Below are 220,258 nucleotides of genomic sequence, written 5' to 3'. Positions count from 1 at the left end.
AAGCTCTGCCCTGGGGAGGTTGGAGGACACACTCTTGGCATCACTGCCTCATGGCATGTAGGTGCCAGCATTGTCCCCCAAAGACCTTTCCTGGGCTGATCAGACTGTTCCCAGCACACAGAAAGGACTGTTACTTCCATGGCCATTCTGGAGGTTCTGGGAGCTGCAGGCTCTGGACGCTTCCAGCAGCAAGGAGATGTGTTTGCAGCAAGGCATCCGTGGCCACAGCCCTCTCCAACCCTGGGGAATCATATGGCAGGTCTCTGTGCCCCGGGCGTGGAGGTGGCAAGACCTTCTGGCCCAGCGGCAGAGCCAGGCTCAGGTTAACGATTGCCCAGGTTCGCGTGAGAAGGCGGCTGGCTCACTTCCCCCAGCTCCTCTGTGTCAAACAGGCAGTGAGGGAGAGGAGTGGTGGGGCAGAGGGGAGGAGGTGAGCCAGAGAGATAGGAGAGGTGAAAGGGACAGCATAGGGCAAGGCTGGGGCAGTTCATCCCTTTGAAAACACAGCGTGCGACCTGGCAGGAGATGTGGGAGCAAGTGGGGCTGCTGCTTAAGCTGGGGCAAAATTCAGGATTTTGGGAAGTGCAGCTGGAATAAGCTGGGAATATTGATCAGCCATAAGGAATGAGGCAGAGCTTTGGGGCTCAGCCCTAAGTTTCATTCAGTCTTTGAAAACTACAGTGGGAATTTGATCCAAGTAAAAGCTGAGCTAATATTTAATAAAGGCTTTCAACATCTGGTCTAATCGGGCTCATTAATAGCAAGGATGCTGTTCATTAACGCTTGGCAAGACCAGTTACAAAACCCTGGCTGCTAATATTCATTCGGATAATTGCTAGGCACCTTGCAGACCTACCAGCCCCGACTTTGCCAGGCAATGCCTCCCAGTGAGGAAGATGCTTGGGAGCACTTTTGGGGAGGCAGGCTGGGATTTCACAGGAGCAGGATAATGTGGGGCTTGTCTCGTGGGCTGGATCTGGCCATTATCTCTCATCCCTGTGGATCTACCTGGCTCCACTGCATGGGGGTGGGCAGATTTATGCCCCTCAAGCAGTATTTTGGACCTCAGTGGCCTTTCACTGATGGAGAGCATGCACCAGCCCCTCCTGATCCATCATGTCCCAAAGCGCTGGAGAAGCTGGAGAGGGTCCTGGAGCTGCATCAGGAACACAAGAGGGGTTCCCCAGGACTTACCTATCGATCTTCTATCCCCCCATCCCCTTCTCTGCCTCCCTCAGCCTCCTCCATGCTCACCACCAAGCCCTGCAAGGGCTGGGTGCCTCCTGATGAGAACAGCGTTAAGAGCTGCTGCCTTGCGTGCCAGGCAGCCTCAAGCCCCAAACACATCCTCACCCAGTGCTGGGCTCCCACCCCAGCCACCGCCTCTCACTGAGCCCTTGGCTCCCTGAAGCTGGCTAGGGGAGCAGCCAGAGGGCCGCTGCCGGTCCCCTGCCCTTGGCAGGGCTCACACAAGATGCACCTGGCTTCCCTCCATGGGTCACTGCGCTGGGGAGGATCCCGGCTGCATGCCTGTGGGTCTGTTAGTGTATATGGTCATGCCAGCATGTGCATGCAAGGATATTACGTGAGCAAGAGGACTATGGTGCCTGCAGGCATCTATCTGTACATGTGGCAGAACATGCATGTATGTGAACATGTGCAAATACGTACATGCAAGAGCACAAATGTGCTGTGCATTTGTAGGCAAGTTATTTATGCAGATATAAGAAACCTACAGCATGTTTGTGTGCACTGGACACACAGTTTGTGTGTTAAAACGTGCATGTGTGCACTGCAGGAGAGCACAGGCACGCATGAGCTCTGCATGTGCAACCTGTGTGTGTCATCTGTATGTGCAGCAACATGCCTGTAGGGGTGTACCTATGGATGGAGTGAATGCACACACACCAGCCTTACACATGACAGGAGGGACATGGGTTCGCCAGGAGCTGTGGGCATGGGTGCCTGTCCGTGTTTTACGAGGTGCCACGGTGTGTGCAAGCATGCGTGGAAACATCTCCGCCCCTCTCCTGCCACCTGCGGGGAGGGGTGCGCGTATGTGTGGGTCTAGATCGACGAGTCCTGCATGGTCCGTGTGTCCCGAGCAGACCCTCTCCCAAGCTTTCTGGTGGGGAAAGGCAACGCGGGGGCATTGCACAGCATGTGCCCTGGGGATGGACAGCCCTGCCTGGGACAGTCGGAGCAGTCAGGGGCACCGTTCGGTGTCCCCTGGACCCCAAGGGGGAAATTGGTGGTGGCCTGAGACACCCTCCCCGCCTTTGCACCGTGGAAAACTACTGTCTTCCCCCTTCCCCGTGGTGGAAGAGGGCTAGGACGCCTGGATCCTCTCAGGGGGACATGCGTAGCAGGGGGGGCTGCTGTCCCCTTGCAGGTGATGGCAGCATCTGGTGGCAGAGGGGACCAAGCCGACAGTGTACCCAGTGCTGGGGAGCCCCCCCGCCCCCAGCCAACCGCGGCAGGCTGATCCTGAGCTGCTCCGGCGCCACTTTGACCCCGGGCCAGGCTCCTGGACGCGGGGCCACCGCCCTGGTCCTTTAAAAGGCATTTCCCCCCGCCCCCCCATAGCGTGACTGCGAGTGACCAGGGCGGCCCTCCCGGTTCTGTCCAGAGCCCCTTCGCACGCGATGTCCCCAGTGTCACCTCTGGGACCCCCCGCTGGGGCGGGACCCGCGGGACCTCCCCGGCCCCTCCCCCGGCCCTTCTCCCATCCCGCGGTTGCCAGGCTGGGGCCAGGGATGAGGATGGAGGAGGTGGGTGAGATTTGGGGTGCAGGTTGGTCCCCCTTGGCCTCCCTGAAGGGCAGGCCCTGCCTGTCACCTCATGGGGGCTGGGGGGACAGGACCTGCAAACTCTGCCCGAGACCCTCCTTGGTCCCCCAAGCATCGCCCCCCGACGTGAACCCCCATCTCCGGCTTCACCCCCTGCCCCATCCCCGTGCCACCTCGCCCCCCCCCCCCGTTCCCCCTCCCGGCCACTGTGTCCCCAGGAGACAGGAGGTGACAGAGGGCATGGCCGCTTCTCACGCGAACCTGGACAATCTTTAACCGGTCCGGAGCAGCGAGGGCTGCCCCGCCACCCCCTTCCCCGCGGGGACCAGATCCGGGCTGTGGGCCAGCAGAGTGGCCCCGCAGCTGCGGGGAGGGGACGGGGACACACACGCACCGATCGGTGACACCACCCCCAACCCTCCCGCCTCTCCTCCCTCTGCTTTACCGGAGGGTACCGGCGGGCAAGCCCCCGCGGAGGGGGCGGATCGCTAAAGCACCGCAGTGGGGAGGGGGGAGTCTATGCTCATCACTGCGTGTTCGCGGAGCCCCGTGGGGGGGTGGGTAAATCCCCTCTCCTGCCCAGCACCGCGCACACCGGGGCTATTTTCCCACGCTCCGCGGGTCCAGGCACCTGGAATATCCCGGGGCTGCGGGGGCTGGATGGGGCCGGGTGCCTGCAGCGAGGGCTGCGGAGGCAGGGGAAGAAGCGGAATCGAGGCGCTGCCCGGGGTGGAGGGGTGGGAATCCGGGACAGGGGCGGAACCGGGGTACGAGACCGGCGCCTTTAAGATCCTGCCGGTAGCGTGACTGGAGGGACCGGGGCGGCGCGGGTTGCCCAAACATCCCGCCCGCTTCGCACGCGATGCCTCCTCGTGGGGCTGTAACCCACGGGGGACACCGGCACCCCCCGCCCGACCCGTCGGGACCCCCCTCCCCTTTTCGTTCTCTCTCTTCGCCGGCCGCCTTGCAGCCTCCCCACGCGTGGGTCACGCAGGGGAGCGGGACTCCCGCACCCCACGCGTGGGTGGGAGCGGGGGGCTGCGTGGCCCCTCTCCTGCCACCTGCGGGGAGGGGTGCGCGTGTGTGTGGGTCTAGATTAGTTATCTCGGAGTTTGGACGCACGTCAGCTTTGATTAGGCTTCGGTCATGTGACGGCAGGTTGCCGGGCCAATCACAACGAGCGGCGATGCATATAAAGCAGGAGCGAAGGGTAAGCGGGGTATCTGCTGGGAGGATTGGGCCCCCAGCCGCTCTGCTCTGGAGGTGAGTACCGTCGGGGCTGCTCACTGCAAGGCACGGCTCTCTTCCCAGAGGGAGGCACGGGCACTTCCAGCTTCCCCCAGGGCACCACCAAGAAATGAATAGTTGGGGGGTACCCTGCTGGAGGATGTCCCACCTCTCCAGCTCCCCAAATCTCCTACAGCATCCTTCCTAGAGCTGTTGGATAGTGATTTTTTGGGGGGGTCTGGGGATAACCCTTATCCCACGGTTCCTCTTGCCCTGGGGTGGCCGCAATCCACAGCTGTGGGCTGGGAGGGGGTCCCAGCCAGGCTGTACTCACTGGGGTGAAGGTGTCCTATGGCAGGGTGCAGCACCCTACCAAATCCAAGGAGGGGTGGGATTTCAGACCCAGCCTCTTCCTACCCCTGGCATGGGATTTTCTGAGGGATTTCTGACAGAGCTGGGAGCAAGGTGCCTACAGCTTGCTGGCTCTACCCGACAGCCATGGTTAGCTTTCCTGGCCATAGATCTTCAGGGATATTCATGGCAATGCTCTATTTAGTTTGCTGGTGAGCAGTGGCTCAGCATGAGACACCAGATAACTTGACTCAGGAGGATTCAGCTCTCCTATGGTCAAGCACTCTGGAAAAGGCACTGCAGCAGGGAAGAAAGGTCCTATAGTTAAGAGAGCACACTTCGTACACTGGCATACAGAGAAAAAGCCATGGGACCTGTCCTTTCACTTGTGGCTAGCAAAAAGAAACTGCTTTCACTTAAAAGCAGTTTCCTAATGTGTAGAAAACCAATGTAATTCTGGATCAGAAGTTAAGCCTAGCTTTCCCAGTTCTGGTCCTGTGCGGTTGCTAGTAAAAGCATCTCAAACAACAGGTGCTCCAGGGACCTTCCCTCCTTCATAATGTCTCTTTGGTTTATTACTGAGGTTTCTGCATGCCAGCAGCAATGAAGGCTTCAATGTCTCTGGTGGAAAGCCAAGGTATTGTTTCAGCCACCGAGGTCCTCCTCGCAGCTGCTGTCTTCTGCCTGGTCTTCCTGCTCATCCAGTCCCTGCAGCAGCACGTGCCCGAGGGGCTGAAGAGCCCCCCAGGACCCAGAGGCTACCCCATCCTCGGCAACGTGCTGGAGCTGAGGAAGGACACGCATCTGGCCCTGACCAGGCTGAGCCAGAAGTATGGGGATGTGATGGAGGTCAGGATTGGCACCCGGCCCGTCCTGGTGCTGAGTGGGTTGGACACCATCAGGCAAGCATTGGTGAAGCAAGGAGAAGACTTCATGGGGCGCCCTGACCTCCACAGCTTCCAATACATTTCGGATGGTCAGAGCCTGGCCTTCAGCCCTGACTCAGGGGAGGTGTGGAAAGCCCGCAGGAAGCTGGCCCAGAACGCCCTGAAGACCTTCTCTGTTGCCCCCAGCCCCACCTCCTCTTCTACCTGCCTCCTGGAGGAGCATGTCTCCAAGGAGGCTGACTACCTGGTCATCAAGTTCCTGCAGCTGATGGATGAGGGGAAAAGCTTTGACCTTAACCGATACCTAGTGGTCTCTGTGGCCAATGTCATCTGTGCCATGTGCTTTGGCAAGCGCTATGACCACAACGACCAAGAGCTGCTCAGCTTGGTGAACCTCAACAATGAATTTGGGGAAGTGGCTGCTTCTGGCAATCCTGCTGACTTCATCCCTCTGCTCCGGTATCTTCCCAGCCGCACCATGCAGCTCTTTAAGGACATCAACAGGCGTTTCAGCTTTTTTGTGCAAAAAATTGTCCAGGAGCATTACATCAGCTTTGATAAGGTAAGAGCTTGGATTTTCTTGGATGTGGGTGGAGATGCCTACAATTGGCTGTCTGTCTGGCAATGGGGGGGAAGAGGATATTCCCTTATCCTACCACCTCTGCTCAGGAAAGCTCCTTGGAGCTTTCAAAGCTGCAGTTAATCCCTGCAGGAGCCAGCAATGGCTGAGGGAGGAGATGTTTCCCATGCCTTGGGTGTCCTTGATGTCCTTGACCCACTGGCTCTTCCCCAGGAGCACATCAGGGACATCACAGACTCCCTGATCGAGCACTGCCAGGAGAAGAGTGTAGGGGAAGATGCCCATGTCCCAGTCTCCAATGAGAAGATCATCAGCATTGTCAATGACCTCTTTGGGGCAGGTGAGAACAATTCTGAGGGTAAAGCCTCTCTGCTGGGAGGGGGAACCAGGGCTGTCAGGGTGAGACCTTGGCCAGTCTTGGGTGTTTGGAGCTGATGCTGGGCTCGTGGGCATTCTCCTGAGCAGTGACCAGAGCAGATGCCTTTTCAGTGTCAGCTGATGGGGAACTGCTACATGGCAAACATCTAGAGTGATGGGGCCTGTAAATACCTGTTCATCTGTCATCTCTTGGTAATTAAATGCCTTTTTCATATCCATACAGGCTTTGACACTGTGGCAACTGCCTTGTCCTGGAGCCTCATGTATGCTGCCTTGTACCCTGACATCCAGAAGAGGATCCAGGAAGAACTAGGTGAGTCCATGAACCTGCTTCCTCCAGGGCCAGAACTTCTCTGGAGAGAGCTGACCCCAACCTACTCCCTCCTCTTGACTTCCCACAGACCAGACCATAGGCCAGGAGAGGAGACCGAGGCTGTCGGACCGGGGCACGCTGCCCTACACAGAAGCGTTTATCCTGGAGATGTTCAGGCACTCCTCCTTCCTTCCCTTCACCATCCCACACAGGTATGGGCTGAAGTAGCTGACATGTTGTTTGGGGTTTTTTTGGAGTGGTTTTCTGGGAGGTGCTGTTCAGGCAGATAATTGCCTGGGAATTGTTCCCTGCTATGGGGAAATATTGCAGTGTAGAGCCTGAATTACTTGTGTTTAAGCTCCCTATGGCTTTCAGGCTTGCTGGTAGTGCAGCTGCTGTGTTGTGTTGGTGCCTGTGGCTGCACCTGCTGCCTTTGGGGCCGGCAGCTGCTTGGCTTCTTGCCCTCCTAAGGTAAAATCCTTCACTTTGAGGGCAGTTTCACTCCAGAATCTTTACTAGTGGAGGGATGATGGGTGATGGCTAACACCCCTGGGATTATATTTCCCCCTGCCTTGGGAGAAATCACCTCAACTCATCCAGCTTCCTGAAACTGGAATCTTTCTGCTTGAGGAAAAGTGTTAACTAAGATTATTTTGTCTTCCAAATAAAAATTGGGGATTTCCTAGCCAGTCTTAAGAGTACAGATAGGGCATTGAAAATGAAACACCCCTAGGACTTGCCAAGCTTTATTTTGCCGTGACGCTGCAGGTCTCCTCTCAATTTCTCTTCCATTCCACCCGCATTTCTTTCAGTACAACAAAAGCGACGGTCTTGAATGGCTATTACATCCCCAAGGATACCTGTGTGTTTATCAACCAGTGGCAAGTGAATCATGATGAGTGAGTATACCAAATCCCCCCTACTTATCCAGGCTGCAAGGGGTTTGCTTGGTACTAAGATCCCTCTGATCCTTTAGCGCAATATGCCAAAAGCCAAATGGGTTGTGAAGGCAGGAAAAGGCAGATTGGATCAAAAATTATGTGGGTTTGATACTGAGCCCAGAATTCACTCTCCTGGGCATGGACCTGCTCTGGGTTGATCTGGTCTCTGATTCAGCTACTCCCCAACACCAGGGCTTACCCAATTTATGTGCAGTAACGTGGTGATGTCCTCAGCGCACTGGACTTTCCACATACATGTGAGGGTTGGCAGCTTGGGCTGTTGAATAATCAGGCATCAGTAGATCCTCCTGCCAAGCAGCCCTTGTGATCTGGGTTGGTGGCTCCGGATGTGCTCAATGGGAACCACCTGGTTCCCTCTTTCAGGGAGAGTAATGTCCTGATGTGACTATCATTAAACTCAATAGGCTTGTGTCATTGCCCTTTCATTCACCAAAGCTGATTATCAGCATCTGGAAACCAAAGCCCCATCTTACCCCTCCACTGATCTCCAGTAGCGACCCTCCTCGGGGGAGTAAGCTGAGTGAAGATTGCCGCAGAAGGTGGTTCCCAGATCATGTATTTTGGATCAGAAGCTCAAGACCTTTGCATCCAAATAGCTCAATGGCCCAGAAATATTATAATACCCCTTCTGCTCCTGCATATGCTGATGAGCATTGCAATGGGAATGTTGCCTTCTTAGGGCCTGAGAGGATTCCTCATATCCAGGCAGAAATCCTCAGCTAAGGCACTGGAATATCCCAGGTGACACTTCACAACAGCCAGCCTGGGAAGTTTTTGCTGGGAGGATTCAAGGTGTGAAAACCCTCAGGTCTCTGTTCTGCCTTTTTAAGAGGCGCTGACTGATTTCTGTGCACAGATTCTTGTTCTCCTTTCAGCTGACACTGCAGGTCCTCTAGATATTACATGTTGAATTAAATCCATCTCCACTATCTGCAAACATAATCGAGTATGGAATAGAGGTTTCAATAGACAAGGGTCTGACACACAGTTGGCATTTTAGATCAGGGATAGTGGTTGCCAAAGTTTTTGGGTGGTGAAATGGGAAAGTATCACAATGCTTTTCTCTTGGAGTTTTTTGACTGCTGTCCTCATCATGGTGGGTGAAAACAGCTTCCTCAGGTGTGTCTCCTTTCTGCTTCAGGAAACTTTGGAAAGACCCTTCAACCTTCAACCCCGAGCGGTTTCTCAATGCCACAGGGACTGAAATAAGTAGGACAGAGAGTGATAAAGTGATGGCTTTTGGTTTGGGGAAGAGGCGATGCATTGGGGAGTCCATTGGCCGGTGGGAGGTCTTCCTTTTCTTGGCTACCATGCTGCAGCAGCTGGAGTTTAGCCTTCGCCCTGGGGAGGAGGTAGACATCACTCCTCAGTATGGACTGACAATGAAATACAAGCAATGTGAGTGCTTTGAGATTAAGAGGCGTTTCCCCATGAAGAGCTCTCCGTAAGCTGTGGGAGGAAGCATCACTTTGCAGAAGAAAGCCAGCCCTTGGAGTCAGATGCTCAGCCTGCTTTTGCTAATGCTCTGTAGAAACCAACACAACCCCTCGCTGTGTTGCTTCACTGGAGGCTTGTTCATCTCCATGTAAATGTGAGCGGGGAGGGATAAAGCCAGCTTTGTTGGGCTCCTCACAGTCCCTACGGCAGCTCTATTGCCATTGCCTGCAGAAAAGCTCACCAGAGGTCCAGCCTGCCTATTCCTGTTGGGAAGATCCAAGGGGACCACAGCCCTGTGGTGGGGAGGAGGATGTTTTGGGCTGGGAGAAGCGGTGTGGGATGTCAGTAGGGGTATCTTTGTCCTGCCCAGTACTTCAAGCAGAGCCAGAGCTGCTGGGAGCAACTCCCTTCATCCACCAAATAGGAATAAACCTGCAGGTTCCTCTCTGAGGAACCTGGCCAGCCTTTTCCCAGCAGGTGAAAATCTTTCAAGCTCATTTTGCAGAGCCTTCAGCTCCTTGTGCTGATGGGAAGGGACCCCCCCCCTGCTGATCCAGCTGCTGGCTGAATGGCTCTTGAGGTGCTGCAGAGGCCAGACCCTACCCATCTCGAGTGGACCTGTGCTGGAGGCACCCTCACACAGCTAAATTCCCTGAATGTTAATTCATTAAATGAATCCCTGAGTGTTTCTACCAACCCCTGGTGACAGCCTACCAGGGGGTGGGGAAACAACAAACCAACATGTATAAAGTAGTGCTGTTCACAAATTGAGATATTAGCTAAACTCCTAACAAGAAGCCTGGTAAATATCAAAGGACTGAGAATAAGGGACAAGAAGTAGTAAGAGGCACAACAGAACACCTCTGGCTTTCAGACTATATTTGCTGCCTTTTTTTTACTGGTATTTTTTTAGCAAGCAATAGATTTCTATATTCAGACTACTAAGAGGAGCAAGGGTTTGAGGACTGCAGGAGATGCACTGTAAGGCAGTGCATCTGTTGCAGTCCGCTTTAGCCAGCGTGAAGGTGAATTCTGATAGCAAATGGAGCAGCGATTCCTGTTTGCATTCCACACAGGTACATCCATATGCTGGGATATAAACTGCACTGTATTTGTAACCTAATAAATACTTATATTAAAGTTTCCTAAGGTTCTTGTTTGTTTTATTCCACTGCTGGGTCATCCCACATCTCTTTTTAATCCTTAAAAACTTGACCTGGGTATGTTGGATCTGGATTTTTCCCATGGAGACATGAGCTGGTTGTTCCTTTACTGTTGAGGCTGTGACACCAATAGCATTAGGGAAAATCTTTAGTGCTCATGTGTACTGGCTCTGGTCCTCTGCCTGTGTGCATATAGAGAAACTAAAGCTTCAGCTGGGACTTGCAGACAGGTAAGGCTGAGCTCTGGTTTTGTTCAGGATTTCACTAAAAATCAGAACTAGCCCTTCTATCCCTGGAGAAAAAAAAAAAAAAAAAGAATCACTTTCACAGCCCTCTGGGAGGTGGTCCATGGAGGGATGCTTCGGGGCACTACCTGCTCCATGCTTCCCCCTCTTGGAGCATGATTATGTCTGAGGCTTTGCATAACTTACCTTAAAAAAAAGGCAATAAACATTAAATTGCTGTGCAAATAATAAAGGATAATATGGAAAAGTGGGATCTGTGTATACCTGAAGTGACATCCCTGCAGGGACCCACACTCAGGGGTTTCCAGCTTGGCAGGGTAGGAAACAGTTCTTGCCCCACAGGCACATTTTCATGAGGCACAAATGTTTAGTCAAGCCCTCAAACAGGGGTGTAATATCAGGAATCCTGGCAAAATTCAGTCTTTGTTGAAAAGTAGCGTGGTCCTCCCCAAATCCCTGCCCTGGGATGCTCTGTGGCATGAGCTACCCTCGCCCCACACAGGGATAAAATCAAAGTGCATGCAGAAAGGTTAATATTTTACTCCATCCATCACCAAGATGTAAGGGGCAGATGAATAATTCAGCGGTTTTCTTAATGGTCCTGTTATACCATGGAGTTATTTTTAATTTTGTGGCCGTGCTGTGGAAAGGCTTCTCTCAAGAAGAGGATCCTTCCTCCTGCTGTGACCTCGCTCGCCTTTGTGTTAATGTTACTGACTGTTATTGTAATGATTTTGTTTTTAATTAGCATCCCCAGCACAGCCTGCTGTTTAGCTCGGGAAGGTCAGCCGGTGCACAGATCCAGCACCCCACCCGCTCCTTCCTCCGAGTAATAAGCAAAACAGCCTCTGGCTTTGGAGGAGGGGAAAGCTGATTTTAATGGAGCAGAGGAGAAAGTGGGAGATGAATGCATCTGTGCCTCTGCTGAGTCGGAGGGAGATGATGGAGGGGTGACAGAGGTGATGGAGGTGTGAGGAAGGTGATGAAGGTGTGATGGAGGTCACAGAGGGGATGCTGGGTGTTGCAGAGGTGGTGGAGGGGCAACGGAGGTAATGGAGATGATATGGAGGTGGCAAGGGTGGGATGGAGGTTATAGATTGTGATGGAGGATGTGCGATGGTGGTGATGGAGAGGTGACAGGCAGTGGAGGTGTGATGGAGGTGGTGGAGACATGACGTACACCACGGAGGCGAGGGAGGACGTGAGGCAGAGGTGACTGGGGAGATGGAGGTGTGACTGAGGCCGCCAGAGCCGCAGGAGAGCTGGCAGCTGCAGTGGTGGACGCGCAGCCGCCCACTACCGTAACCGGCCCCGACCGCGCCTGCGCGCGGCGGTGCTCGGCGCTGCACACGGGAGTGGCGGTTCCCGCCCCTCCCACCCCAGCCGGAGTACCGCCTTACTGCGCATGCGCCCAATCTCAACTCCTCCGCGGCTCTCTATGGTTGCCTGCTGGTGGCTGGAGTGCCGCTCCCAGGCGGGGCGCGGGGCAGGAAGTGACGGAAGCACCGAGCGTCGCGGAGGCGGTGGGGAACGATCGGCGGGAGCAGGTGAGGTGGCGGCGCTTTCCCCCCCTACCCCCCGCTTCTGACCCCTCCCTGTCCCCGTCTCCTCCCCCTCGTCCCGGGAGGGCCGGCGGTAGTGGGCCGCGGCGAGCCGGGGCCGTCGGCAGGGAGCTGGGCCTCGCCCGGCCTTCCCGTGAGGCAAGGCCGCGAAGCACCAGGCTCTCCCTGGCGTGCCTGGGGCCGTCGTGGGGAGGCCGGGCTGGGGGAGCGCCTGGGGAGGGGAAGGGGGGGCAGGGCCGGGTGCCTCTTTCCGCTGGGCTCCCGGCCTCGGCGGACTGCCTGCGGCGGGGCCCACGCGGGGTGGGGGGCCTGTGTTTGCCTGGGGGGCGGGGGTGTGTGTATTTGGGGTGGGGCTGTGTTTGCCGGGGCGGGGGGGGCGTGTTTTGCTCTGGGATCAGGCTGGAGGCAGCCCACCCCAACACATCCCGGGGAGACGAGCCCCGCTGGGAGCATATATCCCATTCCAGCTTGTCTCTCGCATACAGTGCGGGTAGGCTCGGTGGCTGCCTTCCTCCTAAACCACCTCCTTGCTAACTCATCTATCGGACAGGGAGGCTGTGTGTAGTGACGCCTTTCTTCTAAAGCAGCAGTGCCCGGCGTGCAAAGCTATCAACTCGGCACCTGCTGAGTTATTGCTTACAAACTATGTTTATTAAGTGCCGCATGAGTGTTTGCATAAAGTCCGTGACTTGAGTTTCTTTTAAAACTTGCAGGAACATCAGTAATATGCACTTGTAATAAGAGATGGGGGGAGCATAAAATAACTGACTTGTATGGAAAGAACCTCAGAAAATAAGGCAGAATCTTGGATGGGAGGTTTGACTTTCCAGGTGTATGTAAACAAGTGTGCTCATATTTGTCACATGTGACGTAGTAAATCACTCACTGCATTTGTAGTTCATTCCCTCTTCTAAACGATCTGCACAGATAGTAGTAGAATGAGATCCTTTGAGATGAAGAGTTTCCCTTGTTTTGGTGTACATTTGCATGCCAACATAGGTTTTTATGGTTTTTGAAAAGGATCCTTGTGAGGTGGTGATGTGTGTCAGGTGGTGTACTGAACTCTCTTCCTTGTCTTCAAAGAGATACAAAAAGCAGGAAAGGGAATGAAGTTTTAGTTTTACTGCAGATACTTGGGGATGTGTTATCTGTGTTTTGAAAGTGCTGTTTATCAGCCATCATCTTGGAATCCAGACATTGTTATAATGGATTAATATAATTACACAGAAACAGGAAAGAAAGGGAGCTGTTCCTGAAAAATGTATGGCTTAGTGACCACATTTAACATTTTCTTCTGTTTGAAGCACCCCCTGTTTTCAGTCCCCTGAAAGCTACATGAAGTGAGCTAGTTCTGGTAGCATACATGCATCCTAGTTATTTCCAGGGTTTTTTTTCTGTGCATCTTTTTCCTAGAAGCTCAGGACAGGAGGGGCTTGAAGAGAATTAAAATTACTGTCACAGAAACATAGTTTATATATTGATGTTAGTCTTCCTTGGTTATCTCCTGTGTTTTCTTTGCGTTCCTTACAGTAAATATCTAGCGTTCTCCCTCTTACTGTTGATTGCAGCATGAAAGGCAAATACATATGGCAGTCATTCTCATTTATGAGCTTGTCAGCTCTTTTGCACTACCGTGATGCTAGTGAGCCTGTCATTTTCCTGTGTTCTTCATCTGGAGGAAGAAATCTCAGATCAAAAGATGCGCTTAGCTGCTTCAAAGTGTGTTGATACAACTTCAGTCAAGCATCAAAACTGAGGGAATTACGTGGGACTGAACATCTAACTAAACAAAGTGCATTTTTCTCCAGGTATTCCGGTAGAACTCAATGCTGGAAAGGAGCACAACTTTCTTTTTTCATTTATCTAATTGTGGCAGTAATACTAATACCCCTGGTTCTGGAGATCATGAAGACTTTTGTCCTGGATCAGCGTTGATTTTTTTCCCTTGCCTCTGTATCTGTCTGTTCCTTTAAAGGTGTTGGGTTTAATTTGTATATGCAGGGCTCAATCTTCTCACTGCCAAATGTTCACAAAAGCTGTTCTACCCTAGTGTTCATATGCCAAAATTTTAAAAAGGGAAGCAAAGATTAATTTCTTGTTTGAAATTACAGGGAGAACATCTGCATACAGAACTAAATACTAATATTGCTGTTGGAAGCTGTTAGTCTTGACTTCGGTTACAGAACGATTTCTTTCATGATGCGAATGGTGATCTGCCTTACAAACAGTTGTATAGGCAAAGCCCTGTCCAGGGATTCACACGCTTGCTGCAATCCTCGGATGTTATTTCCACCCCACAAAGAAAAGAGAAGCTGACAAAGCCAGAGCCTGGGTGGGAGCCAGGATTCTGGGCTGGGGGATGCTGTTGATGCTGATTCGAGTTGTCAGTTTCTGCATATTGTTACAGCTGGGCCTGTGTCTCTTTACAGCAATTGTGTGCCAGAAATATGGCTACGGACTGGCTCGGGAGCATTGTGTCAATTAATTGTGGAGAAAGTTTGGGAGTCTACCAAGGACGAGTGTCTGCTGTGGATCAGGTCAGCCAGACCATTTCCCTGACACGGCCCTTCCATAATGGGGTCAAGTGCCTCGTGCCAGAAGTCACCTTCAGGTTAGTGTCTGTCTTTTTACCTCCTGCGTTTTTTCAGGTGAGGTCTGTGGTGGTTTGGATGTTTTGTTTTGGTTTTCCCCAGAAATGGGCTCTTTGCCTTAAATCTCCCTACTGGTACTGAGCATCTTTGCATGAGGAGTGCCTCTTGTGTTTCTGTTAGTTTGTGGGCAGATTACTTTCTGGCTTTGCAATCCTAGCGTTAGAAGTGGGGTAGCTCACACTTCGAGGTTATTTGTGGGTGAGGCTGTGCGTGTGTGTATGTGTATTTATATTTATTGTGTGTATACATTCTGTCATTTGGTTTTCAGGTAGTTGAGGGGGCTGGTGTACTCTCTCAAAGCTTGGCCCTCAGCATGTGTACTAGATGTAATTAAAGTGTGACAGAACAGAAAGCAGAGTGGTAGATCAATTAAAATTATTGCCTCAATACAATTAAACTAAGTGTAGTTATTAAATCCAACTTCATCCCCTCTGTCTCTTGCTGTGTTCTTTCCTCAGCATAGACAGGAGAGAGTTTTGAAACAAAAAGCTGAATTGATGCAGCAGTACTGTAGCTCTCAGGAGTTCTTTCACACCAGCTCCTGGTAACACTGCTTAAAAAGAATGAGTCACTCATGACTGGGCATTTTCCTGTTATCTGGCATATTACAACAGTTAAGACTTTGAATACTGATTTTTAAATAAGATTGAGTCCCTGAAGTCAATACTCATCTTTTAATTTTGTTTTCTTGGATTTTGACCGGGGTGGGGGGGAATGATGACCATATTCTTCCAGGAAATGTGTGGAAGTCTGTAGCAAGCTCTTTCTACTTTTATATCCCAATTGAACAAATACTCATGAAGTTCAAAATAGAAGACCCTCACTTCTGATTGATTTCTTGTAATCAGTGCAAATGGAGGTCTTTGTAACCACTTCTTTGTTTCATTTTGGCTTATGCCCAGTGTGGTATTAGTTTTCTTTATCCTTTTTCTGAGGAAACAGGAAGTACTATCCTTGTTTGAGCGTGAATTGCACTAATCTAAGGGTAGCTTTCTGTAGAAATGGATTAAAAGTAATAGTAGCCTCAAGGCTGAGATTAATTATATTACCTAGAAACTCTTAAATTGATGCAGATTTCTGCAAAGGTCTGTGCCAGTTGCTTCCATTTTCTGCTTGACTGATTAGTGTTTCAGCTAGGAACAGAACCTTTCAAGCACAATCCAGGTGCAGTATAAAAATCCTTGAGTTGTTATTTTGAAGATTCATACCGTTTCAGTTCAATATTTTGATGTCTATGGAAATATCGTCTGTGTTTGTGTATCTAACTTTTTTTCTTGTTTCTATTGATAGTGGGGTCAGAAAAAGCCCACTGTACAAAGCTGCATGTTTTTTGTTAGGGGTTGTTTTTTGTAAAGGTACCTTGGATACTAAATTCCTCAGTGTCTGGTTTTCTTTTCCTGTTTTTAGGGCAGGTGACATTACTGAGCTGAAAATTCTGGAGATCCCAGGGCCAGGGGACAGCAGACAATGTGGGGACCTGCAGCAGTCAGAAATGGGTATCCCTGGTGTTGGATGCCAAGTGGGTCCCAGTCAGAATGGCACTGGGAAAGTGTTAAAGAAGCCCATCTCCAGCAGTGCCCCGCAGAATATCCCAAGAAGAACAGACATGAAGAATCAGGATGTTACCATCTCTCCACAGCAGCAGTGCTCCAAGAGCTACATGGATCGACATGTGGAAACATTAACTCAATCCAAAGGCTTCCGTCGTAGACACAATTCTTGTGAGTAAATATGTTATCCTGCAGCTTTCCTTTTGCCCACCTGAGTTACCACTGCAACATCTTCCCTTCTTCAGCAAGAATATTCCAAATGGTGCTGGAAACTTTTGTTTGTTTGCTTTTATAAATTGTATTGCCACCTGAAGGTCTGGAGAAGAGGAATATAAATGGTGAGGAGAAAAACTTTGCAAGCTGTGCCTCAAAGTGTTATAAGTATCGATCTTCTAAATGTCTGGCACTTATCTTTAAAACTTTTATGGTTAGATGATGATGCAGTCTCATCCATAATTTGGTATGGATGTTCATACAGTTTCATTAAATCTTGCAGGACTGGGCTTATAAAAATATATGTGTACACTTGCATAAAACACCCTTAGACAGAGATATGAAATGGGTTTACTGGGTAAGAATAGTCAGGTCAAGTGAGTTCTTTGACCTGGTCTGACACTTCTGTATTAGTGGTTTTTGTTTGGTTTTTTTGGGGTTTGCTGCCCTGGCTTCTGCAGGGTATTCCACGTGGGGGCCCAGGGCGGTGTTTGAGCATGTTGTTTGTTCAGCGCACTCCTGTAGCCAACCTAGTTAATGGCTTCGGAAGGTTGTAGCAGAGTTCACGATGTAATTGTTTTGCCCATGAAGGCTGGTGTTACTTAGGTGCCTCATGGCTGGCCACATACTCACTGTTTCAGAAGTCAGTCTGTCCAGAGTAACCTTCAGAACCCTGTGGGTAAGAAGGGACTATGTGGATGGTTTTATTTATTAGGTTCAGGACCATTTTTGATGGGATGTTGGTTGTGTTGTTGAATTCACCACATTCTTCCAGTGCCAAACCTGATTTGAAGTTGTCTTTTTTCCTCTCTTGAAGCTCCTTAAAGGAAATCAGTCTTTCTGAACTTTAAAATGCTGCAGACTCTTCTGTGTGTCTCCTATGAACACGGCAGTATAAAGAGGAATGGTCACAAAAGCTCTTCTATTGCTCATTCAGGACACAAGTGGGGTGTTATGTACTTCCAAAATGGATTGGAATGTGAACTGCAAATTCATGTTCCTGTTGCTGAGGAATACCAACCTTTATTTTCAGGGTTTGTTACTTCATTTAGTTTTAGGACACATAAGACAATGTTTAAGAAGAATAATGCTCTCCACATTCTCCCCTGACCCACCATCCTGATCTCTTACCCCTTTCCTCTGTCACATCTGGCATGAGCGTCAAGGTTGGTGTGTGAATAGTGAGGTGGACGCTACAGGAATTTGGGATATAACAGGGAAAAGATGTGTATGAACAAAGAGGGCGGGGAGGAGCAGCAACGATGCTGAAGGAAGCAGCTGCCTCTTCTTACAGCCTCCAGCTATGTGGGCTGGTATTAGAGGCGCGGATGATATTTGGGAGCTCTTGGGAAGATGATGGACCTGGAGAGACTGGGGCTGTAAATGGCTGCAAAAACAGGTGATGTGGTGGGAGATGAGCTGGACTATGAATAGACAGAGATTATTTTATCAGTTGCACTACAATTGTGCCACACATTTCTGTTGTAGGCATCTTTTTGCCCATCCCTGTTTGTTTCCCAAAGAACAGCCCTGTTTGAGTATGCAAAGAGCAACGTACTAGTGTTTTACTGCAGCATTTCTGAGAAGTGTGGTTCACGCCTACTTACGTAAAAAGCAAATAGTTCTTTAGCAAATAGTTCTTTAACAATTTATTTGTTAAAGTGAATACTCAAATTTAATTAGTGGAGATCTTCTGTGTCCCACCCTTTGCATTATTCCACTTCACCAGCGTCAAGTGTTAGAAAATGCAGACCTGAATAATGCCAGTGACAATGATTTCCTCATTCCTGCTTTCTTTCCTATTTGAAAATTGCCCAATTGCTAGCCTCCATTTTTCCTCTGAAAGGAACTGGAAGCGAGTTGCGATGTTATTATGCTTTTCTATTTAAAGCCTGTGTAACCATAACCTATTACAACATCACCCTACAAGTAATTATAAAAGTTATTTGCTGTGTTGTTGAAAATACCAATTAACGGGCTCTGAGAATGATGTAAAGATAGAATCAGTGCATCTCAAAGTCAAGCATCCATTATTTTTATTTCTGTTCATAAAAATCTTCAGCCAGCTCTCACGCTGTGCCAAAATTGGGTGTGTTATTTTTTTCCTCAAAGCCCGCTAGGCTGTGCTCCTTTCCAGATCTTCGTTGTGCAGTTGTTGAACCATCAGTATCTATCCAGTGTATTTCCATTACTTCATTTTTTTCCCTTGCTTTTGTGTTTAGAAAAGAAACTACACCAAAGGGGGCAAGGCCAGTTAAACAGGGAGATCAGAGACTGTATTTATGTGGAGAAGTTTCTGGACCTCTGGAAGTCGTCTAACTCCACCAACAGATGTATTATTTTCTGAAGGGGTTGTAACTCTTTTCATATTAATGTCTTTCTTTAAATGGTTGCCAAACAGGCATGATAGGAGGAGGAAGGCCAGAACAGTGCAGAGGGAGAGGCGTGAACTCCTTGGTGACCTAACCGTCCACAAGCCTGTCTGGTTTTGAGAGTTTTACTTCTACTCAGGCCTAAACACTGCATAGTGCTTGCTGTAGGAAGACAGCTATGGTTCCTCTAAGGTTAATTTTTGTTGGTTTTGATTCCTTAACTGTTCCTAAACTCCAGTTAGTTGTTTGTTACTTTGGTTGGTTTTAAGAAAACTTCCAAGCTTTGATGTCAGCTACCTAAATGTCTAAAGTAACTCCTGCTTTGCTTTATTCTGGCTGGCTGGAGCGTGTAGGACGATTACCTCACGTAATGCTGTTTTGCCAGTGTCTGGTAGGTCTGGGGTGAGCAACAAGTACCTCAGACCACTTCAACTCACAGATAGCTTGCATCAGTCTTACATAAGCATAACAGCAGGTCAGATTTTCTTTTACAGATTTTGTTCTAAACAAGTTGAGCAAGGTGCTAGATGTAGATTATTGTTAGCTTGGAATCATTTTAGGATAAATGATTTAGAAAAGTGAACTCTTGCACTCTAAAATGTGCATGTTTGGTGAGTAGGACAAATGATGTGTGAGTCTCAGGAGGGGGTGGAAGAGGCCCTGGCTCTATGGGGATGGTGGGTATGGGTGTCTGGAGAAGAACAGGCTGAGATGTCACCTAGAAGTTAAGTCATATAAGGTTTAGTACAGCTGAAAGTTGACCTTTTGATGCCCTTGGGCGTGCTAAGTCAGGGACAAAGTTCCCCCTTTGGAGTACTTGTGTGACAGGAATCAATAAATGACAAATATCACCACAGGTTTCACAACAATGGCTTCTGTGCCGTGCTGGCACCAGGCTTCTTCATGTCAGGGTTGGCGGCAAAAGCTCCCACAGGGATCTCGCAGGAAGGCAGCCAGCTTGATAAAGACTATATGTTTGCTTGTGTGCTGTACATGAAAGTTTTTTTTTTTCCTAAGAAACAAAAAAAAGCCTGGGAAGTATTGTTTATCTTTTGAGGGAGGTGCTTTTCTGTGCCAACTTGATGTGGAGCCATGTGCTGTTCTCCTTAATAAGCTTTACGCATACATGCACAGGGGAGAGGTGCTGGAAGTTGTGATCCGAAAGGAGACGGAATAGAAGGTCTGGATTTCTGTCACTGCTTGGCAGAGGACTGGATCAGGCTGTGGAAGCAAGTGCAGCTGTGAATGGCAGCTTTCAGGCAATGGCTTGGTCTGGTGTGTCACACTAGTGCCCTGCAAGGCAGTAGACGCTTCTCCTGTTAGCCTCATCTCAGATTCTTCTGCCTGGGTTTTCCCTTCCCTCCCCCTGCCCTCTTTCTAGGTGTTCCTCCTCATTTCCCTGAACAGCATTAGGTGGTGATGCTTAGAATCATAGAATTGTTAAGGTAGGAAAAGACCCTTAAGATCACTGAGTCCAACTGCTAACCTGTTACTGCCAAGTCCACCACTAAACCTTATGCTCAAGCACCACATCTACCCTTCTTTTAAATACCTCCAGGGACGGAGACTCCACCACTTCCCTGGGCAGCCTGTTCCAATGTTTGACAATGCTTTTGGTGAAGAAGTTTTTTCTAATGTCCAACCTAAACTTCCCCTGGTGCAGCTTGAGGGCATTTCCTCTCAGCCTATTGCTTGTTACTAGGGAGAAGAGACCGACCCCCGCCTCGCTACAACCTCCTTTCAGGTAGTTGTAGAGAACAATAAGGTCTCCCCTCAGCCTCCTCTTCTCCAGACTAAACAACCCCAGCTCCCTCAGCCGCTCCTCATAAGACTTGTTCTCTAGACCCTTCACCAACTTTGTTGCCCTTCTTTGGACACGCTCCAGGACCTCAGTGTCCTTCTTGTAGTGAGGGGCCCAAAACTGAAGACAGTACTCAAGGTGCGGCCTCACCAGTGTCGAGTACAGGGACATGATCACTTCCCTACTCCTGCTGGCCACACTATTCCTGATACAAGCCAGGATGGTGTTGGCCTTCTTGGCCGCCTGAGCACACAGCTGGCTCATGTTCAGCCGGCTGTCAACCAACACTCCCAGGTCCTTTTCCTCCAGGCAGCTCTCCAGCCACTCCTCCCCAAGCCTGTAGCGTTGCATGGGGTTGTTGTGATCGAAGTGCAGGACCCGGCACTTAGCCTTGTTGAATCTCATACCGTTGGCTCCAGCCCAACGATCCAGCCTGTCCAGGTCCCCCTGTAGGGCCTTCCTGCCCTCCAGCAGGTCGACACTTCTACCCAGCTTGGTGTCATCTGCAAACTTGCTGAGGGTGCACTCGATCCCCTCATGCAGATCATCAATGAACAGGACCGGCCCCAACACTGAGCCCTGGGGAACACCACTTGTGACTGGCCACCAACTGGATTTGACTCCATTCACCACCAGTCTCTGGGCTCGGCTGTCCAGCCAGTTTTTAACCCAGCGCAGAGTGTACTTGTCCAAGCCATCAGCAGCCAGCTTCTCCAGGAGAACACTGTGGGGAGACAGTGTCAAAGGCCTTACTAAACTCCAGGTAGACAATGTCCACAGCCTTCCCTCATCCACTAAGTGGGTCACCTTATCATAGAAGGAGACCAGGTTAGTGAGGCAGGACCTCCCTTTCATAAACCCATGCTGGCTGAGCCTGATCCCCTGGTTGTCCCGCATGTGCTGCATAATGGCATTCAAGATGATCTGCTCCATGACCTTTCCTGGCACCGAGGTCAGGCTGACAGGCCTGTAGCTCCCCAGATTCTCCTTCCAATCCTTCTTGTAGAGGGGCATCACATTCGCTAGCTTCCAATCATCTGGGACCTCCCTGGTTGACCAGGACTGCTGATAAATGATGGAGAGTGCCTTGGCGAGCTCCTCTGCTAGTTCCCTTGGTATCCTTGGGTGGATCCCATGTGGCGTCATGGACTTGTGAACATCCAGGTGAAGGAGCAGGTTGGTGACTGCTACCTCTTCAACAACTGGGACTTCATTTTGCATACTATCTCCATCTCCTAGCACAGGGGCCTGAAAACCCTGAGAATGACCGGTCTGACTGTTAAAGACTGAGGCAAAGAAAGCATTAAGTACCTCAGCCTTCTCCTCATCTTTTGTGGCAAGGTTACCTTCTGCATCCAAAAAAGGAAGAGGAACACCATGTAACTTTGCTTGGAGTTTGTAGAAGGCCTCTGCCACGTTGCATGCAACTTGTCATGGGGTTGTAATGCAGTCTGTGGAAAGACAGCCAGTTGTCTGGGTCAGCAGTATTTCAGAGCTGGCATCCATTGGTATGGATTAGAGAGCTGCCCACCACAATGCTGGCATGTCTCGTTTTGATGAGATACGTTCCTGGCTCCCATTCTTTGTGGTTGCAGGGGAGCCTGGGGAGCTCTCCAGCTATTGTTCTCACAGCTTTTCTAGTGCAGCTTTTTATTCCATCAGCATTTATACACTGTGCGCATCAGCTGTTTCTGTCCCCTGGATCTGCTGCATGGTGGTGCATCTGTCCCCACGTTCTGCTTTTCAGGTCAGCTGAGGGTAGCATGGAGTTGTTTGCAGAAGAATCTGGGAATGAGTGTGAAAACCTTTGTAGGGTAACAGGAACGAACTGAGTTGCCCTAACACTTGACATCAACAGAAGAATTGGGCTTGTTTTGCCATTGTGTTCATTGTAAGCTCCAGCTTATTAATCTGAATTTTTTAGAGTCCCTTGACTGTTGCTTCGACCTGGAATTTGTGAATGTTTGGAGAACTTGGCCTGTTGTGTTGGCCTGGGTTGTAATTTCTTGTGTGGCTGATAGCAGCTACCTTGGATGAAATTCCCGTGTCAGTAGAGGCAGTTGCCGGCTCCATACCACGTTGTGTACTACTTTGGAGTCGTTTATATGGCAAATTTGGAAGTCGTGCGTTAGTAAAAACCTTTCCCTTTCTCTCAGAACTATGCATGTAGATGACTGTCATAGCATGTATACTGGAATACACCTTGCTGGAAAGACTTAGCCTTTCTCTGTTCTATATTGTGTTTTGTCACCAGCAGTTCTTGATTTCTGCTCTCTGTCCATCAGTGGCTTCTTTGCATAAGGTCTATTACAGTAGTCTGTTCTTACCTGTTTGTTTCTAAGAACTCCTTGACATCTCCAGCAGCTTGAAAATCACTGTTCTGAAAATGAACTACCTGCTGTAGTTAGTGGTAACTTCAAATTATTATAAATAGAGACTCTAGAAATAGAGAGTATTGTTCAGGTGTGGTGACGCTGACCACACATCTCTATATGGTCAGTTTTGGTTGCTCCAGTATGTGCAGAATTAATATTTCATGCTGACTGTTGTACTGATGCTGCTGCTTTGAAAAGGCAAGTGGCTTTGTGCTGTGGTCAGTGTGGATTTTCATCGTGCAGTGAGGTTAGAGTAAACCCAGTAGGCAGGATAGCTGTGTTGCTGTGAGAGACTTTAGCTATTAGCTGTCTAACCCTGTAGATGCCCCTTAAGATATTTTATTTAACATAGCGATGCTGTAGCTATAATAATACAATGGTGTTGGAGAAGAAAGGGAAAGACCAACACCTTTCATTAGGCCAGGTGATAAAGCTGGGGAAAGTTGATTCTTTTAGTCTTTTCAGTGCTTTCTAGGGATGCTTGGGCAAAACTGTTTTTAAACTGATATACCTAGAGCACTTAAGCTCATGTTTAAAACAAAATAACAACCAGAACAACAAATTACTCATGTTAGGAAAATGGTTGTTGTGGGGGGGTTTACTCAGTGGTTGCACAAAGCCATGGAGATTTGGGGTCTTACCTCCTGCTTTTCAAGGTGGGAAAGACTGGACTCTGACTTGTGCACTTTTTTGCTGTTGCTGGACTTATGAAATATGGCATAATTGGAGACTGGAACTGCAGCAGTTTTGGAAGGAAGTGATTTAGGGTGTTCAGGTCTGATTTTTTTAGCTCAAGCACTTAAGACACCAGAGAAGGAGCTGCTGAGCATTTTGGAGAGCTTTCTTGCTGTGGGGGCTGGGAAAGCTTTCACTTAAACAGTTCTGTAGGAAAAAAAAGTGATACGCTGTCTGATATGGGATAAAAATAAACGGGGGAAAATGCTTGCTGAGTCAGTGCATTCCTAATTGAGAATAAAACCAAGGGCATATCCTTAAAGTCATCTTTCAGCATGGCATAAGCTAGACACTGTTAGATTAACTCAATATCATGCTGTAAAACAAATTTGCCAGAGCTTACAAAGTCTTTGATAAGCTCTGAGAACTCCAAGCCAGTCTGCCTGTATCTTCCAGGAAAGTGCTTTCTGCTCCAGTCTGTTCTTGTAGTGTTTTCTTTAAAGGCTTCAGGTAATCATAACGGTGTTCTGGAGTTAACGGTTGCAATTTAAGTTGTGTAATTGAGCTACTGAGTAACTTTGCTGTAGGGAGATGAGTTCTGTTTGCTAACTTGGTAGAAATTGGCATGTTGGTCTTGAATGTGCCAGTTCTTGTCCTGATCCTGAAACAAATGAACGTTCCTGTAGAAACAGCTGTCAGGAGGAGGGTCCTTTGCTTTCTAGGGGAGCTGCTGTTCCTGTCAATGGACTGGAGGATTTCCCACTTTGGCATGTGGGAAATCGGAGCTCAGGTTTGCTAAGCGAGCTCGCAGCTGCTCCACCAGTCTGACCTGAGGTTACAGATAAGCCTTTCCAGGCAGGGAGAAGGAGGAATTTGCCAAGACCAAGCTAGACTTGTCTGCACTTACAAAGGTGATGAGTAACTTTACGGGAGGCCACGAAGGTTGTGCCCATTAGAAATCTTTTTGGGATGTTTTTGAAGTATCCTTAGATGACTTGAAATTCTTCCTGTCTTCTCTCACTGATTGTCAGTAATGTGTAAAAACAAAAAAAAAGCTGCTTTTTCATTTATGGAGGAGGTCTATATAGAGAACACATTATCATGGTAATTTGTTTCTGTGTAATCAAATGGATTCTGTCAATAAACGCATTTGTATAAATTACTTGCAAAGGTGATTATCGTAAACTATGAGAAATATTTTAGCAGAGCAAGCAGTTTTGGTGCACTAACTCTTACTCCATCTGTTGGCCACTGTAGGTGAAGCCTGTAATTGCTGGAATTGGCCTGAAATATTTTCTAGCAATTGGAAATTTAACAATGGGTGTAACAAACAGATTAATGTTGTCCAGATCTGAGTTTGTATGGGTGACCTGAATAACAGTGTAAGAAATAAGATAGGGGGATATGTTGACCTACTAATTGCATATGGTTTTGTATCAGTCCTTGATCTCTGGCCATAAGCTGGGAATGAGGGGAATTTCATCACTCTCACTCCAGAGAAATCAGGCTTTCACAACTACTTATGATTGACAAGAAGCGTATTTAAACATGTAAGACAATGAATAAGTAGAATAATGCAATAGGAGTAAGGAAAAGGACTTCATATCGGTACAGAAATGTGTACCTATTGACAGCATGTGCGAGGAAAAAGAAATGCTTTATGTTTAGGGTTTTAAGTTCACCCTTAAAGATTATTAATAGGTGGCCAGCCTATTAGTGAGAGAAAATGCCTACATTAGTCTCTGAAATTTAGGGAAATTCCAAAGAAGGATTTGGGCCATATGCCTGCGTGAGCTCAGTGTAAGGGGAAAACTGTCCTACATCACGGCTAGCTTATTACCTTACCACTAATGTGACACTATCTTGAATTAACAAAATGTGGAGAAACGCTTATTTTGCTACTGTGGTCAAGCTTGTTTTTCTAACTTTGCCAGTGGAAAGTCCATGAAAGTCTCTCTCCTGATGCTCTTGTTTTATTTTCTATTAGCTTATCTTAGCAAATGCCAAAGATGAGGCCTACAGCTTCTTTGGGAAGCAAGTATCCCTTGAGCCAGTGGACTGCAAGCATACACTCCCTACATCTTAGAAAATTTGCTGAGAAAGTATATGAGCAAACATGGCTTTTTCCATTTATGACATACTTTCAACTTGCTTTTGTTTTCATTCAGGGTCATCCAGTAGCCGTCATCCAAACCAAGTGACTCCAAAGAAGAGCGGCCTGAAGAATGGGCAGATGAAGAGCAAAGACGATGAGTGCTTTGGGGATGACATTGATGAAATCCTAGACACAGATTTTGATTTTGAAGGGAACCTGGCCCTTTTTGACAAGGCAGCCGTGTTTGAAGAGATTGAAACTTATGAGAGGAGGAGTGGCACTCGTTCCCGGGGGACCCCAAATGAGAAACCAGCTCGCTATCGGCATGACGAGAACATCTTGGAATCGGAGCCCATAGTCTACAGAAGGATTGTTGTACCCCAGAACGCTAACAAAGAATTCTGCACGGGTATGCCACATCCCTTGCTGATAAGGATGCAAACTCTGCCACTTTTCCGGGCCTCTTGTGGTGGATTGTTTTCCCCATGGGGTGTCTTTCAGCCTAGTGTGGTACAAGCAAGGGCAGTCGTTTAGATAAGGTTGGATCTGTGCCTTATATCTACATACAACCTTTATTTGCAGTATTTCCAAGATAAAAAATATTCAGATAGGGCACAGAGGTAAGTGTTTTTGTAGCAGGGAACAAAACTCGTCATTGGATAACAGGAGTGGAAACTGAATAGGAGCCATTTGAATCCTTGCTGTGATTTCAGTAGCGTGATGAACCTGCATGGACTTGATTGCTAGCTCTTGAGAGGGAGGGATGGTTTCAGGATTCCGGTACATGGTAGGATGTCATAATTTGTGCTCTGTTGGTAAAAGGCAGGAGATTTCATGTGTTTCTGATATACCTTTGGTGGTAGTTACATATTTTCGCATGGTTTTGCAGAACCTTAAATGTGTCGGTGTAAAAAGCAACAGTTCTGGCTCTTCCCATCCACAATTCCAAATGTTCATTGTACACAAGGCTCTTTATGTGGGGTTGTCCCCCGCTTACTGTCCACTGCTGCTGTGTGAAAGATCAAGCCCCAGAAAGCTGGACAAACACATTCACATGTCTGTAAAGAATGTCTTCCTCTCCTTTGCTTTACCTTAGTCTAAATTATAAAAGGAAAGGAAAAATTTTAGGCAGATGTTTGAGCTGAAGTATTTGTCAGGTGTATCACGAGGGCACACTAGCTCAGCGTGCTGGTGCCAGCTGCTGTGCAGATGTTCTCCAGCAAGTCTGATTTCTGGTCCTTGCTGCTGCTAAGCAGCCTCTTGGTTGGAGATGAAGGTAACGGGGTGGATCAGTCTGCTGCCTGGACGCAGGGAGGCAGTGCTCTTGAAATCAAAATGCAGGGAATGATTATTCAACTCCTAATCTGCGTCCCTGGGGAAGGGTAAAATTGGTTTCATTTCATGTTCAGTAGACTTGTGGGTTTTTTGTTGTTGGTCGGTGTGTTTTGGGTTTTTTTTTGTTTTGGTTGGGTTTTATTTGCCAAGCACCAGGGAATGGTGCTTTCACCAGGAGCCAGTTCTGTGTGCTGTGTAGCATATGTACTTAATGCTACACTTAGGTGCAAATTCCCTGTAACTGTAGCCTACTTGTGGTTTGATTTGTGTGCTTTCTAGCACTTGCAAAATGTAGAAACTTCAGCATTCCAGGAACACTTCTTTTCCACATCAGAACAAACTCAAACTTCAGATCTTTTTGTAGAGAGGTGCTAAATAGCTAATATCCTGGTGGTCTGGCTGCCAAGCAGAAGTGTGATCAGGTCCTTGATCTGTCATTTTCTGCCCAGAAACTCCATCTGGGGTGTGAAACACTTCACAGAAAGAAGCTGTTTCGTTTGCAACGATTTGCTGCTTTTCAATTAAAAAAAAAAAGACTTTTTTTAATGGTTCTGCTATATTATAGTTCTCCATTTGTCATCCATCTTCCTATTGTTCTGCTCTGCTCTTGAATGAGATGGAAACATACTGGGTCATATCAGAACTTGTCCAGCTCAGTATTTTGTTTCCAGGGAGACTTAAGGAAAAGTGAAAGAACAGAGTAAAAATGCAGTCTTTCCCCTGAGTGCTTTGTCTTTCAAAATTTTAAGATTTCCTGAAGCAGAAGTGATAGTTCAGTATTAATAGCTTTTGATGAGGTGGGATTTTTTCTTCTGTTTAATTTAACCTATTGCTTTTTAAATCTACGTGAGCTTTCAATATCTCTTACAGCGTCCTTTGGGAAGAAGCTCCGCCAACTGCCTGTGTGCAGCGTGGATAAGCCCTTCATTTCTGTGTGTGATTTACTATTTGTTTTTGTTAAAATTTGCTACTTGTCAATTCATCTTCCAGCTGGCTTGTTTGAGAGGAGACAGGGCTTCTATGTATGTCTAGTCTGAAACAAAAGCTAACCTACTATTAGCTGCCAATTTGAGAAGTATGCTAATATGGTATTCTAGCAGTACAGTTCTGGGGAGGAAAACTCTGATGTGCAATAAGCAGCAATCATCAATAAGTAAATTCAGGGGATGAAAATGAAATGACGGTTTGCTGAACTCCATCATCCTTTACTCTGGAACCTCTTGGTTCCCTGCTTGCAGTGTGCTGAAGGGAGCAGCCCAGTAAAAGGGCAGCTCTTTCCTTGTTTTGTTCTTGGGAAGCCTGCGCAGGGAGGGTGGCAAACGACTCCCCTCTGGAGTTGCAGGGTCTTGCTAGCCTCATTAGCTACTGTTGGGTGATTAGTCTCCCATATGGAATTCTGGATTTGTTTGAAAGAAAAGCTGTCATGTCACACAATGGGCAGGGTATTGACAGCTACAGTTCCCTGTCGCCTGTGCTGAGCAGGGCACATTCAGAGGCTTGTGAATGATGATAAAAGTGGCCCAGTGCTGTGTCTCTCTAGATGTTTTTCCCACAGAGAGAGACTGCCTTTGTTTCTGCTGAGGAAGTTTACTTTTGCTTAGGAAATGCTAATGGCCATCTAGCAAAAGCTCTTGTAAACAGTTGTAACTTGCCTACTGTTTCTGGCATTGTCTGGTGCCTCTTGTAGCAAGTCAACCCTCCAAGGCACAGAAAGATATTCAGTGTGCTTGGAGTAATGATGGACTGTCACTAGAAAAAATGCTAATTTCTTTTGTTTAGCAACTGGAAGGAGGGTGCTAAGCTGTAGGCAGTCTGCCTCTCTTAGCGGCTCAAAGAGCAGCAGCTGCTGAAATTAAATGAGAGTGCCAGTAGCCCCAAAAGCCATGGTTTTGGGTATATCTGTGGCAGGAATTATCTTTCTGCTTCTGAATTCTCCCTACAGGGCTGTCTCTGGACTCCTACGGGAAGCTTTACTTGCAAAAAGCCTTCCTAGTTATGAAGTACTGCTTTGTCCTATAATTTTTTCCCCTAGGCTAATCTTGAAGATGATAGTCTTAAGAGTTCTGGCTGATAGAATAATTATTCTGTCTGCTGTAATAGCACAAACAAAGGGATGCTGTTGATTGACAGTGAGCTAATATCCAGCTCTTGTTACTGTGGGAGAGGAAGAAGCCAGTGAATCCTTGCAGGCTCTTTTATGCCCTGTTTCCATGGAGCTAGGAAATAACCAGGATTGTGCAGCGGTGAAACTGGTGAACTGCTGATGCCAGTTCTCAAAAAGACCCATCTGCAGGCCATCCAGTCTGTGTTTTTATTACTGACTAAAATTAAGTCAATCTGTGTAGGATGTAAGCAAAGCTTGATAAATACGTCAGTCCACCAGGATGCGCCTCTGAGAGCTAATTTTATGGAGCCAGACTGTCATGTAGGTATAGTAGCATGTGTTTTAGAAGTAAGCAGGGAATGAAGATGAGGATCTGTTCCAAATAAAAATAAAAACCTGAATAGGTTTTTAATATTAATAGAATCTACTAGTTCTTTGATTATGACTGAGCTGAGTCCATCCCTGGGGTTCCGCGTATGAATCTCTCCCAAATATGTAATTAGTCTTCACTCTCTTGGGCTGGCTGCTGTTGATATGTCTCTCTAGTCAGTTACATGATGCTTGAAAGGGAAAGTACAGCTGTTTAACAGAAATCTGCCTCCCTGGAAAGGCTGATCCTTTTTACGAGGTGTGAGCTGTCTTTTTCTACTTCCAGAGCTGTCCAGCTAGAGAACTGAGATGTGTGTTGGCGTAGGTCTGTCTCTGTTCCTTCTGTTGGCTATCAGCATCTTTTTGTTCCTTCTGCTGGCTGTCAGCATTGAAACAGTCTGTATTTGAACAGCATGGTGGTTTGGGATCAGCTCTTTGAGCAGTAGCTGCAAAGCTGATGTTCTGCAGGTATGCTGGAGCTCAGAGGTGTTTGCAGTAGGATGGAGTATCTCAGTTCATAATCACTGACTTTACATTATATAATCTCAAGCATACCAGACTCTCCAAATAGTTCTTATTTTGCAGTTCATTTGTCCTTCCCTCTTAACTTTGTTTCTGGTGAGAAAGTGTCTTTATGAGCACACTGAGATGAGTAGAGAGGAGACCTGTATGCCACATAGGTATGGTGTGTATTTCTTTCCCTGATGTACTAGTAAGGCTTTGTCCAAAGAAAGTTCTCTTCATGTTAATACTCTTAGTGTAGAAAATATGCTGTTCCTGTCCCAGTGTCTCCTCTGGAAAATAAGTGGGATTTTTCAAACTCAGCTGCTATAGAAATTTGAGGTATCCGCTTGTCAAGTGAAAGCAGGACTATGCTCAGAAAAATGGACTAAGTGTCAATACTTATTTCTCTGTTCTTCCCCTAACCAGACTTCAAACCTGTCCTTCAAGAAACTTTTTTTTTCCCCACAGTAAGGAGATAGTGAAAGAAAGTGCGTGCTTAGGAGTAAAGCAATGCAGCAGGCAGAGCTTCTGTGCCAGGGTCGGACTACAAAACTAAGGCTGAGGTGGTTGTGCGAGGATGATGCAGATGGTATGGCTTTTTTTTGTGTGCGCTGTGTCCTTGACTGACTTTTCTACTCTCTAGCTTTTAGCTCTTCAGTCTATGGATGACTGCCATACAGCGACCGTGTATATTGGATGTGTGAACTGTTTCTGGGGTCTTTGAGTTGAGTGCAAATTAAGTTCACCCTATCCAACTGCAGGAGAAAACAACGTGGTCATGGGGCAAAGTCTTTGTCCCTCAGAGAGTTTTTTGCTCATCCAGAGTGAATTGGGCACTGGGAGAGGCTAACACTGGGATGTCAGCCAGAACTCCCACAGAATTTGTCTTAATTAAAAATAATGATGATTAAAACAAAAAATCTAGCCCTTGAGGTTGTGGAGAAAATCATTCGTGTTTGTGGGGCAAATAACTCTGTTTTGCTGAGCCTGCAGGCAGGTGCCTTCAGCTTCACAACCAGCAAAAGGCAGCAAGTAACATCCCATCTGCCTAAACCAGGCAAGAGTTATACCCGCTTCACATAACTGCATCTTAGACCATGAGCTGTGCAGCTCTGGAACCCGGAGTTACTTATTGCTGAAGAGTTGATAGCTTTAGGTACAGCTTTCAGGAGAGCCTAAGTCTAGTTCCATCTCACCCATTCCTGCAGCTTACCTGTACTTATTTTAGCAGCTAGAGAGCTGCTAAAATAGTCAAGAGGAAAGACTGAGGTTCACACACTGAGCTACTCTCAGCAACCCTCTTTTTTTTTTCCTGCAACTGAAAGCATGGGAGGTGTTTGGACTTAGGACAGCAATGTTCCTCTGGGCTCGTGTGGGGGGAAAAAAAACTATTATTTTGTCAACCTTTGGAGATTTAGCTCAGTCCTTCTGCTGGCATAGGGTGTCTTAATGCAACCAGTATGCATGTAACATTGCAGTGAAGCTTGGCAAGATAACTTGTTCGCAGTCATAGTGCCTGGGACTGAGTGGGCCTCATAAATCGAATGCTTCATGTTTAGTCAGGCTTCAACAGTACTCTGCGTGTCACAAAACTGTTCAGTCTATAGCACCTTTTTTTTTTCCAGGCAGCGGTAAAATACATTTATTTAATATTAAAAGGCCTGAGCTAATTTATTACCTTCATTACTAAACAATAAAGATGCTCTGTCCAACCCAAACATAATTAAAGTTGGCAGGAGTTCAGTTTTGTTGCAGTAGTGTTATTGTTTGTGGGTTTACACGTCACCTCCTTGACTGCTTTCTGCCAGAGTTTATTTAACTCCCTCGGCCTGGTTTTGATAAGCCAGTCTGACTGGTTGGACCTTGCGTGAGTGCGAAGAAGGGAAGTTCTCTTGGCATTTAAGCCTACTCTTGAGAGGGAGCAATTAGGACAAACTGTAGCGCTGGCATGCTAAACGCAAGTTCATCTTGCTGCTTCCTGGTAACCCCCTTTGCATTAACCCACCAGGCACTGAGTTGCATCTAGCAGATGGTGAATGCAGGTTTGCTAAAGCTCGGGGTCTGGGGGAAGTGAGTGAGGGGACGATGTAAATGGTTACAGAGGAGACATCAGAAACAGTCATGCCAAATTGGGTAGATACAGAGTATAGGTTGGTTGTTTCACCCCTCTAGTTTGGAGAGTTTGTGCAAAATTTAAGTAGGGAATTTGCAGTCTCACAGTTCAGAAGGAGCAAAACTACAGTTTGGGAGCTGACTGTTTCAGGCTAGTGGAGGACGTGTCCCATCAAACTGTTTGGAGAGATCCTGACCACAGGTCACTCATTCCAAGTCTTCCCTCAAGCTCAAAAAACAAATAGCAAAAATATGAATGGGAAGGAGGCAGAGCCGAGCCTTGCGTGACTCTGGAGGTGAAGAGGGTGTGTGAACAAAGGGCAGGTGCGTGACTAGTGTGACAGATTATTAGTGGTTTATGACTCCAAATGTTCAGCGGTTGCTATCAGGAGTCTGAAATGACTTTGATAATGTGCACCCTGGCATGTATGCTGCATGTAATGAAAGACTATTAGCAGAGGTAGCTTAGTCAGCAGTTAGCATGCAAGGTCAAGTGTCTGAACAGGTTTGGTCCCTCTGTGTCTCCAGAGCACTAGCCAGTGAGTTCAGAAATGAAGGTTAGAAGGATTCAGCAGGATCTACTCCACAACATTTTACTGTTACCTTGCAGGAGTTCCTCCGATTTGACTCTGAAAACCTCAAGATATACAAAACCTGCCATTTCTGCCATAGCTTGACTTTGTGGTTTGCGACTGGGGCACCCTGGGGGAAAATGGCAGTACAAGTAATTCCTCACTATTAAAATGCACACCGCTTTTCTCATTTGAATATGGCACTTGCTTGTTACGACTGGTTCTTGTTCGGTTTTTTGCCTGCGGAAGAACCCGAGCCCACAAAGTAACTGTTAGATTTCCTCTCTGAGCGGATGTGTATGCTGTGGCTGTTCCCCTTTAGGCTTGTATCGCTGCAGAGCATTTTCACTGGGCCATGTCATGTTCCCACGACTCTTTCCCATCAGCTCAGGCTGTCTGAGCCCTGCTGTGCTCCTCAGTGCTGGGCTGTGATGAGCGCCCGGCGTGGAGTCACGCCACATTCAGTGGCAGAGTGGCTGATGGGAATGCGAGGGTGAGGCAGGGCTACCAGCTGTTGAACACTGCAGAAGCAGAGCATGCTGAGGGAAGGACTGAGTTCACACTTTGGCCTGATGTTTGGCATGGTGCCTGAGCTGTAGCAGGTGTCAGTCTGAGCCCTGGACCTTTCTGACCCATCATGCCTGACTCCGGTGCACCTCGTCTGCCTGTCCCCAAGTAGGAACTTCACAGAGCCCTTGCTCAGCTGGACTCTGCTGGGATTGCTTGTTTAGCTTTGAGCAGTGCTTGTGAATGATGTGAACAGAAGGAGCCGATAGGTTTTCTTGCTGGCAGCTGTGCTCCAGCTATGTGGCTGCTCTGTACAGGGAGGGAATTAAGCTGTGCCGCTCCTTAGCTGCGAAACAGTTACGGACATCCAGGCCTTGCAGGAGGGTGTTTCAAGGGAATAACAGCATGTGTTCCTGATTCTGTATAGGTGCTCAAACACTTCTCTCTCCATGTATCATAAGTAATTTTCAGTTTCCTTGTCCTCCACTGTTTAACATGCCACCAAAAAATCGCTGTGGCCCCCCTCAGAGCGAGCTGCCTTTTGGTGGCAAGGAATCCTCTGCATTTATTTCCAGGAGAGTTTACAGATGTCACTGAAGGGTTTATTTCTGTTAATTCAGTGCCAGCTTGGCCACCTTGGAGAAGGAAAGTGTAAAGAGTTGGCTAGAACAGTTGTTCAGGTTTCCATTTCTCTTACCTGCTGATGCCAGGCAAGTTTGCTGTAGAAGGGAGCAGGAAGGATTGTATTGCTTCCTACCACAGGCGCTGTTCTCAGTGCTTAACAAAACCTTTCTTAAATGTTTTCCCTTGATCCGCATGCTGGAGCATGTCCTGGCTTGCAGGCCAGGCTGTCAAAAACATCCAAGAAGTATTTTTCTGCAGACTTCCTTCTTTCAACTGCATCGTTCCCCTGCTGCCTCAGTATATTGTGATTCAGCTTTTGTGTCCGAAGCCAGCCCTTCTGGCATGACGCAGCTCAGGTGGTGGGGACACCTACCTAGTAAATGTGGGAAGTCTTGTTTTGCTGTGATCTGTGGGTTGTTACAGGCTGGAAGGTTGGGGCTGGTCACTGCTGATGTCAGGAAGCATAATGTATCCAAGCTTTTTTGGTGGGAAATCTGTTTCACAGCTTCTCTTCTGACTTTCACAGTAATTAGGAACACTTATGTGTTTGGGCATGGGTGTGGGGTAAAGCACTGGTGGCCTGGAGACCATGAAGAAAGAACTTAATATTCGGTCTGTAAGTCACAAAGGCCTTCTCAGTCCACATGTTTCTAAAATTGCCAGCTGCCTGCTGAATTTTCCTGGAAACGTGTATTATTTTAAGCCCAGCAGTTGCGTTTAGCTGTTAGTGCTTCAATCAGACAGAGTAAGCTAACTCTGATGCACTAGTTTGGATTCATTTGATGGTCTTGGAAGGAACCTGGGTTATTGGGTTAAGCAGACTCTTGGTAATAGCTAATAAGACTTTTCACTGTCATCATGTCTAGGTGCTGTCCTATAAAACCTTACCAGACTGCAGCATTGTGAAAAAGTTTCTGATTATACCTGTTTCTATTGTTTTCCCCCTCCTCTCTTTGAAACCTAGACTCCGGGCTGGTGGTTCCAAGCGTGTCTTATGAGCTTCACAAAAAGCTGCTCTCGGTTGCTGAGAAGCATGGGCTGACTCTGGAGCGGAGGCTGGAGATGACGGGAGTGTGCGCGAGTCAGATGGCCCTGAGCCTCCTTGGGGGACCCAACAGGTAAAGCTGTTCCCTTTCATGCTGCCGTGGGTTTGCCCCCTCTAAGAAGAGCTCACTTATCTTGTTCCACTAAGTGGGGTTGAGCTAAAAGGGGCTGAGAGGTTACTTTTGAGGTAACATGGATGCCTGCTGCTGCTTGCGCTAGTCCTTCGGTGGTCCTGCAGCTGGAGGCAGCTGTCACTTCTCTGCCTTCCTTCCCTCTAAAGGAAGAAGCTCACCTGATGCCATGCAGACCTGCGTTGTAGCTCATGTATCAGCCTGTTCCCAAATAATAATGAAAACAAGTGTGAGGCTCAGGTTCCTGAAGCAGGAGGAAGCCTTACAGTAGGTTTCTGTGTTCATGCTCTTTTTTCCTTCCTGCCCCCCCGCCCCAGCCTCTCTAGAAAAGGGCTGGCTGAACATAAATGACTTGCTAAGGGCTTTTTTCTGGCTCCTGTGTCCCAGAAGCAGAAGTGTCTCTTCAGTCAAAGACAAAATAGGCAGAGCTGAGATTTTTTTTTTCTTTACTTACTGGGAATTTTTTTAGGGAATTGAGCTTTGCACAGGTATAACCCAAGTCAGATTAAACCATTGCAGAATTTCTGGCGAGCTAGTCTTTCACAAATAAGTAAACCTTTCTTTTGTTGTTTTTACATGTTACAGTTTAATGATATCAATAAAAGCAAAAGTTGGCTCATGAAAACGAAAGTTCTGCTCAGCTTTTCACAATGCTAAATTAGCTTTCAGGCATCTACACCTAAACTGAGAATATCCTGGTCTTTTGGAGGGCCCAATTCAATAGCAGGTTTGGAGTGCACTTACTGCTTTTTGTGTGCATACTTGTGCTGCCTCTTTTGAAAAGCTCCACTCTGTGCCTGCACTTACAGACAATCGCACATGTATTTTTCTGTTGTTGATAGATGCTCCAAATTATTTGCTCTTGAAATGGAAGGTAAGCCTTAAGTCTCCCTCTGTTTATTTGGTAGTACTTCACCAGGACCTGATTATTTGATTGAGAGCAGTAAGTGATTACATACCAGGCAGTGCTGACCCTGTCAGCTGAAAATCGTGCTGTAAGCCACCCTTGATGGCTTGCAGGCCTTTTAAATAAATGAACTTTATTTTGCAGTTGATGAGGCTTGGGAGGTAGAATTTTTTTTTTTAACTGTGGCTCTGCTGATGGAGTAAATTACTCCATATTTTTAAGAATGTATAGTTAGCATTCTTCTAAAATCAGAGGGGCAGAGGGGAAAAAAAAAACCTCCTAAAAGTGAAACAGTACTGGATTCAGGCTTGCTACATGAACAGTGAAAATGCCCCCTGCTTTGAAAATACAAATTGACTGCATGATGAACCAGGATAGACTGGGACCTTGTGGTCTCTGCTGTGGGTGCAAGGAAGTCTTGAAGGGAACCTGCAAGCAGAGCAGCTCTCTAGTGTCAGCACTACAAAAGGATGTGGGTTCCTTCTTGGAGGCAACGGAAGATTTGCAAAACACCTGTAAATTTGCATTTTACTGTGGCTTTTTTTTTCCCTCTTACAGGAAGAAGGTAAGACATTCTTGGGTTTATTAATTCCGCTTTTGTCTGCATTTTAGGTTGAACCCAAAGAACGTGCATCAGCGGCCCACAGTAGCCCTGCTGTGTGGCCCCCACGTGAAAGGGGCCCAGGGGATCAGCTGCGGACGGCACCTCTCCAACCACGACGTCCACGTCATCCTTTTCCTACCCAACTTTGTCAAGATGCTGGAATCCATCACCAACGAGCTGAACCTTTTCAGCAAGACACAAGGCCAGCAGGTATCCAGCGTCAAAGGTGAGTGAGGAGTGGATTTGCTCTCCGCCACCCTTGTGCCTGGCAGAGACCTGTCCTGCTCAGCTCCCCAGTGCCTGCCTGGTCCGGTGGCACCATCTAGTGGCACCGCCACAGGCAGGTGACCAGTCAGAGGCTGGCGGGACAGCAGAGACTCAAGAGGTTCCAACAGTGGAGTGGTTGTGCTGGTACAGATGTTTCCTGTATGAACAAATATGGAAGAGCTGCTGTATGGATTTGAGTCAGACCAGCCATTCCCTTAGGATAAGAGCCTGCCTTGTTCAGCGTATCAGAACTGCAAGTAAATGAGCATCTAACTGCTGTTTCAAACCAAGCAGACAGCTTTGCTGAACTCCCAGCAGCTGTCAGAATTCAGATCTCTTAGTATGCCATAGAATAAAGGGATGCTCAGTCTTCTTTGAGAGCTGGCTTCTGTTTGTCATTTCACCAGCGGTATTTTCAAACCTGTTTCCTTTAAACTCCTTGGGGGATACAAAAGCGGTAATTAGGGCTCTGTGTAGCATTTTGTATAGTGGCAGGGTGGGGGGATGCACTGTACTGGCTGAGCTGTTTGCCTGTTACAAAAGCTTATAAAAGATACTGCACCAAGGACTTCATGGTCCATCAGATAAGGGGAATGCAGAAGATGTAGTATGGAGCAGGTGAGTGCAGTGAGACTGACGGAGTTCAGTGGGGCAGGCAGCAGTATGGCACACAAGCTGCATTTCCATAGCAGAGGTGGTCGGTGTGCTCCAGAAAAATAGGCCGGTTTTGTCAGCTTGGAAATGTAAAATGATCCTTTTCTAATGGAGAGAGCACTACTGCTTCTCTGGGCTGCCTGGACTGGCGAGTCAGCTCAGGGCGGCATCTGGGGCTGCTCAAGTGCTGACTGCTTGATGAGATTTTGTACCTGAGAGTCTGTGAATGTTCTTCAAAGTGCTAAAGAGCTTTTAAATATCGGTGCCAGTATCTTCTGCAGAAGGACGGCAATAATAACCGCTAAGACCATACTGTATGCAGGGAGTCTGTGGGTGCTGGAGGCAAAAAATGAAAAATCTGCTGGTAGCGCAAGAAGGGAAGGCAGTGAGTCTTAGTTCGAGGTTTCAGGTTGGTCCTCAGTGCTCAACAGTGTGTTTGTTTGTTTCAGATCTCCCAGATACCCCTGTTGACCTAGTGATCAACTGCCTGGATTGTCATGAAAATGCCTTTTTAAGAGATCAGCCTTGGTACAAAGCGGTTGTGGACTGGGCCAACCAGAACCGGGCACCCGTCCTCAGCATAGACCCTCCGATAAATGAAATGGAGCAGGGCATTGATGCCAAGTGGTCGCTGGCCTTGGGTCTGCCCCTGCCCCTGGGCGAGAGGGCCGGGCGCGTGTACCTCTGTGACATTGGAATTCCCCAGAAGGTCTTTCAAGAAGTGGGAATAAACTACCACTCACCCTTCGGCTGCAAATTTGTCATCCCCCTGCACTCTACTTAGAGCCCATCCAGCCACACGGCTCTGCAGGGAGAGAAGAGAGGAGGAGGAGGCGGCCTGTCAGATAAGCTGTCCAGTGGATCCTGACTAGTAAACTCATGACGCCTTAAGGATGTGAAGTTCTGGAGAGATTTCCTTCCAAAAGAAATGCTGTGTATTTAAAAAAAAAAAAAGAATAATCAGAAAATGAAACAAAAAGAGAAGGAAGCGAATATTCCTGCAAAGCTATTTTCATTCTCTTGTGCCATTGTACGGAGGAACACGCAGGAAAATGGTGTCTGTCCCTGGTGAAGGCGACCGTTGCTGCCAGGCCCAGCTGGGAGGCTGTTTAATGAGGGGGTGTACATGGAGGTGGTACAAGTGACAGGTGTTTTGGAGATTTGAGAAGTGTTTCTCAGCCCTTCTGGGCAGACAGACCCAGCAAGGGTGCCCTGGTGGGAACAGCACCCCTTGATTTTGTAGAAATACCTTCTGTTGCAGTTGTACCACGAGGGAGGATTTGGTTTCATTCTGTTGTTCTTTTTGACTCCCCTCTCCCCTGTTTTGTATTCCTGAAGGCAGTTGTAGCTCACTCTCTCTCCTGGACCCTCCAGCCCCTCAAGGAGAGTGTTCCCTCTTCGGAAAGCTTACGTCAAGAGCTAGAAGCTCTCAGGTTGCACATGCTCTGTGAACACCAATGTCCTCAGCTAGGCCTTACTTGCGTATATACTCTCTTGGCTTTTTGGTTTTTTGCTTAGTGAAGCCCAGGTCTCTGGGAGCAGGGTATGTTTTGGAGAATGACTTTTCCAGGATAGTTGGCTTGCTTTTTCTTTCTTTCTTACTTCTTTCTGGCACAGTAAGTGGCTGAAAGAGGGAAAGGATAGTGAAACAGGGCAGTGTCACTCTGATTTTGTTACGCAGTGTATGGTGCAGTTGACATTTGGGTGAGTTCCCCCAGTGCTTCCAGTATCTCTCCTACACTCAGCGTGGTTTGGGAAGTAGGTCATGGATCCACTCGTTCCCTGGGGGCTTGAAGCCTTTGTATAAGGTGGGCTTGCATGTGTGCATCTATGTGCTGGGAACCAGAATGAGGAAGGACTCGGGTCCTCAGCTTACATGGTGCCTGCAGGATATGGTATGGGGAGAGCTGCTGCCCTCCTGGAGGGGTACAGAAGATTCTTGTCTAAATTACTCTAGGGGATCTTTCCCAGGCTGCTCTGCTAACTGGTCTTGTGCCACACTCACTTCCCATGCGCTGCCAGGAAGCCTTAGGTTATCTTTTTCTGTGCTTGTTTTGTTGACCTCACAGAGCCTTAGTGCAGTGCCTAGAGCAGAGGCAAGCTGAGGAACCATCAGTTAGCTGGCTTTGGGAGTCCATCATGCTGGCTTTTTGTGTGCTTTCTGAAGGCTTTGCACCTGGAGGCTGACCCAGGGAAGGGCTGAACCTGGAGTGATGCAGGAGGTGCTGTAAGGTGAGCTGTTCCTTCAGAGGAACTGGGTGGATGCAAGGCAGGGGCCCTTTTCTTGGCAAAGAGGGGTTCAGCTCCCTGCTTGCTCCTGATGCTGTGAGTGTGGGCAGTGCTTGAAGGTCTTCTGGCACCTTATCTGTCCCCAGAGCTCCTGCAGGTACCTAAACCTTGCCCAGACACTCTTCTGGCAGCTGGGAAAGCTTCAGAGCTTCAGACAGTGCCTTTTCTCCAGGGGAGGCGGATCTCTTCTGAGGCTGAAGCACTGGTGTAGCTGCTCTGTTGCTGTGCTCTACTAAGCAGGTAGCAAACCTACTGACCCACCTGTGCTCCGAGGGGTGAGGATTAACAGATCAGACACTTGTCTTTCACCTGCTTAGAACAAAGGCCAAGTGTATCAAAGGAGGAGGGAAGAAACTTCCTCAGTTGAAAAGAAGCAATTGAGTAATTAATACTGCCTGGAAGTGCAGAGTGAGGAGGGAGAACACAGCCCCTAAAGACAGGAGGCTGGTGAGGGGGCTTGCCTCTGCCGCTGCCCCAGGTCTCTTCCTCTGCCAAACTGCCTGCACCTTGCCAAATCTACCTCAGCAGGATGAAGGGCTTGGCCCCTCTTGGTGTCTGGACCCCTGGCTTTCCCCCGAGCTTCTTGCCCCACTGAGGGCTGGATGACTGAACCATGTCTGCTGGCATATGCCGGGTGGCTTTAGTGCTCGCACGGGGAGGCTCAGTGACTTGTCAGTGCTGTGACAGGGTGTAGCACTGCCCTTGAGCTGTTCCTCTCCTGTAGGAAGCCAAAGCACCTATTCCTCAGGTGAACCATGTTTCAGCTAGAACCACAGTGGCATTTAACAGGCTGTGGTTCTGATGGCTGCACTGGGAAGGGGTAGCAATGTGGTTAGTTATTTAAAACACAAATGTGAGGCTTCCCTCTGTGTTTCTTGGTTCTTTGGGTGTTTCTGCTTCATCTAATCTTTAGCCAGGCAGAGGAGCAGCAGCTGGGCTAAAAAGGTGGATGACTGTCCCTTGGTTGTTGCTGTGGTACAGTGTTAGCTTTAGTCTCCTTATTTTTCACTTTCTTTGCTCAATCACCTGATAAGAGAACTTGCTGTTTCAATTTCTGCTTTCTTTGAACCAGGCGGCAGGCTTTTCTCACCTCTTCTGCATTTGGCTATTAAACTGTAGATTGTACACACCGAGCAGTATCAGTCTAGAAAGATTCAAGGCTTCATCGCTGGGTCCTTTTCTGCCTCAACTATGCTGTGCCACTGGCTGAAGTTACGTGCCCAGAAGGGCACTGAACCAGGTGAAAATGTTTTTGCAGGGATGGCAGCTGGGATCAGCTCTGTACTTGCTGCTGCGCAGCTCCAGGAAGCACTAACGCCCTGTGTTGCCAGCAATAGCGTTCCCCATGTTTAAGCAAAAAAAAAAAAAAAAACCACCAACACGAACAGTATTGCACAACAGGAGGGTACAAAGCCCCATATAAAGAAAAGGATTCCTGGTCCCTACCTGTGCACTGTTTAGGGCACAGCAGGCAGCTTTGGGCTGTGTTTTAGCACAGTTAAACTTTACAGTGTGCTCACTTTCTGGAGGTGAGAACAGAGTCAGGTATTTGGCTGTACTTTCCCTCAGGTGCAAAAGGCTTACTTGAGGAAGTACTGGCCTTGCCCAAATGAAATGCATCTTATGTGCAGGTGTGAGCTCTTCTGGAGCACTCAAGAGACCCAGAAAACAGGTCTGGGTCCCTTCTTTTCCCCCTTCCCCCATGTTGCCAGAGTGAATTCAAAGAATGGAACACTTTGTCAGTGTTTGAGATAATTTCTACCCTAACCACCATCATGGGAACTGCTGGCAAGTGCTGCTCTCTTCACTAACATGTGAAGATGACTACACTATGTCACTGCTTGATATTCCATTTGTGACCTGATGTTTGTAATGACTAATTCCTGCCGCTACTGGGGGATGCCCTGAAATAAAGTGCAACTATTCATGTATGCTATTTGTGTGCAGCTATTTATTTGTCTGCTACCATTCTCAAGCCTGACACCACAGCTGGAGCAAGCCTTCCTCCTGCTCTGCGCTCTTCAGAGGAGCAAGGGCCAAGAGCAGGGAGAGTTCAGTCCACTCACCCTCACTTTCTGCACTCTAGTGAAGCCAAGATTCCTGCTGTTTCATTTCCAGTTAATTTTTCAACATCTCCATCTTCCTTTGCAGAAAAAGCAAAGCTGGGAGCAAGAGAACCCTAGGCCTGCCTACAAGGGAAGTATCAAACAATAAGAAACACTTTATTTTAACTTTACAACATATAAATAGACAAATCTGTGCTTTCCAATGTAGCTTTTCCTCCCCTCCCCAGGGTCCTTGTCACAGTGCCCCAGCCCCTCTGAGAGAAGAGCAAGTGGAGCTGAACTGCAGGGGCTAGGCCAATCCCATATGTACAAATGCAGCAGGCTTTGCACCCTCCCCAGCTGTCATCTGCTCAGGTCCCGGCTGGTGCCGCGACCACACAGCATCCTTTCCTCTGCAGAGAGGCCAGCAAAGAACGGATGCAGGAGGGCTTCCGAGAACGTGATCCTCTGGGAAGGGTCGAATTCTAACATCCTCCTCATCAAGTCAAAGAGCTGTGCGTGCTCCAGCGAGTCGTGCAGCATGTACGTCTGGAGCAGAAAGGCAGGGGGGAGAGCGGGGAGGGTTTTAGCACTACAGTAGGATCCCTAGGCCCTGGTTGTGTGATGTACAGTGAGGTGATGGCTGTCTCCCAGCCTGAAGTACAGCATCCCTCCCCTTCCCTAGTGCCTGTCCTGCTTCAGCCAGACCAATAAACTTCTGTTACTGCAGCTGAGAGTTTAGGGCTCCATAAAAGCCATCCCTTAGCCCCACACCTCTGATCTGGGGAACACAGCCAGTCTCCTCCACCAGCCATGGAGCAGCACCTACCCGCAAGGGCTTGCAGTTCTCTTGGACATATCGCCCATCGGATGTGTTCTCATCCCATACCAGGTTCCCATTGTGGAAATATTTTTGCTTCCTGCAAAGGAAAGGTTCAGTAAGGCATGAGTCATACTTCCAGCACCTCTCCCATGGTTATACCCATATAGGTGAGACCCAATGTGATGACAGAGAACTGGTATCCTGAGTAATTACCCACAAATGTTTGGCTGGACTGTTTGCTTTCAGGAAGAGGTTCTTACCGGGTTTTGTGGATCATGTGGGATGGAATGGGCCCAAGGATTTTTTCCATCATAACAAGATGCTCACGATTCTCATGGGTCTGCAAAGGAGAAGAGCAAAGGTGCATTAATTCAGAACTTGGAGATCTGATGATAAAAGGTCTATCCCCTATACAAGTGCAGGGTAAGAAGAGACAAGCCTCTGTCAGGGATGATGCAGTGCCCTTCCATCTCTACTTGCTCTCTTCATTTTTCTATTCTTCACAGGCACAGTGGAGAAACCAGAAGTGATCTGAACCTTGTCCTTCCAGCAAGGCACAAGTCCTCAAACCATGACTTTTCCTGGGCTTATTTTCAAACTCGGGTCAGTGCCTGATCTGCATTTCCCTTCCCTTTGCATTAAGGATTCTTAACGTACAATTCCTCTTGCAAGAACCATACCTGGAAGAGTGTGAAGCCACGGTAATACTCAAACAGAATGCAGCCGGTACTCCAGACATCACATGGCTGTGCCCAGCCCAGCTCTGCAAAGAGAATCAAGTTAACTTTGCCCTCTCAGCAAGTCCCACCAGATATCTACTAGTTCCTTGTTGAAACTGCAGAGATACACAAAGCCAGACCCAGAAGTTATCTGTGCACTTTCCAGTGCTGCACACTGGTAAGAGGACTGTCACATCCCCCACAAGACCCATCTGTTTCAGCTTATACTGACTCTGCATTCTCCTGGAGCCAATTTGAGCACTTCCTGAGTCCCACAGGCTTTTCTCAGCTCCTCCCACTCCATGTCAAGTGCTTGCACTAACCATTACTACCTTCCATACAATCAGGACCTTGGTGTTGCAGCAATGCATGGAACAGGTTGTCCCCAAGAACTGGAGTGCTCTCAAGCCAGTTTTCCTCTAGACAGCATCACCCTACAGCACCCTGGGAGAAGCATTCTCCTCCACCCCTCCAAGACTCCCCAAACCCCAGCAGTATCTCACCCAGAATCACTTCTGGTGGACGGTAGTGCCGGGTAGCCACGATAGTGGTGTGGTGCTCATGATCGAAGGTGGCACTTCCAAAATCTGCCACACGGATGCTTGTGTTCCGAATGGATTTTTCTTCACAGCTCTGCAAGCGAACAAGAAATCCTCAGCACTTCTAATAGCTGGTTCAGGATTAAGCTAGGCTTTGAAAGGAGCCCTCTGACCCAAGAACCGCCATGTCTGTGCTAATCAGAAGTATTGTAACTGTGAAGCTCTGAGCTCTTTACATCTCAAATTAGTGTTAAGCTGCTAACATGCCACTTTATGGACTAGAGCCACTGAAGCAGCCTTAAGACTTTTGGAAGACATAGGAGAAAGAAGAGGCCCAGCTTCCGGTTTGTTCTCACTAAAGAGACTTTCAAGGCCCTGTGGGGCATGCATGGAACAGGGAAGATGCAATTTTTGCACGGAGGGAAAGGCAGGCTATTCCTGATTGATTCACATCTCCTTTGGATATAACCCACCTTTTTCTCGTTGTACAGAGTGTCAAAATCAGAGTTGACAAACAAGATGTTTTCTGGCTTGAGGTCAGTGTGAGTCAGCTGGTTGTCGTGTAAGACTGCACGGATGGACAGAGGAAAAAAACATATATAAGAACCACTCACCGAAGCACCCATACAACTCTGCCCATCAAATTGCCAAGCTGACTCCTCCTCAGCTCCCTTCCAACCCATTCTGGTGACACATCATGGCCTAGCTGAGGACGAGGTATTTCTGACATGGAGAAGGCACCTTTTGCACAGAAGAGCTTACAAGTCTCTCTTCCATTCCTTGCAGGAGGAAAAGGAAGCAAGTCTAAATGCTACTGCTCTATCCTCCACAGAAATCAGCATATCTTATCTTTGTATAAGCTTCAGAAAAGGAGGCAAACAAATAGCTAGAATACCTAGATACTATTTTGGGTTAAAAAAATAATAAAAAAGAGCAGGCGCTGAAGAACAAACAGCTGCTGGCAAGCCCACAGGCTGGTCCTGGGTGACTTACATCTCAAGGCATGGCAGAGCTGGTAGGCCATGTGCCGGATCTGAGGGAGAGGGTATGGCTGGAAGTTGTTCTCCTTCAGGAACTCAAAAGTGTTCTTGCCCAGAAGCTCAAAGGCAATGCACATGTGGCCATGGAAGTTGAACCAGTCTGACATCAGGACACATAAGCTGTGCAGAGAAAAAGAAGCGAGGATTAAGGATCATTCAGGGACTTGACAGAACAGTCAATCTCCCAGTTGCTGGCTACTTCAGAAGTGGTTGGTGAGCAAAAGCTCGGAGCCAGCTGACTCAGGAGTGCAGTAATCCCTCTACATACACCAGAGAGACACCCCCTCCCCACTTGGCTCAACCACCTTTAGACAGATGTCCAATTCAAGTGGGACAAGGCAGCAGGTGCCTGTCAGAGGAGGAGCTCACTATGACCTGGCATGGCAGTTGTTAAGACGTTAAGTAACCAAGTGTTCAGTAGAACTAGAGACAGACTCTCTTCTTCTGAAATGCAGAGGAACAAGACAGGTTTTCCCCCACACAGGAGGCAAGCAGCAGGTATTCCAGTCCTCAGCCCTGTATTTTTTTGGATGTCACCCAAGCAGACCGCTTGTCTGTAAGGAAGTGGTACTGAATACCCGGCAGCCTCATAGGAACTTACAATTTGTTCTCCTTGTCCTTCTCTTTGATTTTTTTCAGGACATTAATTTCCAGCCTGGCTGCTTCTCGGTACTTTCCAACATTTTTTATGATTTTCAGCGCCACCTGAGATTTGCCTCTGTAAGGGAAGAGACAAAAGGACAGAGTCAGAGAAAAAAGCCTACATACCCACATCCTCAGCCCACAAAGAGAGGGCACATCCCAGTTACTCTGATCATGTTTTCATTTGTTAAGATGCTTAGTCATTGTTGGGTCCCAACAAAGCTCTCAAGATCTGCCAAAGACTTATGCCGCTTGACCAGTAAAGTACCTACATGGAAATTTGAAGCAAAAGGCTGTTGCTGGGTAACACTCCAAAGAGAGTTGCAGGCAGCTCTGCAAGCATGCCATTTCCTGACACAGCAGTCCATAAGGTCACTATGCCTCCAGCAGTCACCTCCCCTCTCCAACTGTGCCAGAGGAGGCAGATCCCAGGGCTTCCTATACTAAGCTGACACCACAGCTCCAAGCCAGACAAAAGGTCAGGAAGATACAGGGGTCAAGTGTAATCACTGGAGAGGTTAAAAAAAAAATATGCCCTGGCAGATTAAGAGGTCACTTTCCCCAGCTGCCTGGCCCAGCCCTCAGACAGCATTCGCTGCTTCTGCAGCAGGGCAGTAGAACAGCCTGCGCCGAAGCCCTCAAGTTCCCTTGCAGAAGTCCCCTGCTTCCCTTAACGCATCAGTCTGCAAACTCAGGGGACCGAGGTATGAACCAGGCATCTTTCAACTTGCTATAAGAAATAATTTCTACCATAGTGACAAGTGGACAGTGACAACAACAGTTTGGTCCAGCGGAGTCCAGACCCACGCAGAACTGGCAGTGTTAATCCTGCCATGCTTGTAAGCGCCTGAGCTTGATGCACCAGGGACAGACAAGTTATCTGGAAGGGAAAGACGCCCACCTGGCATGGTCCACACACTCCACCACTTTGCCAAAAGTACCCTCGCCAAGGCTGCCGACAATTTCATCTAGGAGAGAAAACAGGAGCAGATGTGAACTTTCAGAGCCTTCGTGAGAGCTGAGGTCCTGCAATTTCACAGCAATGAAGTGTCTCTCACTGCTACACTCTTTAAAACTCGAGAGTCTATTGTCTGCCTCAGGCAATTTACTGGTCAGTCCATTTATAAGCATAAAAACACTAGAGACCCCTCCAGTACAATACGAGAGATCTCGTCTAACATGGGGATAGAAAGTAGAGAGGTAAAGTTTTACGAAAGGTGGCTGTACATCGCTCTTGAAGCCAATCGCCGATCCTGCACACCAGGTGGCCTTCCTTGTCATCTTCCACGCTCCTGCTGCGCTTACTGCTCTGTTGGCTTCTCTGTACACACCGCCCCCCGAAACGGCATACGACCAAGCGCGCACAGCGGGCAGTTCCGAGTGGCAGGATTGTGTTGTCATTCAAAGGTGGAGATGATGGTGCGTCGGTGGTTGGATTTTCCAGATCCCAGCATTTCATAAGGCACACAGCATATATAACGATAGGGATATTGCAAGGGACACGTCAAGACACAAACTAACTTCAAAACAGAAAAGAAATCAACAGCTACAGGTATGTAAAGAAAACTCTCTCATTAGCTACGGCCTCTGGTGCTGCCGCCTCTTAGGCAGGAAAATGCCCCCCTCTTCTCTGAAGGGAAGCAGCAGCTGGGAAGCTCCAGTGTTAAGGTGGCTTGACTTGGCACCACCATTCCCCACAGAGGAGCAGCTTCCTCTGCAGCACCGGGAGCATGCTGCCAGAGGGACAAGAAGAAGGAGGGAGGGCTTTGCCAGAAGAACGTCATTTTCTCCGCTGGCAAACGTGATGAAGGGTATACAAGCTGTCAGTTTGGACAAGCTGTCCAGTAGAAGCCAGAGTAGCAGTTCTCCCTCTGCAGCCTGCTCTTTTGTACCTCGGTTAATAGATCGCCAGCTACCCAGAGCCGTGACCTGCCCCAGCTACGAACCAGCCCTTCCCTTCTGACTACTCCAGCTACCACACCGACCCTAAATCTATCCACCCGACTGGCTGCAAACAGACCTGGTGTTGCACATCGGCCTTAGGGTACAACTTTAAGCTTGGGAGAACTTTAGGAACAGGACAGTTAAATGAATCCCCAGGGAGCATTCCGCTACACTTCAGGCATCCAACTAAAGATACAAGGTCACGTTCACCCCTGCTACTGCTAGCTTCTACTGGAAAACCAGCCGAACATTCCCGAAAGGACCCGGGGTCCACAAAGCAAGCTGCCCTAATTCCCCATCTTTTTCTATTCAGTCTTAAAAATAGTTACAATCTCTAGAGCGAAGAAATTATTACAAAGATCTACATTTCCATGCCCAAGCTTCTATCAGGCTTCTCTTCTGTTGCCCCTCACCCCCCAGCTAGTCCAAAATAGCAAGCTACGATCAAACCCCAGAAGGTCAGCTGAAACGGAGGAGGTGGTAGAGGACAGTTAAGACAGCTGTGAGACTTCAAAGGATTTAGATCACGCCAGCCCAAACCTGCACACCGTTATCACCGCACGCACACACACATGTAAACCGCACTGGAGCGTTTTCGTCATAACCCTGGCTCTTTCTAAAACTAAAATTAAAAAGTCAGCTGGAAAGAAATAAAAGGAGGAAAGCAACAGACCATCAGAAGTTCCCAGCCATGCAGGTATCCGCTGTAAGTGCAGGGATCAGGACTTGGTCATTTAATTGTAATAACATTTACAACAAGAAACTTGTGAAAGATGGAAACGTTCCTTACAGAAGAGAAGCAGTGAAGCAGAGGCGTTTGGTCTGACAGCTCACAACACTTCCAGGGCATTCCTGGTCCTGGGACCAGCCTCCCCACCCACTTCCAAATACTCCCTGTTAATCCTTGAAAGGAATACTACATTTCAGGGTGGAAAATGGGGAAGTTTTCAAAGTAGCTGAAATCCAAGGACACTTGTGTGAAAATAGGCAAAGAGGACATGTGCATACCCTCACAAGGCAGAAGCCTTTCTCTCAGTACAGTGGGACAGGGGTTAATAACCACAGAGCTGAAAACTTGTGAGAACGCGGCTGATCGATCCCATCTGCTGTGGGATCCTGGCACAAAGTCAAATTGACGTGCCTTCATGGGAGTGCTCCATACCACTGCTGCATACCAAAACCCCCCAGAGCAGCTGCAGTATGCAGAAGTGAAGCCCTGGCCCTGTATAAACCTGAACAATGACCAATCCCCAGCAGAGCCAGGCTGGCCCGCAGCCAAAGCTCGGCCTTGTTAGCCTATCACATGTGTGCCATTTGAAGCTTTCCCTGATCCCCTCCCTAGCCATAAAGAATACAGCTTAGTTTCCTCACATATTAAGGCAATGGGGGCCAGACCAGTAAAAACCAATAGCTACAAACACTTCCTGCTTAACAAGACACAGATTCTGACTATATGTTCCACGTAATGAAAGCAAACACAAAAATAGAATTCGAGGTACTCACCCAGAGTGTTCAGAACTGAAAAGAGGTAAGAACAGTTAAAACCCTGAACAATCCTGAACTCGTTCTGGATGCTACTCACCGAGGAGGCACTGCTACAAGACCTGGTCCTGCGTTTCCGGCAGCGATGCTGATGCTTCTTTGGACGGTGCTGCTCTCTGCCTCTGGATCGCCGCCAGTTTCGCGAGCGGGTCGAGTAATAGTCCTCTCCAAAAGATGGGCTTCGGTCTTCAAATCTGTAGGCGTCACTGTCCCGTCTGTATCTCCTGTGATAAGGCATCCTGTCATGGCTGTAGCACAAACAAGAATGCATTTATAAGCCTTGTAAAGCACAAGAAGCTTCAAACCACCCTTCCATTGGGGCTCAAACACTGACTGTTTCTCAGGCAAGTTTCTCAGATAAGAAAAAGGAGAAAGTTTGCAAGAGGAAATGGCATGGCACTCCCACATTTCAAGGAGCTGGGGTGTGGGTGGGAAAACGACCCACTTGGAGCTCGATATGAGCTGCCTACCTCACCTGAGCCACCTCCACCACCACACACAAGTGTTTTTCTAACATCATTTCTCCTCCCCCAGGAAGGACTCTCATTAGTTCTTGAACAAACGAGAACTGAAGGCAGCAGCGGTGCCCTAGTCACCACCCCAGCGGGGACTGGAGGCCCCTAAACGCCAAGCCTTCGGCATACACATGCACACCAGCTCAACAGATCATTAGCAAGAGCCAGAAGGAAAATTTGGTCTCTGCAGTATAGTTGAGCTCCCGCGCCTCTAGTGATAACTTAAGGCTGCGAGTATGGAGGAGAAACTTTCGGCCAAGCTTATCTCTGCCTTGGGAAGGACCAGAAGATATCAGACTAAGCTCCCCTGCGTGAGCATTTACAAGCTGGCATTATACATGCAGTTTTAGGTGCTATGTGTGCGCATTAACCATGAGAGCGGCTCTCCCTGCCCCGCGCTCAGTTAGCGAGTATCTCCGAGCGCCTCAAGCTACACCTGCGATTCTGCGGGTCCTGCCTTTTCCTCTGCAGGTCCCCTGAGCTTCGTTGGCAGCACTGTTATGGTACCTCTTTTAAACCAGATCGCAAAAATGGTATCACATAGCGGTGGCCTGCTTGTACCCCCAAAAATACAACTGTCTTCACCCCAGCTGTTACAGCTGTTCTAATAAAAGAGCTTCCACTACAAGCCTTGCTTCACACGTCATTGAGCGAGAAGCCACGTTTCACGTAGATGTTACAACTCGGAAATAAGAACAGCATGCTGGCTTTCCAATGATGAAAAGCGGTATTTTGGGCAGGTTGATGCTGTTGTGTGTACCTCACTGACAGCAAGAGCAACGGCTTCTCCAGCCAAGACCTCGCTGCAGCTGCTTCACTCCAGAAACAGGAACTTTTGTTGTTCACACCTCTCTGCTTGGGCAACAATTAGCTCTCTTGCTGGCAGCTTAGCGGGACACAGGTACATGTGTGGTGGTTCATCTCATCTTGGATCAAGGCTAAAATTTCAAGCTGCCTGCCAAGACTGCGGCAGCTCTAGGTTACTGCTGAACTATCCAAAATACAAAAAAACTCCCCAATGGCTCTGTTCCAATACTCAACTCCAAACACACCTTTATGAAACTTCAGTGCATACTTTTAAACTACAGAGGATTCATAAATAACAGCCTAAAATACTGAGGAGACCAGCAAGACTGCAAGAGGCTCACAGTCTAAGACTAAAGGGGGGACGAAGGTTTTCACCTAGAAAAAGCCTGTTTTCATCCAAATCTGTCCTGTATAACCCATCAGATGAAAGAATGGAAAAGCCCATTGTGCATGTCAGCTATATTTCACAATCCGCTTCCTTCGAGTAAACAAAAGCCAGGCTCAGAAAAGAAATTATCTGGAGAATATTTCAGGAATTTAAGGATGAACTCAGCTCCCTTCTAGCTGCACCTGCCCTGTCCAACCAGTGGAACCACTCCAGCTCCGGTACCACTGAGCAGCACCAGCAGCGAGGACCACCAGCCTATTTCAATTGCAAACCAGAATGTGTCAGCACACGGCTCCCCAGCAGCGCTCCCGCCTCTGTTCCAGAACCCTCACCGCAGCTCCTGTCATCAGAGGCCTTATCCACCCCGCTTCCAGTACCTAATTGTCCCTGTGGAAATGCTGAACAAAGAGAGGATCAAAGGTAAAATCCAGAGCTGAAGCAGGAAAGAACAGTTAGTGATGCTCAGATCCTTTCTGACAGCATAGGTGGGGGAAAAGCACTGTTACTTTAAATCTGATTTGCAATATTTTGAGAAGGAAACGGTCGTTGGGAGAGAAAGATTTTAATGCTGCCACAGCATTAGAACTGGGAAACATGATTCCAGAGCAGGCTGTTCTCCCTCGTTAATATTAAGGATATCGCTTTGGGAAGAACTTTGGCTAGATACAGAGGCAGAAATGTGGAAGGGAAGGCACACACAATTAAGCCCTTTACTTCCAGCCCTGGGATTTACAGGTTTAAAGCTGACCTGCAGTCGGGAAGTGAAAGCTGCCACCGCTCAGCGCTAGCTCTGAAACACAACCGGAATTGAGAATGAACGTCTATTAGATAACCATCCCAGCTTGCTCCCTGCTGCCAAAGTGGCTGCTGGCAGGCGTGCCTCCCTCTGCCCAAACCTGCCTGTACCTTCTGGATCGCGATCTCCTGGAGACATCCCTCCGGGCTGGGTATCGCAGTCGCCCCTCGTAGTCTCTGCTACGAGACCTCTTCCTCTTCCACCTGTGGCCCAGGTAGCTCTCCTGCTCCGGGGACCGGTATCTCTTACAGTGATGCATCTGAGGACATGAGAGGGTTCCGACTCTTAAAACGCTCGCCTCTTGCCGCTGCGCCGCTCCCCGAAGGACCTCCCACCCCGCCAGACTCGCCAGCCCGAGCGGTGCGGGTACAGACCACCCCAGAGGGCGCCGGGAAGCGCGGCCCCGGTGCAAACGTGAAGCCGAGACTTCCGCCAGCCCCAGCAGCGTTCAAGGTTTTGGGCCGGCGGTCTCTCCTCGGGAGGCGGCGGGTTTCTAACAACGTTGCCGGTCACCTCCCCGCCGCCCCCCCACCATAGCCCCGGTACTAACCGGTCCCACCGCCCCTGGCCCGCCATAACCGTTTGACAGGGGGTGCCCGAGCCCCGCGGAGCGCAGGGCAGAGGCGCCGCCACCCCCAGGCTGCCCGCACCGGGGCACGACCCCCTCTAGGAACACCAGTACGGCAGCGGGGCGCTGCGGCTGGGCTGGGCCGGGCCGGGCCGGGCTGGGCCAGGGCCAGAGCCAGGCCCAGGCCCCAGGCTCAGGCCCAGGCCCATCCCGTTCCCCCACCGCCGGCCGCCCCCGCCGAGCGCCCCCAGCCCCGCCCCGGGCCGGTCCCCCTGGCTCACCGCCCCTCCGCCTCCCTCCGCCCCGCGATCGGCGGCGGCTGCGGCCCGGCCCGGCCCCACCGGCCCAGCGCCGCCGCCGCTTCCGCTTCCGGCGCTACCCGCCCCTCCCCGCTCGGCCAGAGCGGCTCCGCCCCGGGGGCCGCTCCCACCGCCTCTCGCTGCTCCTGAGGTCGCAGTTAATCACTGCCCCGCCGGGATGAACTGGCCGGGACGGGGGAGGCGGGGAGATGGAGTCTTCCTCGGCACGGCCTTCCACACCGCGCTCTGCCGCACCGGGGCCTTCCTCGCCATGGCCGTCCTCACCCTCAACATGGTCTTTTCCCTGTGGACGGCCTCGCCGTGCCCTTCCTCACCATCGGGTCTTCCTCACTACAGCTGTCCTCACCAAGACCTTCTTCACCATGGCCATCCTTACCATCGGGCCTTCCTCGTCACAGCTGTCCTCACCATGACCATCCTCACCCCAGCCTTCTTTGCCACAGGCTTCCTTGCCACCACAATCCTCACAATGATGATCCTCGCAATGACAGTCCTCACCGTGACCTTCCTCACCATGGTCTGCATCACTCTGGCCCTGTGCGCCTTCTCTCCCCACAGGCTCTGCAGACACTCTCCTTCCACCAAACAGGGCTGAGAGCTGCTGTTGTCCCCACAGGGACCTGCCCATGGAGCTGGAGATGGGTCATAGCCAGAGGGTGAGGAGCTGATGGCAGTACCCGGTTGATCTGAGTGGAGAGAGGGCCTCAGTCCCATTTATTTGCTAATTGTAATTAGCACTATGCGGGGGGGGGGGGGTGGGGGGGTTACATGAGTAGGGCTTTGCTCCCACCAGTCCCATGAATAGGTGACCATCTCCCCTCACCCAGACCACCGCTCTGAAGGACAGCTCTTGCTCCTAAAGCTGGACCACAACAGCTGGCCTGTGGCAGAGCTGAGCAAAGAGCACTGGGATAGGACAGGGCTTCAGTTACTTCACACGTGCAATCATGCTCAACCCCTTTATTTATTTATTGACCACTCATTTGGGCCAGCAATTAGTTAAAACTGCTGATGAACACCTTTAGCACTGGAGCAGGGAGGGTTGGAGCAATATCACCAAGGCCTTGTGGTTCTCCTCACTGAGGAGCAGAGCAGGAAGTGTCCCACCCCGTGGAGATTTGGAAGGGACTGGTAAAGGTTTTGGCTGCTGTGGGACTGGGTGGAAAGGGTGGGCTGGTGCTAGTGGGTTAGAAGAGGCAGTAGATACCACCACTATGGCCATCAATGAGTGGGCATGCAGCTGGTCTCACAGTTCAATGGTCTTCCCACCCATCTCCTACCATGGCCAAGGTTTCAGGTGCTCAGGGCTTGCTCTGGGTGCATGCACTGAGTGCATGTCTGGCAGATGTAGCAGGGGAAGGCTCCTGCTTTGCTCTTCGCCTCTCCTCAAGGCTGAAGTCACCTCAGGTGGGCTCCTTCCCCTCTGGAGCTGTTCAGAATGGGGTTTTGCTGACCACCACCCATCTCCAGCCCTGGAGATGTAGCCCACGATGACATTCAGGCTGAGACCTCACTTCTCCAAGGCTCAGAGGTCCCCCTTTGCTTGCTCCTGTAGGCAGCTGAGTCCCGGGAAGACCTGCCTGTGGGCTGTGGACAAGATAAGGGTCTGAGGGCATCAGGCTGGATCTGGTGCAACCGCACTGACTCCATCCGACCCCAGCTGCGCATCTCCCTCCAGTGCAGCAGCCCGGCCCCGGGGGCGCAGGGACACACCTGCATTCGGCCCAGGGGGTAGCTGCGGGTGTAGATGCGAGCCTGTGGCAGGAGAGGGGCAGAAACAGTGTGGAACATGGTTAGAATCATAGAATCATTAAGGTTGGAAAAGACCTCTAGGATCATCAAGTCTAACCGTCAAACCAATACAACCATGCCACCTAAACCACGCCCTGAAGTGGCACATCTACATATGTTTTGAACACATCCAGGGATGGTGACTCCACCACCTCTCTGGGCAGCCTGGTCCAATGCCTGACCACTCTTTCAGTAAAGAAATTTTTCCTAATATCCAATCTAAACCTCCCCTGATGCAGATTGAAGCCATTTCCTCTCAGCCTATTGCTAGTAGCTTGGGAGAAGAGATCAACCCCACCTTGCTACAACCTCCTTTCAGGTAGTTGTAGAGAGCAATAAGGTCTCCCCTCAGCCTCCTCTTCTCCAGACTAAACAACCCCAGTTCCCTCAACTGCTCCTCATAAGACTTGTTCTCTAGACCCTTCACCAGCTTCGCTGCCCTTCTCTGGACACGCTGCAGCAACTCAATGTCCTTCTTGTAGTGAAGGGCCCAAAACTGAACACAGAATTCGAGGTGGTCTCACCAGTGCCGAATACAGGGGCACGAACACTTCCCTGCTCCTGCTGGCCACACTATTCCTGATACAAGCCAGGATGGTGTTGGCCTTGGCTACCTGGGCACACTGCTGGTTGATGGTCTTCAAGCAGAACTAGAAACATCTGTTGCCCCAAGAAGACCAATGCCACCCCAGCAACCTCCTGTGGGCAGCAAGAAATAGCTTCTCTGGGGTTGCCTGTACGCCTCCCACAAGTGGGGTCTGAGGCTGCTGGTTGCAGCAGAGGCTCCTGAGCATGGATGTTCCAAGCCACCTTTTTGGCCATGGTCACCTCTGCCCTGCTCACCTGCATAACAGTGAACTCCAAGGACAGCTTTTGCTGCTGGATGTTCCCAGCAGGGAGGTTGAAGAGGAAGGGCATGTTCCAGATGGGGCTGTAGCCAGTGATGGACTTGGTCAACGATGTGGCCGTTGTAGTAAAGGTGGATGATGATGTAGTGGCCTGGAAATGGAGACAGAGCCTTGGTGGGAGGGACCTGCTCTGGACACACACCAGGGAGGGAGACAGGAGGTTCATGAACCAGGTTCCTGCACAGTGTGGGCAGCCAAATTGGGGTGCCCAGGGGTCTACAAGACCTCCATGGGGCTCTGTGGAGCTGTGGGAAGAGGACGGTGATGTGCTGTCCATCTTGGTTGCACGTACCCCTCCCTGGCTCAAGGACCTCCGAAGTCCTCAGTTCCCATCCCTGCCCTTATCCCAGGCTTTGCATGGGCTGGGGGAGCCAGAGATGACAACAGCCAGTAGGACAGAAAGCCACTTGCTTTTTTTTTTACCATAAATATATTTTAAGCATTTTGGGGACACATCGGAGATATCTAGATCCTAGCTGTGCTACCTGCACTCATTTTGCTTAGAAAAGAGAAGTTCAAGAGGAAATAAGACTCTGTCAAGCAAAAGGAGGGGAAACCATTCCCTGTGTCCACCTGGGCATCTCCTTGCCCCCTGTCCATGCATGGTGCCCCATCTGGTTTGCCCAGCATGCGCAAGAGCCGGCCCAGGTGCTCTGCCTTGCATACCAACACCTTGATGTGGGTGGCCAGAGCTTGATACCGGAGGAGAAGGAAGAGTTGGCCAAGGGATTTGGGAGGGGAGGAAAGGACGCTGCAGCTTGTGTCATGGGTGCTGAGGCACTGCAATGAGATGAGAGAGCAGGAGATGCCGTGAAACCACCTCCAACCTCATCCAGCCCCTCCAACTCGGGGATGCTTGTATCCCACCTATGCAACAGGTGGCTCAAGAACGGGCAAAAACAAGTCAAGAAAGTGAATTTGATGCTTACCATGACTGTATGGATGGTGTCAGATCTGCATTTAACCCTTTCACCCCTAGCACCCCCATCTTCAGCAAAGTCCCCAAGCAGAGATGCTGCCATTCGCTACAGTTGATGGATATCAATTGTGGGCAGCTCATGAACCTGCAGTAGAAGGGAGGGCACCACGGGGATGACAGGCTGCTGCCTCAGCACCTTCAGTCCCTCCCACTGCCTCCCACTTGAAGGAGGCTCTGGCTATCACTGTGGCAGGCCCTGAGACCAAGCAGACCTAAGCCAAAACATGAGGACAACTTTTCCCGCTGGGGACCACTGCCTTCCTGACCTTTGGTACTTCCTGAGCACCTTTGGTACTCAACAGCTCCCAGCTCTAGCTAGAAGATGCCATGGGGTCCCAGGTGGCCTGAGCCCAGGGAAAGAGGACCTCTCCCACGAAGGAGTCCTTGAGGCTGTGAAACCTGGTGTAGACAGCGCAGTGCAGGGTGAAGCTCCTCAGCTCCTGGAGGCTGTACCAGCCAAACCAGCATGGCTCCTGGAGGGCAGGGCAGAGGCTGCTGCTCTGCAATTCCACGTGCCAGGACGCCAGGAGCCACAGCAGCAGGTATGCCTTGATGTAGGAGCCCTGGCCGCCCCACAGGCCCTTGGGCAGGTGGGAGATGCCGAGGACCATCACAGTGAGCGTGGCCTTGCTGGTGAGTAGAACAAGTCACACTGGAGCAGGGGATGCTCCTTGGGGCTGGTGCTGGAGGGCAGCAGGGTGGGGGGGTCCCAGGATGGAGTGGACCAGTGGGGTCTCCTCTTTGCAGAGGAGGTTGACTCTGGAGATGGTGCAGCAGTGCTGCGATGTTCCTGCTGGGTTTGGGGGGAAGCGGAGGCTGGGCAAGGAGGTTCTGCTGTGGAACAAACCCCTGCGGCATGCAGGCGATGCTGGGGGACCCTCCTCCACCCAGGCACCCAGCACCTCTCCTGCCACCTCCCTGTAGTGCTGCTGGATGGGCATCGGCACCATGCCAGTGGGCAGAGTGAGTCCAGCTCCACCATCGCCTGCTCCCAGCCGAGGCGAGGACCTGGGCGCCGGTGGTGCTGCTAGCACACGGTGCAGCCCAGGAGGATGCTGAGGCAGAGCAGGGCCAGCCCCGTGCCAAGGAAGACCTGCAAATGTACTGGAGAGAGAGATGGGCACTGTTAACACAGTGGATCTTGTCAGGTCTGCACCGCCGCAGCTGTCCAAGGGTGATGGAGCAGTGGAGAAGAGCAAGACCTGGGTGCCCACCTCCCCGGCCATACCTTATGACCCACCTCCCATCTTTGCAAGCTGGGGTTGAACTGGAGCATCCCAAAGCCAAAAGGTGGGAGAGGAGCCAGCGGGGCCAGGACCATGCTCAGCATCTGTGGGCATGGGTAGCCTGACATCAGTCCGGCTCTGTTGAGGCTAAAACAAACCTGTCCTCACTCCAGGAATGATAAAGGCTACGGAAAAAGTGGCAGGGCTGCCGGGCTGATGAAGGTTGGCCATGACTGACAATTAGCCGCTTGCTTGGCAGGGGCATGAATGCATGGAGAGGGACCGGTGCTGCTGGAGGGGAGTGGGGCCACCTGCAAGGGGGGGATTTGGGAATCTGAGCTGGATTTAAAGTGGCAGGAGGCCCCAAGGTGTTATATACCCAAGCCTGGCCCCAAAAGAGGGGGAACCTCTTCCCTGAGCTGTGCCCAGAGGACCGGCATCCTGCAGGCAATGAGCTGGGCTTTATCCCTCCTGGTAGGGCTGCTCACGAGTTTTTGGGTTCCCTAGCAGCTGAGCAGGGTGGAATCTCTGCACATTGGTCTTTTAAGGACCAGGGAACCGAACTCCTGGACATCAGGGCTGAAGTTTCTTAGTAAACTTGTGTTTCAGAGATGGGCAACAAGCACTGATGCAAATGTCACTGTGCCAGTGCAAAGCATCTCTGTGCTGGAGCTGGCTTCGCCTCCAGGCCTGCAGGGAGGGATTATGGAGAACAGGGTCCAAACAAAGGTCTGCTGGAGCCTGAGCCAGGTTCGATAAAGGGATCTTGACGTCTGAAAGAGAAAAGCAAGCAGTGTCTCACACCGTGGGGCTGGGCTTTCCTACCCAGATGCTTTAATCCATTCTGGGCTCTCATTAGCCCTTTGTTATTTGTTGGGGAAGCCAGGTTGCGGCTGGGATGGGCGGTGAATGGTGGCATTTAGGGGAGGGATGGAGGGGAGGGGGTTGGAATGAGAAGTTGCCTGGAGGATTATATTCCAGCCCAAACAATGGCTGTCAATGCCTGCAGCCATCCAGCCCTAGGAAAGCCAGTTGGGAGGGCTGGAGCCCGGCAGTACAGATGCACGCTGGTCTATAGGGCTAGGGAAGAAGGGGGGAAGGTGTGTTGGAGCCCTTCGGGTGCCTGCTTTTGGGTGCTGGGGCAGCTGGGACAGAGGATGCTGCACAGGGACCTGCTGCAGCAAGCAGGTAATGGGGCTGGAGGCTGGGAGGGCTGCAGGGATGTCCCAGACTTCAGCTGTGAGGTTGGGTGGCCACCACAGAGGCCCCCCTCACCTAAGACCAGGTCTCTGAGCACCCCTAGAGCCAGGGAGGAGACAAACCTCCAGCCCAGCACAGAGGCTGGCACCTTCCCACCTCCAGTTTTAAGGCTGTTGGTGGATAAAACCCACAGCAGTGCATACCAAGGGTGTTTGCTCCCCACCATTGCCAGAACCCACCTTAACTACTTCAGGCATCCGGCTTTTTGAGGTGAGCAGTGAGGGGAGGTGAGTCCTTGAGCTGTCTCAGCTGAGCTCATGTGGGGAAAAGTTGGAGCTGAGAAAAGCTGAACCCACTGGTGGGCAGGAGAGGAGGAAATGTGGGGGGAAAAGGCTTTACCTTCACCTGCCCGCTGGGTGGATAGGCTGGGACTGGAGCCCAGATGAGGCGAGCAGCTCCACCAGCCCACTCTCCTCTGATAACCAGGATCCTTGAGGTGGTGGGGGGGCCATAAAACACAGGCATGGCTCTTCTTGCAGCGTGGAGTGAAATCAGCAGAGAAACCAACAGGCAGTTGAATTTTGCAGCCCTGGTGATGGGCACTAGGCACATCCCTTGCCTGTGGCAGGGTTATCCAGAAGCCAGGACCTGTGGTGTGAGCTCAGGGACTTGCCTGGCCTGCAAAAATCAGTGCAAAAAGTAGGTTCTCTGCATCTCCATTTTCATGTCACCTTTAGGGCCACAATGGAAAGAGGGTGGCTCCCCTACACCCATCTAGCAGGCAGAGGCTCATCCATCCTCCACAGAGAGGCAGCAGGGATGCTCAAAGCACACGCAACTTGCTGGTTTACAGTATCCCAGCCATGGGGAACAGTGAGGAAGCCCAGGGGGATCCAAGCCAAGGTGTGCTGCAGCCCTGGCACAGCCATCACCCTTGGATGGGTGTTTCACAGCTCATGTGGGTGCCCAATGCTGACAGAAGGGCCTGCAGGCAGCATGGGCAAAGTGTAGGCAGGATGGGAGAAGCTTTCCCACTCCATGACACGGGGGTGTGGTGAGTTTGGTGGGAAGGTGGGGAAAGGCACGCACTGGCCCCATCCCAGCATGCTCAGACAGGCCGCCAACCAAAACAAATGCAGACACTGGGGCCTCAGAAACACTGGTATGAAAAGGGCTAGAAACCAGTTCCTCTCCCACTGCTGAACTGGTTCAATAACTTGAAAACTGTCAGGGGCTATGTAAATAGCAAAACCATGGGATGCATTAAATGTCCTTTTTTGTGCAGAGGCAGCAGTGACACAGGAGGGACTTGGGAGAGTGACTCCTGCCTGAGGCTGGCCCTCGAGGAGCCAGGACTGGGTAAGGGACACAGGGCAGGTACAGCTCCAGCTATGAGCTCTTCAGCAGCACCTGGGAAAGGAGATCCAGTGCAACTCAGCTGTTTAATGCCTGTGCTCCCACAGAGGTGCATGGAAGGAGAATCCTGGAAGCAGATCATCTCACCCCCCAGGTACCCAGCTCATTTCTACCCACAGCTCCAAAACTGCATCACACCAGCTTTACAGCCCAGTTCTCCTCACAAAGCTAAGAACTGGGAGCATAAAGACCTGCAAGGACACAGACCTCATCTAGGCTGACCCAGCCTCTGGGAAGTTTGTTTGGCTGAAGAAGGGGCCCAGAAGTCTTTAACTCTCACTTGAGCAAAACAGCACGGCCACAAATCAGGCTTGTGTGGTCACTGTGTGAAGAGGTAGAAGTTTATTGGAATATAAACATTCAGATAACATGTAAGATAGAAAAAACCCAACAACAACATATACAGACACTTGTTGGAAGGAGACGTTGAGGTATTTATCCACCGCCTAGGCTATCACATTTTTTTATTTCTTTTTATTTATTTTTTTTAAATAGGTAAGAAAACTAGTAGCAAGGCTGCTGCAGCTGTTTGGTGAAAACATCTTCTGATCTGAATCTGTTTGGAGCACACACACACACAGAGGCGCGTACTCAGCGGCCAAAAGGACTTGGTGTGACACGGTCACATTCACTTTGGGAGCCGAGCAGGCACACAGCCTCCCCCTTGCCTCTTCCCCCTGTCCCAGCTCACAATCTTTGTGCCTTCCCAGCATAAACTGGGATCTGCTGGAAGAGGACAAGCAGGTTTTTTGTTTTTCCCCAGCTGGGCAAACTCTGCTGGCAAATCTCCCCCTGAAACAGTAGCATCAAGGCTTTTTTTTTTGGCTGCTCACTGCAAAACTTTTGCTGGTCTGGAGTTGAAAGAATTAGCCACACTGCAAAGCGGAGCACTTCACACGAGGAACAGTCCTACCCGCAGTATCAAAACCCCTGAGTACTATACAATCGAACACGGTCGAGTGAAATGAAGCAGAGCCGGGAGAGAGTGGGGGATCCACCACCCTTGCTCAGCCCTTCCCTGGCTCCTCCACCCCGTCTCTGCTGCTGGTTTCCATAACCCTGATCCCAAAGCCTGGCAGCTCAGTAGGAGATCTGGAGCTCAGCGAAACATGCATTAAGCCAACTGCCAGTATCAAAGCCAGGTTTTGGGAAAGGGTTACTCTTCACAGTCCAAATGGCTGGTCCTTGTCATCATGTACTGAGAAAGGACCAGTTTATTGTTGCAGCTTATTTTTACTGAGGTATCTGTTACACATCCCAACTTGATTCTTTCCCTGAATTGGATACAAAACAATCTGTTAGTCCCTGTCTATTTCCAGTCTAGTTGTGTAAAGCTTATAAACATTAATACTCTAGTAGTGTCAAAGCTGTTTAGCAGTTCAGTGATTCGAGTGCCATTCTGTGCAAGAAAACACAATGTTAGCATGTGATACATTAGCAAAACCACCCATTACTAACCTCTGCTCCCCAGGACCAGAGAAGAAAGCATAAGGAAAAGCAAAGTCCCCCAGTCCCACTTGCAGGAAACAGCCCCGAAATCCACCCCCGATTAAAGAAAAAACCAAACACCAACCAAGAGAAAACAAAAAAGGGAAAAATCCCCAATCTGAATAAGCCCGAGTCTGGAAAATCCTCTCTGAGCCTGCAAGGATGAAATGCCGTGGAGGCCTATGGGATCTGCCAAGCAAACACCCTGCAGCCAAAGAGCAGCTCAGCTTCCCTGTGCCTGGCGGGTGGTCGTCACTCCGGCTAAAAGCAGCCAGAGAGGGAACATGTCAGAGCAGCATCTATCTCAGGACACATGCACTCTCAGCCACTTTCTCTCTTCCTCTGAGTCCTCACAATGTCAGGCAGCAGGATAACTCAAGCCATAGTGTATAAACTAACACATAGAGAGCATAGAGCCTCTTGCAACTAGGAGGTGCCACCTGTGGTTGATCCAAGCATTAGCACAAGACCTCAGAGCTCTCAAGAACAGAGCAGCAGCCCAGCCAAGTAGTGCTGCGGGATGAAAAAGGAGAACCTGACATTTGACAGTTTAAAGGAAGGATTATCCATCTCATTTTCTATGGACATTTTAAAGCCCAATCCCCAGGCTGTTAATGGGGCTTCTCCTGTGGCAGTATCTGGCCTGGTGTTTTTAAAAGCCATGCTCTTTTCAGTAGTATAAAATAAAGAGCTTCTGGGAGCACAGGGTCCATGCCATGGCTAAACCAGAGGGATTACAGAAGGGCATCGCTCCTGGACCTGTAGCATCTCACAGATTAGTAAGACAGGCTTAAGTTGCTCACCGTGCATCACAGAAATAACTGGGCAGGGAAGGGACAGACTTCAGGGCTGAGCTCGGGCTTAGTGGTGCAGGCAGGCACAGGCTGTAACAGCAACAGCACCTCAAGCCTCCCGTCCTGCACAGAGCTAAATGCTCCCAACAGCTCAGCTCACCTGCAGCAGATAAAAGGTGACCTTCTCTTCTCATACTGGCATGACACATGGCAACTCACCACCACTCTCCAGGAAACTGATTTTTAGCAAGCTGAACCTCTGGAATTATAACACACATTATGATCTTAGTGAAACGCATCTTCTAGCTCAGGTGGTTGTTGCACAGGCACCTACATATGGGTGGAAAGACTAGAATAACTTATTTTGGCACCTCTCACAAAGGCTACCCAACACGGCTTAGTGTTGTAGCACAGTCAGAATTAGCTGTGTCTGGGATCATGCAAAGCCCCAGCACAGCTGAGGTGGTGGCTGGGTACAGCACAAGACCAAAGCTGTGGTTTCAGGTGCCAGAAACTACTTTCCTGCGAGAGGCCTGGCCAATCTGTAGTGTAAGCAGTGCTGTCATCTCCTGGCTGTGCTAAGCAGCTTTGCTAAAGTTAAGCACAAATCCTGGAGCTTGGAGAAATAATTGGGACTTCGGAGACACCCTTGTGTCCAACATGAAGGGCAGATCTTCTAAGTCGGTCACTCTTGCCCTCTTTTCCTACCTCTACCTGTCCTCATGCGTCATGTCCATGTCCTGGGATAGCGCTGTTCAGCTTTTCTCCTGCTGGCCTAAAGGATGGGGAAGTCACGGCTCCTTCGCTCAGCTTTTTTTTTTTTTTCTTCTGTCTTTGGTGGTACAATTAAAAATAAAAAACCAACCCCCACAATGTCAGCAAAACCACATATAAAAAACAAGCAATAAGATATGCCAGTACTTCCTGAAGAGGTTAAAAAAACCAATCCAAAACAAACAAAACCAACAAGTACATATCTGAGGTATTTCATCTGCTCAAAACAACCTGACTTGGGCCTTGAAGATTGGAAGGACGTCACCAGGGCAGGATGGATAGCGCTTGGATCCGATCTCCAGGCTGGGGAAAGCACATGTGGGAAAGGCCAGCAAGAGGAAAGAGGACAGAATGAGGCCACCTGAGCAGGAGCTGAGTTCATGGAATCACTAAGCTTGGTTGGCTCCAGAGACAGGAGAGCCACGGCCAGCCTTTGTTTGCTTTCAAGTGGAGGTTTGAGGGGAAAGGGCAAGGAAGGGCCTGATTTCCTTTTTTTTTTTTGCCTCCACCTAGGAGACCAAAAGGTCTTATTCAACCAAGAGCTGCTTTCTTTTTGCTCACTCACAATTTGAAGGGGACTGGGCATCTGTAGGCTTGCTCTGAGACCAGTGAAGATACATGTGTCATGTTAACTGCAATACCTACACACGCCCCACAGCCCCGCTGAATTACATTTCAAATATCACCTTCTATTTTCTCAGCACACAGGCAGGGAGAGCTCCCAGGGGCACTGAAAGACTCCATATGAGAAGGAAGTAGCTCCAGGAAGCCGAGATCAACCTAAATAACAGCCCTGTTGTGTCAAGGGGGCAGAGGATCAAGACACCAAGCCAAAATAAGTTCAGGCTGTCAGGGTAAATGGCAGTGGGACAAGTTCTTCCAGGGGAGAGACAGACAAGGTCAAGGGCATTTAAAGCTTGGCTGAAAGTCTGAAAAATGCAACACTAGGGAAAAGACCAGCACCAGCCAGGAGAATGAAGCAGCTGATCGAAAGGTTTTTAATGCATCTATGGGTCAAATGTAGCAGTGAGAAAGTCCTTCCCCTCTTGCCAAGACCTCAGAGAGGGGGAAGGAAGCTTACAAGCCAAGAGCACGTGTTCTAAGGGAGGACATACAAACACTGGACCATGACGGAACCTGAAGAGAAGTGAGGAAGCTTGCCTGCTCTGCAGCTGCATGGCCTTCTCTAGCACAAGCCACAGGAGGGCAGGGGCGAGGCACCCCACCAGCTTTCAGGATTGTCAATACACAGTTTTTTTGGTGGGAAGAGTCCTTGTGGCTATTGGTTCGAGAAGAACCAAGTTTCCCTGCCCCAGCTCCAGCTCTTTCCACCTGCCTTGGTGACGTCTCAGCCATCTCTCAACCCGCAGCTCCTAGACACCATCCCTGATTGAAAAACGCCAGGCATGCCCCCCTCCTCCATGTCCCACTCCCCAACAGGAACACAGCAAACCCTGGGAGGAGGAGGAAGAAAAAAAGTAAAAGGGAGGAAGAAAGGGGAGAACAAAGAAAAAGGCTGGACAAGTGAGATGATGAAGAAGAACTCGCTGGCATGGAAAGGTTTCAGCATCAGCATCATCATCTTGCCATTGGCCAACCACAAAAGCAGGTTCCTTGAGATGAGGTAATCTGTGCGACTCCTTCCTGGCTCATTCCCTGCTGAGAGCAGAGAGGAAGAGCTGCTGGAGGCCAGTGTGAGAGACAGCAGGCTGGGCTGTCCATCAGAGAGACCAGCTGGTGGAGGGCTCTGCACTGGGGGTTCCCCGGGATGAGGTAGGGCTGGGAGAGCAGTGGGAGCTGCTGCTGCTGCTGCAGGAACTTTGGGTGCTGGAGCCCGCAATGAGGTGGACGACTGGCTTCTGGGCAAAGAGCACTCCTGAAAGGCAGAGAGGGGTACAGAGAAGGGTTACTGCGACTACAGGGTGGCATAGCTGAGAAGGATAGGGTACAGAGCAAAGATCAGTCTATCCAACCCCAGAGATCTCATCCCAGCAGGAAGAGGCTCAGTGTAAGACAAGCAAGCTTGGAGACAGATCAGAGGGTCAGCAGTGACCAGGATATAGGAAGGGATCCCCCAGGACTTGTTCTGGCAGCCTCTGTCATGGGGATGTTGTGCTTACAGACGACAAAGATCCCAAATGGCTTTAACGCCTTTGGAGGAGAGAAGCACCTTTCATTGCACTGCAGTGCCAGGCCTCCCGCTTAGGCTTTGTCCAAGGATGCATGTGGGTGACCTGCAGAAGTGAAACAGCTTGAGCAGAGTACAGGGGACAACAATTCCTGCTTTCCAGAGATGCGTGAGGGAAGACTAAGTAAAGCCACTTCTCAGGAGAAGAGGGATAATACTCCTTCCTGCTAACCCTTCCATAGAAGTTCCTTCCCTTAGATCTAAAAATATACTAGCAACCACCACTACCAAAAGGTAAGTGCATTAATCTTGACTGCCTAGGATAAAAAAAAAAAAAAAAGAAAAAAGAAATAATCTCCTACTGAACTCTCTAAGCCAGACAGGTTGTGTGCGTTGTGCTTTCACAAAGACCAGCCCCTAGGAGCATGCCACCCTCTCCATGTCCTACTCTGCACCACCAGCCTGGCTCTCTACCCATCCCCAGGAGAGGTTCTTTCTCACCAGCATAAATTGTGCCATTAATCTCCACCGACATGTTAATACTCCCAATGCCGTTAGGTGACAAATTCAGTGCTGCCGCTGCCGCCGAGTCCGGTTTATCTTCTTTCAAGAAAGAAGAGATGCAGAGTTAGAGAGTAAACTATCCCGTTTCCCACACTATCCAGGGATGATCAAAGGTGTCCACAGACCTCCTTTTGTCTCTTCTTTGGTGAGGAAATCCCTATACAACGTGTGCTTCTTGTCCTATTATAAAGTAAGTCTACAAAGGTGTTTAAATGCTTCAGTGTAAACTGAGTATGGGCTGGGATCCCACTGGCATTTGCACATCTCTGCCTGACTTGCACGCTGGAGGGCCAAATTAACATCCCCTCCAAGGAAAAAGCTGCCAGCACACACAGAGTCCTCTCCCCCTCCCCTGAGAGGTGTCAGCTTCTGGAGGAGCTGGTGTGATTCCTTGTGCAGGGCTCAGACTGCAGCAGCTCCAGCGGCCGCTGGAGGGAGGGGACTACCCCCAGCACCAAGGACTCAAACCCAGGAACACTGCACTTGGCTGCCCCTACAGCGCATGTGAAATCTGTGGGGTTTTTGCTATTGTTGTGGGTTCCCCACCCACTGCTGCCCCCTGTGTCCTCAGCCTGACAGCTCCCTTCTAAGCCACAATGGGCAGCTCAAAGCACCAATGCAGAGCAGGTGTTTTATTTGCACTGACAACCAAACTCTCCCGGACACTTCTGAACCTCCAACTTCAGCGACCCATAACTGTGAGCCTGGCTTGTAGGATTGCTTCTCTGCACTCATGAATGAGTGTTTACAGTTTGTACAGCCGTATCATGGTTACCGGTCCACCCAATGTTGGTTTTGGGGCATTAGGCTATTAAAACAGGGAGATTATGCGGACAGTCTGCTCAGGCTCTGACATTGCATGTATAAATGCATGTTTTTAGCTCCTTTCAAGTCTGCCGGGACAGCCAGCCCACTGTCCCTGTAAAGAATGCTAAGGGCATCGTTAACATTTAACCTAAATGTTGCTATCAAGCTATGATAAGACCATGCGGTGCTTTTCAAAAGCACCTGTCAAAGCACTTCACAAAGCACAATATTATTTTTGTTTTGCAGTTGTGAAAACTAGGGCACAAAAGACAGAACAGACTTGTCTACAGTCACCTAACAAAGGTGGAAATAGTGTCACTGAGTCCTTAGGGCTCAGCCCTCAGCCTGTTACTATTTGTAGAAATTAAAATTTGTAGCATTTTGATTTAGGAAGTTCAGGGTAGAATGAAAAAAGTGAGATGAGAGGGGATAAACGTTCCTTCATAAAATTTGCATTCCCTTTTACTCACTGTTTCAGGTTTTTTTGTTTTTATGTAAATGTGAAAACGAGGTGGGTGCATAGCTGTCAAGAACTGTGACATGAAGACCCAATCCCATTTAATTCCCCAGCAAGCTGCTTCAGAGGGGAAACCTGCTTTGACTCTTTGCCATATGTATTTCTGGCAAAGCGTCTCAATAAAGCATTTACCAGCATTGCTAGCAAAGGCCTCAAGGACAGCTCTTCCCTTTCTTCTAAGCCGTGCCAAACTTGCCTGGCCTTGTGCCTACATCCAAATGTACAATTAATAGGGGGTCTGAGACCTTTAATTTTAATGGATCAAAAGGTTTGAAGGAAGCAGCTGTTGGGACTGAAATTTTCTGAGGCTCTGCTGTCCAGTGAAGTGCAGCCCCCAGGATAGGTAAGGGAGCCATGGCACTTAATCAGCTTTTGAAGCCACTATGTAACAGTATAGATCCTGACAACGTGACCATTACAGGGCGACATTTAAAAAGCATTTCAGGAGTGCATTTCCCAGGCCATGAATGCTGCTTATACATGACCTTCCAACCCAGCCTTGCCAGGAGTTCTTTGCCTGGAGGCTGTGTGTAGGATTGCAGCAGATGTTGGCAGAAGTCACCTGACTTGCTAAACGCGCTGGGATGTGTAGGGCTCCTGCAGATACGCTGGTCTTTGTGGCCTCCTCGTCACACCTGACAAAGGAACCCTAAAAGTCAGGCAAGTCTCTCCCCCATCTCCTGCAGTCTGCTACCTGTACGGGAAAAGCTGTTACCTCCATGATCAGTTAAAAGGGTTCCTGACCAGGAAAGGACAGAAAATTATTCCCTGCAGCACAATGCTGGCATGAGGCTTGGATGAGGGCAGGGCAGGGGAGGGCTGAGCATCTGGCACATGAGGGGCTTCCCCTACAGAAGTCAGCTTACTGACTGCAGAATCACAGGACTGCCTTTGGCTAGGCTAAACCATGCTCTTGGATCTGAAGCATACACCAGGTATTAAACATGAGGGGGTCAGATATGTGGCTCAAAGCAATTTCAGCCAACCCACGTGCTTCACACAGAGGAAGGAGCATACTTACAGCCTGCAACAGAGCACTGCCGCAAGTGTCAACTCAAACTAGTAACTGCCCACAGTTCAAGTTCTGTAGAGACCTAACAGCTTGAGTCCTGAAGCAATATCACTGTGATCAACATAGGTCATAAGCTCAGAGTAAGGGTCTTGTTGCATGGGTCAAGTGGGTTTTATCAGCTTAGAGAGCTTTCTGAACACAGCAAGGGTGTCTCTGAATCCAGGCTGGATTCCGATGATGCTGGATTATGCATCAACAGGAATAGAATAAAAACAGCAGCAGTAAGTAAAAACTAATAAAACATTACTACAGTTTAGCTTTGCAGTTATTGTGCTCCATTTTAACAGCTTCTTGACAGCAACCTCTGCCTGGTACCCAGACAGATAATCAAGCCTGTGTGTGAAGAGGTGTTTGACATCCTAGACTGGGAGGAGTTCCTTCCCCTCTACAGTCTGCAAAGACCTTTTGTGTGTCTAGAGGTGCTGCTTACCCTTGCCATTGATTTTGATCTTCATGGGGATCTGCCGTGCCATGCTGAACAGGTTGCGCTGAAGAGCCTGCTGGACAAGCCGCTGCTCCTCCTCTGTCATCCGCGAGACCTTCTTCTCTGGAGGCTCTCCTGACTCCAGTCTCTCCCTCAGCTGCTCTAGGGTGGCTGTTCTTGCTGCCACAGTTGCCTGCTGGCTAGCCAAGGTCACTGGCACAGCAATACGATTTGGCATAGACACAGTCAAGGGCACACCGTCACCTAGAAAAGGAGACGGTCACTTAGTCCCTCCCACAGGCCCTTCCTAAAGCGAACACACAGAGGTTTAAACCTCAGACAGAATATTCTGCAAACCCAGAGCCACCCAAGTCCCACTGCTCTCAAGTCCAGATTAGCCTGAGTGGACAAAATGGAAAGTAAGTATGTTTCAGTACCTGCACCTCTTAACCCAGCCACCCTCTTTGCTGTGAGTAAAAGTAGCTGACCTTTCCTGACAGCTGCTGCTGGAGACACCCGAGGATTGCTGGTCCCACTGCCTGGTGCGACACCGATGATGGGGAAGCGGATCTTTGGGGGAGACAGGAGGGAAGGAGGCCCCGTGGTGGTGGGCGAGTAGCTGAACAATGAGGAGCTGTAGCTGGGCCGCCTGCCTTCCCGCCTGTTGCCATCGATTGCAGCCTGAAGCTCAGCAGGAGAACTGAGGGATTTCTTCTCGCATTCGTAGGCATATAGGTACTTCATATACCTGGGAGATAGGTGAGCACAGGGAAACTCAATTAGGTTTGTCAATAGAACATGAAGTTATAGGCTACAGCAACAAACTTCACGTTCAGGAAGACTTTCAGACTGAGGTCCTCTGCAGATCTGGAGTCTTTGCCCGAGAACCACAGCCACTGCTGCGCTTGGTTTGATAAGCATTGAGCAGTTTGGGTGTGAGGCACAGCTCTCAAAGAAACTTTGAGTTTACTCAATGTTTATAGAACTCCTTTACAACTGAGATACCATCTAAAATTATAAGAATTAAGACCTTGGACCATAACACTTAATGTAAGGAAGGAAGCTTGAGGAATTACCCTTGTCCAAGTCATTTGTATTGGGCAGCACCAAACCTTACATGCATGCTTGCAGGAGATAACCTGCTTGCACCAAAGGCTGTAGAAATGACAAGGAGCTTCCTTCTCTGGGACTCAGCGGCTCTAATAACTTCCAAGAAAACAGTCTGCGTAAGAGCAGGGTGTGGATTCCCAGAGCCCAGCCTTCCATACTCGAGTCACTAAAGCACAGCGTTGCCCGATTCATCAATTTTACAGTAGGTTTACTTTCACTGTTCTTTTTTCTCTGCTTACTGTACCTTTTTTTTCCCTTTTTGCTTGCCTCATCAATGTGAGGTACCTCAAGTCAGAAAAGCAATCCTCACAGTAAGTAGGTGCTAAATGCAAGTTTCCACAATCAAGTTCATACTTGATGCCTACAAATCAGGAGGCCTCCCTCCCTCCTCTCTGTGCCAAGTACTCTTCAGAGACAGAGCAAGACCCTTCTTGCCCTGAGGAGTTTAAGCTCTGAAGAGGCAAGACAGGCACAGGATGGAGGGATGCGCAGAGCACAGCGAACAAGCAAGGCGATGGCATATTAGTGATGGGATTGTAGGGATGGAAGGGGAATGAGTTCAGGAAGAATCACTGCTAAGAACAAGGAGAAGAGAAGGAATAGATAGGAAAACGCCGTGGATGAAAGGAATAAATAAAGCAATTTATCAGCTCCTCCCTGGCCACAGAGTAGAATTTAGTCTTTCAACTTTTCCACCCCAGTCCCTGCTTTTCATCCCCCCACTCCCCACCTTGTGTCAACATCCATGCTGTCTGGCCTTCTGGACTTACTGGGTTCGAAGTGTGAATGCGGCACTGGTGATGGAGGTGGGCAGATTAAGGCCTTTGGTGATCTCTCGCCAGATCTTCTTGTTGATGATTTCCACTAGCCCTCCTTTCTCAGTCACCAGCTTATAGAGCATGTAGAGATCCAGGATCTGCTTTGCCATGATGGGAATCCGATTGATGGGAGTTCCTGCAGGGAAACAGCAGGGAAGGAAACATGGAGTCAGAGAGAAAATGAGTCCAAGAAAACCAGCAGGTTGGGGCTATTGATCTTCTTTCTAATAGGAAATACAGGCAACTCTATTTGCAGCCTGACTTGAGGCCTCTCAATGGGTGAGTAAATGAGCCAGAGAAGTGTAGCTACATGGCACGTCCTTTTCATGAAAAATCCTTTCCTGTAGGCAAAAGCAATTATCAGACAAATAATAACCTGCAGCTAAGAGCAACTTCTGTAATAGAAAGAGGGGAAATAGGAACTATTCAGTCCAAGGGTGAGGGAGCAGCACAGAGGAATCATTTTTTGAGCTCCCAGGCCAGTCTCAGGAAAAAAAAAAACTGCATTGCTTGTTCTCAGGAAGGGCCTCAGCAGCCAAGCAACTCAAGCCACTTACACGTTGGGATTTGGCTTCCTCACTCCCCAAGATTTTCTCCCCTGTATTGCTTGGGAACAGCAATAGAAAAGGGTACATGACACTTGAGAGCATCTCCCTCCCCCACATATGTTTACTTCTGTCCTCCCTCACAAGCACATGCATAACATTTTGCTACAGATTGTTCTCACAATGCATTTTCACCCTCCCACTCCTTTCCCCTGAACATGCTCCCCAATGACAGACTGATGAGGCCACATGTGTACTGTGATAGCAACAGCAACCCAGCTGCTGGAGCAGTAACTTGTTGCGAGAAAGCTAAAAAGTAGTGTTGATGGTGGAGGTGAACAAATAAGCAGCATAATGGAGCATCAGTATGCCTGACTGCAGATACCGCAAAGCCAGGCATCCTTGTGGCTCCTGGGAGAAGCACCAGGCATCCAAGCACTTTTTGCAGCCCCAAATAAGGTCCTGCTCTATCCTTGTGAGGATAAACAGGGCAGACAGGGAAACAACTCTATCCTTCCTGTTCAGTCTTGTCAGCTTGTGGGTTAACAGAGGTAAGAAAATCTGATTTTTTTAACCTGATAGTGCCCTTTTAGCAGCACCTTAAAGTGATACAGGGTTGGAAAAGGTCAAACTAATGAGATTTAGGCAAGGAGAGGAAGAGAGGGGAAAATGCTGATGTAGCAAACCTTTTATTTTGCATAGGAAATATTGTCCTAGATCAAAGAGCCGTCCATCTGAGATCAGTATCCTGTCTGCCACAATGGTCAGCACCAGCCTTTACAGGAAAGCCTGCAAAGCACTGTAATGGACAATTATGGAATACCCAACCCACAGGGGAGACTTCTGCCGCTGCTCATCAACCCAGCGATTCGGTTAATGCCCCGAAGCAGAGCAGTTTATGGCCCTTATAAATGGGTTTTATTCTGTTTTGTGAGAAGGAGTTCAGCTCAGCTCTGCAGATGTCCTCATTATAAATGTGTCATTTTTTCCCCCTCTTTCCTGTTTGAAGCCTGTTATGCATTAGTTCATGGTACCAATTCCCACAGGTTAATGAGATGTTGGATAGAAAGAGTAAACTTTTTCAGCTCTAAAATGGCTGCCTTCAATTTCACCAAGTTAGTTAGCCTTAAAATGTAAGAAAACAAAGAGCAACCCAATCAGGCTTGGCCTGCATTCTCTGTCATTTTATATCTATCATATCCTCTTTTCCTTGCCTTATCTAAACAATCCCTTCCCTGTCCACAACAGAAAAGTCCACAAAGCAGTAATTTCACCAACTGCATCAGATCCTCTTCCTGCATTTTCAGAGACAACAGCTCCCTCAGGGAGCAGAGATAGAGACACTTCCAAAGCGTTTAAATGCACTGTGGCTCCATCCATCCCAGCTGGCCACCCCAAGCCAGGAGATGGTCCCCTCCCAAAAGGCCAGCCTGTGTAAATGCAATCCTTGGTTTGCTTTGCTTTTTCCTTAGCCACCATTTTGTCACAGTGTGTTATTGCAAAGATTAAGAGCATGCTAACAGCATCATTTCAGACACACAGAGGGCTGGGAGTGATCATGTTACCAGCCTCAAGTTATCATTCATTAGCTGAGCCACAGTAACCAGAGTCACACCCAGCCTGCTCCAAATGAAAAGCAGGGAAATTGCCCTCTCCGAGGGCTCCAGGAAAAGCCAGGGCTGGTTTTTTTCCACCCCAAAATGCCCCTTCATTAACAGTCCAGCACTTCTGCCCCAGCAGCAAGGAAAGACTGTGTCCTAAGTGGCATCACGCTGCCAGCAAACCTTCTCTGCTGGGACAGGATCAAGACCCTCTTCATTGCTCCTCTGGCAACTCCATGCTGCTCAAAGCCACTCACTTTTCCCCAATCCAATTTAGGGAATGGCATTAACTTGTCCAGAAGGGACTTTCATACAGCTCTCCTCAGACAGTGACCAGATGGGGAGTGAAAGGGAAGAGTCATGGGTAAGGCTCCTCAAGCAAACAAGCCACTAATACAGAATAAGTATAAGGAAATATTTACTTTTTAATATATTGCCTTTATCCCAAACAGTGTTACTCTTCTCTAGATTCTCCCATCTCAGCATTTGAAAAGGTATGCAAGGATGTTTATCCAAATGCTCCTGTGGAAGGGACAAACATTACCTACATCAGTAAGAAATAAATAAAAGCTTGAATATGTTTCCAGAGAGCTGGCTCATAGCTGGAGTAGAAACAGCAATCAGATCTGACCTCCCCACCTCATGTTACTACCCCTTTGACACCCTCCCTTCCTGAAGTTTGCTTTTAAACCAGACGCGCAGACCAAAGTGCCCTGAAATTTAATTAGTAGCCTTATATACTAACCTAAAACCTACAGCTATTTTCTCCCCCCATAAAGTTTCTTCATGCAGGCTGAGAAATTTTACAGCAGGGACAGAACTACTTTCATCCTTCTACCACTTAATGCAATAATTTTCCTCCCAAGCTTTCTCAGTACCAAAGTAGTATCTCCCAGAGCTGGCAGAGAGTGATTGGGGTTTTGGACCTGGTAAATTAACTGTACTCTTCACCAAGGGAGCTAGGGCTCTTCATGTTTCATAGGATCTGACTGCAAAAGAGCCGAGAAACATGGAAAAGCTGCTCTCTCAGCCCTCTCCTCCCCCAGCACTCTCCGAGGAAAGGCAAGGCGATAAAGTCTTTATTGGAAACCCCCAGCACTCGAACAGGAAAGGCTGAAAAACGAGTATCATGGGACGACTGGATGCTGAAGCCAAGCGGATCCTTTCACAGGCGGCTGCAAGGCTTGTCAGGGGCCATGATGGATTACTGTCATCTGGCAGCATCAGGATTAATGATCCGGAGGTCAGAGGGGAGAATTCCAGAGGGAAAGGTCAGCAGCCAGGGGCACAGCATAAGACTTGTTGCCTTTTGATGGCAAACTCATTTTACTGTACTTTCAAGCCTCCCTATTCTGCCAGCTCTCAGAAACGCTGTACATACTGTGCTTGCAAAGAGACAGAAGCCTTGCCCGACTATGAGAAGGTGGCAAGGAAAATGACTTGCTCTTCTCCTAGGTTTCTTGGTAAATTACTTTTTTCCCCCCTTTTAATATAACCCCAGCTACACAAGTACAGGGCATTCCTGCAAGGAATCAGCCAAAAGGAGGGGACAAGGAGTCTGTTTCCACTGGAAAAGGGATTATCATAGTTGATGAGCATAGGAGACCTCAGGAAGGCAAACTCTAGGGCAGCCAAACTCCTGCTACCAAAGACCCAAGGGTGGGAGTGCAGCATAAAGCTAAGAGGCTGTAAGACTCCAGACAACCTACCTCCCCCCTTTGCTAACTAGAAGAGCTATGAAGATGACAAAAAGCTCAAGAATGACACTGGAAGGAGAAGGAAGAATCATCCCATAGCCATGGACTGCTGGTTTTCTGAAGGGAAAGACAGCTGTAACTAAGATTAACTGCAATTCAGATTCCAGAAATTAAGAGTTTCCCTGGAGGAAGCCTCACTGTAACTATAAACACCTCTGTCCTTCGAGGAAAATCAAGCAGTCCCCTCTGCCAAGCTGTTTCACCCTGTTCAAAAGCCTTTTCTGTTTCAGGCAGACATAACAGAAGCCTAAAGGGCTTATAACAATAGGCTTGAATGTCTCCCTATGCTGGAGAGGCAGAAGGAGCAACTGTTTGATTTTCTTCCTTCAAGAGCTCTTTAAGAAGGGGCTGAGGAAGCTGTAAACCCCAGATAATCTTTGAATGACTGTTTTTACATCTACTGGCAATGAACCAGTATGGGGCGGGGGGTGGGGGGCTGGCTGAGCCATCAGCATATGCAGGCTCCGCTCCCGTGCCAGCCACTCACCCAGAGCTGGGGCTCAGCCCTCCTGCTTTTGAAAGGCACATAAGCTATGGACTGTCATCTTCTTCACCCACTCAAGCATGCTGCCCAATGTGGGCTTTTTCCTGCTCTTCATCCTATCTTAGACTTCAGATTAGCACTTAATCAGTCTACATCTTCAGAACTAACAAAGAAACCTGCCCCTAAGACTTCTTAACCAAATAATGGAAAATAAGTCCTCTCATTTTGCAGGGATTTGCTTGGCTTTGCAAGTCCTGGACAACAGGGGATCCCCCCGCCAAGAGCCACTCTCTCTCCACATGCCCAGCCATGCCCACTGTAGGGAGTTCCCCACCATCAAGCAGTCTAAGCCATGACTTGTCCTGCATACAAGAGACAAAGAGCAGTTAATTATACCCAGCCTGGAGCACTACTTCAGTCACCTCCCATTTTTCCCCTATCCAATTTACTTTCAGAAGCATCCATTTTTTAACAAGGAACAAGAGAGGTGAGAATCCCAAACATTTATTCTGCAGAGCAACATTCAAAGTGCAATAAAGCACACTCTGGAGTGAAATCTAGGCATAGAGGGGGGCATTTTTAAGCCACAACCTGTACAGGTAAAGAAAGAGCTGCTCTTTCCACCTTCCATTCTGTGTTCAGAAGAGAAACAGTATGAGACAGCCAAAAGGACAAGGTTTTTCCCAGGAGACTGGGGAAGTCCACAGTGATTTAAAATAATTTTGAACAAAGTTTTGAAGAGATTTTCGTGTTTCTCTGAAGGGAGATCTCCCCACTCTCCCAGGCTGAAGAGAGGTAAAAATCAGTTCAACAGCAAATCAGCAGTGTATGACAGGAACAAATCAACTTGAACCCTGCATCGTCTCAGTTCCCAGCTTGCCTGAATTCCTCTCCCAGGACAAATCCTGGCTGGCTTCACACAAAGCTGCCCCAGCTCTTGGCTTGTAAGTTGTATCTGTTGATTTGGTTTGAGTCTGCCCCAAGCACTCAAAATAAAAAGAAAGGTATACAAAAGAGAAGGAACCTCTCCCCTCTTCCTCCCTGCCCATACCAAGGCTGATCTAATCTCTTCTTACGCATGGCATTTCCACAGCGGGCATTCTCACCTCCCAATGGGAATGTCACCACCTGATCTGCAAGTCTGCAGACCATTAGACACTCCTATCAAAGCAAGAGCCAGGATAGAGGGCAATTAATCATGCTCTATTTGACAGGAGGCCCACTTCTTATCTGCACCCCTCAAAACACCATCAGTTTCTGCTTCCCTCCTCAATAAGTGAGGCTGACAGCAGCCCCTTATCAGATTTCAGCTGCTGAACTGGAGGCAGCCTAACTGGCATCCAGCATCCCAATTACATTAGCCAAGGCTCCCACCACATTAACCTTCCACTCAGGGTGCTCCTCCATCCCCAAAACAGAGCTCCCATGGAGATTTGCTCTCTCATACCTAGCTCACCTACAGTCCAGCCGTTCAGGTGCTACTGACACAGCTGGGTCCAATGTATTTGCTACTACAAATTTCTTCACCAGATGTTGAACCACCATGCAACTGGTGGTGTGTTTCCATATATACAACCGTCAAATGGACAAACTTCTCTAGCAAAGAGATGTACAAATACAGAAGGCAGAAACAGGGGCATCTGGGAAAAATAAAGGTTGTTCAGGCAGGCCACGCAAAGTCAAGAACTGGAGCATTTTCATACCAAACAGTTCCACCTTCTTCCATCCACCTGGATATCTAGAGGGTCATCTCTTCAGTGTTGAGCCACCTCTGCTGCTTGAGTGCTGCAGTTCATTCATCATTTGAAAAACATGCTGTTAAAATTTAGGGAGGGGAGGAAGGCCAAGAACACCCATAGCAAAGCAGAAGTACCACTAAAAAGAATAGCTTGAGAAGACCAGGATTTGAGACAAACACCCAGTCTTTGAGATGCCGGGGAAACATGTGACAATTTAACATCTCAATCTTCAGAGGAAGTGAGGAAAACACCCCTTTGACTCCATCACTCAATTCTGCATACCCACAAGGGAGCACCTGGGATTCAGAGATCCTCAGCTGGCGATCACTAAAGCAGACTGCTCTCAGATGAGTAAGCTTGAGAAAGGTTCATGCAAAGCAACAATAGCCAATGACTTCAAATTAATTTCTTTTGTACCCTGTCCAATGCCAACTCAGTTCATAACAAAACATTTAAGCTGCTCAAACATTCTTCACACTGGCTAAATTTAAAACAAATCTCCTGTAAGCCAGAACCAACTAAACTCCTAATACTATTTTCCCATTAATTGCAACTGCAGCTTCCAATATGATTTTTCTTTAGAGCTAAAGCAATATTCACCCTAAACCACCATTTTTCAGTTGCTTAAAACCAAGGGATGTTAATTATTTGAACTGTACTGGGTATTTTCCCTGAAAAGATTTAAAAAAAATATATTTTCCCAAAGGGAAACTTGCAGGCTTTTTCCATTTTACAGAAAAAAATTCTCATGTCTGTCTGCAATGAATGTTTTGATGTATGAAAAACTGAAGGGGGAGAAAGTGTGGTTTTTACGGGAAGGACCTGCTGAGCAGTGACAGAGCAGTGAAACAGGCTGCCCAGAGAGGTTGTGGAGTCTCCTTCCCTGGAGACATTCAAAACCTGCCTCAGCAGTCCTGTGCCCCTTGCTCTAGGTGTACCTGCTCAAGCAGGGGGGTTGGACAAGATGATGTCCAGAGGTCCCTGCCAACCCCCACCATTCTGTGATTCTGTGATAACTACTTCTTAAGTTATTACAATTTGCAAATTTTGCAAATTGGCCCAGGTAAACCCCCCTCAAAATATCAACTTATCTGGTGGAGACTTTTAGTCACCTGGCACCTAAGGTTGATGAGCAAGGCCTTCCTGCAGGACTTTTCTGGATGCTACAAAGAAGCCTACCCCAAGTACAGGACTATCCCTCCCCAGAGGAGCTGGATTCAAGTTGTTCGGAGATCCCAAGCACTTTGCTTTGTACCTGTTTTTATCCTAGCATCACCTGAAAGCCTTTAAGTACACAGAGAAGTACATTCTCAGTTCCCTTTTCTGAAAGGCTCAGCCACTTAAGGAATACAGAGGAATGTAAACCAGAATGCCAGTTCCCCCTACAATGTAAGGAAAAAATCATTCTTTCTATTCTTTCTAACAATATAAAAAGCAAAAACCTAAAATATTTCAGTGATCCCCACCTCTTACCATTTGGACAAGACACAAGACACCATTTTTCTTGAGTCCAAGTCACAACAGTTGACCAAAGAGACTTCTGTACTGCCTTGAGTGAGAATTTTCCACTCCAGAACATCGTCTGCTATGTAGGGAAGCATTTTCTGTGGCTCAGCATTAAGCAGGTAGCATGAGCAAAGGATGCTGAGAATTTATGTCTATGGATGTCTCAGAGAACTTACATTGCTTAATTCAGATTCAAAAATATCTCCAGAGGATTAAAAGAAGAAATCTGCAAAATTGAATCAGTAGAAGAATGAAGCATAACCCCCGGACAAACATTTCATAAACACCACTTGGCCTAGAGATAAATAAAGCCATCAGTAAATGCTTTTGTCAATACCCTGGATTTGCTGTATTTCCACATCTAAAACATGCAGACAGAGCATACAACAGCAGGAAAACATTAAAACCACACGGTCAGACTTACAAAGCCCCTTCTATGTATATACACATAAAAAACCAGAATGGTCAAGCCATCTGGGAAAACCAAGGTCATGTAGAAACCTTGAACAAAATTAGTAGAGCTGTACAATTGGAGACGTTTTATGAGGTCTTCACAAAGGCAGTACTTAAAATGAACAAAACAGCTTCCCCTGAAAGGGAGCCTTTCCTAATACACCATAGCACACAGTTAGATCTCCTCCCCATCAAACCTTTTCAAGAGGAATTGCCTTGCACGAACACTGCTGATCCTTCCAGGGGATGAAACAGGCCCATTACTCCACCTCCCTCCTGACCAGCATGACTGGAATACAATCAGCTCACTTATTGGTGGCTGCCTGAATGTCTGTAAGAGTCATGCCACTAACAGTCCTTCACTATCTGGGGACAAAAAGCAGTATAGCTATGCTACCTAGTACATGCTCAAGGGCTAGCAGTTACATTTTTTCTGCTACTCATCATACCTATGCCCTCTTCCACACAGAAAAGATGGAGACAAAATTTAGCTTCAGGGTATGTTCACTGGGTGAGAAGGACCTGAAAAGAAGTGGAAGATGTCATAATCTTTAAAACTGAATCTGATCTGAGTAAATGAACTTGCCCATTTGGCAATATACATTTCTGTAATAAAATTATTTTCAGTAATGCAAAGGATGGGTGAACACATGATTACCTTGAGTTATTGTAATGGGTGCAGCCTGGGCACTTCACAAACTGCTCCTGCCTGCAGTGCCCTCAGTGACAGGCAGAACACATCCAGCCTGCACGCCTCCAATGCAGCCCACTCCACAGCGCACTAACAGAAAAGCCTCAGCCTGTGCCCTTAATAAATGCCCTGAACCATAAACTTGCCTACAGAGTGGCTCCTCATGCAGCAGGAATTGAAAAATACAGCTTCTGAGAAACCAGACCTCAAGACATCAAGGCTGAGCTTGTCACAAGACACCAGATCAGCAATGGCAATGAAGGGAAGCCACTGCTGAAGCTACTTATCCCTGCTCCATCCGAGGAGAGACAACCTTTGGTTTGAGACTGCAGAAGAGCTGAGAAAGGGAAAGGTGGAAGTGGTAATACAGCAACCTAGCATCATCCCCACCAAGCTGCATCAGATGGGTCTTGTTGTAGGCCTGGTTTGAAGCTAGTGCTGCCCACTAATTGCACTCATCAGCTGGTCTCCCCTCCTCTCCCCATCTGCCCCTTCAATCACAGACATGGTGAGACCCATTCACCTAAACACATACAAGGAATAAAACACCCAACAAAGGAAGAGTTACAGCTTTCCTCTCATCTCCCTCTTCCATCATTATTGCCACTGAAGGGCCATTTTATCACTTGCAGCTGTGGTCATTCAGTGGCAACCTGCTGTGCTCAGAGGCAGATGAGACCTGCACATTTGATCTGTGTTAAGCCTGCTTCATGGCTTCACATTTCTAGGTACATTCCTAACAGCAGCACCAACAAGCAAATCTTTTCATCCCTCCTGCTACTCAGTAGCTCCTGTGCAATCTGTCATTTACCTTTCACATCAGGCTTTTTTTGGTTCACCATCAGTTAGCAATCTGTGCCCCAAATCCATCAGCCCCAAACAAGGGCCAGCACTTCCCTGGCTCCTCCTGGACAACAGCAAAATCCCCATCTTTACACCAGCAATGTTTATTAGCAGTGCTGCTTTCCATTCCCTTCAGACATGAGGTGCAAATTAACCAGCTCTTCACACATACCAGCTAAGAAACACAGCACTTTGCTCTCAGGTGCAATGAGCCCTCAGTTGTATCCATCTTTTTTGGGGAGGGACAGGGACGGGGGGACGGGACAGGACAGGAGAGGACTTTGAGAACAAGGCAGCTGTTCAGCCCTGTTTGGTTTAGGATGCTTGTTTGGCACATAAAGCAAGGGGAGGAGAAATGAAAGCCTGAATGTTATCCCACGATAACTTTGCTGTAGAAGCTCCCAGAGTTTTGAAGATCCCAGAACAGGACACAGCAGGCAAGTCCATCTGCTTGCTAGAAAAACCAAAGCCCTGCTGTAGACAGCGGTGGGGAGAGCAGGCATGGGAAAAGTGGACAATACAGCTTCTGAAAAACCATGCCAAGTCAAAAGATTTCCTTTGCAGTAAGATGCAGCAACTAAGATTAACGACAGAAGAGAAACTGCCTCCTATAGCTCAACATATGCTGTTCAGTTCTCCTATCAACCTGAAGAAACTTAGCTCCCCAGGGTCCTTTCTGCCTATTTCTATTGGGGGTCCCAAAATATAAAGCAAGCCTACAACTGCCTTGTACCCTGCAATCTAGCCAGTTCCCCAGAGCATGGCCAAACATTTCCAGCCCTTCTGGCAGAGGGCTGTCAGTTCACAGCATCTCTCCCCGTGGGTGCTGGGCTCTTATATTTAATTTTCAGTCTTCTAGCAAGCAAGAAAACAAGGGATTCTCCAGAAAATATACTTGGAAATGCCCAGGTGATTAAAAGCTAAACTCCTACAGCAACCAGCTGGTGAAGAGCTCAGCCCCTGTACCAGGAACATGTCACTTATAAATAATTAAAAGGTAATCGGAAGAAGACATTGAAGTATTAAACAGATTTCTTGCTAGGTATCTGGAGGTTTCTATTGCTGCCAGTCACACCCTTCAGATTATTGTCTTGTCTGTCAGTCATCCCAGCCCTTACACTAACATGACCTCAGGTTAACATTTGCAGGTAAACTAAGCCCGGTTATGCCTCTGCACACAAAAGCCAGAAATATCAGCAAAACCCAGCTCTAATTTTTAGCCAACTTGGAAGCATGACCTCAAACTGCTGAAGAGTGACAATTCACACAGGTGAGCTGTCAGCTCTAGTCATCTAGGAAAGCCAGACATGGATATGAAGAGCAACTGCAAGAGCTGCATTTTAGATAGCCTTTCCTCTGCTTGTCATTTAGTCATCCACAGAGGGATGCAGGGTTCAAAAGACAACTGGAAATGAGACTCCAGCTCCAACACAGCAATTAGATAATTTTCAAATAGATGAGACTGATGTTGCATCTTTATTAGACTCTCAGGGCACAATACTACTGGTGATGCTAAGGCAGACCCCCTTTCCAAATACGCACAGCCTGGCTTGTCTGGTCCAACACACTCTCAGACAGCATTATGCCATGAAGGAGCAAAGGGTCCTTTTTATGTCTGTGCTTCACACCTACCTTCAGCAGACTTTTTGGAAACAATGAAAAGCTCTATAGCACAATTTAACACTTTTCTGTCAGAAGCACCTTTCCTGGAAGAGTCTGCCTGGCCTGGTATGCTTGGAGAGGTAAAAGAAAAGAGCACCATGAAGGATTTACCATAAGTGGTCAGAGACATATGCTTTATACAATACTACATATATGTACATTTTTATTATGAATAGTTTGCAATGAGGGAACTGAACTTTGATAATTAGGGGACAGATACTTTTGTGACATCTCAGCTGAGCTGCCTTCATACACACATCACCACTCCTCTAGCAGAGATGCAAGTTGCTGACACCATGGGGAGGAATGTGAGAATGTTTCTAAACTGCGCACTTCTGCACTCAGTTACACAAAATTACTGAATGGAAAGCTGACAAGTAAATCTTCAGGAAAGTGTGGCTTGGTGTATATTTTCCTGGTCCCCAGCTTGCGTGCCACTACTCTAACGCAGCCTGTGAAGGCATTCACAGTCAGCTTCTGCATGCCATTGAAATCAAACATAAGATGCTTGATCATGCCACCTGAAGGGGAACCAGGGAATCCATAGAGGTATTCAACCATGTTTCAAACAGCCTTGAGGAACTGGGCTTCTCAGGCTCTTCAGTGCATGGATAACTTGAGTATTAGGTAGGAGTGGGGGTAGAAAAATAGCATTTGTGAAATTAAGTTACAAGGCAGAAGAGTTCTTTCCTACTGAGCACCTTATCTCCCAAGGTAAATATCTCATGTCTTACTGCTGCTCTTCCACCAGATCTGCAGGTTAAAGGGCTGGATTTGTGTTTTCAAACTCAGGAGGGAAGAATCCAAACTACAGCAGCACCCCTCTGCCCTGTTTTACTGTATCAAGTTCAAATAAATGCTCACTCACCCCTCTTCTGCATAAAGATGAAGAGGTCATCCAGGAACTCTTTCCTTTCTGGGTCACTATCCAGTTCATAGAGCTGGGGAAAAAATAAAAATGAAGGCACAATCCACAATGAGACAGATAAAAATAAAATATTATTAGCTTCTTCCAACAGGTGATTTGGTGTTTGTCCTGGGGGAATGAAAGGCAGCCACAGGCAAAGAGGCAGAATGAGGAAGGATTCCCAAGCAATTTCGTGGACAAGGCTGCAGTGATACTTTGAGGACCCTCATTATGGCTTGCCTTGCTCAGCCCCATAGTAACTCATCCAGGCACAGTACAGCCTGGCATGCTGAAGGGTACATGATTCAGCTCAGTTAACAGCACTGCTACAGAGCAGGGTTTGAAATCACCTGAAAGCAAAGGGGAGAGAAACTATCAAGCGGGAAAGAAAGATGAGACAACCAAAAGGGAGGTGTCAGTGCTCCAGGGAAGATCAGTGCCCTGTACCTTTCAGACACCAGAGATGTAAACTTCTCTGCAGCTTCTCCTAGCCTCATGATTCCCTCCTTCAGGGATTGTCACATAAATGACAAACTCCAAGTCCCTTGAAGGGGGAGATGAAAGGATAGAGCTTTCCTATAACTACTAATACCTGGTAGGAAAGGCTTCTCTAAAATAAGCCAAAAAATGTTGAAAAATATCAGAAACCAGCCTGGAAAGAGTTTGTCGCAGAAATCATTTTACCAAAAGGCTTAAAACCCCAAGCATTTAAAACAAAGTTCCAGAGGCAGCTTATGCCAAAGGAGAAGCACTGTATGCTAGCATTATCAGCTCATTTTTTATAGAAGGGGCAGGTATGACTGTCATCTTTCAACTACCCCTTGGGACAAAGAAAAAAAATAAATCTAATTTTCACCTATCAAGAATCCTGTGAGGCTACAAAGTGACAGGTTGAAAGGGCTGGTCAGTGCTTCACTGAGATACAGGAGGATATAGAACAAGACAGAAGACAATGCTGTACACGAAACAGAATTCAATTCCTTCTCTCATTTGCTTTGAGGAAGAATCATGAATAACTCTAGGAATTTTTTCCATTGGTTGTAGCTACTCTTGTGGAGCAGCTCAACAGAAAAACAAAGATTCACTGGGAAATATGTATTTCAGTCTCTCCACAGGTGCTGCTAGCTACTTGGTATTCATCTCGTCAAAAAGAGGAGCTTTTTGGGTTCATTGCCCATGAAGCTCTGTGCTTTCTCACCCAGAAACACCCCAGTGTATTTGCAGAGCAGTTACCTGCACCCTTTCAGAAAGGGCCAGCTTAGTTTAAAATTAATTCCTCTGGCTGATGTGACACACACACAGCTGCCACATTCAAATCCACAACCACAGTGCTAATTCTTCTCCCAGCTGGACAAAGTATTGGCCAAGATTTTAAGTGTCAAAAGTCTGGTTATAAAGCCTTAGTTCAAACTATATTGCAGTGACCAAAGGCAAACCAGCACAAAAAAGCAGGTTTGTAGGCAGAGGGCTGCACGACAAAACAGTTCTCTTACAAATTCACTACAGGGGAATAGTGAGGGCTCAGTAGTCACCCTCTGTCACAGGGCAGGGAAAGAATTCCCCAAAATTACCCCTTCCCCAAAATCCCCACGATCAGACTGACCTTGGCAAAGTCTCGTGAAATTTCTCTTCCTCGGCATCCATCACCTTCATCACTCCAGGTCACATTGCCGTTCTAAGGAGAGGGAAATGAAAGGGTGAAGGATCACCAGGGAAAAGCTTTGCGGACAATTCCAGAAAGCTTGCTAATGTGCATTTTTGGCCAAAAACATGCAAAAGCAGCTGCTGGCTTAGGCCAAGAAAACTAGAAAGATGGGGGACCTTTGCCACAGCACACTTTCCTGGAATCTCTGACACTCAGCCAAAATGGGAAGTGGCATTTCACAATCCAGGCAATTACTGAAGATAGGGGAAGTTTTTCAGCTCTCAGATTTTTCCTGCAGAAATTTTTCTCAAATAAGTTGTCTTGACACCAGGGAAAACCATTCTCAAGGAAGGTCCTCAACACCTTCACCGGCCACTTTCCTTCACCTGCTACACGTAAGTATGCTAACCCCCCTGTAGCAGGTGCTTTGCAGTAATGACGTCCAACATCTAAAGAGAGGTGCTGCTTTTGCTCTCTGTGTCCATCATTTTTACCAAGTGCACATCCTAGAGCTTCCAGTACAAGGTGCAGGTGTTACCCAGGTATCCTGGGTTTGTTCGCCAGGTGACACCCAACTGCTCCCCTTCACACTTGGAAATGCCTTTCTGGTCTCCCCTCACTTGCCTATCAAACCAAAACATGCTGAAGAAATAATCCCACTGGAACACTTCTTCCCAACCCAGGACCCTTACTCCTGGAAGCTACTGAATCTGGATTTTCCCCACAGAAATGGAACACACAGCTTTGCTGGATTAAGGTTCATTCTTCTTCAGCATTAGAAGAATTACTCTAGTTAGGCCTATTCCACTTGGTAATTCATCACCCTGAAGTGGTCTCCAGGGCTGGAAACCAGCAGAAGCAGCCTCTGACTGTACAGCAGGGCCAAGACCAGAAGTGTGACTCTGAAAAACTCTGCAAGCACCTTTAAACCATACACTTCATAAAGCTCCAGTATAGCAAGTGCTCCAGAGCCGCTCAAGATAAAAGAACAGCCAAATCTATGTGGCAAGGTAGCCTGTCCTGACAAAAACACAGCATCCTAATGCAGAAAGAAAAGCACTGAAGATAGCAAGAGGTTTCAGCACAAAAAAAAAACCCCATGTGAATTAGAGAGGTGGTACAATATCTGAAATCTTTGAGTCATCTGGTTGTGACACACACATCGAATTAGAAAGATGAATAGCTCTTGTCAAGGCCAGGCAAAGCTACATTCCCCCCTTTAAAAAACACTGCAGTGAGCTGCCCTAATGCCTGCTGATTTAGTTTGAGCCAGTAATTCCTGCTGGAAAGTCAATTATCCAGTGAGTCCCATCAACTGAAAGATATTTAATGGGGGATTATTGCCACTTCTGTTATGTCAGCTGTTTATTACAGCAGATCAATTCCCAGCCCTCTCTAGGAAGAGATCTGAAGAATAGTTTTGTTCACAGAGGATTCATCCAGGTGTTCTTTGCTACCAGAGATTAAAAACACAGTTTTTCTGCTAATTATGGTAACATCCAGCTGCTCCTAAAACTCCACTGATTGTTAACTCGGATCAAACCTATGTGAACAGTCTTGTCAGAAGGCAGCAGCTATATCCCATCCTCAACTTCACACTCTCCAAGGCAAAATGATCTGTGGAGGGCTGATCTGCCTTCTTCCCAAGTTTGTACTTCGTTATAAATCCAGAGAGCAAACCTGTTTGTGGTATTAAACCGGGTGCTTCAAGCAGCAAAACACTTGCTTTCATCAGGAACTTCGGTCATGCCGATAACTTATTTCACTACATCTGAGGACATGGAGAGGAAAGAGAAGACGGCTTAGAGGAGACTATTCTCTACTGTCATTGGGTTTGAACCTGGTAAACTTTCCAGGAACAAAACTTTTTATGGGATTAAAGGCTCTTTAGAAGTTATTTTACTTGTTCTATTTGAAGAAAAAGGGTAATTAAAAAAGAATGACAAGATTAAGGTTCAATACAGAGAATAAGCAGAAGATATGCACCCTACTTCCTGTACCTACATCCTGAGATGCTTGAGAGCACAGAAGTAATGCTCCCCCACACCTCGCTAGTGAAAAGGAGCTTAAAGTCAGCTGAAGCCATCAGTGTTTTGCCATATGTCCAGAAAATTGGCAGAGATGGATATCACCTGGCATGACACGGAGTGATCCAAGGTGAGAGACAGCAGACAGTATTAGCATTTCCTCCTGCAATAGCTGGAAAGGTTTAAAGCCAGTTACCACGCCCCACATTAAGCTATCAGAAGAGATAAGGAGAGTGCTTCTCATCTACCTTGGTGCAAGCAGCAGCTGCCACAGCAGCGTAAATCAGTAAAGGTGCACTCAAACAACACATGGGCTGTAGAGACATTGGGACAGAGCACAGGTTTGTTTTGGGTAGCAGAGTTAGCAGAGTCTCAGGCTAGCATGAAATGTCAGCTCAGCAGCCGGGGAATAAAGCCTTATTTATTCAGAGAACAGAGCCTGAGCACCAGACACTTTCCCAGGCCTCAGCTTTGATCTTGAGGGACTATTCTGCTCACCAAAACCTTTGGGTCCCTGCCAAGGCCACAACCAAAGATACCAAATATTGGCAGTGGTCAGAGCAGCGACCCAAGCATGACTGGAACAGGTAAATCAGTAGAGTTCCATGAAGCTACTGAAGCAAGAGGTGCTCCATATGTAGAATAAAGTATATTTTACACAGCAAGAGAGCTCAGTGGGAGCTTTGGTATCAAGCTTCCTTACTATTTCTCCTGGGAAAACAAAGTTACCCTATGCTGAGAAGCCCTCCTCTGTATAAACAGCAGGAACCTGAGGAATCAATATATCCTCACAAGTCATTAAAAGACCTTTGTATAAGTCAGGCAATAGTAGCAGGAAGGAAAAAACACTGTTCAGAGAGGCAGATCATTCTCTGGGGAGCCCTGCCTCTCTCTCCACCCATCTGTATCAAGGGAATTTGCTGATGTTTGACAAACAGCCCTTGCACTACCACAGGCAAGAATTTATCTGGTTTCTTGCAGAAAAGCAGCACTGGCTGTGCTTTACCCCGATGCTGAGCATGAGTGGGAAGGCAGAGGTGTTGGGAAAGGCTGGCCTCCTTCACAGGCTTCTGGCAGAGCCAGGGAGCCCTCCCCACACTGCAGACACCTCAGAGGCTGCCAGAGCCCCCCTGGACGGCCCTCTCCCTGAGAGGCTGTGGGCCTGGCTTCAGAAGCAATTATATCTGGAGCTATTTTAGGATTACTCCCTTACCACCTGGAATATCTTATTAGAGGGAAGCTCAGATGTCCAGAGCAATTTTGGTTTCCAATCCCACATTCAAAAGCCAGAGTTAACCCTGAGTTGCCAAGCGGACAGAAAAGGAGATGGCAAACGCTTTCCTGCTTCGTCCAGCCCATTCTTTTGAGGACGAAAACCTTACAAATAAGCAGCCTCAACCTTCCCTGCAGGACACCTACCTCTCAAATATTACCATCTCACATGTCTGTCTCTCCCAGAGGCTAGGGAACTAATCAAAACTCTGTGCTCAGTAAAAAAGTGAAGTATTAAGGCAAATGGAACAGCAGCTCATTGTCTCCTTCTCCAGTTTTGCCTGCGCAAGTCTTAGTGTGCAAACAGGGACATTCATGAGAAATTGGGAACGCTCCCTTTTCCAGGGCATTCCCTTCTTCCCCACCCCAGTTTCATACAGCTGTATGAGAGGGGCTCAGCTAAAGCCTGATGTGGTTTTACCAGACTGCAAAATTTGTATTCAAAGGGAAAATTTTGAACTGGAGAGAACCTACTAAAGCTTTAATATGTAAAAGAAAAGAGAAATAAAACCTTCTGGCATGAACTCAAAATTGTTCTCCTTACTGCAGGCCTGCAGTTTTGACAGAGGTTTTAGGCCAGAAATCTGCTGAAATACCCGCTTATGGACAAGGCTAAATGTTGCAGTGAAAAAGAAAGCCCCTCCCCTACCCCATGGGTTAACTGAAAGCACTGAGTCAATGAAAAGGTACAGGGGCAGCAATTTCAGGATTATCAGAGAATCCACAGAAATTCCTTTTGTGGGTAGAGTTAAGCCTTAGGAAGTGAAACAGATGCTATTATAAAGAAAACTGTTGTACTACAAAACACTGATAAGATCAGGACTACTGCCCTGAGCTGCAAGTTCTCAAGCATGGAGAAGCAAGTTATAATTACTGCGTGCACAAGCTGCCTGGTAAAGCTCTGATGAAATTGGAATAAACCCTTCCCAGTCTTACTAATAACAGAGCTCAATTCAGTATCTACAAGCTTCAAAGATGGGCTTTGAAAACATTTTAGTGATTTCAGGAATGGCAGGGTAGATGGGGAAGGAAAGAAAAAGAATTGACTGAAGTTCATAGATGAATTACTTTTATTAAGTTTCTTTTACATGCTCCCATGACCTAGTGACTGCAGCACCAACACAATTCTTTGCAAAACAGGAATCTGCTTCCTTATCCTTAAGGAAAAGTTGGACTCTTTGTGAATGACTTCTATTCACAAATACTCAGAGGAATTAACAAAAACTTAAGTGACAAGATTTGTTCAGTGCTACGTCTGTGGGAAGAGAACTCACTGCCACATGAGTGTCTCAGATTTACCCTGAAGTGAGAAAAGTAGACATTAAGAATACAACACATCCGAGCTCTTTCCACCTACTGCTCTACAGCATTAGCTAGAATGTCCATAATTGGCACCGGAGACAAGCTGCAACCATTCCTTAAGATAAATTTAGCACGCAAACAAATCCTAAAATGAGCCGTATCTTCCCCAGGATATAAGTGAGCTCCTCACTCTGTGCCTTTGCTCCAGATATAGCACAGTCCTTGCAATACAGCATAACCTTGATGAAGCCTACAGAATCACCCCTTGAGATGAAGACCTGGAAGAATTCTCTGATGTCCAATAGAAGTTGTTTGTAGGCTGCTGCCTACAGTCATTATCATAAACGGTTTCTTGGTTCTCTTCTCCCATACATTGTTATATTAAACAAAAAGCAGCCTTTGTTACTAAGATCCTGCTCTGCTCCAGCCACCAATTACTACTTTTAAGTTACATATCAGCATGAATTCCAAGTCAGGTGCTACAGCAGCAGCAGACTGTCACAGGGATGAAGCTTCATCAAAACAAACCTAAACCATGAATTCAGGAGAAGCAGCAATTGGCAATTTAAGCATTAAAATCTGCTCTTACAAAAAAGCGCTTTCAGTAAAAGAAACCAAATATCTAACATCAGCTATTAATGAAGAACTGTCCTCCCACTACATCATAAGAAAAAATATCCGGTGGCCTGCATAAGGAACTAAAAATCCAACCCTTGAATTGGGCCCTGGATATCTGAAATAATTAGGAGGTAAAAAAATACACTATGTGAAATGTGACTTTTTTATTCCTGGGACCTTCACCCCCTCTGGATTAATTAGTATTTCCTGAGCAATACTTCAATTCGCACAACACTTGAGGCACATAGTTAAGGTTATGGAATCTCAGCCTCTCATTCCTAGACCCTAGAGCAAAAGCAAAGTAATTATTTTAAGCTGACTTATCTTAATAAACACCATGACCTTTGTAAAAGTTTAGGTCAGGATTTTTAGTAGTGGCTGGTGATTTCTGAGAATCTAACATGAGACATCCCCAAAACCAGAACACAAACCACTCTCTGAAAGTCAGATGGCTGCTTTAAGGAGACTTACCTTGCTGCATTTAAGCAGGCATTAAGTATCAGCTGACGCCTGAAAACCTTGGCTTTATTTTTACATTCCACAATGGAATGCGTGTCCTAATGTGTGTGCTGTAGTAACAGCCTGACAATATTGCTCATGCTAGCGCTGCACACCAGCCTCGAGTGAAAAAGCAGCAAGCAGCCCCAGCAAGACAGCGGCTGTCGTCCTGCCTTTCCTACCCGGCTCTCCCTGGTAACCGGAGACATCGCCAAGCAATGCAAGAACCCACGGGAGGAGGACCCACACACAACCATCTGCTAAAAGCAACATTTTCACCCTCAGAATTAAAAGCTCATTTTTCCTCAAAAACCGGCAGCCTACAACGCCCTTTTTGCGGGACCCTTTAGCTGTCAGAGCCGTGATGGATTTGCACAGGATTCAAGCAAGTCTGACGAGTAAGCGAGCTGAGCACACACACCCCCCAGCTCTTCTTTTGGGACTGCAACTCCCCCTGACAAGCAACTCCACTCCCTTGTTGTTTTGTGCTGACAGGATTCCCACCGCCCGTGTCATAAGCTGAGCCAGCTCTTTTGTCTGCCAGCTTGTTCTACAATTATTTACTTGGCTGTCCAGGACCCAACAGAACGGGGCTTCATCTTGTTGGTAGCTTCCACCTTTCTGCCATCTTCACATCACATACCTTCCAGGCAATCTTAGCCTTACACTTTCAAGATGCATTTTTCTCCAAGGGCATCACTTTCAGAAGACCAATACACACTTGAAGAAACAGAAGTGACTTTTTCTCCCATCTTCTGCAAGCAACAGCCATTACACATACCACAAATACCCCCAGAGCAGAGCTAGCTGGAAGCAGTGCTTACTGACCAACTATTAGCCTCCATCACAACAGAAGCTAAAAGAAAAGACCAGTTCAGGAATCATTTTGAAAACAAAGTGGAGAAGATAGGCACCTCTGCATTTCACCCTGATTTTTCTGCCTAAAAAACCCATTTCACACAAAGACAAAAGATAAAGCCCAGTATCTTTACAGCATGCATTTGAAATGAAAAAAATTCAAGTGGGGCTTACGCTAGGGCAGCGTGCTACCATTTAGCATACAGAATTAATCTGGACAGTCCACAGTTGCACACACATTTCTCCCCCTTTGCTGTCACACCTGCTAACAGTTCTTGTCTGGACTCACCCCCTTGGTTTATTCCCAGCTCCACACAGCCACCCTCTCACCAGCGCTGAACTGCTATACTGCAGTTAAACTTTTACTCCCTGGTATGCAGAACTTCACTGGTGAATGCAAACGAGTTGATCTGCAGCATTTACCCTACTCAAGGTGAATATACTGCACCAGCATCACTAATATTGGGCACTCCAATAAGACCTTTTGAGCACACCACAGCACATTGATAATAGTGCCACCACCACTAGTATGATCATAAGCCATGCCTCACTGGGGCAGACCATCTAGCTCAGTACTCAATCTTCAACAACAGCACCAGGAGACAATACATGAACCTGCCCACTTTTTGCCATGTTTTCTCACCATCCAGAAGTGTTGTAGCACAGCATGTCCCCGATATTCCTTTATAATCTATTCCTTAACTTCATGACTATGAATTTCTCTAATTCCTTGCTTTAGTGCTGTACTGCCTGCCTTCCCTGCAGTAAAACATTACTTTAACACAGCAGCAAGAAGGTTTTCCTTTTAGTTTTGCTTCCTGGTGAAGCTTTGTGCACTTCAACTTCTAGAACAAGTTGGCCTAAAATCAGACTAAGCTGCAACCTACTCCCAAAATAACTTTACTGCTGAAATGGGCCAAAGTAACTGGATCAGGATTAGTACACAGTATGCCAACTGTAAAACAGTTTTTTGTTTGTTTGTTGCTATTCCACATCTACAAAGACCAGATCTGGCACACTTATACTCATTTGTCTTCCCAGAACAGAGCAAATGACCTAGCAATCAAGCCTATTAATTCAGTAAGTTTCACAGGACTCTCAATAAACTATTGGAAAGAAGCACAATAACACACTTGTTAGCACCAGCTGAGCTAGAAATAAAACCAGCGAAAGACTAATGCTAAGTTTTTTGGTTTTGTTTTAGGAAGTGATCCTTCTAACACCAGAGTCCTGCCTGCTATTCTCCACCCAGAGACCTGAAAGAGGAAGTTTTCACCAGTCACTCCGATCCAGTAAATTCTGAAGCAATTTCTCTAGCAACCGTCCCCTGACCAACAAAGCTCCTCACTTCCCTACAACAGCTTGAGTAACTCTTTTCAACCCAATGCCTCTTGAGAAGCAAGCACAGAGAAAACACAGCAGCAACTGCTCACCTGCTGCATCTAACACATCAGGGCTGCTTCACCAGCAAGCTTTAGAGCACTGATAGTCACAAACACCATTCACCTGGAAACTTAGAGGAGTTCCCACCACACACATTGGTGTAGAAACACTGAACTGCTGCAGAAGCAGCTGGGTAGGAGCCTCCAGGACACATGAAATAGAATGGGAGAACTAAAGCTTGATGAGCTTTAGCAGTTCCTCCTCGAACTGCTGCCTGTGGCAGTATAAAACAAATCACCTGCATGCAGCCAACAGCTAAGGGGAGGCTGCCCTGACTGTCCCCAGCAAGCTTTCAAACACCTGTGGTTCACCAGCCACCACAAAGCAGCTCCAGCTTTTTTACTTCACTGGGTTCACAAGAGGGAAGGTAAAAGCAGCTGGTTTTGTCCATACAAGGTTTGTTATCTCAAAGAACTTTAACCCTCTTCACACTCAGGATAACATCTGTAGGAAAGGACTACTAAGTCCAACTTTTTTTCTTTATTTAAACCATGTAGTCCTTTGGCTCAATTCAATACACATAAATGTCTCCAAAAGTCTGCTCAGGTTAGCTCCGTAACAAAACAACACACAAGTGCCACATTAACTGAAATACCCACTTACAACAAAAGAATTCTTGATCTTCTGGCAATTATCTACAAGGAGTAGTAATTCTTCAAACATAGAATTAACCTCCTACTAAAGCCAAGCAGTAGCAAGTGAGCTCCCACACATGAAATACAAAGTGCCTCTGCCTACTCACAGCATCAGTGGCAGGACAGGCACTCCTCCCTGCCAGTCCACAGCACCAGCCAGAAACCCAGCTGAAGTCGCTGCATCTTGGAGGTCTTACACAAAGGGGTGATAGATGTTGTACGTGAAATCATTTCAGTGAGACATTAGCAGGCAAGTGTCTCCACCAAAAATAAATATAACATCAGCCTGTTCCATTCTGAATGGCACAGCAGCAGTGAAATGGAAGATAAATGAGCCAAAGATCAAACCTCTACCTCTCCATAAAGATTCTTACAGATTGGGTTTGCTACATTGTTAGCTGGAAAGCTGTACCTGTATAGGAAATCAAGCTCTTGTGAAATCTCTTTACAAAAGATTAAACCTGGAACAGTACCCCAGGGAAGCACTGCTCTGCCCGTGCCCAGTTCTTGCACTCTTTTCAAAGCACTTGCAAACAGCCAGTGCTTGTAACAGGACACTGGGCTAAATAATTCTTCGGGCTGAATATAGTCATTCTCATTCAGAAGGAAGTAATGTTAACACTGACCTGTTTGAGCTGCTCATCCAACCGCCAGTTCTGGTGTCCAGACGGGGAACCAGAATACGGTTGCTTAGTAGTGTCTTTACCCTGTTCTTCCTTGCCCTGCTGCCCACGCTGGTGCCCCGAAGCCGGAAGAGGATTAGAGGTAGAGGCCACTCTTTGGTTGTGATGGGCAACTTTGGGAGCATGAAAATATTTCAGAGCAGAGCAGGCTTCTTTTCCAGTCACATCAGCACCATCCTCAAGATCTCCACCTTCCAAACCTCCTTCTTCCTCCTCCTCCTCCTCCTCTTCTTCATCCTCCTCTTCCTCTTCTGGCTCTGAATTCATGCTGCTCTGATCAAAAGCCCGCATAGGTCCGGCTGCAGGTGGGCTTCTGGCCAAGGGACCAACAGTGGAGCTGCCCGAAGCCCTGCCAGATGCAGCTGCTAGGACAGCCTGCTGCACGGCCAGCTGCTGAGTGTAGAGCAGCTGGGCTTCTCTCATCTGCCTCTGCTGTCTCTCCCTGGAATCCATCTGCAGAGGTGTTTGCTGCTTCTGCTGCTGCTTCTGCAGCTGCTCAACCACAGCTTCCAGCTTCATCCCGCAGTTTGCATGGCTGGGGAAAGAGGGGGGCGTTTTTTACTTTATCTGGCAGGGTTCAAGCCCCGACCTTGGGAGACTGGCAGAATCTGAAAGATAGACAAATATTTGTCTGTATGAATATAAAATGCTTTCATCTTTTCCCCAGGAAGAGGATAAATAGAGTGCAAAGCCAATACTCTTTCCTGTGCAGGAGACCGTGAAACAATCAGCTTCATGTTTAACAGCCTCAGGCTCAAACTTGCATTCAATTTTCAGACTGTTTAATTGTATTTTCAAGCTGAACACATTTGCTATAACCTCAGTTCCATATACCCCAAAGACAGCATCTGAAATGCCTTTGTCCTCTGTCCCAACAGTTCATTTTTTTGTCAGAATCCTTCCATGCTTCCTAAATAATTACTTTTGAAATGTTAGGTTTAGCATCTAAGGCTTGGTTCTTCTGAAAACACTACCTTAAAAGGAGATAGCCGGGATAAGCTTGACCATACTTCTATTACAAAATGGGCAGGAATTTATCACACACCAGTTATCTCCAAATTCTTTTATGCTTTCATTACATTACTAAATTAAGAAAGACACATAAAGCGTAAAGAAAAACCCCTATATTTAGCCATTATTTTTCCCCAGGAGAGCGAGACATGACTAAAGCAAAGACTACCACAGACTGAAACAGACTGCTGAGCACCAAGCAACTCCTGCCTCCAGTTCCCAGAGTTGCCAGTGCATCTCAAGCCCCAGCCATGGCCTCCCTTCAATTTTCCCAGCCAAAGGACCCGAGAGCTTTCCTAGCTCTCCATTTTGACCTGCAGCAAACCCATGCTGAGCCAGCACTAGCCTCCTCTTGAGGAAAGACCAACGTAAGAGACCGCAGTTGGAAACATAGCTCTGACCCAGAGTAAATCCTAGAAAGATGACTACGCCTTTAATCCCCAACCATTAAAATCAGCACTCATATTTTGGACTTTTTGTCACAAATCAGACCTGCTGACAAAGAATGTCTTCCCAGTTGATTTCTTTTTATGTAAGAAGATGCTTAAACAGATTCCACTTGCTGCCCTTCAAAGTTCATTGATATCAAAATACAGTCAGCTCAGAGAAACAAAGGAAAGAGCAACTACAAACAAGCTACAGGAGTCTCCTGACCACCTCCCGCTGCCCTGTTTACAACCAGCTATTCAAGGCACATACTTGGAAAAAAGAGACTATTTTTCTAACATGCGTTTTCCAAAGAGACACAATTCTGTTCTAAAACAACAAATAACCTACCAGATACCAGCTTTAAAAGTGAAAGGCAACTTCCAGCATCCCTAGTGCAACTCTGAGTCTTCCCCTAAGGCAGTCAGACTGCATCTCTCACTACTTTCCTCTGCGAACTCTTCCCCCGTGCTAGATAACAGCCTATCACCAAAATGAAAAGCCTGGCTGGTACATCTGCGTTTTCATCTAGCAGGCAGCAGCATAGCTTTAGTTTGCGAATGAAACAATATAAGGTGGATTAGTGGTTCGAATGTCAGGAGCAATAATGCATTACCTGGCAGCTGAAAAGTGTCTTAGACGCTTTGGACAGGCACAATACACCATCTGGCCTGGCTACACACACACACACTCTTCCAGTAAAGCAACAATGAACTGGTGCGGCTGTTGCAACAGCAACCATAAACCAGGCTAGAGAACCTACAGCTCACACCTTGCAGTATATTGTTGCACCTGAGGCGCGGTGAGGTATAGCCTCTCCTGACTGGGAGATATCCAGCAGGGTGTGCAGTTAATCCACGCCTTGGGTATGTTAATGATGATAACCTGATACTCAGTTAACACACCAAGCAAGCACATCTCAGGTGCAGCAACACCCTGGTATGTGGTGCCTGTGTCTTTCCCGGAGTTCAGCACGTGACAGGTTACAGCAGGATTTACGTGCGGCTGCCGAGGGTTTTCATCAGAGGCCAGTGCAAGCCTTGCAAGTCTCCGTAAAGATGAGTTTTTGGATATAGCAAACATGCCCTTGGCAAGAACCAATGTTATTGTGGAGAGGCAGCCAACTTTACAGCAAGTTTTAAGTCAGTGAGGAGATGCCTTGCTCACAGCAAATAATTAAGCCTCAATAGCAGAATGGAGTTTAAGAAAATAACTGCAACAAGACTAATAACGTTGAACCAGTCAAGGTTTTAACACCCATTTTACCCCTCAGCATGGATATTTGCTTACTTTTTGTGTCTCTCCCAACCGAGGCAATGAAGGGATACAGTTTAACCTCCAGGTCCTCATGCAGCAGCCTTTGTGTGGCTTTTAATCCCTGAGAGCGCACTTTTTCTAATTAAAAAGCCCCTCGATTTGAATTTTTAACTAGCTCAATACACAGCGTACTGGTGAATCCCAACGCCCACCAGAAGCACTTGGAAAGAGGTTTTTTTTCCAAGGGGAAACCACCTGAAAGAGTTAAAAGGGTGAGATGAGCAGCTTGAGGCCAGCCTGCCCCCCGGCCCCGAGGGAGGGAGCGGTCTCCTGGGGCAGTAAACAACTCCATCATCCCCCTGTCCCGGTTTTACCGAAGACCTCTCGTACCCGGTAACTACTACCAAATCACCGACACCAACCCCCCCGGGGACCTACCGGGGACGGGTGGCGCCCCACCCGCCCTCCCAAGCCCCAGTGACCTCCAACCCACCCACCCTCCCGCCTCGGTACCAGCCCCAGTGCAGGCCTGGCCCAGGAGCGGTGCCCCCCCATTCCACCGGTAGCGCCTCCTCCCTCCTTAGTGGCTCCCCCCCCACCCCGCAGCCAGCCCCCCCCAGGGGTGAATGGGGCCGTTACCTCCCACCGATCCCGGGAGCGGGTCGCTGCCGACCCTTCCGCGGCCGCCTCGACTCCACCCGCGGATCAGCCTCTTTCCTTTCCCCCCCCACCCCCCCCCGCCCCACCTCGCCGCCCCTCCTCAGCCCGAAGCGGAAACGGGGCGGCAGAGGCGGAGCCCAGCAACGGAAGCGCCCGCCCCACTTCCGGGTACGGCCCCAGCAACAAAAATCAGACGAGATCACCCCACACCCGGAAGTAACTAAGGGTAGGGGGAAAGGGAAGCTACTAGTTACCCGGCAGCCAATTAATGAGCGAAGGGAGACGCGGCTTCCGGTTCCGGGGTTATAAAAGGGCGGGCGCGGGGTTGGGTGGAGCAGTCGCTAAGGTGGTGCTGCTGTGGGGCTGAGGGACTACGTGCAGGTGAGGTGTGGGGGATGGTGGGGACTGGTATCCCGGCTTGTATCAGGAATAGTGTGGCCAGCAGGAGCAGGGAAGCGATGGTACTCCTGATAGGGTACTGTTGAGGTCACACCTCGAATTCTGTGTTCAGTTTTGGGCCCTTCACTACAAGAAGGACATTTTATTGCTGGAACATGTCCAGAGAGGGATAATGAGGCTGGTGAAGGGTCTGGAGAAAAGTCTGATGAGGAGCAGCTGAGGGAACTGGGGTTGTTTAGTTTGGAGAAGAGGAGGCTGAGGGGAGACCTTACTGTTCTCTACAACTACCTGAAAGGAGGTTGTAGCAAGATGGGGTTGGTCTCTTCTCCCAAGCTACTAGCGATAGGCTGAGAGGAAATGGCTTCAATCTGCATCAGGGGAGGTTTAGATTGGATATTAGGAAAAATTTCTTTACTGAAAGAGTGGTCAGGCATTGGACCAGGCTGCCCAGGGAGGTGGTGGAGTCACCATTGCTGGATGTGTTAAAAAAAACATGTAGACGTGGCACTTGGGGTTGTGGTTTAGGAGGCATGGTGGTGTTGGGTTGATGGTTGGACTTGATTATCCTAGGTCTTTTCCAACCTTAATGATTCTAAGTGCTTTACCTTGGGGCTCTTCTTTGTTCCCTTAGGTCTGTTGCAAAGCTGTGCCTGGGGGGGGGAATACCTGCTGTCACCTCAAGTCCCTAGGGAAGGAGGGGGAAGGGCCTGTGCTTGTCTTCTCAGCGGCTGCATATACATATATGTGTGTGTTTTTAGGCAATAAATAGATATCATGTCTCTCTAGTGTCCCCTATCTTCTGAGGGCTCTGTGGGGCAAACTTTCAAGGCTCCCCTCCCATGTTAGATTCCTCAGCACTGCTGTTAGGGCTCCCTAGTGATTTAATCTTTTCAGACCTATAATGTATGGGGGTGAGTGCTAGGGCTCCTTGATGTTCCTCCTCTGTCCCCTCTGAGGAGGGATTCTGTGACACCTCTCTCTTCCTCCTCACCTCAGGCCCTGTCAGCATGGCAGATGAGGAGATTGCTGCCCTCGTGGTGGATAATGGCTCTGGCATGTGCAAGGCAGGCTTTGCAGGGGATGATGCCCCCCGCGCTGTGTTTCCCTCCATTGTGGGGCGTCCCCGGCATCAGGGTGTCATGGTGGGCATGGGGCAGAAGGACAGCTATGTGGGGGATGAGGCCCAGAGCAAGAGGGGCATCCTCACCCTGAAGTACCCCATTGAGCACGGCATTGTCACCAATTGGGATGACATGGAAAAGATCTGGCACCATACCTTCTACAATGAGCTGCGTGTCGCCCCAGAGGAACACCCTGTCCTGCTCACTGAGGCCCCCCTGAACCCCAAGGCCAACCGGGAGAAGATGACCCAGATCATGTTTGAGACCTTCAACACCCCAGCGATGTATGTAGCCATCCAGGCTGTGTTGTCCCTCTATGCCTCCGGCCGCACCACTGGCATCGTCATGGACTCTGGGGATGGCGTCACCCACACCGTGCCCATCTATGAAGGCTACGCGCTGCCCCACGCCATCCTGCGTCTGGACTTGGCTGGCCGCGACCTGACTGACTACCTCATGAAGATCCTCACGGAGCGGGGCTACAGCTTCACCACCACGGCCGAGAGGGAGATTGTGCGGGACATCAAGGAGAAGCTCTGCTATGTTGCTCTGGACTTTGAGCAGGAGATGGCCACAGCTGCCTCATCCTCCTCCCTGGAGAAGAGTTATGAGCTGCCTGATGGGCAAGTGATCACCATTGGGAATGAACGATTCCGATGCCCTGAGGCCATATTCCAACCCTCCTTCCTGGGCATGGAGTCTTGCGGCATCCATGAGACCACCTTCAACTCCATCATGAAATGCGATGTGGACATCCGGAAGGACTTGTATGCCAACACCGTCCTGTCTGGGGGTACCACCATGTACCCTGGCATTGCTGACAGGATGCAGAAGGAAATCACGGCCCTGGCACCCAGCACCATGAAGATCAAGATTATTGCCCCACCGGAGCGCAAGTACTCTGTCTGGATTGGCGGCTCCATCCTGGCATCTCTCTCCACCTTCCAGCAGATGTGGATCAGCAAGCAAGAGTACGATGAGTCTGGCCCCTCCATCGTCCATCGCAAGTGCTTCTAGAGGGACTGCTGGCAGTCACCCGAGGGCCTTCCTTGCCAGGAGGTGTGTGGGGGCAACCTCCTCCTTCTGCATTAGACTAGAATTGTTCGACTGTTACTTATTCTTGTTTTATGAGGTCCTGAGTAGCGAGATGTGCATTTTAATGGCCAGTTAGGCTGTAGTTCTTCTGTGGCTGGATAGCTGCTGCTCCTCCTCCTCCTCCTTGTGTCTCTCCCAGGCCTTGGAGGCAGGAAGAGGGTTGTTCACTTTTCCTGTGTAACACTGATACGATGACACTAAAGTTAGAATTGTCACCTTTAGGGTTGTCACACTCCTTTGTAGGAAAACAAATAAACTAATTGGGTGCAAAAACTAAAGTTTTGTTTTCTTTCAGGGTGAGCTCTCCTTGCTAAGAAGAATTATTGTGCAATACATGGTTTTGGACCCAAACCCAGACTGTCAGCTACAGGATTAAAAATTGGAAAACACAGTTCGGGGCAAATGCTATACAAATGCTATGTAATGGCACCTTTTAAAGCTGCCTTGTGCTTTGCAGACCATTTTAAGAGCAGTTGGGGAGGGAAAACTTGACTGATATGTGGCTCCTGCAGCCTATCTGTACTTTCATAGTAACTTGGCTTTTTTTAGAACACAAACAGCTCTTCTCAGAAAAAGTTGGTTCCTTGGCAGAGGTTTTGGTGACTGGAGGAGTAGCAGCCTCTCCATTTTTAGGAGAGGGTGAGGAGATGAAGCAGCAGATAACACAGCCTGCCCAGTGGTGGGAAGCCTGGCCCTCCTGTTTGGAGTTTTTAGAATCACAATGTCCTGAGTTGGAAGGGACCCACAGGGATCATCGAGTCCACCTCCTGACTCTGCACAGGTCAACCCCAAAATTCACACCATATCTCTGAGTGTGTTGTCCAAGTGCTGCCTGAATATCATCTGGCTTGGTGCTTTGGCTGCCTCCCTGGGGAGCCTGTTCCAGTGCTCCACCACCCTCTGGGCGAAGAGCCTTCTCCTAAACCTCCCCTGGCACATCTTCCTGCTGTTCCTTTGGGTCCTGTCATGGGTCACCAGAGAGGAAAGATCAGCGCCTGCCCCTCTTCCTCCCCTTGTGAGGAAGCTGCAGACTGCAATGAGGTCTCCCCTCAGCCTCCTCTTCTCCAGGCTGAACAAACCAAGTGACTTTAGCTGCTCCTTGTATGGCTTCCCCTCTAAACTCTTCAACTTGATCCCTCCCCTTGGAGCTGCTCTCCAGCCTTGTTCCTCAGTCTGTACAGCCAGGGTTCCTGTGCCCCGAGTGCAAACCAGGTACTTGCCTTTGGGTTGGTGATCGCCCAGCTCTCTGGTTTGTCTAGGTAAGGTTGCCTTCTGTAGGAGTTCATTGTCATAAGGAAGGCTGGGGAGGATGACAACCACTTAATTAACAGCCATTAATTGAAAGGCAGTTGAAGCATGGGTGGTTCTTGACGGGAGAGGGGAAGAGGTGCGTGTTTGATCATGTCCCCAGGGGCTACTGGCCTCAGGGGACAACCACCCCCCGCGAAACCCCTCCTTTTCTCCCTCAATCCGTTCACGGCCGGTGCTGCGGGAGCCCTGCGCAGCGGCAACGATCGACCCCTCGGGGTTGCCCGTCCCGGGCTTCGCCGCCGCCCCTCTCGCTTTCATAGCCTCAGCCGGCTGCCTATTGGTTCCTCGCGCACCGTCATCGCAGACCCAACCAATCGGCAGCTTCCCCATCCTGGAGTCGCCCAGCGTTAAGGACTCAATTTCACAGAGTACACCGGCAACCCCCGGCATTTCCTCTTCCGGTGCGCCTCGGGGACGCGGTAGAGCGGAGCTGAGGGGCTGCTGGGCCTAGGCGTCGCCTAGGGGTTGCTGGGCTTGGGGCTACGCGGCGAGAGGGGGGCTGGCTCTGCTAGGACGCCTTCCCCCGCATCCCCCCCCTCTGTTCTGCTGCCTCTGTGCCGGGAAACGGGGCTTTCGGGGGCTGGATAGTGGCCTGAGGGGGTGTGTGCCTGCCGGGAGAGCCGGGCTGGGCCTTGCTCTTGGCTCCTCTTCTTCCTCGGCTGAGCGTTGGTGCTGACAGGGGTCTTTCTGCCTTCCCTGTAACCTCAGATATGGCTTAAGGCTGAGGTAGGAACCTAAAAGCATGTGTTGGTCAGGTCTTCTGTTAGTTCCCTGCGTGCTTCGCAGCAAAGTTTTGCCGCGTGGATTTATCAGGTTTTATTGTCTGGCGGGAGGAGAGCCTTACTTTGATTTGTTTTCCTCCTTTTCCAGAGCGCTGTGGGTCTTAGGTTGGCTTTTGTTCAGTGAGAAGGCCAAAATGTCCCTGCCGGAGTGGCACATCGCGGTGAAGCTGGCGGATCAGCCACTGGCTCCCAAATCCATCTTATATTTGCCGGAGACAGAGCTGGGAGAATGCCCGCTCGGTGCGTGCAGCATCTCGTACCTCAAGCAGCTCATCACCGGCAAACTGCAGGAGTCTGTCCCAGACCCTGAGCTCATCGGTAGGTGCCTCCGTGAGTCCTGTCAAAGTCTGGCCGCTTGGGGCCACCCTCTTCCTCTCCTCCAGGAGTGTGGGAGGCAGACATCCTGCTGTTAGTGATTTGAGGCTGGCGGGGAGGTTTGGCACAACCAGACAGCGTGGCATGGGGGCTCAGAGCTTGCTCCAGAGACTTTGCTATGCTGCAGCAGTCTCAGTACCCTGTGATCTTGATAGGTTGTTCTGTGTTTGACTGGGATCACAGTGCTCCTGCAGCATTGGTGCCCTTGTTAAGAAGCCTTTTGACTTGCTGACACCAATGTGTCCTTGTGAGATCTCTTATGAGAACTGTGAGAGAGCTTGGCCCTTCTAAAGGAGGCGGCAAAGTCATGTTCCGTGAATCTCAGCTCCAGGATTTCCTCCCTGAATCTTGGCACCATCACTTGCCTGTGTTACAGAGTCCCTCTGCTGCTGACCAGATGAAGAAGCTATATGTGTGGAGCGATAACCCCTGGCAGTCCTCTCTTAGAATTGTAGAATCACAGAATGGTTTGGGTTGGAAAGGACCTTTAAGGACCTTTAGAGACCATCTAGTCCAACCACCCTTCAGTGAGCAGGGACATCTTCAACAAGATCAGGTTGCTCAGAGCCCTGTCCAGCCTGGCCTTGAATGTCTCTAGGGATGGAGCATCTACCACCTCTGGGCAACCTGTTCCAGTGTTTCACCACCCTCATTGTAAAAAAATTTCTTCCTTGTATCCAGTCCAAACCTACCCTCCTTTAGTTTAAAACCATTACCCCTTGTCCTGTCAAAACAAGCCTTGCTAAAGAGGTTGCCCCCATCCTTCCTATGGTCCCCCTTTAAGTACTGGAAGGCCGCAATAAGGTCTCCCCGCAGCCTTCTCTTCTCCAGGCTGAACAACCCCAACTCTCTCAGCCTGGCCTCACAGGAGAGGTGCTGCAGCCCTTGAATCATTTCTGTGGCCCTCCTCTGGACCCGCTCCAACAGGTCCATGTCATCCTTGTGCTGAGGGCTCCAGAGCTGGATGCAGCACTCTAGGTGGGGTCTCACCAGAGCAGAGCAGAGGGGCAGGATCACCTCCCTCGACCTGCTGGCCACGCTTCTTTTGATGCAGCCCAGGACACTGTTCGCCTTCTGGGCTGCAAGAACACATTGTTGGCTCATGTCCAGCTTTTCACCCACCAGTGCCCCCAAATCCTTCTTGGCAGGGCTGCTCTCAATCCCTCCATCCCCAGCCTGTAATGATATGGGGTGTGCCCCACCCAGGTGCAGAAGACCCTAGGCTCTTTCTGAATGTGCCACAGATGTTTATCTTTAGGTGTTTCTCTGTCCTAGATCTGATCTACTGTGGCCGCAAGCTGAGGGATGACCAGACGCTTGATTTTTATGGCATCCAGTCTGGCTCCACTGTTCATGTCCTGCGCAAGTCCTGGCCTGAGCCTGATCAGAAACCAGGTGAGGAGGAGATGGTGTGGGTTACCGCTTAGGTCTCCTTGGGATGTGTTTGGTGTGAGTCCCTTGTTACTGAGGAACAGCTTCTTGTGATTTGTTTCTGGGAGGCAGATGTGGGGTTTGCAGGAGGAATTGATTGATGTGTTTGGGAGCTCTCCGCATCTAACAGCAGCAAATGGGTGTTATGTTTTCTTGCTGCTGCTGCTGAGTTAAGGAATGAGCTATGTAATGTGGAGGGTGAATATCCCTTCCTTAATTGGCTATCATCAATTTTAGGGTGTTGCCAGAGAATTGGGAGCAAAGCTACTGGTTACTCAGCGCAAGGGACGAGCAGGCTTGTGTGTATTCCTAGTCTGCCTGACTATAGAAGATGGGTTAGTTTAGAGTTGTTACTTTAATGCAGCCCCTTTTGTATGTGTAGGAGGATATATCTATATGTTTTCATGTGTCTGGAAGCTGAGACTGCAGTTCCCTGTTACGCTGTGGTAAAGGTACTGAGACGTTCACAGTCATTAGTCTGCACCTGTCCTCTCTTGGTCAGTCAAATCCAGGGGAATTGAATGCCCACTGCTTTTGCAGTGCGAAAGTTCCCATGGCATGTGAAATGGCTAATAAAGCTGACAGAGGGAGAACCATGTTTTGCTCTGTTGTTTTTCCTCCCTCAGAGCCTGTGGATAAGGTGGCAGCCGTACGGGAGTTCCGGGTCCTTCACACTGCCCTGCACAGCAGTTCTGCCTACAGAGATGCAGTGAGTGGGGCTTCATACTTTGCTGTCTGGGCATCTTTTGTCTCTCCCATCTCTGTGAATAGAGTCCTTGAGTGGAGCCTTGTCGTGCAACGCTGCTGATCTGCTCTGATTTCTCTTGTACAGGTCTTCAAAATGCTGGGGAACAAGGAATCACTGGACCAGATCATTGTAGCTACTCCTGGCCTCAGCAGCGACCCTGTTGCTTTGGGTGAGTCTGGATGTGATCCAGGGGATCTAAGGAAAGTCAAATAAAGATAGCCAGTGTTTAATTCCTGACGTGGGGAAGGGAGAGTTTCCCTTCTCTGGAGGAAGTGTCTTTTCTGGCTCCTTTGCAGAGCATAAGAGTAAGTGCCTGCTCAGGTGTCAGAGTTGGGCTCTGTTGGTAACATTTGGAGATGGACACTGGCTTCAAAAGGATTAACAAATATGGAGCCCAAAGGAGAGCAGCAGGGGTGGATGTTTTTTCCCTGCTACAAAAGCATTTCCCTGTTACAAAAGCGTTTGCTGCATCTAGCATGCTTGTTCTGACCCAGGATGTTACTAGCTTTTTTGGCAAATTGCTATGAGGCAGGTGGAACATGGGATGCAGTCACAACCTCTCACAGCAAGCAGCCAGCTGGGGTGAGCTGGGTGCCAGATTTGATCCTGCCCTTAAGGTGGATGGTTGCACAGCCTGTGGGGTCTGCTGGGAAGGCCCTATCGCTCCGGTGTGTGGCAGTGATTGTCTCTCCAGGAAGATGTAAAAGGCTTCAGAGAGAACAATAATGGAGTGTTTATGGTGTCTGCTAGTGACTCAGTTCCTGAAAAACAATTCTTTTGGGTTTTCCCATGGCTCCTGTTTGACTGGCTCCTTTTTCTTGTATCCTGTCTTTTACTCATCATGTTTCCTGGTCCCTCCCAGGAGTCTTACAGGACAAGGATCTCTTTTCAGTGTTTGCAGACCCCAGCATGCTGGACACGTAAGTTCACGTACGCCGGTGCAGTGACTAAGGAGTGCCTTTGCAGTCTTGTATAAACTGCTCCTCTCTGGGTGGGGGAGAGAGTTCTGCTACTGCCTCCTATTACAGATATACAAGGCCAGAGGTTCAGGATAGACCTCTTCTTCCTCAGCAGCAGAAAGGAGGGAGCTGAGGCTTTGCTAGGCATCTGCCTCCACTGTTGGATTAAACCAAAGGATTTTTAGTGTGAGACAGGGACATCGTTGCCTCCAGATCGTGGGTTTGAATCTGGATATGGTTGCTTCCATGAGAGCGTATGGGAGATGTGTACAATGGGAGGGTCAACATGGGATCAAGAATGAGCCTTAGCTTCTTGGGCTGTGTGGAGCAAGGTGGGGAGGTGTCTGTTGCTGGACAGCCAAAGGCAGTATCTGAGGTGGTGTTGGTGCAGCCAGTGGGGATGGCTCAGCCGTTCTTGACATAAGTTCTTTGCTGGTATTGGGCTGCTGATTTCTTAGTTCTCCTGGGTAGGTGATTCCATTCTCTCTCCAGGCTAATCCCAGCCCACCCTGCGCTTGTGAATGCCATTGTCCTTGTTCTGCACTCAGTGGCTGGCAGCACCCCGCTTCCGGCCCCAGAGATGTCCTCCCGGGGCATGTCCTCTGGCTCGTACCGAGACATGCCAGGTATGTTCAGCCACACGGATGAGTGGGGAACCTGCAGAGATGATGTGCTGCAGGATTTGCAGACAAATCTGTGCTGTGCTGCCACAGTCATCCTCAGGCTGGAAGGAAGAGAGGTCTGGGTTCCTGAGCTAGGAATGTGCACTGGCTTTGATAGCCTTTGTGCTGCATGAGACTCATCTGGTCCTTTTTAGCCTCAGGGCCGCTTCCAACCAAGTGTGTATAGTGACTTGGTAGCAAAGCGCTGTGGCCTCTGTTTGGTGCAAATGATGGACCTGACCTGTCTTCCACTGACGTGCTGCACATGAACTGGTTGGTGCTGAGGCCTCTGTCCCAACCCAGTGTGTTAGCTGGGGCTGAGTCTGGCTGCGTGGCCAAGGACTCCATAGGATTCTCATCTAGTGCCTAATTCCTGCCAGCACGCAGTTTTCTGCATCTGTTGATTCTCTTTTCTGTTGCAGGTGGCTTTCTGTTTGAAGGTTTCTCTGATGATGAAGATGACTTTCACCAGGTAAGTGGCCAGGTTGGGTGGAACAGCTGTTTTGGACTTGCGATATGGGTTTAACTTGTAGCTCTTAAAGACTCTAAAAGTTTTTCTCTTCTTGTCTCACGAACAGTGTGAGCTGCTCTGGCTCCTAGGAGTATTGTGGAGACAAACATACTGATTGTGGCATGCTTGTGTGCTGTTCACGTTAGGATTTTCTTGAGTACTGAGGTAGGGTCACAACAGAAGAATGCAGAAGCACAACTCGCAACAGCACTTGTCCTCAGAGTAAACACCTTCATGGTCAAATTGATGCAGAGCCAGAGTTCTCCACGGATAAGCATGGCTGAGAAGCATGCGAGTGTTGGTCCCTGCCCTTCTTGTGTAATGTAGGGAGGTTTTCCTCTCCAAAGGACAAAGAATTTTTAAAGAGAAATGACATGTTTAGGCAAAAAAAAAAAAGTGCCTGTCAATGATTGTTTTGTTATGGGCTAATAACACTTTGTTTTTAAGCCAATGGATGATATATTAAAAGTTACTCCCAGTTTCCGCAGCTTTGTAAATGCTGAGTTTGTGGAAAAAAGAGTATCCGATTCTGTCATGTTTATTTGTTAAAAGTTCTGCACTTGAGTTTCAAGTAGGAAAGGGATCCCCAGGGATGAGCATAAGCCAGATTCATCTGAGACACGGACACCAACATCAGATGTGTGTTTTGTTTTGGTTTTTTTTCCCCCTCCATGCAGAGTACAAGATCTACACCATCCAGCAGCACTTCTGGTTCTCGCCCAGCTTCCCTTGGCTACGCTGGGGCTGCTGGACCCCGACCAATCACCCAGAGTGAGCTGGCAACTGCTCTGGCACTGGCAAGCACCCCAGAGAGCAGCTCTCACACGCCCACCCCTGGCACCCAGGTACAATAGTAGCACAGCAGCTAAGGAGACCCTCCTGGGCCATAAAACCAGTCCTTGACTGAATGCAAGCCCTACTCAGGTCTGGAAGTTCTCGCTGGTTTATTTTCTTATGGCTGGGGTCTCTTCCATAAAGGCTTGAGAAGGCTTGACAGTAGGGGTGCAGCAGGCGTTGCCTAGTGCTGGCATTGGTTCCTGTGACAAATGTTCTCCTGATCCATATACAACTTCCTTCCTCCTAGGGCCACTCTTCTGGGACCTCCCCAATGTCTTCCAGTGTCCAGTCAGGAACACCCATCACCAACGACCTCTTCAGCCAGGCCTTACAGCATGCCCTGCAGGCCTCAGGGCAGCCCAGCCGGCAGGTCAGTGTTGCAGCCTCTTCCTTCAGGGGCCCGTGAAAGCCCCATATTGCATTGAGTGTTGCAGGGTGGAGGTGGTTCTTCCAGCCGTCTCCCATGGCAGGATGTTAAGCTGAAAGGGGCCTCACTGGAGAAGCAGTGCTTGCAGGAGGCATGATAGACTGATTCAAAAGTACTGGGTGGAAGCAGGAGGAGTGGGCTGGCGGATTTGGGGTGTTTGCAGCAAGACTTTGAGCTTTCAGGATGTGTTTGCACACTTAGCATTGTACCTGTGAGCTAGCAAGAGGGGGAGAATCCAGTGTGGAAGAGCAAGCTGTGGGGAAGGATGTTTGGTTTCTGCTTGGACTCTCACACCTACCCTTAGCTTCTTTTGTTTCGTGTCTGTAGAGCCAGTGGCAACCACAGCTTCAGCAGCTGCGAGACATGGGCATACACGACGATGAGCTAAGTCTCCGGGCCCTGCAAGCCACTGGAGGGGACATTCAGGCTGCCCTGGAGCTCATCTTTGCTGGTGGGGCTCCCTAGCTCTTTGGGCAGGAGAGGCTGGACTGGTGAGTTACACTGAGGCAGCTGTGACCTTCCTCGGTCTGGGACTTGGCCCTGAAACTCTTTTCTGCACTGGGGTTCCTCTCTCCAGCATGGAGCAGTTGGGGTGGCTGCTCCTTTCCTTGCAGGTGGGCAGTGTTGTTCTGCTTGAGAGCACTGACCACGCTGAGGGGGCAGCTCCTCCAGCTCCAGATACCTCTTTCCAGCCTCCTCGTTTGACCACCAGAGATGAGACCTCAGAACTTTGTCCAGCACGGAAAAAGAGGTGGCTGTGTGTTAGAGAGATGTGGCACCTACGGTTCAGCAGTCTTAGATATGTCAACACATTCTCCTGCCTTTTCTTTCATTCCTGCCCACCTGACATGCCTTAGTCTAGCTTGTTTTGCTGTTGTCCCTCTGTGTTTGACTGTATTAAATTGACTGTATTCACTTGCCTCTTGTTTTGGGTTGTGATCTGTCATGGGTTGTGTTCCAGATCTGCGAGGCAGTGTGCTCATTGCGTGAAAGAAACTGGAGAAACTGCTTTGCCTGTTGTAGGACTGTTATTTCAGCAGAGGGCACTCCTCTTACTGAGTAAAGCTGTATCTGTTAGGAGAACAGTGTTTGGGGTGCAGCTGATCTGCATAGCCATCCTGCCCTAATACAAAAGAACTATTTGTGCTACAGATATTTTCCAAGAAGATACTGCAGCATCTCCTTCTTAGCAGAAACCTATTTGATCTCAGTTGTGTTGGGTGAGGCTGGTAGAGTCCTGCAGGCTGACAAGAACAAGGGTACAGGTGCAGGAGTTCGTGGCCACCACAAGGTAACAGTAAAAAAGAAAAAGATAAGCAGAAGGGATGAGGCAGTTGCCAGAGAGTGTGAGGTTTTGCCAGATGACTTGGGAGAAATGCCTTGTCTCTAATGCAGGTTAGTCTGGCTGCAGCCGATGTTTTCCAGAGTGTCTTCTGATCCTGGGTTTAGGTGCCTAAGACCTGATCCGCAAAGACAAAGGCATTTGCCTGTAATTACAGTCAGTGGGAGCTGAGAGAAGCCAGAACCAGAGCTGGGCTTGGCTTCGCTCTGATTGCACCATTGAGATTAAGAAGGCATGAAAATGGGAGCTGGTTTGCCTGAAATGCCACCCTGCATTAGTAGCGAAACTAAAAGCAGAAAATGCTTTCCTACCTTCAGGCTGCCTGTGTTCCCTGCTAATTCCTCTCCAAGCACTAGGATCACTTGCTGATACAATCTCTGCTGTCACCCAGCCAGTGCTGGATTGTTCTCTCCAGGGTAGTCCATTGACTGGTAGGCTTTAATCCTGTCTAGAGGATTAAGTCTCAGGAAGGAGAGACTGTTTTTATTTTTCAATATGTAGGAGATAAGATGTGATGGATATAACCAGCTTTCCTGACTTGATACACCCTTCCAGGTTACTGCCCTCATGACCTGCATTAGAAACCCAGTCTAGATGATGGCCGTGATTTTATGTGTATGAGACTGATTAATTTGTTCCTGTCCCTGATGCCTTCACTCTTTGCTTCGCTGGGGGAGTGGGTAACATATGCACAGCATCCTCCCTCCCTTTCCCACTGTGGAGACAAGCCCTGCTGTCACCCCTCGATCCTCCCGGGCTGAGGATTAGCTGTATCGCAGATGCTGCTGCCGAAAGCTGGAAAGCATTTGCAGGCTCTCACAGACCTGCTCAGGGCTAGCAGGATGTGCTTTGGGACCAGGGCGACTAGTTTGCTTTGCTGTACCATGTCAATACTCACCTTAGGCCAGCTTGGGGTTCTTGGTGTCCCCAAATGGTATTTCTTTTCTGTCCTGACCTTGCTCTTATGATTTGAACATTTTGTTGACCCGCATTTTGTATCAAGTAGTTTCTTCTATTAAATGGCTTTTTCTACTTCTTCCTATGTCCCCAGATAATTGAGAGTTGCTTGGATATTTTGTAGGGAAAGAACTTTTTTCCAGTTTCCTTCACAAATTGTGTTACTTGGCTTGGAGTACTGCATCAGACACTTTCTCTGTCTGAACTGGCTATAGCAGAGAACTTGGCACTGATGTTGTTCACGACGCGACTGATGCGTGCGCTTCGCTTCCCTCATCTCGCCTGCCTTTGGCTGCCTAGAATAGATGTGCTCAGCAACCAGGCAAATTTAGAGATGCAGGGTTGGGAAGAGAGGCTCTGCCTGGCACTTGCAGGGCTGGTGATGGAAGAGGAGAAGGAAGGGAAACTTTGATGCAGGAGCTCTTGTAGGAGAGTGGAAGCTCAGAGTTCCTCAGAACTGGCTCTGCAGCAGCGAGGTGAGCACTGTCTTCCTGCCTGTTCTAATGGCCGAGCACCTCCTGCCTCCCAGCTTTGAGATGAAGTGATGCTGGCAGCCACCTCTGCGTGCAGAGAAAGATCAGCCAGTGCAGCCTCTGCCAAGGGGGAGAAACCATCCGGGGGAGGCTGCAGGAGGCACACACTTGTTTGGAGAGGCCCTTCACCTGGGCGTAGCAGCCTAAATGTGGCTTACGGGGATGTAGTGTGAGGTCTCTTGTCCAAGCAGTTGTCCTGACTTCTGCAGTCATTGGAGGAGCCTGTATCCCAAGACAGATATCAAACAAAGCTAGAATGACTCTGGGAGATGCTGATATCCATTGCTTGCTGAGAAAGCAGCCAAATCCAGGCACTAACATGTCAGTGGCTGAACACAATAGGTTCAGCTCTTTGGGAGCAAGTTGCAATGTGTTATCTCCCACCTGCCTGTTCCCTGTGGTCTACCCTTAGTGACGCTGCCCTGACACCTTCCCCTCCTACTTGCTACTTCCGTGCGTCATTCTTTTTGGGTCTCAGTTTATCTGTATCCTGCCTGCATGCCCAACCTCCACCACTCTCTGTTTGCCAGCCAAGCATCTGTGGCCTGACCACCTCACTGGCACTGCTATGGGAGCAGGCTGGAAGGTGCTTGGCTGACCCTTTGGAAGAGGTGGAGGTCAGACCATAGTTCCCCAACGTAAGCGCTTTTGTTAGGGACTTTCTGGTTCTGACATCAAAGAGAAATTTTTGGTTCTGTTCCTCCTTTGCCTGTAGCGGATCTGACAAGGGAAGCAGTAATGGTGTTTTCAGTCGTAATGGTAGCAGCTGTTTGTACTCCTGTGTTTTCGGTAATCTTGTATTTGTTCTGGTGCTTGTCTGTCAATGCTGGTGCATGGTGGACACCTGCAGGGGTTGGTGGCTTGGCTAGGATCTAGGCTCCTCACTTTACTTGCCCTGCTTTTCTACTTCGGTCATTTCGATGGCTTTTTCACCATTTTTGCCTTGTCTCTTTTTACCTAAGACATTCCTGAGCTGACTGTCTCCATGAGGAGCAAAGCGGTGTTGGAGGGGGAAGCAATTTTCCAACAAAAGGGTGAAATGGAGACAGAGCAGAATGTCCCAGGCTTCACATCCCTGATGGCTTTTGTAGTACCTCATCCTGTGTGATTGCCCCCCTCTGTCTTCCCCTGCTTTCACAATGATGCTGGAGCCTTCCCATGTGTGAAGTGAACGTGACTGGCAAGATCTATCCCCGGAGCATCATTGATGTTTGAGGTATTAATTGTTTTTGTGCAGACACAGTCTCTCTTGTGTGGGCACGCTTAGGTGGTTTGTTGGATCAGATCATAAATGGCCAAAAATTCAAGCTCTTCAGCCTTGATTTCTGACCTCAAATCACTAGTTGTTGGAGAGATTTCCCCTCATCCTCCCACATGTCTCCAGTATTTCAGAATAAATATTTCTTCCTTGCCTCCCCCAGCCAAACAGAGGCTCTGAGTGTCCCCTCCTTGCAGGACCCTGACACAGGAACCAATTCCCCATCTGGGCAAGGCAGCAGAGCACCTTAAACTAGTGTTGCTGTTTTGCCCAGATCCATCCACAGACAGATGTGCAGGAGCCAGAGGACTAACCATCGCAGTGCCCCTTCTCTTCATGGAGGTCTGTACTGAGTTGGGGGAACATCGTTCTCTCCTCCCCAGCACAGTGTGAGGCTACACATCTTGGCTCCCCAGCTCCTGTCTAGCACATTAGTTTGGAAGATTGGTGAAGGTGACTTTCTCCAATGGTCCAGGATGCAGTGGTTTAGCGTCTCCCTTTGGATTTGCTAGAGCAGGATTAAGCTTGGGCAGTCTGGTAGGATACATCCATGTTGTGAACAGCAGCAGGGAACTTGTCTGGCAGAGCCTTTGCCCGTCGCCTTGCTTTCTTTGCAAAGGACTCAGTGGTTTCCTGGCTGCTTTTAGCTTTGTCCATGTGGGGAACGCCAAAGTATCAGGAAACACATAATAATTTTTAATTTTTCTTCTTAACTTAGCTTTGTGCTGGTTCAGTGAGCTGAACGGTCTCACTGTGGGGGTCAGGCTAGTGCCGGGACAGTAGGACCTGGTGGGGTTTCTATGGCCATAATGAAATCTTGGTGTTACTCTTTCTCAGGCAAACTTTTGATGGAGGAGGAAAGAGTTTTACTGGTGCTGTGACAACTGATCAGGAATAAAGTGAGATCCCAAAGATCAGGGCAGATGATACAGCACAGCTTCCCAGCAGTCTGTGTCCTGTGGGACTCAGTCCCTTTCCTAGCCTGAATCAGCATTATTTTTTTTTTAAGAAATTACTAAAGGGGAATTCAGTGACTTTAGTCATCAAAGCATTTAAGAAACTGTGCTTTGCACAGCTAAGAGCCTGTGTGATGATAACTGGAGAGCAGCACAAAAAACCAGTGCGGTTTTAAGGCAACTGACTTTATTTCAACTTGTTGAAAGCAGAAATTTACTGAAAATGTCACACCATGGAAGTATTTCTATTTTCTAAGATTTTCTTCTATATTTATAGTATTCTAATATTTATACATCACAGTGATATGAATAGTCCTTTGATTTATAGTAGTGCATGTAGTTCTAGTTTTGCCTTACAAGGATGCTTGAGTTTAAGAGTATGATCAGCAAAAGGAAAGTTCAGAGGGAAGAAGATAAACATCCCTTGATGTAACCTTTGAAGTCAAGACAATGGCTAAGCCAGTAGCTTTGAACATGAAGTTTCCTGGCTCTAGTCCCCTTGAACTGAGCTTGGAAACTTTGAACAAAACAAAACAAAAAAATCCCTAAGCGCTCTTAAGGTGAGATCGGGGATTTCAGGGAGCATTTCTGACTACAGTCTCTCTAGCTGATTTCTGGGTGTTCCAGGCTGCCAGCATGCAGAATGGTTCTTCCAAAATCACTTTGACACTTTATTTCAGTGGTAGGGTAAAAAAAACCAAACAAAACCAAAAAACCTTGCTGATTTAAGAGTATGGTGCACTTGTTCAGCAGTGTGTGTTACTTTAGGTGTTGAGTTTGAGGGAGAAGCTGGAGAGCTGTGGAGTTCCACTCCAGGGGTGACAAAAACATCAAACGGGTTACATAGTATCAGAGCCAGAGTCCCCTGTCTTCCTGCAGTGGCCAATAACAGATGCTGCAGAAAAACCTAAGAAGAGAAAGACCTATCTCCAGTAGATTTTTCCAGCATCCAGTGATCTGAGGCTTAGGGACTTTTAGAGTTAGAAATAGGGTGTTAATAATTAACAGCCCCCATGGGACTTTTTTCTCTGAACACAGATAAACTTTTAGCCTCTGTGCCACCATGCAGCAAGGAGTCCTGCAGATTAGGCACAGATTCAAAGTCCGTGACCCACAAGGGTGTTCAGCAGCTGGAAGGAGATGAGGTGCAGCCATGGAACTGTGGCACAGGTAACTTCTGGGATGTCACACACTAAAGGAATGGTGGTGGTCCCAGTAAAGCTCTAAGGTTTAATTTTTGGGTGCCTGGGACTGCTGTGACCGCTGAAGCAGCAAGAGGTGACAGGGATAGCTAGAGGAGTTCGACAGTCAAGCAGAAAATTGTCACTTAATCTCACTAAAGCAGTAAGGGTTGCTAATGACAGCAGAGCTCTGTAATCCCCCAGCAAAGCTCAGCATGCTGCCCTGACATCCCGCAGAGCAGACTCCAAACTGTTTATCTTTTGTGTTAATTGGATAGTTTGTGTATGGCCCCGGCCCTGTTCCAAGGAAGCCATCCTGTTTCCAGAGGATTCCTTTTCGAGGTGTAACTCCCTGGCATTAAATGCCTTGGCCCCAAAGGCTTCTCATGTACGCATAATTGAATCATCCTGTGAATCCTGCCAGCTGCTCTCTGGTCAAACAAGTTCATACCCATTTATTCTTCCTCCACCTCATTTTTTTTATTCTTTTTTTCCTGCCCTCCCAAAAGCCTGTGACCTGGTTGCTTATGGCTTCCTGCAATCGCTTTCACAAATGAGCCATATGGGAGCTATCTGGATGTGTAATAACCAGGAAGCAGGTGACAGGCATGAGAGCAGTACAAGGAAGGGCAGATAAGAGGTGGGAAGAAAGAGAAGCTCTTCCCTGCCCTGCCCAGGCCAGTGTCCCTTTCAAGAGTTTTGACAGGTCACAGGTTAAAATAGGTGAAATGGGTCCAGCACATGGTGAGATCCTGAGCTGTTCCCACTCTCCTGCTGGAAGAGATGGCGGATTTCCCATGTCTGATGGAAAGCGAAACCAGTGCATCTGTGGTGTGGAGCCTTCCTGTCACCAGGCAGGCTCTGAATTTATAGCCAAGGACAGCACTGAACTGCAGACATCTACCGTCTGCGCCATTTGGCTAGCAGGGGCCAAGATAGGAAGGAGGAGCAGGAGACACTCCACTTCTTAGATGTCTCTCCCTTCCTGGAGAGACAGATATCACTGCTGGAAGTAGCTGAACCCTACAAGGTCAACTTAATGTCTTTAAAATAGTTCGCTTTCCTGAGCAGCCTCTATGTTATCTTATGTGCCTGGCCAGCTTGTAAGAGATTCTGTTGGCATCTTTCCCAGTAGCAGTTTGAAGTGGTTTCTTGGGGACTAGGGAACTTGCTTTGATTCCCCAAAGAAAAATGTGGACTTAAATTCCAACCCATATTATTGCAGGGGATGGGAGAGGAGATTGTGGAGAGTGAACCTTAACTTGTGTGTTACCAAGAGGAACTTGTGTGTTTAATGGAGCTGAAAAAGGAGATGTATAAACTTGTGTATGGGATGGTGAGTGCTGGACTCTTCTTAGGACTGTTCAGAGCAGCTGGCAGAGGTGAGAATCAGTACTGCTGAGGAGGCTGCCTAGCCCACTGCTGCAATGTAGCCATTCCTGTAGGAGAGCATGGTAGCTGCTCTGCAGCATGTGGCAATGCTGCCCTGAAATCCAGGCTCTGCCAGGGAGCAGAGAAGCACAGTGGTCAAGAAAATAAACACCAAGAGTTTCAGGTAAGCAAAACACTCTGGCCTGCTGGGCCCTCATAGGAAGGCAGAGCTGACATGCTGTGCAGCATGAATATATATCAATGTGCAGCTCTCATGGTGGGAGTGTGGCAGAACAATCTCAACAAAGCAACTTGTTTCTGTCCTGTTGGTTTTAACTTTCTTTTAATTGGGAAGAGGTTCTGCCTTGGGTCTTATTTACTCTGCCTAAAGCCTTTGACATCCCTGAGGGGGTGTGCATGCTTTTGCCAGTCTGTCTCTCCAATGTGCATCTGTTTCACCTCCTTTCCTGCTCTGTCAGGGAGTTTTCACTGAATCAATATTGGCAGTGCTGCAATGGAAAAGGTGAGGTGCAGTTTGGAGTCATCTAGATGAGCTGAGTTTGTTCGTGGCTAGTCCTAGGGCAGGACCTCTGCATGCTACTGGGATCAATGAATAGTGTCATGAAACTCTGGTCTGAGAGGTCCTGCCTGGGGTGAGTCTCAGGGGTTTCCTCAGCAGCAGAGGGGAAAGCACAGACGAAGGGGTGTCCCAGCTAGGGGTTTTGTGCTGCTTTCCAAGGAGTTAAGTGTGAGACAGCTCTAGCTCAGGTTTCCTTTGGCAAGTCAAAGGGGTTGATCTACTAGAAAAAGATGTCCTGGGGCACATGGTTCCTTCTGTCCTTCCCTAATTCATTTTTAAAGCCCTGGGAGTGGCAGTTAGCACATGGGGGCTTCTGACCCCTTTAGTGATGCTTCCTGGGGCAGTAGATTTACGATGTTATCCTTCAGTGTGATGGCAGAACTGAGAGGGGAGGTATACCAACTGATAGGAGGGTTATCCTGTGATAGCCCTTAGGAGGGAATTGTTGAGGCTGCGGTAGTGGTCTGTGAGGAATGTGAGTTGGAGGGGAGGATTTGTGTTGAAAGCAAAATGCAGCAGCTTGCTGATAAACGGTCCACTTTGTTTCCTTCCCACCTCACTTTGTCATCTGAGGATTGAAAGTTTGGTCAGTCAGTGCTAAAATAGTGAGTGGAATTTTGTTTTTTTCATCTCAAAGTCCATGCCTTTAAGTCTACTTCCTCTCAAAGGCAAAATGCAAGGGGTTAGAAATTGAAGCTCTGGTCTTCCAAAGCTCTACAGTGGCCATTTACACTTGTGTCCCAGCCTCATGGGACATCAGTCCATCCTGCAGCAGGGGCACAGGCAGGGTTTAACAGAGGATTTCCCATGCTCTGTGTCAAAACAAATCATGCAATCTCCCAATCTCATCTTGGGAGGGACTGTGGAAACGCACACATGTAGCATTACGGACCTGGTGAACATCCTTAGCCCTTTGTGCCGTGTTCAGAAGGGTCCCTCTTTGTACAGTTCTGAAGTTGCTGTCGCCGGTAACAGCCAGAGATCGAGATGTGCTTGTCAGGTTTTTGGAGGAGATGGCACAACAGAGAAAAGATGTTGCCTGGCTTTTGCAGGGATAAGAATGTTTGTGGTGTTGATATTTTTTTCCCATGGAAGATTTGTCTCTGTTTCTCTTCAAACCCGTCACACCTACAGCTGTTTCCCAGGGTCACGTTCCTGGCCTGGGGTTAGCAGAAGGTAATTGAAATGTTCTTACGAATCATGTCCTAATATACCTGCTCCTCTCTAATAAAAAGATGCCAACTAAAACAGGGGGTTTCATAACAGTTAGACTGCCTGGGCCACCAACATTCAAGCAGTCTGTCTCCTCTGCAATGATGAATAAAACTGTTCCTCCTAAGGAAAATCTGTGCTTTATGATTTTTACAAGATAGTTGGGGGAAGCTGTCTTCTGATCCATCTTGGAACTGAGTAGCATGATCTGGAAAAAACAGCATATAATTTGCACTGTGGAAGTTTTGATACTTGAGTGAAGCAGACAGAAACCTATGCAGGAGGGGGCTGAGTGGGGAGTTCATGCCTGGAATCTGATCACTTGTGTTCCTTGCCTAGTAGTGGAGGACGTGGCATGTGGCTGAGCAGGTTCTGAGCAAACAACCTCTTGCAGAAGTGCTTGCCTGCTTTGAGATGGGGGTGTGTGTAGTTAATAGCCAGCAGGTTTCTGGCTGTATTCAGGGCACCCTTCTGTGTTCAGCACCCCCTGTAAACTGATACAGGTTGGAGCAACCTTGAAATCAGCTCAGCACTCCTCTGAAGCGTACAAGCTGGGCTGCTCCTTGATCAAACGTGTGCAGCATTGCACTGTCCTGCCTTGTATCTCTCTGTGGGACGGCCCTGCCTGTGGGGATCTCAAGGTGGGTTATTTTTCCAATGCCTTGCACAGTGTGTCACACCACTACCTTGACCCTCCAGATCTTACCCATGTGTTGAAGTCACTTTCCCAGTGTTGGCCTCTGCAATCATCTGATGTTTCTGCATCTGTGGGAGTCAGGCCCACCCTGGCTGATCAGTCACGTTGCTGCCCTGAAGGAGCTTGTGGGGAGAAGACAGGGTGCTAAGGGAGCTGTAGCTTCCGGAGGGAGCAAAGACATTTGTGTGAAAGCTCAGTTTTAATGAAGACCACTCATTTGAAGAGTTGTAACCAGTGTTTTGGGTGGGATGCTCTTGTATACTTGAGTGTTCCACCACTGTCGCTTTTTTTCTCCTCTGCTGCGGCTTCCTTTGCTGGTGAGCTGCATGCAGAGGTCTCGCATAGCTTTGTATTTAATAGATACACACCAAGATGTCTGCTGAGTCTCTTGCTTAGCAAAAGGTGCTACAGCATCATTCTGAATCCAGGACCACAGTACAGTCATGTTCATGGGGTAGCTCAGCTCCTGCTCTAGGAGATGGAGTGGTAGGTATTGTGTGTTGAACTTGTATTGTGTGTTGTATGAAGTGTATCGTGTTGAAAGAGCCCAGAGCTGAATGCTTACAAAGTCTTGGGGGTGTTTGAAGCTGAATTTTATACACAGGAGCATTGTATTTAGCTGTAGGTAGAAAAAAATCCTAAAATCTAACCATGCAGAGTACCCAGCTGTGTGTGTTAGGGGCAAAGGAGAGGGAAAAGCAAAAGATTTACTGTTCTAATAAGGCAGAAACTCTCCTTGTTCATCTCTGATCAGAACCCTTCTGTGTTTCCAGCTGGCACCTTTGTCAAGAGTGGGAGATGAAAGTCAGTTTCCCAGCCCGCCAGCTGCGTCCTGTGGTAAAAGGCAAAGCAGATAATAATGTATGCAAGTCTCATAGTGTAGCCCAAATTTGGGATGGATGCAAAATGCTAAGTCCCCTGTCTATTAAGGAACCAGCATGGGTAGGATAGCTTAGGCTGTTGATTTGCAAACGATGTTTCCTTTTCACTCCTGGCTGTGTGAAAAAGCCTTAACAAATTTGATGTTTTTCAGCAAGCCTTCTCTGCCAGAAAACAAGCGATAACAGGGTTTAGCACCTCTGGGGCAGGTAGAGAAATACATCTGCCTCTGGGGGTGGGGTGGAACGGGCAGTTGTTTCGAGGTGAGCAGCAATACAAAATGGTTCAGTGCTGGGAATAACCATGTCCAAAAGTGAAAAACCAAAGATGAACTGGGTGTTATCATGCTGTAATTACCCAAGCAGATATTTGGTTAAAGAGAAAGATGTTTAGAGTTGGTGGGAAATTCCTGTGGGTCATTAAAATTTCACCATTAGCTGGCTCATTAATTTTTTGCTTCCTTCAAAATGCCCCCTTGCCCTGCCACTGTTCATCTCCTTCAGGAGCAGAGTGGTCCTGGGTCTAGCTTCAATACCAGCTCTAAAGAGTGCAGCTGTGTCTCATCCTGGTGAGTTCCCCGTGGGGCTCTCCTATTCTGGTCACATCTGACCTTGCTTTCTTTGCACGTAATGCCCTGCTCTTCTCATTAACAAACCTCACAGCACTTCACAAAGGCCGTCCGCCCTTCGTGGCGTCCCCATGGGGAAACAGGAGGATGGGGAGGTTTGGCAAAGCAAAGTGACTTTCCAAAGGTTGTGCCACAGTCCTGTGGCAGGCCAGCCCCTGAGAGCAGGTGTGCTCAGCATCCCATCCTTTTGGAGAACGCTAGGATCACAAGAGTTAGGGCAGGATCTTAGGGAAGGGAGATGTCATTTGCTCCCACCGCTAACAAGCGCAATGACGTGGGTTCAACTGTTTGGGTAAGGGGGTGTGTGACACAGGATGAGGGACACAGCTGAGTCGTCATCATGTCTCTGGTATTTGTCTTACCGTCTTCCTGACTTGTAATGACAAATGAATTTTTGGGCAGTGGTTTGTTGATTTTTTTTTTGTGGCTGGGAGTGGCCCTTATGTAATTGTAGCACTAGCAGGAAGAGGGCTGGCACACGAGGTATGCTGCAGCCTTGCTGCACACTCCTGATAGTAGACTGGGGTCTTCTATTAGTGGGCTGTTCCTGCTGTCACATTATCTGAGCTCGGCTTTCTGGCCTCAGCACATCCCTCTAAGTAACTGGGAGCGGCATCCTTTGTTATCGGTCTCTGCAATCTTGGTCTGCTGTTGCTTCATGTGTGTTCTTACACACACTTGTTTTCATTTTTATTTCATTCCTATCAACCTTAATATTCCTCTTGCAAGTCTCTAAGTTGATCGCAAGGCTTGGGTCAGCTGCAGCTTTTCTCAAGAGCCTGAAGGTGAACAAAGCCATCAGCCTCCCACCTTTCCCTTACAGAAGGAGGGAAAAAAAAAGAAAGAAGGACCAAAAACCCCAGCAAAGCCTGTGGGTACCAATTGCTGAAGATCAGGTGCTAAATGGGCTTACTTCGGATTTTTTTGAGCTTTATTTCATTGGAGGTAAAATGTAGTCACGCCCCCTGTTTCAGTCATTGGCTGTCCTGGATGCTGCCCACTCTTTTGTATAAGGGAAGCAATGTAGCTGTCAGCCTCAGAAGCTCATGATCTCTGCTCCCTGAATAAGTAGAAATGGGCAGGAGGTCACCCGTTGCTCTCTTCGTGGCCCTGTGGGCCAGCCAACTGGGCATGTGGGCAGCAGAGCGCTCCAAGGTGAACCCCAGGATCATCACAGCTCCACAGGGTAAGTCCGGGGCTGCGGTCGGCTGCAACCTTGAGAGGCAGCAGCAGCAGTTTCTGCAGCTGACAGCTACTCCCTGTGCCGTGTATTTTCTACCTATGTCTTGTCTTTTGAGAAGAGTTGGTCTTTATTTCTTTTGCTTCTTTGGGAAGACTTCTGGCTTTCATTAAAATGGGCTAAAATGCCTGTGATCTCAGGAAGGGGTTTCTGGCTTCCTTGATTGCTTTTAATCAAATTTTTAGATCCCTGTTCTTGCCAAGTCCTTTCCTTTATATATTCTAAAAACACTTTCCTACAAGCTGGATATATTAAAGGCTGTTGAAAAACCCTGAAACAGACACACTAACTGTTTCCCCTAACTTGCAGGGAGAAATGGAGAAGTGTATTTGCATAATAATTTTCTTATTCATCTGATGTACTTACCCTGTTAGCTGCAAATGAGTTCTGTGAGTAAATATTTGCAGATCTGTGTTTTCTGAGAAAAAAATGTATATCTGAAATGGCATGCAAGGACTTAAATCAGATCCGATCTTAGCAGATACCAAACAAAGAAATGTTTTTAAGGAGCAAGCTGAGAGCACAGCCCAAGCTTTGTGTGTTGGAAAGAGCAGACTAACGTTTTCTGATTTTATCATGTGTCTTCCAAGCTTTCAGATTATTACGCTCCAGGGAGGCTTTAACAAAAGACACTGCCTTGTCCCCGGCGGTTCTGGTGTTTGGCTAAGCCGACGGGTTCAGCTGAGCTGCAGATCTCATGCTGCTCTGCAGTACAACAGCTCCTCTGTGTTTTCTATTCGGCAACAACTTCAGAGGACACAAATTTCCCGTGGTTTATTATGCACCATCTGTTATTCCTCTGCTGTTATTTATGATGCCATTCTTCTTCGGGCCCATGCCTGCCTGTGGATGAAGGGCCAGGAGCAGAGGGAAGGGCAGTGGGTGTGTGGCTAAGAGGAGGCCTCTGCCCATCACACAAAAGGGAGAGACAGTGGCAGGGAGGGCAGCAAAAGGTTGCTCCTAATATTGTGTCATTTGTTTTATTTACTGGGAAATGAAACGTCTCAGAAAATGGGATGCAAGAGGGGGAGAAGGCACGGAGCCCGAGACTGAACAGGGGATTGTGGTACATATTTCTCCATAGACTTTTCTCCTGTTCAGCTTAGGGGAGTGAGGGGGAAGTTGAACTACAGGGGTCTGGTGTGTTTGGAAATGCCTGTCCTGGAGTGAAACTGCGCTGAGGAGGAAGAACAAGCTTGGGTGGTTGATTTCCACCTGTCTCTGTGGGCTGTGCATGGCATGCACACACAGTGCGGTCATTTGGCCTTTCCCTGCATTTTGTGTCAGATGGTGACTTCCCTGGTACTGAATGCAACAAGGACCTGTCACCGCAAAACACAAAGCCATTTAGTGTTAGGACACTTCCCTGCAAGGGGATCAGCTTATGCTTATCTCTTTCTCTCCTTTTTTTGAGCTAGAGCTTAGCTGGGACAAAAGGCCAAGAGGGATTTCAATTAGGGAGGTATCAGAGGTACCTGTGTGGCACACTCATTAAGACTCACTCATGTGTCCTATTTAACAGATCACATTTTCCTTGGTGTAACCTCTACCCTTTAGGAAGTGGGTCTGTGGGTGAGGAGGGGGTGGAGAGTAAGCTCTGGAAGAGGCTGAAGAAATGGGACGGGGCAAAGGGGATGCGGTAGGCAGCAGAGAGCCCTCTTTAACTTCTCCAATGCTCCAGGCACAATGAAAGGCAAGTGCAGCATTTTTAGTGAAACCTGCGGGTCAGGACGCTGCTGCTGTTTGCATCCAGGTATAGAGGGTTGTCTCTTGCCATAGAGGTGATGGTGTTGCAGGGCTCGGTTTGTGGCTTGAGTCCTGGTCTTGGGGGCTGGGAGTGGGATGGAGAAGAGCAGCACTCCAGGATATTTTCATGGGTGTTTGTGCTGGGGCTGGGCCTGGTGTGCTGCATTTGCCATGTTGCAGTGCTGGCCTCAGCCCTGGGCTCTGCAGGAGCTGGCAGTGCTTCACATAATTAAATTTCTTACATGCCACAGCCCATCGCTAGTGCCAGGTATGGCAGCCTCAGCGAAAGACGCCTAGAGATGTTACAGCCCTGAGGCTGAAGGGGGATATTCCTGGTGCTGGCCAGAGCCCAGCTGTCTCCAGGAGGGAAGAGTACGTGTGTGGGATCCCTGCCCAGGTTGCAGTGCTGGGGGAGAGGAGGAAATTGGTGCTGGGCAAAGCTGCAGCTGCCCTTCCATCTCTCAGCCTTGCTGCCCTCACCAGCACCCTGCCAGACCCAGGATGGAGCCCTGGCCTCACTGCAGGCAGCCTGAACTACTCTGCTCTTTCACCCCATGGTCCCTTGTTGTCTGGTTTAATAGCAAGAAATAGGTGAGGGGACATTTTGAGCTGGGAAGAAAATGTAGCTGGGCTTAGGTGGCATGATCCTGAGCTCAGATCTGAAGACAAAGAAACCGAGTTGGCCTGTGTCGGTGCTTGCAGCTGCCTGGGTTTAAGTAATTTCACAGTCCTGGGGACTTGGACTTGTGGTGGTGGGTAGCTGGAGCACTATGCTCTGCAGATCTGCCTTTCTCTGAATGCAGTGCATATAAAGCCAGCCCTGAGGCCTCAACCACAACTGCTGTTCTGCATTTATTTTGCCTCCCTGATGCTGCAGCGCAGTGCAGGAGGGGGTAAGGAAGGGGCACGCTTTTCCCCAACATCAGCCCTGTTTCAATATGTGCTTGGGAACATTTGCCACCAAAGGCAGTGTGAGGGATCCCTAGAGCCCTCCCAGCAGCCAGCACAGGTGGCCCACTCTCAGGTCCAGCTGGCTAAGCAGTTATTTGAGAGCATGTCTGACTCTGCAGGATTTCTTCCTCTTAGAGGAAAGACACTTGGAGCAAAGGGCTGAGGTCAGCTCCAGACCACTGGTCATATCTAAAGTGCTTAAGATCCTTTTTACTGTCAAAGACTTTGCCCCCCTTCCCCTTTGCAGCTGACCCAGCACACAGATGAGTCAGGGTCTCTTCTGGCTATTACCTTCCCTAGCGTGCTAATGAAGGAAGATTGTAAATGGCAAGTTCCCTATCTTTTGAGATTTGCAGAGTGGGAGTGAGTTCAGCCTGAGCAGACTGGGATGGCGCAGAAGCAGGTCCTTCAACCTTGCACACCGTGTTCTTGCTTACCTTCTCTTTTATTTCTATCTTCCCTCTGCCTCTGTGTATTTTTCTAACTGAATGCTGACCAGCTGGGCTTTGCTTTGAAAAAGGTGTGTTCACATCCCACACTGAGCTTTTGCATGTCAGCACAGATGTTTACTCTTCTGAATCACCTGCAGAGATGGAGACTGCTGTGTCCTGGGGCTGGGCAGAGCTGTCCGGGTGACAGAGTGGGCAGGTACAGCCCCTCTATACAGGAGGGTGGCATCCCAGGCTGTCTGTCTCATGACTGGAAAGTCACTGAGCATCAGGAGAGTGGAGGAGTGCAGTGAGGACAACAAAGAGCCTGACAGCTGGGTCAGGCTCTTATAGCCTGGGGCATTTGGTGCAGAACAGGGGTAATTTTTAGCTACTGCCATGGTTAAGATTGTCTTGTCCCTGTTTAGTCACACATGTGTAGGTCTGAGATAAACTCACAGCCCTTCTCTGGTTGCCTGCCTGCTGCATTCACACCTTGGGGTAGTACTGGGGTCTGACAGTTTAATTATTTCCCTTTTCCTCGTTAACAGATGAGGCTAGAAGCTGGAGGGGATGGGTTCTGAGCTGGTGTGTAGCTCACAGGAGAGAAGCAGGTCCCACAGGGAAAAAGATTATACACTTGACCCTTGGCTACCTTGACTGGGTCAACTGGCTCTGACCTGCCCTGGGTCACAGGGGGGAGTCAAAATGGCAGTTCCTGGAAATAGCCCACACTGCCCATAGCAGCTCCTGGGCTTCACCAAGCTCAACTGCCTCACCTTGCTGTAGGAAAACTGCTGGCCAGCACCTCTGAGTGTTGTAAGAGCTCTTCTAGGAGCTCTTTGTGCTCATTGGTGCAACGGTGCTGTGTTCAGCTAGCAAAGGAAGAGGAGAGCTGATCAGAGATGAGGCTGAACTCATACTGATTGGGAACAGTGCAATATGAGAGATTGTGGCGCTAGCACTAGCTTTTACTCCTCAGTGACAGTGGCACTGTTTTTTCAGGAGCCACGGTCCCCATGGGTGTGAAATGTCTTTATAGGATAGTTTCTTATGAAGCTCTCAGAGCATCAACATTTCCAGGAGAAAGCTTCTCACTTTCCCAGCAATGCTATTTTCTGCAGACGGCTCATTTTCACAGGGTGGGTGATGCTGGTATCATAAAATGTTGGCTGAAAATATTTTTTGCTCTGCACAGATTGAAAAAGGAAAAACAAACCAAACAAACCAAGTGAGTGAATCACAACGACCTCCTGTTGGAAGAGCATGACAGAGAAACAACAGGCAAGGACAAAATAATAAAAGTTGTGGCTGTTGCACTGAAATGTTCAGGGCTGGGAATGAGAGCCAGATGCAAATTTCTGACCTGCTGCCCAGCTCTGTGCCAGCCCTCTGGGTCAGAATTGCAGAAAATTGGCCTGGGGATGTTTTCTGTAGTTGATGTAGTCCGTCTCGGTGCCATAAAGCAGGACAAGCTAAATCTAAGCCTCAGTACTTGAGTGCAAACTAAATCTAAGTAGTGAGTACAAGATGCTTTTTAAAGAAGCTTGTATCCAGAAAAAGGGCCAGAAGGTGAGCTGGAAGGTGGAAATTGCTTGTTTTGCACCCAGCTCTCTCCTATTGAGCTACATCCTCTGGTGTGCCGCTATTCCTGGTTGCTCCAAGAATAGGACTTGTTCCCCCTGTTGGGCAGTCTTTTCTTTTCAATCCCAGCTCCACCCGGTGTAGTAGGCTGTGTCTGTCTGGTGTGCGGTGTGACGGAAATGTTGTAAGAGTGCCACAGGAGCTGGATGCTGAAGCAACTCCTACCATCTCTATGAAAGTCAGAGCAGCTTAAGTCTGGAGCAACAGGCTTCATATAATAGACCTAATATTGCCTTTAATGGCAGCTCTGGTTCTTTAGTGCTATAAATATCCAGTTCCCAGTTTGAACCCTGGTGTCAGTATCTTCCTGCAGCAATGACTCTGCATCTAATTATCCACTTGGGTTAAATTTTTCTCCCTTATCAGGCACGGGTGGACTGGGAGGGAGGGGGCATTGGAAGTTTCAGGAGCTGTGAGGGTTTCCGTGGGGAAGACATGGACAGTCCTAACCAGACACTTGCCCTTGGGCTGCTCACAACAACTCTGACCATGGGTTTACTCATATCTTGGATAATGCAAGTTTTGGAAAGTCTGATCTGAGTGTCTGGTTTCAAATGACTGCTTGTAATATAGTGGTTTGGCTTTCTGAGTCTGACTAATGTGGAGCCACAGCCAAAGATGGACGTGAGAAGAATGAGTATTTCATGTTCCCTCTGGTGGAGGTCAAGCAGGCAGAAAGGGGATGCTAGGAAGGTCTGCATTGCCTTCCCTGGCACAAATCCAGAAGGCTGCAGGGCTGAGACCCAGCTGACATTCATTACAGGAATGAGAAGCCCACAGAGCAGATAGGAGAGCTGCAAAGAGTGTGACAGGCCCCTTCCCAATCTAGTGAGAAAGTCCCCTTGCTGCTTGCATAATCTAATGTTTTCTGCAGGGAACTGAAACTTCATCCTTGCTCTGGAGCCATAGATATCTTGTCCCACCTTTAAACCTCTGTAGAGGCTGGAGGCTCCACAGGGGACTGCACAGGTCACCTCATGCCTTGCTCACCTCCTGGACAGCCTCCCCTGGGCTGGGAGAAGAGGGTATGTGTACAAGACAGGTTTCTTGGCTGCCCTGCCCTAACCAGTAGCAGAGAGGTGGGAGAAGGCTGCCAATTAAGCTAAAAGGTAAAGCGGCTGTTTTGCTGGTGGATGTGCATAGAGGTCCTCAGGGCAATTTTTATTTTGGAAGGCTTTTTATGATAAATCAGTCTCTGGAAACTGATCTTCCTAGTGGGAGGGGTAGCCATGCTCTCCAGATAGCAGCTCTCCTGCTAAAAGAATTCTTTTGTTGTTCTGCCGTTGTGCCAGTGACCGTATAATAAAATACCATAATCGCAGGCCAAAGTTCCCCAGCTTCCAGCAGGAACACGGCACAGCTTGGGACTGTCATTACAGAGAACAGCTTTTGGAAAGTAACAAAACCTGGCTCTAAATTTAGCACCCGCAATCCGTAGGGTGCAGCAAGCTGCTTGGCTTTAGGGCTGGTAGGGAAAAATGTACCTGCTAGATGACAAGCTGCACCCGTGAAATCAAAGGCCCTGGACTCATCTTGCAGTGGTACGGGCTTCAGTGCTGCATAATTTTTGTGGGGGGTGGGGCAAGCATGCAGGGCAGGCAAGGAATATTGGTTATGTGTTAGCATGCATAGAAAACACTGTCATGCTTGTTATATAGTCATTTTGCGTTTAAAAAGGAGAAACCCATCTTCCTGGAGCACAAAACACTCTCATTTGAGCCTTTAGAGTGTTAGCGGAGCCCTGCGGCACGGCCTGTGCTCACGAAGGCCTGCTTGATGGCACAGGCTTTGAAGTTAAGGCTTGTTCCTTCCTGGCTGCAGGTTAGGGGTCTTTTTTGTTGCTTGCTGAGTGGACGTTTGGGACTCCTGCCAGCTCCGGCTCTGGCTTGGAGGCCCCTTGTAAAGGAGATAAAGGCTGCATAGCTCTCAGAAGAGCTTTTAAGCAGGCATGCCTATGCCCAGCAGCTGGGTTACCAAATAGAGGGTTTTTTCTCTTTTCTTCCTGCTACACTTAGCCCTGCGCTGAATACTGCTGCCAAGACGCTCCAGAGCTTACCAGAAATAGAGTGGAAACCATTAATGCACCAGAATATTTGCCTTCTGTAGTGTAACTCTAAAAAAGTATATTTGTCTAGTTAGTGTACTCTGCAAGCTTGAGCCTTTCCTCTGTGCTAGCGTGGCCCTCACGGGCATTTGGATTGCACATAGGCTGAGAGCTTTTGTAGGATGTATCTCCAATAATGCAGGCTGAATTGTTTCTTCTGCTCTGGACCATTTTGATAGTGATGGCAGGGATTTCTTGAGGGCAGCAGAAAGCAGCCTGTGACTGCAGGGTCTTCAGGAGCAGCTGGGGAAAGAGCCAGAGAAAAGGCAAGCAGTGTCGTATGGTGGTAGCTGGGGGAAGGTAGCTTGGCCGAGGGTGAAAAGTCCCACTGCAAAGAAGACACAGATGTTACTGAAATACCCATAGCATGCTGTTTCCTTTGGAGGGGTGATTAGAGGGGGTATGAGAAAAGATAGCATGAGGTTTCTTAGCAGATGATTAAATGTTGCGTGTCTCCAAACTGCCTTTGGGGAGATATAGGATGAGAAATTACCAAGCAGATGAAATCCATCACTCCAACTTGCCACGAACTTAAAATAAGAAAGATGAGTGAAATGCGTAAGGCTATCAGGTCTGGGTTTGAGTAAAGTGGCTTCCCAGCTGCATGTCTCCCCCCACGCTTTCACACCTCACTTTCTTCTCCATTTCCCACAAGCACATGGACCCCTTAGCAAGGGTTCAGGGCTACACGTCCCCCTGATCCTCTCCAGTCTCTTGTGGGTTGCCAGTGTTGCCCAGTGCTGCGTTCACTGGTTCTCCACGTGAAGGACTATGGTCACAGATTGAAAATGAGCAGCACACAGCCCAAGCCCTTGCTCGCAGCTGTATTGCTTTCACGAATCAAACTGCAATGTTTCCTACAGGATGGAGGGCATGGGCATATTGCAGTCAGGGATTCTACTCACCCTGGGCTGATGAGAAAGCACTTCGCCTTCACTGGGAAACCATTTTACTTACTCTATCCTTTATAGGTGCACCCATGCTCTTGGGATGCATCTGTGGGAGAGTGGCTAAAGCAAAGGAAGCTGCTCAGACCTCATAGCCTTGCTGCCCTACCTGGCCAGTGCCCTTCCCTGGTGGGAGAGGCTGTGTCAGTTATGAAATACATAGGAGATGACTGATGCCTGCAATGGGGCTTGTTCAATCTGCTTTCTAGAGCTGTTGGTCACAGCTGGCTCTTGAACTCTGGCAGTTGGCACTAGAAATGAGCATACTTGTGTTTCATCAGTGGTTTTCCTGCTTGTGCTGTGTGCTCAGGGTGGGAAGAGGAGAGATTTAAGCAGCGTGGCTGCCGTGTAAAGCTCTCATGGTGGGTACAAGTATGAGCTGGGAGTGTCCCTGTGGCAGGGAGCTCTGTGGCCCCTAGCAGAGCACAGAGGGCTTTAAGGAACAGGAAACATGTGTGTCTGTGTGGTCCTGCTTCAGCAAGAGATCTTTTTAGCACTTTCTGGTTGCCTGGTTTCCGCTGCTGCTTATCAATGCCTTTTGGCCCGTGGCAGACTAATATGGTAGAGGAGTTTTGGGGTGTCCCTGCAAATGCCCTGAAAAGACAGCTGTGGAGAGGGGAGACCAGGAGGGGAAGGCAGGCAGCACAAACTCCTGAGACGCACCAGCCACCAGGCTGATGGGCACCAGATTGTGGCCCTGATCCCAGTCTGCTACCTTGTGCCAAGTAGGGGACAGGAAGGGAGTGAAAGGGAGACAAGGATGGTATTTGGCCCTGGGAGGGCTCTGGAGGGAGCTCTTAGGCGTCTGGGTTAGAAATCTGTAGGGGATGGGGCTGTGTTGATTCTGTTCTTTTTATTTCACTTTCTTTGAGAAATGACTGGTGTTGGAGCATAGGTTGAACGGCAGTGGTGCAGGGGCTGCCCTGCACACTGAGTGATGTTCCCCAAGGGTGATCCTTCAGCCTGTGCCTCTGCTTCCCCAGTGCTGAGGGGTGGCTGTAAGGATCCTGGCTTCCAGGGGTGCAGCTAAATCCCTTGGCAGCATGCTGGTGGCATGAAGTGGGGGAGAAGAGGCAATAATGACTCTAATTTTTTGTGATCAATGAGAAGGACGTGTTTTCCTACATTTTGTTGCCTCTTCACCCCTTTCTCAGAAACCCCTCCCACAAAAACATATAATTTTCCACAAGGCATGCTGGCCAGTGGCATGTTGGAGACCTTGCAACTCACAGCCCTTCAATTACTCTGTGAGCAGGTCAGAGCAACCTCCCCCCCAAGTGTCCCTCCTGGATCATCTCAACTAGAGACAAATTGTTCCTATAAAAAACCAAATTGCTGCAGGATCTGCTGCATCCCAGAAGCCTGTCAGACTCCTCGAGGCATCCATCCCCTGGGAAGGGGATGACTGGTGGGTGAACAGGGCTCTGGGGAGCCCAGGTGTGGTTTCCTTGTGTCACACATCATTCTCCCATGACTTTTGCCAAAGGAAGCGAACCTAGCCAGTCGATGAGCACAGCAGCTCCCTGGAGGCATACTTCCTCCTTCCGAAATGTCTCAACTTGGGAATTTATAGATAATCTTTAAAAAAATGCAGCTTGGCTTCTTGCTGGCATCTGTGGTGCAGTTGGGGAGACAGACAATGCATGGCTCTTGGATGGGAGCAATGTGGTTCAGTCTAGTCCTCTGCCCAGGGATGGAGGGGATCCATGGCAGCCCCATGGGGTGTCTCCATTCTGCTGGGGTGGGTGCTGTGACTTCCCATGCTCCCCTTAGAGGGGACTGTCTGCTGGTGGGGCTCCCAGGGCTGGTATCTGGCTAAGCAGGTTAGAAATCCAGGGATTGTCCTCCCAGTCTTGCCTGGGGGAATAGTGAAACTGAAACTGAACTTCAGAGTGATGTCTGAGCTGGGACCGGGAGTCCTTCCGCCAAAGTGGGTGACTAAGGCAGTGGGCCTGAATTGCATTCCTGTTCCTTAAAGGAAAGCAGTTGATCTGCCTGTGCTGGGCTGCTTGTCATGCATCCGCTACGTGCTGGGGTAAGTCGAAGCAGAAGGGGATTGATGTCATGAGTTGAGATGGCTCTCATGTTCCCAAAAGTGAGGTGATGTGTAGGAGTATCTGTAGCACACAGTCACCCCTGACTCAGCCAGGCCTGCATTGCTGGGAGATGAGGGCTCCTGGCACAGGTGTAGGGAACAAGACCCAGAGGACCCTCCCCAGCATTGCCAGTCCTTGAGTCAGCATTGAGAAGGCAGCTTTTCCTTCTGCTGCCAGAGCAATCCCAGTCAGATTGCAGCAGATACATGCTGCTATCAAGGTTGTAATCGGTACAGGCTATCAAAAAGGAAGGAAGAAATAAAACCTGGGAAATGAGAAATTGTTTGGAGAAGGAAGAAACCAGGAAAGGATCCAACCAGTGTCATGATTCAGGCAGGAGCATGCTTGCTGTCAGACCTACAGGCAGCAGAGCGGGTGGCAGTGTTATTGGCATCGTGCCGAGGAGGGTAGGATGCATGGTGGTGATGACTGACAGCATTATAACGTGTTACAGCGAGAAGAGTTCCCAGGGCTGCCTGGTGGATTGCCTGGGCATTGGGGAGCATGGCAGTGCTGGAGACTTGGCTGCGTTTGCTGTGGTGGTGAGCTTTGTCACTGAACCAGTTTAAATCCCATTGTGCCATTTGATGGGTGGCCCAGCCCGGTGTCCCCGTCATATGGCAGCAGCATGAGTTTGGGAGAACACAGGCAGCTTGGCTAAAGGAACTTACCCTGCTTGGGGCAGCATAGGCCCCATGGCGTGGAGCAGGTAATGCCAGGGAGTAGGTAACCTCATAACCTGCCTGGTTTCCCCTCTTCATATTCCAAGGGCCAGTCCTACTTAACAAAGGTTTTAAGAGCAGCAAGTAAAGGATCTGCCTCTTGTCTGCATCGGCACTGCTTCCAAGAAGTAGTGGGTTTTTATCTTGTTCTTCTTCCCTTTTTATTTATCCCAAGCTTTATTTCAGTTCCTTATTTTAAAATGCTGGCACCAGAGAAGATTCGAACAGCCACCTCCATTTTAGGGAGATGCTGTCCTCCCCCAGCATCAGTGAATTGTAGACCTGCAAAGACTTGCCCACTACCGGTACTGGGAGTCGTGCAAGCCAGTGACTAAGCCGAGCGTCTGGGGCGCTGGAGCCGGCTGCCAGACTGGGGAGTGGTGGAGTGCAGAGGGGAGGACCATCATAGCTATGTCAGGATGAGAGCTTGGTTGTTGACTTTGTCTGCAATGAGGCTGCATGCCCACGCTGCTTCTCTAGTTGGACATCGGTTCTGGAGGTGTAGGGGGCACCATGCTCCCCTCCTGCACAAAGCTCTGAGGTGCTCTGGCAATTGGACCTTGCTGTGGTGCTGGGGAGGGCCAGGTTCTGCCCAGGCTCTTGCTGCCTTTCTGATGTGGGGTCCTGGACCCAAAAGGAGCCAGATTGCCCTTCAGCATGTCATTAAAGCTGGATTTGTCCAAGTTGTGCCTAGGGAGGCTGGCCCATTTCACCCTATGCCCCAATCAGATGGGAAGCAGGATTGCTCTGTCTGTTATCTGCATTACTCTGTGTGTGTTTAGGATCGGCCTGCCTGCCTTCATCTCACCTAGAGCATCTCCCTCTTCCTTTCCCTGCTCCTCCATTACCTCACCCTGCAGGCATCCTTCTGAGATGCACTGGGCTCCCTCCTTTTCCCTCATTTAATAGTATTCTTCTTCAGTCTGTTGTGGTACTCTCCATCTTGCCTGCAAAGCACAAAGCTGCTCTTTCTCCCATTCATTCCTCCAGACCTGGGTTAGCATTTCAATTGACAATTGTGCCATTGATTTTCGTGCTGATGGTGGGGTTTGCAGTAAATGCCAGGCAGAGGCGGGGTTAAATGAGCCCTATGTCTTCTGAAGCTCTGGACTCTATTTTGGAGGGAGGGTGGTGGCGGGGTCGTGCCTTCTGCTTCCAGGGGGGCAAGCTTTTCTTTGTAGTGTCAAAAGCAGCCTTAGACTCGTTAGGAGAGGCATGTCCCCTTCTTTGGGGACATAGTGTGGGCCATTAGATGCCCTCTGCCTTGTCATCCCCAGCTCTTGAAGCCGTTTATACCCCAGGCTCCTGGTCAGGGGGTGCAGGACAGCTCCCCCCAGTCCTGCTGGATGAGAAGCAGAAGGGAAGAAGCGAAGGGGATCAAACTGCTTGCTTAAGTCAGGCTGTTCAAGGCAGAGCAGGGGCTGAAGGCCAGCTTTGTGGGTCAGCCAGAGGGCTGATGCAGAGGCAGAGGGACCCCAGCACCTGCTCATGAAAACACCTTTAAAAGACTCCCTTCCAGATTGAATTAAATCAGTGCTGGAGCCACAAACATGCTTCTAGGCCCTGGCTAGCAGAGCTGTTTACTGTCAGCTTAGTGATTCAGTGCAGTCCTGGGGGAGCAGTAGGACAAATAATATGTTGGCACCAACCAAATTATTGTTTTGGGCTTGTTTGTTTCTGGCTGTTTGGAGACAAGTGTGTCCTTACCGGTTGGCACAGCTCTCGGAACTGAGCTTAAGAAAGAGGCAGTGTTACGAAAAAGCCTCGAAACCAAAGGTAATAGTAGCATGCAGGGCTGAAGTGTGCAAGAGGGTGAGGTGGAGGAAGGGGAGAGGGGAATGGCTGCAGGTGTATATTTTCCAGGATGAGCAGCAACTTTAGGGGCTGGGCTGGAGGCTTGAAAACAAGAGCAAAGTTTCCTGAAGTCCCTCCAGACCTGCTTGCGGTGTGTTGGTGACAGGTTGTGCTGGCAGTGCTAGCTGGGTGGGGGAGAAGGGCTTTAGGGGCTCCCATGTGCATGGGTTGTTGCCTGCCTGCTCTGCAGGTTGGGCCAAGAGGGGGGATTTTGAGGACTGCTGGGAAAGTGGGTGGTAAAAATGGGATTGGTCCTTTCTTCCCTGGCAAGCATAGACTGAGTCTGTGGCTGATGAGATTCCCTGGGCTGGTTGGCATGCCCAGCTGGCTTCCCACTTGTGGGGCCATTTAGGCAAGTGAGTTGCACAGTCACTCTGAAAAGACTTGATGCCAGCTTCTCCAGCAGGCAAAGCACATGCTCAGGAGTTTCTCCGAGTCCTTGGACAGAGGAGAGACTGTAGGGCTGGGGAGGGGTCGGGGAGTGGGCAGGGACTGCCATCCAGCCCACTTTCCTGGCTGCAGGGTCCTGATGCCAAATCTCCCCTGCTGCTGCCGTGCAGCCCTGTGGCCTCCATCCCACAGTACAGGGGAGGGGTAGCCCGGAGGTGTTGCATTAGCAAGAAGCTGCAGGCTGGAAAGCAGCAATGGTTTCTGCACCATGACACACCTCCACCCTCTCTCTTTGCGGCTGAGGTGCCCTTCCAAAACAGTGGCCAGTGGGTCTGGCAGGGTTTCCCATCACCATGCAGTGGCTGGCAGCAGACCGTGTTAGTAGAGCTGGTGATGGGAAAGCCTTGCTGGCTGGGTGCTGTTTAACCCCACAGACCCCGAGAAGATGTGACCAGCATACTGAAGTGGAGAGAAAAGCTGCAAATCAAGCAGGCTTTCAGTAGCCTAAATGACTTCTAACACATCTTTTTCAGCTCTGCGGAGCCTTGGCGGGAGCCATGCGTGGTGTGCTTTGCACAGAGGGGGTGTGCTGGTCTGTGCAAAGATTGTCCTTTGCCTGTCCTGCCAAGTGGCCCTATAAATAGAGAGGGACACGTGCCACTGATTAATTGCCTGTCTGTGCAGGCAGCCAGCTCCCAAGGCAGACGCAGCCTTTGTCTGCTGGGAGCAGCAGCACTTGCCAGGAGAGAGGCCCTCTCTTCTTTGGAAAAGGGAGTGGAGGGAGAGATGAAAGCGGAGTGCCCTGTCATGCTAAGCAGAGGTCAGTCCTGACCAGCTGGAGACTTTTCCTCTCAGAGGAGCAACCTCTCTTATGTCATTGCTGCAAACAACGGTAGGTGACAGGGTAGCCGACAGCAGTGCACGTGCCATGTGCATTGCACCCTGCTGCAGAGCTGTACCCCAGCATGGCTGCTCAAGGCTGCCCAGATGTGGCTGTACCGCCCAGAGAGGGATGCAGGACCTGCAGACCCTACTGGGGGACAACAGAAGGCCCAGGGGAGGAGGCTCACAGCTGTACTTCAGTGCAGGGCCAGCCTCCCACACCTGAACTGGCAAGGCAGAGGGGAAGGGAGGATATGTTAGGAAAGAGGACCTGGAAGAGCCAAAAGGTGAAAGAGGAAGAAAAGAGGGGAGGACAGACAGTTCTTGCTCCCAGCTGGGCCTGGAAAGCTCCCCATCTGCGGCAGCCAGTTGTGACATGGGTCCTAGGTCTTGCAGCTCACTACTTGTTCATGTCTGGGGTGTGGAGCCCGTTAGTTGCAGCTTCACATGCACCCTTCCGCGGTCACATGTGGGCTCTTGCCTGGGGGCTCCAAACCCTGTCCCTCCCTCCTGACCTCTGGAGGGAGGATGCTGGAGGATGGCAAGGACAGGTATGATGCTGGGCTGTGGCTGGTAGGAGATGATCTACCTTGTGGGCACAGGGAGGTTGACCCCCAGCTGCAAGGCAGCGCAGCAGCTCCTCCCCCATTCAGCTGGATAAGAACCCACAGCTCCAGTTAAGCATGTGCAAAGTCCCAAAGTGGGGCACAAAAAGCTGTGGGTATGTCAAATGCAGGAAGGTGCAGGAACGAAATCTTTAAGGCAGTTGCCTGGGGTGGGTGTCAGAGAATGGCCAGAGAGGGGAGGGAGCCCTTCATCTCAAAGCTGGGAGGAAGGGGGCACTTGGCTATTAGAGCAGGTGGGAAGGCAGTGCTCACTTGGCTGCTGCAGAGCCCCTTCTAAGTCACTTTGAGCTTCTGCTCTCCTACAAAAGCTATTGCAGCAAAGTTTCCTTTCCTCCTCCTCTTCCCCCTCCAGCCCAGCAGGGGCAGGTGGGGCGCTCCATTGTGCAGCTCTCCTGTCCCCTGGGGCCAAGGTGACAATAGCTAAGGTCTGAGCCTGGGAGCTGCCTTTCTCCGCCTGCCTGGCGCTGAGCCAGCCATCCCAGAGGGCCCCCAGGCCCATGTCCTTGTTTTTCTCATCACTCGCACCAAGGACATGGAAAGGGAGTTGATCAGTCTGAGCTGGCTGCGGATGTTCTCCGCAGTCAGCTGCGGTTCCTCTGATGAGTGTCTCCTCTGTGCTGTTCCTAGGTGCGAAAGAGTATGCATTTCCCAGGAGTGAGAAGTACCCGGTCTTCTATCATAAAGAAAACAGCTCAGCCATCTACATCGGGGGAAAGGGAAAGCTTTATTACTACGACTTTGCAACCTATGAGAACTACACAGTAAGGATGCTCTGCTAACAAGTTTGGAACCCTATAAGAAAGTGTCCAGCATCCGTCTCACAGCCCAAATGCTGGATAACTTGCTCAGTGTCTTTGCCAGCAGTGAAGTCAGGCCCGAAAGGGTCTGGTCTCTGCCCAGCCTGCCCCATCCATCTGGGAAGCTGCAACATCAGCATGATGAATGGCTGCAGCAAGTGGGAAGTCTTCTACACTAGCTGTGAGTGGGTTCTTCCCAGGCTGTGATCCTCCTGAGGCCTTTGCTGCCCCAGAGGGAGGATTCTTCCAGTGAGGGACCCTTTCTTTAGCATGAGAAGGGATGATCAGACTCATGTCACTGGGGAGAAGCTATGTTCTGATCCCTTTCCATTGTCAGAGCCCAGGATGTTTTTCTCAAAAGCAGGAAGTTCTGCATCAGCTGGGCGCTGAGTTAATACAGCAGGAAAAAACCCATTGGCTTTCCCATGACCCCTTCTTGTTCTCCTTAAACAAGTAGGTTGCTGAAGTTTGGGCCCAGATACTTCCATTCTTGTTTCCAGGAGCAAAGTTGTTCATGTGTCCCAACCCTTGGATGCTACCACCCACTACTGAACACCCACCCCGTGCCCCAACGATGGATCCTCTCCCGAAATCCTTTGGAGAGCAGCCTAGGCTGGCTGACAGGCATGCCTGCTGCTTTGGCCCTGCATCCCCACTTCTCCCCATCACCTCAAGGGCCTGAGAGATCCAGCCCAGCCTCCCCAGGGGTTTTCAAATGCTGAGGTGGGGAAAAGGGCTGCATTGCAGTGTTTAATGACCTTCTCGCCGATGTGCTCGCTTTGCTTCTGTTGAAGAGAGTGACTAGCATGTAGTGCATGGGGCTGAGCCCATGTCAGTTGGCTTTCAGAGGGAAGTAATTAAAGTATATCTCTTTCTCTTTTATCCTAGGAAGACTTCCCAGTGAAAAATGAAGGGCTTTGTGTGATGCCTGCGAGTTCGGTAGGTCCTACCTGTGGTGGAACAACATATGAAACAGCTGGCTGTGTAAGGGTTGGAGGACTTGAGTTGAAGGACTGTTGAGGAAGGAATTGTGTTTGTTCCTCACGTGCTCTCTCTGGGTGAATATCTCCAGTGCCTGTGGAGCAGGAGATGAGACAATATGAGTTTCCTCCTTTGGTTTTAAGACCCATGGAAAAGCTAAGAAGCCATATAGCAGCATGCTTGGTTGCTGTGGGCTTGGAGCTGTGGGGTAGTGCTCTACCATTTGCAGCTGCTCATGTTCCTCTTCTTTCTCTTGCAGGAGGACAATAAAAATTACCTCACTTTAGTGGAGAAGTATGGAGATGGGATGTTAGTGTGTGGGACCGGTGCCTGTGCTCCCACCTGCTGGAACTTGGTATGCTGTGGACATGTGTGATGGGACCAGAGCAAAGCACTTGCTGTTTTGTTTCGTGCTATCTCCACCTGTAAAATGGTGCCCTGATCCCCCCTCCTTCTCAGAGTGCTCTGAAATGCCCAAATGCCAGCTCCCTTGAGGAGCTTATTGTGACAACGCATGTCCCCACATGCCACCTCTGTGCTCACTTGTCACAGCCCCCTTCTCCTCATCTCCTGGTTGCAGCAGGGGCTCTGCCTGGCCCGTTCAATGATGGGCTGTGTCCTTCCCTTGTTTGGGCTGTACCAGCCAAGCAGAGCTGCTTTCTTCCTGCCCAGGGGTGGGTGTGGGCACGTGGCCCCCCTGCCTTCCCTGAATGATCATACTTAGGGACCATTTCTGTCCTTACCCAGACGCAGAGAAAGGAGAGCACTGCATGGGATGGGAGAGGTATTGCTCCTTTCACCCCTGACTCGAATACCCTCGTTGTCATTGATGGTAAGTCTGACTGCTCACATCTTTTCAGTCATAGTGCTTTGCAGGAAGGCTGTCATCTCTGTAACAAAAAGGGGCGCCTTGAAGCTGCTCCAAGGGCTTTGTCCCCCTGCTCGCATTGGCGATCAGCCTTAGCGCTTCTTGCTTTTGCCTCATTGAAAGGCATATCCTTCTAGGCCAGAGCATGGCACAAGGTTGGTTGTTCCTGTCTAGGGCGTGGGGGTTGAGTCTATGTGCGGGAGGATAGAGTGCAATAGAAACAGCAGGGAAGGGTGGTTCTGAAGTAACTCTGCTGCTCTGGACCTGGCAGGGAGACAGATGGAGATCCTTCCCAGAGGTAGAACAAGAATCTGTCCCTTCCACTTTGTAAGGAAAAGGACTGGGGGAGTCCTGCCCGGCCTGCTCAGTCCTAGGCAATGAGGGCTGGGTTTCTTTGCCTGTATCCACCATCTTCGTGAGTCCACGTGCCCAGAGTTCTTGGTTTTTTGTTTTCTTCTCACAAACCCTTCTGCCCCCTCTGGAAACAGCCTGCTGCAAATGAGCCTTCCTGATCCACAGGTCATGACATCTACTCCACCATCAAGAAGAGCCAGCAGAACGGCAAGATACCCCGTTTCCGTCGAGTGAGAGGGGGTGGAGAGCTCTACACAAGTGACACAGTGATGCAGAGTAAGTATACGGGAGATCTTGAAAGCATGGGACCCACCGCTTTGCCCCATCAGGCAGATTGGTTGGAATCTTTCAGTCCACAACTGCGGGCCATAAGTATACAGCACAGCTTGGATGGGTACATCCTCTCTGCCCAGCTGGGGTGTAGCTCCAGAGCTTCTTGTTGGGGTTTGGTCACCCCTAGAGCTGTGGAGTGGGGTAATCTGGTCCCCATCTGCAATGCCAGTGAGGAGGGACCCAGCGGCTACCTCCAGCTCTCTTGCTGCCAGCTGGGGGAATTTCACCACTTTACTTCCGGGACAAAACAACTGACAAGTGAGTTCCTCTTGCTCAGGGTGAGGAGATGGGGAAATGGAGAGAAATGGGTGGCAAGTTCCCTGTCAGATGCTGGAAGGAAATATGGTTGTGTAAAGGTGCCCATCAGCTGCTGTACAGTGGTGGAAACAGGAAGAACAACTTCCACTCCAGGCAGTGGCTCTTTCCAAATCCCCAGCCTGGGTGGGACCTTGAGGCAGCAATGTGTGGGGCTGTGCATGGAACAGGGTGGGGAATATAGAGAAAGGACTCTCCTCAGTTTCCATGAGCTTATTACATTGCCTTCCCCCACGCCTCCCCAGCGACACTAGGAAATGGGAGATTATCGAACCCCTGGCCAAAGGAAACATCAAATCAAAATGACACCAGGGCAAAACAGAACTTGTGTATGCAGGGCAATGGAGGGGGCAAGCAAGGCACCAGCAAACAAAACTGGTAGACCCAGAGCTGTGAGGCTGATCCCATGCTTATACAGAACTCCCTGCCATGGGGATGCCAACTAACGATGCTCAGAGGGACCCTGCCGCTACTGGGGATGCCCTTTATGGCAGCGGTGTATTAATAGGAAGATGATTATTGGGTTTTCCACAGCAAGCATAAACAACAGTGCAGCTTGCTCCCATCGAGTGAGTCTTCCTCTCTGATAATATCTTGGCTGTGCAAGAAGGGAGAACAGGTTTCCTTTGCTGCTAAGCAGCCGAGGCTTCACCGGGCTCTGGGAATTTGGCCTTCAAGGGGAATGGGTGTGTGGAGTTGGGCAGGAGGGAGGGGAAGGGGAACCAACTGGGAAAGTGGCACGTGAAGAGGAGTTGTTAGTACAATGCACCAGTCAGGTGTAGAGGATGGGTTCAGACCTGTCCTATTCCTGGAGCACAGACAGTGTTTGCGTTTCCTCATCTTGCCTGAGGGTGCATGGTTAGTTGTGGAGCACGCTGGTTTGGTCCCCACTGGTTGCTTTTCAGATGAAACGTGTGTTCAGGCCAAGGTTTTCTGATGATGCACAACCCGTTTCAGACCCTCAGTTTGTCAAAGCCACCACATTAAGGCATGAAGAGCCTCACCAGGACAAGATTTACTACTTCTTTCGTGAAGACAACCCGGATAAGAGCCCAGAGGCCCCTAGAAACATCTCCCGAGTGGCCCAGCTGTGTAAGGTACCACAGGAACAGTTGTATGGTGGGGAGGCAAGTGTGTTACAGGGGTGGCAAATGGACATGCCAGTTCACCTGGTGTTGCTGGCACATGATTTGGCCTTCTGGCTCAATTCTCTCCTCTGCCACAAAGTTCGTATGGGGTACGGCCATGTCCTTTGGCCATCCTATCCTCTGGCTCCCATCTTGTCTGTAGAGGAGAGAAAGCCCTTTTCTGCCTCACTGGTATGTTAAAGAGGTACATGATTGTTGCAGTGACCAGCATCAAATATACCTCTGGAGCATCCTCCAGTTATCCATCCAAGATGCTGGACAGGCAGGGACTTTGTGTTCTTCTCTGCCAAACCCTGACTCCCTGCTTTCCCTCTCCCCCAGGAAGATAAAGGGGGAACCAGTTCCCTCTCTGCTTCCAAGTGGACCACCTTCCTGAAGGCCAGCTTGATTTGTGTCGACCCAGTCACCAAGGGCAACTTCAACTGGTTGCAAGATGTTGTCTTTGTCCCTGAGAGTAACTGGCGGTACTCCAAAGTCTATGGGCTCTTCACAAACACCTGGTGAGGGTCTTTGCAAAATGGGGGTGTCCTATCCTGTGAGCCAAATCCTTTCTTTCAGCCCTTTTGTCTCTCTGGCAGGTACATGGATGGAAAACAGCCAGAGTGGACACAGTCTGCAAAGACGCAATGCACACAGCCATGCCCCAGCCATAGGGGTGATGGCAAATGTCTGCCTGACCCTCTCTTTGTCTCGTTACCCACAGGGGAAGCTCTGCTGTTTGTGTCTATTCCTTTGGGGACATTGACAATGTATTTCGGACATCCAAACTCAAAGGCTATAATGGTCCCGACCCAGAGATTAAGCCTGGGCAGGTGAGTGAGTGATAAAAGATACCCACATAAAGTGGAGAGGCCTCCTGAGGCCAGGAGAGCTGGTCCCTGCTCTGTCACTACAGTTGTCAGAGTAGCTGAGGCAGGTGAGGTCCCGCCATTGAGCAGTCAGGTGAGAGCTGGGGCAGGGAGGAAGGTTGTAGGCACTGCTGGAAGGATCTGAGCTTTGTTGCTGGAACCAAAAGGAGGCTGAATAAGGTTTGACGCCTTCATAGAAAGCAAGGGGAGATGGGCTTTTACGTGACTTGGCAAAAGGGTCTGTGAGGTCTCATGTGTGAAGCTGGAGGACAATGTCTTGCTTTGTGTTTGTTAACCCTGCGAGTTTCACCGAGCCAACCCGCAGCCCAGTCCTGTGCTTACAGGGGCACCACTGACCTGGCAGCAAACAGCAGGGTGGGAGGAGGCTCCCCTATGCTTCTTGAGGGGGTGACAGGGTGTGGGTCTCCTAAACTGCGACTTCTGCAGGGAAGATCTCTGGTAGGACCTGGCATGAGTACAGTCACAGCAGCCCCAGGGCTTGCATTTACCCTCAGGGCAGGCTTATGTGCCGTGCCTGCGCATCCTCCTCTGGGCTGAAGTACCCATGCTGTGCCCTGCCTTGCTCTCCTGCCCTTGAGCCTCATCCTCAGGGACCTGTCTGACTCTGATGGTGGCTTTTGTCTCCTCTTGCTGCAGTGCGTTTCCTCTGGACACCACACCCCAAGTGAGACCTTCAAGATAGCAGACAGCCATCCGGAGGTGGAGGACCGGGTGGAGCCCCTGTCCCCCACCAAGAGCCCCTTATTCCACAACAAGCACCGCTACCAGAAGATCGGGGTGCACAAGGTCTCTGCGGGTGATGGACACAGCTACAATGTGCTTTACCTGGCAACAGGTACTGGGAACCATTCCCTTTGGAGTTCCCCAGAGTTTGCCTTCCCCTCAAGGGCAGGGAACCCAAGGGAAGCAGATGAGACCCCCAGTGCAGAGCGAAGCAGAGGGCTGTGTTCCCAGCTTGGCATATGTTTGTCAAGCAGAAAGGAGCTGCCAAGTCCCAGCACAGCTAAATACATTCAATTTGGCTGCATAGGCAAAGACAGGCTGAATGCAGAATCCCAGCACATGAGATTTACCCAGTTGGACTGCTTCAGCCTGTGGTAGGTCTCAGACCAAGTGTTTTTAGGGCAAGGGAGGGGTAGCACAGCTCTCCCCAGGTGCAGCTTTACACTGTCAAGCAGAAGTCTTTTGCAAAGGGACCCACTCCATCATCTCCTGTCCCTACTTGTTCTAGTGCAGCAGCGCAGACTTCCTGCAAGGCCAGCACCTCTGGCTGGAGACACAGCCAGCTGATCACAGCTGCCAGCAGTCCTGGGGCAGCCAGAAATGCTGCAGAGTTGGGCCAAGGTAGTTCAGCTTCAGGTGAACAGGCTGGAGAGCAAAAGGTTGGCAAGCTCAGTCAGGCAGCTGCCTGGGTTCCCATGCAGTGCAGCTACTCGCTGCTCAGAAGGTGCAAAGGTCCCTAACCCAGCGCTTCCCTCTCTTGCCTGCTTACCTTCCCTGGACTTGCTCCCTACAGCTGTGCTCTTCCCTTTTTCTGCACTGTGCTTGTTTGTTCACTGGCACTTGTGCAGGGACTTTCTGGGGCTTTTGTTAAGTAATCTGTTATTAAAAAAAATTGCAGACGTCTCTCAGTAGGTGGCCTAGGTTGGATTAGGGCCCACGCATGCTCAGATTGTTCTTATCTTGCCGAAAGCTCTAGCTTAAATGCAGTTAAAGCCTTGCAGAGTCCTGCCGGGGAGCTTGCTCCAAGATTCAGGTCTTGGCAGGGCAGCTGCCCCCCCTTGCTGGGGCATGTGTGGAGGCAAGGGCCAGCACCTAGGGGCTCCTAATCCCTGCCTCACCTGGGGTCACATCTTTCAGCTCCCCCTGGTTGATGGTGGAGAAGGGAGTGACTATTTGGGAAGGGGAAACCATGCAAGCACTAAAAGAGGGTAAGTGATGAAGATTCCTGGGTCCTGTTCCCTCAGGATCTGCCTTTCCACCCCTCCACCAAACTGACTTATTTTCTTAAATCACCAGTTTGGAGTCATTTAACTGGGGAGGGGAGTCGGTTTAATTAGAAAAACAGAAAGACAAAGACCCAAGTTTCAGCCTCAGGGAAGCAGTGAGATGAGACTCATGCAAGAACAGGCCAGTGATCAAAGCAGAACGGAGCTCAAGAGCACTTGTTTTTTCTTGCTGAGGCTGTTAGAGTGCAGCTGATCAAAGCAGGCACAGCCAGGTCCCAACGGGCAATGGGAAACGGGTTCCTCATGGCTCTTGGCTGGGAGGATGACAAGGCTCTGCTGTGGGAAACACTGTTCTCTGGGGGATGATTTCCTAGCATAGCAAGCAGGCTCCTTCTGAGAAAGGTCCTGTCTTTGGGTGGCTGGTTTCAGGCATCCAGTCAAGCCTGGCTCTGCAGAGTGGGTGTCATCTGTCATAGCAAGGGCTGGAGGCTGAGCTGCCTGGCTTCCCCACACCTTCCTGCAGCCCCTCTGCCTTGCCTTTCTGCTCTCAGCATGCTTCATCAGGGCTCTCCCCTCTTTCTTTCTAGACAAGGGATCCATCCACAAGATTGTGGAGCTGCCGGATGGGGTGCAGAACATCATGGAGCTCCAGGTCTTCCCGAAGAAGGACCCGATCCAGTCCATGATCCTGGACCATGAGAGGGTGGGTCTCTGCCTGCTCTGTAGAAAGGAAAATGGTTGGGCTGTAGCTTTAAAAGCAGGCAGCAGGGGAGGCAGGGACAGATGGTTTAATGACAAACCCTGGATCCGGAAGTAGCTTCTGGATGGGTTTGTGGGGAGGTCCTGCAGCATGCTTTGCTAAATCCTAACAGCTGGGCTGATGTCTCCATTCCTGGGTAACTCTCTGTGTGGTCAGTGGGCAACAGAGCTTTTCATACACCTCCTCTCCCCTGGAGGCAAGGGAAGAATAAGGCTATTTGCTCCCTGGGTCAAATCCCAGCACAGTGTTCTCCTCCCCCTGCAGTTTCCCTCTTGTTGTCCAGCCTTGCTGGCAGATGAGCTGTCAGACAGCACTGGCCCTCCGTCCCGGAGGTGGTAACACTTCTGTCATTGATGGAGCAACTTATGTATATGTAGGGCTGGTGGGGGACAGATGGCTGCTTCCCCTCCCAGCGTAGGGACATATGACTGCATTGCCTGGAGACCTACCAGCCCTGCTGGTGAAATCCACCCCAATATCACAGTGAAGCTGCAGGAGAAGTGCTAGACAGTTGTAAGGTGGCACTGGGACACAGTACTGAGATGATCAGCCCCTCTGCTTTCCTCCTGCAGGCGATGCTGTATGTCAGCTCAACAAAAAAAGTCATGGAGATACCTATGGACATGTGCAGGGTGTACCGCAACAACTGTGACAGCTGCTTGCTGGCGAGGGACCCATACTGCGGGTGGTTCAACGGGACTTGTCAGTCGGTTTATCTAAACCGGTACGTTGTGCCAACAGCTTGCTGTTTCTCCATCACCTTCAGCTGGTTGCTTTCATGTGAGAAATACCCTCAGTATTCCCCTTCCTGGCCAGGGCTGCACATGGTTTTGAGGCCATCTTCCCATCATGGAGAGAGATGAGCCCATTGTGTCCAGGCAGTAACAGCGCAGATGTCTGTGATGTCCCCAAAACTGTGCCTCTGCAGGGATCAGTCCCTCCTGCAGCACCCCTGCTCTGGGGAGGGAGAGGTCAATGGGTTTTGAGCACCCACCCCCTCTTTTGCTGTTAGAAATGCGTGTAGCTCTGCTGGTTGTGATGCAGTTTAAAGCAGTTGATTGTGGTGAGCTGCTGCGTCTCATGTTTGTCATCCACCAGCCTCCTAAGCGGGGGTGTGTGTGTGTGTGTTTTTCCCTACCCAGGTAATAGCAGGTGTTTAAACTTTCTTCCATATCTGATCCACCTCACCTTGTATGGGGAAGTAATTTTCTAGCCCTGAAGCTCTGCTTCCCTGACATTAGTGCTTTGTTAATCCTTGTTCTCACCTGCTAGGGAGGTACATCAGAATCTGAATCTGGACCAGTGGCGAGGAAAGTGCCAAAAGGGGGATATTAAGGAAGGTATGTAAAGGTTTTGAGCTGTAGGCCATTTATCCAGGGGGTGTGTGGGGCAGGGTGACTGGTTCTCAGGTCTTTTTACGGGCTGTGCCAGGTGTTGCAACTCATTGCTGGGGAACTGAGAATGATCATGCTGAGATCAAGACACCAAGCAAGTCTCAGCTTGGAGTTAATCACTAGATAATGTATTTCTGAGGTGGGTGAAAGGGCTCAAACTCTGTGTTTACTGATGTCCAGGGAAAAGACTCCAATGGTCTTCACCAGGCATGGGTTAGGCCTGGCCATTGTCATTAAATGGTCATGTAACATGACCCATAGAGCCAACTCTTCTTCCCTCCAGACTTGTGGGGAAGATCTGTGGTTCCTGTAGATGCCTGTCTCATCTGCCCCTTCTCAATCTCTTTTAGTAGATGACTATCAGAGCATTGCAGTCGTCCCTTTCTCCCGCTACTACCTCAACTGTCCCATCGAGTCCCACTATGCCACCTACAACTGGTACCACAACAACAGCCTCATCAAGACCTGCAACACCACCCACCCCCAGCAGGACTGCTTTCACTTCATCCAGAACGTGAGCCACATTCACTATGGCCATTATGTCTGCATCTCGGAAGAGGATGGCTTCAGGCAGGCTCTGGTGAAGGAGCGCCTGGTGAACCAGCTCAGGTTCATGTCCCAGAAGGGCCGGGCCACCATGACTTTTGGTTCTTGGCTGCAGCTGCTCTTGATGGTGCTGTTGCTGGAGCTCTTCCACTGAACATGACAGGACTGTGTTCCCACTGTTCTGGCTGCTGCTGCTCTTCCTGCACTTCTTGTCTGCTCCTGAGGCAAGGTCTCTGTTCTCTTAGCTACTCCATGGATCTTTGGCTGTCCCAAAAGCATTCCTGGGTACAAGAGTTGTGGTGAGGAAGATGTGACTGCAAGGCCAGATGGAGTAGGGTTTGGGAACAGGGAGGGAAGGGATACCCTAACACGTGGAGGATGTTCACAGTACCCAGCAGTGTGAAGGGAGTGGTGTCAGCCTCTCCCTGAGCCTGTGCTGGTAGCTCTGTACTGGTTATAATCCTGAGCCTACCCTGGGCACAGACGTTCAGGGGACTTCTGCCAATGTGCATGCACTGATCCTCAGGGCACAATGACTCCTCTCTTTGGGAATGTGCATGTGATGAAGAGGAGGAACCAGCCCTTGGCCTTTCTAACTGGTTGATCTGCGCTTTATTCCGAGCGGGAACTGATGCCTCCAAGGTTTTGGTGGCTAAATACCTGTTTGGGTTGGCAAGCAGCTGAACACTCAGAGTGTCACATCTGAGTCCCCTTCTGGTCTGGAGAATTGAGCTCTGGAAGGGTTTTAGGGTTTGGTTTATTGGGTTTTTTTACAGTTGGCTTTGACATGGGAGGGAGATCGGGAACTAGTGCTGGAAACCTGCAGGCAAGGGCAGGCACAAAGTTAGCAGTTTGCATGGAGAAGCCTCAGAAAATTATTAGCTTTGGGGTGCGGGGAAGGACAGACTGAAGGGGACAGGAAGGGAAGGTGGAAGCAGAGCCCAAACCAGACTCGGGGAGACCCTGAGAAGTTTTAAACGCACAAATCCTCTGCAGGCAGCTAAAGGCATTTTTCTGTGGGCAGCAGGCAGCCCCTGCTCCCGGCACTTCTCCTGTGGGAGAGGTACGGGGCTTCCTCAGGGAAAGAGGCGGCAGGCTGCCGATCTCAGGGCAATGCCCATGGGCTCAGGGGGGCTGTGGCTGTCCCCACTGCCCAGAGCAGATCTGCCTCTCTCCCTTGCAGTGAGGGGACAGGGGAGGACCAGGGTTTGCTTCTTTTGGGCTTTGAGGTCTCCAAGCAAGACTAAACTGTGAAAAAATGGGATGCTCTGTCTGCACCTGTGTGCAAGGCGTGATCCCACACCTTGTCCAAGCCTTTTCCCAGCCCTCTTGAGCACCAGAATGCCCCAGCCTCAGGCCGTGTAACAGAGGGGGCAGTGTATCTCATGCTTCCAATAACCTGTCACAGCAGCACAGCTCCTGCTTTGTGCCTGCTCAGAGACACTCAGGAGTGCCCAAGGGGTCTTCTTGGCAAGGGGGAGAGAGGCCACGTGCCTCTCGTGACTGCAGACTATGGACAATGGGCCAGAGCTTTCTACTGCACTACACTTCCAAGATACATTCCCCCCCCCCCCCCCCAAAATCTAGCTTCTTAACATCCCTTCTCAAAGCACTTTAATAAAACTATTAACTAATTAAAAGTTATTTATTATGAACTTGTATGTAACTGTATGATTTTATAATATTATAGAAAATGGGTTCAAATTAGAGAAGAGAAAAAGCAAACAATACAACAGCTACCAAAATAAAAATCTTTCATTGCTGTGACCAAAGTGAAATCACTGAAATAAAGAATGGAAAAGAGCAGGTGAGTGCTGGGTTTCTCATGAAGAGTTGAGGGATGCTGCTGTGACGGTGGCTGGGGCCTCCCCTTTCCTGCTTCACCCATGATTAAAGGGTCCCCTCACCCACTTCCATGTTTTACCTGCCTCTTCTCTCCAGTAGCAGCCCTAGCCTGATGCCAGGCCACCCCTTGTCCTGTGGCCTTGCTGCTCCCACTTCAGGCTGGCACCATCGGGCGTGGGAAGCTGGGCAAATTCCCACTGGAGAATCCCAAGGAGTGTGTTAGCAGCACCCTGCTCATCACCACCCGCTGCCTACAGAAAGTGAGGGATATAAATAGCAGTGGTGGGTCCTTGTGGGCATGGAGCCATCATGGCACATTCTGCCTGCTGCTCTGCTACTCGCCAGGAGCTGGGGCAGGCATCACGATGCTCCTCTGCACCCTTGGCTTTGATGTTGGGAATGGCTTTTAGGGGGGCACGCATGGGCTGCCTGGCTGACAGCCCATGAAAGGGAGCGGTGCTGAACTCACAGCTCTCTTTATGCTGGTTTTGGGGGAAAATGAGCTGATGGATGATAGCTTGTGGGGGAGGGGAAGGCCAGGCTTGGAATGGAGGGAAGAAGGGAACAAGAATTCAAGCTTTAAAATCATGCCAGCAAAAGCAGGAGGGAACAATAAACTCCCCCTTTTTCAAACCCTCATCAAAGCACCTCAGCACAAAGGCAGAACCAGTTGCAGAGCCCAGCAGACTGGTTGCAGCGCTCAGTCTCTTTTGCAGGGCTTTCAAAGGTTTGCGGCTTCATCTGAACCCGTGCCTAGCTGCCTTTCTGTTCGCTATTCTTAGCGGTTGCTGCTGGCCCTGTTCCTGCAGGTAGTGTCAGAAAATATTTAGGCACTGGTAGTTGGGTCGGAACCTGCTTGAGCTCCAGCCCCACTTTGCAGCAATGCACTGGCAAGCTTCTTTTGCAAAGCATCAGAGGTGATGGGGGACCAGCTGGGGACAGAGGGACAGCAGTGATGGGCAGCTCTGTCCCCTGGGACCTATGCTAGATGTCCCGACCCAGGATTTGCAGGAGGGTTTTGCAGATCTCTGACCTGCAAGGCAGGGTTACACAGCTGAAAGTGAAAGCCTCCCCTGCCTTATTTCTTTCTTAGCACTGGGTTTGGCAGAAAACTCCCCACTGGCACTGGCAACATATGTGGTAGCAGCATCTTGACGTAAAAAAGGAGAAACAAGCCTGAAATGGAGGCGGGTTTCAGGGGAGCTAAAACAAGAAGTGTGATTTCTGGCAGCCCCCACCCCCCTGCAGTGGGAGGAGGTGGGGAACTCGCCCAGGACGGGAAGGGAGAGAAACCCAGTGCCCAGGCATTACCACTAAGGTGCTGTACGCGGATACTGAGACGCTCGAATTTCCAGCTCTGTTGCTGCCAAGCATTGGATTACCAAAGCTCTAAAACCCCTGAGCACTGAAGCGTTTCATGGTGCCCTGGGAAGAGACGAGTGGGAGGGCTGGGAGCCGCGCACTACAGTGATGCTGAAACCCCCTGGGAGCGGGTTGAAAGCGATAGGCTGGGGCTGTGCGGGGTCCATGGCTGTGATAACACCATTTTGGCTCCCCTGCCTCCATTTTCTTGCCCAAGAAGCGGGTGAGAGCCCAGGACTGAGCACCACAGGGACAGCCCTGGGTCCCTGGGTGACACAGAGACCCCAGAGACCCACGCACAGGCTGCAACAGCATCCCCTTGCCAGCCTTTGCAAGTGGGTCCCCATCCCCGCTCCCTGGGGACAGCCAGGACAAAAGATGGAACCTTTTGCTAAATTACCTGAATAAAGCTGCAAGGACCAAACATTTCAGGCTGTGTTTTATTCTAGGCCACATTTCCCCTTTTCAGATCATAAATACAATGAGCTGAAAGTTGTGGGCAAACACATGCAGCAGGATTTATCACAGCCTTTGGGGCCACTGGAGGGAAAAACTGCGTGGGGAGGAGAAAGCCGAGGCCTCGCTGCCCTCACCCTGACTGTGGCCACATTGTTTGAACAAGTTATTTTGAGAGCCTTGTTTCAATGGGAGCAGGCATACACAGGAAGGTCAGGTAGTGCAGCAGCTTCTCTGGGCTTCCTCTGGCCCAGGCGGAGGGGGTGGATGGCCGCAATCTGAAACAAAAGCCTCAAGAGCATTTGTTTTTTCCCAGGGCTGTTTTGGGGGGGCTATTTCTTCCTCCAGCCTCGCTGGAGGGCTTGGAGGCTGTTCTGGGAGGAGGGTTTTCTGGGCAGGACAATAGACCCAGGAAATCCTGTATCTGCCTGAATCAGCAGCTAGTGAGAAATCCCACAGTATCTCCTCCATGCAAGCACCTGGGGTATGCACTGACCGTAGGCTCATCCAAGATGCTGTCTCCAGCCATAGTATCCCCCTGGGAAGCCTTTCGTGGTGAGATGGGGTACAGAGCAACCCCAGAAGGAGCCAGCTGGAGCCTGGGATTAGGACACCCTGACGACCACACCTGGTTTCATGAAAGCTGAGATCCCAGGGATGGAGAGGGGAGAGGTGCTGCCACACCAGGGCAACATCTTCCATCCTCCCCATCGACTAGCCTGAGCACTCTCCTGGCATTCTTGTCTTGCATCTTATCTTAGGCTCAGCCTGTCCAGCACACACTGTCCTTCCTGGCCACGTCTGAGCTGTGGTTAGAGCTGGAGCTGGCCCAGCAGCACTCCCACATGCGTCACCCCCGGGGCCAGCTGTCCCACGGGTGTCCTACCCATCCTGCACATCCTGCCTGATGCAGCTGGTGCCACCACCTGCTTCCTCTGGGACTAGCTGGCAAAGGGGAGACATAAATAGAGCGTCTGGATCGGGTGCCCAAAACCATGCTGCCCACCCGGCTTGCTCCCAGCTGCCTTCACCCCTCACTCCTCTTTATCCGACCTATTTTTCTTATCAGTGAAGTGGCAGCTCTGTTTGCAGGGGGTGTTTGCTGCCCTGCAGCCATTTCCCTTTTCACTGAGGTTCTTGGGATTTAACCAGCCTTGGGCAGGTGTCTGTCTGTCCGTGCATGGCTCTGGCCTCCTTTTGCCCGTGGTCCACACTGGTGCATGGACGATGTGGCGTGAGTGATATTACTCCACCAAGGCAGGTCGGGGCCAGCTGTGGCAAGCAATGTGAGTGGGAAATCCAGGCGTTTACTAGAAATGAGATGACCTAGGAGATGCTGGAGGAAGTTAAACTTGGAATAAACCAGCATGCCTTCCTACCACGGGACCACGCTCTTCCTCCCCGCAGCTACACATGCAACAGCTTTTCCCTTCCAGCCATGAATTTCTAGCCAGAGATCCCTGAGGGTTGATTGCAGCCAAAGTACACATCCCATCAGGGTGAGATACCCCACCCCAGCTCAATGGAGACCCCAAAAGCCACACATCAGCCTGGCGATGTTTAGGTCCGGGACTGCATGCAATAAATTAGTAAAAGGAGATTCAGTTTAATGGAGCAGGACAATAAAACCAAGCTAGAATTGCCCCAGTTTCAGATTAAAGTTTGTCCTGGCTGGGTCCGTCCTCCTGATGAGATGCTCTGGGTGTCCCCAGCAGCTCCTTAAGCATGATACACTCAGCCCCAAGTGCCTCAGGGATGCTGCCAGACATGTGCCAGGTCATCCCCTTCTCTCTGCTCCCAGGGGAAATCCTCCAGCAAGAACTGCTTGGTCCTGGCTACAGTCTGTTTGCAGCTGAAAGTTTTCTCTTTTTCAACATAATATTATGAAAATGAGTTTTCGTCCTCCCCTCCAGCCCCAAACTGAATCACAGGGGGTTTCTGGGCAAGAGTTTTACTACTGAAATTTTCCCAACTGCCTTCTTGTAGGCAGGAGCTGAAAGCTTGCAATGAATGGATTTGCTCATGCAGAGAGTGGGGAAGACCCCAGGCTGAAATCACTGCAGAAAAGAAAAGCACTTGCTGGAAAATACATGAAAAACACCATCCTTCCCAAGCGACAAGTGCAATCAATGGGAAGCAGAACAGCGTCGGTCCACATATGGATGAGGGCTGTATTTTTAAGGTAAGAAAGCAATGCAGTTAGCTCTATGCCCGTTTCCCAGCCACTGATTTCACACCTGCTCTGCTTGTCTCTCCATCCCAGTGATGTGATGCAGTCACTTTATTCTCCCCACCAAAACAGAACAGCTGCCAGCATCACCCTGGCTGAAGTCAGCCCCATCCCGGCCAGTTCCCCTCGGCTTGGGGTGGGTAGAGGTGTCTGCAGCAGTGTAGAAAGGATGAGCCACTCCGCCAAAACACCTTCCCTCTGCTAAATCACTGCAGTCTTGGCATTGCTGGCCCCAGGTGCCTGAGGCATGAGGTCAAGGAGAGGGATTTTCCAGGGAGGTTGGGGTCTCACTGGGGCTGCGGCTGCAGCACTGACTCATCGAGGTTTCTTGCCACGGAGCAGAAAGCTGGGGGATTTCTCAGAAGCCTCTCAGAGGCGTGATTTAGCAGTGCAAAGGTGTGAAGGGGATGGGCAGTTAGTCGCCCTGCTCTCTGGGGAGGTGATACACAACTGGAAAGCCCCACGGGTGGAAAGCGAGAGCGTGACCCCCATGGATTCCACTACCAGGTGGAAACCCCGCTAGAGGGACACTCCTTGCCCCAGCGTGGATTGCATGGCGAGAAGGCCACAGAAGGTGGGAGAGACTCTCTGTTTTGGCTCATCCAAAAATAGTAGGTCATATGTCTGAGTCATCTGAGTTTTGTGGGCAAGGTGCTGCCTGCAGGAGTGGAGGAGAAACAGAAACGCTTCCTCCCATTCAAGTGCTGCTTGCTTTGCTCACTGCGGAAGAGGCCATCAGCAAAAATGGTCAGAGCCCCATCCCTGCTGAGTTTTCTGCTGGGTGGGGAAGGAGTGATGCTGTGGGGTTCTGAGCACCTCTTTGACCTGTTTCCTGCCACCCCCTGCTTTCCGTCAGAGCCCCCCAGCCACGCAGGTTCCTGCAGCCACCGCAGCAGCCATCTGCTTCCTCTGCAAGTGGCATGCTCAGGGGCTGTCAGAGAGGGGAAAATGTGTCATGTTTCCTTCATGCTGCAGGGGTGGCACCTCCACTGGGGAGGTGCCCCAAAAATTTGGAGCCCTCCCAGGGTGGGGGGGCATGGAGGGAGGAGGGGAAGGCCCCCATGGGAGATGTGCGTGGGACCCCTTGGTGGTCTGGGGGCAGGCACAGGGTGGCGGTGCCCATGAGCTGGCTCCCCACACTCTGGGGAGATGGTAGAAAGAGGGGGTGCAGTGGTGATGAGTGCGATGGGTGGCTGTCCCTTCCTGGGGGTGGATCTGGGGGCCAAAGGTGCCACCCAGCCCCGCATGAGGGCAGAGCTCAGCCACGTGGGCGTGTGCCCCTCTGTGTCCCTTGGGCCCATGACTGTGTTTTCACAAGCACCAAAGTGACCAGACTGCTCTGGACTGACCCCATTCCTACGGCCCGAGGGGAGGCAGCAGGTTCCACCCAGGACAGTGACAGTGAAGGGGTGAAGGACAATGGGGTGACAGTGTGCCACCATGTCCCTGGAGTGTGGAGCTGCTCCAGGGCACACACTGAGCTGGCAGATGCTCACCCTGGGTGGGCATCTTCATGCAGATGGTGGCAGCTGGGACAAGCGATGGGTGGCTGGGACAGGCAGGGACAGACCTGGTGCCTTGGGAGGGGACAGGGCGCATGGGGCAGGAGGGGACAGAGCCGTGCCTTGGCAGGGGGCAGGCTGTACGAGCCGGGGAGGGAGGGGTCAGGCCGGTGGCGGTCCCCGCTGCCGGCGGCAGCAGACGGGGCAGGCGCGCCCCCCGGTGTCCGCCGCCGTTCTGGCAGCCGCCGCGGAGCCCGGCTCAGCATCCTCGGCCGCAAGCATCCCCCGCTGCCTCCTTGCTTCTCCCAGTTCCCAGGGAAAATGAAAACCTAAAAAAGGTTTAAAACCAGAATAAGCCCAGCAGATCCCTCCTTGAGCTCCTCCTCCTCCAGGCCTTCAAGGCCGTGGGATGTTGTCCCCCGGGGACACCCAGGTCACCCCAAGAAAATCGTTGGGACCCCCAGAGACCTGTCTGAAATCCTGCACCCCACCTCTAGGGACACCCCAGGGATCCTCAAGGCCAACTCCAGGGACACCCCAAAGGGATGCTCTAGAAAAGGCCAGAGGCCTGCCCCCAGTGACCCACCTCCCTACTACTCTCTCCCACACCCCATTGCTAACTGGTCACAAGTGGGTATTACTGGGCCTGGGGACAAGGCAGGGTGTCTGCACTATGCTCAGGGGAGGGGGCCTTTGTCCTCAGCTCCGTGGGGGCCATGACACCCCAAAATGCCTCTCCCTCCAGGGAGGGGGGATGTTTGGGGTTCCTGCACTAAATGGCAGTCGATGCTCTGGGATAGGAGAGCCCGGGAAGCGGGGGCCCTGCCTCCCCTGCCCTGGAGCAGGTGGACGTGAGTCACCCCTGATGGTGTTCAAGATGTTCCAATGTCTGTCCCCTTCTGCGGTGACCCATCAGGCCTGAGCTTTATTAAGCCTAATCCGTGCTATTTTGTCCCCTAGATAATTTTTGTCATTTATTCTGCAGACAAAACATTTCTCCCCTTGGCAGCTGGGTTTTCGTTTTCAGTACTTGCAACAGCACTTCTTTTTATTGGGGTGGCACATGCCACCTGGCAGCGTTGCCCTTCGTCACCCCACACCGCTTGAGATCAGTGCATCACGTGGCAAAGCCCCCTACAGCAAGGCTGGGAGAGGACGATGCTTGCCAAACGCGCTTGCTGTCCGCAATGTCAGTTTGCCTTGGTGCTGGGGCGAAACGCCCTTCATCTGTCCCGTCCCTGACTCATCTGGAGGTGGGTGGGAGCATCTTGTCTTGAGTGACGGCCGAGGGAGGATAAGAGCTAGGCCACCCTCGCCTCCCTCTTCCACCGCCTGCTCCCATGCTCGCCCGGGCTGTACCCAAGCCAGGCGCCTTGCGGGGATGTCCCCCTGCCCATGCCAGGGGATGCCACCGGACTCAGGAGGCTGCCACCACGTTGCATGCTCCCCCCAGCCCACCAACTCCTCGACCCTTTAACCAGCTGCCCGGTGACTGGCGAACCGGCTGGCTCAACCTCTACCGCTTCTGGCAGGAGGGTGGTGTGCACAACGTCCATCACATCATGGCTCGCAAGTTCCAGCAGTTTGGGCCCATTTACAGGTGAGGCAGCATCTGGCCCCAGCATCCCCCCTCAGCTGCCTGGCTCCAGCAGCCTTTCCAGTCCTGGATGCTGCTGCTATTCCCATCCCGCTCTGGGTGAGAGGGGGGTAAATAGGTGGCTGAACTGCTGGAGCAGCCCCACTTGCCATGTGCCAGCCAGGCTCAATGCCATGGGGAGGGGCAAGAGGGGAGACCCACTTGTACCTTGCAGATGTTGAACGTTGGGAGGAGGGGGCAGCAGGGCTGGAGAGGGGCTTTGCCCACCGTGATGTCCCAAGGTCCAAAGCTGACATCCCCAGGCAGAGGGGGATGGGTGGGGGATGGGGGTGGTCCAGGTCCAGCACACTCCACTGTGACTGCCTGAGCCCTGGGGGCCTGAGCCTGGTGCTGAGCTGCTGCATCCCCTGGGACGGGACCTGCAGGCAGGATTTTGGGGGGTGTGAGGGGGAGGGTGGTTGATTTGGGGTGCTGAGGGAAGGTGGTTAATCTGGGAAGATGTGTGGCTGCTGAGGGATGCAGGTGGGGGGGGCAGGGTGTGTGGCTGACCCCCCTCCATACATTGGCAGAGAGAAGCTGGGTATCTATGACAGCGTGAACATCATCAGCCCCCAGGATGCTGCCACCCTCTTCCAGGTGGAGGGGACACTGCCGGAGCGCTTCAGCGTGCCCCCCTGGGTGGCTTACCGTGACTACCGCAACAAGCCGTATGGTGTGCTCCTCAAGTGAGTTGGGGGACTAGGGTGTTCCCCTCAATATGGGGCTCCCACGTTGTATCGCAATAGCCCCAGCACACAGGGTGGTGAGAAGCTGGAGCATCAGGAGGGTGATGGGGATGTTGGCTGGCCCTGTGTTTTGGGGGTCGCATCCTCCGGGGGAGGATGGGTGGCAGGATGTGTCTCACCCTCCCCCATTTTGGTGTCCCCCAGGACAGGGGAGGCCTGGCGCTCTGACCGCCTGATGCTGAACAAGGAAGTGCTGTCGCCGCAGGTGGTGGAGGGTTTTGTGCCTCTGCTGAGCAAGGTGGGCGAGGACTTTGTCCAGCGGGCACAAGCCCAGGTGAGGAATAGCGGCCAGGACTGCTGGACGGCTGACTTCACCCACGAGCTCTTCCGCTTCGCTCTGGAGTGTGAGTGTCAGGGGCATGAGTCTTTGCATGACATGCCCCCCCGCTGAAACACCCCTTTGCAGGCTGCCCAAGATGGGCAACATGCTGTATTTCCCCCAGCTTCATCCTCAGAGGTGGGCAAACAAGCTTCTCCCCCAAAGCCATATGGTCTAGAGGCATGGCCTCTCTCCAGACAAGTAGAGAACATCTCAACGCTGTTGATAAAACGCTAGTTTATTATCTACCACTCATCACCTGGTAGATAACCCTACCCAACACGGGATGCCTCCATGGCCCCATGATTCTTGGAGCGAGGAGGAGGCCAAGCCGGGTCCCCGCAGCCATGGAAAGGCTGGAGTTGGCTATGGGAGGGTGGAGGGGACGGGGTCTTCTCTGGCCAGGTCCTCTCATTGGTGCTGTTCTCACAGCTGTGTGCCATGTGCTGTACGGGGAGCGGCTGGGGCTGCTGCAGGACTTCGTGGACCCCGAGGCGCAGCGCTTCATCGATGCCGTGTCCCTGATGTTTCACACCACCTCACCCATGCTCTACGTGCCACCTGCCCTCCTCCGCCACCTCAATGCAAAAACGTGGCGGGACCATGTCTGGGCCTGGGATGCCATCTTCACCCAGGGTGAGTGCTCGTCCTGCCTGCACCTCACTGTGTCACCCAAGGCCCCTTTGAGGACTTGCCTTCATAGTGCAGTGTCATCAGCGTGGCAACCTTCTCCTGGGTCCAACTACCCAGCACGGGGCCACCAAGGTCAGGAAGGCTTTCCACATCTGGAGCTTGTGGGATGGAGCAGTGGGGAACCATCCAGGAGCGATGAAGGGCAAATGATGGGCATCATGTTTAGAGGAGCAGCTCTCCCAGAGGGCCTTGTGGCCTCAGAGAGCTTTTGGCACTGGGACAACCCCCCTTGGGCATCCTCACCCCCCCCACCCTCTGTGCCCACCCAGCCACTGCTAGGTCCCACAGCAGGGACCGCAGTCCCAGGCTGCTGCAGCAACAACTGTGATGGAAAAGCCACCAGCATGAAGCAGTGATGTCCTAAGGTGACACATCTGGTGCATTCTTCCTCCACCATGGCCCTGGGTGAGGAAGGCCGTGCCATGTCTCTGTGTCTCCTTAGCGGACAAATGCATACAAAATGTCTACCGGGACCTACGGCTGCAACGCAGGAGCACCAAGGAGTACATGGGCATCCTGTGCAGCCTCATCATGCAGGACAAGCTGCCCTTGGATGACATCAAGGCCAGCGTCACTGAGATGATGGCGGGTGGGGTGGATACGGTAAGGAGCAGGCAGGGTTGTTGGGCAGGGAGAAGGTCCTGGCTGGTGTTGAGCCTTGCTCTCCTGTCCCGCTCCAGACCTCCATGACACTGCAGTGGGCCATGTTCGAGCTGGCACGGTCCCCAGGGGTCCAGGAGCAGCTGCGGGCAGAGGTCCTGGCTGCCAAACGGGAGGCAGCGGGGGACAGGGTGAAGATGCTGAAAACAATCCGGTTGCTCAAAGCCGCCATCAAGGAGACGCTCAGGTGAGGAGGAGCCCCTGCTGAAAAACACCCCCAGTCCCTTCCCTCCCCAACTCTTTGGCACTGCTGGGGCATCATGCACTTGAGGTGGGACGTGGGTGGGCCAGGCTGTCCCCAAAATCAGATGCGTGGGACCTGTCCCTGCAGGCTGCACCCTGTGGCGGTGACCCTGCAGAGGTACACCATGCAAGAGGTCATCCTCCAGGACTACCGCATCCCTCCCAAGGTGAGCATGGCCACCAGGGCCCCTCTCACCCTGACCCCCTTTGCCTGGGGCTCTGGGTGGAGCTGGGACATGGAGCACAGGTGGGTGATATGGGGCAAGCAACATCAGGCTCATCTGGGGCTGGATCCCAGCCCTGCACCTCCTTCCTGCACCCCAACTGTTGGTGAAGCCCCTGTGGGGAGCCCAGACCCATGGGGCTGATCCTTCCCCACAGACGCTGGTGCAGGTTGGTCTCTATGCCATGGGCCGGGATGCTGAGGTCTTCCCCAAGCCGGAGCAGTTCAGCCCCCACCGCTGGCTGGCAGCTGGCCCCAAGCACTTCAAGGGGTTGGGTTTTGGTTTCGGACCCCGCCAGTGCCTAGGTCGCCGGATCGCCGAGCTGGAGATGCAGCTCTTCCTCATGCACGTGAGCATCATCCTGCTGGGGACAGTGGGAACTTGGCACTGGAAGGGACCGGGGAGGTGGCACATGGGTGTTGGTACCTCCAGTGTTTTCCACCTGCTCTTTTCTCCTCCATCCCAGATCCTGGAGAACTTCAAGATTGAAACTATGAGAGTGGTGGAAGTTGGGACCAAATTCGATCTCATCCTGATCCCGGACAAACCCATCTACCTGACCTTACGGCCACTTGAATTCCAGGCATGAGGAGCCCAGTCCTGGGTGACATGCAGCCTGTCCTGGTTTGGAGGACATCCTCATCAGCCCGGCAGGCGCTATCAGCTTCTTACAGCCAGACTCCAGCACGGGGGTGTGATTTGGGGGACGGCTGGGACGCTTTCACGGCCACAGCCTTGGCTTGGTGCATCCCTGCCTTTGCTCCAGCCTGCTCAAGGCTGTGCTTACGCCATGGGGGAGATAAACCAGAGCAATCCCAGCCCCGCTGTCGCCCCTGTAACCTCCAAGGTATTACAGGGTGGGTGGGTGCTGCTGCACCCCTCCAGCTGCTCGGGGGTCCCCAGAGACCACACCAGGGACTGTGGCCATGCTCCCCAACACTCTAATACTTTGCTTTGCCTTAAATTTGCTCTGTAATTTCATCATATGAAAAAGCACTGTCTGCTCTTTGCCAGCATTAAGTTTCTCCATCTCTCTTGCTGGGCATGGGCTAAGGCAGGAGGGCCATGGGCTGGGATCTTCTCAGGGGGGCCGTGGGGATCACTGGCAGGTTCTGGTGGGGAATGGGAAAAGGTTTCAGGGAGCTGTAAATCCACTCACACCCCATCCCCCCACTCCACCCCTCCGGCTGTGGGACATTGGCTGTAGATAAGAGGGCTGTGGTAAGAGAGTCTGGGATTGGTGGGAGGGGTATCCTGGGATGCTGGGGGGGTGGGGGTGGTGTTCTGCAGCCCTAGGAACCACCCTCCCACCTCCCTCCTGCCCAGGGTTCTGCAGGGAAACTAAGGCAAATTCTCCCTAAAGTGGGGGTGGGCATGGAGACTCCCTGCTATTCCCCCTCCTCAGCTGCCTGAGTGCAGAGGGGTGGCTCTGACCCCTGCCTCCATCCCCCTGGCAGGAAGCACCAGCTGTCAGACCCCATGCAGGGTGTCCCTGGTCCCCCCCAGGGTGCTCACCGAGGTGGGGGCATGGGGGAAGCCATGCTCCTCCTCCAGCAGACGAGTGCCGAGCTCGTGCTTCTCCCGTCCCCACCTCCTCGCCACCTCCTCCAGCTGGGACAGATCCAAACCAGGCTGTCTGTCTCCAAAGTGGGAGGGCAGAGATGCTGCCCACCCTGGCCCGAGACCCCAAGCTCCCCACCATCAAGAAGGGTGTGGGAGGGCGATGCCCACCTGCCTCTCCAGCACCTGCCCACGGACTTGTGCCTCTTCCAGCCTGGCCAGCAGACACAGCTTCTCTGTGCCCCCAAAACCACCCTGTGGGCCATGAGACAAGCAGGAGTGGGGAAGGGCAATTCTGGATTACCCCCACTTCCCATGCCCTGCTCATGGGGGGAGCAAGCCACAGGGGTGGCTATCGCCCCATGGAGCCAGAGAGGCCACCTGGGTGACGCCCCCATCGTGCCTGGTCACACCCTATCCTTGCTTTCTGGTGTGCCACAGCTCTGCCCCCCATCCCAGCCCTGTGCCCCCTCCTCAGTCTCACCAGCAAGGCTGGGGGCTGTGGGGTAATGGGGGGCAAGGGGTAGGGATGTCCCTCCAACTCCTCCTGCATCCTGTGGTTCTCAGCCAACAGCATGGTGTACACCTCCCTGGAGAGGACTTCACCTGTGGGATGGGGTGGATGCCACTGGGACATGTCCTACAACCCTCCCCCTGCCTCCTGCAGAGATGGGGGCTAGGACCAAGCCCTCGCCTCCCCCACACCCAGGGATGGGTGCCAGAGGGCTCAGGACCAACTCTGATCCCTCACCACAAACCATTCCATGGTGCAAACTATCAGAAGGGGATGTCCACCAGCAGTGCCTGGCAGCTGTATATGGGTCCCCACCAAGGGGTCCCCATTCCCACTTGCACCCACCCACTGGCTTCTCAGAGCTCCTTCCCACCCTGGTGAGCTTTTCTTGCAGCATCCACTCCATCACCTTGATCACCTGTGGGAGAGAGCAGAGCTGTCCCCGTGTCACCAGTTCAATGCAAGGCTGTGGTGACCATCATGTATCCTCAGCTACCATGGTTCCGGGAACAGGTAGCACTTATGGAGGGGTGAGATGGGCCAGAGGGTCCTATCTCATCCTCAGAGCCTCGTACCCCCCAACCTGTCCTTCTAACCCCAACCTCGTGCCCCCCAACTTACTTTCTCCTGCTGCCGCACAATCTCCTCCAAGACCTTCGTCTTGACCACCTTCTCCTGGCACCTCCTCAGTGTGGCTTGCTGCTGCTGGTGGGCTTGCTGGAGCAGCACCAGGTCCTTCTCCCGGTCATTTTTCTGGGTGGGGAGGAGGGAGAAAAGCCCCTAGGGACCTCTGTGCCAAGCCTCAAGCCTTGGAGCATCACCTGCAGGGCTGGGAGAGCCTCATGGGCATGTCCCTGGGGCTCTCAGGCACTTGCTTGGCTGTGGGGGTGCCATGATGCTCTCCCTGCTGCCCCACTGCTCCTCTGCCCCCACCCTGTCACTTGGGCAGCCTCTGCCCACTCCTGCTGGCATCTGTACCCGGATCAGCTCATTCTGCAACTGCTGGACACGGTCCTTCAGCCTCCTCAACTCTGCTGTGCTGGCCGCCAGCTTGTGCTTGAGGGTGGCTGCAAGAACACATGGCATGTCCTTGGCACCTGGTCAGGGCATGGTGTGGTCCCCTCTCTTGTGCCAGGGAGAGGGGTCCCCTAAATTCCACCCCCCTCCCCATCTTCTCCATCACACACCAAGCCTGTCCAGCAGTTCCTCCCGGGTCATGACATCCAGGTCCACATCAGTGAGCAGAGCATGGCCCAACTCCTCCTGTGAGGCCAGGCGGCGCCGCAGGTGCCTGTTCTCCACCTCCAGGCTGGCAACATGCTGGCGCAGGGACAGGAGATCCCCTGCCATCCGCTTCAGTGCCAAGCAGTAGCTCCTAACCTCCTGCCAGCCCAGAGCAGAGCTGCTGGCACCCCACTGCCGGCCTAGGCTTTGCCAGGCACCAAGAGCTCAGCTGAGGATATTTGTCTTGAGGGTTAGACCCACCAAGGAGGAGATAAGAAACATCTGGACTTTTCCCTCCTCTTGCAACCACCCATTCTTCTCTTCCCTATCCATCCATCCTTCTATTCCTCATGCATCCTTCAACCATCCTTCTCCAGCCATCTATCATTCTCTAGCCATCCATTCTTCTATTCTCCATCCATCCATCCATCCATCCATCCATCCATCCATCCATCCATCCATCTCTCCTGTCCCTCCAAACCTTCTCTCCACCTGCACACTCCTCCCCCCACCCAGCAGAGCCCCTCCCGCCATCCATCCCCATCTCTTTTTACCACCCCTTGGTGGAAAAACAACTCTCCCAAGGATGTGGTGTGGAGCAGTGTCAGAGCTGGGGTATCACCCTCAAGGTCTGAGCCTTATGGGGCTTTGCAGATCTTTAGAAGAAGGGAGGTGGTGAAGAATAATGGAAGGATGAATGTTTTATACAGATGAACCTGGTGGTCTTTTATCACCAGTGCAGCTGGGGAACTCCTCACCAAGTGATGCTGGGGGGAATTAATTCCCCAAGGGTTTGCATCTTCTCAGGCTGACCCTCCTGAATCCCTCTCTGCCACGCTGGGCTGTGGGAAGGATCCTGACAGCGTACCTTGGCGTGGGGAGCCATGTGCCTCTAGCTCCCCCCATCCACTGCTCCCAGCCTTGGGAACAGCCTTGGATGGGGGGGGCGCAGGGCACTGGGAGGGGGTGCAGCATCATCATGCAGCCTTGGGGAAGTGGGGGGAGGGAGGAGCAGGTGCTGAGAGTGGCTCAGCTCTTTCCTCCCCATATGCCCAAGAGCTGTTTCATCCAGGACTCAGTTCTTGCCTGAGATAAATGCAAGGGCTGCTCCCCTCCAAGACCTTCACTCACCGGCAGTGTAGAGCTGACAGCAGCCTGGCTTCGGTCCCCATGGGAGCCAGGACCCACCTCGGGGACACTACTGTCTCCCCCAGGGCCCCCACTGTCCCCTGCTCCTCCTGTCTCCTTGGCACTCACCAGCTCCTTGTGGTCCCCAATGATCTCGGGGGGCCTGTGGAGCAAAGGAGGGGGAACACACTCTTGGCCAGATGCTCCCACCAGAGTGAAATACCAGCAAAGCCTTGGCTGGGGAACCCTCCGTGGGAGACAGGAGCATATTTGGGGTGCCAGGGGGCCAGGCGAGTGCTGGTGAGGATGGGGGCTGCAGGGAGGGTGGGAGCCTGTAGGAGATGAGGAGCAAGATTGACAGTGATAGGGCAGGAGGAGAAGCTGCTGGGGAAAACAAGGGGCAAATGGAGGAAGGAGGAAACCACCCCAAGGATGATGAAAAGAAGGAACCAAGAGGGGACAGCAAAACTGGCTTGGCCCCTGTACCTCCACTTCTCTGACAGTGCTCCCAGCCCACATGGGAACGGCTGCTTTCTGGCCACAGCGTCAGCTGCTGGGAGGGACACATTGTCTCTGTGGAGCTGGCAGGAGACATCAGAGCAGAGGGTGAGGATGAGGAGCAGGCTGGGGAAAACCCTCCAAGAGGAACAGCAAGCTCCTTCAGCACCTTTCCCACAGGCAGGAGCATCTCTCCTGGCTTTCACCTGGAGAAACACACCTTTGCCATCATTGCTCTGGGGTCAGGATCCAGCCCTGCCCCAAAAACCTCTGGCATCTCTGGCTTCAAGCATCCCGCTTTGGGGCTTGGATGCAACATGGTGTGGCCACAGGGCTGGAAGACCTTCTCCTGAGGATGGGGACACTTAAAAATGCCTGACTTTGAGCATCATCCAATGGCTGGCCCATTGAGCCATGCATCCCTGGGAGGAAATTTGGATATGACTGAAAGCAACCCCAACTGGGTGCTATCCCTCTAACAGGGACCTCTGGGTCCTCAGCTCCCATTGGTGTCCCCAACAACAGGGTGATGTCCCCATCCCCACTCACCACCCCCCTGGTACTCACAGTGGAGGAGAAGGCTCTGTAGTACAGCATCATCCTCGCTCCTGGGGTGTCCCAGCACCCCAGAACACTGTTCCCAGCAGCCAGCCCTGCCAGCCGGTGGGTTGCCAGGCTCTGCCTGCCCCAAACAAACTCCTCAGAGGCTCAGCCAGCCCTGGGCAAACATCCCGTCCCCATGCCACCAACCGAGTTGCTGGATGGTGGACTTACAGCAATGCCAGCATGGTGAAACATGAAGAAAAGCTGGTTTTCCCAGGCCCTTTCTGCTGGTGGTGTGGGGGCTCCCTGCAGCCTGCTGAGCCTGCAGCTGTTGCTACAACACCAGCTTCCTCTTAGCAACTACTCCCTGCAGCAGCCCAGTGCCTAAAATCACCAGGCTGGACCCTGATGGGTCTATTCCAGGTGCCATCACATGCCCCATCGACATCCTATGGCTGCTTCCAAAGCCATTGGGGGCAGCTGGCAGCACCTGCCCGCAGTGCTGCCTGCCTGCAAGCACTCCGTTTAAGACACCAGCCCCTCGCAGTCCCCAGCCCTCCCTCCACATCCCCAGCCTGTTTTCGGCTGCCGTTGCCTTATCTCCTGCTCTCAGCAGCACAGACCCAAGAGGGTGACTTGGTGGCATCCACTGTCAGGTCCCAGCCACGTGGCTCTGGTGGTGACAGCATCTCATTTCTATGCCTTGGATGCTGGCATGGAAATGCTCTCCCCTCCCAGCACGCTCCTCTGATGTTTCAAACGCTCAATTAACTTCTGAAGACCCACATCTTGGAGACGCTGGGCGGCATCAGGCTTCAGCTCTGCCTTGGGATTTGGCTGATCCCAAGCAGAAAATAATTCACTGAATAATTTGCCAGTCAAACACCATGTTCATCCTGAGATTGAATTTATAGCATTGCAAGGGAAGGAATGCTCTGCCCCAACTGGCCCCCCGGTCCTATCCCCCTTTCAGGGTACCCACAAAGGCTCTTGTGCCTCCCCACCCACTGCGGCGTCCTGCATCCACCTCTCCTTTGGTGTTTGTTAAGAAACAAAGAGGCCAGTGTAAGTTGATGGAGCCTTTCACCACCTCGTCCCGTGCCATCAATTTTTCATCAAAGAGCCGATGGGAAGTGTGCAATTATCTGCTCCATTAATAATGCACAGGACTGCACTTGGCTTGCTGGGGCTGGGCAGCTGCTTTCCCTGCCTGTGCTAGAAGGTCCTGGCTTGAACCACAGCTTTTCTAGGCTCAGACAACACCTGCAGAGGCCGGAAAACCATGCCCAGCCTTTACTCCCAGCCTAACACTGCTCAGACACCCACTCAGACCCATGCTTGTCCCAGCATCTCCCCAGCACTGCCTCTGGGATGGGGGCAGAGTTAAGGGTATTTGAACATATTTTCCCCTACACTTCCTATCTCAAATCCACCCAGAGATAGCTGCGTCTCTCCTTCCCGCAGGGGTCTGGGATGAAAGGCTGGGAATCTATGTCTGAAATGATGGAAGCTTTGAAACTCCTGGCATTCGTTATTTATTTTTAAATTCCTCCCCCCCACCCCCCCATCATTTCCAAGCCTCTGAAGCTTCCCCTGCCTTTAGAGCCTTTCATCCACCCTGATGAGCCACCCCCCCTCCTTCCCATATTTGCTTAGGCAAGTTGTTTTTTTTTTTTTTATTTACTTAACAAATTGCTCCAAGATGCTTTGATGTATCCGATTAGCTTCAGCTGCTGGAATCAATTCATCTCCAGATGGAGCACCATGGAGCAAAGTGTGTGTGTGTATGTGGGGCTAGAAATACAACTCCAAGGGAGGTATGAAGGTCCAAAAGTGGCTGAAAATAGGGTGTGCCAGAGGATTCTGCATCTGCATGGCATGGCCTGACCCCATCCCTGGCTGGGGAGGGGACAGCAATGCACCCTGAAGAGAGGCTGAGGACAGGCCAACTCATTTCACTTGTGAGCACAGAGGCATTTGAGTACCTGGCAGTGCACCAGCCTCTTCTGCAACACAATCTCCCTCCAGCCCAACAACTAAAACATCCCTGGATGAGTATTAAGCCCAATTCCTTAATTTTTATGAAGATGGGATAAGCTCAGATTTACATATCTGAGAAAAAATTGCTGCAGCAGCTTAGGAAGATCAGAGGGAAAAGAATCCCATTTTTCCCTCTTTTCTGTACAAAAGCTCACAAAACTCTCAGGAGATAATGATGCCTTCATTTGCTTTGCCCAATGTCCCCATCAAACTTACCCATTCCCTTGGGACATGGGTACTGGTGGGGATGGCAGGTTCCAGACGCCCCTCCCCAGGGACTCACCGCTACCCAAACCCATCCTCAGGACATCTGGCCAGATGTGTCAGTGGGGCAACCGGGTTTTTTCCCCCTCTAGTTCCAAAATCAAAGCATTTCCCTGGGGAACCCCAACCCTAGGGAAAATGGGGGATTTGCAGGTCCCCCAGGGGAAATACAGAGATTTTTAGCCCAGCCACTTCAAGCACACCTTGGCAAGATGCACCAGCCGCTGAAAGCCAGCAAATAAGCGGGGTTTTATCTGATTAAACCAAGGCTGAACTCCCTTCCCAGGCATCACGACAAGGGGGGGGAGCTGTGCTGGGGTGGTGGTATATTAGCCAAAGCATTACAATTCAATTTAAGAGTTAATTGGATTGCATTGAAAAGTGCTTAATCTGAGCCGAGTTCAATTTAATAGAGACACCACATCTCCTGCTCCCTTCCCAGCCAGGACGATGATTTTAGGGCGGGTGATTACCATCACTATCCGGCTCCGGGCCCAGCTGCCGGCTGCTGATATCGTGTTGTACAAGGAAATAAAAGCCTCTGGATTACACTGGGTAACTTGAGGAAGCAAGATGCTTGGTGTAGAGATGACTGCTCCTCAGGATCCCACCTGCCTGCCTGCTCTTTCAAGATAAGGCTCAAAAAGCAGCCATGCCACCAGCAGGGACTGTCATTCCTCTGTGAGTCGCTGCTGGTTTATTTTGCTCAAAGAAAAAGGAATAAAAAAAAAAAAAGAAAAAAATCGGCAGCTAGGAAGAGGTGGGATGACTTTTGAGAGCGGACTTGGCTGAGCCAGCTCCTGGCTCCTGATAAACAATTTTTCCCCCATCCTGCTGCATGGAGCTGCTTTTGGGAGGGAAGGGGACAGCCGGTGCTGTCCCCAGGTGATGTCCTGCTGCTTATGGTGACGAGGGTAAAGGGAGGAAGGGTAGGTCGGCAGAGCCTCTCAGGATGGGGCACCCAGCATGGGTCGGAGCATCCCCCATTGTTGCTGCTCACCCATGACCACCAACTGGGGCCAGGCCTAAAAAAGCCCCCTTCTGAGATCAAAAAATGAGAGAAACAGGGTACGACTGTTACCCTAGATTCCTGCTGGTTCTCTGCAGGGTTTTTTCCTCCTAGGAAAACATCCTTATCTGTTCTTAAGACAAACACATCTCCAGCAACTGGGGATGTGAAGAAGTGGAGAAATATCACAAAACTCCCCAGTACCAGGGGAAGACTTGGCAGCACTTGGCAGCTCCCTGAAAAGTCTGTGCATGGGACCTGAGTTAAATACCTTCGCCTGGCCCCACGCTTTTAAAGTGCCCTCAAAGCATTTGTATCCCCTGGGCTTAGAAAAACAAGTGACTGCAGAGGGATAAACAGCAAGCATCCCCATCACCCCTGGTGACAGGGGCTGCCGTGACTTGCCCTTGGCCTGGCAGGCGGCTTGTTGCCAGCGCTGTGGCCATCCATTTTCATGTTTGCTTATGTATTGAGTCCATTTGCTGATAAAACACCCCTTGCATTTCAGCAGCGAGCATAAATCCATTAACACCCCAAGCCACCACGCTAAAAGCACACAGCACCATGCAGCACCCGCTGCCCTGAGCACCCACCACCCTAAGCATCTCCCCCCTGCCAATGCACACACCCCGAACACACGAAAAATGGTATTTTGGAGCCAGTTTTCTTTTTCCCTTGTTCTGGCTCACTGCTGGGGTCCCTGGTCCATACCCGCTGCAGCCATACCCATACCCAGACCCAAGCAGGAGAAGCACATGCAAACCCCACCAAGCCTAACCCATTTTCCACCCCTGTCCAGAGCCTGAATCACCAACAAACCCTCATGCAATATAACTGCAGCACTCCCAGCTTCCCCCACCCTCCACTGTTGGGTCCCTGCCCCTCCAGCACCCTTCACGAATGGGACGGGGATCTCTCCTGAGAAGTGACCTAAGGGAAAGCCGTTGGCTTTCTCATGTTGCCCTTTACTCCTGGATGCTGGGGAGTAAAGGGCACAACACATGGAGGGGTTAAAGGGATGCACTCCCCGAGACCCTCCACTGCCCTGCAAAAGCCACGTCCCTCTGTCCTCCTCCTTGCCATCTCACCTTGGCCCATCTTACCTCACCTCCAGTGAGGGTCCCACGGCCTTGCCCCCACCACCCGTAACCCTGCTGTCACCCTCCACCCACCCACCCACCCACAGACCCGGGGGGAGCCGGGGCCGCCCCGGGAACGGCCTGGGCTTAAGCGGGCGGGGCCGAGCTGGGGAAAGGGGCTGGTGGTGGGGGCAGGAGGTGGCGATGTGGGACTGGGCAGCTTGCCAGCGGGCCACCTTTGCAGGCACCAGCCCCGAGGAGCTGCTGGGCTCAGCAGTGCCGTACCATGCTGGGGGTCCCCTCCCACAGGCACGAGATCAGCGCGTGTCGGGCTGGGTGGGTTTCCCCATCATGCCCATTACACAGGATTAAGCTAATTAATAAAAGAAACCCATAAATCAGCTAATTTGACCCCAGATGATATTTATGCCCATCTTACTTCTGAAGGAGATTAAGGATTCAGCAATTTGCTTCCCCTTTTACTTAATTAGCTTTTTGCCCTGGTGATAATAAGGCCAGTGTACGAAGATGTCATGGTGAGGGTGGGTCCCCCAGTGTCCCCCCTGTGTGACAGGGGTATCCAGCTGTCTGGCAAACCTGACTGAGCCTCGCCGGGGGCCAGGGCAGAGCGGAGCATCCTCATCCCAACCTTGTAACCGCTCCTGCCTGCATCCCGGGCTCTCTCAGCCCCGGGAAGAGGGAGCAGCTACCCTGGGCGGGTGAGAGAACCCCTTTTCTGGGGAGCCCCGGCCTGAGGGGCAGGGAGCTCCTGGCGGGGGCTGGGCAGGGCAGCGGGGCTGACGCTAGATGGGGCTGCAGCCGCGTACGGGGCCAGCCGGCAGCCCGGGGGGAGGGGGAGCGGGGCCGCACCGTCCCCGGCCCTTGCGCCCGCCTGCTCCCTTGCAGCACCCTCGGCCCCTGCAGCATCTTCACCCCTTGCGGGGTACACAGGGCTGGTGCGGTGCTGGATTTTTATCAGGCTGGGATGCACGATTAAGTCAAATTACATTTACTTCTCCCAGCCCCACAAGAGGCCCTTTGGCCCAGGTCAGGGAAATATGAGTGATGGGAGTAGGGAAAGAAAGGTTTGAAAAAGCAGCAAATGTTCGAAGAGGCTGGAGAAAACTCCCCCCTAATCGTTAAATGCTGCTTGTAAATTATTCATCGACTGGTAAGAGAGGCGCAAATCTATTCAGTGAGAGGGCAGAAGGGTAGAAAAACACAGTTAAGCTGAGCCCAGCGTAAACCTCAGCCTAAGGTCAGATATCTCCTCCCTCAGAAATCAGCCTCAAACCTTGGTAAGTCCAAGACGGGGGGGGTGTGTGTGTGTGTGTGTTAATGTCCCAGCACAAACCTGCATGGAGGCTTTTCTGCCTCTATGGGACCAGGGCAGGGAAGGGTTACCCCATCTCTGGTGATATTCCACATCACTTTGTTTTCCTCTCCCTGCCACTTTTTAATGAAGGCATTAACAAGCAGATCCGGAGCAGGACCTCAAAAGCCACTGAGTAGGGATGGGGATCAGGGTTTGATCAGCCAGAGAGGAGAAGGAAGAAGTGACAGGGCTGTGATCAGCCAAGTGCTCCCCTCCAGACCCCACTGCCAGGGGGGCTGTCACGTCCCAGCTCCCTCCTGCACACGCTCCATTAGTAGGGTGTCAGCCCTGATTCCTGGGGCTGTCAGGAGATGGGCTTTCCAGGGCTTTCCGAGTAAATCTCCCTGCATTGCAATGCAAGCCGAGTGAAAATAATTCATGCTTTAGGGGGAAGAAAAAAGCAAAAAAGAAAGAAAACACTGTCAAAGGTTGGGGGTAAAAAAATAATTGTACCAGCAATGCTTTCTAGCATTTTTACCCAGTAAAAGGGCAGGGCAGGGTGTGCTCAGGGCTTGTGCAAACCCTTTCTGTCTTCCCCAGCTCCCATTGTCCCGCTGGAAGCATCCTTGAAACCACTTCCCACCCTGATAAAGTGAGCTTTATTGACACAGGGATGCTTTTGTGAGGATACAGAGAGCTGGATTTGAGGCTGCTTGGGGCATTGGTTCAAGCAAACGGCAAAGCTGGGGGCGAAAACTCATTGCATGGACCATACAGTGATGCCAGGGCTGGATCCTGTGCAGGTCTGAAAGGTGTTGGGGCTTCTCTGGAGCCGCAGGGCAGTTTGGTCCATCAATTTGGGACCTTGCATCCTCACTGCATTTAAGCTGTGCCATGATACCCGCCTCTGCACACTCCATTACAGGTTTCTATTAGACTGGGCATAAAGCAGCTGCCGCCGCCATAGAAAAGGAGGCAATAAAGCTCAGTGGATTGGAGGAATTAAAACAGCAGGAGGAAAAAAAATAGCTTTTCTGTATTTTTATAGTTGGTTGTTTTATTGCTAATTTTCTTCCTGCTTTGCGGGCTGAATTACAGGGAAAGGGATTGGGTTGAAGGTGGGGTTTGGGTGGTTGCTGGTGGGGAAAAAGCTGGGCGTTTGGGCAGCACAGGGCTCCTCCACCTCCTCCCTCACAGCTATTTAATAAGCAGAATTGAGGTTTAATGACCTGTTATTTTTAAGGCCAGATGGCTTAAAGCACAGGAAGGTATTACAACCATGAGGGCTGGGTTGAATTCATCCAAGGGCTCCATTTATCAATACAAAAGGCTAGAGGAGGAGAGCAGCTCCCTTTTTTTTTCCTGGAGCTGAAAGGTATGAGCTGGAGGTGCCTGGGGTCTCCAGCATAATGTAGCAGTAACAGGAAGGAATTTGCTAAATGGATTTGGGATTGAGCAAGTGCATCCAGACTGCTCTGGTGAGAGCTGCCCCCAGCAAGGTGATGAGATGCTGTCCCCCCTCCAGCCCCTGTGCCACCCCGAAACAGCTGTGGACCAGGGGTGCGGGCACTGATGGAAAGGCTCCTCCATGGGTGCAACACAATAAATGATTGGAAAAACCAGGCTATGGATAAAACCCACTGCTCCCAGCAATGCATACATTGGAAGAGAGATTAAAATTTGGGATTTATGCCAATTTTTCACCATTATGAGGCAGGGTACATGCCTCCGTGGAGGCTGGCAGGGCAATGCAGTGGGCAGGGTATCTCTGGCTGCTCTCATGGGTTCTTACCTGGCAATTGAATGGGTGCACGGGGGCTGCCTGCAGCTCTTCATGCCTCTTGATTGTGCTGGTGGCAGTGGGATCCAGGCTGGGGAGGGCACTGCTGCCTGACAGGGTCAGGAATGTTGCCGGTCTCTGGGGAGGGAGAGGCAATGGTCTGTAGGTTGGACGGTTGCCATGATAGAGGCAAGGAGGGGCACCCAGACTGAGATGTCCCTGCTGCAAGTCCTCTGTCCCACCATCCACGTCCCCAGTATGCCACCAGGACTGGCACGATAGGAAAGAGCTGTGGGTTGGCCACACTCATCTCATCTTTGCAAGGTGCAAGGGGAGCTATGGGCAGAAAGGGGATCCCTGGGGAACCAGCGCTGGACCAACAAGGCAAGGTGGAAGAGGAGAAGGCGGCAGCAGTCCTTTGCACTGAAGCCTGTGTTGGTGGAAATAGTAGGTCTGTGCCCGGCTCAGCCCATCCCTCCCCTTCCCTGGGCAGGGAGGAGGTGGGTATTCAGGTCCTGCAGGTGCAAACGGATGCTAAAAGCCACTTTGCCACCTGGTGCTGCCCCTGGCTTTGGTGCCTGCTGGATAAGGCACCTCCAGCACCCCCTGCCAGACCCCCTGCCAGACGCTGCTGGCAGCAGTAATGCGATTTCCCTGCCACTCATTTCCCGCGCCCAGCTCTGTACGCCCCACTCTATGCCTGCCAGCCTGGCTTTTATAGACTCCACTCTAATCCAGTTAGAAGGGGAAGTCGGATCTAATGGAATAAATGATGGAGTCGTTGCGCTCCTCACTGCTGCCTGTGATGGCAAGGTCATGGACAGGGACCCTCGCCCTGTCCTGGCCATCCCTGCTCCCAGTGTCTGGGCAAGTTTGGGTGATGGTGACCTGCCTCGCCACTGGGATGCTCGCATTGAGGCATGGCAGCCTAGCACCCACTTATTTCACCACCTGAGAGTTGGCTACCATGACCCGGCAAATCCTCAGTTGCCCCCGCCTCCCCACCTCGCAGATGCTCTCTTCACTTCACCGGCTGAACAATCAGTCTGGGCGCCCTCTCCAAATTGGCTGTGGGCATGGGCAGCAGCAAAGTGGCCCTCACTGGGTATTACTCCGTGCCTGCACCTGGCCTTGCCTCGTTAGTGCGGCTGATGAGGGCAGCAAGCATCCTCCCTCCCTGTGACAAGGAGGTGTCTGGAGGCGTTCCCGTGCCCTTCCCCATTGCTGCCTCATTAACACCATCAGCATCATTGTCCCCTGTGTTGCTACATTTCATTACGCCGCCGGCCCCAACCTCAACCAAGCTCCTCCAGCATCAAAGTGGGGATGAAGATGCCCCCCGCCCCGCCACTCTCCCCCTCCCTGTGGAATAGAATCATGCAAAATGCAGCAGTTTAGGCTCTGCCTGCAATTACCAGGGCTGGCGTACAGCTGCTGCCGGCCATGCCGGAGTGATGGCCGGCCTGGCCCCGCCACCATTGCCCATTGGAGAGCTGCTTGCCGGAGCGCACGTGCTCTTAATTCAATTAGCGCTGCCCTGAACACTCCCCTGGGACCGGCGGGCGGAAACCAACAAATTCTCCTTAACAAAGACATTCCCTGCATTTTTTTTCCCGGTTCCTCACTGGCTTGGGTTTCCGCGGCTAATGATGCTCCTGGCCAGCAGCAATGCTGTAAAGCCACTTGTAATCTGCCATGTGATAAAGGGAATAGGTGATATGTTTGATGGACAGGTGTCAATCAAGAGCTGGCAAGTGGGAGTTCAGCTGCCAGCAGTTTGGCTGTGCCTAAAGCCCTCAGCCAGCTCACCAAGAGAAGATGCTCAGCAGGAAAGGGTGATGCTCCCTCCAGACAAGTCTTTCACCAGCTTCTGCATCCCCCATGGTGTGGTTTGGGGACAAAACCCCAATTTTGGTGCTCACGGAGGACAAACGTGGCCAGACAGGTAGAAATAATGGGAAATGCATGGTGATTTCCCCTGCTTCCCAACCAATTGTCAACCCATGTTTCTTTGCCAGCCCAAAAAGGGTTTGATCATTGGGCTGGCACGGTGACAATTTACACCCTGGTGCTGTGACGATTTACACCAGGCACCGATCTGCTTCTGGTTTTAAATGGCAGCTATTACATAAATTAAGGCTGTTTAAGAAATGATATAGCCAGCCTGTTGAATTTTTTTTTTCCTTGCCTGGGAAAAAGCAGCACTAGCTTTTCCCTTTTCTTCAGAGGCTGTCACGGTGTGCTGGCATGTTCCCAGACCCCACCTCAGGTGACATGACCAAGGGCGCTCAGCAAAGCAGGTGGCAGAGGCTTGAGGTGACCCTGAAGGTCCTAAGTGCGACATAATGCACTGAGCAAGGTGGGGTCATGCCAAAACAAAATGTAAAACAGGGCTGGTTAATAAACAGGGGCAATGAATAAATCCCTTAGAAATAAATAAGCCTCCGATGTGTATTTTCCAGCCCTTGGATGGGGCTCAGCATTCCCCGGACACATCAGGGACCACCTCCTGCTGACCCTGCACATGGATTTGCCACTGGCTGCTGCATGGTCAAACTCATCTTTCCTGGGCGAGACACCAAATTTGGGGTGGAAAAAGAAGAATGAAGGGAAAACAGGATCCCTGCCTTGAGCCACTACAGAGGTGGATGAAGCTGGCTGCAGGCTTTTCCCCTGCAACAGTTTTTCAGCGACAGCCATTAATTTGCTACATCGCCAGCATTTTGTTGAAGTCTTTGATTTCTTTGTCTCCGCAAGATGATCAAAGTCTTTTGTTCTCATTTGGGCTCCAAAGAGAGAGTGCAGGGCGGTGAAGGCTGTGGGGAAATGGGCTGGGTGGGGACAAACCCAGGGGTCTCAGTGCCTTTTCAGGGGCGGGGGGGGGGGGGGGGGGGGGGGGCTGCAACTTAGTGCTGCCCTTGCCCTAGGATAACACAACTCCTGCTTGGACATCCCTGGTGTTGGGGTTCATGGCTTTTAATAAAACAGCTGCTACAAATGTAGCAGGGTTTTGAGACCCTGCAGAAATACTGGGGGATGAGCCCTATTTATGGGGAGCCCCTTATCCCTACAAAACCCTGGCACTAAGGACACTCTCCCAGCATGGAGGGTTGATGTGAGCATCTGAAGCCAAGCTAGGGAGCATCCAGACCCCTGGTAGGAGTCAGTCAAATCCCTGCAGAGGCCACAGAGCAGCCGGGATTTACGCCTGTGTCTGAGTGTGCTGGGGAGTACAGATGGCCCAGGGTTTATTTAGCTGCTGTTTGTTATAAAAAGCCCAGCCAATCTAGGTTATGCATTTTCAGCTCTCTACATTTAAAAAAAAAAAACAAAAAAAACCAAAAACCCAAAAACCAAGAACCAAGAACAGAAATGAGATGGGTTCAGTGAGTCTGTTCTCCTTTGCCATCTGGCTGGGGAGAGCTGTGGGGCGAAAGAATGCAGGGCAAGATGGGCAGGGATGCTGGGGGTCCTCGCAACCTGAGGATGGTCAGGGATGCTGGGGCTACTTATACCCCAAGAACAACCCTAGTATGGAGGTTGTCCTGATGCCTTGCTGGGTCAATACATATCCTGTATTGACTGTCTGCCTCTTGGCCCCTGTTTGGCCAGTTCTTACTGTCCCAAAGCTGAGCTCAGGACTAATCCACGAGTTTAGGACTAATCCACTTGGAAATCCAGCCTTCAAGCATCCCTTGAAACCTGGGGCTGCCCAAAGTGGGAGAGAAGAGGCTCTGCCCCTGCAACCATGGCAGCATCTCCCCTGCCCACCAGGCTGTGGTTTCAGGGTGCTGGGGCTGACAGCCAGCTGGCTGGGACATCTTCCTCAGAAAATCCTGATGTCCAGGCAAGAAACAAGGGCCTCAGCAAAGCCAGGAGGAGCTAAACCTGCCCTCACCCTGCTTGGTAGCAGCTTGCTCATTGATTTGCATCACTCCGGGTCCATCTGCCTGGGCTGCCGCCGGATGAATTAACCAGACACGGAGCCCAAGATCGGCACTGGCTCTCCTGTTTTTTGTTTCCACTCCCAGCTCTTACATACATTAAGGAAGGCAGGGCTTGAGGGGTGAAGAGGGAGAGGTTGGGGAAGAGGAGAAAAAAAATTACAGCTCCCGGATCAAAACAATAATCAGCTAAATGAATTCCGCAGCATTTTCCCGCATGACTGCGAGTGATAATTTAGTGCAGCAGCCAGCTGGAAGCAAAAGGATTAATTCTGCACTTAGTGACACCCATGTGAATAATTCATCACATGCAGACCCCTTTTCGCTGACCCCCCTGGGCAATTACTCCAAAGACCTCCACCAGCCAGCCCCAGCCCGCCGTCGCTCCCCCAGGGATGGGGGGATGCAGTCGCCAGCACAACATCCAGACCTGTCCCAAATTCACTTTATGGATATGATCTTTTTTGCAGATGGGAGCAGAGGCTGGTGGCTGCAGTAATTAAATTGATCGGGCTCATGGCTGCATCCTAACCTGCCCAAGAGCCGGTCCTGGAGCCAAGAGCAAGTGAGGTTTCCTCCTCCCTGGGAAAAGCAGCCACATTCCCTTCTTGCTGTGACATCCCTGGGGACCACAAATGCTGAAGGATGAAGACAGCTGGACATTTGTCACCATGGTTAACCAGCCTGGCCCTTCTCCGCACAGAGGTGGTGAACAGCCTCTTGCAAATACCCTGCCTGTGCCCTGTCTGCCCCTCTGCCTCCAGCCAGGATTTCCCAGGAATATGAGCACATGCCAAAAGCCCTGGAAAAGCGATGGATGCAAGAGGGCAAGAACCACATGGTGGCACAATCCAGAGGCCTGAGACAGCAGGAACAAGGGATAAAATCCAGATCCAGCCCAGCTGATCCTCACCTGAGAGGTGTGGAGGGTGGGTGACAGCTCAAAAGCGACATCCCCTGCCCTGTCCGCATCCCTATCCTTCCTTGCCCCAGGGCTTGCCATCCCTAGCATCTCACCTCAATCGAAGGAGCTGCAGGCAGAGCCCCATGGTTGGGATGGTCCCAGACATGGTTTTGAGGTCCGTGCCCTGGGGAGGCAGAGGAAGGGTCACAGCCCATGCTAGCCTCTGGGTTTCTACTAGGGCTCTGGTGTCTTTGACATTGCCCAGATACCATCCAAGGGACCAGAGCTGCAATTAGGAGCAGGGACCCCAGCTTCCCCTGGGATGCTAGGGACCTCTCTGCTAGGCTGGCCACCCAGACACAGAGATCCCTCCCACCATGCCAGCAGCTATAGGTACCATCACCTATAGGTACTGTCACTGTGCTGCCCTGAGCAGCATCAACCCCGGAGGCCCCAGCTCACCTGCATAGCGAGGCCATCCATGCACATCCTGCTGCTGTGTGCTGCCAGCTCCTGGAAAACATGGCTGGTGAGGGGCAGCACTGAGTATCCCATTGGAATGAGGGTGCCTAGAGCATCCTACACTGGGAAAGGGGTGAGAGCAGCTGGCTGGGAGCACAGCAGCCCAGGACCTGCCCCTGGCCAAACCCAAGGATGAGGAAGAGCATCCCCAGTGGCATCCCCAGACTCACTGGCTTTATAAGGGTAATATTCAATCACCAGGGCGGTGTCTTTGGAGAAGATGGTGGCCATGTCTTGGCCTTGGAAGAGGAAGGAGATGTCCCATGTCGGCTGCTCTGGGGACCCAGCTGGTTGGGACATCTTAGGAGACAACAGAAAAATTATCCTTCAGATACCTTCTCTCTCTAGGGATAAATAAGCAGCCAGACAGAAGGGAGAGGAGAGGTGGGGTAAAGAAAAGCACAACCTGTGCAGCTGTATCCCACCCCTGGTTCAAAAGCAACCCCGAATTCCAGTTTCTTGAACAGGTTTTCACTGAGTCTTTGAGCTTGGCTGATTCTCTCCGGCTAATCCTTGCCTGCATCTTCCCCCTTGCAGAGCCAGAGGAGGAAAACAGCATGTGGACCAACTACCCCATGCTTAAAAACATGATGGGAAGAGCCTGGAGGCTAAGCTGCGCTGCATCAGGGTGAGCCTTTTGATATCTGTTGGGCAACCTGGTGCTCACACTTGGGAAAGGGTTTTGTGATGATATAGACCTCGAAAGCCTGCTTGCAGGCAAACCCTTCCCCAAGTGTGAGCACCGGGTCGCCCAATAGGTATCAAACAGTGGGCAACATATTTATCCCCAGAGCTGCGATCTGTCGTTGGAAATGGCACCAGTCCATCCCCGCCAGCAGCTGCTCCCCTTTGCCTTCAGAGAACCCCGCCAGCTCTCCAAAGGTCAGCCTTAACACCGGCTGCCCAGCGCCAACAAATTATTGACAGCAGCTCCTTTTTAATGCTGTTACTCCATCCCCTCAGCCAGCATTGCCCAGTGGGGATGAGATGCCGATCGGCTTTTCTGCATCAGCACATTTCTGCTTTGTCGGGGAAGGTGGGAGGAGGAGAAGGGGGGTCTCCCTCTGCTCATGTTTGGGGATGTTAATGGGCATTACGCACCTTGGAGACACACAGCGGTGCATTACCCAGCTCTGGGGGCTGCTAGCAAAGGGAGAGCAGGGTTGGGATGCTTCAGATCCCGAAACGCCTCCACAATGGGCTGCATGGGGCAGTGCTGTTAGTGCTGGCTCAGCACCGGGCCAGCTCTCTCAGCCAGGAATTTGTCAGGGGCTCCCCAGCATCATCTGGGATTTCTAGCTGTGACACAACTTGCTTTGACTGCAGGGAGCCCAGTCTGTGCCAGTAAGTCTTTAGGGAAAACCTACATGGACTGGGGCAGCTCCCAGCAGCCGGATCTGGCTCAGCACCCTCCAGCTGCTCCTCCCCTTTCCCAGCCTGCATCCCAGCCCATGGGGCTGTTTCATCAGCCTCAGAAAGCCCAATCTGGGGGGAAGAATCTCCTAAAAGACACTGAATGCCGCCTCCAGTTACTTTTCCTGGCATCTACCTGTACATGGTGCTGTGAGATGGTGCTGATTTAGACTCAGTGGGGAAGGGAAAAGTCAAATGTGGGAGCATATTGTTCATTTAACCCCAATTGTCAGTAGTCCCAAGCCCAGATGGCTCCTCTCACTGGGACAGGGATGGGAGATGATGTTCCCAAATTCTCCCCTGCACTGATTTTGGGGGCTGGGGGAGGGGCAGGAATGCTTGCCAGGGCTGAGCTATCTCCCACAGGCTTAGCAGGACAGCTGGACACTCTGTGCTGGGGTGTCAGAGCTGATGCACTGATCTGAGCAGACATCTTGGCACAACAACCACCTCTGCCCAGGGCCACCTGGAGAAACACAACAAAGGGGACGGGGAGGAGGAGGAAGGGGGAGACACCTTCATCCTCCTTGGATATCCCAGCTCATCTCCTGTACAAAGGCTGGCTCAAAGACAACATCATTGGCGTGAGTAGAGGCAGAGCTGGCCAAGCCCACATCATCTCTCCTGACTTCCCAAGGGATGGGGCCATCCCCTGGTCCTCATGGCTGCCTGTCTGGAGGGTGCAGAACCCCAGATGAGAGCAAGAAGCTCCAGATAAGTGGGTTAAACTGGAGGGTCCCCGGGGGAAAGAGCCCAAAAGGAGATTTATCTTAGAGGGGACCAATATCACGAAGGCTTGAGCTTGGTGCAGGGAAGGCAGACACAACATGGTTTTCTGTAGGAGGCACAAATTGGTGCCTGTCCTCCCCATGGATTTACCATTGACACCAGTGTGTCCAAACCCATTCCTTTTGGTGAGAAAGGGGCTGTTGGCCCAGGGAGAACACCCAAGTAGAGCACCCAACGCTCTTGCAGGTGGCTCTGTGCAGGTTGCAGCTAACTCCTGGCCAGGAGACCAGGTCTCCAGGAGCCCCAGCCAGTCAGGGAAGGGTTAACCACCCAGAAGCCCAGAAAAAACCCTAAGAGGGGTGCCTTGCTGAAAGTGAACCCAAGCACTGTTGTCTGCAGATGCTGATGGGAACCGACAGGCGAGAGGACATGCTGGGCTAGCAGAATTATTGAATCTGATTAGCCTGCCCAGGAGTTTGCTCAGGGAAAGCCATTAACCTCTGGAACTCCTCCTCCCAGCCTTCTCCTAACCTCTCCTCCCAGGCATTAGGATTTTGTCCTCCCTGGGAATGAACTGCATCCTACAGGTGGGGAAACTGAGGCAGGAGACTGGGAGGAGAGAGCGGATGAAGGTTATGCCGCTCCACAGGGCACCCTGTCCATGCATCCCCAGGGAGAGCATCCTCGGTGATGTGCAAAGACAGACAGAGCCATGTGGGCATGGAGAGGAGGAGGAGGAGGAGGCAGCAGCATGCATGTAGGCCAGATGGCCAGGTTTAATCACTCCTCCTCCCGTGTGGGGCTCCCACAGCTCCGTGCTGACACTACTGCCTGTGCCAGGGCTGTGGGGTTTGGCATGGGCTCATCCAGCACCAGGGTCCCAAGAGTTCATAGGGTTTTGTGTGTGTATTTATCCATAAAAATCTGAAGGAAATTAATTTTGACTGCCTTTAGAGGAGAGAGATATCCCTGCTCCGGCTGGAAAACTGCAGCCTTGGGGTGCTGTCTCCTGAGGCAAGGAGATGGGGTGGTGGGAAAGACAACATGGGGGCAAGGACACAGGGATTTCTTTCCTAATACCTGCTCTGGAGCCAATGTGGGCCGCCCATACCCCAAACCCATTGCCATGGTGGGTCTGGGGGTGCTGGTCCTGGGGGAGCCAAAGCAGGTGTAGACCCAAAGCAGAGCATCCCTGGTGCTCCTCCTGCCTCTCACCTGCAAAGAACAACCCGGGGAGGCCGGGCTGGGGGGGGCTCAATAAAACAACAATTATTGTAATGAATGAAATGCACTAGTAATTTTTATGATAATTCACCACCTCGTGGGTGACTTGTCATTTGGCCAGCCTCCTTTAAGTAATATTTTATTTGTGGGCTCCCTGAATATGTTGATATGGGGCGTTTCAGTCTGAGGCGATAAAAATTCAGCACACGGGGGAGAAGGGCTGAGGTGGAGAAACATGTGCCTTGCCAGTGTTTGGGACCAGCTGGATCCATCTTTTCAGGGTGGCTGGACATCTGCCCTCACCACGCTTTCGGCTGGCACTTTTCAGAGGTGAAAGGATGGAGCAGCTCTGGTTTTGAGGGGTGGCTGCTTAGCACTGGCTTCTGGTTTGGCTGCCCCATCACACCTCCTCCCTGTCCCAGCATCCCTTCAGTCCCCTGCCTTTCCCTCCCTGCCAATTTTTGGCAGGGCTCAGGAACAAAAGCGGGGCCCTCCTCCTGCTCGCCAATGATGCTGCGTGCTGAAAGCATATGTTTCCCTGGCAACAGCTATTTCGAAGATGTGCATCGCTAGCTCTTCCGGAGGTACTTGAGCCCCCAGGAGGAGAAGGTCTCAGCCTTAGAGAGTCAGCACTCGAGCTGGAGGTGTGAGTGCGGAGCAGGGGGAAAAATGAAGAACAAAGGCACAAACAAGGAGCTGCCTGGGGGTTTCTGCAGGCAGGGCGAGGCAGGTGTGGGGACTGTGTCTTTGGTGCTGAAAGCATTGCTTTGCCCCTAAAGCTTTTCCCTGCACAGGATGCTCAGCTCCCCTGCTGAAGGAGGGATGCTCATTGGTACCCAAGGAGGATGAATGCTGCCAGACCCATGCATCCCTGTGGATGCGCTTGGCCTCGTACTTGTGGGCAGCCGTGGTTCGCAGCTCGGGTAATGCTGAAGGCTGCTGCCGGAGGGTCCAGGAATGTGACTGTGGTGGTGCAGATGCCGGGCCAGGCGATGGGATGTTTCTCCATGTGGTGCCTGAGCGGTGATGGAAAGGGGGAGGGTCAGCACATGTGGAGTCATGTCCGCTCCTGGCAAGCCAAGCACCGTGAGAGGGGGTGATTGCACCAGGGATGCTCAGGTTGTCCCAAGCACAGCACCTCTCACCAACAGTCCCCCATGGCCGTAACTCACTTGCACTCATGAACATTGGTCATGACCCTGGCTACCGCGACGATGGCCCTGATGGGGTTGGCCAGGGGGGCTGACAGCCCCTGCAGCAGCACCTGGGAGGTGAGGGGTCAGCAAATGGAGGTGGGGGAAACAAGCTGCCCTAAATCAGCATCAACAGCCACTGGAGCAGGGGACAACGTGCAGCAGCAGCCTCCCCGAGCTGAGATGCTCTGGTCCATTCCAGACCCTGCAAACCCCCCCTGCCACCTCCTGTCCCCAGGGCCACCTCTCACCTCCAAGGCCACATAGCTGAGTCCATCACAGTGAGGGATGAAACTCCCTTTGCAGATGATGGTGACATACAGGACGATCCCTGCGGGGTCTTGCGCCTTTGGCTGTTTGCGGAGGAAAGCAAACTGTGGGAGGAGGAAGGGTCAAGGCCATCAAACGCAGGTGCTGGGCGTGCAGACAGCCCATTGCTGACAATAAAACACCAACTGATAACTAAAGCTCACTGCCCCCTGGAGCCTTTTTGGAAAAGATCAATATAATAAATTCTGCATTTAAATATTTAATTGCTCCCAATCTCTGTGCAGGGAAGAGGGAACTCGTTTCTGCCAGCCAGAGCATAGGGGAGACAGATTTGGGGGAAGTACTGAGTGAGTTTCCCAGGTCTCAGCTGTACAGGGAACTATCAGCTAAGTCCCCAGGACTGTTAAAATGTTGGGGTGGAGAAATCCCCACCGAAGGGCTTAGAAAGCAGCTTCTCTCTTGGGCTGGGTACCTGCCACCTGCCTGCATTAATTAATGCACAGTGGCATGTTTAACAAACACTCTGACATATGGCCTGGCCTCACATGTCCTTCCCCAGGATGCTGAGGGTGAAAGCACTTCCCAGCTTGCAATCCCATCACTTTTCCTCCACGTTTTCCCACTGGAGAGAGATGAAAAAAAGCCCAGCACAACCCTGCCTTGTTCCCACCTTGCAGGAAGCTCTCAAGCCTCTTTGAGCACCTTCCCTGACTTGCCCAATTCAGTTTTCCCACCAGGATTATGCTGTTACACAAGGCTCCCTTTGCCCACAACCCTCAGCTACAGCTCTGGGGTGAAAATCAAAGTTAAAAGCAGGAATAAGCAGGGTGATGGAGGGGCAGGTGCCGTACCTACCAGCACCAGCCTGCAGTGGTAGGGCTGGAAAGGCTGGGGGTGCTGCACCAGCAGCTGGAAGGTCCCCAATGCCTCCTTGGTGGCTTTGTCTGCCACAGTGACAGTCAGGGCTGGAAGGGAGAGGGTTGGCCATCAGGATCAGCGGGGCTGGGCGCAGGGTTTGGGGAAGGGGAGAGGAGGCGGTGGGGAGAGGTTTGGGGGAAGGTCTGGGTGAAGAAGTGACAGAGCTGATGGGGGGATTGATTAATTTTCAGCAGTCCCTTCCCCTTGCAGGTCATGGTGGGGTGCACAGAGACAGGTTTTACACCCATCCAGGGTTTATATGCACACACAAACACGCATCACAAGAAGCATCGGGTGCATGTCCCAGGCATCCCCAAGAAAGCGAAGCCTGTGAGCAACTGGCACCGGTGCATCTCAGATTTCCATTTAAGAAGTCAGGATTTCCTGCTGATCCATCAAATCTGCTTCCCTGTCTCCAGCCCACCCCACTCAGCTGCCAGGGTGCAATCCTGCCATGAACCCTCCCTGTCCCAGGGTCAGCCCGCAGCCCAGAGTGGGTTTTGCAGACACTTTCCACACAGCATCTGCCCTCTTGGAGGTGCCAGGTCCCTGTATGTCCCCCAACACAGCAGCATCACCCCCATGGGTGCTGGCACCCCCAGCTCTTCCCTTAATTTAAAGCAAAGCTGCAATTTAGTTGACAAGCACGAGCAGGAGCCTTTTATAAAAAAAAAAAAAAAAAAAGGAGCTGATGGAAGGGAAAACCGCCCTCTCTTTATGCTGCCATCAAGACTTGGTCTTCCCTTCCCCCAGCTTAATGACTGTGCTGAGACACTCACCTTAACTCCTGCTTGGCCAACCTGTCGATGCCACAGGTTGTGCATGCCTCCAAAATGAAGATAATGGACAAGGCAAGTACATGGACCATGTTTTCCTGAGCTCGTGCTTTTCAGCAAGTGCTCGATTTACATGGAGATTTTCTTTTTCTCCCAGCCCCTTGTGGAAAGAGCACCACGGAAGATGTTCTGGGGTCTGGCAAGAGACAAGTGGCTTTTCTGCTAGTCGTCACTGATGATAGACCATGCTCAGCAGCCCCGCTGATGGAAATCATATTTCTGGGCAAGAAAAGTGCGAGCTGCACCTGGAAATGACAGCTCTGGTCTGAACAACTGGGGGATGAACATCTCCAAACATCTGGGGGATGCTGGGAGGTGGACGACGAAGCCAGACATCCCCTGGGGTCTCCCTGCATCTCTCCCAGTACCGCACAGGGCAGGTCCAAAGTACATCAAAAGCTCCTCAGTTTCATTTAGGTCAGGGCCTAAAGGGATTAGGCACGATGTGAAGATTGGCTCCCACAGTTTGTTTTGCAAGGGTCTGATTATAATCAAATCCTGGCCTCTAATGCCATGAGTCTTATTGCAATTACAGACTCAGCAGCCCTGTGTGGGGAATGACAGCATCATGATGTGGGTTCAACCAATACAAGGTGTCAGGGTCAGGATGGCAGTGGGGAAAGATTTGGGGTGCTCTCCCCAATGCCGATTCCCATGGGATGCTTTGGAGGTCACCCAGATCTCGTCACCACCACTTGCCCCATCTTGCAGCACTGATTCTGGGGTCATGTCCCTCCTAATGCTACCCTGAAACCAGTACAGCCACGCAGGGCTCAGGGCATGGCTCATCCCCATTGTGGCCCCCCCCTCCCTAGGTGGTCCTCGGGGTCCTTCGGAGCACAGGCTCCCTAATATCCAAAAATTAACCCTTTGAGGAGATGAGTCTCATATCCTGGTCCTCAGCATCCCCGTCCCCATAGCCCCTCGATGCTCTCACCTACCCAGCCCGCATCTTCAGCATCCATTTCCACCATCAACTTCTCCTCCCAGATGGGTGCATGGGTGGGCACTGAGGATGTATGGGTCACCTCTGGCTTCTGCTCATCCCCTCTGCTGGTCTTACTGGGAGGAAAAGGTAGGCAAAACAGGCTCGTTACTGGGTGAGGAAAGGGAACGTGTCAGCATGGAGCTGGGCCTGGGAGAGGGATGAGCACCGTCCCCACCCAGTTTAGCTAATAGCAGCCAGCCCACCCTCCCACCACCCTTTGCAAAGCTCTGCCCCTGTGCTGGGGGGCTGTGCTGGAGGTCTAGAGCCAGTTTTAATCCTGGCTGCTGGATCGTGCCAAGCCCACAGTTATGGGGTTTGCAGGCTCTTTTATCCAAAAGGCTATTTAAGACCCCAGAGGCTAATTATCCTACTGTATTGATGGAGGGACAGGGAGGAGGCTGCTGGGAAAGGAGAGAGAAGATTGAATGTTAACGACTGCTGTCATTAAACTTGGCACATAACGAAGCTGAGCAATAATTACTGTGGCGTTAGAGTCTATAGGCCCTGGGTAATTCTTCATCCATGCTGGTGCAAAGCCATCACCATAAGGGCTGTTTTGGGGTGATTCCTCCCACTTTTATCAATTGGCCATCAATTACTCATGAGCTTGGCTGATGATAATAATAATTAGGGGGGCTGTTGGATATTTTAGGGAGTCTCCTCTGCCCAGCAAGACACTTGGTGTTGTCCTGGAGGTCTCAAGACCATGGCAGAGTCCCCCTGCCTGGTGACATGGTGACCTCAAGTCCTCCCCATCCCCGACCACGGGGTGAAGGAGGATGGTGATGTGGCATCAGGCCAACATGACACAGATGCTCCTGTTCTGTCAACAGGTTGCTTTAAGATGATAAAGTGTCTGGTGCTAGCTTCTCCAGGAAAGCTTTTGCTGGAGCAGAGCTAATGTGGCTCTTAGGGAGAGGTTACCAGAGCACTTTGCCACGCCCTCTCTGGGGTAAATGAGGTGATAAAAGTCCTTCCAACTGCAGCGTGAGCTCCAGGAAGTGGTGAGACCAAGCAGGTTCATCCCAGAGGTACAAGCTGGATGGCATGATGCCCCACACTCGCAAGACCTCCGTCCTCTCACTGCTGGAGAGACTGGTCTAACAGACCCACATCCAAGCTGCATCCACACCCTGTGCTCCTCTCTCATCTCCCATGTGTCCCCTTCCCCACTGGAGAAGCCCACCTGCATCCTGTAGGGATGGAGCCGAGCTGGCCAGCTCTGGCAGGTGGGAATTAACATTGGGCTGGCACTGTTGGGAGGGAACTGGAAGAAAATCGGCTCTCCAGTAATGAGCTCTGTGGGGGATTGCTCTACCAGCAACGTGCTTGGAGTCCGAATTAAGCCAGACCTGGGCTGAGGGGGGGTGGGAGGAGGAGGAGGAGGGTGAGAACTGGCTGCTCTGGGCCCCCTTCATTATAGACTTGCCTAAGGACAAGATAGAATTCAAAAAGAACTATGAAGTGGGGAGGTGGCAAGCAGGAGGGGGGAACAACAACCCACAACAGTACAACGTATGGCAATGTGCTTCAAAATCAAATTAATAGGCTGGGGGCAGTAGAAATGGTGAGACTAGAGATGGTTTGATGTCTCTTCCTCACTGCAGCCAGTCCCAGAGCCACTGGTGGGGCAGGAGATGGGGTCTCCAGCAAGAAGGTGCTGCAGACTGCTGCCCATGGGATTGCATGCCTTGGGGCAGGACATGGCTGGGATGGACAAAGAGATGTTCCTCTGATGCTCCACATCCCTCCCCACCTGCCCTGGGGCAGGCACTTCTCTCTGCCATGCAGGGATGCACCAAGTCACCCACTGCTGTGATAAAAGATAAAGATAAAAGATAAAGACAGCTGCCCTCATGGAGTTATTATACACAACATTTTTGCTACAGTGCTCGGGGACAACATCACACAGCCACCCTGCTGTGTGTGACACCCGGGTGCCCAGCAAAGGGCTTGGCAGGGCTGTGCCCATCCCTTGTAAATATTTATTTACCCAGCATTATAAGTTTTTTCTCTGGGCATCCCTGCAGAGGCAATGTAGTGGTGCAGGTGCATCATTCTTGGGGAAGAAAAATCCCATGCAGCACAGCTGCAGTTTGCAGGACTGACATCCAGAGTGTTATTTATGCAGCAGTTGCAGGATCTGGCCCTGGGGAAGTCAATGCTGCCCCCCACCATGCAGCCCCACTGTGCTCGCTGCTGAGCTTGGGGGGCTCAGGTGCAGTTTGGATAAATAAATAAATACAGATAAAGAAATCAAAGAGCTGTAAGAGCAATTTCTGAAAAGATTCAGAATGAAGAAGGAAGAATTCTAATTTCCCCTCTCCTTTGAGAAACCCTATAACCCTGGTATGGTCCATCTTCATCCCACCATTACCTAAGCCGGGTGCTGGGGCAAGGAGGGGACCCCCAAAGACCCTGCTCGGTTCCACTTCCCACAACCCCTTGCTCTGGGGGTTATCAGCTAAGCCCCTGATTTATTTTGGGGCATATCGAAGAACCAGAAGACTTTGCTTGTAGGATCACCTTAACCCCGTCCCAGGTGGAGCATCCCATCTGCACCACGACCAGGCCCACTGCCTGCATGGGCAAACCTGCAGGCAGGGGAACATCGGAGCCCCCATCCCCCAGGCTGGGAGCAGACAGCGCATTCAGCAGCGACCTTGAGTTTCTTCTCTCGACACTGAAGAGCAGAAAGGAAGAAGTGAGGAGGTACTTTCATCCACCTGCAGTACTCAATGGAGAGGAGAAGCCAGCCAGAGCCAGGCGCTTTGTGCTGTTAATTGCAAATGCACCTGGCTCCGGCATGCCAAGGTCATCCCTGCATCACGCCAGTCTGGGAGCAATTTATCTGTGCACATGAGGGAGTGAAAAGAAGATGCAGAGCAAACACACGGGTGCCCCTGAAAGCAGGGAGGAAGGATTTGGTCAGCATTCAGAGGATGAGGAGCAGACCCAAGCTGCTGCCAGGTCCCTGGATAAGCCCCATCCTGCCCAGGGCATGGATGAACCCAAGCCCATCGGGATGCCTGTGTGGGCTCTCCTGCTGCTCGAGGTCTTTCACATTCACTTTGCCAAGCCTTTCCTTCCCCAGTCCTCTGCACCAAGAGCTGGAAGAGATAGACACAACTGCGGAGCACTACGGGATGCCGAGTCCAGGCACGAGCCACTGGTCACAACCACAAAGGGCTGGTGTGAGCAGTATTGCTCCCCTCCTCCCATCCCACTCCTGACTTTGGGAGGTGATGCTCCGGGTGCCGGCAGTTTGAGCTTGGGCTGTCTCCACTGGTAGAACCCAGCTGCTTTGGGGGGGACCAGCTGCTACCAGGTCCTCACAAGCACCATCCACCAACCACTTCTCCTTCCCGTCCGTAAAAACCCACCTTTTAACTGCAACATGTTACTCTCCTTCAAAAGCAAGTGCTCTGAAAAACAATAACTGATTCCCTTCTGCCTTGGCTCCCTCACTATGGTTACTAAAAGGCCCCTCATGTGTCCTGCATCCCTAATACCACCCTCCCCTCCATCACTTCCCTGTTACCATGGCGATGCGGTGATGGAGCAGCACCAGAATGTAAAGAGAGATGCAACAATCACACGCTGCTCTCGTGCTATCATTTAGGATATTGATGTTTAAATCTCCTGAGATTATCTGGGTATAATTGGTTTATGGAAATAGAGACAACTCCTGCAGTGGAGTTACTCAGGCTATTGGGGCAAAGAGCAGGTCCTTGGCATGGTGGGGTGGGAAAGAGGGGAAAGGGTGATGGAGGGGCAGCAGTGGGGGCTGCCAGCCCCCATGCCAGCCGGCCCAAAAAACCTGACAGACACTGCCCCCATGATGGAGAGCTGCATCCCTTCTGCCCAGGGAGCCTCCGGGATGTCTGGCATAGGTGGTGTTGGGCACCAGAGAAAAGGCACAGTGTCATGCCAACAGGCCTTAGGACCCTCTTCACCACGGAGCTCAGGGTTTCTACATTGGAAAATGCCCAGCAAGCAACAGTTTGCTCTACATGCCTGCAAAGAAAATGTTTCCAGGATTTCACAGCCCTGGCTGCTGATTGTCCCCAGTGGATGAACCCTGGCCCTACTTTCCTGTCCCCCAGCACTGATGCACCCACTTGAGTACCAGCTTGCCCAGCACTGTCCCAAGGAGGTGCCCCAGAGAAACCAAACTCTGTAGGGAGCCAGGCGATGATCTGAAGTCACTGACAGCTGCTTTCTCCTCCCTTTTCCAGGGAAGTGTTGCCGAAGCTGCTCTGCCTCCTGGAAGGGCTCTTTGGAATCCCAAGCTCACCTCACAGCAACGCCGAGCAGAATGGCCTCCCTCTTAACACAGACCAAAGCATGACTGGCTAATTGAGTCCCCTGGCACATGCATAATGCACAAGAAGTCAAGTTCCCCTTATCCAAGCATTCTGTTTTATTTATTAAAACACTCTTTTATTTATTGTGGTATCATCTCAAAACCCAGGCAGCATTACCCTGTGGATTCTTTGACATCATTTTATACTTTCAATATTAGGAACACTTTCTTCCCAAAGCCCCAGTGAGCCGAAATGCCCTATCCCCTGTCTTCCCCCTTCTTAGCGAGGAGCACCAGCTCCTCTCCCTGCACTGAGCATCCCACGGAGGCAGTGCTTGTGCATGTCACTGCAAAAAAAGGTTTCCCCCTCCCTGGGTGTTGCAAAGAGTTATTAACAGGGTGACAGCTCCTAAACCTCTGTGTCCCCCTTGTTCCCCTTTGTGGATGCTGTGTACCCACACGACAACGTATGGCCATGGCACCTGGCCCTCCCTCGTGGCTGGCAGGTTGCTCACACCATGGAGGGTGACGGTTATGGCTTCCTTCCCCACATGAGCCATGTGCCCTCTGCCAGCCCCCAGTGCATGCCCGGGCTCCTCTGTCCTGGTGGGGGACTCCGATACCTGCCGGAAGCAAGCAGGAGACATGTCAAGGTGAAGAGCAGCTGGCAAAGCTGCAGGCATGTTCTTGTCACCCAACCTTGTTCCCACAGCCCCAGCTCAATGCTGAGACCCCAGATGAAGGTAATGCCCCTGGTGCATCTCCATCACCCAAACTTGTCCCCACAAACTTTGCTCGATGCTGAGAGCCTGAATGGGGTAGAACAAGGTGGGAAGATGATGTCCCTAGCACATCCCCATCACAGCTGCCTCTTAATCTGTCCCCAGTGCCCAGCTGCAGCTCCACACCATGGATGTCACCATGCCACAGAAGGGCCACAACGAGTGCCAGGCTTTCTGGGAGGAGACCCAGCACCATGACAGCATCCTGCATGGGGTGAAACCAGCCCAGCACCACTGCTCAGTGTGGTCCCAGGGGAGCCAGTTACACCATGGTCCAACCAAAGACCCCAAGCCAGTCACCAAAACAGGGAGTAACCATCTAAGGCACCTCCATTTCCCCCATGGCCCTCTGACCTCCCAACAACACCCCACCCCCACACCGCTGCCGTCCCCCTGCTTCCCCTTCTCGCCAGCCCAGACACCTCTGTAATTTATAGGGACTCTGCAAGAACTGGGATTTCAGCCCAATCTGGGGGGAAAAGGGGAGCGCATGGCAGCTCCCTTGCCCCAACTCATTAATTCCCAGCTGATGTGATAAGGAGCAGCAGAGCCGCAAGCTGCCGCTCCTCCCCTGCGGGGGGACTGTCCCACACTCCACACCCCTGTCCAAGTGAGAGACGATGCAGTCCCTCCCCGGCTGCATCCTCTTCATGCCACCTTCTTGGGCACTACACAGCATTAAGGTGTCTAATATTGCATAGTACTGTGCCTACAAGGGGTTAAAACCCACTCTGCACTGCTTCAGACCCTGAAAAGCAAACTCTTTGTGCATCTTTCTGACCTCCTGGGGTGCAAGCAAGAGCTCCAGCCCAGCAACCACCCTGTGGGCTTCTCAAAGCTGCTGTCTGCAAATCCCCTCTGACGCGTGGCTTTGCCTCCAAACTCTGTAATGAGGGGCTGTTTTATCCTAAGCCCTCTCCCTTGTCTCTCCCAAGGCCGCCTGGCTGCAGTGGTGATGAGCTTGGCAGCAGGGAGGTGACCCACCACCATGGGGGGATAAGAAGCCCAAACCTGAGGACAGCTTGTGGGATGGAAACCTGGGTGCTCTGACCACCAATGGCTCAGAAAAACATTTAAATCAGCTCCTTCCCTCCCCTTATGTTTTTTGCTGTCAGCTCAGAAGCCAGCTGCAGCTGAGGGCTGGGTGCTGGGGACTGGCTTAACATCCGTGACAGCCAGAAAGTGGCACCAAAGCAGCAGAAACACGAAGTGGGGGAGGACTCTTTGACCTGCAGAGCAGATGGAGGAGGGATGGATCCCAATCCCACCCAGCTCCAGCTGCCTAGCAATTATCCCCCTGCACAACGACGTTGATGGAGAGGGGAAATTACAGGGTTTCGTGACCTGACGTGAGATGTTTCCCATCAAGTCACCCACCATGGGCACTGGCTTGCTTGCAGCCAGAGTGGCTCTGCTCCCTGCCCGAGCACCCCAGCTCCCTCTGCACCCCCAAAAGCCCGGCATGGCAAGCCCTGACACCTTCCCAAGGCTTTTCTAGAGAGGAAGGCGAAAGGGGGGCTAAGGTGTGGAAAAGCATAAACACCATCCTAAAAAAACAGAAGCATGATTTTTCCCCATCTCAGCACTGGCAAAGAGGGCAAAATGCAAGATGGAGCCAGAGAAAGGAGGAAGAAAGTACAGACTCTGATTTAAGATCCCTGGGCTGTATCAACATGCAGGTGCATCACCAAGGGAGGGCAAGGATGGATGGGGTCTTCAAAGAGGCAGGGTGCCAGATTTGCAAGCAGAAAGCATGCACAGGTGTGCAGGCAGAGATGGTTTCCCTGGAGACCCCTCTTTCCTGTCAAGAAAGCATCCATTCAGGTTCTGGCTCTGGAGTTTCAGTGAGTATTTGTGCCCCAAATACCCACTAAAAACCCAGTTCAGAGGAATTCCAGCTGGCAGAGCTGGGAAACAACCTTGTTTTGAATTGCACAAGCATCTCTGAGCTCACTGATGGAGTCCTGCTCTTTTGGAACCCAGGACCTAATCTGTGATGCTGGATCAGTGTCCCACACCCTTATTTGCAGCTCCAGATCACTATTTTTGGGACCTTTTCCTATGTTTTCCCTATTTTCTTTCACATTCCAGATAACAGAAACAGGTTTCTTAGAGCACATCTTCATACCCACCACTTATATTTACAGCTCCCTGAAAAAACAAGTAGGTTTTACCACTAACAATGGGTATAGCATGATAATTAGTGAGGGGTTTTAATAGAAAATTCACGAGCGGTTAAGCTAAGTAAAACTCAGCAGGAGAACAAAACATTTTAAAAATAGCAGGCGTGAACAATACCAGGCTTTGCAGAAAACTGGTACCTGAAACCCTCAGCAAGGCTGCGATTAACTATCAAATAAAAACCCCAGTCACTATTCAAAGCCAGGAGGAAATTCAGTTTTTCTTCCAGAAGGGAGGGTACCTGCAGTTCCAGGTAGAGCCCACACTTATTTTTCAGCCCTCTTACTCAGTGGGAAGCAAAACTTCTCCGCTCCTGCCAAGCCAAGTGTTCTCACCCAGGAGTTCACAACCTGTAGCTAAAATAAAGTTCCTATGTCCCCAAGGGTCTCAGCTAGGGACACCATATGTTTAAAACATTTTGAGGTCCCTTGGAACATCACCAACTCTGGCAGAGCATCTTGAGTATCTCACGCAATCCACTGCCCTGATCCCACGCAACACCTTTACCCCAAGCCACACTTAAAGCATCCTTTATGATGATTATTAATTATTCACACTGCAATGTTGCAGGGAGGTTGATTAACGGTGCCTGAGTTGCCATCATCATAATTTGTTTTTCTATCAACTCTTTATCATCTTGAAAGAATCATCGGGGCCCAGACAGCTCCTCTACAGCAGTGCTCAGCCAAGATTAAATTGCTTCTGGCTGCGGGCTGACAAGACATAAATAGCCTCAAGAGCCCAGTGTTTAGTTTGGGGAGGACAGCCCGGGCTGGGAGCCAGCAGGGACCTCCAGGCATGGCACTGAGGGGGCTCCTCCATCCCAACAGCCCTTGCCCACAGCTGGAGATCATGGCTGCATTTTCCCCCTGGCAGAAGGTCGGTGTTCACAGGATGCTACTTGAATTTCAATTTCTCTGATGTGTTGGACAGCACAAGATGGGATGTGAGTGCGTGGGGCTGTACACCTGCAGTGTTCACCTCCTCAACCCCGAACACAAGCCCTGCCAATGATCCCTGGGATGATGCCCCGCTGCTCTGTAAGAGAAGACTCCAGCTCCTGCCCTACCATGGAAGGACTAGGACCCCCCTTGTCCTTCATAGCAAGCCCCACAAGTCCCCCAGCCCCAGCTAAAGCCAGGAGTGATGCTGCCATGGGAGCAGGAATCTACTCCTCTATGGTGGGAATGCTAGCAGCCCTGAGCTCCTCCCTGCCCCAGGCAATTTATGAGCAGCTGTTGGGAATGTGTCAGCTTTATCCTCCTCCTGAGACTTCATAAAATAATAGTAGGATCCATGAGTGAAGATGGACTGGGGCTGCTGTGAGTTTTCCTACGTGATGTCTCCCCAGGCTCCTTTCAAGTCTCTTTACGGCAGCTAAACATAAGCAAGCAACTTCCCCTCCCTGGCAGAAGAAAGGGGGGGTGGAAAAGTGCCTCTTGACTTTAAACAAGCAGTAGGATCATCCCACAAGTTACACCTCCAGTGCTGTGCCATCAGGGGTCTGAACACAAGGAAGGGCTGGAGCGTGGCCAGGGCATCCCAGAGCCAGGTCAGCCTGAGGATGCTGGGTCGCCAGGTATCCCCTGGGCCATCTTAGCAGATCCAGCCACCTCTCAGGGATCTGGGATGCAAGAGCACACCAAGAGCCTCCGGGACACTGCAGAACATCTCCTGATAACAGGGGCAACCAGCCAGCTAACAGCTGATTGGCTCTGTCGTGGGCAGCGAGAAAGCACACACCTCTGGACATGGTGGAACTTGGATAGGGATGGGATTTTACACATCATCAGGCAGCAAAATGGGATGAAATATGAACTTACAGGCCACGAGCAGCCCAGCAAGGACTTAGTGGCTGATGGGCGAGTGGATCAGCTGCTTCGCCCAGACTAGCCTTCTCCCAACATGCTGTGCAAAAGACAATTTAGTGTCCTGAATTCAGGGTTTTCTGAGGGGTGGGAGATGTGTTGCATCCTGGATGCACCATGCCCTGCTGTCCCCATGTCCCCAGGCTCCGTGTCAGTCCCCGCAAACCCAGAGTGTACAGCGTGACATCCCACATCTGTATGGGTTTGCACTCCCCCCCACCAAGCATCATGGGTCCTTGTCTGTCTGCCCTGCTCTCCAAAGCAACTGGAGCCTTGGCGCTAATCAGATTTGAGGCTGTGAAATCTCATTTGAGGCTCTATTAATGCATAGCTGGCATGACACAGGCCCCGGCCTGTCTCCAATGAGCAAAACAAGGAAAGCAATCTAGCCGGGAAAAATGCATCACCCGGAACAAGCTCAAGGGAGCCAGCCAAACACAATTACAGTTAAAAGGAAGATTAAAACAGTATCAGCACTCTTCTTCCTCTGACCCCTGCTCCCACCCATGGGAGAGGACCACGGAGCTGCACGGATGGGCATCCCCAGCACTGTGGTCCTTCAAGCAGGGCTGGGAGCTGGTGTTTGCAGGATGCAATTGCAGCAGGATGCTGCCCCTTCAAAGCAAAGGGCTTTTTCCTAATGCCATGATCTCCCTGCATCAGTGGAAGGCACATGGGCTCATCCACAGTTTGCTGATGCAGCACAGGGAGGTGTTATCCTGCTGGGTCCAGACGTAGATGCTTCCTCCCTCTTTGCTCAGACATTGCTGAGGTTTTGCTCCCCAATGCCTTGGAGCTGCTTAGCATGGGATGGGAGGAGAACACAGCCTCCCTATAATGACACCTACAATTAGCATCTGATAGAGAAGCCTTTGCCCTTGAAAAATAGCCTCTAGGATGACACAGAGGTAGGTGCACGAGGCAAGAAACAACCATCAGCTTTCTAAATGAAAGGCGCCAGCATGCACATGGTTTCCATTTCTAGGAGCTAAGCAAACGTATCCTCCCCCCTGCAAAGGCTCTAAACTCTGGCAAGTGATGCTCAAAACACAGCCCTAAGATAAACAGCCATATGGTTGGAGAACTTCAGCTCCACCGACGGCCTGAGGCAGCCCGAGCTTGTTTTTGAAGCAAACCCAATTGTATTACAAGGGGTATTTCCCAACACCTTCCCGCAGCAGGTTCAAACCGCCCTCTAAGGAAAATCACCCAGGCAGTTAAAGCCCTTTAGTAGATCCCCAGAGAAACAAAAGCGAGAGGAAGAAAAGCGATGCAGGAAAGCAAACACTGTTTTATTCATTCTGCCAGTCTCAGCCCTCCCCACCACTCCAGTAACCCTCATTGCTGCGGGCAGACACCGCAGCTCTGCTCCCATTTCCAAGCCAGCAGCAAGGACAGGGGGATTTTTCCCTTGGATTCGGGCTGAGCTTGATATATTCTTCTTATTTTGATTTTTAAGCAAGTTGTTTCCTCGAGGGGACCCTGCGGGAGCTCATTAGAGATCACAGGGCAGTTTCAGGGTGCCAGGAGGGAGGATGCTTTTCCCCATTACCATGCAGGGATGCTGACTCCGAGCCGATTTCCCTGTGAAGCCCCATTGCCACCGGCCAGGAATCCCTTTGGGCTAAAAATTGCCAAATTCATTTTCCTTCCATTTATGTAGAAAACTCCCAATTCACCTGTCAAATAATTAAATGGGCCAGCAGCCCAGCACCGCCTCATCTGCTCCATTAGGAGAGTTTTACACTTTCTATATTTATCAGTGGCACCAGTGCAATTTCCTCCCCCCACCTCTTAAAATGGAGCAATTTTCTCTTTTTAACCCCATTTGCTTTTCTCATCAAGGCAGTTATTTGACACTTAAAGGGACATGATGACTTAAATTGCAGGAATTAGAGCTAGCAGCCACTCCTCCTGCCTGTGTTTCCTCTAAGCATCCAAAGAGTTTGTGCTTTACAGACAAGCAAATCAAGAAGCAGCTTGGAAAATCTCTTGAGGATCAGTCTTCTCCATCTGAGAACATTTTTCTCCATTTTAGCTAAGAAAATGTGAATTGCCTCTCTGCACCGGCCCATTTCCATGCCTGATCTCCACCCAGGCAGGGAGAAGCATGAGGAGAATGGGACTTTTGGACCAAGCTGGGCAGCCTCAGCTCCCCAACGTTATGATAAGGGTTATAACTGCCTTGCAATGTATCACTAGAACATACGTTTTCACACCCCACAAAAAAAAATCTTTCAGTAAACCAGAGCTATGCAAGCAGCACTCCAAAGCCATTTGCCTCAGGTCCCCTTTTGCTCCCTTTTCCCTCAGGCACGGAGCAGGGATGATCAAGGGATGCTGAGAGCCAGGGCGCTGCTGGAGGAAGGCAAAGTCCCCAGTGAACCCATCAAGGCATGCTCCTCCCTGGGCTGACAGCTTTTCAAAGCCCTACAAATTGCTCGCTGGAGTGGCGTTATTCATCTTGCCCAGTCCCGGGGCGAGCCCTGCCGGCAAAGTTTGTTTTTCAGCCTCATTGGACTTTCAGTGAGTTGAGGCAGCTCCAGCCCCTCTCCCCAGTGTCAGGGCAGCAGGCTAGGGAGAAGGGCTGGACCCCTGCCACCCTTCCTGTGACGGCTGCTGTCATCAGGATGAGTGATGGATGAGCTAGCCCGGGGACAGACGGGAGACACACGCCATCCATCACCGCTAACAGAGACCTCTGCCTCAGCCCTGCTGCTCTGGTGATGGGAAGACAGGGGCTTTTATCCACCATCATCGCTCAGTGAGATGGGGCACATTGCAAGGGCATCTGCATCCCGATGCAAGTATCCTTGACCTGCCCCTGCAACCCTGCTCCCCTACCACTGCAGACAGACAGAAATGCAATATCTCAGCCCACAACTGTCCTCCAGCCCCTCAGCACACCCAGATGGTTGAGCCAGGCTTGCAAACGGTTCTGGGTTTGATTTGAAGCATCCAGGAGAAGCCAGGGCTGGGCTCTGCTCCCCACCAAAAAGCAGCAAGCTAATTCAGTTCATGGCCTGTCATCCACATCTGACCGGTGGGGAAAGGACTCCTGAGATACTCCCAGCATGCATTAAGGAAGCCCCAGCCTGAAACTCCCCAAAAAGGGGTCAAAATTAGTCCAGCTGTGGCTCAGGCTCTCCCATGTCTCTGTGCCTGAAATGTACCTGGTGCTAGAGGAGCCACTGCTTTACTTTCTGTATCCTGCTTAAAAAATAAAGGTGATCCTTATTCCTGGAGAACTTCTTTGCTCGTCCCTGTGATTTATGTTATACCAAGACACTTGGCACCCAGGCATGCTTTGCTAGGGAAGCTGTTTATCTCCATGGGGAATCTAAAGGGATAAAGCACAGCGTAAGTGGAGCCAGGAGCTGATTTGGTCCCATTTTTCAGACCTGTTGAAGCTCCATAAGTCACAGCTAGCCTTGCACACATGGATGGGCTGTGCTTACCATGGGAAGCACCAGCTGCGTCTCACCCAACTGCCTGATACCCCTGCACTCTTGCAACCTGGTAAACAGGCAAGACCAAGCAGGAACACAAGCTGTGTGCAAACCCATTTGTTTGATGCAGAAAGGCTGCGAGTCCTTGTACCCTGACAGCAACAGATTGCTGTTTTGGGATGGGCGCCTCACTGCCAGCTGGTCCAGGGAGACTGGAAACAAACCATCTTCTGTGGGCTTGCAACCAAGTCCAACTGCCAAGGAGATCTCCAAAAGCTGGCTCCTTCCCCCCAGCACCACGTAGACCTACTGGAAGGGAAATCGGAATGGTTCCCAGAGAAAGAGACTGACTTTGCTGACCTGGGGGCTGATTCCCCTTAATTGAGCCCTGTGCTCTGCTGCAAAGTCCCCCAGGGTACTGGTGAGCCCAGTCACCTCTCCTCCATCCCTGCCAGGCTGGGGACAAAGGTATCCCTCGGGCTGACAGCTCCAAGGCTCAACCTCAGCCATCCCAGTGACAGAGAGATCATCCATGACATGTTATCAGCCTGCTCCATGCTGTGCCCAGGTCCTGGGACAATTAGGGAGCCGTCTGGCTCCACAACATGTGCAAGGCATTTGAACAGCCAGCAGAGCCTCCCGCTTCGTGCCTAGGAATACATTATCCGCAGGTTGCGGTGAGATGAGAAAATCATTATCCCTGTGCCTTGGCCTTTTGGGTGGAACTCAGTACCCATCCATCACCCCCACCATCCTGCAGATGAGATTCTCAGCACGGAGGCAGACTCAGGGTGCTGATATCCTGCTGGGATGTGCCACATGTCTTTGCCATTTGGGAAAGCAAAACAGATGGTCACAATAACTGAGCATCCAGATTTCTCAGGACACCGGTTTGAGAAGCAGCCCTGCCGCGATGGGACCCCTTACCCCTCGCCCCTCTGAAATTACCCTTCTTCATGCCCCAGCATTACTGATTCCCCAAATTATTGATCACCCAAGTCTTATCCGATTTTAGGAACATATTTAGGCTCTCAAACCTCAGTTTAGGGTTCAACTTCATTATGCACTGCAGGATCAACATGTGATGCTTCAAGAAGCTCAGGTTTGGACCACGAAGAGCCAAACCAGCTCCAAACTGACAAGCAGCTCCCATAGTTTCAGCCTCCTGGGCTGCAGCATCCCAGAAGTGCTTTTGGAGATTAAAACTCCCTTCCAGCTCCACCTGGTCCATCCCCCTTCCCCATAACCCAGCACAGCTCAACCAACCTCCAACATATTTTCCATCACTCCAGCCCCCCCAGGAGGGTGGGGAGCCACTATCCCCCCTCCTCTCAGCTTTTAATTTTTGAATAAAAACCATCCTGGCAAATACTTGCTGGGTGACATCAGCAGCAGGTGATTTATTGCATTCCCTCCAGGGGCCCAGGAACAAAATTGTATTTGCTAATGCCTTGCCTTACGCCCCTGGCCTGGCTCCGCAGCATCCAGCTCTGCATCCCAGCTGATTGCTATCGATTTCTGCAGCTTGAAAGAGTTTATGTCTAGACATTTGTTGAGCAAACTCAATCAGGTCTTGCTAATAAGCATTTCTGACCAGTAAATTTTCAGCTGATCAGGGTGGGGATAGCACACCCTCTTGAAAATCAAGAGAGGCCAAGTGCTACGAAAGGCAAGGAGTTGCTCCAGGGTGCTGAGGGTTTGCAATGCTCAGCATCCTGCCTTGCAGTGCAAGGAGGTGGCAGCTGCTGTGGAGAGGGTCTGAGCAGCTCAGCAGGGCTCGAGCACCCTGTAACTCCAGGGAAATACATGGATCAAATGCTCCAGAGCCATCAGCAACACATTTATCCTGTACATGGAAAGAGCTGAGGCCTGAAGGCGGCCTGCAGCACTACAGAAGCAGACAGCCCCCTTGCAGGTCACGCTGCAGGGGATAGGGATGCCAACACAATTTTTACCCTACAGCCACACCAACGTAGTCACCAGGACCAAGAAGCACGTCCAGCATTTAGGACATCCTGGTGAAGGCACTGTGGGCACAAGCCACCACCTGTGGAGTTCCTTGTCACCTCTCCACCACAGAAACCCTTAGCTGGGGGGGCTGAGTAAGGGCTTCTAGCCCCATCCCTGAGCCAGCAGCATTTTCTGGTGGTCCAGAGGCTGCAGAAGACCTTGCCATCAAGCCCACCATCCCAAGCTCTCCCACCAGCCCAGCTGGAGGACACAAGGGACGCCCTGGAAGGAGAAGAGAGCCCAGAGGGTGCCTGGGGAGGGTTCACAAGATCAATGCCTTCTCCAGTGCTGTAATCCAGCTTTCTCAACCAATGTTTTCACAGGTGTACAAGACACCTCTGAGAGCAACACAGACAACATCGTCATCAACGGACATGTTATTCTTAGAGCGAGATGCAGGAAATGGAGTCCCTGGGGTAAAGGTTGTCTTTTTCCTTTATTTGGACAGCTTTTAACATAACTGAGGAAAGAGAAATGCAGCCTCTCAGACTGCGTTAGCCCTGCTCTATGGTTTCTGCCGTCTTTAGAAGTCTAGATTTGAGCTGCAAGATGAAATATTCAAGATGTGTCAGCCCCAGATGCCTGCAGTTGGCATTTTAAGAGCTTCTAGGTGAAGCACCACGCATGCTGAGGTGCGTGTGCATCCCTGCAATGGGGAGTTGATGGCTCCTTGAGCCCTTTTGCTTTGGGAGACTCATCACAAAGGCGTTTGCTGGATGTTGCAGAGCCTCTGAGAGATGCTGGTGCTGAGGGTGGTGTGAGCCATGCTGGCTGCTCCCATGTGTTGCTGACCCCCGTTGGACTATCCTGCTCCTCCTGTACCCATAGGTTGTTTGGTGGACCTCCTGCTGATGGAACCGGGCAGCCAAACCCATAGCTGCATTTTGGTTTGTCTCTAAGGTAAGTTTTTAGCTGGGTTTGCTCATGGAAGTGGCTCTCCATGGGGTCAGGCAAGCCAGAGGAGGGGAATAGGATGAGGCTGCGGAGCAGTGCTTGGCTGTTAGATCAGCTCCCAAAAAGGATAGAGGGCATTTACCTAATGCCCGGTAACTTTACAGGCAAGCCAAGGCAGAAACTGCCCCATGATGTAGTGTCTCTACAAAACAAGCAGTTGTAATAGTTCTTAGCATGTGTAGCTTGGAGATGTGCATTTGCAGCCTGCCTGGGAGCTTGCTGCACTTTGGGCACCAAGGAATCATCCTGGAGCTGCTGCAGCAAGGGCTGGGAATGCCCTGAGAGTCATGGCTGGGCTGCAGAAGGGAAATTGGGGCTTGTGGGGTGCCTGCATGTGGCTCAGGAGCCTTTAGGGGTGATGTTCTGAGTCAAAGCTGGCTGCAAAGGGGTCTTGGTCCAGGTCTGCTCTCCTCCAGATCACTATTACATGGGCTGCTCTTTCCTTTAAAGGAGAATGTGATTCTGGCTGGTGCAACTGGAGCTGAGCTCCCTGCCTTCTAAACCTGCTACTGAGCCAGCTGAGCATCCAGAGGTTAGTCCCACCATGGATATTTCAGGAATGACATCAAGGGGGTTGATAGTCTGGGGTGGGCAGGAGCTGGAACAGCACAGTCTGATCCTCACAAGGAACCCCCTGCCCTGTCATGTCGTTCCCCCATCGCTGATGAGAATAGCACGTTCACATAGCTTTCGGGATGTTTCCAGTGAAATGTGATCTGGAGCTGGGCTAGCAGATGGCCTTTCTCTAAGACAGCTCTGCATTCCATATAAAAAGCCACATTCCAGTCTCTTCATGCTGGTGCAAGCTTGAAACAACAAGATTATCTTCAGGGGGAGTGGGTTGAGGGAATAAAACAGCATCTGAGACCCTGGGACATGAAACTCTTGCTTTTTTCTCTAGTATGGGAGCAGCCCAGGGATTTGCAAGGCAGCCAGCTGAGATCTGTACTTGAAATCACTGCCTCAAAGAATCTCTTTGGCAGGGTGCATGGGTTATGGATGGTCTCAGTGAAAATAAATCCTGGTCTCCCACACCTTTCTAATGTTTCCAGGGAGGATGATTGTACCTCCTGGTCCTTCCTCAGTTTCTGTTTGGGAAAGAAAAATACAGGTTGGGATCTTGCCTTGAAGCACTGATCCCAAACACAACCTTGGCTGATGCATTTAACCTTCTGCCATGGTGATGATGCTGTGGAGGTCAGGATGAGGATAGGAGGGAAATGGGTCATAATTCAGGGGGTTTTGGGCACTGAGTTGGGTTTAAAGCAGAAGAAAAGTGTGCTCTGTGTGGTACTAAGCTGGAGAAATGGGGAGTGAGGGGTGGGGCATTCCCCTGAGAGTCAAGCTTGTCCAGAAGAGTGCTTATGTCTCCAGGGTGCTTGGATATGCTGATGGCTGGATTGCTTCCCTGAGCGGGATGAAAACATGAATGCTTTTAATGTTGTTGGAGGAATTGGTGGTTCTTTTCCCTGATGGCTGGAGGCTACTCAGTGCTCCCAAAGCAGAGTTGTTTTGGAGCAAGGTGGTTTCTACCAGCTGAGAGCCCAGGGATGGATTGAATTGAGTGCGTGATGCTGATCCAAGTTGTTTCACCTACGAAAGCATGGAAATCCGAGCTGCTAGTCCCTTATGGAGATGTTACTGTTGTGCAGCTGGGACTTGCTCCTGCCGTTTGCACTCCCATACCATGGAGGGGACCCTGTGCTACTGAGATGGGCTCTCCTTCCCTGGGCCACAGGAGCAGGAGGAATTATGGTGATCAACTTGGTGTCTGTGTGAAGGATCTCATCCTGGTCTTCAGCTCCCAAATGCTTCTGAAAGTTTCCTCTGCCTCAGTTAAAACCCTGCCAGGCTTTAATGCTGGGAAACGGGAACTATTTCATCCTTAACTAGCCTGCTTAATTTCCTTCCCACCCTTGTGCAAACACATTACAGAGCCACTGCTAATGACAGCAGCATCAAAGACTAATTTTCCCATAATCTAATCTGAGGCACAGTTCATTCATGCAGCATTTTCCCAGCTGTACCAGAGGTGCATGTGCAGGTCTGGAGGTCCCACCTCCATTGTGTTAACATGGCATCAGGCCCAGCCAAACGTGGGGCTGAGACCCTCCCCTACTCTTCCAAAAATAAATACCAATTATCCATGGCTCTATTGGGAATGAAGTTGATTCATAGGACAGTGTGAGGTATATTTATTTTGGCAGCCTGTGGATTTTTGTTCTGTAAAAATGAAAGGTGGCCTTTGGCTGGAGCTCTGCCTGTGTAATGAGCTCAAGATTTGGGTCTGGAAAGCTATGTAATAGAGATGAGAACTGGGTGTTTTGGCCAAAGTTGGGTTCCTGCAGTCCTTAGCTCTGTTTGTCCATGTAAGAGTCCTGTCCCTAAGGGAAAGGGTCCCCATGGCCACAGTGATATGCCCATGGCTGCTGGGTTGCACTTGAATCTCCTTGCCCCTGCTCTGGCACCTTATCTGGTTTTAAAGATAAAACAGGCTCAGAGCATCAACATATATAAGGAGAGGACACTTATCCAGGAGCAGAAAATGGATTTAGGAGAGAGCTTATTAACTGGGGCAGAAGCCAAGAATGGATGTAGTGAGGGGCTTGTGGTGTCAGAGGGCAGCTGCTGCTCAGGACTAGGAGAGGTGTAAGGAGCAGGAAAACTACCCCATCTCCATGCTTATCCAGCACAAGCAGCAGCAGCTGGGGATGTCAGTGAGCTCCTGGTTCACCTGCACCTTGCAGGGCTCTTCCCAGCCTGGTCCCTGTTGCCTGCACTGCTGATGCCTGGGAAGAGGGCAGCAAACCTTGGCAAGGTGTGCCATCAGAGCCTGGGTGGGAACTGCTCATCCGAGGGTTGCAGCTGGTTTCCCAACAGCCATTTTTGAGTAGAAAATGCCAACCTGCTGAAACACCAACTTTTTACTTGACATTAGAGTGCCTTGAGATGCTTTTGATAGTAACAAAACCCTCCAGGGCTGTTGTGCATCTATATAAGCATCACTTTAAGATTAGGATGGATGCCACTGGAATATTTTAACCTCAGGGAGAAGGGAGGAAAAGCCCTGTGACTCTGAATTTCAGCCTTTTCCCAGTCCCTCAGCTCTGCCAGGAAGCACCTTCGAGAACTGACAGCAGCGTTTCTGATTTAAAAACAACCCCAGGGAGGGCAAAAGAAGCCTGCAGGTCATTTTGTTCTGCATTGCCACAAAGTTTTTGGCTAAAAATTAAGCTAAATCTTCAACCTTGACTAATTTTCCGTTGCTTCACTTGCTGTCACGTATGCTGTCTCCTGGACTAAACATAACTGGTGGGAAGGATGTGCTGGCCAAGGAGTGGATGGATAAGGGCAGTGTGGCAAAGCTGCCTGTTCCTCCTGGCTGCCTCCACCCACTGGGGTAAAGCATCCCCCAGTTTGCACCCCAAGATGTTTTGCATCCCTTTCTCACCTCCTCTGGGCTGGTTCTCACTGCTGTGGGACTGTCACTCTGCACCCATGGCACTTGTTCTGTGAGCCCTGGGCAGGATCTCGCCATCTCTGAGGAGCTGTGGGGATGATGCCCTGGTGGTGGTGTCCCCAAACCAGGGACACTTGTCCCCAAGCTTGCACCAAACCAAAGCTTTCCTTCCCTTTTCCCACCCGTCCCAAGTCACATTGGGTGGGGGCAAAACTAAATAAATCTTCAATATTTGGGTAAAGGATTGGACTCAATTGATTTACATGAGTAAGGAGATGGCCCTTTGATTCACCCCAGAAGGAAGCAGAGGGGTTTGCATCCCGTGGGGGGACACACAGCAGCATCTTGGTCCCTGGGCTTTCACCTAAATTTTGGTGGGGGGTGGAGGGAAGCAGGGGGGCACAGAGGGAGCAGCTAAAACCCAGCTGAGCTGGCAGAAAGCTGGGGGAGAAGGGGGCTGGGTTGAGCTGCCTCCTCTCCCGAAAAGCTCTGCCTAATCAAAGGGAAAACGGAGCACGGGGTTGGTTGTTTTTAATTTTCTAAACCCCAGGGTGGCCCCCAGCCAAGGCCTCCTGGCGATGGAGGGGATAAAGTTCCCTGAGCCACCGCGAGCCTCCGCTTGCTTGCCGGTGCTCTGAACTTTGCCTTTAAGCTTTCATGGCTGCATCCGCACCGGGCTCCTGTGAGTGGATGCTTTAGACCCTGCTTAGCAAGGTCACACTTCTCCTGAGACCCCCATCAAGCCAAGCCTCTGAGTGCCTTGCAAGGAGGTCGCTGGTTGGAAGAAGGTAACTTTTTTTGGTTGTCTTTCCTGTTTCGCGCCCCCTCCCCCCCCCCCCCCCCCCCCGTTTTGTCTCACTTCTTGCAAACTTGGCATCGCAGGGGAAGCTGCGATGGGGAAGTGAATGAACCCGTGGAGTTGGTTGCTCCAGGTTGTAATAGCAAGCTTCAATCTGCAGCCTGTTTGCTTATGGTGGGGCAAATCCTGCTCTTAGGGTGCAGCAACCCCAAAAAATCCAAGCTCTGCCCTTAAGCAGGGATTTCACCTCCCTCTTGGGAAGCAATCCTGGGGAGGGCTTTTCCTGGGAGATGTTCACTCCTACCCATCATCAGAGGAGCTGAGATTATGGGGTGCTCTGCCCTGAACCCCCCCAGCAGCACTTTCCATGCTGGTGTATGACTTTGTCAGCAGGTTTCAGTGCAATCCTGTAAACTCCTGACTTTTCCCCTTTGCTGGCTTGTGGAGGGGCTTTGTGTGCAGCAGGTGCTGCTGCCTTTGCTTTGAAATTAAGTCGGGGGGAGGTCAGGAGCCTAAAAATAACCTTAAACAGCCCCCTTGGCTTAAATATTTAAGCTGCCTTTCCTTTAAAATGCAAAAGGGGCTTCTCCTTTGGCTTTCTGATGTGCTTATGATCTCTCCGGTGGATTTATTATCTGCAGGCTCCAGCTTCGCAGAGGAAAAGATTTGTGAAGAGCTGGAAAGGCTCCTGGGCTTTCACCAGGGTGGTGGAGGTTGGGGTGCGGGAGCGACTTGGGGAAGAAGAGGGTTGAGTTGGATGAGAACTGGCCTCACCATGTCTGAGCTGGGAGGAAGATGGGAAGAAAAACTCCCTTTGGACCTTTCCCTGCCACAGGCAGGGGCTTTCCCAAGCAGATGGGGAGAGCTGTGGGCTGGAGTGCAGCAAGTTCACCAGCCACCAGGCTTCCCACATCAGCTCATCAGTGCAATGAGTTCGGTGTCCTCAGTCCCCTGGGGCTGAGCCTGTCCTGGGCAAAAAGTGGGCAGTGACTTCCCAGAGGTCCCAGCCTCTGGCTAGATGGTCTGGGGTGTGCATGGGATCTTTGGCACTTATGTTTGAGGCACTTGGGAACAGCATGAGATCTTCACACTGGAAAGAGCTCTGCTTTTCCAGAAAGATGATCAAAGTCTTCAAAAAGCATTGGGCAAGGGCTGGCTGGGGTGTCTTTGGTGCTTGGAGGGCTCTGAAGTCAATGGTGGAGGGAAGGGCTGGGACCAATTATCCCCTTGCCCTTCTCAGCTGAGAACAAGTGGCTGCAAACCAACCTTTCTCATCTCCTTTTGGGGTTGGGACACTGAGTTTGGTGGACTTTGGGGGCTGAGGTCAGCTGTCTTGGCTCGTGCGGATGTGAGACCGGACTTTGCCTCTCCGAGCATTGGCAGAAGCCACTAAATCCACTTTTGGGAATCAGCATCTCATGAGCTGGGTCACCAGCTCGTCTCTTTGCTGATATTCTCCAAAGCCACCCCTGTCTTACCTAGCTTGGCAGGGACCAGGCCAGCAAGCACCAGCACGGCTCCTGAATGGCAATTGAATTAGAGGAGATTTCACTTAAACAACTCTTTGCCCCACCACCCCCCCCGGCCCAAGGGCTCCCTGAACAATTGTGAAATGAGATCTTTATCATTTTTATTAAAAGCTGTACACAAGGCATCACCATTAGGCTGGATGGGAGGAGGGAAGGGGGGGTAATTCCCTTACGGCTCCCCTCTTCTCCTCGCCCCCAGTTTAATTCATAGTGGTAGGATGCAAAAGCTCCCCAGAGAGTGATGGATAGTGGGAAATGAAGAATATGAAGGAGCTTTATTGAACCCATCAATCTCTGGCAAGGCTGCTGTGATCAAAGGCCCAGGCTGTTTCGGCAAAGGTTATGCAGAGGAGCAAAGGGATCAGGTTTCGGGGAAACACAGGGCATGGAGGGGCTGTGAAGCCGGTGAGCTCCTAGCTTGGCCCCAGCTAGAGGATCCAGCACCCACTGAGCAGGGAGGAGAGCAGTGGCCTTGCCCTGGCTGGGGATGCTGGTCCCACTGAGGTTTTGGCATACCTGCCTTTCTTTCTCCAGGACACCGAGATTTGCAGCCTGGGCAGGAATAGGGGGGTGGGGGTGGGTCTGTAACTCTTCCTTGTGCCACAGTGAGCCTGAAGAACCTCATCACATTCTTCTCCCCAGCTGAAATGTCCATCCCCAGTGAGGTCTCTCCTCCAGCACAGCACCAGCCCTGTTGGCTGGGGCAATAAGAGACCCATTGCAGTCCAGGCTTGGATGTCCCTGTGTCACACCATCACTCACCTGGCCTTGTGCTGCTCTGGCTTGACTGGTGGTGTCCAGCAGATGGGTTGGAGTCTCTGAAGCACCTCCTGATTTCTCCAGACCATTCATGGACAGTGACCAAGATGTTGCCTCTCTGCTTTGTGGACCACAACAGAGGTCCTTCCCCTGGAATGAGACAGCATCCATCTTATGAAGATGGGTGGGCTGGGCTGGAGGATTTGAAGATGACCTGCTGCTGAGGCAGTGTGGACCCATGTTGGTCCCATACCCAGCCAAGACAGGCAAAAAACCCCATGGTCTTGGTGTGCATGATACTCTGAGCAAGCATGTGCTGGAAGGGGAGGTGACACACTACCTGGAGAGCTTGTCAGCTTGACCTTGTGATGTTGCTGCCTGGTATGGATTCAGGCTGTAGCTTGCCTGGCTGGGCTCCCTGACGGCTGTACATGCCTCTCACTGAGCCTTTCTCTCCTTTCCTTCCTGCTTCTCTGTGGCTGCCGTGTTCCTGGGTAGCAGAAAATCAGGGCATTGGCAAGGTGGCATCTGCTGGCTCATTTGGAGGTGGGTCATATGGGGCAATGCTGCCTGGCTGGGCTGGTGGGCAGCTAGATCTTGATTTCTGCTGCTTGCCCTTCTTCAAGTGACCCCACGGGGTGGTGAGAGGGGCATGTGACCTTTTAGAGATGGTCCTTCATCTGAACACTGCTTAATAGGGGAAACAGCATCCCAGGAGGGATGCTGCCCATGCCAGGTCTGGCATGGCTTCTTTTACTTGCCTAAACCCTGTTCCCAACTTTCAAAGGCAGATGCCACTGTCCTGCCACCCTTCAGTGATCCCACAGGAGTGGAAAGGGGCTTCCAGATGCGTGTGTGCACTGCCATGAACTTTACAGGCTCCTTCAACCTCTTTACAGAGTGCTACATTCCTGGGAGGTGAGGTCAGAGCCACTTCCCTGCACAGGCAAAACCAAGGGATGGCTGGAGAGTCGATGCCTTGAGGCAGGGACATGCGCTGGGTGGGTTGCGGATGGGGTCTGTGGTCTGACTGAGCTGGATGTTCGCCTGGGGCTGGCAGGGTCTGTCCTTCCTCTGCTGGAGGCGGCACTTGTGCACCCTGACATGGATTAAATGCCAGGGTGGGGGTGGACCTGCTTTCTAGCTGAGATTTGGCCCTCTGGGAAGGGAGGTGAAGGTCCCAGGTGTCATGTCCTGACCTAGAGGGGGTCCCTGGAGGGGACCCAAAACCTGGCTGGTGACATGATATCCAGTGGAGCATCAGGCTGTGGGACAACATGGCCATCGTGGCGAGTGCCACTTCTCCGTCCAGAGACAGGGCTGCCTGGAGGGCCACAGCCTTGATTTGGGGAATCTCTTTGAAGCTGGCATGCTATATCCATCACAGTCCCTGCTGAATACCAGCTGTACAAACAGCTGCCTGGAGCAAAGCTGCTGGCTCAGTTGTCTGTCTCCTACACATCCCCTTGGAGCCACTGAGCAGCCTTGGGAGGTTTGGTAATGTCCCCAAACTGTGGGAAGAGGTGTCCCCATGTTCTGGGCTTGTTCCTGGGGCTTGGAGGCTGCACTGAGCATTTCTGCCTGGCATTTGGGGACATCTTTGGGTGCTGTCTTTCCAGTAGCAATGAGGCATGTTGCAGCTTGAGTGATGTAGCTGTGGGACAGCAGTGGAGGGTGTGGGGCTGTCTGTGCCAAAGACATCAAAAAATAAGGGGAAGAAGGAGAAATGAGAGCTTGTTGGGTCTGGCACTGTAACAAATCATTCTTTCTTTTTATTGCTACAGAGGGAGAGAGGCTGAGGTTTCCTCCCAGGGCTGGGGGAGGCTGGATGCTGTGTGGGGCATCTGGTGGCACAGAGGGACTTTGAGGAGGGCTCCACAGCTGTGGTGAGATCTCCTCCCTGCATTGCCAGCCAGCCTGTGCCACTGAGCCCAAAATTTGACCCTTGCACTGGTTTTTGAGTCATGGGCATAAAAGCTGTTAAACAACCCAAACAAAGGCTCCAAGTCTATCAGCATCCTGTGGCCAGCCAGGAGTGGCTGGGCGATGATTAGGTGCTCCAGTGTTGCGGTGGGGGTGGTCATCCCGTCTCCCTCCCTCTGAGTCCAGATAAAAGCTGGATCCTTGGAGGAACAGCTGGATTTTGAAAGCTCATGGTGCCCTCACCCCAGCTGCAAAAGTGACCTGAGAAGATAAAGCCTTTTGGCTCAGCGCCTCCATCCCTACATTTCAAAGAGCCCAGGAGGACCCACCTTGGGAAAGCCTCGTTGCTTTCTGTCTTCAACTACCTCTCGTCATCTCTCTCCAGCCCACGGAGGGAGGAAGGAGACAGCCATGGCAGCCAATCGCTCTGGTGGGATGCCTGATGCTCTGCTGGACAACAGCTTTGCTGGCACTGATGACCTTGTTTCTGACTGGTACATCTATGAAACCATGGAGCCGGCCGTGCCACAGGATAAGTAAGTGTCCAGCCCTGCTGGCGGGTGCTACATGTCCCCCTGCCCCTGCTGGGGTCACCCTGGGCTGCTGCCAGCCTCCTGCCTGGCTGCTTTATTCCCTTTCTGTAGAGCAATTTCCCCTGAGCAGTAGAGCCAGGATTTATTCCCAGGTGAGTGGGAGGTGATTAAAAAGGCTTGTTTTGGCCCCCTAAAAATGCTTCATTTCTTTAGGGTGTTTCTGGCAAGAGCTGGGGTAAATCCTGCAGCAGGCACCTCTGCTAGTTATGATCCCTTTTGCTTAGCCTTTCCCAAAATGCAAAGTCAAGTGCATGGTGTTAACCTGCTGCCGTGACCCCTCTGAAGCCCCCAGAGTCTTTGCTGGCCTAGAGAGGGCTGCTCTGGATCCATATTTCTGGGTTTGAAGACATCCTCACAATGCAGCCTTGCAAGTCTGTCTCCTACCTTAATCCCACCCCGGCTCTCTGCAAGCATCTGTACAGGTTTTTTCTAGGGGTGAAGAGTCTTGGCAGCACACCCTGATCTACTGGCAGGGAGGCAGGGTTGGGATGCTCGGCTGGGTCCCTGCATGGTACAGCAACCCTGAACAGGTTTTTTACCTGCAAAATAGGGCTGAATATCCCTGGATTTGTGTAGATATCTTCCTTTCCCCCCCAAAACTAGTGTACCAGTGGGTCTTGTAAAGCTTATTCCCTCTCCATCCATGATGATCTGCTCTTTAACTAAGTGTAGTCCCAAAAGCAGCACTGTGCTGTGTGAGAACAGGACCCCAGGGCCCACCCTTGCAGCAAGGACCCAGCACTTCATGTCCCCCTAGCTGAGTGCCCTTCCCAAGGACAAGAGAAGTGCTATAGGGAGGGGAAACTGAGGTATGGAGCATCAGGGAAATTTATCCAAGGTGTCCCACAAGGCTCAAAGCTGGATATTCCAAGGCTAATCTGTCAGCATCTATTGTCCCTCTGTTGACTTAGTCCTCTGTGGGTGGGTTTTACATCACTGGGTTGACTGATGCATAATCCTGAGGGCAAGCAGGAGGAGACCCCAGCAGTGACCAGCCCAGAGGGTTCCTCCTCATTCTTAATCTTTGCATTGTGAAATTGCCTTTGAAATCTCCTTACTCAGCTCCGGTTTCCCCAGGCAAAACCCTACCTGCATGACCCACACCTCTGCTAGACATTTTTGGGGTATTTTCTGGGTGTCCTCCTTTGCAGCAAGCCATGGTCAGTGAAGGGATGGAGGCAGCACTGGGGGGTTTGCCCATCTGATGGCCCCTGGATGCACTGGATTTAGATGCTTGAAGCCCTGCTGATACCAAAAGAGTTTTGGTATCCCTGTGCTCTCAATCTTCCAGGCAGGTTCCCTGGATTTCCAGACCCTTGATATTTTTGGACAGCAGGAATTTTCTGGTCGATCCAAGGCCAGGTTGGCAGAGAAAAAAAGGCAGAAATCAGAGCTTTGTTAATGGCAGCTGGTCCTACAAAGCTTTTTCTGGCAGGTTGGTAACAGCCTTGGGCATATGAGGCCCGAGAAATCCTAATTTCACTGTTGGACCCTTCCCTGCAGACTTGCTCATGGGAGCTCTGCAGCTGGTCTCCTGTCTCTGCCCACCCCACCAGCGCTGTGGGGTTTGGGAGGGCATGAGGGCTTGTGTGGGGTTCCCCCCTGTGAGTTATGGGGCTCAGGAAGTTCCCCCTGTTGCGACTTACAGAGCTCAGTGTGTTCAGCTCCCTGGCACAGGGATTTGCTGCCCCGTATTGGGTGAAGGTGGCTGGGCATGATCACGTCTGGCCTTGGAGAGAGGAGGAGGGCTGCGGCAAAGCAGAGATTAAAGGATGTAATGGACGCCAGAGAATGAATAAATAAAGAAAATCCTGGCACGCCTGCTCGGCCGGCCTTGGCTGCCTGGGGAATGTGGCTCTGGGACACCATCCTGCGCTCACCTACCCCGGACAGCCATCGTCTCAGCTGTCCTCTCAGCTCTGGGGCTGGTCCCTCTCCCATGGAAAAGGTGTCAAAACACCCTACAAGGGGTCTTCAGCCTCCCAGCTGGCATTTAATAAGTGCAATGCCTTAGGCAGCAAGGAGAACTGCTACTTTGCAGGCTGCATCTCTTAAAAAGACAAAGCCAGAACAGATACAGGTGTAAAAGAGGTAAAGGGGGGGCTTCATCCTTCTTTTCTGATCTCATGTTCAGCCTTGGCATCCCTGTCCATGCAGGGAGGTCGCCCAGCCCCTGTGACAATCAGCTCAGGGCCATTCCTGGGTGTTATCTCTCTCACTTGATCATAAAATCATCTCATGAGGGTGACTTCATCCCTGATTATTGACGGTTGTGTAACCCAGCTCTTCAGAGGTTTGCCCCTTTCCAGCATCAGACCAAAATCTCTGGTGCCACCGTGTACATGGACATTACCCCAGCATCTTTGCTTTGCCCTTTTAGGACTAAATATAACCACACACAAATTTTTTTCCCTCTCTTTCTAGTGGGTTTCTCAGCATGATCCCAGACTGCATCCCCACCATTTCTCCCAGACTGTATCACATCTGCATGGCACCTGTCTCCGTAAGTACTTGCCAAGTCCTGCAGGGTGGGTTATCTGCCCAGACATCGTATTTGCTGTACCCAGCTCAGGTCATGCCCCTCTACTCCCAAATAGCAGGTCTGGGCTCTTCAGCTTGAGTTGGAGCGAGGTTTGAGCTGGAGTGAAGTTTGAGCTGGAGAGAGGTTTGAGCTGGAATGCTCTTACAAGGAAGCGGCACATTCCAGACTTTGTTTCATGCCTATAGTCAATGGAAGGTTTTGATTTATTTTTCATTTTTCCCAGCATGGTCCCTCTGAGGCATTTAGAACCTGTAACTCATTAGAGCAGGTTGAGAAGTACCTGTCCCTGCTTCAGCCATGGCTGGATTTAGGGTGTTGGATGGAGGCAGTGTCTCTGTGGAGGCCTCATCACATAGCAGCATGTCCAAGCCCCCCACCAAGACTTCTCCCACCTCCACACCTCCCCACACTCCTCCCTGTGTATTTATTGCTCCCTTGATTGGGTTTCTGGCAGCTGACTGTGCTCGTGGGCTTGTCCTTGCTGGTGAAACGCAGGCACCTCCACCGGAGCTGCTGGAACAGCGTGCCAGGACTGCTCAGGTATCCTGTCCCTGCACCCCAGCCCCCACGGTTCCTGTCACCCTGCATCCAAGCAGGTGGAGGGATGCTGAGGCACAGCATGGGATAAACCAACTCTGGGGCAGATGATGGTGCCCACGATCTGGTGTCAGGCTCATCCCTTCCTTGGCTTTCAGCCCAGCCAACTTTCTGGAGGAGGAAGGCAACCAAGGGCTGGTGGCTGCGGTGTTTGGCATCCTGTTCTCCTCCCTGTGCGTGCTGGTCTTGGACAGGGACCCTCTGCCACTCATCACCCACCCCTCCCAGGGCACCCGGGGTAAGGCAAGCACCCTCCTAGCCTGTGGGCACCACACTTCTCCCCACCCAGGAGCTGTGCGGCTTTGGGTAGCACCCTGAGCAGCCTGTTCACCCTGGTCCATACTGAGAGCATTGCCTTCTCTTGCCTGTTTTGCTCTCCCTCCTCTCTTCCCACCATCCCATCTAGAGTACTGGAAGATCCTGGCTTTGCTCTACTACCCTGCCTTCTACTACCCCCTAATAGCCTGTGCCACTGTCCGGCACAGGGTCAGCTACCTTGTAGGCTGCCTGCTCTCCTGGTGCCACTGTGTGGTCCACATCTGGCAGAAGGTGGATTGTCCCCAGTCACCAAAGGTATGTGTCGCACTGCCTGGGGTAGGAGTGAGGAGGCTGGTGTGGCCCCGGGTTGGAGGTGGCTTTCTCACCACCTCCTCGACATGCCACTGCGTCACCTGCCCAGGACCAGATGCCCAGGCTGGGGTGATCTCCTGCGTGACAGCTCTGCTTCTCCCCAGATATACAGATACTACTCCATGCTCTCTTACATCCCCATCATCCTCTGCCTTGTGCTCTTAAGCCTTTGGTATCCAGCCCTGCTCATCAGGAGCTTCACTGCGCAGGAGGAGCCCTTGGATAAGGAGGTAATGAAGATCCGTGGGGTAACTCAGGGGGTGGTAGCATAGGACAACCCCTTGATGGTTTCAGATATTCTCCTCCCCTGCAGCCTATCTGTCTGTCTGGGGGACCAGGACAACTGGGGTGTTCCCAGGGCATGTGTTCCCCACGTTGCTCTGGCACTGGGAGCTGCCTCCCTTCTATCCCTCTGATGGCACAGGTCGTGGCTCTGTTTATCTCACTGGATTTGAAGAGGGAGTGAAAAATCCATCTTTGGAGTAAACTCCTTAGTACAAGAGGCTTAAGGCATCAATGCATCCCATTCAGGCTGGGACTGGGGTCGCCTTGTTTTCCTGGCAGGCTGGATAATCCCCAGTCTTTTGGGAAATATCAGGCTTTGTTGGGAAGAGAGGAGTTAAAACCTACTTCAAAAAAAAAAGCCATCAGCCCAAGTGTGGACTGAAGTGACCCCAGGAGCTGGCTGATGGGGATAAGGGTTTTCAGCTGCCCTACAAGTGTGCCTGGTTTTGGGCTGTGTTGTTGATGGGAACAAGGTAGATTCATTTCTACCTTTTTAGTGCTGGAAGATTTGCTGTCAGCATCTCTCCAACATGTTTGTTATCCAAACAAGGGCTGGGAGCCCATCACCCACATCCCATACAGAGGGTGCTGTGGGGCATCATGCTAGCGATGGGTGGGTGGATGGGGGTAACAGAGCAAGGAGATGGCTGCTGAGTGGCATCCAGATGCTCTGGCCCCTCAAAAGGCAAATTCACCTCTCCCTGCCCTGAGTGCCCAAGCATGACCCTGTGCTCAAATCAGGCAACTTATTGCTGCTTTCCTTAAGGTTACAGGGAGAGGTTATTACAAGAAGTACCTAAAGGCTGTCCTGTCCAAACGCCCTCGGAAGGGGAGGTAAGGAAGGCACCTTCCCATAGCTCTGCCTGATCAGTGAGCACCTGTGCCAGCCCTGCCTGGCTGCCCACTGCCTGCAACGGAGGCAGAGAGGGTCACTGCTCCCAGGGGATGTGCTTTTTACCCTTTCCTTCCCCTTCCAGCTCCACAAAGACAGAAGACAACCTCCTATCAAGGGTCCAGACATTTTTATGCTCCTACATCTATGCTCCTGAAGAAGGTAGGCTGTGGGCAGGCACAGGCTGTGCTCTTGGCTGCAGTAGCAGCTCGGCAAACACACTGCCTCCCCCTCCCCACGGAGAGCAAATGCCTTTCTTGGCTCCTTCCCCAAAGCATCTGTGCCACGGCAGCTGCCGCCCGCCGCACGTGCGACACCTCGGCTTTGCACAAACTGTTGCGGTTTGGGATGGGGAGGTGGACCCCCCCACCACAGGGGCATGGGTGGGCTGAGGCAGTGAGGTTCAGGCATGAATTGTGCTAATATTGCAGCCTGATGCTTGATAAGGCTACGATAAGGGAATAGAACCTACGATAAGTGGATAAAAACCCTAACAGCCCCAGAACTACTCCTCACCTTTTCTGCCCGTGCAAGAAGGGGGGCTGTCCTGGGAGGTAGCACCCCAAGGGACACAGCTCCCCACGCAGCAGGCACCCAGCTGCTGGGACTCGGTGTTGTGGGTGCATGAGGTTTTGTGGGCTTGTGGTAAAGGAGGATCAGCAGGAAGGAAATCCATCTAGCCAAAGTACAGAGAAACAGCTCCCACCTATACATCGTCACAGGATTTCCCTGGGGAAATCCCAATTAATATTTGACCACCCTGTTCCAGTGCTCTATCCTGGGTGTTTGCTTTGACTGCTGGGTTGGGTGGACCTGCAGCCTGCTCCACTCTTCCCCCATGATCCCATGTCCCAGTTCTTCTCCAATATACCCCTCTGATTCTGCCTTACAGGTTTCCGGATCCCATTGAAGCTCGTCCTGTCCATAACCATGGCCATGATCGCTGTCTACCAGGTGATGCTGATGGTTAAATGCCAAGCACAGCCCCCTCTCTGCCTTCTTGGCTGTGTCCTCCTGAGGCAGAGGTGCCCAGAGGTCATTGCTGTGCCACAATTTTGGCTCCAGGGATGGTATTAGCATGCCTCAAGGTATTACTATCCCTTGGCTCAGCCACAGCAACCGGCCATGTGCTTCCAGAGTTCAGCCAGCCTTAAATCTTTAAGCTAAGGCAATGGCTCAACAGTGGGATGCCATGACCCAGGGCTCACATGACACTGCTCCCTTGCAGGTTGCCCTGCTGCTTCTGGTAGCCGTTGTTCCTACCATCCAGATTGTGCGAGCGGGGATGACGAAGGACATTGTGGTGTTGTTGGTCCAGTTTGGCTTGGTGCCCTCAGAGAGCCCAGCCGTCCCAGGTGACATGGAGAAGGAGCTCAACACTGTCAAGTACTACCTATGGTCACTAGAAGGTGGGTTCCCAGCCAGCTCTTGCATCCATAGGTGATTTTGGAGGATTTCATAACTTATCAAAGAGATTTCTAACCCAGAGGATGGTCCAGGAAACCAGCTGGTGATGGGGCAGCTTCCAGGGGGACTTAAAACCAGCTGTCACAGCCATGCAGACATGAAAGGCGACTGTGTGATCGTGGTGCTGTGCCAGGCATCTCCAAGCGGCCACCGCGTGCCAAGACGGCAAGGCAGGGAGAGCCGGCAACACCTCGCTGCAGATGCTGCCCTTCGGCTGTGGGCTTTGATATGTGCTGGAATCGAGCAGATGGCCCCCAGCCCCCAGATAATTGAAAGCTCTGGATGGGGTGGTGCACGGAAGGCTGGGGTGCCCCCCTCCCTCCACAGCACTACCTTGGGGTACCACCAGCCAAGAGGAGCCTGTTTTATGGCTTTTCCGGAGTCACTAAGCTCCTCTCATCCTCTTTGTTTTCCTGACATCTCTATCCCTCCTTCCCTCCTCTTGCTCTCCCCCCACAACATCCCCTTTTCTGAGACATTCTTCCTAGGCTGTCTCCATCTCACTGCCTGCTCATCATGGCTTGCTCGCTCAATGATTTTTCCAGTGCTGAACTAGCCTAACTGCTTATATTTCCCCTGACTGCTTGGCTTTCCCCTTCCCTTTCAGTGGCTCACCAGCTCATGCCTGCCTGGGAAATGGAGGTGGGTTTCCCTGTATCACAAAGTGGGTAGGGGGGGAAACTGAGGCACAGTGCCCTGCTGGGGGGTACATCCATGCAGGCCCATAACTCAGCCCCTCACAATGTTCCTGAGATACATTTTACAATGAAATCCTGTTGCTGGGGCTGGCTGCAGCCCTGACCCAGCTGCCTCTCCCTGCTCCTCTGCAGTCTGCTACATCTGCTCGCTGGTGCTGTGCTGCCTGCTGACCTGCGCCATGCTCCTGAGGACGCTGGTGATGCACAGGTATGGTGTCCTTACTCCTCTGGCCTTCGCCTTGTTGCCAAGCTGGGATGCAGCTGGTCTCTCTCCCTAGGAACAACCTGAAGGCGCTGTACCAAGGAGCCATGCTGGATGTTTTCTACAAAGCTCATATCCTCCGCCCATCTCGACAAGCCATTGTCTGCTGGATGAGCTTTGCCAGCTTCCAGACCGCTTTTGCCTGCCTGGGTAAAGGGGGTTGTGGGGCAGAAGAGGGCAGATGGGTGATGGACCCCCATTTTTCGCAGCCTATCCCCCGGTTCAAGCATCTCTTCCCCCTTTCTTGTCCCACTTTGCAAAGGGATGGCTGTGAGGCTTTTGTTCCTCTTTCCCCAAACACAATCTGTCCTTCTGCAGGGAGAACCATGCTGAACACCAAATGGTAGGGAAGAAAATCAGGGGTGGGGGTGCGATGACTCGTTTTGGCTCAAACCCAAATATTTTGATTTGAAAAGCTGTCACAGCATCTCATGCAAAGGACTGTCTGTCTCCTCTGGTCCTGGTCTTCACATCCCAGGTGCCGCTTGCTGCACATCTTTCCTGGCACGGCCGGATCTCCCTGGCTGGGACAACAGGCCACCCCATAGATGGGTGGAAGACATAAAAGTGGGTAGAAATCCTCAACCCAACATGGTTTGGAGACATTTTAAGGCCTCTTTCTCCCATGGGAGGTGGCTCTGGGCAGTGTCTGCGGTGACACGTGCAACACCCAACCATATTGGCACCCTGAGCCTGCACAACAGAGTCAAGCTGAGGGTCCAGGGGAGTGATGGAAAGCCAGGGGGGTACCACCAGGTCTGTTGGTGACCAACCCTCGGGAAAGGGGACCTATTTTGCAAGTAGATTGCAGAGATCAGTGTGGAGGTAGGAGCTGGGGAGCACCAGTCCTTGCACCCCTTTGCTAGAAAGGATCAGCTTTCCTTTGGCCACCCAGTGCTTGGTGCATCCCCCAGCAGAGTGGGCTGCATCTCGTCATGCTGCTGTGAATCTACCTCCTCCTTAAAAATCTTGGGTTTCAAGTCATTAAAGCAAAACAACAGAGGAGAAGCACAAGCTCAAGCAAAAGGAACCACGGCCGCTGCTGATCCCAGTGTGATTTATGATTAGAAATCAGAGCTCGGGTTGATTTTTATGATGAGGCATCATAGTTGCAGCCCTGAGTGATGGCTCTTCTCAGCGGGGATAATGTGGGGAGCGACAAGAAAGGCTGAACTTGTAATTAAATCCTGCACAGAGCATTGTGTTCAGAGTGGGGGAGTCAGGTAAGGATCTTGCAGGCTTTTTATGGGATTAGAATGAAAGACATAGCAACGAGCATGGGTTTGGGGGATAAGAGCAAGAACAAGAACGGCTTCTCCATCCTCCCCTGCCATGGCTTCTTGTCCCATGTCTTCCTTCCAGGTCTCCTTATCCAGCAAGTGATTTTCTTCATCTGTTCAGTGGGGTTTACCTTCCTTTTTGTTATCCCACTCCAGTCCGGCACAAACACGCCCCTCTTCAAAATCATTCAGAACATGTGGTGAGTGCTCACAGCCCTTGGGGAGGCATACCATGGTCGTGGTGTGTTTTGGGGTACTTTGTCAAGGGGAAGCTCTATCTTCGGCTCTTCCAACTTTCATGGAGGTTTCTGCTACCTGGGATAGCATCTCATGCTTGGGACCCTCCTGGTGTCCAACCTGCCTCTTCCATCCCACCTAGGCCCTTCTGGCTGACCCTGGTTGTTGCTGTCATTGTGCAAAATTTGGCAGCTCAATACCAATTCCTGGAGCAGCATCCCCTCCAGAAGGAGCTCACCAACAGGTATGGGGATGTGGGGGGGCCTCTGGGGCAGAGGTGCCCCTCCTGTGGTCCAGGACCCTGGGACTGTGTTGGGTTTACATGTGCCCCTGATTTTGTGACATCCTTTGTCCTATGAGCTCAAGGTGGAAATCCTGTGAGTTTGGGGTGTTTAAGTGGCTCTATGCTCCCAGACAGGTTTCTTTAGATGTTTTAGAGGGCTATGGCCCATTTACAGCCTTGATTTCAGTGTGGTGGAGCTGGTGAGGTCTGTGCCTTGCTCCACCACCCCCATTTGCAAGCCTCAGAGGAAGCCCAGATCCCTCAGGATCAGCTGGTTCAGATGCTGCCAGCAGATGTGGTCCCTCACTCACACATGGTGTCACTGCCTAAGCTGTCTCCTTATGCTGAAGACCAGGGTGACAGATGGATCTAGGTGTTCTGCTCTGTCCATCCAAGGCACTTCCATCACCTCCATCACTTGCCCAGCATTGCAGGGAGGCTGCTGTATGGTCTTCTGGCCACCATGGGAGACGGTGTCCTCCATCCCACACCACCATACTTGTGATTTGTCTGGATTCTAAGTCTTCAAGGAGAAATGGAGAGCCAATGCATGCTGGATGCCAAGTTTTGGAGTCCTGATAGTGCACCAGACTGTTTCTTCTCCAAGAGCCCCGAAGGGTGTTTGCTTCTCTCCATGGGATGGAGACACCTCAAACAGGGATCGCGTCTGCTGGGGAGGGAGAGAAGGGTGGGAGCCTTATTTTGGCAGGAGGTTTCTCTGGAAGGGAAGGGCTGTGCTTCCCATCCTGTGGTGTTTGTGTTCCTTACTCCTCCTTATCCACACACAGGCGAGCTCTCTACATAGTCACCTACCTGCTCTTTCCCATCAATGTCCTGGTGGGTGTCCTGGCCGGGGTGTGGAGGATGGTCATTTCTGGCCTTTATAACGCTGTACATTTCTGCCAGCTGGACATCAGCCTACTGAACCGTGGCGTGGAGACCTTTGACCCTGGTAGGACACTGGAGGGTCCCTCTGCAGCACCTCTGTGAGCATGGGGGCCCTTCTCCCACCATCAGGCTCCTGGGGGCATGGCCAGGGGCTCCTGCATCACCTGGAGCTGCTGGGACCAAGCATGGCTTCAGGTCCTCATGCCTTGTGTTCAGAAACAGGCAGGTGGGACAAAAGGAGCAAGTGGCTCCTCCTGATGCCCACTTAGTCCTGCTTTTCCATCCATCCCCAAGGACAGGTGATGCCCTGCTGGGGACCCCTGGGCTTCACCAGTGGCCAGACCCTGTTCCCATGGGCAGCAGACCCTCATGGCTCCTGCACTAAAGGCAGCGGGGAGGTGATCTCAGCCCTTCCTCTGCTTGTCCTGCTGGGATTCTGGGGGAAGAGTTCATCCCCAGCACTGAAAGCAGAGCAGCTCTGGCAGGGCAGAGACGGGCTCTGGCAAACAACCCCCCTTTTTTGCTCCAGGGCAGGAGGAAGGGGGGAACTGTGAAGTTCAGCTCCACCAGAGGTGTTTACTATGGGCTGTGTTCCCCCAGGCTACCACACTTACTGCCACTATCTGAAAATCGAGGTCAGCCAGTCCCACCCAGTGATGAAAGCCTTTTGCTTGCTGCTTCTCCAGCTAGCCAGGCCGGAGGGGTCACCAGGGCTCTGGGCCAGCAACGTGGAAGAAGGTGAGACCTTCCCACCACCAACCAGGGGGATGCAGGGCCATAGCCATGCAAGTTTGCTGCTCCTCTAGAGATGCTGTTGGTGCCCTGGGGTAAAGGGACCTTTGAGGGTTGTGGTTCTGCTGCTCCCTCTACTTTTACACCACCTCCTTTCTTTGGTGTGAGACCATCTCTGTACCAGGTGCTGCCCCCGTTCCTCTGCTGTGCAAGGGCAGGATGGGTCTCGTCTGCTTTCACCTCAGGGTGCAGATGGCATCTGGGCAGCCCCAGCAAGGGGGAGCTGGCGCTGAAATTGTTCTTCCCATCTCCTTTCAGGCATCCAGCTGATGCAGCCCAAGAATGCACTGCCAAGCAGAGCCAGGTTCAAGCAGAGCCGAGCCCGGTGGTGGCTGGCCTACACGCTCCTCAACAATCCCTCACTGACAGCTTGCCGGAAAACAGCCCTCTCTGACCCCACAGCAAATGGCACCCAGCTCATCTCCCCCAAGCCCTGACCTCCACAGAAGCCCTCCATCTCTCTCTGCCTCCAACCTACACTCCCATCCTGTCCCAGTTTCCCGTTGAGTCTCCTCCTGTGCTGGCAGGCGTTTTGGGCACCTCTTGCCCCTCTTCAGCCTTCAGTCCCTCTCCAGTGGTGATGTGGGCTGATTTTTAGCTCTAGGTCCATGCTGAGCCACTACCAAGGTCCAGAGGTAAAGACACAGCCAAGGCAAATGGGTCATCTCCAAGCCTGACCTAGATGGAGAGGGGTTGATGAGCCAAGCTAAACCCTTCAGACATCTCAGAAACATATTCTTATGAGTCACTGCTGCAATGAGCCCACCAGTTCTCAACGGTGGCCTTTCTAACACTTAGCAAGGCAGGAACAAGTCTCCAGCACCAGGGCAGTAAGGAAAGAAGGAGAAGGTGTGTGTTTGTGTGTGCAGAGGGATCCTCAGCCAGGCTGAGCACGAGGAGCTACCTGCAGCTCAGCGTGGTCTACCTGCAGAGAAGGTCCTCATTGCTAACCCCATCCGCAGCTTCTCCCTTTCAGGTCTGATCCTGTCTCTTTTCAGGTGCTGTACCTAGTCCCAGGACTCTTCCCCCTGCCCCCAATATTGTGAAGGCTGAAATCCCTGTCTGTTCTCCTCTGGGTCGTGAGTTTGCAGAGCCATCTGTTTTCCGTTCCCCTTAACTCTTGTCCCATTGATGCCTCTTGCTGCCACCCTGTTTTGTTTAAAGCCAGTGGTTCCCCAGGGCCAGTGACTCTCTAAGCAAGCTGAGCTTGAATCCATAGAAAGCAGTTTTACACCTTGCTTGGACGTGCCTTGTTGGAGAAGGTTAATAAATCACATACCTTATTCCTATACTCAGGGTGTGCTTGGTCTCTTAGCCATTCCCAGATAAGCCCGACCTGGCAGGAGGGACATAAAGACTGTCATAGCCATGTCTCAGGGTGATGGCTGGGACTGACCTTGGTCTGCAGAAGTTTTGTGGTAGATCTGCTTGACGTGGGGGTGATGGGACCAGATCTGCGATTCCCTCTCCCCACCTTAGGGAAACTTTAATGGTTTTGCAAGCTGAAAGCAGCCTGCTTTCCCATCAAAAGATTTGGCCCCTAAACCACAGCTCCCAGGGAAGACGGGAACTGAAATAGGACATTTTGTGGCTCAAGCATCAAAGGTAGGTGTCCAAGGTGTTGCTGGATCACCTCTTCCCATGATGTGTCCCTTGAAAATTCTGCTTTCTGTGGCTAGAAGGATGCCTGGTGTCAGTCCGCTATTGCAGGCAGCAAACAGGGTCCTTGGTAAGTTGTATCGGTGGCTTCTTGCTCTTCCATCTCAACACCATCTCAAGCACCTCAGCCTTGCTAAAGCAGGTGCCTTTGAGACTTTGCAGCCCACTCTGCATGGAACAGGGCAGCTGTGCCATCCCCTCTGCTCAATGGGGTTAATGCGGTTTGGGCTCCTCGCCTCAGCAATCTCCT

The 220,258-nt window shown here is 50.8% G+C and overlaps 10 protein-coding genes across 28 annotated transcripts; 7 read left to right on the top strand and 3 right to left on the bottom strand.

Annotated features, from left to right (window-relative positions):
• The first annotated feature begins 3,950 nt into the window (after positions 1-3,950).
• Positions 3,951-10,068, top strand: LOC142060162 (cytochrome P450 1A4-like). Its single transcript, XM_075099876.1, has 7 exons — positions 3,951-4,052; positions 4,951-5,816; positions 6,048-6,174; positions 6,436-6,525; positions 6,614-6,737; positions 7,338-7,424; positions 8,629-10,068. The coding sequence occupies exons 2-7, from the start codon at positions 4,959-4,961 to the stop codon at positions 8,933-8,935; spliced, it is 1,593 nt and encodes a 530-aa protein (XP_074955977.1). The 5' UTR covers positions 3,951-4,052; positions 4,951-4,958; the 3' UTR covers positions 8,936-10,068.
• Positions 10,069-11,771: 1,703 nt separating this feature from the next.
• On the top strand, positions 11,772-41,580 carry EDC3 (enhancer of mRNA decapping 3). Its single transcript, XM_075099871.1, has 7 exons — positions 11,772-11,879; positions 14,324-14,505; positions 15,953-16,266; positions 25,700-26,035; positions 34,718-34,871; positions 36,448-36,665; positions 37,810-41,580. Exons 2-7 carry the CDS (start codon positions 14,342-14,344, stop codon positions 38,142-38,144), a joined length of 1,521 nt encoding a protein of 506 aa, XP_074955972.1. The 5' UTR covers positions 11,772-11,879; positions 14,324-14,341; the 3' UTR covers positions 38,145-41,580.
• CLK3 (CDC like kinase 3) lies at positions 41,581-52,395 on the bottom strand. 3 transcript variants are annotated; one of them, XM_075099872.1, is made up of 13 exons: positions 52,299-52,391; positions 51,560-51,708; positions 48,984-49,191; positions 46,685-46,778; positions 46,359-46,425; positions 45,417-45,533; positions 44,769-44,935; positions 44,249-44,343; positions 43,740-43,869; positions 43,198-43,280; positions 42,778-42,857; positions 42,524-42,614; positions 41,581-41,838 (listed from the first exon to the last, which is right to left on the bottom strand). In XM_075099872.1, the coding sequence occupies exons 2-13, from the start codon at positions 51,706-51,708 to the stop codon at positions 41,776-41,778; spliced, it is 1,344 nt and encodes a 447-aa protein (XP_074955973.1). In that variant the 5' UTR covers positions 52,299-52,391; the 3' UTR covers positions 41,581-41,775. The 3 variants fall into 3 exon arrangements, with proteins under 3 accessions (XP_074955973.1, XP_074955974.1, XP_074955975.1); XM_075099873.1 differs by lacking the exon at positions 41,581-41,838 and adding an exon at positions 41,851-42,243 and having other exon boundaries at positions 52,299-52,395; XM_075099874.1 differs by lacking the exons at positions 41,581-41,838; positions 46,685-46,778 and adding an exon at positions 41,851-42,243 and having other exon boundaries at positions 52,299-52,364.
• Positions 52,396-60,176: 7,781 nt separating this feature from the next.
• On the bottom strand, positions 60,177-96,970 carry ARID3B (AT-rich interaction domain 3B). Of its 5 annotated transcripts, none has more exons than XM_075099855.1 (9): positions 96,856-96,970; positions 93,466-94,130; positions 84,145-84,216; positions 82,503-82,575; positions 70,306-70,489; positions 68,914-69,173; positions 68,432-68,689; positions 65,543-65,644; positions 60,177-64,789 (listed from the first exon to the last, which is right to left on the bottom strand). In XM_075099855.1, the coding sequence occupies exons 2-9, from the start codon at positions 94,039-94,041 to the stop codon at positions 64,635-64,637; spliced, it is 1,680 nt and encodes a 559-aa protein (XP_074955956.1). In that variant the 5' UTR covers positions 94,042-94,130; positions 96,856-96,970; the 3' UTR covers positions 60,177-64,634. The 5 variants fall into 5 exon arrangements, with proteins under 5 accessions (XP_074955956.1, XP_074955958.1, XP_074955957.1 ...); XM_075099857.1 differs by having other exon boundaries at positions 93,466-94,057; positions 96,856-96,933; XM_075099856.1 differs by lacking the exon at positions 96,856-96,970 and adding an exon at positions 96,250-96,390.
• A 77-nt stretch (positions 96,971-97,047) lies between these two features.
• On the top strand, positions 97,048-99,769 carry LOC142060158 (actin, cytoplasmic type 5). Of its 2 annotated transcripts, none has more exons than XM_075099869.1 (2): positions 97,048-97,102; positions 98,272-99,769. In XM_075099869.1, the coding sequence occupies exon 2, from the start codon at positions 98,283-98,285 to the stop codon at positions 99,411-99,413; it is 1,131 nt and encodes a 376-aa protein (XP_074955970.1). In that variant the 5' UTR covers positions 97,048-97,102; positions 98,272-98,282; the 3' UTR covers positions 99,414-99,769. The 2 variants fall into 2 exon arrangements, with proteins under 2 accessions (XP_074955970.1, XP_074955971.1); XM_075099870.1 differs by lacking the exon at positions 97,048-97,102 and adding an exon at positions 97,218-97,257.
• A 1,096-nt stretch (positions 99,770-100,865) lies between these two features.
• UBL7 (ubiquitin like 7) lies at positions 100,866-135,517 on the top strand. 8 transcript variants are annotated; one of them, XM_075099866.1, is made up of 12 exons: positions 101,063-101,203; positions 101,673-101,902; positions 103,235-103,354; positions 104,017-104,099; positions 104,223-104,307; positions 105,001-105,058; positions 105,590-105,723; positions 106,182-106,231; positions 106,948-107,115; positions 107,355-107,477; positions 107,862-108,025; positions 108,227-108,454. In XM_075099866.1, exons 2-11 carry the CDS (start codon positions 101,719-101,721, stop codon positions 107,997-107,999), a joined length of 1,143 nt encoding a protein of 380 aa, XP_074955967.1. In that variant the 5' UTR covers positions 101,063-101,203; positions 101,673-101,718; the 3' UTR covers positions 108,000-108,025; positions 108,227-108,454. The 8 variants fall into 8 exon arrangements, with proteins under 8 accessions (XP_074955964.1, XP_074955967.1, XP_074955962.1 ...); XM_075099867.1 differs by lacking the exons at positions 101,063-101,203; positions 108,227-108,454 and adding exons at positions 101,205-101,528; positions 135,386-135,517; XM_075099864.1 differs by lacking the exon at positions 101,063-101,203 and adding an exon at positions 101,205-101,528.
• Positions 113,579-146,844, top strand: SEMA7A (semaphorin 7A (JohnMiltonHagen blood group)). Of its 4 annotated transcripts, none has more exons than XM_075099851.1 (14): positions 113,579-113,750; positions 135,386-135,519; positions 136,444-136,494; positions 136,796-136,891; positions 137,284-137,368; positions 137,924-138,034; positions 139,364-139,503; positions 139,876-140,054; positions 140,258-140,366; positions 141,060-141,258; positions 142,960-143,075; positions 143,705-143,856; positions 144,405-144,472; positions 144,880-146,844. In XM_075099851.1, exons 1-14 carry the CDS (start codon positions 113,594-113,596, stop codon positions 145,224-145,226), a joined length of 1,944 nt encoding a protein of 647 aa, XP_074955952.1. In that variant the 5' UTR covers positions 113,579-113,593; the 3' UTR covers positions 145,227-146,844. The 4 variants fall into 4 exon arrangements, with proteins under 4 accessions (XP_074955952.1, XP_074955951.1, XP_074955955.1 ...); XM_075099850.1 differs by having other exon boundaries at positions 144,877-146,844; XM_075099854.1 differs by lacking the exon at positions 113,579-113,750 and adding an exon at positions 120,141-120,314.
• Positions 146,845-150,726: 3,882 nt separating this feature from the next.
• On the top strand, positions 150,727-158,003 carry CYP11A1 (cytochrome P450 family 11 subfamily A member 1). Of its 2 annotated transcripts, XM_075099849.1 has the most exons (10): positions 150,727-150,917; positions 154,000-154,067; positions 154,634-154,789; positions 154,994-155,193; positions 155,601-155,804; positions 156,304-156,464; positions 156,542-156,708; positions 156,853-156,931; positions 157,146-157,337; positions 157,455-158,003. In XM_075099849.1, the coding sequence occupies exons 1-10, from the start codon at positions 150,894-150,896 to the stop codon at positions 157,575-157,577; spliced, it is 1,374 nt and encodes a 457-aa protein (XP_074955950.1). In that variant the 5' UTR covers positions 150,727-150,893; the 3' UTR covers positions 157,578-158,003. The 2 variants fall into 2 exon arrangements, with proteins under 2 accessions (XP_074955950.1, XP_074955949.1); XM_075099848.1 differs by lacking the exon at positions 150,727-150,917 and having other exon boundaries at positions 153,808-154,067.
• Positions 157,839-187,836, bottom strand: CCDC33 (coiled-coil domain containing 33). Its single transcript, XM_075098378.1, is given in 21 exon segments — positions 157,839-157,975; positions 157,978-158,100; positions 158,516-158,624; positions 158,720-158,803; positions 159,033-159,154; positions 159,408-159,480; positions 159,684-159,815; positions 160,041-160,129; positions 160,250-160,445; positions 161,418-161,577; positions 161,901-161,995; positions 169,955-170,085; positions 174,908-174,974; positions 175,253-175,374; positions 175,483-175,612; positions 179,574-179,694; positions 179,851-179,942; positions 180,123-180,224; positions 180,997-181,106; positions 182,833-182,957; positions 187,649-187,836. Coding segments are annotated over 21 exon segments (2,508 nt in total).
• Positions 187,837-202,371: 14,535 nt separating this feature from the next.
• STRA6 (signaling receptor and transporter of retinol STRA6) lies at positions 202,372-219,638 on the top strand. The gene is made up of 18 exons (XM_075099847.1): positions 202,372-202,681; positions 207,289-207,439; positions 209,921-209,999; positions 210,493-210,578; positions 210,734-210,873; positions 211,042-211,208; positions 211,370-211,495; positions 212,317-212,384; positions 212,528-212,604; positions 213,335-213,396; positions 213,671-213,851; positions 214,740-214,815; positions 214,886-215,019; positions 216,232-216,349; positions 216,529-216,630; positions 217,458-217,621; positions 218,158-218,295; positions 218,608-219,638. The coding sequence occupies exons 2-18, from the start codon at positions 207,315-207,317 to the stop codon at positions 218,784-218,786; spliced, it is 2,022 nt and encodes a 673-aa protein (XP_074955948.1). The 5' UTR covers positions 202,372-202,681; positions 207,289-207,314; the 3' UTR covers positions 218,787-219,638.
• The last annotated feature ends 620 nt before the right edge of the window (positions 219,639-220,258 follow it).

The sequence above is a fragment of the Phalacrocorax aristotelis genome, chromosome 7 (assembly GCF_949628215.1).
Source record: "Phalacrocorax aristotelis chromosome 7, bGulAri2.1, whole genome shotgun sequence".
Taxonomy (NCBI): domain Eukaryota; kingdom Metazoa; phylum Chordata; class Aves; order Suliformes; family Phalacrocoracidae; genus Phalacrocorax; species Phalacrocorax aristotelis.
Note: the sequence above shows the minus strand (reverse complement) of the source record. Positions and strands in the feature narration are given on the sequence as shown.

What these genes read in the sequence shown, in the direction of transcription:
- STRA6 (XM_075099847.1), top strand. Translation starts at nt 207,315, where the DNA reads ATGGCAGCCAATCGCTCTGGTGGGATGCCTGATGCTCTGCTGGACAAC. An exon ending in CCATGATCGCTGTCTACCAG is followed by an intron (nt 213,397 to 213,670) that starts GTGATGCTGATG and finishes GCTCCCTTGCAG; the next exon opens with GTTGCCCTGCTGCTTCTGGT. An exon ending in CGTGGAGACCTTTGACCCTG is followed by an intron (nt 217,622 to 218,157) that starts GTAGGACACTGG and finishes GTGTTCCCCCAG; the next exon opens with GCTACCACACTTACTGCCAC.
- CYP11A1 (XM_075099848.1), top strand. Translation starts at nt 153,808, where the DNA reads ATGCTCGCCCGGGCTGTACCCAAGCCAGGCGCCTTGCGGGGATGTCCC. An exon ending in CAGTTTGGGCCCATTTACAG is followed by an intron (nt 154,068 to 154,633) that starts GTGAGGCAGCAT and finishes ATACATTGGCAG; the next exon opens with AGAGAAGCTGGGTATCTATG. An exon ending in TGGCGGGTGGGGTGGATACG is followed by an intron (nt 156,465 to 156,541) that starts GTAAGGAGCAGG and finishes GTCCCGCTCCAG; the next exon opens with ACCTCCATGACACTGCAGTG.
- CLK3 (XM_075099873.1), bottom strand. Translation starts at nt 51,708, where the DNA reads ATGCATCACTGTAAGAGATACCGGTCCCCGGAGCAGGAGAGCTACCTG. An exon ending in CGATTGGCTTCAAGAGCGAT is followed by an intron (nt 46,426 to 46,684) that starts GTACAGCCACCT and finishes TTTCTCTCCTAG; the next exon opens with ATGAAATTGTCGGCAGCCTT. An exon ending in GCTCTGCCATGCCTTGAGAT is followed by an intron (nt 44,344 to 44,768) that starts GTAAGTCACCCA and finishes CCATCCGTGCAG; the next exon opens with TCTTACACGACAACCAGCTG.
- LOC142060162 (XM_075099876.1), top strand. Translation starts at nt 4,959, where the DNA reads ATGCCAGCAGCAATGAAGGCTTCAATGTCTCTGGTGGAAAGCCAAGGT. An exon ending in CAATGACCTCTTTGGGGCAG is followed by an intron (nt 6,175 to 6,435) that starts GTGAGAACAATT and finishes ATATCCATACAG; the next exon opens with GCTTTGACACTGTGGCAACT. An exon ending in CCCTTCACCATCCCACACAG is followed by an intron (nt 6,738 to 7,337) that starts GTATGGGCTGAA and finishes CATTTCTTTCAG; the next exon opens with TACAACAAAAGCGACGGTCT.
- EDC3 (XM_075099871.1), top strand. Translation starts at nt 14,342, where the DNA reads ATGGCTACGGACTGGCTCGGGAGCATTGTGTCAATTAATTGTGGAGAA. An exon ending in CCGTCGTAGACACAATTCTT is followed by an intron (nt 16,267 to 25,699) that starts GTGAGTAAATAT and finishes GTTTTCATTCAG; the next exon opens with GGTCATCCAGTAGCCGTCAT. An exon ending in TAACAAAGAATTCTGCACGG is followed by an intron (nt 26,036 to 34,717) that starts GTATGCCACATC and finishes TTTGAAACCTAG; the next exon opens with ACTCCGGGCTGGTGGTTCCA.
- LOC142060158 (XM_075099869.1), top strand. Translation starts at nt 98,283, where the DNA reads ATGGCAGATGAGGAGATTGCTGCCCTCGTGGTGGATAATGGCTCTGGC.
- SEMA7A (XM_075099850.1), top strand. Translation starts at nt 113,594, where the DNA reads ATGGGACTTTTTTCTCTGAACACAGATAAACTTTTAGCCTCTGTGCCA. An exon ending in AAGTGACACAGTGATGCAGA is followed by an intron (nt 138,035 to 139,363) that starts GTAAGTATACGG and finishes AACCCGTTTCAG; the next exon opens with ACCCTCAGTTTGTCAAAGCC. An exon ending in CAGTCGGTTTATCTAAACCG is followed by an intron (nt 143,857 to 144,404) that starts GTACGTTGTGCC and finishes CTCACCTGCTAG; the next exon opens with GGAGGTACATCAGAATCTGA.
- UBL7 (XM_075099867.1), top strand. Translation starts at nt 101,719, where the DNA reads ATGTCCCTGCCGGAGTGGCACATCGCGGTGAAGCTGGCGGATCAGCCA. An exon ending in GTTCTGCCTACAGAGATGCA is followed by an intron (nt 104,100 to 104,222) that starts GTGAGTGGGGCT and finishes TCTCTTGTACAG; the next exon opens with GTCTTCAAAATGCTGGGGAA. An exon ending in CAGGGCAGCCCAGCCGGCAG is followed by an intron (nt 107,478 to 107,861) that starts GTCAGTGTTGCA and finishes TCGTGTCTGTAG; the next exon opens with AGCCAGTGGCAACCACAGCT.
- ARID3B (XM_075099855.1), bottom strand. Translation starts at nt 94,041, where the DNA reads ATGAAGCTGGAAGCTGTGGTTGAGCAGCTGCAGAAGCAGCAGCAGAAG. An exon ending in TGGATGAGCAGCTCAAACAG is followed by an intron (nt 84,217 to 93,465) that starts GTCAGTGTTAAC and finishes CCCTCTCCTTAG; the next exon opens with AACGGCAATGTGACCTGGAG. An exon ending in TAATGGCACAATTTATGCTG is followed by an intron (nt 64,790 to 65,542) that starts GTGAGAAAGAAC and finishes TCTGCCTTTCAG; the next exon opens with GAGTGCTCTTTGCCCAGAAG.